This window comes from Peromyscus californicus, unplaced genomic scaffold, assembly GCF_007827085.1.
Source record: "Peromyscus californicus insignis strain IS unplaced genomic scaffold, ASM782708v3 Scaffold_4__1_contigs__length_199733344, whole genome shotgun sequence".
NCBI lineage: Eukaryota > Metazoa > Chordata > Mammalia > Rodentia > Cricetidae > Peromyscus > Peromyscus californicus.
The window spans coordinates 52,377,499-52,618,838 of NW_026294562.1; the positions used below are offsets into that span (position 1 = coordinate 52,377,499).

The 241,340-nt window shown below is 47.7% G+C and overlaps 15 protein-coding genes, 2 long non-coding RNA genes and 1 other non-coding gene across 24 annotated transcripts; 6 read left to right on the plus strand and 12 right to left on the minus strand.

The window, feature by feature from the left end:
- Nucleotides 1–37,364: 37,364 nt before the first annotated feature.
- On the minus strand, nucleotides 37,365–66,432 carry Ahnak (AHNAK nucleoprotein). Its single transcript, XM_052761087.1, is given in 6 exon segments — nucleotides 37,365–51,283; nucleotides 51,285–54,698; nucleotides 55,579–55,766; nucleotides 56,195–56,351; nucleotides 56,700–56,807; nucleotides 66,414–66,432. Coding segments are annotated over 4 exon segments (16,836 nt in total). The 5' UTR covers nucleotides 56,700–56,807; nucleotides 66,414–66,432; the 3' UTR covers nucleotides 37,365–38,206.
- Nucleotides 66,433–78,705: 12,273 nt separating this feature from the next.
- On the minus strand, nucleotides 78,706–91,096 carry Eef1g (eukaryotic translation elongation factor 1 gamma). The gene is made up of 10 exons (XM_052713707.1): nucleotides 90,985–91,096; nucleotides 89,813–89,971; nucleotides 88,910–88,973; nucleotides 88,616–88,758; nucleotides 88,141–88,284; nucleotides 85,493–85,622; nucleotides 85,002–85,209; nucleotides 79,377–79,549; nucleotides 79,163–79,287; nucleotides 78,706–78,943 (listed from the first exon to the last, which is right to left on the minus strand). The coding sequence occupies exons 1-10, from the start codon at nucleotides 90,994–90,996 to the stop codon at nucleotides 78,785–78,787; spliced, it is 1,317 nt and encodes a 438-aa protein (XP_052569667.1). The 5' UTR covers nucleotides 90,997–91,096; the 3' UTR covers nucleotides 78,706–78,784.
- An 830-nt stretch (nucleotides 91,097–91,926) lies between these two features.
- Nucleotides 91,927–105,006, minus strand: Tut1 (terminal uridylyl transferase 1, U6 snRNA-specific). 2 transcript variants are annotated; one of them, XM_052713704.1, is made up of 9 exons: nucleotides 104,831–105,006; nucleotides 103,557–103,747; nucleotides 100,098–100,413; nucleotides 99,628–99,728; nucleotides 95,530–96,005; nucleotides 93,930–94,039; nucleotides 93,682–93,792; nucleotides 93,426–93,518; nucleotides 91,927–93,095 (listed from the first exon to the last, which is right to left on the minus strand). In XM_052713704.1, exons 1-9 carry the CDS (start codon nucleotides 104,910–104,912, stop codon nucleotides 91,975–91,977), a joined length of 2,601 nt encoding a protein of 866 aa, XP_052569664.1. In that variant the 5' UTR covers nucleotides 104,913–105,006; the 3' UTR covers nucleotides 91,927–91,974. The 2 variants fall into 2 exon arrangements, with proteins under 2 accessions (XP_052569664.1, XP_052569666.1); XM_052713706.1 differs by lacking the exons at nucleotides 103,557–103,747; nucleotides 104,831–105,006 and adding an exon at nucleotides 101,332–102,281.
- A 121-nt stretch (nucleotides 105,007–105,127) lies between these two features.
- LOC128095049 (uncharacterized) lies at nucleotides 105,128–106,559 on the plus strand. The gene is made up of 2 exons (XR_008213138.1): nucleotides 105,128–105,565; nucleotides 106,469–106,559. It is a non-coding gene; the product is annotated as an uncharacterized LOC128095049 (long non-coding RNA).
- Nucleotides 106,560–106,710: 151 nt separating this feature from the next.
- Mta2 (metastasis associated 1 family member 2) lies at nucleotides 106,711–116,171 on the minus strand. The gene is made up of 18 exons (XM_052713710.1): nucleotides 115,521–116,171; nucleotides 114,496–114,563; nucleotides 113,944–114,037; nucleotides 112,371–112,488; nucleotides 112,177–112,240; nucleotides 111,895–112,012; nucleotides 111,402–111,504; nucleotides 111,126–111,225; nucleotides 110,819–111,007; nucleotides 110,651–110,725; nucleotides 110,474–110,532; nucleotides 110,120–110,217; nucleotides 109,858–109,997; nucleotides 109,245–109,473; nucleotides 108,517–108,606; nucleotides 107,918–108,036; nucleotides 107,673–107,821; nucleotides 106,711–107,500 (listed from the first exon to the last, which is right to left on the minus strand). The coding sequence occupies exons 1-18, from the start codon at nucleotides 115,546–115,548 to the stop codon at nucleotides 107,335–107,337; spliced, it is 2,007 nt and encodes a 668-aa protein (XP_052569670.1). The 5' UTR covers nucleotides 115,549–116,171; the 3' UTR covers nucleotides 106,711–107,334.
- A 128-nt stretch (nucleotides 116,172–116,299) lies between these two features.
- Eml3 (EMAP like 3) lies at nucleotides 116,300–128,055 on the minus strand. Of its 2 annotated transcripts, none has more exons than XM_052713708.1 (22): nucleotides 127,780–128,055; nucleotides 126,784–126,955; nucleotides 126,450–126,707; nucleotides 126,242–126,355; nucleotides 124,981–125,051; nucleotides 124,715–124,838; nucleotides 124,316–124,486; nucleotides 124,081–124,150; nucleotides 123,886–123,996; nucleotides 123,406–123,501; nucleotides 122,202–122,357; nucleotides 121,920–122,061; nucleotides 121,407–121,558; nucleotides 121,200–121,325; nucleotides 120,987–121,118; nucleotides 119,931–119,998; nucleotides 119,337–119,425; nucleotides 119,156–119,253; nucleotides 118,939–119,026; nucleotides 117,259–117,357; nucleotides 116,870–117,000; nucleotides 116,300–116,785 (listed from the first exon to the last, which is right to left on the minus strand). In XM_052713708.1, exons 1-22 carry the CDS (start codon nucleotides 127,799–127,801, stop codon nucleotides 116,582–116,584), a joined length of 2,694 nt encoding a protein of 897 aa, XP_052569668.1. In that variant the 5' UTR covers nucleotides 127,802–128,055; the 3' UTR covers nucleotides 116,300–116,581. The 2 variants fall into 2 exon arrangements, with proteins under 2 accessions (XP_052569668.1, XP_052569669.1); XM_052713709.1 differs by having other exon boundaries at nucleotides 124,981–125,048; nucleotides 127,780–128,054.
- Nucleotides 128,056–128,190: 135 nt separating this feature from the next.
- On the plus strand, nucleotides 128,191–130,367 carry Rom1 (retinal outer segment membrane protein 1). The gene is made up of 3 exons (XM_052713711.1): nucleotides 128,191–129,161; nucleotides 129,548–129,794; nucleotides 129,885–130,367. The coding sequence occupies exons 1-3, from the start codon at nucleotides 128,572–128,574 to the stop codon at nucleotides 130,101–130,103; spliced, it is 1,056 nt and encodes a 351-aa protein (XP_052569671.1). The 5' UTR covers nucleotides 128,191–128,571; the 3' UTR covers nucleotides 130,104–130,367.
- A 147-nt stretch (nucleotides 130,368–130,514) lies between these two features.
- B3gat3 (beta-1,3-glucuronyltransferase 3) lies at nucleotides 130,515–137,271 on the minus strand. Its single transcript, XM_052713712.1, has 5 exons — nucleotides 137,091–137,271; nucleotides 135,471–135,645; nucleotides 131,831–132,191; nucleotides 131,359–131,649; nucleotides 130,515–131,014 (listed from the first exon to the last, which is right to left on the minus strand). The coding sequence occupies exons 1-5, from the start codon at nucleotides 137,170–137,172 to the stop codon at nucleotides 130,916–130,918; spliced, it is 1,008 nt and encodes a 335-aa protein (XP_052569672.1). The 5' UTR covers nucleotides 137,173–137,271; the 3' UTR covers nucleotides 130,515–130,915.
- Nucleotides 137,272–140,654: 3,383 nt separating this feature from the next.
- Nucleotides 140,655–161,871, minus strand: Ganab (glucosidase II alpha subunit). Of its 2 annotated transcripts, XM_052761733.1 has the most exons (25): nucleotides 161,744–161,871; nucleotides 157,231–157,335; nucleotides 156,973–157,081; nucleotides 154,691–154,818; nucleotides 150,552–150,731; nucleotides 150,005–150,070; nucleotides 149,000–149,069; nucleotides 148,722–148,809; nucleotides 148,538–148,634; nucleotides 148,112–148,292; nucleotides 147,465–147,618; nucleotides 146,640–146,875; nucleotides 146,423–146,549; nucleotides 146,223–146,302; nucleotides 145,854–145,997; nucleotides 145,625–145,721; nucleotides 145,026–145,127; nucleotides 144,642–144,885; nucleotides 143,157–143,221; nucleotides 142,714–142,790; nucleotides 142,555–142,629; nucleotides 142,309–142,422; nucleotides 142,080–142,192; nucleotides 141,845–141,945; nucleotides 140,655–141,723 (listed from the first exon to the last, which is right to left on the minus strand). In XM_052761733.1, the coding sequence occupies exons 1-25, from the start codon at nucleotides 161,779–161,781 to the stop codon at nucleotides 141,614–141,616; spliced, it is 2,901 nt and encodes a 966-aa protein (XP_052617693.1). In that variant the 5' UTR covers nucleotides 161,782–161,871; the 3' UTR covers nucleotides 140,655–141,613. The 2 variants fall into 2 exon arrangements, with proteins under 2 accessions (XP_052617693.1, XP_052617694.1); XM_052761734.1 differs by lacking the exon at nucleotides 150,005–150,070.
- A 140-nt stretch (nucleotides 161,872–162,011) lies between these two features.
- Ints5 (integrator complex subunit 5) lies at nucleotides 162,012–166,945 on the minus strand. The gene is made up of 2 exons (XM_052761732.1): nucleotides 166,795–166,945; nucleotides 162,012–165,153 (listed from the first exon to the last, which is right to left on the minus strand). The coding sequence occupies exons 1-2, from the start codon at nucleotides 166,872–166,874 to the stop codon at nucleotides 162,174–162,176; spliced, it is 3,060 nt and encodes a 1,019-aa protein (XP_052617692.1). The 5' UTR covers nucleotides 166,875–166,945; the 3' UTR covers nucleotides 162,012–162,173.
- A 3,892-nt stretch (nucleotides 166,946–170,837) lies between these two features.
- Nucleotides 170,838–173,792, plus strand: LOC128124920 (uncharacterized). Its single transcript, XR_008223052.1, has 2 exons — nucleotides 170,838–170,943; nucleotides 173,301–173,792. It is a non-coding gene; the product is annotated as an uncharacterized LOC128124920 (long non-coding RNA).
- On the minus strand, nucleotides 171,800–179,023 carry Lbhd1 (LBH domain containing 1). 2 transcript variants are annotated; one of them, XM_052761736.1, is made up of 6 exons: nucleotides 178,385–179,023; nucleotides 178,152–178,314; nucleotides 174,887–175,108; nucleotides 172,925–173,058; nucleotides 172,223–172,320; nucleotides 171,800–172,133 (listed from the first exon to the last, which is right to left on the minus strand). In XM_052761736.1, exons 1-6 carry the CDS (start codon nucleotides 178,532–178,534, stop codon nucleotides 172,100–172,102), a joined length of 801 nt encoding a protein of 266 aa, XP_052617696.1. In that variant the 5' UTR covers nucleotides 178,535–179,023; the 3' UTR covers nucleotides 171,800–172,099. The 2 variants fall into 2 exon arrangements, with proteins under 2 accessions (XP_052617696.1, XP_052617697.1); XM_052761737.1 differs by having other exon boundaries at nucleotides 172,934–173,058; nucleotides 178,385–178,867.
- On the plus strand, nucleotides 173,487–173,635 carry LOC128095827 (small nucleolar RNA SNORA57). The gene has a single exon (XR_008213426.1). It is a non-coding gene; the product is annotated as a small nucleolar RNA SNORA57 (small nucleolar RNA).
- A 1,616-nt stretch (nucleotides 179,024–180,639) lies between the features above and the next one.
- Nucleotides 180,640–181,275, plus strand: LOC128125389 (ubiquinol-cytochrome-c reductase complex assembly factor 3). Its single transcript, XM_052762768.1, has 2 exons — nucleotides 180,640–180,846; nucleotides 180,936–181,275. Exons 1-2 carry the CDS (start codon nucleotides 180,727–180,729, stop codon nucleotides 181,083–181,085), a joined length of 270 nt encoding a protein of 89 aa, XP_052618728.1. The 5' UTR covers nucleotides 180,640–180,726; the 3' UTR covers nucleotides 181,086–181,275.
- A 3,708-nt stretch (nucleotides 181,276–184,983) lies between these two features.
- Ubxn1 (UBX domain protein 1) lies at nucleotides 184,984–188,707 on the minus strand. The gene is made up of 10 exons (XM_052762765.1): nucleotides 188,667–188,707; nucleotides 188,493–188,581; nucleotides 188,338–188,391; nucleotides 188,143–188,249; nucleotides 187,971–188,040; nucleotides 187,012–187,203; nucleotides 186,866–186,917; nucleotides 186,419–186,535; nucleotides 185,265–185,457; nucleotides 184,984–185,126 (listed from the first exon to the last, which is right to left on the minus strand). Exons 2-10 carry the CDS (start codon nucleotides 188,549–188,551, stop codon nucleotides 185,077–185,079), a joined length of 894 nt encoding a protein of 297 aa, XP_052618725.1. The 5' UTR covers nucleotides 188,552–188,581; nucleotides 188,667–188,707; the 3' UTR covers nucleotides 184,984–185,076.
- A 25,156-nt stretch (nucleotides 188,708–213,863) lies between these two features.
- Nucleotides 213,864–222,142, minus strand: Lrrn4cl (LRRN4 C-terminal like). The gene is made up of 2 exons (XM_052762766.1): nucleotides 220,414–222,142; nucleotides 213,864–219,765 (listed from the first exon to the last, which is right to left on the minus strand). Exons 1-2 carry the CDS (start codon nucleotides 220,454–220,456, stop codon nucleotides 219,047–219,049), a joined length of 762 nt encoding a protein of 253 aa, XP_052618726.1. The 5' UTR covers nucleotides 220,457–222,142; the 3' UTR covers nucleotides 213,864–219,046.
- Nucleotides 222,143–223,177: 1,035 nt separating this feature from the next.
- Nucleotides 223,178–235,854, minus strand: Bscl2 (BSCL2 lipid droplet biogenesis associated, seipin). 3 transcript variants are annotated; one of them, XM_052762762.1, is made up of 12 exons: nucleotides 235,039–235,854; nucleotides 233,097–233,315; nucleotides 231,390–231,706; nucleotides 229,888–229,969; nucleotides 226,599–226,742; nucleotides 225,755–225,889; nucleotides 225,480–225,577; nucleotides 224,150–224,291; nucleotides 223,952–224,018; nucleotides 223,693–223,764; nucleotides 223,512–223,592; nucleotides 223,178–223,410 (listed from the first exon to the last, which is right to left on the minus strand). In XM_052762762.1, exons 2-12 carry the CDS (start codon nucleotides 233,172–233,174, stop codon nucleotides 223,262–223,264), a joined length of 1,365 nt encoding a protein of 454 aa, XP_052618722.1. In that variant the 5' UTR covers nucleotides 233,175–233,315; nucleotides 235,039–235,854; the 3' UTR covers nucleotides 223,178–223,261. The 3 variants fall into 3 exon arrangements, with proteins under 3 accessions (XP_052618722.1, XP_052618721.1, XP_052618724.1); XM_052762761.1 differs by lacking the exon at nucleotides 235,039–235,854 and having other exon boundaries at nucleotides 233,097–233,538; XM_052762764.1 differs by lacking the exons at nucleotides 233,097–233,315; nucleotides 235,039–235,854 and adding an exon at nucleotides 232,224–232,330.
- Nucleotides 233,604–235,093, plus strand: Gng3 (G protein subunit gamma 3). Its single transcript, XM_052762769.1, has 3 exons — nucleotides 233,604–233,908; nucleotides 234,260–234,359; nucleotides 234,627–235,093. The coding sequence occupies exons 2-3, from the start codon at nucleotides 234,261–234,263 to the stop codon at nucleotides 234,753–234,755; spliced, it is 228 nt and encodes a 75-aa protein (XP_052618729.1). The 5' UTR covers nucleotides 233,604–233,908; nucleotide 234,260; the 3' UTR covers nucleotides 234,756–235,093.
- Nucleotides 235,855–241,340: the final 5,486 nt, after the last annotated feature.

A 241,340-nucleotide genomic window follows, 5' to 3' on the forward strand; every position in this document is an offset into this window, starting at 1 on the left:
ACAATAACCCAGAGCTTACCAGCTAGTAAACTTCAAGGGAATAAATAGGTAGTACAGATACGGGGCCTGTCGGAGTTCCTCCCAACACAACCCTGCTTACAGGACAACCCAAGTACTTTCACCACAGTGGCCAACCCTGCAAATTGAAAGAATGTCAGAGAGGGATCTGGAGAGGGAGGGACTTGTGAAAGGAAAGCCTCAGCTTCCTTAGCTGTAGGGATGCAAACCCAGTGAGGGCACCTGGCACCATGGGAGACTGGCAGTGCTTAGGGGAGTCAGTCAGTCCTTCCAGCTGAAAACAAAATTCACACAACCCTAAACCCAAGTATCCCCCAAGTATCTCGGCAGCGAGAAAGAGAGAGAGAGAGAGAGAAACAGAAACAGAGAGACAGACAGTTCACATGTGGGAGTTGGTCCTCTCTTTCAACCATGTGAGTCCCAGGCGTTAAACTCTGATCATCAGACTTAGCAGCAAGCACCTTTCTCCACTGAGCCGTGTCACCAGCTCAAGCAACAGCAGTTCTGTTGTAGAAGGGACGATTCTTTCCTGTGTCTTGCAGGAATCTGCTTTGCGTTGTAGGCTAGTCAGCAGCAATCCTGCCACCACATACTAGATGGCAGTAAAGGTCCCCTAGTTGTGACAAGTGTATCCAGACATTTCCAGGACAGCGCCGCTGGCTAAGAACCACTGCCCAGAAAAGAAAGCAAAGACAGTTGGGAAGAGGAAGCCCTAGTGTGAATTGCATGTTGGGGAGTGCAGAGGCAGGACACAGTGGAGACAAGGGACAAGACATCATGTCTGGAGTAACAGAGGAATCTGGAAAGCCCTATGATAGTCCCATCCAGTGCTCCTCCAGGCCTCCCCTTGGGGGAAGGGGAGACATTAGCCAAACTGAGATCTCTCCACACCCACAAGACCTCACAGAGTTAAGGAAGCATCTTCCATCTAACTACTTCTTTTTGTTTTGTTTTGTTTTTTGTTTTTTTTTTGAGACAGGGTTTCTCTGTGTAGCCTTGGTTGTCCTGGAACTCATTCTGTAGACTAGGCTAGCCTCAAACTCACAGAGATCAGCCTGCCGCTGCCTCCCGAGTCCTGGGATTAAAGGCATGTGCCACCACCGCCCAGCTCCCATCTAACTTCTTAACCAAGAGAAAATCACCATTTTTCACCAACAGAGGCAATACCATTTTTACTAATAAGTGTGTAACTTATATTTACCCAGACCACTCTAGTCTGAGACTGAGCCTGAGGCCATTTTGACGGTAACTTGGATGTTGCTGGCTCTGACAGCTGCAGTAGGATCCTAGCCTCCTGCAGCCCCCTCTCATATGCACATGTACGTGGATGTGAGTTCACATACGTGCATATGCAAGCAAACATGCATTTCTAAACCTATGTGTACGTGAATGTTTTGTATGTGTGTAGTATACACATGCATATGTGTATGCCTATATAAACACAGGTGCATGTGTGCATATATGCATATATACTGCTACATGCACACAGACATGCATCCACACATACACCCATAATTCCTATTCAGGGGGTTGAGGTACAAGGATCACATATTTGAGAAAAAGCTGGGCTTACACACTGGGACCTTGTCTCAAAAAAAATAATAAAATAAAGATAAAAAACAAGAGCTAAGAGCTGACTGACCCACTGAACCATCTCCACATTTTTTGTTTTTATTTTTTTGAAACAAGGTCTCATGTAGACTGGGCTAGCCTGCAGCTCACTATGTACCCAAGGATGACTTCAATTCTTGATTCTCCTGCCTCCAACCCCCAAATTCTGGGATTACAGGTATGTGCCTCAGTGCCTGGACTGTCTGTCTGTCTGTCTGTTCGTCCGTCTGTCCATCCATCCATCTGTCTATGTATTTATGTGTCTGTCTATCTATCTATCTATCTATCTATCTATCTATCTATCTATCTATCTATCAATTGATTAATCTGAGTCTTATCCTATAGCCCTTGGCTGGCCTGGATCTCATGCTAGCCCCATTTCAACCTCTCAAATGCTGGAAGTGCAGACATGCGCCCACACTAGCTGCTTGTGGATGCAACATGACCAGCTGCCTCAGTTTCCTGCTGCCATGACTTCTCCATCATTGTACCCTAGAACTATGAGCCAAAAACCCCTTCTTTCCTCCTGAGCCTTGTCAGGAATTTTGCCACAGCAGTGAGGAGAGTAAGGAGTACAGCCCCCTGTCAAATACTTCTCCCATAGACTTTCCCCGCACATCCTGACCCCATTCGCCTGGGCCAGTACCCACAGTGTCACCTGATTGCCCCCTAGGCCCAGAGTGGAACCAGCCCCACTTCTCTGGGCTCCTACACTTCCAAGTGGCTCTCACCTGCTGCCCTCCCTGGGTACCACAAACCCCATTTCACCTGTAGATTCTCCATCACCCATCTTGTGAGCCACTACTCATGATCTCTCTCCACCTGGAATTCTTAGGCCTCTGTCAACCCCACCAGCACTAAGTAGTAACTACCAGAAACCAGCCACCTCCCCTCTCCCACCCAGCCCAGGGCCTCTCTGCGGCTGTTGGCCTTCCTCCTGCCCGCTCTGACTCACACCAGCCCTCACCAACCACATGAATTCAGCCCTCCCTTGATGCTTATGCCAAGATCATACTTCCCCTCCCTCTCTTTCCACCAGCTACCATAATTTCTCCAAGAATGATCCAGACCCTGGCATGAGGATGGCCAGAAGCCCTTGTTTAAAACACTCTGACCGGGAAATAAACCAGACCCAAAGACGAACTGTGAGTGCACCTTCTGAGGTTACTCAGAGAGTAGGCTGTGTAGGGATGGAATGGTGGCTGCAGGGGCTCAGGCAGGGGGACTGGGAAGGTGGCATTGGAGAGGAATGCTCCATGGGGACCAAGTTTTAGCTGGAGAAGGGAAAAGGTTGTAGAGACGGATGGTGAGGACAACAAATGAAGCATATTTGAACCAGAGCATGTACACTCAGTGGTTAAAACAGGGGTGTGTGGCTCAGTCGGTAGAGTTCCTGCTTAGCATGCATGAGGCCCCTGGCTTTGATCCCCAGTGCCAAACAGGCATGATGGCACACACTTCCAAACCCAGCACTCAGTAGGAGGTGGAACCGGAGATTCTGAAGTTCAATGTCATCCTTGCTACACAGCAACCTGGAGACCAGCCGGGGCTGTATGAGACCATGTCTCATCTAAAAAAAAAAAAAAAAAAGCACTAGAAGCCGAGCTGTAGAGGGTCTGGCAGTGAGGAGAACTTTCACAGGCCTCAAAGAAGAGAATGTCAAGATGCAGCAGTCATTTACAAGCTAAGTAGCAGCAGCACGTCCAGCCCAACCAGCCAGACTCTCTGCAAGAAGCCCAGATAATTCAGGCCAAGAAAAGAAAAACAGCATAGGATGTCAAAAAAAAAAAAAAAAGAAATCACCAAGAACCATCAGTATGAGATTAGGAATTGTTGGCCACCTGTACTGTCTGGAGGAATCAGTCCTTGCATTATCATTGAAACAAGTGACTTCTCTAGATTTACAAATCACAGATTTAAAAAAAAATCTTTTTATTAATCCTTCACCCCAGGCTTTAAGCTGGGGATGTTCACAGGAGGTTTGGCTAAACATGCTACAAGAGGAGAGCAGCTATGCACATGACAAACATTTTGAAATTCTTCATTCTGACCTGGAACCACAGATGAGGCCAATACTTTTAGACTGGCTATTAGACGGCCTTCATCCAGTAACTGATGGAAGCAGATGCAGAGATCCACAACCAAGCACCAGGCCGAGCTCCGGGAGTCCAATCGAAGAGAGAGAAGAGGGATTCTATGAGCAAGGGGGGGTCAAGATCATGATGGGGAAATCTACAGAGACAACTGAACCAATCTCAAAGGAACTCACGAACTTTAGATCAACAGCTGTGGAACCTGCATGGGACCGGACTAGACCCTCTGCATATGGAGGACAGTTGTGTAGCTTGGTCTGTTTGAGGGACCCCTAGCAGTGTGACCAGGATCTATCCCTGGTACATGAGCTGGCTTTCTGGAGCCCATTACCTGTAGTCGGGCGGGCGGGCGCTTTGCTCACCCTTGATGCAGCCGGGAGGGGCTTGGTCCTGCCTCAGCTGAATGCACCAGGCTTTGCTGCCCCATGGGAGGCCTTACCCTTTTGGAGGAGGGGATGGGGAATGGGGAGGGGAGGAGGCTGGGGGAAAGTGGGAGGAGGGATGAGAGGGGGATCTGTGGTTGGTATGTAAAATATAAAAATATCATAAATAAAAAGGCACTAAAACTGACAAATTTTGTTGTGTGCATTCTATCTCAACTCTTTAAAAGAATGGGAAAATCAGAACCTTGGGAGTGGGCCCCAGCCCCACATTTTTCACAGGTCCCCTGGTGGTCCACAGAACCACTTATTGCTTGTGTCACTTTCTGAGCATGGTGGCCTGTGACTCCAGCACTTGTGGCCATCCTCAGCCACAGAGTGAGTTCCAGCACAGCCTGGAATACATGAGACCCTGTTTAAAAAAATAAATGAACAATAACTTCAACCAGTTACCAAACCCACAAGGCCTCACTTTCCTTTTCTGTAAAATGGACACAGCACCTTCTTCTTGGGGATCTTCTGAGGGTTGCATGAGATATAGAATATGACAACTAGGTTCCTCAAAAAAGAGTGAGTTTGAAAGCCAGGTGTGGAGGAAGCTGCTTTTGATCCCAGCACTCAGGAGGCAGAGTCAGGCAGATCTCGATGAGTCTGAGGCCAGCCTGGTCTATACAGAGAGTTACTAAATAAGTAAGTAAATAAACAAACAAACAAACAAGTGAGCTTGAGGGACTGAAATGGCTCAGCAAATAAAAAGTGCTGATGAGTTTAATTTCCAGAACCCCAGGTGGAAGGAATTGACTCCTACAAAGTGTCCTTTGACTCTAGAGGCATGCTGTGGCACACAAGGACCCTTAGTCACACATTCTTTACACACACACACACACACACACACACACACACACACACACACACACACACCAGTAATAATAATGAATAAATAATTTTTTTTAAAGGATGCCTCTTTTAAAGATAAGGTGAGTTTGTCATCCAGTCAGCCCACGAACACCTACTGAACACTTGCCAGGGTCCTGGGGATTGAAGTCAGAGCAGAGAGGAACTGTCCTGATATCCCAGGTGCTGGCGGACAGCAGGGGTGTCCTTTCTCCTGTTCTCAAGCCTCTGAAAAGCTACCTGCCAGAGAAACACCTGGTCACAGGTAAGCAGAGTCCTGATCTTAGAGGCTGGGGTTAGAGTCTGACAAAGTGGGGTGCGAGGGGACACTGTCAAACATGACACAGAAGAGATACATGGGCCTGGTGACGGGGCTCGCTGAGAACTTAAAACTGGGGAGACCCTGATCAAAGCCGGAGTTTGGATATCTGAGCTGGCATGGCTGTTCTGGGACCTGAGGCTTTCCCAGCCAAAGATTAACTCGAGAGAGGGCCCAGAGACCTTGATGCATTTGAGGAAGAAAAACGGCTAAGGTTGGTGTGTGATGGGATGCTCACCGGGAAACTTGTCCTTTTACTGGGTGTTAGGGTGGGAGAGTGCTCTGAACACAGGAGGCCTCCAGACATCAACAGCCCATGCAGGAGGCCCCTTCTCCCAGGAATTCCTCTCCAGAGACATTCTTATCTTGAGAGAGGGAATGTGGTCTCCTTATCTCTCCACCCATCCTCCTCTCCCCATGGATTTTGGAGGCGGCGGCTTCCAGCACTCCCTTCTTGTCAGCCAAGCCTGAGGCTTGCAAGGGTGAGCTGAGCCCCTGAGCTCTGCCCACAGTAAGACCAGACCCTTCTTCCCCTGCTAGCTACACATGCTCACCCCAGCCGCACCCCCAACAAGATCCAGGAACCGAGCTAATCACTTCTCTCTCACTCACACACATACTTCGGGGAACATGGTTGAAAACAACATCCTGGGCTACCGTAGAACCTTAGGGGAAGAGTGCCTGCCTAGTACATGCCTGGCCTTTAAATTCTACCTCTACCACAGAGACGAGGGGGGGGCAGACGGGGGACGGGAGATGGGAGACGGGGAGGGAGGGAGAGAGGGAAAGTAAAACAAGAAAAAGAGATAAGAGAAAGAAAATAGCTTTTTATTTAATATTTATGTGTTTGTTTGTCTGTCCATGTGTATGAATGGTTTGTCTGCATGTTTGAATGTATGTGTGTGCCATAGGCTTGAAGTGCCTGTGGAGGCCAGAAGAGGGTACTGTATCTCTGGAACTAGAGATGCAAACCATTGTTAGGAGCCATGTGGGTGCTGAGAACCAAACCCCAGTGCTCTGTAAGAACAGTGCTCATAGCCACTGGGCTATCTCTGTAGCCCCCAAACTGAGTCATATCAATTAATTTTTGTACTTTTTTTTTGGAAGCACTGGGGATTGATCTCAGGGCTTCATGCATATTAGACATGAATACCGCCCCCAGGTCTTCCCCACTTTTTAATTTAATTTTATTTTATTTTATTGAGACAGAGTCACACTATGTAGCCCTGGCTGGCCTGGAACTCCCTATGGAGACCAGGCTAGCCAGAGCTCTCAAAGATTCACCTGCCTCCATCTCCTGAATGCTAGGATTAAAGGTGTACAGCATGCCCAATTTAGAAAATGGCTTTTGCTGGGTCTGAATAGTAGAGTGCTTGTCTAACATGCATAAAACCATCATTTACACACCAGTACAAAAAGATGAGGGGGTTTGGGATGAGGCTAGAGAAACAGCTCAATTGGTAAAGTGCTTGTTGGGTGTGGTGGTTTGAACAAGAATGGCCCCCCTAGGCCCATATATTTGAATGCTTAGTCATCAGGGAATGGCATTACTTGAGAAGGATTAGGAGGTGTGGCCTTGCTGGGGTAGGTGTGGCCTTATTTGAAGAAGTGTGTCAGAGGAGGTGGGCTTTGAGGTTTCAAAAACCCAAGCCAGGCCCAGTGTCTCTCTCTTCCTGCTACCTGCAGATCTGGATATAGAACTCTCAGCTCCTTCTCCAGCACAATATCTGCCTGGGTATTGCCATGCTCCCCACCATGGTAATAATGGACTAAACCTCTGAAACTGTATTTGAGCTCCATTTAAATGCTTTCCTTTATAAAAGTGACCTTGGTCATGGTGTCTCTTCACAGCAATACAGTGACCAAGACACTGAGCAAGCATGAGGACCTCAGTTTGTGATGGTCTGCCTTCATAATCCCAGAGCTGAGGAGGCAGAGACAGCTGAATCACAAGCTCCAGGCCAATTAGAGACTGTCTCTCAAAACAACCAAGTGGATGGCCCCTAAGGAACAACACCCAGGGTTGACTGCAGCCTCATGCATGTGCACATGTACACACAAAAAAGTAAATAATTTTAGTGTCCCAAACATAAAACGAATCTTTTCAGCTGTTTTTCTCCTTTCAGTTTTCCCAAATTGACCTCTGCAGTGGGCAGTGCTGAGAAAAGGGGCACATATTGCTACAAAAATCATGGTAAGGCTGGGCTTCCGGGCTCATGCTGTAATCCTAGCACTCAGGAGACTGATGCAGGAGGATCTGGAGTTCAAGGACAGCCTAGATTATGTAATGCAACTTTGTCACACAAAATAATAAAACAAAAAGAAAGAAAAAAATCACATTAAAATGATCCCCTCTGGGACTTTGGCCCACAAATATTTCTCTCACGTTGACACAGTTGGAGATCAGAGTGCCTACTTCAGCACTCACTGGAATAAGGTCATTGCACAATTTTTTTTTTTAATTTATTTTAATTTATTTTGCAATACAATTCAGTTCTACATATCGGTCACGGATTCCCTTGTTCTCCCCCCTCCCGTCCCCCTCACCTTCCCCCCAACGCCCCCCCCCCCCCCCCCCCCCCCCCCCCCGTTCCCATCTCCTCCAGGGCAAAGCCTTCCCCACAGACTGAGGTCAACCTGGTAGACTCAGTCCAGGTAGGTCTAGTCCCCTCCTCCCAGGCCAAGCCAAACAATCCTGCATAGGCCCCAGGTTTCAAACAGCCAACTCATGCAATGAGCACAAGATCTGGTCCCACTGCCTGGATGCCTCCCAAACAGATCAAGCTAATCAACTGTCTCACCCATTCGGAGGGCCTGATCCAGTGTGGACCCCTTGCCGGCTGTGGTGGCGCACGCCGGTAGGACATGCTGAAGAGGCAGAGACAGGTGGATCTGAGTTCGAGGCCAGCTTGGGCTACATTGCACAATTTTTTAAGGACTTTTATTTTTTTTTTCTCAAGAGTTCCACAACTTGTATAGTTGGGGGTCTACAAGTGTGAGTGTGCTGGGAGATTACCTAAATATTTCTGTCAGGCCAACACTTTTGTCTCTAGTACAAGGAACGTTGGAAGGTTGCCAAGCTGCTCAGAACTCTTTTATTAAGATGTTTCTCTAAGAGCCTGTCACCATACACAGGGGAACTGCCTGGACAAGGAGCAGGCCTCCACTCGAAGGCCTAGTGCCTTCCACTCCCTTCTTGCACTGTGTGTGAGCCAGGTAAGGCATGAAATCAAAACCGTCTTCCCAGAACCGCCTGGGAAACGGGGTGATGGAGTTTGGGTGCCATCCTGCCCCTTTGCCTACTACGTTGTGAAGCTGTTTTCAGAAGCAATCCAAAACGGCTTTGGGGAATACGGGTATCTCGCCTCCTTTGGGCTTCAGTGAAAAGCTTGGCTGGTTCCAAGGAGCTGGAATGCAGGAGAGAGATGTATAAAGTGCCAGGTGCTCCTTCTGGTTGATTCTGCCAGGTTGTAGGAGGGCATTCCCTCTCCCAGCCTCCCACCATCACTAATTCCTAGCGGGAGAGCAGCAGTCAAGGCTCAGAAGCTTCACCCAGACCTTGCTCCCTGCCAAGGAGGTCAGTCCTCTGAACCCCGCAGGGCTGGGGAAAGCAGGCTAGGCCCAGTGCCAGAAGTCCTGGGCCGTGAGAATAATCTGTCAACCTTACCTCTCCTCCTGTCAAAGCCCCTCTGTGGTTGATAGTTTCAAGGTGGGAGAAAGCAGAGCTTGGGGATTAGATTAAATCACTGGTCATGACCAGAGTGCATTCCACATACATCAACTCTGAGGCTTGTCAGGCAAGCTTGGGATTAGCACAGAAGGGCCTGGCCCTTTCCAAATGGGCCCTGAACTCTGAAGCCCTGGCCTTTGTCCTCAAATCGGGCCTTGTTTCCTGCGCTCCCTGCTATGCAAGGAATTCTGTTGCAATGTAAAAAACAAAACTCTCCCTGGATCTGCTGCTTTCTGATCTGACCAAGTCAGAACACACACGTGGAGGGAGGCTCCTTGCCTCAGCCAGCACACTGGGCCACTGAACCCCAAAGACCGAAGTCCTCCACCTTCCCCCAAAGCCCCGGGGGTGCCTTGATGCTTAAGGAGATGTGATCCACACAGGAAACAGCTGGGTCAGCCGGCAGCTGGGATAGCCGCCAGGCTGACCTTCCACCAGGAGCTAGGTTGAATGGGAAGAAAGGTGACGTTCCTTCTGCATCATCCTATAATAAACCCCCAGTGCCGCCTTCCTACCCCCACATTTCCAACCCTCTGACCTACATTGCATCCCCAAACTTTCAGGGATTCACTTTCAAGACCCTTCAAAGATTGTGTCCTTACTCATCAGATCAAACCCTCTGCCTATGTGTTAAAGCTTTTTCTTTTTCTCTACTTTTTTTTAATTTAATGAGAGTGTGTGTGTGTGTGTGTGTGTGTGTGTGTGTGTGTGTATGTTATGGTTGTGTGAGTGTGTGTGAGTATGTGTGTGTATGTGTATGTTATGGGTGTGTGAGTGTGTGTGTATGTGTATGTTATGGGTGTGTGAGTATGTGTGAGTGTGTGTGTGTATGTGTATGTTATGGGTGTGTGAGTGTGTGTGTGTATGCTATGGGTGTGTGAGTGTGTGTGTATGTTATGGGTGTGTGAGTGTGTGTGTATGTTATGGGTGTGTGAGTGTGTGTGTGTATGTTATGGGTGTGTGAGTGTGTGTGTATGTTATGGGTGTGTGAGTGTGTGTGTATGTTATGGGTGTGTGAGAGTGTGTGTGTGTGTGTGTGTATGTTATGGGTGTGTGTGTGTATGTTATGGGTGTGTGAGTGTGTGTGTGTGTGTGTGTGTGTTACGGGTGTGTGTGTATGTTATGGGTGTGTGTGTATGTTATGGGTGTGTGTGTATGTTATGGGTGTGTGTGTATGTTATGGGGTGTGTGTGTGTGTGTGTGTGTGTGTGTGTGTGTGTGTGTGTGTGTGTTACGGGTGTGTGAGTGTGCCACCACTCGTGTGGAGGCTAGATGACAGCTTTGTGGAGTTGGTTTCCTCCTTCCCTTTACACGTGTTCGGGGCTCCAACTCAGGTCGCCAGGCCTATGTGGCAAGCGCTTTCACTACAGAGCCATCTTGCTAATCCTCGTTTGGTTTTTCTTTGTGAGACAGGACTTCACAGTATAGTCCAGCATGGCCTGGCACTCACTGCATACCTGTGACAGCTACGTTTATGTCAACTTGACACAAGCTAACATCATCAGTGGGGAGGGAGCTTCAGGTGAGAAATGCCTCCACGAGGTTGGGTTATAGGCAAGACTGTAAAGCGTTTTCTTAATTAGTGATCAGTGGGGGAGGGTCCAGCCCATTGTGGGTAGTGCCATCCCTGGGCTGGTGGTCCTGGGGTCTATAAAGCAGGCTGAGCAAGCCATGGGGAGCAGGCCAGTAAGCGGCACTCCTCCATGCCTCTGCATCAGCCCCAGCCTCCAGGTTCCTGCCCTGTCAGTTCCTGTCCTGACTTCCTTCAGTGATGAACAGTGATGTGGAAGTGTAAGCCAAATAAACCCTTTCCTCCCTGATTGTTTTTGGTCATAGTGTTTTATCACAGCAATAGAAACCCCAAGACAAAATAGCCCAAACTAACCTCAAACTTATAGCAATCCTCCTGCCTCAGCCCTTCAATTGCTGGGATTACAGATGTGAGTTACCACACTGGGTAAGATTTTTTTTTTCTGAGACAAGGACTCTCTATATAGCCCTGGCTGTCCTGGAACTCACTATGTGGACCAGGCTAGGCTTGAACCCACAGCAATCCTCCTGCTTCAGCCTTTCAAGCACTGGGAGTACAGAAGTGCTTCATCATGCCTAGTAGACAAGAACTTTCATGATCTGTCTGGATTCAAATCCTGGCTCCCAGTGATTTTGGGGAAACATTTAAGTTTTTGAGACAATACTTTTTTAAGCCATAGCTTCTTCATGAACAGAAAATATTCCTCTGAACAGGTAGAGTATGCAGAATGCATCTGCTCTTTCCTGTTTGCATTTAACACCTAAGAGACTTAAGAAAAGGCAGACAAACTATCCAGAACATGAAGACATACTATGTCCTAAGACTCATCCTCCTGTGCAGTTGAACGCCTCAAAGACGTTTGGAAATGCCATAATTTTTACACCAAGAAACACTGCCTGGAGAGTAGCCCCAACCAGAGCTGGAGACCTCAGCTAGCACCTGCCCCTCCTAAAAGTGATCTGCACCCAAATCACAGAAGACCCTCAAATCCCAGAGTCATGGGATCACTAGTTGACAAGAGCAACCATTCAGATTGCTCTTGAAGGGGCCGTCAGAACTTCTGCTTTGCCAAAAGAACGCTGTAGGCTCATGACTCAGTCCACTCACAGCTCAGCACCACCCAGGAGTCAGGAGGGGCTCTGCCTCATCAAGCCTTTGTTACTGCAGCTTTAAATCAAGAGGGACTGGTAACCAAAAGATAGCTAAGGGATCAGCCAGCTCTGAAATTCTGCCCTCTGTCAAAGGGATCTTCATGGTATGTTCTCTACAGCATCAGGTCAAGGAAACAGCTCAGAAACATGGAATTTAAAAACAGCTGCCAGGGTTCACAACCTTCTGTAACTCCGGTCTCAGGGGGATCCAACTCCCTCTTCAGATCTCTACAGGGTACTAGGCACTCACGTGGTTGCACAGACTTGCATACAGGCAAAACACTCATACATACAAAAATTTTAAAATAAATGAACCAGGAAATAAATAAATAAAAGCAGTTGTTGGTGAGGTACATTAAGTGTTTCTTCCCTAGCTTGTGTGAAGCCCTGGGCTCCACCCTCAGCACCAAAAGATGGGGGGGGGGGAGCTGCAATTAGCTATCTATAGCATGATAAGTTCATTACTAGACCACATCTGGCTGATAGATGACAAAGCCAAGGATGAATCGAGTGAGGTTCTCAAGTCATCTGTGTCCAGGTCCCAACTCTGACACTTAAGGGCAAGTTGCACAAGTGTGTGAGGCCTTGGCTTGTTCAGCCGTTACCTAAGGCTGATAATACCTCCTGCATTCATTTTTGATGGAAGCGTTTTCCATAGCACCTGAAGCACTCAGATCATTTCTCCACCCTGTGAGTGTTGACTGGATACCCACTAAATGACAGGTACTGTTCTCAGAGGCCTGGAGCACAGTTTTTAACAACAAACAAACTCTATGGAGTTTACTCTCAAAGGAGACATGGGGAAAAGTATGATCAAAATGAGATAAAAGCCACATTTCTTCAAATACATTAAAAGAAAAATGTGAAAGGGAAAATAATCAAGCATATAAATGGGATTTGAAGCATGATTTGATGTTGCCTCATTAGAAAAGGCCACTGAAGGAGATCCTGGGGTAAAATTATAAGGATTTGCAGAATGTGGTCATTCCTAATACTCAAAGGCAGTGCTCTGGGCTTGGCAGTTACAAAATACTCTCTCAGTGTTCAAATAGGCTTTTTTTTTTTTAAGATTTTTTTATTTTTAGTTGTGTGTGTGTGTGTGTGTGTGTGTGTGTGTGTGTGTGTGTGTGTGTGTGTAGTTTCCATAGAAGTTAGAACAGTGTGTTAGACTCTCTGGAGCTGGAGTTATAGACAGTTGTGATCTGCCTGATATGGATATGCGGGTGCTGGGAACTGAACCCAGGTCCTCTGGAAGAGCAGCCAGTGCTCATAACCACTGAGCCATCGCTCCAGACTCTCAAATAGGCTTTTAAAGATGTTATGACATTTATTTATTTGTGTAGGGGAATGGTACAGAGGTGTCACAGCATGTAGGTAGAGGTCAGAGGACAATTGACAGGAGTCCATCTTCTCTTTCCACCACAGAGGTCCTGGGGAATCGAACTCAGGTCATCACACTTGGCAACAAGCACCTTTACCCACTGATCCATCTCACCAGCCACCTCCACCCCTTTTTTGAGGCAAGATCTCACTTGTAGTCCTGGCTGCCCTGAAACTCAATATTTAAACCAGACTGGCCTCTTACTCCAGAGATCCACCTGCCTCTGCCTCCTGAGTACTAGAATTAAAGGTATGCTCCACCACTCGGGGCTGACATTCCCCACTTTTAGACAGTGTCTCACACTGTAGTTTAGGCTGGTCTAGAATTCACTATGCAGCCTCCATGGGCCTCAAACTTGCAAAGAACCACCTGCTTCAGCATCCATGGGCATTTATATCCAATATAGCTCACCAAAGGGAATAACAGAGAAAAAATCTCCATCTTGTTATTTATAGATTAAGAAAGGAGATCAAGAAAGCTACAACAGAAAATTAAAAAATAAAAACATCATAGGGTTACATCCTAGTGAAGGGGAAGGAAGTTACAAATTTAGGTATTAATGTGTGTCAGAGAATACTGAGTAAATGAGATTTGAAGCAGTTAGAATGCTGGCGGCCATTGTGGGGACTCATGCCTGTATTCCCAGCACTCAGGAGGCTGAGGCAGGAGGACTGAAGTGAGTTCAAGGCCAGGTTGGGCTACATAGTGAGATGTATAGGAAGGGAGGGAGGGAGAGAGGGAGGGAGAGAGGATGAATATGTTATACCTGAAGACAGAGAAGGGAGAGCTTGTTAGGCTGCGTAAGGTATGTTAGAGGTCTCTCTAATGAAGTGATGTTTACCAAGAGAAGAATTTCTCAAACCGAAGGACATTCCAGGCATGGTTCATAGCAAGGAGTCTGATTGCCAGATCAAAGAACTGCAAACGATCACAGGATAGAAGTAGGAGGCAGATGCTATGCAGCCTTACGTCATGGCTAGTCCTTGAGCTATGTATGCATGCTTCACAGTAAGATGGGGAGCTACAGAAAACTGTAAGTGGTCAATGACATGGTGTTTCTTAGATGTGTAGCCTAGGCTGGCCTGATTTGACTGATGATTTGAAAGAATCAATCTTGTTGCTGTGATATAAAAAGACCAGAGGGTCTTAGGCACAGAAGGGGAGGAGATCAGTTAGGAAACAGACATCATCATGCAGGGGAGATCTGTGGCTCAAATCAGGGACGTTGTGGTAGTCACAGAAAAGCGACTGCATGATAGATGTGGAAGATGGGATGGTGGGAATTGCTAATGGCATATCAAATGCAAAGATGGGCTCAGGACCTCTTTGTCTGAACAAGCTGATGTTTCTGGAGGTAAAGTCTGTGAGCCACAGCAGTAGACACAGTGGGGAGGTAAAAAGAACTTTCCCAGCAAGTGTTCAAACATCTCCTGATTTATAAAGTCATTTATGAAGTACAAGCTAGGAGCCACATCCATAAGTTCCATCACAGCTGTATACCCAAGAAGTGGAAGCAGGGCCAACAAGATAGCTTAGACAGTCAAAGGAGATTGCTGCTGAGCCTGGCTACCCAAATTCAGTCCTCCAGACCCACATGGTGGAAGGTGAAAGCCAACTCCCAAAAGTTGTCCTCCCATCTCCACTGACACATTTCCACACAGTTGAAAAAATTATTTTGAGACAGGGCACTATGTAGCCTGGAACTTGCTATGTAGACCAGGCTGGCCTCTTACTCACAAAGATCCACCTGCCTCTGTCTTCTGAGTACTGGGATTAGAGGTGTGCATCATCATACCCAGTAGAAACTGTAATTTTTGACTGGAAGAGATACTTGTTCATCAGTGTTCATAGCAGAACTATTCACAAAGGTAAAAAGCATCCCAAATGTCCATCAACAGATAAAGAGATAAACACATGGGGCATATACATGAAATAAACTACTATTAATATTGAACAGTGATTACTTTCTGACACATGCTGTACACTGAGGACGTTACTGTAAGTGACCAGGTCAGATCCCAAAGAACAGATGCTTTAGAGTCCTCCCTTTTTTTTTAGGTACTTGGAGTCATAGGATTCACAGAGCCACACCAAGGAAGGTGGTTTCCAGGAGCTGAGTAAAGGGGATGGCGGAGTTGGTGACTATGGAGTTTGAACTGTGGGAGAGGAGAAGAGTTCTGGAGGTAGTGTCTGGTGAGGATCACACAAGCACAGGAAGGCACTTAATGTCACTGAAGTGACCATCACAAAAATCATAAAACCAGGGGCTGAGAGATGGCTCAGAGGTTAACAGCACTGACTGCTCTTCCAGAGGTCCTGAGTTCAATTCCCAGTACCCACAAGGCAGCTCACAACTGTCTGTAACTCTTCTAGCCTCCAAGGGCACCAGGCACGTAGATAGTACACATAGAAGCAGGCATATGTGGAATCTCTCTCTCTCTCTCTCTCTCTCTCTCTCTCTCTCTCTCTCTCTCTCTCTCTCTCTCTAATAAATAAATTTTTTAAAAAAGAGAGAAAAGCAGAAGAAATGGCTAAACCAGACCTAGTGCCACAGGCCTCCAATCCCAGCTACTTGGGAAACTAAGACAGAAGGATTCATAGTCTGTCAGGGCTACAAAGTGAGTTCAAATTAGTGGAACCCTGTCTCAAAATAAAAAGTTAAAGACAGGGCTTGAGAGTTGGGGTATAGCTTGACTGGTAAAGTGTTTGCCTAGCATGCACAAAGTCTTGGATTCAATGACCACCAATGAATAAACCAGACATGATGGTTCATGCTATAAGCCCAGCATTCAGAAGGTGGAGGCAAGAGGATCAGGAGTTCAAGGCCATCTTTGCTAATATAGCAAACTTGAGGCCAGCCTCAGGTCATTATCAGCTACAAATTGAGATCAAGGCCAGCCTGAATTCCAAAAGACTTTTTCAAAGAGGAGAAGAAGAAGAAGAAGAAGAAGAAGAAGAAGAAGAAGAAGAAGAAGAAGAAGAAGAAGAAGAAGAAGAAGAAGAAGAGGGAGAAAAGGAAGGCAGGTAAGGTATGTAGCTCAAGGGTAGAGTGCTTGCCTAGCAACTGCAAGGCCGTGGGTTCAATCACTCATAGTGAAAACAATTAGGTTAAAATGATTTTGTTGTTTTAAAACTTTTACCAAGGTCACAGTGTGAGTACGACTCAGGAACTTAAATATAAAATGAACTGGGTGTGGTAGCACATGCCAATCTGTAATCCTAGTACTCAGGAGGTAGGTAGGAGGGGCTGGAGGATCACAAGTTCCAAGCCAACCTGAGCTACTCAGGAAGACCTCCGCCCCTGTTTAAAAATAAATAAACAGAAAGAAAAAGCAAACAGACTACAGCGTGCCCAGGGTTACATCGACTGAAACCGGACTAGAGCCCAGGCAGCTTCAGGGCTGCCCCCCCCCCCCCATTTGCACTTGAATCACAACAGTCAGGTCTGCAGCAGCACGGCTGTGTGGGCTGCATTTGGAGCTGCCACACTCCAGCATCTCACCCTTAAAATGTCCATTAGCCTTGAAGCCGCAGACTGACCAGAGGATTGCAAGGCTCTCAAGGTCTGGAAGTGGCTCTATGGACTGACTTGCTACTCTTTTACCAAAATGACTGGCCACAGCTGACCAACAGCAAGCTCTGTTGTATGCAAACTGGTTTTTAGATCTCAGAGAAATGCCCAAATCCCCTTGTAATCTGGAGGCTAATGGCAGGGCAGGTAAGGTTGATGTCTGGAATCCAAAGGAAGTCGTTTTTACACAGATATCCAGCTTCCAAGTCCAAGAGAAAGGAGACACATAAGTTATTTTCTTCCTTTGTTTGAGGGCCTGAGTGTGTGTGTGTGTGTGTGTGTGTGTGTGTGTGTGTGTGTGTGTGTGTGAGACAGTCCTGGTATGTATATACCCAAGGCTAGCATTTGAACTTGTCTTGTAACACAGACTGGCCTTGAACTCATGGACAATCCTTTTGCCTAATGGACATCACCAATCCCAACTCCTGGAAGCTACTTTCCTTATTTGGTTGTTGTTTGTTTAAGTTTTGTTTCTGAGATAGGCCCAGGCTGGCACATAGGTAATTGCTATATGAACCAGGATAACCTCAAACCTGCAGCAATCCTCCTGCCTCTGCCTTCCCAGTCCTGGGATTCTAATGATAAACCATCATGCCTAGCACAAGTTAGTTTCTAAGGAAGCATCTGTGATTAAGAGAGAGAGAGACATCCGGTGAAGGTAAGTGCAGCCCTCTTCCTGTAATTTAAATCAAGGCACATGGGACTGGTCAGATAGACCGGAGAGTAAAGGCAATATCCTCCGACTTGACTTCGGACCTGACTTTGATCCCTGAATCTCACGTGGTGGGAAGAGAGAGCTGACTCATACTTGTCCAGTATTCGGGTGCTTTGAGGAAAGGGATCCAATCCTAATCCCCTTTAAATTCCAAGACACTTCATCAACGACGAAATAAATTGAAGAAGAAACAAGCAGCTTGTTAGGAAGGCAAATACCACAAGAAGCCAAACTTGCTCCCGAGAGCAATTGAGGACTATCGACCGACCTCGAGAGCCACAACGCCAGCCAGCAGCCCTCGCCCTCTTTAGCCCATTTTGTTTACCACGCATTCTTTGCTGACCCTCCCCCCACCATGTAGTCTACTAGAAGCTCAGCAGTGTGGGAGCTGGTGCAAGTTTGCTCAGGAACCCTGGGAAACACAGAGCCTTGGAGACTCCGGTGGGCCAGGATTGGGGGAGGGGTCATCAAAAACTCAGTCAGAGCATAGGTTGATGGGAAAGCATGAATTCCTAACTACTAGGGAGGCTGAGGCAGGAGGATTAAAAGTTCCAGACCAACCAGCACAACTTATTGAGATCCTGTCTCAAAAGAAAAAATAGAAAGAGGGCTGGAGATTGTGGATCAGCAGCAGGGGGCTTATCTCATGCGCATGAGACCCTACATTCAGTCCCCAGTACCGATAAAAATAAAAAACAAACCAACTAACAATAAGGCAAGGAATCGAAAGGATGTCATGAAGACCAGATGTGTGGCCCAGCCTCATAGCTTGGGGACCTGTAAGCACTCCAGCATGACTGGAATGAAGGATGTCCTGAGGGAATAAAGGGCACTGAGACAGAGACCGGATCACAAGCCATCTTGAGTGCTAAGGACATGAACTTTACCCTGAAAGTCATGAGGAGCCACTGGAGAACATCAAGAAAGAACAACATGGTCTGATTGTGTATGTGTGTGTTTGAGATGGACACTCTTTGAGCTCACTCTGGCATGGAAGAAAAATATCTAAGACAGGAAGACAGGAGGTGACTGCAGCCGGCAGTGGAAACCTCAGCCACCAGAGATGTCAAGGATGTGGGCAACCTGTGTGGTGACCAGAAGTTAGCACAGAAATCAGGAGGGTGGGGGTGAGAGCAGGAAGAGATGGAGTCCAGTGATGGGCACCCCAGAGGTGCAAGCTTGGAGCTTAGAAGAGTAGGCTGGTTAGGCCGGGCGGTGTTGGCACACGCCTTTAATCCCAGCACTTGGGAGGCAGAGCCAGGTGGATCTCTGTGAGTTCGAGGCCAGCCTGGTCTACAGAGTGAGTTCCAGGACAGGCTCCAAAACTACACAGAGAAACCGTGTCTCGAAAAACCAAAAAAGAAGAAGAAGAAGAAGACGAAGAAGAAGAAGAAGAAGAAGAAGAAGAAGAAGAAGAAGAAGAAGAAGAAGAAGAAGAAGAAGAAGAAGCAGCAGCAGCTTGGGATTCAGTGGGGCCCCTCTAATGTTATCCAGAGAGTCTAGAGTGAGGGGGAGGGTACAGGAACCTCAAGATAAATCCACAAATCCATGGGGGAATTCTACCATTTGTGAGCTTATAGGAAAAGAGGGGCTATAGTGGAACCTGTCCTCTGTACATGATATGGCCATTTTGGTTGGGTTTTTTTGGTGGTGGTGGGTTTTGTTTTTTTTGTTTTGTTTTGTTTTTTGAGACAGTGTCTCTCTATTTAGCCCTGGCTGGCCCAGCATTTCATATGTAGACCAGGCTGGCCTGGAGCTCACAGAGATCTACCTGCCTCTCTCTCTCTGCCTCTGCCTCTGCCTCTGCCTCTGCCTCTGCCTCTGCCTCTGCCTCTGCCTCTGCCTCTGCCTCTGCCTCTGCCTCTGCCTCTGCCTCTGCCTCTGCCTCTGCCTCTGCCTCTGCCTCTGCGTGCTAGGATTAAAGGTGTGTGCCACCTTACTTGGGCCCCACTGTGGTCTTGAAAAGAAAGCAGCTGTAATTATTCCCAGGAGAGCCTCACGAAAGAGGGCCTGTCAGCAGCGTTCCCTTGAAGCAAGAGCAGCCGAGAACTACTCTCCCGCATGAGCCTCAACCCCAGCTGCACGTGGTCTTGAGAGGTGCTAGAATATGTAAGAGGTGGAAGGGTGACTGAAATAATCCAGGTAATCCAAGTTGGGCATAGTGATCCATGCCTGTAGACCCAGCACTTGGGAAGATGAGGCAGAAGAATCTCAAGTTTGAGACCAGCCTGAGTTACATTAAGAGTTTGAGGACAGTTTGGAGTACAGAGTAAGACCTTGTATCAAAAATAACAAAAACATGGGGGCTGGAGAGATAGCTCAGTTGAAAGAACTTGCTGCTCTTGCTGAGTTCAGTTCCCAGCACCCATGGTGGGCCACTTACAACTATCTACAACTCCAGCTCCAGGGGATCCAATGTCTCTGTCCACCAGCACCTGTACTCAAACACACACACACACACACACACACACACACACACACACACACACACACACACACACAAAACATAACTAAAAACAATAAAACTATTTTAAAGGAGGAAGGAGAGAAGGTTTTGAATCTCTAGGCCCTGGAATGCCTGGAGAGGGACTGGACTTTGGTATCCTGAGCCAGCTCCTTCCAGGCTGGACATCCACAGCCCCGGAAGTCAGTGCGTCTGCTAGTGCTTTCCCAAGCCATATCGCTGCAGACACTGCATCACTTCTGTAATGGAGGATGTCATTCCTTCACATCCCACCACTTCTCTCACCTGCGTCTGGGGTGGAGACCGAAGCTGCCCCAGCTTTGGTGATGGCTTCCTTGGGTTTAGTCTGGTCATTGCAGTCCAGGGCTGAAGACTGTGCTGTGCTCTAACGACAAGGATAAAGATGATTACAGAGTCACTCAACAACCATGCCAGGGATTAACAGTTCTCAAATATATACTGTAAGTATGTACAAAACATTAGAGAAGCCACCTTTCCCAAACTGCTCCCAACACCCCCCAGGCCCACCATACCCTTGCCTGGAAGCTCTGGCTACGGAGAAGACAGCAGAGGACCCTGAGGTCAGAGTCATCCTTTTGTGAAAGCCACATAAATTTCATACAAAGGGGACATTGTCTCTGGCTCATCAATCACCACATCTAGTCCCTGTCCTCAAGGGCTTCGCAGGGGCAGAAAGAGAAACAAGACACAGTTCAACAAACACTGTGAACCATGTGTGAGGAAGAAGGAGGTTTTGTTGGCCCAGCAATCTGGTCAGCTACTGTCCATGGAACCTTTTCTCTCTGTCCAGCACTAAGCTAGATGTCATGGGACAGGACATACACCCGGTAGGCTATACTCCACAAGGAGTTCCTGACGACTTATGAGGTAGATCTCCAATGCAGGGGTCATCTCCGTCCTGGACAGAGGCATCCCATCACAAAGGAGAGCCCACACTGCCTTGGGATTTCCTGGCCACCGCCAGAGTCCATCTGACGGCACCATGGAAACCATCAATTCACGGAGAGCTTAGCTGCCAGCAGGAGCTTCAACAGGCTACTCTTTCCTTGTCATTCTAGAAAATTATTTTAGAGACTCACTTATTTATTTGTGTCTGGTCTATGTAAGTCTATGCACACAGGTAGGGATGCAAGCCCGGGCTCACTCGGGAAGGCCTGGAGGGGTGTTGGGCGTCCTTTTCTAGCACCCCCTGCCTTCTGCTTTTGAGGCAGGATCTCTTCCTGAACCTGGACGGTTCATTTTCTCAGCTGTGCTGGAAGCCGCATGAAGTGTGGTTTGGGTTTCTCTGTTGCCCTTCAGTTGTTTTTGTTTTTACTAATTAGAAAAAACAAACAAACAAACACATCTGTGCTGGGGTTACAGGAGTTTGCAGGGACACCTGGCTTCTTACTTAAGTGCTGAGATTAGAACTCTGGTCCTAGAGATTGGAGAGCAAGTCATCTTAGCCCCCGAGGCATCTCCCCAGTCCTTCCTCTGACGAAATTTCTCTTGCCGGGCATACACACCAGTCATTCAGCACACAGGAGGTAGAGGCAGGAAGATCCGGAAGTCAAGACCATCTTTGGCTACAAATCCAGTTTGAGGCAGCCTGGGCTATATAAAACCATGTCTCTTAACTGCTAAGCCATCTCTCCAGCCCTTAAAACCAAGTCTCAAAAACAAAAAAAAAAAAATTGGGGTTGGAGACCGCTCAGTGGTTAAAACACTTGCTTTTTTCTGAGGCTCTGGGTTCTGTTCACAGCACTGACGTAGCACTTCGCAACATCTGTAATTTCAGTTCCAGAGGTCCAGCCCCTCTTCTGGCTTCCTTAGGCACCAGTCATGCATATAGTACACATACATATATACTCAGGCAAAACACTTGAACACATAAAATTAAATAAATAAATCTTAAAATTTTTAAAACACAAAACTTTAAAAAAAAAAAAAGAAGAAGCCGGGCGGTGGTGGCGCACGCCTTTAATCCCAGCACTCGGGAGGCAGAGCCAGGCGGATCTCTGTGAGTTCGAGGCCAGCCTGGGCTACCAAGTGAGTTCCAGGAAAGGCGCAAAGCTACACAGAGAAACCCTGTCTCGAAAAACCAAAAAAAAAAAAAAAAAAAAAAAAAAAGCAAAAAGAAAAAAGAAATTACTCTCCCTCAAAAGGAAACCAACTTAGAGGTTGGTGGATGGAATGAGTTGAGATCCTGCAATTTCAAATGTGTGGATTATCTGACTTCTGGTTCCTCCTTCCAGACGGACTTTCTTCCCTGCCCCTGTCGGTGAGGCTGCTTCACCTTCTCCTAAACGTAAGCAATGAGCAAATCCTTCACCACACTTCCCTATGGCCTAGAACAACAGGCTGCTTGTCTCTACATCCCAGAGCCTAACTCGGGGTCCTAGGCACTGTGGAAATATTTGTGACTTGGATGAATAACAAATGAATGAGTGGATGAGTGAATGAATTATTAAAATGTTCTTCCCACTAAATGTTTCCATCTCTCTTTGACAACTTTCGGCATGGGCGCTGGAGAGATGGCTTAATGGGCTGGAGACGGTTAGGAGAACTTGTCGCTCCTGCAGAGGACCAGAGCTGGTCCCTAGCACCCACATCTGGCAGCTCATAACCATTTGTATCTCCAGTTCTGGGTATCTAACACCCTCTTCTGGGCTCCATGGGCACTGCATTCATTCACATGGCGCACATGCATACATGTGGGCACTTATATGCACACACAGAAAATAAAAATAAGTAAATCTTGCTTTGAAGTGGCTCTTTAAAACTGCACATAGGTTAGTCCCATCACACTGATTCTTCTTTAGCACACATTTCCAAAACTCCTGGTAGATTAATCAGATATGAAATATTTTCCAAAAAACAATCATGGCTTTCCCAGAAAGAGTTTGGTCGAATAAGTGATAACTGCTTCTTTTCTTTCAGTCTGTCCAGTTTTCAGTTATAAAATGCATCTCAGAAGAAGTCCAAATAACCACAGAAGAAAGGAATGCCTTTTTCCTTTCAGCAACAACAATGAAATAATAAGGGCAGACACATGAGCGCTGACCATGTGCCGGACAAGGCCAAATAGTTCTCACTCCCACGTTAACTCCTCACAGCCCTGGACGGCAATGCAATCATGAGGCAGCTCACACTCATCTGAAACTCCAGGCCAAGGGTCCAACAGCCTCTCCTGACCCCCCCCCCCCCACACCTCCTGCCCTGGCTCTCGCATGCATAGGTGCTCAGACACACACTCGGGCACATACACACACATAAAATAAACCATGTTTTTTGGTTTTTTTTTTTTTGGTTTTTTTTTTTTTTGTTTTTTTTTTTTTTTTTTTTTTTTTTTGGTTTTTCGAGACAGGGTTTCTCTGTGTAGCTTTGCGCCTTTCCTGGAACTCGCTTTGGAGACCAGGCTGGCCTCGAACTCACAGAGATCCACCTGGCTCTGCCTCCCGAGTGCTGGGATTAAAGGCGTGCGCCACCACCGCCCGGCTTTTTTTTTTTTTTTTTTTTAATAAACCATGTTTTAAATGTGTGAAAGGGTAGAGAGATGGCTCAGTGGTCAAAACTCTTGTGTGCAAGAGTGAGGACCTGAGTTTGGATCCCTAGAAACCCACGTAAGTGCCGGATAGGCATGACAGCCTGTCTGTGATTCCAGTCTCAGAAGGCAGTGAGAGGGAAACTCTGAATAAGCAGCCTAACAAGATTAACCACGATCATCAAGCTTGGGACTTACTAGAGAAACCCTGACTTAATAAGGTTGAAGAACAGTCAAAAACAATATCAAGGCCTACACACACCACACATATGCATGCATACCCATATTCATGTGTTCCCACATATACAAAAACATGCATTCATGCACATCACACACACACATACACACACATACACACACACACACATACACACACACACACACACACACACACACACACACACACACACACACACGGAAAAAGGAAAAAAAACTGCATGGAGTTTCCAGCCAGCCAGGGGCATGGTAGCACATGCTTGTAATCTCAGCACTCAGGAGGTGGGGGCAAGAAGATCAGGCGTTTAAAACAAACTTCAGCTACCTAAGATCTTGTCTCAGAAAGAAAAATAATGTGGAGTTTACGGTGTCACAACCTTGGGGTAGGGGAGATGTCTAGAAGAGCTACCTGGGGAGAGAAAGCATGCCTGAAGGCCAGATAATGCAAAAGTAGGCTCTGACCATCCCTTGGTGGCCGCAGAGAGGAAGAGACTGGAGGGATTTCAGGCTTTAGTGCAGATGTGCAGCGTCTGGCTGGCCTCTCATTAAACGGCCTCCAGGTCTGCTCCAGCCAGTTGTACAAGCTAAGGAGTCTTCATTCCCACTACCCTCCTGCCACTCCCCAGCCTTCAGGAGGAACTGAGGATGGGGTGGCCAAGCTCTGGTCTGGTTTAGGAACATCTCATGAGAATGCCCTGCCTGCATGAGACCACCTAGAATGAGGATGGCCAAGGGAAGAGAGGACAGTGTAGATGTGAGAGCAAAGTGGCTGGAACAAGTTACAAACAGAGAGAAGAGAAGCAGTCCGTGCAGCGCCAACTGCTCCTCTTTGGCCGAGCACCTCCCTTCATAAGCCATCCCCCCAGACCAAAGCCCACCCAGTCCTCACAGTGCTGAGAATCCATGTGGCAACGCCTGCTGGTCCCCAGGCCCTTGCTTCCGGCCGTTCTGTCCCCCACCAGGCCATCTAGCTTCAAACTTTCCTTCCTCTCTAAACAAACAGAACAGGAACTGGGGTCGGCAAAGTGGACTGACTGCACAGGGGCCTGATAGGAAGAGGTGGAACTGAGTTTGTGGCTTGCCCGAAAGATTACACATGATCTAGTTGAACCCATATTATTTAAAGGGAGAAGATTAAGGGAATCGTGTGTCCCAGACCAACTGCCCTCAGAGAGGGAGGGCCAAGAGAGGGCCGTGGAAACAAAAGATAGATGACTCCAAGATGCTGAAACTGCGGACATCCTTGACAAGCCGGTAGAGGAGACATTTCTGGCTAGGGCAGCCTGTCCCGAGGCTCTCAAATCACACACTTCACAGGACTTGATTGCCCCACCTAAGCCTGGCCTAGCCAGCTTCCTTGAATGTGGGTTCACACGGGTACTACAAGGCTGGCATAATCTGATTGGCCTGGAGATCCACGGTTGCTATGGAAGACAGTTTCATTAATGTCCTAAATCAGGTTTGAACCTGTTCCTCTCATTCCTACGTGCAGGTCCTTGGATAGCCCTGGGGTGAGACACAGAGTCCGATCAGCCAGTCTGATTGCTGCAATGATTTGCAAAATCCAGGTGGGTTTTAAATTGCTAAACATTGCTGACCATACTGGATATCAAATTAAAAAATTACCTTAAAGTCATTTTGTTTCCCCCTTTGAGTTTTATGTCTTTTATGAATCAATGGTGAGATTCCTGACTTCCCATTGCCCTAGTGAATAATCTTTTTATGTCAGGTTAGCCAGCAGAAGTTTGATCTCTGTGGAAGAGGAACCCACAGGAGAAATCTGATGAGGCTGAAGGAGCTGGCCAGAAACTAGGAATGCTAGCCTGGCACAAACCCATGAACCAGTCATTTCTTAAAGACGAGGTTTCTTGTATCACAGGTTGGTGTTGGACCCTCGGTGCAGCTGAGGATAACGTGAGTTGCTGAGCCTCCTGCCTCTACCTCTCAAGTACTAAGATTACATGCATGCATGTGCCACCATGCCTGATTTATATAGTACCTTGCTAGGAATCGAACTCAGTGTATCGTGCATGGAAAGTAGTCACTCTACCAATGGAGCTACATGCCCAGCCCTCAAAACTGCTTTTAGAAGGACTTTGTCCCAACCTGAGAAACATAAACCTATGTTCGGGAAATCACAAATATTTTTCTGCACTCACATGCCAGTATGTCATAGCCAAATGCCTCCTAGCAAAAGGCTTTGTCTCATTCTGCAGTGGTCTGCACTGGCAACCTGGCCACTGTCCTGTGTCTGGCAGGCTCAAAGAGAACTAGAGGGCAGGCAAGGGGTGGGGACAATCAGCTGTAATAAAGACAAGGCCAGCCATCTCTTCCTCAGAGGAAAACATTAGTCTCCACATTCTGACTGGGTTCTTGGGAGTCAAAAAACTCAGGAGGAAGGGAGAGAGAGTGGGAAGGAGGAAGGAAGAGAGGGAGGGAGGGAGGGAGGGAGGGAGGGAGGGAGGGAGGGAGGGAGAACAAATAAAGGTGTTCTATTTTATTGTCTTAATAAAACCAGTCCTGAGGCTGGGGCGATGACTCAGTGGGCAACAGCTCCTGCTGTGAATGCATGAGGAGCTGCAACACTTGTGTGAAAATCTGGGTGTCAGCACTCACCTGTACCCCAGCACAGTCAGGAGCAGAGACAGGGTTGCTGGGGCTTTACTGGCTGCCAGGCCAGCTCCAGGTTCAGTGAGAGACCCTGTCTCGAGGGCATACAGCAGAGAGTGATAGAACAGGTCACTGGATGTCCTCTTCTGGCCTCCACATATGCCATACCTCACCAATATATGTGGCATACATGACACACTCACATACTACACACACCCACACATACATGCGTACATGCATACACACAGACACGCAGTGAGAAAAAATAAAATAGAAAATATATACATTTGGAGTACCACTCAGAATTTCAACTTACTGAAAGATGCTTGTGCTGCTGGGCGGGTGGTGGCGCATGCCTTTGATCTCAGCACTTGGGAGGCAGAGGCAGGTAGATATCTCTGAGTCTGAGGCCAGCCTGGTCTACAAAGTGAGTTCCAGGACAGGCACCAAAACTACACAGAGAAACCCTGTCTCGAAAAAGAAAATGAAAAAAGAAAAAAAGAAAGATGCCTGTGAGAAGAAAGGAATATAGAGCAATGATTTCCTAAATACAGAATCTCTGTTTTGTGTGATGGAAAAGCCCCACAAATGGACAGTAGTATCAGGACATATATCATGAACGTAATAAATCAATACAATTAATGTAATTAATGAATATCATAAATATAATTATTGAATAAATACTGCCAATGAAATCAATGAATACCACAAATGTAATTAGTATTATGAGTGTAATTAATGAATATCATGAGTATAATTAAAATAATTAATTAATTAATTAAAAAAGGAAGATGCCTGTGTATGTGTGTGTGTATTTGTATGTTGAAACTAAGTCTTGCTATGTAGAACAGAATGGCCTTGAATTCATGATCCTCCTATCTCAATCTCCCAAGAAGGGGATTTATAAGCCTTTGTCACCATATCCAGCTATTATTTATTTAGGGGGTGAGAGATAGCTCAGTGGTTAGGAAACACTTGCTGCCCTTTTACAGAAGCTGAATTTGGTTTCTAGCACCCACATCAGGCAGCTCACAACTACCTGTAGTTCCTGCTCCAGGAAATCCAATACCTCTTCTGGCCTCACAGGCATTCCAGTGCAAGTGAGCATGCACACACACACACATACACACACAGACACACACACACACAGACACACACACACACACACACACACACACACACACTTTAATTATTTTTGGAGGGATTCTTTTGTTTTAAATATTTATTTATTTTCATGTATATGGATATTCACCTGCATGTATGTCTGCACACCACGTGCATACCTGGTGCCTTCAGAGGCCAAAGGAGGGCATCAGATTCCCTGGCATTACAGGTGGCTATGAGCCATGATGTGGGTTCTGGGAACTGAACCTGGGTCCTCTCCATCTCTCCAGCCTCTATTGTATTTGGAGACAGGGTCTTGCTTTGTTGCTCAAGCTGGGCTCAAGTAACCCTGCCTCAACCTTCCAAGTAGCTGGAGCAACAGCTGCATAACATCATTATAGCTCGGTTTTTTTTTTTTGGGGGGGTGGCATTGAGTCAGGATCTCACTACGTAGCTCTAGTTGTCCTGGAACTTTTGATGTATACAAGGCTGACCTCAAACTCACAACAGTGCTAGGATTAAAGGCGTGTGCCACCATTCCTGACTCTATTTTTTTTTTTTTGATAATTGTTAAAAACGAAAACAACTCAAGGGAAACAGAGAAATCCAAACCACACTTCACTGGCTGAAGCCACAAGCACCATGTCCGATGCCTGCCTGTAATTTGGGACCCAACTGTTAACTTTCTTTCACCCACCTTTCTCCCATGGCAGCTACCACCAGCCCACCATTCTCAAGCCTTAGGTCCTCACTTTCTGTGTCTCCCAGCTTCCACCTGACCTCCTCTGTACCCATACACCATCCTGGACACTAGAGCAATGCAGATCTGAGGAGCGACACCAAACAGATCGCAGACCTTGCATTCCTGACCACAGCTGAATTCACACTCTAACAGCTCAAGGAAAGCAGCTGGCCTGCAAAAACCTCGACAATAACTCGGAGAAGACTAGAAAAACAGTCCTGGTGTTTGTTTTCCAGCTTCTGTTTATTTGTGTTTGTTCTCGTCCTGAACCCAGGAAAAGGCCTCCAGAGTACACCGCACCGGACAGAAGGGAAGCAGGTGTCCACACTGCCGAAGGGAAGTGTCTGCCGTGGTAAGATACTGACTGGTGGCTTTCAGCGCTTCTGCCATGTGCTGGGTGCCACAAGCCATGTGCCTGGCACTATGCCAGAGATAAAATAACAAACAGGAACTCGACATCAACCGGGTGGTGGTGGTGCTGCATACCTTTAATCACAGCACTCTGGAGGCAGAGGCAGGTGGTCTCTGAACTTGAAGCCAGTTTGGTCTACAAGTTTCAGGACAGCCAGGGCTCCACAGAGAAACCCTGTCTCAAAAAACCAAAGGAGGAGGAGGAGGAGGAGGAGGAGGAGGAGGAGGAGGAGGAGGAGGGAGGAGGAGGAAGGGAGGAGGAGGAGGAAGGAAGGAAGGAGGAGAAGGAGGAGGACAAGAAGGAGGAGAAGGAGGAGGGAGGGAGGAGGAGGAAGGAAGGAAGGAGGAGGAGGGGGAGGAGGAGGAGGAGGAGGAGGAAGAAGAAGAAGAAGAAGAAGGACACAGCTCCCCCTCCCCGCCCCCCCGCCTCCTCACAAAGCTAACAATCTGATGGGGGAGGCAGACTGACAAGCTTTCGGTCACTGATAACTGAATATAAGTAGCCCTGAGCAGGAAACCAGAATAACAAGAGCACACAGAATAGTTGGGGACGATAGAGGAGTCGGGGCAGGCTTCCGGGGGCGGGGGGAATGCCCCTTACGCTGAAACCCAAAGGGTGAGAGAAGAGAGGCCTGCATCCAAGCCAGGGGGCTGGCGAGTGCAGACCGAGATGCTGGAACCAACTGAGAGTGGCTGGCAAGGCCCGTCTGGAGGTTGCAGAAACTGACAGCCATCGCAGTAAAAAGTAGAGGGGACCCGGGGGGTCAAGGGTTCCTTGGGTCTTGGTTAGGTATGGACAAGCTGAGACACCTCTGCAACACTTGCTTCTCTGTGTAAGTCAAGCTGCCCCACTGCAGCATTCTCATCCAACTCTTTTGTATTTGTTTCCTGAGACAGGGTCTCACTATGTAGCCCTGGCTATCCTGGAACTTGCTGTGTAGATCAGGCTGGCCTCAAACTCTCAGAGCTCCACCCCCCTCTGCCTCCAGAGTACTGGGATTAAAAGTGTGTGCCGCCACACCCCACCAAGTTTTTTTTTAATTGGTATGTATGTATCTGTGTGAGTATATGCCACATGAGTTCAGGTAGTCAAGGAGGCCAGAAGAGAGGGTCAAGACCCCCTGGATCTGGAGTTGCAGATGGATGTTAGCCACTGAATGTTGGTGCTGGGAATCGAACTTTGGTCCTCTGGAAGAGCAAGGGTCACTCTTAAACACCGAGCCATCTCTCCAGCCACTCCAGCCCCATCCAACTTTTAAATTTTCCTAGTGAGTATTAAGCAAATGCTAGAAAACACACCCCAGCCTACACGTTCGACCCACTGTCAGGGCACAGTGAACAGGAGACAAGCCACAACTCCCATGTTTTTTCCTGTACTCACTCCTGTGGCCAACAAAGCCTATCAGAGGTTCTCCACGGTTATATAACAAGAACATGGCAAGTGTCACACAGGATCCAACCATTTCCCCTCTGGAAACAAGGACAGGGAGTGTTTGCAGAACATGCAGTACGGCCTTTGTACCTGGGCAATTGGCAAGGTCTGGAATGGCCATCCAGGGGCAAGAGTCTGGCTAATCCAAAGCACTTATTTCCTTCTGATAATCAGTAATCTGTAATTTCCCACTTTTAGGGGTAGTAATTACTCCAAACAAAGAGCAGTAACCAAAAACAGTACTTAAAAGGAGTGGGGTTTTTTTTTTCCTCCAGAAGAGATCTGCAGCTTAGCGGTTTTTTTTAATAGATAAATAAATAAAGACCTTAGTTCAAAGCTTTCATTTGTCTATTAGATATGATTCAATAGGCAAAATAATTTGAGAGGAAACATGGTATGCAAACAGATAAAAAGTAAAAGCCTCCCCACTGCCGGGCCCCCGCCGCCGCCTGCAGCACATTTGCCTGAAGCTTATCTATTCTATCTGAGCTGCCCTCCTCCCACAGCTGAAATCCCTAGAATTTATTTTCTAGGAATTTGGACAATTCCAATCGGCCGCCTCTGCGCTCTCACCTGACTCCCCTATCGGCCTGAAGGGCCCGCTTGAAATTCAAGTGGTGAGCCAAACTCGCAGGCTTACAAACAGAAAGTGTCCTGCCACTCTTCTCCCTGGCCTTTTCACATTCCAGCCCTCCCCATCGCCTGGCTGCCTGAGCTAGGGCACAGAGTACCAGCTGCCTGGCAGCTGTGTACCCTGGAAGAGACCACACACCCAGGAACAACATACAGAACAGGCCACACTGCACTGGCTGAGAAGCTCACCACTTCCCGTCCTGGGTGGACAGGAGTAGCCACCCCAAGCTAAGGTCTTTCCTGGGAAGGGGACCCAGTGCCCAGACTGCAATCCAGTGTGACTACAGCCCGGTCGTGAGGGCTGCCAGACTCCCAGAGACGAGTCTTAAATAGTCACCAAGGGTGACCCACCCCTTCTGTGGAGCCCAGGCTGACCTGGAACAAAGCTATCCATGGGAGGATGGCCTTGAATTTCAGACTCTCCTGCCTCCGTTTCCTGAGTGCTGGGATTTCAGATGTGAACGCCACACCAGGCTTACGATATGGTAAGCCCAGGACTCCATGCATGCTACATCCGTGGCCCACACAGAAGTCCTATGTTTATTATCATTTGTCTGTACTTGTATGTGTGTGCATATTTATTCACGTGTACATGTGCTTGTGAGGGCAGAGGTCAAAGTCATGGATCTTTGTCTAACCATCTCCACCTTGTCTCTTACTTGACCCTGCTCACCAACTGGCCACTGTCAGGCCAGAGAGCTCTGGGGAGTCCTCTGTCTCCACCCCCACCCTCACTTCCAGGGTTACCGACTGGAAGACCATGCCCACCTTTTACCCGGATTCTGAACATCAGAATTCAATGCCTGAGCAGCAGGCACTTAGGTACTGAGCCATCTCTCCAGCCCCACAAGCCCTCTTTTTAAATACCAGCATTCAAAAGTGTAAGCCTAATACAAAGTCGTCGTTTGGGCAAAGTCTAGATTAAGGAAAAAGTTTGGGTTGATGCCCTATCTTAGCGTTTAAGATCCCACCAGGTAAGGGGTGAGTCCCAGAGGCAACGCATGAAGTGTAAACCACATATACCAGCTTCGACTGGATTGGTCTCGGCTAGTCTTTTTCTGTGATTGCCCAGTGCCCTATGCCCTCAGCCTGGCCTGTTGCTTCACTGTGACTGGGTTTAAACAGATTTAAAAAAAAAAAGAAAGAAAAAAAAAAGTTCGCCTAAGAACGGTGACTGGGGGAAAGTGGCTGAAGTTACTCCCAGAGCCTGGACTCCCTTATTCCCTCGACGCTGACAGCGGGATTGCAGAACTGGGGTGGGGGTGAGGGTGTCTGATCATGTAGTTTGGGGTTGGAGCCAAAAACTTGCCTTGATGTCGCAAGTGCTCAGATTTACTTACAGTACATTTATTTGGGGTGCCGGGAAAGGCGGGGCTCAAATCCTCTGAAGCCACCCCTTGGGGCTGTCCCCTTGGTAAGGAATAAACCGACGTTTTGCTCGTTCTAGATCTGAGTCACAGCCCCAGCCTTCTTCTTCCTTTTTCTTGTCTTCCTTCTCCACACCCTTTACACTTCTCAGCTCCATCCCAATCCTCCTGGCTCTGACCAATCCATTCTTGTCCTGGCTTCCCCTTAGACTTGGACTTGTTTCCTTCTAGGCTATAATCTCGGGAATGAAGAGCTTTTAGGTTTCCTGAGTTCGTACCCTTGGGCGTGGAACCCATAGTGGGTGGAACGGCCCCATCCCGCTCCGGAAGCACGGAAACCCTGCTCATACTGCAGTCTGTTGGCTGAGTCTCAAACTGGAGTCGGGCGGGCATGGCAGGCACAGAGATACGAGGGGAAACACCACGCTTGGGGGCAACTCTCCTACTCCCGATCCCTGTGTGGAAGCCCCTCACATTCCCAGGCTTTCCCCCAGACCCAGGGCTCAGCCTTCCAGGGCTCCAGGTCCGCCAGAGCCGTGCACGACGGCGGTAGACCTGTCCACGCTCAAGGGCAGGTGCAGGAGTCCCAGGACCAGAGGGCAGGGCTAACTAATACATTCACTTCCCTTGTAGTCGCTCTCTTATTTATTAGTATCATGGATGAGTGAAGACTGGACAGAGCCAAAGACTCAGAATAGCACTGGGTAGGAGGCCTAAGGAAGAGGCTGACAGCTGCCCAGGAGGTCAAGCCTGGGCCAAGGCCTCACTGCTCTTGAGCTCCTCGCCTCAGTCTTTGCCTTCCAGAGCTGATCCTGAACCCCGCGTGCTGCTGGGGCCTCAGGTTTCTTGAGTTTCCACGCTCCTAGCCCCACCCTGCTGAGCATCCCTCCTACACTTCACGCCTACACTTCAGGCTTTCACTGCTGCTGCCTCCCTGCTTGGAAAACTTCCCCCAGCTCCAGTCCGAGCCTTGAAGCACGGTTTACTAACCCAGCCCGCCTGGTAGTAGAAGGAACAAAATGCTAATAAAAGCATGAGGCTTCTCAGAATTCTCACATTCTCCAGTGAGAGTGTTGTCTCTGCACACACACAGTGCTTGCCCTGGCTGAACTTGTCTATGAAACGAAAAATTAGTGCCCACCTCGTGAAGTTGTGTGGAACATACAGAATGCTCAACCCAGAGTTAGCAAGCAGTTCATAGGACTAGCTTATGCAATATTTACTATACACTGAGCACTCTGTATGTTAACTTTTCATGAAACAGAAGTTGGAGTTTTAGGAAGAAAATTTGTATGTTAATTTACATCATTCTCACAATGCTGTAGGAGAAATACCACACCATTCCCTTCTTTTCAACTTATAGATAAGGAAACTGAGACACAACCATCTCCATATAATATATGTATGTATACCACATGTGTGTCCAGTGCCCTAAGAGGCCAGAAAGCATTTCAGATCCTCTGGAACTAGAGTTTTAGATCCTTGTGAGCTGACTTGTGGGTGCTGGGAATTGAATCCAGACCCTCCAGAGGGGTAGCAAAGGCCCTTAACCACTGAGCCATCTCTCTAGCCCCAGGATTTAGCTTTGTGATTTATGTGTATGGGTGTGAACTTCCATGAGTGTATGTGTATCATGTGCATACATGAGCCCCCGGAAGTCTGAAAGGTGTCAGATCCCCAGGAACTAGAATTACAGGTGGTTGCAGATGGCCATCTGGATGCTGGAACTGAATCCGGGTCCTCTGCAAGAGCAGTAAGTGCTCTTAACCACTGAACCATCTTTCCAGCCCCAGTGATTAGGTTTTCTGTTATGTATGTATGTATGTATGTATGTATTTATTTATTTATTCATTTCTTTTGAGACAAGTTCTCGCCATGTAGCCTTGGCTTGCCTGGAGCTCACCATGTAGACCAGGCTGGCCTTGAACTCACAGGGATCAACCTGTTTCTGCCTCCCCGGTGCTGGGACTAAAGGCCTATGCCACAATAATTGGTTCTAGTTTTTATTATTATCTCCTTAGTACTTTCAGAGATGAGAAAACGTCTAAGATCCCACAGATTTCAAGAGACATTTCCTGTTTCTTCATGACCCCCTCCCCAAAAATAAATTCCCCCTTCCTTTAGGGAACTATCACAGGAAAGAAAAACAATTTTGCTTCTAAAATCTAAAAGCTTTGATTTCCCTAAGCAGGATCACCCCTTCCAGGCTCTGAGTTGAGACCACTCTGCTGCGTTACATCTGAAAGCCTCACCCCTCTGGACTGTGAGATGGAGTGGGTAGTGCGTGCTTTCCTGGGTGGAGCTGAGAACACAGGGTGAGATGTCCTGAGATAAAGCACATTGTGCACTAGAAGGACCTGTCTGTCGAAAGAGAAAAAAGAAGGGCTTTTCATCTGTAACCCTTCCAATCCCAGCCATCCTAATGGAAAGTCTTTCCGTGCCTACCAGACCTCAAGCTTGTTGTGGAAAAAAACAGAGGCATTTATGGGGAAATGAAACCACCCTCCTCAGCAGAATGGTCCCCCACACATTTGCTGTGGTACAAGGGCTGCTACTCTGCAGGGAGCATTCAGCCTCAGGAGGCTCTTGAAGCTGCCTGCCGCCACAGGGCGATTCAGAGGCTGGTAAACAGCACATGGTATTCCAGTTCTGTGGTAAGCATTCATGCGCAGAATTCTTTGTCCTCATGAGGAAAGACAGAAAGCTGCTGTGTGCTGCAAAGCCCTAGGCCAGAGCCCCATTTTCAAAATCCCCAACCAGAGACCATGCCAAGGCCAAGCATGCCACCAGCCTTTAAAGCACACTTGTGAAATAAGCTTGCCCAAACTTGGACTTCTGGCTTGAAAACTTAGATTGACTTGTTAATTCTGAAGGGGAAACATGGCAAGATGACAAGGAAGAGGCCTGGCAGGCTCCTACTTAACTGGAGCTAGCACACTTCTTCCGAAGGATGAGCTAAAATGCACCCAACATTACTCCTGGGAGTGTCCTCCCCGAAAATGCATCACCTGATGTGATCATGAGGACATCATCAGACACACCAGACCAAGGGACATTGCTACAGAACAACTGGCCCCATTCCCTTCAAAAATATCAATGCCGGGGCCAGCAAGAGGGCAGCAGGTAAAAAAGCCTGAGGACCTGAGTTTGATGCCTAAAAACACGTGGCCCCCTTGTCCCAAGGCGTGTCCTCTGACTTCCACACTCCAGCCATGGCGCACCTGAACTATAAAGGGACTTTCCAGGCCAACCTGAGTTACATAGTGAGACCTAGGTTGGAGCAATAGTAGCTCACAACTGTAATCCCAGAATCTGAGAGGCTGAGGCAGGAGGATTAGCATTAGTGTGAGGTCAAGCATACATAGGGAGTTTCAGGGCAGCCTAAGCAACAAGTGTAAGACTCTGTGTCAGACAGCATTAGAAATAAAACAAAGTAGTAGACTGAAGTAATAGAGAAGACAACTAAATTCCAAGGAGGAGTCAGAGATGGCTGAAGCCTAGCTGGGAGAAAAGGTCAGCTCTGTTAAGGAAACTAGAGGGGTAATCAAGAAACTTACGAATGGATGATAAATTGTGTGGTAGGTCAATGTGAGACTCACTGAATTATTATGTCAGGGTTGCAGAAGAAGATGTCCACACATACTGAAGGGGTTAAAGTGCTACGACATGCAGTCAGCGCTTAAACAGTCCAGCAAAAAATAATGATCATTATAATATCTATATGGAGAGATATTAAAGTAAATGAGGAAGTCATTTAAGAATTGGAGACTATGTGCGATGGCACATGCCTTTAATCCCAGCATTCAGGATGCAGAGGCAGGCAGATCTCTGAGTTTGAGGCCAGCCTGATCTACATAATGAGTTCCAGGCTAGTCAGGGCTACATAGTGAGACCCTGGGGGCGGGGGGGGGGGGGGGGGGGGGGTGATGAAAGGAAGGAAGGATGGAGGAGGAACCAGCATCCTCAGTTGCATGCTTAGCTGAGTCTCCTGGGTTGCATTTCCTAACTTCATAGTTCAGATGGCACTCTGAAATGAGATGTGTGCATTAGCCTCGTGCAAGCCCTGGTAGGGGCTGCCCATTTTGGTCAGGAGGCTGGAGACTTAGCTATACTTCAACACTGACACTCCTGCTCAAAACATTTCCGACAATTCCCTGCCACACAGGAAAATAATTACTCAGTATTACCTTGCTTCTCACCCAAACCGACCCATCCACCTAACTCTCCAGCCTGCTTCCAAAGAGATCATGGATGGTGGGAAGCGGCGAGAACCTAGAGACTTATCCACATTAACAGGGAGAAAAGAGAGGCTCACAATGGACCCTAATGGACCCAACACGAGAGATTAATCCCAGTGACTCCCAGGCCAGTACTCTTTTGAGGATCCTGGGAACTGTGCAATATCTTCCAGTCCCTGTGGCTCTTTGCAAAAATGACAAAATTTTATGTTTCCCCAAGGAAATTATCTTTGTTTTTCCTTTTTTAAAACTTAACTCCCCTTCTCACATTTTGTGTGTGTGTGTGCGCGCGCGCGCGTGTGTGCATGCACACCTGAAAGTCAAAGAACAATCTGTAGGAATCAGTTCTCTCCTTCTACCTGTGGGTCCCAGGGATCAAACTCAGGTCGTCAGCCTTCACAGCAATCACCCACTGAGCCAGCTCACTCGTCCAAATTATCCTTGTTTTAATGTATAGTTAACTCTGAATGCAATTACAACAGAGAAAGAACAAATGAATTGATGTACAATTGGACAACTTGGGTAGCTCTACCCAGGGAATCTTTCCCACATCCCAGTGGTTATCTTCCAACAGTGTGCATGGGGAGACCCCATCTCTGGATGTGATGGTTCACACTTGTAAGCCCAACACTCAAGCTGCTGAAACAGGAAGATTGTCTCAAATTCAAGGTCACCTCATACTATATAGTGAGTTCCAGGACAGCCTCAGATACTTGGCTACAGTGTATCTCGAAATACAAAATTTCTATCTCAAAAAAAAAAAAATATATATATATATATATATAAATCCTTCTGCCTCCACCTCCATGTGCTGGGATTGCAGTTGAGAACCACCACACTGGGTCTTATGAGTTTCTGAGGACTTAACCCAGGCTCTCATGCACACCAGCCACGCACGCACTCTGTGAACTGAATTACATCCTCAGCCTCATCCCCAACCCCCTTTTAAGGCCTTGCTCATGCTAAGGTAAGTATTCTCTAGTGAGTTATAGCCATTCTTGATTGCTCAGCAGTGAGGCAGCCAATCTCCCATGAGCATCAAGAAGCAAGGACTTCCTTCTGGTACCTGTGCAGAGATCATGCCTTAAAGCCACCAGCAAAACTAGCAATGCCACTGGGTGGATCATGTCTGACTAGTGAGGGCTATGTGTACAGCCTCCCTTAGCTTCAGCCCCCCACCCCAACACAGAATGCAAAAGCAGGATACCATCAGGGTTAATAAATGGCTTTATTTGCCTTGTACAGCATCAACTTTCTTACATTCTCAATTAGTTTGCCATTAAAGTGCCAGACATTTCCTTTATCATGATGACATTTGTTAAAAGAAATCAGAGTTTTTCCCAGAACATGGCAGTCATGAATGAACACTTTCCTTACCAAGCCCTTCACATTGACCTGGTGGGTTGGACAGTTTGCAAACAGATTCAAACCCCCCTCTCACCTTGAGCACCAAACTAGGCTGGGACTAACACACCTGGGGACTAAAAGTCATGCTACAGATATTTGAGAACCACCACCCAGTGGCTACCACCTCCTCTGAGCCATGTCAGTGTGCTGCTGCTGTTTGTACACATCCAACCTTCAGAGCAATGAAGACCTGCAACCTTTTATCTCACCCTCCCTTACTCACAGAAGCCCCCAAAGTCATTACAATGAAAAAAAAATGGGTTTCCATTACCCAGGTACTAACAATGTTCAGTAAAAATAAGGATGATAAACACAGAAGCTTGCTTAGTAAACATGAGCTCTCAGCGTTCAATGCAAAAAAAGAAAGAAAGAAAAGAAAAGATAAGAAACAAAAACCTGAAATCTTAAGGCAAATACTGTTGACTTTGCACATGGGCCGGATGAATTTAGAGCTCCTTACCTAGCTGCAGAGTCCCAGGGGCCTAGGGGCCCTTGGTTTGTCAGCCCTTGCCACTGATAGAGGCAAGATCTTTGCATTATTGCTGAGGCTGCTGGGGTGTTTCTCTTTGGAGTTTATATACAAACACACCCAACGCTGATGCAGTCTTATATATATATATATATGTACACACAAACAAGGCCCACTACTCTTTCTTTGTGGAAATTGATAGTTCTACCTCAGGAAGCTGGATGCCAACCTTAGTCCCACTGTCGTTACTAGAGGAGGAAGACAGCCGGGACTTCTTTGAGGCCAAGGACACTCCACTCCCCTGTAACTTGACTGCCTCATCATCACTCCCAGTCACCTCATAATGACCTTTGCTCTTTGACCCCAACCCACCAAAGGTACCAAATTTCAGCTTCCCGTGTTTGCCTTTAGCTTCTCCACCTGCAAACTCCAAAGTCCCGGGTGGGGTGGAAGGCGCCGAGAACTCCCTCTCATCACTGAAGGAGTTGGAGCGGTGTCTTGGCTTCTTACTTTTAAAGAGGGAGAATTTGCCTTTTGGTGAAGATGCTTCAGCGTCTGCTTCTCCTTCCAGAGAGCCCAAGCTGGCCTTTGAGCTCTTCAGGTCCCCTTTGGACCCAGAAATGGATGCTTCTGGTGAGCCAGTAACACTGCCTTTCCCTTTAGGTTTGGAAAAATTAAACTTGGGCATTTTGATTTTGGATTTTTTAAGTTTTACTTCAGACTCTTCCCACTCGCCTTCTCCTGCACCAGCCTGCACATTGGCCTCTACTTTAGGGAAATTAACATCCACCCCTACTTCTCTGCCAATGAGCTCACGGCCAGAGAAGGTAAATTTGGGGATCTTCATCTTGGGGAATGTTACTTTTCCAGATCCACTTTCCAAGTGACCTTGAGGCCCAGACACACTCAGCCCAGGACCTTGGAGTCCAATCTGGCCTCCTTTCACACCTTCTTCTATCTTTGGTCCTGAGAAATGAAGGTTCCCAGCAAGTTTAGATGTATCCAAGTTTAGAGAGGAGGAGACTTGGGGTCCCTTCCACTCAGCCCCAGAGCCTTTGACACTCATATGCCCTTCACCCAGGTTGATATCTGGGACACTGACACCCCCTGAAACATCTATACCTCCTTTGACTTTGGGGCCCTTCAAGCTGACACCAAAATCTGACTCAGGAGATGCTGTGTTAAAGGAAGGCCCCTTGACACTGATATCAGGGACAGCCCCATGGAGACCTATTCCTGAACCTTTCAGATCTCCTTTAATTTCAGGACCAGAAACCTGCCCCGTTGGGAGTTTCACATCACACCCAGAAGCCTTAATTCCAGGCATTTGGAGATTTCCTTCTAGGCCTTGAACACTGACACCCGGAAGGTTTCCCCCAACGGTTGGGCCTTTTAATTCACCAGCGGCCCCGAAGCCCCCCTTCACTTTTGGTCCTTCCATGTTGAAGTCCACGCTTGGAGCTGAGATCTGGGGCCCCTTCAGGTTCACATCCATCCCTGGCCCCCTTAGTTCTCCACAAACTTGTGGCCCCTTGATGTTAATGTCCAAGTCGGACCCCGGAGTGGAGATGCCGAACTGAGGCAGCCTCATGTGGGGAAGTTTGACACCACCTTCTGAGGCCTCCAAGCTGAGATCAGGAGCACCCACAGATATTTTAGGGCACTTGATGTCCCCAGACATAGCCAGATCTCCCTGTAGGCCTGGTCCCTTCAGTGTCACATCTGGTGCCCCCACATTGAGTGCTGTGGTGGCATCAACCCCTGACACTTTCACACCATCTCCTCCGATCTGTACTTTTCCACCAATACCTTTGAGGTCAAAACCTGGGGCATGCAGCTTCATGCTGGGACTGGATGCATCCAGATCTCCCTTCAAACTTGGTCCTTTCAAGTTCAGGTCAAGATCAGGCCCAGAAACTTTTGGCATAGAGAGGTCCACCGAAGGCAAGTCCACTCCTGGGCCTTTCAGAGACATATCAGGCCCTTCAAACTTCAAGCCTCCTTCAAGAGAGGGCATCTGGGCACAGATCTCAGTGCCTCCACCTTCCATTTTCACACCAGGGGCACTGATCTTGGGCAGTGAAAACTTAGGGAACTTGATTTTTCCTTCTGGACCTTGAAAATCTACGTCAGGTCCTTCCAGTCCCACACTGGGAGCATCACCCTTTATCTTTGGTCCTTTCAACTTAACATTCACATCAGGTATGGAGACTTGAGGAGCAGAAACACTGAACGAGGGTGCTTTGATTTTGGCGTCAGAGCCTTCAATATTGATGTCAGGTGTGTCCAAGTTTGCCTGAACCTTAGGACCTTTCAAGTTGCCCTCTATCTTTGGCCCTGAGACATCCACACCTGGCACCTTGAACTTGGGAGCCTTCACATGGATATCGGGAGCTTCCACATTAATCCCTGGTGAAGAAATATCCAGATCAGGTACCTTGATTTCACCCTCAAGCTTGGGGCTAGGTAGGGAAGCCTCTGCTTTAAATTTAGGTGACTTAATGTCAAATTCTACATCTGGGAAGTACATTTTCCCAAACATGGTTTTTTTGACTTTGGGAGACTTTACATCAACTTTGAGTGCAGCATCAGGCCCGGTAACACCGACATCCACATCTGGAGTCTTGAGACTGGCGTCAATCTCGCCTCCAGGAACGTTCAAATCAAATCCCTGCTTTTTGGCTTTAACTTTAGGACCACTCATGTGAATTTTAGGCATTTTAAACTTGCTTTTCTTGCCTTTTCCACCAATGCTTACTTCAGGAGTCTCAACACTCAGCTCTGCTTCAGGGACAGTCACATCAACTGATGGTGTCTTGATGTCAGCTTTAGGGCTTTTGGCACCAAATCCAAACTTGGGTTTCTTAAACTTTGGAATTTTAACATCTGGCCCCTCGATATTAATATCTGGGCTCTCCATGTGGACATCTAGGCTTGGAGTTTCTAAATCAACTTTGGGCCCCTTGAGGTCCACTTCACCACCTCCTAACTTAGGCCCAGAAACTCCAATTTTTGGTGTCTTCAGGTGCAAATTAACATCAGGTCCAGTTACTTTAGGAGCAGATACATCCAATGATGGCATCTTCAAGGTAGGGCCACTAAGTTTAGCATCAGGGCCTTCAAAATCTAGACCTGGACCTTTCAGGTCTACTTCAGGACCTTTGAGACTACCTTCAATCTTAGGAATGGACACGTCAAAGTCTCCTTTTACTTTGGGTCCTTTTAACTCCAGATCTACATCAGGCATAGAGATCTTTGGAGCCTTGATGTTAATCTCAGGCATCTTGAACTTGGGGCCCTTCAGTTTTGCATCTGGACCTTCAATATTCACATCTGGAACATCAATGTCCACCTTGGGTCCTGAGACATCAATGTCAGCCTTCGGCAGGCTCACATCCACTTCAGGGCCCTCTCCTTTGAAGCCAGGCATGCTGAACTTGGGCATTTTCACCTTGGGCATCTTCAGGTGCCAGTCTGGACCATGAACATCCACATCTGGAACATCAATGTCCACTTTGGGGCCTCTGATGTCAACTTCAGGAACTTTAATCTCACCTTCCACTTTGGGCAGAGACACATCCATGTCACCCTTCACTTTGGGACCTTTCAGGTTGAGATCAATGTCTGGCATGGAGATCTTGGGGGCCTTAATGTTCATCTCAGGCATCTTGAACTTAGGACCTTTCAACTTTCCTTCTGGTCCTTCAATGTTTACATCAGGGCCTTCAATGTCCACCTTGGGTCCTGAGACATCAATGTCAGCCTTGGGCAGGCTCACATCCACTTCTGGGCCCTCTCCTTTGAAGCCAGGCATGCTGAACTTGGGCATTTTCACCTTGGGCATCTTCAGGTGCCAGTCTGGACCATGAACATCCACATCTGGAACATCAATGTTCACTTTGGGGCCTTTGATGTCAACTTCAGGACCTTTGAGGTCTCCTTCCACTTTGGGCAGAGACACATCCACATCACCCTTCACCTTTGGCCCTTTCAGGTTCAGGTCAACTTCTGGCATTGAGATCTTGGGTGCCTTGAGGTGAAGATCAGGCATTTTAAACTTGGGGCCCTTCAGTTTCCCTTCTGGGCCATGAATGTCAATGTCAGGAGTGTCAATGTCCAGTTGAGGGCCTTTGACATCCACTTTGGGACCTTTCAAATCCCCTTCTGGTTTAGGAACTGAAATGTCCAAATCTCCCTTTATCTTAGGTCCTTTCATGTTCAAATCAATGTCACTCATTGAAATTTGTGGGGTTTTGAAATGGACATCTGGCATTTTAAATTTGGGGCCTTTGAGTTTTCCTTCAGGACCCTCAATGTCTATCTCTGGCCCTTTGAGATCACCTTCCAACTTAGGCAATGCAAGGTCCACATCTCCTTTTCCCTTGGGTCCTTTAAGGTTTAAGTCAAAGTCAGGCATGGAAATCTTGGGAGCTTTAATATGCATGTCTGGCATTTTAAATTTGGGTCCCTTTAATTTTCCTTCTGGACCTTCAATATTGACATCAGGAGTGTCAATATCCACACTGGGGCCCTTGATATCAATTCCAGGGCCCTTTAGTTCACCTTCCATTTTAGGCAAGGACACATCCACATCTCCCTTCACTTTGGGACCTTTCAGATGCAAATCAAAGTCAGGCATGGAGATCTTGGGGGCTTTGATGTTCATCTCAGGCATCTTGAACTTGGGGCCCTTCAGTTTTGCATCTGGACCTTCAATATTCACATCTGGAACATCAATATCCACCTTGGGTCCTGAGACATCAATGTCAGCCTTCGGCAGGCTCACATCCACTTCAGGGCCCTCTCCTTTGAAGCCAGGCATGCTGAACTTGGGCATTTTCACCTTGGGCATCTTCAGGTGCCAGTCTGGACCATGAACATCCACATCTGGAGCATTAATGTCCACTTTGGGGCCTTTGATGTCAACTTCAGGAACTTTAATCTCACCTTCCACTTTGGGCAGAGACACGTCCACATCACCCTTCACTTTGGGACCTTTCAGGTTTAAGTCAATATCAGGCATGGAGATCTTGGGTGCCTTGAGGTGAAGATCAGGCATTTTAAACTTGGGGCCCTTCAGTTTCCCTTCTGGGCCATGAATGTCAATGTCAGGAGTGTCAATGTCCACCTTGGGTCCTGAGACATCAATGTCAGCCTTGGGCAGGTTCACATCCACTTCTGGGCCCTCTCCTTTGAAGCCAGGCATGCTGAACTTGGGCATTTTCACCTTGGGCATCTTCAGGTGCCAGTCTGGACCATGAACATCCACATCTGGAACATCAATGTCCACTTTGGGGCCTTTAATGTCAACCTCTGGACCCTGGAGGTCACCTTCCACTTTGGGCAAGGACACATCCACATCTCCCTTTAGTTTGGGACCCTTAAGGTGCAAATCAGGCATGGAAATCTTGGGGGCTTTGATGTTCATTTCGGGCATCTTGAATTTAGGACCCTTCAGTTTTGCATCTGGACCTTCAATATTCACATCTGGAACATCAATGTCCACCTTAGGTCCTGAGACATCAATGTCAGCCTTCGGCAGGCTCACATCCACTTCAGGGCCCTCTCCTTTGAAGCCAGGCATGCTGAACTTGGGCATTTTCACCTTGGGCATCTTCAGGTGCCAGTCTGGACCATGAACATCCACATCTGGAACATCAATGTCCACTTTGGGGCCTTTGATGTCAACTTCAGGAACTTTAATCTCACCTTCCACTTTAGGCAGAGACACATCCATGTCACCCTTCACTTTGGGACCTTTCAGATTGAGATCAATATCAGGCATGGAGATCTTGGGGGCTTTGATGTTCATCTCAGGCATCTTGAACTTAGGACCTTTCAACTTTCCTTCTGGTCCTTCAATGTTTACATCAGGGCCTTCAATGTCCACCTTGGGTCCTGAGACATCAATGTCAGCCTTGGGCAGGCTCACATCCACTTCTGGGCCCTCTCCTTTGAAGCCAGGCATGCTGAACTTGGGCATTTTCATCTTGGGCATTTTCAGATGCCAGTCTGGGCCCTGAACATCCACATCTGGAGCACTAATGTCCACTTTGGGGCCTTTGATGTCAACCTCTGGGCCCTTGAGGTCACCTTCCACTTTGGGCAAGGACACATCCACATCTCCCTTTAGTTTGGGACCCTTAAGATGCAAATCAGGCATGGAGATCTTGGGGGCTTTGATGTTCATTTCAGGCATCTTGAACTTGGGGCCCTTCAGTTTTGCATCTGGACCTTCAATATTCACATCTGGAACATCAATGTCCACCTTGGGTCCTGAGACATCAATGTCAGCCTTTGCCAGGTTCACATCCACTTCTGGGCCCTCTCCTTTGAAGCCAGGCATGCTGAACTTGGGCATTTTTATTTTGGGCATCTTCAGGTGCCAGTCTGGACCATGAACATCCACATCTGGAACATCAATGTCCACTTTGGGGCCTTTGATGTCAACTTCAGGAACTTTAATCTCACCTTCCACTTTGGGCAGAGACACGTCCACATCACCCTTCACTTTGGGACCTTTCAGGTTGAGATCAATGTCTGGCATGGAGATCTTGGGGGCTTTGATGTTCATCTCGGGCATCTTAAACTTGGGACCCTTCAGTTTGCCCTCTGGACCTTCAATGCTAACATCAGGAATGTCAATGTCCACTTTAGGGCCTGTAATATCCACCTCTGGTGCCTTGAGGTCACCTTCCACTTTGGGCAAGGACACATCCACATCTCCCTTCAGTTTAGGACCTTTCAGATTCAGATCAAAGTCAGGCATGGAGATCTTGGGGGCTTTGATGTTCATCTCAGGCATCTTGAACTTGGGGCCCTTCAGTTTTGCATCTGGACCTTCAATATTCACATCTGGAACATCAATGTCCACCTTGGGTCCTGAGACATCAATGTCAGCCTTAGGCAGGCTCACATCCACTTCAGGGCCCTCTCCTTTGAAGCCAGGCATGCTGAACTTGGGCATTTTCACCTTGGGCATCTTCAAGTGCCAGTCTGGACCCTGAACATCCACATCTGGAGCATTAATGTCCACTTTGGGGCCTTTGATGTCAACCTTTGGCCCTTTAAGATCCCCTTCAAGTTTGGGAAGAGAAACATCCACATCTCCCTTTACTTTGGGACCTTTCAGGTTTAAGTCAATGTCAGGCATGGAAATCTTGGGGGTTTTGATGTTCATTTCAGGCATCTTAAATTTGGGGCCTTTTAAGCTTCCCTCTGGACATTCCACATTGAGTTCTGGGCCCTCAATATTCACACTTGGACCTTCTATATTGATGTCTCCTTTTGGTAAATCCATAGCCACATCAGGCCCTTCTGCTTTGGAACCAGACACACTGAATTTGGGCATTTTCATCTTGGGCATCTTCAGATTCCATTCTGGACCATGAACATCCACATCAGGTGCATTAAGATGAACTTCTGGTGCTTTAATATCCACGTTGGGACTCTTAAAGTCTCCTTCTAAATTTGGGCCTGCTACATCTAAGTCTCCTTTAACTTTAGGACCTTTCAAATTTAGCTCCACATCAGGCATAGAAACTTTGGGAGATGAAATACTCAGGAAAGGCATTTTAAACTTGGATCCTTTCACTTTGCCTTGGACTTCAACTTCTGGAGCATTAATATCAACTTTTGGAGCTGTTACATCAACATCTGGCTTTTTAACTTTGACATCCATGTCAGGTGTCTGAACTTTGGACCCAGAAAAATTAAATTTAGGAAGCTTAAAACGAGATTTCTTTGATTTTCCTTCAATATTAACCTTGGGAGCGGAAATGTCCACTTCTGGGCCCTTCACATCCAACTTGGGAGTTTTAATGTCACCCTCCAGTTTGGGTCCAGAGATATCAACATCTCCCTTAAGCTTTGAGCCCTTTAAATTCAAGTCAATTTCAGGCATGGAGATCTTGGGCATGTTTACATGCATGTCAGGCATTTTCAGTTTGTGACCTTTTAATTTGCCCTCAGGACCATGAATGTCCATATCTGGAGCATTTACATTTAATTTTGGACCCTTTATGTCAAGAGAAGGCCCTTTCAAATCACCCTCTACATTTGGAAGTGAAACATCCACATCTCCTTTCACTTTGGGGCCTTTAAGATTAAGGTCCAAATCAGGCATTGAGATCTTAGGAGCCTTGATGTTCATCTCCGGCATCTTGAATTTAGGACCCTTCAGTTTTGCATCTGGACCTTCAATATTCACATCTGGAACATCAATATCCACCTTGGGTCCTGAGACATCAATGTCAGCCTTCGGCAGGCTCACATCCACTTCAGGGCCCTCTCCTTTGAAGCCAGGCATGCTGAACTTGGGCATTTTCACCTTGGGCATCTTCAGGTGCCAGTCTGGACCATGAACATCCACATCTGGAGCATTAATGTCCACTTTGGGGCCTTTGATGTCAACTTCAGGAACTTTAATCTCACCTTCCACTTTAGGCAGAGACACATCCATGTCACCCTTCACTTTGGGACCTTTCAGATTGAGATCAATATCAGGCATGGAGATCTTGGGGGCTTTGATGTTCATCTCAGGCATCTTGAACTTAGGACCTTTCAACTTTCCTTCTGGTCCTTCAATGTTTACATCAGGGCCTTCAATGTCCACCTTGGGTCCTGAGACATCAATGTCAGCCTTGGGCAGGCTCACATCCACTTCTGGGCCCTCTCCTTTGAAGCCAGGCATGCTGAACTTGGGCATTTTCATCTTGGGCATTTTCAGATGCCAGTCTGGGCCCTGAACATCCACATCTGGAGCACTAATGTCCACTTTGGGGCCTTTGATGTCAACCTCTGGGCCCTGGAGGTCACCTTCCACTTTGGGCAAGGACACATCCACATCTCCCTTTAGTTTGGGACCCTTAAGATGCAAATCAGGCATGGAGATCTTGGGGGCTTTGATGTTCATTTCAGGCATCTTGAACTTGGGGCCCTTCAGTTTTGCATCTGGACCTTCAATATTCACATCTGGAACATCAATGTCCACCTTAGGTCCTGAGACATCAATGTCAGCCTTTGCCAGGTTCACATCCACTTCTGGGCCCTCTCCTTTGAAGCCAGGCATGCTGAACTTGGGCATTTTTATTTTGGGCATCTTCAGGTGCCAGTCTGGACCATGAACATCCACATCTGGAACATCAATGTCCACTTTGGGGCCTTTGATGTCAACTTCAGGAACTTTAATCTCACCTTCCACTTTGGGCAGAGACACGTCCAGGTCACCCTTCACTTTGGGACCTTTCAGATTGAGATCAATATCAGGCATGGAGATCTTGGGGGCTTTGATGTTCATCTCAGGCATCTTGAACTTAGGACCTTTCAACTTTCCTTCTGGTCCTTCAATGTTTACATCAGGGCCTTCAATGTCCACCTTGGGTCCTGAGACATCAATGTCAGCCTTGGGCAGGTTCACATCCACTTCTGGGCCCTCTCCTTTGAAGCCAGGCATGCTGAACTTGGGCATTTTCATCTTGGGCATTTTCAGATGCCAGTCTGGCCCCTGAACATCCACATCTGGAGCACTAATGTCCACTTTGGGGCCTTTGATGTCAACCTCTGGGCCCTTGAGGTCACCTTCCACTTTGGGCAAGGACACATCCACATCTCCCTTTAGTTTGGGACCCTTAAGATGCAAATCAGGCATGGAGATCTTGGGGGCTTTGATGTTCATTTCAGGCATCTTGAACTTAGGACCTTTCAATTTTCCTTCTGGTCCTTCAATCTCAATGTCTGGCCCACTCAGGTCCACATTTGGCCCTTTGAGATCTCCTTCCAATTTGGGAACATCTACATCAACTTCTCCCTTTATCTTTGGACTCTTTAAGTGTAGGTCAATGTCTGGCATGGAGATTTTGGGAGTTTTAAAGTGCATGTCTGGCATCTTGAATTTAGGACTTTTCCATTTACCTTCTGGGCCTTCCACAGCTACTTCTGGCATGTCAGCATCCAATTTGGGGCCCTTGACATCCAGTTCTGGACCCTGTAGTTCTCCCTCAATCTTTGGGACTGAAACATCAATATCTCCTTTGATTTTAGGACCCCTTAAGTTGAAATCAACATCAGGCATGGAGATCTTAGGGGCCTTGAAATGCATGTCAGGCATCTTAAACTTGGGACCCTTCAACTTCCCTTCTGGTCCTTCAATGCTCACATCAGGGACATCAACATCCACTTTGGGTCCTGAGACATCAATGTCAGCCTTCGGCAGGTTCACATCCACTTCTGGGCCTTCTCCTTTGAAGCCAGGCATGCTGAACTTGGGCATTTTCATCTTGGGCATCTTCAGATGCCAGTCTGGCCCATGAACATCCACATCTGGGGCATTAATGTCCACATTAGGCCCTTTGATGTCCACATCTGGCACTTTCATTTCACCTTCTAACTTGGGCACTGTCACATCCATATCCCCCTTGACTTTGGGGCCTTTCAAATGTAAGTCCACATCAGGCATGGAAATCTTTGGGGCCTTGAAGTGCATGTCAGGCATCTTAAACTTGGGGCCTTTCAACTTTGCATCAGGACATTCCAGGTCAACATCAGGCATTTCCACATCCACACTGGGGCCTTTTAATTCTCCCTCTAGCTTGGGCACTGTCACATCCATATCCCCCTTAACTTTGGGGCCTTTCAAGTGTAAGTCCACATCAGGCATGGAAATCTTTGGGGCCTTGAAGTGCATGTCAGGCATCTTAAACTTGGGACCTTTCAACTTTGCATCAGGACATTCCAGGTCAACATCAGGCATTTCCACATCCACACTGGGGCCTTTTAATTCTCCCTCTAGCTTGGGCATTGTCACATCCATATCCCCCTTGACTTTAGGGCCTTTCAAGTGTAAGTCCACATCAGGCATGGAGATCTTAGGAGCCTTGAAATGCATGTCAGGCATCTTAAACTTGGGACCCTTCAGCTTCCCTTCTGGCCCCTCAATGCTCACATCTGGGGCTTCAATGTCAACTTTTGGTCCTGAGACATCAATGTCAGCCTTGGGCAGGCTCACATCCACTTCAGGGCCCTCTGCTTTGAACCCGGGCATGCTGAACTTGGGCATTTTCATCTTGGGCATCTTCAGATGCCAGTCTGGCCCATGAACATCCACATCTGGGGCATTAATGTCCACATTAGGCCCTTTGATGTCCACATCTGGCACTTTCATTTCACCTTCTAACTTGGGCACTGTCACATCCATATCCCCCTTGACTTTGGGGCCTTTCAAATGTAAGTCCACATCAGGCATGGAAATCTTTGGGGCCTTGAAGTGCATGTCAGGCATCTTAAACTTGGGGCCTTTCAACTTTGCATCAGGACATTCCAGGTCAACATCAGGCATTTCCACATCCACACTGGGGCCTTTTAATTCTCCCTCTAGCTTGGGCACTGTCACATCCATATCCCCCTTGACTTTGGGGCCTTTCAAATGTAAGTCCACATCAGGCATGGAAATCTTTGGGGCCTTGAAGTGCATGTCAGGCATCTTAAACTTGGGACCTTTCAACTTTGCATCAGGACATTCCAGGTCAACATCAGGCACTTTCACATCCATACTAGGGCCTTTGACATCAATTTGAGGACCTCTGAGATCAGCTCCCATTTCTGGCACAGAAGCATCTATCTCTCCTTTCAGTTTGGGCCCCTTCAAATTCAAGTCCACATCTGGCATGGAGATCTTGGGAGTCTTGATATTCAACTTGGGCATCTTAAATTTGGAGCCTTTCAGTTTTCCTTCTGGTCCTTCAATATCTAAGTCAGGAGTATCAATGTCCACCTTAGGCCCTGAGACATCAATGTCAGCCTTTGGTAGATTCACGTCTACATCTGGACCCTCTCCTTTGAAGCCAGGCATGTTGAACTTGGGCATTTTCACCTTGGGCATCTTCAGGTGCCAGTCTGGCCCATGAACATCCACATCTGGGGCATTAATGTCCACTTTGGGGCCCTTGATATCCACATCTGGAACTTTCATTTCACCTTCTACCTTAGGTACAGTCACATCCATATCCCCCTTGACTTTGGGGCCTTTCAAGTGTAAGTCCACATCAGGCATGGAGATCTTAGGGGCCTTGAAGTGCATGTCAGGCATCTTAAACTTGGGGCCCTTCAGCTTCCCTTCTGGACATTCAATATCAATATCACCAACATCCACATCCATCTTAGGGACTTTAACATCAACTTCAGGACCTTTCAAATCTCCTTCTACTTTCGGAAGAGAAACATCTACATCACTTTTCAGTTTAGGTCCTTTCAGATTAAGCCCAACATCAGGCATAGAGATTTTGTGTGTCTGTATATTCATGCTCGGCATCTTGAACTTGGGACCCTTCAGTTTCCCTTCTGGAGCTTCAATATTCACATCTGGAACATCAATGTCCACTTTGGGTCCTGAGACATCAATGTTGGCCTTCTGAAGATTCACATCTACTTCAGGGCCCTCTCCTTTGAAGCCAGGCATGCTGAACTTGGGCATTTTCACCTTGGGCATCTTCAGGTGCCAGTCTGGACCATGAACTTCCACATCCGGTGCATCTACTTTGGGGCCTTTGACGTCAACAGCAGGAGCTTTTATTTCTCCTCCCACGTTTGGAACTGAGACATCATAGTCTCCTTTCACTTTAGGGCCTTTCAAATTCAAGCTAACATCTGGCATGGATATCTTCTGAGGCTTTATATTCATTTCTGGCATCTTAAATTTTGGTCCTTTCAGTTTTGCATCTGGGCCTTCAATATTTACATCTGGAACATCAATGTCTACCTTGGGTCCTGAAACATCAATGTTGGCCTTAGGGATGTCCACCTCTGGGCCTTCTCCTTTGAAGCCAGGCATACTGAACTTGGGCATTTTCATTTTAGGCATCTTAAGGTGCCAGTCTGGGCCATGAACTTCAACATCTGGAGCATCAATGCCAACTTTGGGCCCTTTAATGTCCACATCTGGCACTTTTATTTCACCCTCTACCTCAGGCAATGATACATCCATATCTGCTTTTCCTTTGGGCCCCTTAATATTCAAGTCCACATCAGGCATGGAGATCTTAGGAGCCTTGAAATGCATGTCAGGCATCTTAAACTTGGGACCCTTCAGCTTCCCTTCTGGCCCCTCAATGCTCACATCTGGGGCATCAATGTCAACTTTCGGTCCTGAGACATCAATGTCAGCCTTGGGCAGGCTCACATCCACTTCAGGGCCCTCTGCTTTGAACCCGGGCATGCTGAACTTGGGCATTTTCATCTTGGGCATCTTCAGGTGCCAGGTCTGGCCCATGAACATCCACATCTGGGGCACTAATGTCCACGTTAGGCCCTTTGATGTCCACATCTGGCACTTTCATTTCACCTTCTAATTTGGGCACTGTCACATCCATATCCCCCTTGACTTTGGGGCCTTTCAAGTTTAAGTCCACCTCAGGCATGGAAATCTTTGGGGCCTTGAAGTGCATGTCAGGCATCTTAAACTTGGGGCCCTTTAGCTTTCCTTCTGGTCCCTCAAGGCTCACATCTGGGGTTTCAATGTCAACTTTAGGTCCTGAGACATCAATGTTAGCCTTAGGCAGGTTCACATCCACATCTGGACCCTCACCTTTGAGAGTAGGCATACTGAACTTGGGCATTTTCATCTTTGGCATTTTCAGGCTCCAGTCTGGGCCTTGACCTTCCACATCTGGTGCTTTAATATCTACCTTCGGACCTTTGATGTCCACATCTGGAACTTTCATCTCTCCCTCTATTTTTGGTGCAGACATGTCTAGATTTCCTTTCATTTTGGGTCCTTTGAGATCCAGGTCCACATCTGGTAGAGACATCTTTGGAGCCTTGAAATGCATCTCAGGCATCTTAAACTTAGGGCCTTTCAACTTCCCTTCTGGTCCCTCAAGGTTCAAATCTGGAGCACTAATATCTAGCTTTGGTACAGAAATGTCCATATCAGCCTTGGGTATGTTCACATCCAACTCTGGGCCTTCTCCTTTGAGACTAGGCATGCTGAATTTGGGCATTTTAATCTTTGGCATTTTCAAGTTCCAATCAGGACCATGAATGTCAACATCTGGAGCAGTGACATCTACTTTTGGGCCTTTCAAGTCTCCTTCAACCTTTGGCATTGTGACATCAAACTCTCCTTTGACTTTGGGACCTTTCATATGCAAATCCACATCAGGCATGGAGATCTTTGGGGCCTTGATATCCATCTCAGGCATCTTCAGCTTAGGACCCTTCAGCTTTCCTTCAGGACCTTCAATGTTCACATCTGGAGCTTTAACATCTACCTTGGGTCCTGAGACATCAATGTTGGCCTTAGGGAGATTCACCTCCACTTCTGGACTCTCTGCCTTGAAGCCTGGCATGCCAAACTTGGGCATTTTTATCTTGGGCATCTTCATGTGCCATTCAGGACCTTGAACATCCACATTTGGGACATCAATGTCCACTTTGGCACTTTTAAGTTCAACATCAGGAACTTTAATCTCACCTTCAGCCCTTGGTACTGTGACATCATATTCTCCCTTTACGCTGGGGCCTTTTAAGTGTAAGTCCACATCTGGCATGGAGATCTTTGGAGCTCTGATGTTCATTTCAGGCATTTTAAACTTAGGTCCTTTCAGTTTCCCTTCCGGTCCTTCGATGCTCACATCTGGAGCACTGACCTCCACCTTAGGCCCAGAAATATCCATATCTGCCTTGGGCAGGTTCACGTCCACTTCTGGGCCCTCTGCTTTGAATCCTGGTACACTGAATTTGGGCATTTTCATCTTTGGCATCTTCAGGTCTGGGCCATGAACATTCACTTCTGGGGCATCAGTATTCACTTTGAGGCCTTTCAGTTCCCCCTCAAGCCTTGGTGTTGTTACATCATACTCTCCCTTCACCTTTGGGCCCTTGACGTGTAGATCTACATCAGGCATGGAAATCTTTGGAGTCTTGACACTCACTTCAGGCAGATTAATATCAGGGCCTGTAAGTTTGCCCCCCAGACTCTCCATGTTGGCACTTGGGGTTTCTATGTTGACCTTGGGCCCTGAAATACTGATGTCTCCTTTGGGTAGAGTCACATCTACATCTGGGCCTTCTCCTTTGACTCCTGGGACACTGAACTTGGGCATCTTCATCTTGGGCATTTTCAAGTTCCATTCTGGGCCATGAACTTCCACATCTGGAGCACTGATATCCATTTTGGGGCCTTGGACATCAAGTTCAGGGCCTTTGATTTTCCCTTCTACTCTGGGTAGTGTGACATCTACACCCCCTTTCCCTTTAGGCGCAGCTACATTTAAGTCTACATCTGCCATGGAGATCTTACAGGTCCCTATTTTTCCAGAAGGGCTGCTGAGCTTGGGGCCTGTCAAGGTCCCCTCTAAGTTTGGTGTCTCTATACCCACTTTGGAGCCTTTAACTGCCACCTGAGGGCCTTTAACATCACCTTTCACCTCAGGAGCAGACACCTTCATATCTCCTTTCAGTTTACAGGACCCAAGGCTCAGGTCCACATCCTGCATGGAGATTTTAGGTTTCTGGACAATCATTTCAGGAGTCTTGACTTTAGCACCCTTCAGCTTCCCTTCTAACCCACCAATAGCAATCTCAGGCTGACTGACATCCCCCGAGACTCCAGGGGGGGTCACTTCGCCTGTGGGCAGTGTCACCTCAATGCCAGCTCCCTCTCCCTTTGAACCTGATGCAGAGAATTTAGGGACTTTCATCTTGGGCATATTCAGTTTGGCCCCTAGCCCATGAACATCAACATCAGGGCTTCCAACTTCCACACTGGGACCAGAGATGCTGCCCTCAATTTTGGAAGCACAGGCATCCATTCCTATGTTCCCCTGCAACTTGGTCCCTTTCAGACCCAAGTCACTCTCAAGTGATGGCCCAGTGATTTGGGGACCCTTCAGCTTCCCCCCAAGCCCCTCAGTGTTGACAGAGGAGGAACTGACTTCCAGACTAGGAGCCTGGATGTTACCACCGATGGTCAAACCTGGCTTATCACCCTTATGCCCCACAGAGAATTCAGGTGCAGAAACACTCAGCCCTGCCTCTGGAATCTGGCCCTCTGTGCCTGCTGAGACACCAAATTTTGGCATCTTCATGGTAGGAATTTTAATTTTCCCAGCATCACCACTCTGGAGGGATGGGCCCTGTACCTCTACTGAGCCAGTCCCAAGAGAAGACGAAATGTCCACTCCTGGAACATGGATCCCTCCTTTTCCACCCGAGTCCAAGCCTTTCACACTGACATTGACGCCGGGGCTTCCCACCTTTATCCCAGGCACAGTGACCTGGAATTGTGATTGGCCAGCACCCTCGAGCTCTGGTCCTGAAGCAGAAATGGCACCTGCCCGGATATCCACGGCAGAGCCTGTAGTTGGAGAAGCTGCCCCCGATCCCGAGGGCAGTCTGATCACCGTCTTCCCAGACTGGATTTCCACATCTGTGTTGGAGATTTCAGTCACTTCATGCCTTGGTATCTTGATCATGAACTCAGGGCTGCTGATGTCAATGTCCTTCACTCCTTCCCGACCGGTCACATCCACAGTGTAGGCTGTGACCCTTCTGGTCACTGTGATGGTACGGCTCTGGGTCTCCCCAAGGTCTCCTTCTACTCCATCCTCTGACCTCAGGCGTGGCTTGATCTTTGTGGTGTAGATGCGCTGGTAGTCCTCATCACCCCCGCTCTGCAGAAAGACATGCCCGGCAGAGGTTGCAGCAAAGCCTGCCTGAGTTGGCAGATGCCTGGCCACAGCCTAGCCAACAGCAAGGTTGCCTTGGTATCATATGGGGACATAACAGAGGTCCCGAGAGCCTCCTGGGCATAACACAGGGGACTGAAGAAAGGGGCTGACAGTCACATCACAAGAGGAAAATAGAAACTATTTGGAAGAAAATTCTGGTAAGCAAAGGTTATGGCAGGGTTAGGAAATATGTAGATTCCTGAACTGTGCTGCCCAGGAAGAGACTCTACCACCCAGTGATACTTCAAATCAACCTGTCCCAGGGACCCATTCCAACCAGGCCCTTCATTCTTCAGCTTTCAACTCACTAGCTTGCTTGTTTAAGGTCTCCCAGGAGCCTTTGCACACGGGAAAGCGTTTGTGAAGCCTGATGGCCTGGCTGTGTTTGGGTATGCTTTCGCTTTGAGGATACATGGTTTATTCAATAAGCAAGCCATGAGAAGTAAAGAAGCATTTCCCACAAGCACTGTGCTGCTCATCCTCTCGGGGATGTAGAGAGGCAGGTTGGACACCAGTGAAATCATTTCAAAGGCTCTAGTAAAGCAGCCGACCTTCCTCTCGGCGCCCAAGCCCCCATTGCTTGGGTGGGTTCCCAGCCATGGCACAGAGACTGAAGGAACACGACACTTGTAAGAACAGAATCGGCCACACGCACAACATAATCAGGAAGAAAGCAACCGAGAGCTGTCGTAAGAGAAAGCAGAGAGATAAACAGGAAGGAACGAGCAGAGGTCCAGGAGAAACAGAAGGCTCAGGAAGGGAAGCCAGGAGGCCACCAGGCTCATGGGGAGCTCAGAGCAAAGGTGGGTCACCAGGAACTCACCAGAACCACCTCGGAGCTACGGGAGCTGAAGACTTCATGGGTCCAGGTCTGTCCAGGCTCAGGGGAACGGTCCCCCTTACGGTGCAACTTCAAGCCGACAGTGTGATGCCCCATGGTGTTCAGCAGCTGGGTCACCTCACCAGACTGCAGGTTGTCAAAATAGATGGTGGCACCCACAATCTGGTCCCCTAAATAAGGAGGTGCAACAATCAGAAGACTGGCAGGTCTCAAGAAAGCACCACCTAGCAGACACTAAAACTGACTTTCCTTTGGAATATCACGCAGGTCCAGTATTGCCCATTCACTGTACAGATGAGGAAACGGTAGCTTAAAAGGCCAGCTATTTTACACAAAGCTGCAGAGTTGCTGAGGGGAGCAGAACCAGATCTGAAGACAAAGTCTCCAGGACTCCACATAACTGCCTCCCCTCAGATTCACAAGCAAGACATAGAGTAGGCAAAGAAGAACAGGACTTGGGTACCGACCATGCTTAGGCTGTTGGACCCAGGCCTTCCACAGCCATTTGACTGTTTCTGCCTGCCCTCCTGCCTCCCGTCCTTCCCTTTAGTAACCTCTCTCACCCCCAGTGCCCAGTCACTATCTTGGGGAGACTCACCCTCTTTGACCACCCCAGTGCGGGCCGCAGGGGAGTTCTGCATCACTTCCTGTACAAAGACTCCATCGTCCCTCTGGGCAATGGTCAGCCCGTGGGAGCCACTGCCCTGCCAGTTAGGCAGCAGCAGCTCCCGGGTTGTCTCCTCTTCCTTCTCCATCTGGGATGAGGTGAAGAAACAAGAACTCTGGTCATGGGGGACACGGAGGGCAGAAGAGCATGAGAAAGCCAGAAACCTTCGGTGCTATGCACACCCAGGGAATGGAACCCAAGCGCCATGCCCCTGCTCCCTCAGCCCTGGCTCACCTGCCAAGTGAGGGGCTCCTCGGGGAGAAGGGTGATCTGTATCATGTTTTTCCACTGTGGAAGTTCTCCCAGTGCACAACAGAGAATATAGAAAGGGGATAACCAGCCCTTTGACCCGCCCAGGGCCAGTTCCAAATGCTACATCAAGTCCCCAGCATCCCCCATGCTGACCTCCACCCCTCTACACCATCCACCTACTAACCTTTGCAGGACTCTGTTCAGGAGCGAAGGCCTTGCCAGGAGCCCGCCCCTCCTCCTTCTTCTCTTCTTCTGTCAGTCTCTGTCTTTTTGGGAATCTCGGTCACACAACCTAGGGAAAATTCCATCATGATGCTCACATTTGGCTTTTCAAATGATGATGAAATTTGAAATGAGCTGCCACCCAAATGATAGAGAGATGCTTTTCCCCAGGCCAGGCCAAAATGACAGGCAGGCCCCCACTACAGTCAGCAACTCCATGACTCTGAGTCCTGTTGCCACAGAAAACGAGGTGAAAGGAAAGTAGACCAGGTCTCCACCGCTGGCTGCATCCGCCTAGGTATGGGACTCTTGCCAAGGACACTTGACCTTCTGAACCTATGTTTCCTTGACTGTGAACATGGAAACGGTTAAGAGTTCCATACAGATTGAAAGAAGACAGCAGCTGGTCCACGGAGGTCCCATGACACACCCACATTCATCGTTCTCTTTAATAGCTGGAACCACTTTGTAAGCAGAGAGACTGAGACTCTGAAAGGCCAGCTTGCCTGGAGTGCACACAAAGAGAGTGATGATGCTGACATCAGGCTCCAGCCCGGTTCTGTGGGTCTTTCCCTATGCCTCATTGAGTCTCCCTTTCTCACTAATGCAACTGTTCTCCAAGCACACCTGGTGCCCCCCCCCCAACCCCACTGACAGCGGCTCAGCTTACCTTCTCTAGCCTGGCCCTCAGGACCAAAGGGAACCCTTTCTAGTAGGAAGCTCCAGAAGCCGTGCTCCTGGTAGTGGCCTAAACAAAGACAATCCCAACCTACCAGGCTCCCAAACCCAAAAGACTGAAGTCAAGCTGAGCCCAGCTCAGGCCCGTGATGAGTCAAGGCCCATGTGGTGTCCCACACTGGGCCCTGAGCCAGACCCCATAGGAAAAGGCATTCCTCCTTGTCATCGGATGAGTTATCAGCTGCAGAGGTACCCTGGGAAGGCACCCGGAAAGATGGTAGATATAGGGATGAACTATAGCCACCCACACAAAATGGCACTGCCAGCCATCTAAAGCATACCTGTGAAATTGTATGAGGGACTCTATAAATTGTGGTGAGCCTCACCCAAAGCCCCACCCTGAAACTGTTTACATCCAGAAATTAGTCAACCAATCAATAAATACATGCATACTGTTCACCTCCTGTATGTCCAAGTCTGTACCAGATACTGTAAAGGATACCAGGCAGGGGCAAACCCAGCCCAGCCCAGCACTTAATTGTACACTGCATTCGATTGTGACCGCCTATCACTCATGCATCCTCTAGACATTTACTGAATGCGCTCCCTGTGCCAGATACGGAAATTTAAAAGACTTAGAGGCCTGTCCTCGTACAAATGATAAGCAAGGACTTTGGGTGTGACCAGCTGGGCTCCACGATGTTCCAGAAGTCTTAAGAGGCTTCTCAGGGCAATGAAATATAAATGGGGCATCCAGGGTGCTAGAACTGGCCTCTGTGAAGGGACTGTGGCTCTTAGAAATCCATGGCACTTAGCAGGTCCAGTTTCAGGCAGATACCAACATGGACAAAATATAAACACAAAGCTAAACCCCAGATCCCCACACCTGTTTTCAAACTCGACAAACTCATAAATGCAGTATTTATCATGAGCCTGCTTGACAACACAGGTGCTGGCTAGAGTGTGAGCACAGGCAGGAGAGAGGCCTGCCGGCACAGGTTTGAGCTAGGGAGACACCCCCTCCCTTCCCAGCAGGCAGAAGAAGGCATGTTAAGAGGAAAGTCATATTGACTCTTCCCAACTTGAAACTGGTACCTTCTGCCCCTGCCCCGGACCAACAGTGAGAAGCCAGTCTGGCGGTCAGAAGCCAGGCAGAAGCTGGGGAGGTAAAAGTCTCTAGCTTGGACCTCTAAGAACTGAAGCTGCCCCTTCAGGTTTCCCCAGTACCCCTGTCTTCCTCCTTGTGCAGGGCCCCTTGCTCAGCCAAACACCCTGGTGCTGAGCCAGCAGAGGAGAAAGAGCCAGCTCACTCACCCACACAGCGGCCCCACCCTCCCCTCTTCCACGGTGAGTCACTGCAGTCTGTAGCAACAGCTCCAGACATGCACAGGGTCACGCCTAAAACCTCGTCAACTCAATGGCTCCTAGGCCAGGCTCCCAAGTACCAGAGGGGCGAGGGCTTCCCACAGTGCCTCTTCTCTAGATTGAGCCCTAGGACAAGGGTCTTTAGATGCAAAAGTACTGAGGACCAACAGGGACTTGGTATAGGCTACTGAGAGGAAGAGCAGTTCTGAAAAGTTCTCAACCACTGAGAACGGGAACCATTGGATTCATGCTATAAATGTTGGCCCTGCTCAGCTCTGTTATCCTGACGCAGGCAGGAAGGGTTCCCTTCTTATCAAATCTAGGCCTGAAAGGCATGGGATGCATATGAGAGGTGTGAGGTCATGGTGGGAATGGCCTTGTTTTCAGCTTCTGGGCCCCAGCTCTTGGTCAGTCCTCCACCAAAGGAGCCCGTAGCAAGCCCAGATGTGCCTCCCTCTCCTCCCACATGGTTCGGTTAAGTCAGGCCTCCAGGGAAATACAAAAAAAGGTCTTTGGGGGTTGGGGGAATTCTTCACAATGCACTCATCACAAGCCTTTGGGGCTTGAAGAGAGTCAAATATGTGCTACTAACATGGTAGCCACATACGGCTATTTAAATTGAAACGGATTAGTCTGGCATAGGGATACACGCCTATAATCCCAGCACTCAAGAGGGCAAGCAGGAAGGTCTAGAGTTTAAGGGTGGCCTGAACTACAAGAGAACCTGTCTCCAAAAGCCAAAAATAAAATAATTTTAGGCAGATAGTTAAATTATTGTGTATTTTCCCCCTAGGTAAAAAAGATGAGCGATGACTCAGGGTGAGTTCAGAACTCTTGCTGCTCTTCCAAAGAACCTGAGTTCAGTTCCCAGCAGCCATGTCAGGGGCTCACTACCACCCAGAACTCCAGCTCCAGGGATCCTATGCTCTCTAGTCTCCAGGTACGCTTCCACATGTGTGGCATACACAGGCCCATAGGTGTACACATAAATAATTAAATGTCTTTTTGCTGTTGTTGATGTTGTTGTTGCTTTTGAGACAAGGTTTCTCTGTGTAGCGGCCTGGTTGCCAGGCCGGCCTCGAACTCAAGAGATCCCCCAGCCTCTGCTGGGATTAAAGACGTGTGCCACCACCACCTGGCTTAAAGTCATCAGTCCTTTTTTCTTTTTTTGAGACAAGGTGCCACTATGCAGCTCTGGATGTCCCAGAACTCACTTTGTAGACCAAGCTGTCCCCAAACTCACGGAGATCTGCCTGCCTTTGCCTCCCAATTGCTGAGGTTAAAGGTCTGCACCACTATGCCAGGCTGCTCCCAGTTTTAAATTATTTTATAAGTGTTTGTGTTCACATGGATGTGCACGTGTGTATGTGACTGCAGTGCTCATGAGGCCAGAGGTGTCAAACCCCGCTGGAACTGGAATCACAGGTGGTTGTGAGTGGCTCACCATGGGTGCCGGGTGCCCGAACTTGGGTCCTCTCAAACAGTACTCACTCCAACCACCAAGCCATCTCTCCAGCCCTGTAGGGTCTTTTTTCCCCCTTTTGTTTTTTAGTTTTTTGAGATCGGGTCTCATCTCGTCCAAGCTGACCTCACACTTGCTGTGTAGCTAAGAATGACCTCAAACTTCTTGATCCTCCTGCCTCCACCTTCGGAGTTCTGAGATTACAGAGGTGTAGTGCCACACCCATCTTGAAGTTAAAAATGTAGTTCCACTAGCCACATTACAGGTGCCTGGCAGCCACGTGTGGCTACCACTGCCATATTTAGACAACAAGGATATGCAAAATTTCCCCTGCAGTGGCATTCTAAAGGACAGCACTGGCTGCCACTCACATATGGGGAAAGGAAGGTACACAGAGGCTAGACTAGGGAAGTGTTAAAGCCCCAGAGCTCAGATCTGCTAGCTCCATTCCTGTGGCCCAGTAGATGAGCTTGGTAGCCTTTGTGATAAGAAGAAGCAGGCTAGAGTGGAGAACCCCTAAGGCTGCTTGGAGGACAGAAAAAGAGTGAGGCAATGAGGGTGCTCTAGGTAAAAAACAGAAAGGACTCAGGGATAGAGAACAGCTCAGGCCAAATGCCATGACAGAATGCCCCATCCTGCAACTCAGAACCACAAAAATCCACGCAGCAGCAAGGCTCTGCATGTGCCCGCCCGCTCCCAGAGGGCCCATACTGAGCAGATCCACAAGATGTCCAAAAGCAGAGTTCCTGGCAAGGGTGACTCCGAGAGAAGAGCATTCTCTCCCCTCTGTCACCAGGGGACTGGGCCTTTTCTTTCCTCTCCACAGATGAGAGCTCAGGGCAATGGCTGCTGCAGCGACAGATAGCCACTGTCTTTGTCAAGGTGACAGGAACTGACACACACAATGAGTCACAAGCCCTAGGGCCTCAGTAACTGAATGGGCCACATCTGAAGACAAGGTCTCCACTAGAAGGGCACATGGCAGCGGGCCTGCCCAGCACAATCTGCACACAGAACGGGATACTCATGGGAGAAAGAACTCCCCCTGCATCAGGGAGGCCCTCAGTGGCCAAACCCTCCAGCGCTGCAGCACCCACATGCCCTAACTAACCTGCTATACACACAAGGCCAGGGACAAGCAGTTTCCATCCCAAGGACATAATGACTCAAGGCTAGGATTAGAGACCTCGGCCAAAGGGAAAGCCCTGACACTCAAAACCAAGCAAAGGGTTGGAGAGTCATAGAAGGGAGACACACCCAGAAGACTGTCATAAACACTCCCCAAAGAGGAAGAGAAAGCTGCACGATGAAGGAAACCCCGCCATCACTAGTTAAGAGAAAGAATTCTGCTGAGCTGTACGGTGCTGCTGACATCTCATGCTTAGGGTCCCATCTCACGTACAAACAATCCTGGAGGGAAAAAATTAACAACCTTATTTTAGAGATATGGAGACAGGCCCCGATCCAACAGTCGTGACCCAAGCAGAGAGACCAAGACACAAATACACATATGGGATGAGACACAGAAACCACTGAGAAAGAACCAGAAGGGAAATACGCAGAAGCAAGCCCTGTGCTGGAGCAGGTGAGAGTGGGAGCCAGAGGGAAGCACCCACCAGATAATGGAAAGAAGCCTCCCCGATTGTGCCTCACCAGCCTCATGGGAGCCCCACCTGGGCAGAGTTGCAGTCACCCCGGACCCAGCATTGAAGAGACCTTTCTGGGTCTCTTTGAGGCTGTGTCCCCAGAGGTCAGGAATCCCAAGCTTCCCAGAACTTAGTTCTGGATTTCTCTTGGACTAATATGTGAAAACAAGGGGAGATTTTCTTTCTAGCACTCAACGTGAGCTTGATCAACAAAACCCGCATAGTAGAAGAGAACTGATTCCTGCAAGTTGTCCTCAAACATCTACACATGTGCCACAGCATGAGGACGCACACACAAGTACATAAAAACATACTTATATCGAAAAAAACATACTAATAACAAAACAAGAGAAACAAATGTTTAGCAGAGACAGGCATAACGGCATACATTTGTAATCTCAGCACTTAAGAAGCTGAGCCAGGAGGATCACTCACTGCAAGTTCCAACCCATCCTGGGCTACATAGTGAGTTCAAGGATAGCCTTGCCTACATAACGAGATCCTATCAAAACAAACAAACACAAAAAAACTTTACAGGGATGGACCTTGTGTCTCATGCCTCCTATAATCCTCAGGAGGCTAAGACAGGAATATCTCAAGTTTAGGCTACTTAGGTAGACATGAAGAGGGCACCTTCAACTTTCAGGAGAGAACAATCGAAGAGAATTAGACCAACAAGACCCAGATGGCCTGGATATTGGAGGGATGTTCAGAGAAACACCTAAGGGGAGACACACATACACAGAGGCACACGGAGACCCCTGTTGGCCTTATCACCCACCCTTCCCGGCTCAGTCCTCGGGGGTGAGCTTTATTGGCTCTCAGCAGATACCTGTCACCTGTTCTCCTGGTCCCTGGGTCCCTGGGTGTGGACCTTCCTTTCTGTGTGTGCACCTGCCGGGGTTAGGCCATGCTACCTGCCACAGAAGGAAGAAGGTGGTGCTGACCCAGCCCATGGCTTCTACTGGGAGGAAGTTTTACTAGCCTCCGCCTCCCCATCATGTTGGGGTCTTTTGTTCACTGACCTCCAAAGCAGCCACCTGCCGATCTCTGCTGGGATTAAAGGCAGGTGTGCACCACCACGCCCTGAGCCCCATGACTGCTTCTTGATCTCCACCTCCACTTCTCTCTACTCTGGTCACATACATCCCCCCCCCCCACCACCACCACCAACTCTTAGAACAAGCCACAGGGCCTGAAGCTCTAAATTCTCACTTCCAGCAGGGAGAGTCCCTCTCCTTCCCCTGTCCAGGAGACCAGGAGGGACTCTCCACCTCTCCTAGTGACAGAGACTGAGGACAGCATTATATTATCCAGTGGGAAGTTCCTTATCTGGCCACAACGTCAAGGAAGATTTGGCCTTAGACAAGACGGCTGGGATGAAGACACCAACTCTGAGGGCAGTGTCCTATGGTTGGGGAGCCAAGGGGAGAAGCATCTTGAGTTGCCTGGGGGGTAGATTACAATTTAGAATATACCCTGGGCCCCACCCAACTCCCTGGTAGGTGCTGCATGTTCGCCCCCCAGTGGTCAGGCCATGTAGCGAAGACTCAGGGCCAGGTCTTCAAAAGGCAGTAGCTACACGCTCGCATGCTCGCACACACACACATACACACACACATGCACACATACATACACACACGCACACACACATACACACACATACACACCACACACACGCACACGCACACGCGCACACACACACACACACACACACACACGCACACGCACACGCACAGCCTAGCCAGGACACGTAGCCAGGATCAGCTCCAGGCACTTCCCCTTCCCCCAGAACCTCCGCTCCAGCCCCCAGGGACCAGGCAGGATGCCGCTCCCCGACAGGCTCTGCAATGCTTTGCTGCTCAGCTGTGGGGACTCTACTCCCAAGGCTGCCCTATCCTTCTTAAAGGCCTCCGGACACAAACTTCAAGGCCTGGACCCGTACAGGGCAAAGGAGCTTACTTACTTCATTCCTTAGCCGCAGTCTCTGTACACTGACGGCCATTGCCTCTGCCCTCCAAGTCTCAGGAGGCCAACAGAGGTGACACATCTAGGCCTCGCACAGTCTGAGTGCCCCATGAACAGCCAACAGGACATCCTGTCACAGGCAGTAACACAAACTTCACTCAAAGACGTAGAGGCTCAAGACCACAGCGGAACAATGACCCCTGCTGCAATGCAGCGACAGACCCAAGACAAATCATTTGAGCCTTAGCCCCAGTGGGAACTGGGGCTCAGAGAGAGAAAGGGAGCTTCGTCAAAGCACACCCAGACATTCCTGCAGAAACGGTCTGTGGAACTACCACCCCCCAGGCCAACACTTCCTGGGCAAACTCAGGTATGGATGACGCTATCTTCAGGAAGGCTTCCGAAGGCAGCCAGTGGTCAAATCCAGGGAATTGCCAGCCCCTGAGAGCCTGGCTGACACCTGAAGCGGGTAAAGAGGGCAGAAAGCCCTAGACACTCACCACTGCTGCGGCCCAAGTGTAGCGCATACACTAAATTGACAGCCGCCTCCCTTCCTCCAACCTACATGAATACAAGCACGTGGTCAGCCCATCCCCGAGGAGAGAAACTTGGGGGCATCCAGGCAAAGATCCCTTCAGAAGTCAGACTAGCTCTCCCAGTCTGCCTCTCTTGTCTGTCTCCAGGCAGTTCCCAAGTTCTGAAAAAGGTAGTGACCACACCCCAGTGCCCCACACACACTCCTCCACTCCCACAGCTTTACCCCAACTCCTCAAACCAGCTCCTCAGGCTCAGAGTGGTGTGCTCTGCCAGAACCCAGCAGGCAGTTCCAAGTGGAGCAGAAGAGTCAGGCGTGGTGGTGCTCTGAACCCCTAGGCAGAGCCTCCGTGGATCTGAAGTGACCCGGGGGCCCCAAAGCTCATCCCGGCCTTGACTAACACTACTCTTCCTCCACAGAGCTTCTTAGTTCACTCTCTCTCTCTCCTGTCCTTTCCTGGACCTGGAGCCCCACCCTTGAACCTCGTCTGGCTAGTCCTCAGCTCTTTGGGGTGCTAGGCCAAGACCCTTTGCGTTGCTGCTGACCTCCATATTATCAGCACTAAGCCTTGAATGACTCACATGTCTCCCTGAATGTCCTGGTTCTCTTAACAAGGTCCCTTTGCATAACCTCTTAGGGACGGGAGATCTAGAAAGGAGTTCAGACACCTTCCAGACGTCATCCCTATCAGCACCCAGGGCCCCGAGTCCTTTTCTAGCTCAGCCTCCATGCTCCCAGGGCCTTTCCCACACTCCCTTGCCCCGTGTCTCAGCTCAGAGCAAGGAAGTGCCCTTAAATGAGGGGTTCCCTTCTCCCTCACAGTCTACACACTCTACATCCCAGATGCAGCCTAGCCCTGTAGGTTCTCAAGGTGAGAGAAGGAAGCTAATGGTTCCTTCAGCTTGGGAAAGTGAAAAGAGACCCACCCTACCCCAGGGACTTCCCTCACCGGGCACAACCAAAGCCGTCTGTTCACCTAGACTACTCTCAGTACGGGTAGAGACCCTGCAACACTTCCCATGGCATCTTCCTGTCTGCCCTACACACACACACACACACACACACACACACACACACACACACACACACACCTATGAGGACGGTACCCAGCTGAATCACTGGATCCTGTGAACTCAGCCCAACACCATAGGTTAGGCTGCTGTTAGAAAAGGGGTGCCGTGGAGATGGTCCCTTTCATTGAGGTTAAATTTTAATGGGAGACTGTTTCAAAACTATTTATTGGGAGTCCAGCAGTGTTCTGGGGACAGAAGTAGACCTCTGGGTCCTTTTTCTCCTGGGAATTCCAGGTCACTCTCCAAGGACCCCGACTACCTCAGGAAGCTTTTCTACAGCTGCCCTCCCCAGAACAGGAACACTGAGAATACAAGCACCCCGGGAGCACCTCGTGGCCTCGAAGACAGCTCAGGGCCACACCCTGCCAAACCAGGGCGCCAGCGCAGGCCCTGTTCCTGCAATCTTCTGTGCTCAGACTGTGCAGAAGTGACAGAGGGCGACGGCAAGCACGCACGCACGCACACAACACACACAACACACACACACACACACACACAACACACACCCCAATAACAAGTGGAAGAACTTGGTGTAGGACATCCCCAGGTCCCCTCTAAGAGTCTTCCAATGCTCACCGCCAAGTACAGCTAGCCCTGCTGCCAACCCAGCACCACCAAGGTTCTGTGTTCCCCCCAAACCCGCTCCTGGCCAAAGGAGGCCCAGGCCGTTGCACACTGCACATCCCCTCCCTGCATGGGAAAGCCTTACATAACACAGCTCTCTGCACACACCCTAAGCATGCTGCCTTTCCAACCCCACAGCAGGATCTCGCCCCCCGCCCCCGCCCTCTCCGCTGGCTCACACAGCCAAAGTGGAGGGTTCCAGAGAGCGCAGTGAAGTCCTTCACCAACGCCCAGCGCTCTGGCCCCCACCGCCTACTCACTGCCCCTTTCCCCCTCCCTTTTGCCCCTCACCACTCCCCCCCGAATTCTGGTTTGAATTAGTCACCGGCTCCAACCACTACATTCCTCAGGCTGCTGGCGTCTAGCCAGGCGCTGGGGCGGGGGCCATCCCGCCCGGACGAGTTTGGGAGTGGGGTGGGGTGGGGAGAAAGCACCGCCTCTAGAAGGAGCAAGGGAGGTTCTGGGGACTGAGTCGCTTGCACAGCCCTCCTCCCCGCCCACTCCAGCGCAGGAATCTCCCTAATTATGTCCCCCACCCCCACTCCCACCCATCCCGCAGGGAGGCGCGCTGCAAACTTCCAGGCTCCGACGCCCTGGAGGAAGAAGGGAGTCTTCTGGATCTGGGAACACGGAGGGGCAAGACTAGGGCGGGGCAGCTGAAGGGGAGCTGCTGAAGGCGCCCCTAGGAGCCAGAAAGGGAGAGGCTGGTGGTACAGAGCAGGGTGGGGCTGAGGGGACTCGGGACGCGGAGTTCGGGGCGGAGGTGTGGAGAGCCGCGAAGGACAGCAGAGGGGGTACGCGGTGGAGGGGCGCCGGAGGGGCGGGAGCACCGCGACGGGGATCTCGGAAAACTTTTCCAGTAAACATGGAATAGGAACCCAGCAGCGCTCCGAGCCACCGCCCCAAAGTGAAGGGGTGGGACAGGGGCCACCAGGCCAGGAACGCTGCGCCCTGCAGAGCAGTTGGGACGACAGTCCGCCCACAGGAAAAACATAAAGCGCATCAAAGCACAGATCCAAGCGATTTTCTAACTTAGCCCGACTTGTGCCCCAACTCGGGAGGAGAGAGCTCCACTCCCGAAGCGCGACGCGTCTCCTGCCCTGGCAGCCACAGGCGGCCGGGTCTGCTCTGAACTGTTGGAGCCCTCGCAGTGACACTACTGCAAACGCACGTCGCCCGAGTCCCTCCCTCCCCTAGCTCCAGACCCGTGCCCTAGCTCCAGACCGCACCACCCTGCGCTTCGCTTCCCTACCTGCGGGCTCAGTCCCAGGACGCAGCCATAGCCGGCGTAGGGCCCGAGGTCGCAGTGCTGTGACTGCTGGCGACGGCGAGCCCCAGTCGGGGCGGGTCTGGCAGGGCGGACAGTGCAGTCCCCGCGGCAGAGCTGCTCCAAGTGGCCGGGCCCCCGCGCGCGGAGGCGGCTCTTGTAACTCGGGCGGGTCTGCCCCGAGCTGTGGGGAGAGGGCGGGGCCGGGCGGGGCCCGAGCAGGGCTGGGACCCGAGAGCGAGACCAACGCTGAAGCCACCCGGGAGTGGGCTGGTGAGGGGAGACTGGCGAGGGGGCTCAAGGACGAGGAGGCGTCGCCTATTCCCTTCCCCTATCCCATCTACTGCTCCTGTCCCGGGTCTGGATCTTCCCACCCCAGTTTGAGCAGTGTGTGCTTCCACCGGCAAGAAATTCCTGGAAGCACGCAAGTGCAGGGGCTCACCCTCACAGTTGGAATTCAGCGTCAACCCATTCTGCAGGAAGAGCCAAGAAGCTCAGATGATTCAGCCTCGACCTCCAGCCTCAACACAGACCTTTGAGCTTTCTCTCAAGCTGAGACACTTCAGTCCCAGGCCCTAGCCTCCTGTCTTGGTTCCCAAGCTTCTGCAGCCGCACCCATTTCTCACCTTCAGACTCTCTCGAGGCCCTCTCATCTCCTTCTACAAAACATGCTGACTCTAAGGCTCAGACCCCAACCCCTAGAAATGGGATCACCTATGCACCATATCACGGTGCTGTTCAGCAACTGTCGCGACACCAGAGTCAGGCCTGCAGCCCCTGGACGAGTCACAGGCTGCTCACACTCTTCTGCAGACACTGTCCCCATGCTGTTTGGGATTTTTCTTGTTTTGTTTGGAGGGCAGCAGTCTATGTAGCCCTGGCGGTCCTGGAACTGGCTAGACCCAGGTAGCCTCACAGCTTCGCCTGCCTCTGCCTCCCGGGATTAAAGGTGTGAGCCACCTTGCCTCACTAACCTTAAGGAACCCAAGATCCAGCTTTTTCTCTGCCTCCTCAGTCTTTCTCCTGCCCCTCGGCCCCTTCCCCCATATTCCCATTTGCAAGTTGTTCAGCTCCCCAATTTACAGCCATTTCCCACAGCCACTTCTAACTAGATGTGGATTTTATTAAATGCTTAATGATGGGGTTGCAGGGGCCTTCTGGCTACATCCCCCCCACACACCTCCCTTTTTCTTCTTCCCCAAGAGTTCTACCCTCCCTGGCAAGTGGCGAACCAACTGCCCACTCCAGTTTCCCTTCCTTTCCAAATGCCCCAAGAGACCTCAGGCTGGAGAACTGAGACCTTGGCCTGAGGTAGGAGCTCCTTCGCTCCAAGATCATGAGTGGGCTGGTGCTGAGACCAGCCCTGCCCTGTCCTCTGAAATGGCAAACATGTTTACAGGCTAAAAATATCAGGCAAGTCTCCTGCCAGCCCTGGGGGCTGTGTCCAGGTCCAGTTACCACACAGGGTACAGGCGGTGGGGGGAGGGAGGCAACAGCAGGAGTGACAGACAACAGACACAGATAATGGACACGCCAAGGTGGAGAAACGAGGTAGAAATTCAGACAGGCATGGACATGTAAAGACAGGCAAAGCAGAGAATTGGCCACTAACATGCTTCTCCTCTCTCTCTCTCTCTCTCTCTCTCTCTCTCTCTCTCTCTCTCTCTCTCTCTCTCTCTCTCATCTAGTGACTCAACCCTACCAGACATCATCACAAGCACACTGTCTGTCATAGGCTCAACCTTTCAAAAAAAAAAAAAAATCCACACCTTTCCCAGCACTCACTAGGGGCTACACAGTAGTGAGTTCCAGGCCACCAGAGATAACACAGTAAGGATCAGGTCAAAACATAACCAAAAAAAAAAAAAAAAACTCAAGAGCCAGTCATTCTTGAATTTATTTATTTAGTATTCACGCACATGTGGAGGTCAGAGGACAACTTGGAGCTGGTTCTCTCCGTCCACCACGTGGGTACTGGGACCAAACAGGTCAGCAGCCTTGGTGACAAGTGACTTAACAGGCTGAGTCATCTCCTAGGCTAGCCCTCAATCAATTGTGATTTACTCAAACGGGGTTCTACAATGTAGCCCAGGCTGGCCTGGAATTCACAATATAGGTTTGGTTGTCCTCATGTGTACAGCAACTCCACCTTAGCCTCTCAAATGTTCACCACATCAAGACATTTGATTTCACTCACTTTAAATTCATATGCATACATTTATTGAACCAGGTATGATGGTGCATACCTCTAATCCCAGCACTCAAGAGGTAATGACTGGCAACTTCTGTGAGTTTGAGGCCAACCTGGGCTACATAGTGAGACCCTATCTACATATAAATAGCATTTATTTCTTAAACATAGACCAAGAATAAGATAAAGTACTCTGCAATCCTAAACCAGGTAATCCTTGTTGACATTAAAAAAAAAAAAATCAATGCCTCCATAGTGATGAGGGGTATTTGTTAGGTCTTTGTTGTGTGTGTGTGTGTGTGTGTGTGTGTGTGTGTGTGTGTGTGTGTGTGCTAGGAATCAAACCCAAGGCCTCTTACATGATAAAATGAACACTATACAACTGAGCTGCATCCCAATCCTTGAAATTTAAGCAATACAGAGAAGTAGAACAATAAAAAGTAAACTTCTGCCTAGTTTGGTGGTACACTCTGAGACTGTCTGGCCCCAACCCCTAGGAGTCAGGGTCATCTGTGACCTTGGCTACATAAAGGGTCCAAAGTCAGCCTGGGCTACATAATACCTTGTCTCAAAAAAACAAAAAGTAAATTTCTCCCTTTTTATCTACTCAGACACTCTCCCCAAAAGTCACCAGTTAATCATTTACCAACAGATTTCTCACTTTGAAATGAATCTTCATTTGATTCCTTGGAAGAACAAGTTTCCTGATGTTCAAAAGGAAACTGATTCATTTATCCCAGGGCTTTTAGGAAGGTGGCTATGATGTGACATAAGCCCAGAGACACTGGGTATCTGCAAGGAGCACTCCAGGTGGGGTGGAGTGGGGAGGGGGAAGGAGGTTGGCACAGGAGAGAAAGAAGGAAGGGATGTGAGCATCAGTCACCTCAACTGTGTCCGTCCTCAGTCCATCCTCTCAGGAGAGCGAGCTTCCTGGGCTCTGAGCCAATGGTACTGCCCCACTGTTTGTTCTGGCCACCCTCTCGGTCAACAGGGAAGAAGGCAGGAGGGCAAGGCTGGCTTTTGGAGCAGTTAGCAGAGCAGGGATCACTGTCCAGACACTTCACTCAGGGTTAAACATGCCAAGGTTACCTGGTCAGGGCCGAGTCCTGGGAACTGGCTCCTGTCCCATTGCAGGCCAAGAGAACAGAGAAGGGATAACCTCGACCCAGCTCCTTAAAGATCATGATAGTTCGATTAGAACCAGACCTGGGATTTCCTAACTAGCCCGGAGGAAGGGGTTGTTTTCAAGTTTTCAGACTGGTGTGATGACAGTTCCATGACTGTAATCTGAACGCTCAGTGAGGTGAGGCAGGAGGATCACTGAGCTCCAGGCCAGTTTGGACTATATAGTTCCAAGCCAGCCTGGGTTACAGAGTGAGACCTTGTCTCAAAAAAGCACACACACAAAAGTTTTCCGTGGAAATCCCACCCTAACAGCCATTGTATGTGACTCTTTTTTAAAAACAAACATTTAATTGGTTTTTTTTTTAGATTTATTTATTATGTATACAGTGTTCTACCTACATGTGTCCTTGCAGGCCAGAAGACAGCACCAGATTTCATTATGGGTGGTTGTGAGCCACCATGTGGTTGCTGGGAATTGAACTCAGGACCTCTGGAAGAGCAGTCAGTGCTCTTAGCCACTAAGCCATCTCTCTAGCCCGTATGTGACTCTTTTCACCTATCAGCTCACTGAGTCCTCACATACCCTGAGAGAGGGGTACTTGATGAGGAAATGGTCTCAGAGGGGTTACTGAAATACCTACAGTCACAGAGCTGGCAAAGGAAAAATTAAAGTTCCCACTCACATTTACATTCCCAAAAGACAAGGGACATTCCTCCTCGTGTGCTGTGTGTGTGGGGAGTGGGGGGACGGACTGGCAGACATCACTCAGAAACAAGTCATTTACTGTGATGCTAGTGATCAAAGCCAGCTAGTGATCAATACTAGGCAAACACTCCACCACTAAGGTATATCCTCAGCCTTCAGTGACATGTTCTTGAGTGCTCTCCGGATAACTGGCTCCAAAACCCTTATTCTTTGTACCAGTGTCTTGCCTCTCTATCACATCTTTTCCAGACTGTCAGCCCCCCAGGGAACAATTCCCCTACTTGCAGATCTTTGCTGCAGCTGCACAAACATTATTGTCCATCCAACACTGGGCCAAGGACTTGTGTCAGTGAAGTAGACCACAGGGAACTCAGCAGGATGGAATCCCTGCCCTACAGCCACAGTCCAGAAGGAATGTCTCACAAGCCCTTACCTTGTCTGCAGTTCCTTGTCAGTTCTGTTTTCCACCCTTTTATTCCGCTGTCCCACACCCAATATCAGATGCATAAGTGTTCTCTCTCTCTCTCTCTCTCTCTCTCTCTCTCTTACACACACACACCACGCTCACTTTAAGAGTCTCCTCTGTTCTAACACTGAAAAGGAAACCCGTGTTTTCATCAAGCTTTCAGACTCCTGTCAACAGCAGCCCGGGTTCAGGTCAGCTGGAAGGTTGGCACTGTATCAGAGGTACCCACACCTCAGTCCTCCAGACTCACAGGCAAAGCTACATGAGCTCTTGGACTCATCACTGGGATAACCCAGCTTCCAGAAATGACGCTCCTACCCTGGGGGGGTTCCCTGAAATGAAGGAGTTATGAGTATGTGTGTGTGACAAACCTGTAGCTCCTAGGTTGCTAAGCAACATGCCTATGTTTTGTTCCTATTATGCCTGTTTCCATAGTAACCACAAAGGGGAGCTCTGTGGATGGGCCCTCTGCCAGGGGATTCCCCTTCCCCTCCCTTCTTGCCACAGTCCCTTCTTCTGAAATCAGTACATTAAAGAAAAAAAAGCCAACAGCTTTTCAAGTGTGGTCCCAGAAAGGAAGCAAAAGTATGCTGTTTGCAGTCTCTTTAGAAACATACCACACACCCACACCCACACACTCACACACACACTGAAGGTCCTTTTGGATGGCACACTTAGAAACAGAAAAATGAATGCCAACTCTTCTGAGGGCCATGGGGTTCTCCCAGAGCCTACCTCCACCCACCAGGCCCCAGGACTAGTGGACCCTGTCAAACAGGCCCTTCTCCATTCACTCTGAGCTCTTCCTAATCTATTGTCTTTTCCAGCCAACCAATTGGGTAGTTCTGGAAACTAAACATTTCCTAAGCAATTCTCAAACTCTGAACTCTTCCCTCTTAACCAAATTAAGATCGCTCTTCCCCCGTTCAGTGCAAATCTCAGCCTGTAACTAACCTCAAACTTCAAATAAGGACTTCCTGAATTGCTCAAATATAGGGAAACCTTCCATGGACTGGGTCCTAATGAAATCTTTAGGCCCAAGTGGAGTCCAAGTTAAAGTTGGTTAAGAATGATGGGGCTGACTCAGAGACAGAAGCCTGGAAGGAAGGGTTAGAAAGACTATCCCAGAGAAAGGAAAGTAGCTGAACAGAGAGAAGGGTGAACACCCACACCAGCAACAGACAAACTTCAGGCCTAGGGATGCTGTGGGAGATTAGGGAAAAGAAAATCAAGGCAAATGATTGCTTAAGAGGGAGGGAAGACAGGAGACAGAATGGGCAGGCAGGGCTGCAAACAGGAGCAGAGGGAGGGAGCTGGAATGAACACAACAGTCCCAGCCTGCTCCCCCTCCCCAAAGGGACAGAGAGATTGGGGAACACCAGCCTTGACTCTTCCACGGAACTCAGCTTTCCAACTTCCTCTGCCTTCCCGGGGAAAGGAATGCCAGCCTGGGTTTCCTCCCTCTTCTGTTCACACTTCCCCAAGCCCAGCTTAAGGAGATCAGGCTGAGAAGAGAAGGAAGGGCCTAGGCTGCCCAGGGCCTGAGTCACCGCATAGTTGAGGTTCCTGTCACTCAGTCTTGCCTCTGCTACACCCTTACCCTCTGCCCACTCCAGACTTATTGCTATAGCTGACCCTGCCCTGGGACTTGCTTCCCTTCTAGGCTTCTTAGCACAGAGCATCGAGCTGCTGGAACCTTTGGAAGTCACCTCCTCTCTATCCTCCAAAAGTTACATTCTGTGTCCACTGTAATTACCATCAGCTTCAGTGAAGTGTTCTCCTACTTAGGAGTAAAGGTGACTCAGATTCAGCTCTAAGAACTGAGACTGGGAAGTATGTGTGATAAGTCACTTCCCCTCTCTGGGCTCCAGTTCATTCACATGTGAAATAAAGGATGACTTGGGATGGTTTTTCTGACAGTCCCTGAGTGAGGTACATTCTGTAAGGCTGAGTCAAAGAAATGGATAGTTACTATTTGAAGAGAGTGGAATAAAAGGGGTGTGTTTACTAACCCCTGTCCTAACAGCAGAAATGAATGGGAATGGGTGGGACAGGGCGGGGCCAGGCAGAGGCACTGCCACCATAAGGCAGCCAACACCCTAGGCAACTGGGTGACTCAAGCACCACATGGTAAAGGACTACAGCTCTGCAGTGAGTCAGGGGAAATGAGGAGCTCCCTGGACTGGCTAGGGTCCCGCTAGAACACCCTCCCTTGCATCTACCAAGTTGTCCTCCCATCTCAATGCCCCACTTCCTATGAGGGAAGCCTTTCTGTCTCCCTTTCCTGTTCAGCTGCTCTCTGCTCCTCCCACTTGACCTAGACAACCCTTCCTCAGCCCTCAAAGCCAGTTCTCCTTAGCTCCACCAGCTCCCTCATGCCCTGCCATGCTCCCAACTACCATTAGCTCTGCCCATCTTCACTGTCCACCCCCAGTCCTGGCAGAACCAGCCAGATAATTGCAAAAGGGCTGAGCCAGCTCCACGCTTTCACATGACAGCTGCTGCTGCTGCAAGGGGATGGGACAGCTGGAAATAGAGGCACATTCCATGGGAGATCCTATCAGAAAATAGTGCCACAGTCTGGCCACCCAGCTCCTGATCTGTACACTCAGGGATGGGGATGTAGCTCAATTGGTAGAGAACTTTCTGAACATGCACAAAGCCATGGGTTCCCCAGCATTATATAATACAGTCACAGTATCACACACCTGTGATCTAGCACTAAGGTGAAGGGAGAATAGAACAAGGTCATTCCCTGCTGTATGAGTTCAAGGCTAGCCCAAGTTACCTAAGACCCTCTTTCAAAAAAAAAAAAAAAACCCTACAGGCTTCCTGTGGAAATCAGGGAAATAAAAGGGGGATTTGGAAGAGGGGGACCCAGAAACAGATATCCAAATGAACCACTACTACATACCCAAGGTATTCTTCCTCTTATGATTAAAGTGAATAGTAATACTCTGCAGCCATCCCCTGGAGAAGGGTCTCTACCCAAGCCCTAGGCACTGGAGCACAGGACATCCCAGAACCTCACTGGAGTAAGAAACAGTCTACTCTGGGAGCCATGCCAGCCTGAGTAGAGCACACAGACAGGAGCAGGTGGCAGCATCTCTAACTTTCAGGGGCATCAATATTTCAGCTGCACAGCATTAGGGAAGCAAGCAGGGTGGGTACCCTTAATTATATTTAAACACAGAGGACCAGAACAAATGACGATGTTACAGTATACTGTTGGCCTCCCACTGCAAGAGTCCGGGCAAGCTATAGCCACCTACCACAATGCATCTGATATGTATGGAGGGACATTCTGAGTTCTGAGAACTGCCGGTTGCCACGGAAACTTAATTTCAGAAATGCCTGGGTGGGGCACTCAAGGCACTTCATTCCTCTTCAACACTAGAGTGTGCACCCCCCTCATCTTTCAAAGGGGGAAGTGGCACATTTGGGGCATGTGGGCAGCTGGTGGGATGGGTCCAACCCAGTGAGAAGCAGCTGTCCAGATCTGGCTCAGGGCAAGATATGAATTTAAAAAAAAAAAAAAAAAAAAAAAAAAAGACAATCTAGGTCCATGTTGGAAGAACTTTAAGGAATTTTAATTGTAATAAGTGACTTATGCAGAATTGCCAACAAAGCTAAAATAGCGGCTTATGACCAGTATCTACCGGCTTATCTACAAACTAAGTAAGCCAAGGCTCTGCCTTCCCATTCACACTCCAGGCTCTGTAACGATTATATCTGAGTCAACTGCAACTTTAGGCCTTGACCCCTCTTTTTTCAACCTCCCTCTGAGCTCTGAGTCTGCCCATTAAGTGGGGATACAATGGCCTCCTTCTCTCATTCCACTAGTTTTCCAAGATCCTGTTGTGTTCTCAGGTGACCCATTCCCAACACCCCGTCCCCTTCTGCCCTTGACCCCCAACTCTGCCAGCTTGTGTGCACAGTGCTGCCAACTCTAGACAGTGGCTGGTGGCATAGGGCCCCTGGCACACAGGGAAAACTACCTAGCACCCAGAAACATTCACAGGCTCACGCTTGTATTGGTGGCTGATGGCAGAGGCAGGCTAGGCTCTAACAAGATACCTCCAGCCCAAGCTGAGATGGGGGAAGGCCAGGCTGGCAGTGTGGTGACTCAGGCCTCCCCAGGGCAGGGCGGGACAGAACTAACCCCAGATGTGCTCCCCCACTACACCCCCCCACACTAGAAACTCCTGTTAACCCTTCCCAGGGGCCCATCCCAGCAGCCTTCCATACCCTCTCCTCAGCTCTCTGTGTGTACTGGTCCCCAGGTACAGGTTCTACCTAACAACCTGGCCACCCTGCACCCTGCACCAAACCACCAGTGTTAGAAGCATGAAGCAGGACATGCAGATGAGTCACCCTTCCTGCAGAGAGGGAGGCTCAGAGAGGGAGGATGAAGGTGAGGGTCCCTGCACACCTCTGGTCCAGACCAAGATGGCTGCCAGGCAGCCTGCTGCCCATACTCTGGCCCACCCCAAGGAAGCCTACCCTTCTCCACAGCCAGGCCTTCCTCCTAGGAAAAGGCCTGCTCTCAAGAGGCACACAAGGTGGCCTTCGTGCCTCAGCTGTTGGGAAGATGAAGCGGACACAGGAAGAGTAAAGGCTGCACAAGCAGAGGGGTGGGGTGGGAAATGGAATTTAGGAGTCTGACAGGTTCAGTGAGGCCCCAGCAACAAAGATACCGACACACCCCACACCAGCATCTAGTACTGTGAGAATATCCAGGAGGCCAAACTGCACAGGAGACAAGTTTGGATCCAACTCAAGATGAGCTACCTGGGAGCAGCGTTGGAGCAAGAACCAACCCATCCTCAGCCATGTAGATTCCAAACTAGAGTTCTCACTAGCCACCCACTCTTTTACAAAACCCCAGCTGCAGGCCCAAACACCCAGATCCAAAACAGTCCTGTCCCTAGTAAGGTTATCCTCATCCCTCCAAGATCCTTCTCCTATGCCTGGACTAAGTATGGGATAAGAAAACCCAAACACAAAATCCTGTACCAGATGATCGAAGGCAACTTTCTGCACCTACTAGTCTCTGATCCCTTTGCTTTTTGACATAGGTTCTCAGGTAGTCCAGGCTGGCCTCTACTTCCAGAAGGGTGGGTGACACCAAACCTGTCCTTCTGCCCTCTAATTAGAAACAGTTTCACTATGTAGCACTGAGTGATCTGGCAATACTTAAGATGGCCTCAAACTTGCAACAGTTTTGCCTCTGCCTTCTGGATGCTGAGATTACAGGCATAGGCCACCACATCCAATTTATGCAGTACAGGATTGACCACAGGGCATCATAGATACTAGGCGAGCACTCTCTAACTTTTTTTTTTTTTAATTTTTCAAGACAGGGTTTCTCTGTGTAGCTTTGTGCCTTTCCTGGAACTCACTCTGTAGCCCAGGCGGGCCTCGAACTCACAGAGATCCATCTGCCTCTGCCTCACAAGTGCTGGGATTAAAGGCATGTGCCACCACTGCCCAGCTGTTTCTAATTTCTAATGTGAGCTATTAAAACTTAAGGAAACATCTGGATACGGTAGCTCATTCCTGTAACTCCAGCACTTGGAAAGCCAAAAGGATCACTGCTAGCCGAGGCTACAGTGAGACCGTCTTAAAAAAAAAAAAACACCAAAATTCTGAAAATGTATTAAAATCAAGTTCAAAGTGGGGGGTTAATAGTAACTGTTGGCCTCAGTAGAATATTAGGTTAAAAATCAGAATGATTTGGTATTCTAGGCTTCAGAGTGACACCTACTGGATGTGACACCTCAAGATGTGTTTATCTGGAGTTACTGTGAACCACCCCTGAACTTCCCTTATTAGAAAGCAGAGACACCAATCCCTGGGTGGTAGCAGCCACCGACACCTTTAATCCTAAACTTGGGAGGCTGAGGCAGGGTCTTAAGTTTGCAGCCAGCCTGGACTACATAGCAAGAACTGTTTCAGAGACAAACTGGAACCTAAAAGATGGCTCAGCAGTTACTCTTCAGCGCTTACTCTTCCAGATGACCTGAACCTACATTAGTTCCCAGAACCTACATTGGGCAACTCACAATTGCCTATAACTCCAGCTCTGGGGGCTCAAACGCCCTCTTCTGGCCTCCTGGGGTACCTTCATATTCTTGCAGTGTGTACACACACACACCTTTAAAACAAAGGATATGACCAGAGCTGATCCATAGCCAAGAAACAAGTGTCTATCCCAAACAGCTGGTCTTCTAGCATATCTGTAGCACTTAAACAGCAGGCCTGGAGAGTGCCACCCACCCACTCAGCCCACCCCATGAGGAAATAAGCCTTTCCAACACTTGGGAACTGGGTAGCTAGTATGCTTAAGGCCCTGGGTTTGACCACAGTGCATGTGCACACCCACATCCAACAAAACTACCTACACACTGAGCAGGTATTTTCTCACCATTATTTTCTGTAGAGCACTTAACTGCACTGGATATATGTAGGTCCTATGAAAACATCTGCACCATTTACAGAAAGTATCTGAGCATGAGGACTCAAGGACATGAGGTGACTCCAGGAACCCAATCCCTACAGATATAGAAGACAACAGCTATGACAAAAAAACTCCATGGCTCAGCGTTATCAGCAGACACTCTCTCCAATACAATTCCTAAGAATCTGGTAGTAACTGAGCCCCATGTCACCACCCAGTCTGTACCCCATCTTCCCAGCTAGAAGAGCATCAGTGTTGGGAAGCAGGGCAGGAAAGGCAAAACCGAGGCCAGGCCTCTACTCCTGCTCTTCTGAAAACTTCTGACTGCCACAGTGATGCCTCAGGCACAGGCAACAACTTTGAAGAAGCCACCACTCACAAAGGAGGCAGGACAGGAAAGGGTTCAATGTTCAGTTTCCTTTAATGACCCCCATCTCCCTTGAAGGGTAGGTGCAGGCAGCTAGGTGACGGCAAGACATGTTCACTTGAAGATCTTGCCTTGATTGACGGCTTTGCCCACATGCTGGAAGGCCCCCTCCCAGGCAAAGTACTCTCGAACCAGGGTCTTGGTCTCCTCACTACCAGGATCCAGTTTCCGCCATGTATAGGACTCGTAGTCCACCTGCCAATCTGGACTCAGCTGGAGATAAAAAAAAAAGTACAAAGGCATGTGGTTAGACACTGGACATGGCTCCACATCCCTGCAATTTCCAGCTCAAACATCAGATTCACACGGATGTGAACACACTTCCTATGTACAATCTAGAACATTTCCCCATACCCACTGGCCCAGGCCCAAGACCCCCAGTTTCCTATACTCTTGCTCATTTGAAGAGACTACCCCCAGGACCTTCCTCACCGGAAAAGCAAGCTCTTGGCCTCGGAAGACCCAAACGCCAGAAATGGAGCTGCTGTTGTTGGTTCCAAAGAGGATGACACTAGCAAAGGCATTCTTCCTCAGTTTGTCCAATCGCTGGAACATTCCTGGAGGGAAAAAGGGAGACTATTCAGCCTCTGGAATCATGTCCCCACTACCTTGATCTCCCTGCTCCCAAACCCACTCCTCTTCTCACCAGTGATGAGGTTGCAACTCATAAAGGTCTGGGTGAGCTCTTCAGGGAAGCGGTACTCGGCATACCAGAGGGACCAGCCATCCTTATCAAAGTGCTCCCAAAAATATGGCAGCGCCACAGAGAGGGTGTCCTCATTGGAGTACTTACGCTTAAACTCATCCAACACAAAGGTACTAGAGAGAAGAGAAAACACAAGGAGGCCAATAAGGAGAAAGTCCTGCTGCAACTACAAAGTATCTCTGGGCCACTGGCGTTTTTACTTGGCATTTACTGCTTTGAAGGAAGTGGTCCCTGTAATGTAGTGAAAGACACTAATAGCATTATAAGCGAAGAAAGCTAGAGGGGCATGAACAAGAGCTAAGACATTTCTGGACCTGAGAGTGCTAGACATGCATGAGGAAGCCAGAACCCAGAGCATCCGCTAAGTCCAGCAAGGATGACACAGCTGGCTGCTGCCCCCAGGTGGTGACTAAAAGCAAGGTAGTATGTGTTTCCCTCTCTAGCCCCTCCTGGACATTCCCAGGAACCACAAGTCAGTGCTCAAGTCAAACTCACCTAAGTCTCCCTCCCTACCACAGACCTTCTCAGGTCACAGGCTGGAACCAGAATACAAGCAGAGGATAGCTACCTCAATCTTTATGCCCATTCCTCTAGTCCCTGGTGGCGCACAGCTTTAATCCCAGCACTTGAGAGGAAGAGGCAGCAGATCTCTGTGAGTTCAAGGCCAGCCTGGTCTACAGAGTGAGTTCCAGGACAGGCTCCAAAACTACAGAGAAACCCTGTCTCAAAAAAAAAAAAAACCAGCCGGGCGGTGGTGGCGCACGCCTTTAATCCCAGCACTCGGGAGGCAGAGCCAGGCGGATCTCTGTGAGTTCGAGGCCAGCCTGGTCTACAAAGCGAGTTCCAGGAAAGGCGCAAAGCTACACAGAGAAACCCTGTCTCAAAAAAAACAAAAAAACAAAAACAAAAACAAAAACAAAAAAAAAAACAAAAGAAAAAGTTACCAAAGTAACCTGATACTCAAGAGTCAGATATCCAGATGCCAAGAAAGCTAGCACAGGCACAGGAGGTATTATTTCCCCCACGGCTCAGGTTCCTTTTTTTCCTTTCCAATTATAAATGTTCCGCAACCATCTTTAACTCCAGTTCCAGGGGATCTGATACCCTCTTCTGGCCGCCTCAGGCCTTAGGCGAGCACATGGTGCACAGACAAACGTGCAGGCAAACACTCCTACACATAAAATAACTTCTACAGAAACTTTAAAAAAAATAATAAATGAGCCGGGCGGTGGTGGCGCACGCCAGTAATCCCAGCACTCGGGAGGCAGAGCCAGGAGGATCTCTGAGTTCAAGGCCAGCCTGGTCTCAGAATAAATTCCAGGACTGCCAGGGCTACAAAGAGAAACCCTGTCTCAAACACACACATGCTGTGGGATGGTCTGTATGTCAAATGTGTTGCTGATTGGTCAATGAATAAATCACTGATTGGTCAGTGGCCAGGCAGGAAGTATAGGCGGGACTAACAGAGAAGAGAATTGAGAGAACAAAAAACTGGGTGAGAGAGACACTGCCAGTCGCCATCAGGACAAAAAAGATGTAAAGTACCGGTAAGCCACAAGCCACGTGGCAAGGTATAGATTAATAAAAATAGATTAATTTAAGCTGTAAGAACAGTTAACAAAAAGCCTGCCACGGCCATACAGTTTAAAACCAATATAAGTCTCTATGTTTACTTGGTCGGGTCTGAGAGACTGTGGGACTGACAGGTAAGAGAGATTTGTCCTGACTGTGGGCCAGGCAGGAAAACTCTAACTACACACACACACACACACACACACACACCAGCAAGGCATAAATATTACTTCAAGTTAGGAATGACAGTATGCACCACACTTTCAGTGCTTGAGAGGTAGAGGCAGGAGGATTCATCAGACATAACAAGCTCCAAGGCCAGCCTGAGCTACACAAGACCCTGTCAAAAGCTACAGTCTAAGTATCACATTACTTCCGCTCAATCCTTACAACGCCTAAATTATACTGCTACCTTTCTTTCATTTTACAGATGAGGATAAATGATGAGTCTGGTCCAAGGTTATACTGTAGCAAAGCCAGAAATCTGCCCTTTAACCACAGGTCCAGATTGGTCTCCAAATGTCCACCAGACAACCCTTATGAGGGGCCTGAAAACCTCAAAACTTCCCCTTCCAGCCAAAAGGTAGGACTGAAGACTTTTTCACATTCCATCTGTTTTTTCCCCAAATAATAAAAATCAGGTATGGTCTGCATCTGTAATCTCAGCATAGGAATATAACAAGATCCTGCCTCAAAAAGCTAGGACTGGTGGTTCAGCTGGCTGGCACAGCAAATGCCTAAGCATGGGTGAAGCCCCAACTTCAAGACCCAGTACCCTAAAATGTATGTGTGTGTATATGTATATACAAAACAATAAACAGAAGCTCCTGAAACTCATCTAGCTGGAGATCTTAAAGGGACCAGAATGAAACCTTGAAAAAATGAAAGTTAAGCCACTGACTTCAATTTTATGACATCAAAAAGCCTAAGGGGCCTTAATCCCAGCATTTAGTAGGAGTCAGAGGCAGGCAGATCTGAGTTTGAGCCCAGTCTGGTCGACAGAGTCAAGGCTACAAAGAAACCATTCTCAAAAAACCAAAAAAGCCTGAGGGATATGGGACATGGTGACACACTCCTTTAATCCCAGCACTCAGGAGGCAGAAAGCAAGTAGATCTCTCTGTGAGTTCCAGGACAGCCAGAGCTGCCCTAAGAGAAGTGAGGTGTGGTAGCTCACGTCAGCAATCCAGCATTTGGGACTGAGACAAGGGAGGACAAGGAGTAGTTAAGGTCACTCTTAGCTACACAGTCTGAGAATCTGTCTAAAAAACAGAAAGGTACATAAGGGCCAGCAGGAAGGCTCAGCAGGGAAGGCTCAGCGGGTAAAGGTGCTTGATTCCCAAGACCCACAGAGTAGAAAAAGAACTGACTCTATCCACATCAGTGCACTCTCTATGGCTGGCAAGAGCAGGCCCACACTCACACAAAATAAATTAATTTTAAAAATACTTTTAAAGAGAAAAGGCAGAAGGAGCAGAGCTTTTCAAGTATTTTGTTTGTTACTTGATTTATTTTCTGTCCATAATACAGACCTACCACATTTAAGTGTCTATAGTACAACAGAATACATAATAGGTTTTTAATACAAAATCTTGCTCGTTAGACCTATACTAGTGCAAGGCTGGAGTCAATCACTTGGTTCACACTTGATGCGTTCTGTGAGCAGGGTTGCAGATGTACTCACTCACAGGCAGAGCAGTTGTCTTAAACAAACCTAATCCAGCCCCAGCACCTTCCAATCCTCGACAGACACACACAACTTAAGAAGCAGCTAGAGCTGAAGCTTTCTTGGTCTCATACAAAAACAAAAACAAACCTAGAATTTAAGGCTCTTAGTTAGAAATCCCTGCCCTTTAGTGTCCATGCCTGCCATTTACAACTCTCCAGCCACCACCCACAGCCATCACCAGAGTGCTTGCTTCCACATGCTGGTTCACAGGGTAATCACGTTAAAACATCACAAAATGCGGGTAGGTCAAAACTGAACCTGGATGGCTCTTCTCAGTAACTTCACTAGGTTTATCACCTGGGAGACCACTTCTGGACATGCCTAGGGATGTTTCCAAGGAAATCTAACAGACTGGATGCACAGTCTCACTATCCTAGGGACTGGGGTCACAGGCTGAATAAAAAGGGACAGTGAGTCACAACGTTCATCTGTCTCTGCTCCCTAACTACCAATAAAATAGCATTCCTGGTTGCCATCAAATCACGAAACAAAGTAATTCTTCCTCCCTTTAATTGCTTTTCCCCAGTGGTCCCAGGAAGGAGAAAACTAGTATGAAGCCTCAGCAGACCAGCATAGTGCAAAGAAGATGGTTTGGGGAGGGCAGAGAACGTGGTGAGAAAAGTAAAGATGCCACACTCTGGGGACACTCCCATAATGCTAGTACTTGGGGCACACGGGGAGGAGGTCCTGTAACTTCAAGGCAGCTTTGTCTGCACAGAATGGCCCTGCTTCAAAACAATACAAACTCAAAGAAGACAGGCATGGTGGCATACACCACACTTGGGAGGCACAGGCAAGCCCATCAGACTGCCTTTGAGACACAGTGAGACCCTATCTCAAAAAAAAAAAAGAAAAAAAAAGGCCGGGCGGTGGTGGTGCACGCCTTTAATCCCAGTATTTGGGAGGCAGAGCCAGGCGGATCTCTGTGAGTTCAAGGCCAGCCTGGGCTACCGAGTGAGTTCCAGGAAAGGTGCAAAGCTACACAGAGAAACCCTGTCTCGAAAAACCAAAAAAAAAAGAAGGCAAACCCCTGCCTTTGCCCATCCATTAGAGAATTCTAACAGACTGCGGACATGCTCAGTAGGGAAACTGCTTGCTATGCAAGCATGAGGAACTTAATTCAGATCCCTAGCACTTGCACAAAAGCTGAACATGGTGGCTAGCATTTGTAATCCCCAGGGCGAAGGTACAGGGCTAGAGATAAGTACATCTTCAGGGTTAGAAGCCAGTCTAGCAAAAATGTCAAGCTCCAGGTTTGGTGGGAGATTTCAAAAGGAAAAAAAAAAGGTGGGGAGCCAAATAGGAAGACATCTGTTGACCTCTAGCCTTTACACATGCACACCCAGGGGCACAAAGTCATACATCACAAATAAAAGGGATTTCAGGCATGGTAGTGCACCCCAGAATTCAGGAGGCAGAGGCAGGTGACCTCCGTGATTTTGAGACCAGTTTGGTCTATGCAAAGAGTTCCAGGTCAACCAGGGCTACATATCGATACTCTGTCTTAAAAAAAGAAAAGAAAAGCAGCCGGGCGGTGGTGGCGCACGCCTTTAATCCCAGCACTCGGGAGGCAGAGCCAGGCGGATCTCTGTGAGTTCGAGGCCAGCCTGGGCTACCAAGTGAGTTCCAGGAGAGGCACAAAGCTACACAGAGAAACCCTGTCTCGAAAAACCAAAAAAAAAAAAAAAAAAAAAAGAAAAGCAGAAGGGAGCCAGGCAGTGGTGGTGTACACCATTAATCCCAGCACTGGGGAGGCAGAGGCAGGCAGATTCTCTGTGTTCAAGACCAGCCTGGTCTACAGAGTGAGTTCCAGGACAGTCAGAGCTGCAGAGAAATCCTGTCTCAAAAAACCAAAAACAGGCCGGGCGGTGGTGGCGCACGCCTTTAATCCCAGCACTCGGGAGGCAGAGCCAGGCGGATCTCTGTGAGTTCGAGGCCAGCCTGGGCTACCAAGTGAGTCCCAGGAAAGGCGCAAAGCTACACAGAGAAACCCTGTCTCGAAAAACCAAAAAAAAAAAAAAAAAAAAAAAAAACCAAAAACAACAAAAACAAACAAAACACAGGACTTCCATATTGGTGACATTCCAGGTGGAGGCAGGAAGATCGGTCAGAAATTCAAGGGCATCCTCTGCCACACAGCCTCATAAGCCAACCTGAACTACAATGAGACCTGGACTACACTTACATCCATCAGTATTTACACAAACAACCTAAAATTGCAGATGTCAGAGGAACAAAGGTTAAGAACGCCTTCCAACATGCTTACCTCTTGGGCAGATGAGCGAAGGGGTCCTTGGCCTTGGGCTCAGCAGCCAGTGCCTGCTCACACTCATCCATCTCCTCCTCAGGAGCTGGGGCAGCAGCCTTTTTTTCCTCTTTCCGCTCAGCCTGGGGGGGCTTCTGTTTCTCTTCTCGTGAGCCCTTTTCTTTCCTTGGAGTATCTTTTTTAGGCTGGCTCTCTGCAAACTTCTTAGCTGGTAAAGGAAAGAAGAAAGTAAATATTCTGCCTTTCCATTTTCCTCCAAACCAGGCAGCAAGCAGGGAAAAATAATCCTGGTGAGGAACAACCATTTGGTTGTCCAAACAAGCCTCAAGGAACAAGCACACATTATCACACACACTGCATTCCATTATGTCAGTTACTATTTGATACCCCATGTTCTGTGGGTCACCAAAGTCAAAGGCTATACAAATCAAGGGCTTGACAGGAACAAACTGGACCCTGACCCTGATCACATGCTGTCTCTTCAGACTTACCATCAAACTGGGCCATCTTCTCACACAGCTTCACTTCCCCCAAGACTGCCCTGAACTGGGGCTGGTTAATGCAGGTGAGGAACCACCGGTTGGTATTGGGGAAGGCCTGGCGAAAAGGCGGCTCTAAGACCTGCCAGGGTGAGAGGACAGAAACAGTCAACACTGGAAAGGCTGTGAACAGATCTCAGACCAGAACATAAGCCCCTTTCCTCTGGCTCCACTTTCCTCCCCATCCCTACACAGCACAACCTTGAATTACGACATCTCCTCAAGGACTTCTTTTTTAAAGGGTGCATTTTTTTAAATGTATATGGATATTTTGCCTACATGTATCTGTGCACCATATATGTGCAGTGTTCCTTGAGGCCAGAAAACAGCATCAGACTCCCTGGAACTGGAGTTACAGTTGATTGTGAGCTGGGAACTGAACCCCAGTCCTCTAGCAGAGTAGCCAGTGCCCTTAACCATTGAGCTATCTCTCCAGTCTCCTTTTTTTTTTTCAGTCAGTTTTATTGCATAACCCCAGTGGGCTTCCACAACATGATCCTCCTGCCTCAGTGCTGGAGTGCTGGGATTATAAGTGCTTCTTTCTCTTCTGCCTTTACAGTTCAATCTAAAATGATGATTGTTGCTATTCCTTCACATACTATTATTCTATATAATATTGATTGTTTTGCTCTTTTACAAACATTTCTTATCTATTGTTGTTAATCTTTTAAATTTCATGTCAATGAAATTTTCTTAGGTTAGATTCAACAAAAGTCTGTAACAGAGCCTATGGAAGAGTACAAGGGCTAGTGACGTAACTCAGTGGTACAATGGAACCCAGTATGCACAAGGTACTGAGTTCCAACCTAGCATCCAAACGGGGTGGAACGGGGTGGTTACTAGACTTACTTTGCTAAATAAGCTAACCCCAAAATCAAGACACTTTATGTGTGAAGCTGGGAACGGGACCTAGAGCATTCCAGGTACACTATTATGTCACTGGGCCCCACTCTAGCTCCACACTACAACTACAACCTACACTGATGATACAACCAAACCCAAGAGACTAGAGTGTAGCTCAGCAACACAGCCTAACCCCAGCACGGAACAGACAGTCCTAACTCCTTCAGAGAAAAATCCACTATCCTCTTTGAAAAGTCTTAAGATTGATTTCATTTCTATGTGTATGAGTGTTTTCCTTCCGTCTATATCTGTGCACCATGTGCATGCCTGATGCCCACTGAAACCAGAAGGTATTGGATTCTTCTTAAGCTGGAGTCAGTTATAAGCTGCTATGTGTGGACTGGGAATTGAACCTGAATCCTTCACTTCTGAGCCATCTCTTCAGCCCTTCGGGTTACTGGTTTTATTTTTAAACATGTTGTACTGATTTTCAAGCAGCAGCTCTAGACCCATTCTGGTCCAGAACTGCAGCACAGTGGGAACCAAAAGCTCCTACTGTGCACCAGACCATCTGCCTCACAGGGCTCGTTGTAATGCTTCCAAGCCCACAGCACACAGCTAGTAAGTGCTCAAGTATTACTTGAACCCAAGTACTTGAGAACTGGCAGTTCTTGACTTCTGTGATCTGGCTCCATGACAAGATTCAGCTCTCACCCCCTTCTATTTTGGCAAACTTGAAAATGGCATGGGCTGGAGAGGGGTCAACAGTTAAGAAGACTTGCTCCAGAGGACTCCCAGCACCAACATGGTGCCTTACATCTGTAACTCCAACTTCTAGGAGATGTGATCCCTCTTCTGGCTTCTGTGAGCACTAGGAATGCATGTGGTGCACAGATATACTTGCAGGCACCCATAGACATAAAAATAAAAAATAAAACTTAAGAATTTCTTAAGATAGTAGTATGGGGCTGCTCTTCCAGGGGACCCAGGTTCGATTGCCAGCACCCACATGGCGTCTCACAACTGTAACTCCAGTTCCAGAGGATCTGGCACCCTCACAGACATACATGCAGATAAAGCACCAATGCACATAAATAATAAATCAAAGTAAATAAATTAATTAAATTAAAAAATGGTGGTTGTTCTAGATTACCCTGGTTTGATTCCCAGCACCCACATGGTAGCTCACAACTCCTTGGGATCTGCACAAATACATACATACATACATGCAAATACACAAATGAAAAAAATTTCCTAAATGTTTTAAGAAACATAGCAACCCAAATAGTGATTACTATCACCTTGAATTTATCACAGATAAAGTAAAATAAAATAAAGAACCGTGAGAATTCTTACACCCCTCTATCTGTACCAGTAAATAATGAAGCCAAGACAGGGACTTGGATCCACCTCCAAAAGTCCTTGATGCTGCAGTAACCATCCTTGCCTCTTAGTCATCTTTAATTTTTGCTGTTTATTTTTGATGTCACTATATAGCCCAGGTTGGCCTCATACCAGAGTGATCTTGCTGCCTCAGTACCTCAAGCAGTGAGATTACAAGTGTTAAGTCACCACACGCAGACTTACCCATCTTTAAATTAAACCCAGATTCCCAAGAAACTAAGCAACATCACCTAGAATGAAACAGCCATAGTACTCAATCCTGGGATTCCTACAGCCATTAATACTGGCCTGAGTCCTAAGCAGAACCCAGGGTACCCCAGCACCTGTCACATGGCTTCTCTTATAAACCTTACCTGTTTGTAGAGCCACAGAAGGGTGCAGACAACTGTGATATCAGCCAGTGTCACTCGCTCACCCACCAAAAAAGTCCTTGTCTTCAAGTGAGTGTCCAGCAGCCCCAGGATACGCCTCACCTCCTCTTTTGCATTTTCAGTGGCCTGTTGTTTTGAATACTCAAGTTTAATGGGTACCAAGTCCCTTTCCTTGTGGCCCCACCACCAACTAACAGAACGAAAGAGCCATTTAATCAGCACTGGCTCAACTCCCACTCTCTATCATTAGCATCTAGGGCCACTTAAAATGTATTAGAAGCAAAGCACTCATGTTAAATTTCTTCATGCTCAACATGACTTTATTTCCCACTGTACTGATGGTAGTCACTACTTTGCACTGCCACACATCCCTGGCATCTTTTCCCCCATCTATTTATTTCCTATTCCCAAGATGCAGGAGCCGACCCTATCTCTGTCCCCAAGTTCCAAAGCACACCTGTTTGTTGTGGTGCATGATGCCCAAGGTGGGGAACACCCAGGTACTGGCTGGAGGAACAATGTCACTGTCAGCAAAGCTCACCCACTGCACCACCTGAGCTGCTGCCTCTGGAGTACTTCCCCGCAGGTCCTCGTTGCTTACTGCAAAAGCAGAACATAAAGCTGAGAACTTACAGATCATGCCAAAACCAACCTAGGTCTCTATGATTCCACCTTGTCCACAGCAATCACTCCCAGCCACCTCTACAGCCTCATCCCCAGAACCTCTCGATCCTGTATCCCCACAAATTACCGTAATAGGCGATGGCATTGCTCTCAAACACACAGAATCCGTCATCACCCTCAAATGCTGGAACCTGGGACAAAGCAATGAAAAGACATACGTAAAATACATGAGGATTTCTCACTAGCCAATTCTCAGGGTTGAACTGTTCCAAACAAGAATGTTAAGACAACCCTTGCTATGCAAACTCTTGACATGATCTGAAACTCAGAAATGAAAAATATTCAGTAACCCTTATAATCTGCATTCAGTATCTGGACTAAGAATTCAAACATGGCTAAAATGTGAAATTAAGGCCCCATGCCCTTAATCCCAGCATTCTCTGAGTCTGAAACCAGGCAGGCTTAGTGAGACCCTATCTCAAAATAAATAATATATTCAGGTATGAATGTCATCAGACAGTCTACATCTACAACTCCACTAGCCAAAGCATTAATTAGGTACAACCCACATTCAGCATTTGCCCCCTTCCATACTCAGCTTGATATTTAGCTCTACTCAAGCCCTTTGGGATAAGTATCCAACTCACAAGAAACTTAATATATGTGTACAGATAACACTTTGCCAAAATACATTTCATCCCACAAATAAAGCAGGTCTGTAACTGACAGTCACTGAACAGAACTATACATACCTCCAACTGTTTTCCTTTATAGACAGGATCTTACTAGAGTATATAAGCTGACCTCAACACAATCCTCCTGCCTCATCTCCAGAATGCTGGGATTACCAGAAACCTTCAAAATGATTTTTTTCCTTTTAGGTGCCTGGACAGTCAAACTTGGGGCCTTTCATCCCTGGCCCCAAGAATTTTTTTTAAATGTCACTTCAATGTTAAAGAACATAGCATGGAGGCCATCTCCAGAATAACAGGATTCTAGGGCTCCTTGGGGTCTCTGCTTCCCTACTCACCTTGCCAGCTGGGAATTTTCTGAGAAATTCAGGGGTGCGGTTGGTTTGGCCAAAGTGGAAGTGGGGTGGTGCGGAGAGCACGCGGACCTGAGCCCCACTGTACTGAGCAGCAATGAGAGCCTTGAAGGCTCTCCAGTTTTCAGGATATGTGTACAGGGTCTATGAGAAGAAGGGCGGAGAATGGACATGAGTAAAAGACTCCTAAAGACACTCCCCACACTTCCACACAAGTCCAATGTGTTCGACTCATTTTTACTCCTTCTGGTGAACCAAATTAACTGAGTATGCCCTATGTAATCGGAGTCCTCTGAAATACCAAGAACAGAACTACATACCAGCTGCTAAATAAAGCTTGCCGACAGATGTGACCTCCCTTAAGGACATCTCTAGCAGCATTCTTCCCTTCCAAACTTCCCGGGCCCCCAGACTCCCATCTGCCCATATACACACACACCCATGCCTCCCAGAGTCCTTATTTCATTCATTCGTGGTGACCCAGTGTATGACTACAGCCATGCTGGTAACGCTTCAAAAGTACACACACGTCCACCAATAGATTTCAAAGTTCCCCTAGAAGAGCCACGTTGATTTCTAATGGCATGCTCTGCTGCTCATCAACTCCTCTTCCTAAAAGCGACGACTCTAACATCTCTCTGGTCCCGTCCTGCAGTGTCTGTTTCCCAGATGTCTCCCTACTACAACCTGACCAGAGAGGTACAAACGGTCTGACCTCACTGTTCCTTGATTCCTCTGGCTCCCAAACCTCCCCGAAAGACAACTCTAACTGTGCCAGTCGCCTCTGCCCACAAAGACCCTCTCCGTTTTCACTGTCCCCGTTGCTGACCCACAAAACGGTCGCAAAAGTTCCACCAACCTGCCCAGGCGCCACACCTTACAATGGCAGTGCAGCCGAACCACTTTTTAAAGACCTAGACAGTGGAGACCCATCATCTGTTTCCTCCTCAACCCCAGAACATTCCACCTCTGGCCTCCGAGCCCCAGCCTCAGTTCCCCTCCAGGCCCTAGGGACCCTGCTCTCCGGCGGCACGGCCTGTGAACCCCAGATCGGCTCTCCGTTTGGGTCTGGAACTCTCCCGGCGCCGACTGACCCGATTCAGTTAAAGGATGGCGGTGGATGGGGTGACCTGGATCACCGGAGCCGGCAAACTTACCCCAGCCGCCATGGTGATTCCGCAGAGAAAGGGGGTGGGGCTGTCGGTGCTGCCGCAAAGTAAGCCGCCAGGGAGACAAGGGAGGGAGTAAGGGGACAGCGTGCGGAAACAGCGGCCGGAAAGCGAGGACGGCATAAAAGGCATACGCACGACAGTTCCGTCTCCAGCCGCGCTGAGTTGGAAAAAGGGGTGGGGCCCACGGCCCGGAGCGCAAAGAGCTGGCGCCTGCGTAGTATGGCTCTGGGCAGGCCCGCCCCGGCCGTGTGGCCGACCAATCGGAAGCCTAATAGGAGACAGAGCTCACCGAGGGCGGGAAGAGTGTGAGAACCCGGCGGAAGCACCGCCCCTCGACCGCTCGTAGCTGTATCCTATTACGAACTACAACGGCAAGAAAGGGGTGGCAGTTTACGAAATTCCTTTTGTTCCTTTTCGGGTTTTTCTATTAAGGGATATGTCTGTCCAGCCGGAGCCCATGGCCGAAAACATCTGAAAGTAGGTCTGCTCTGATTAAACGATCTTCCTGTTAACTTCTACAACAAAGGGGACCGGACCAATTTGCCATGTCAGCTGCACCTCTCAGGCCGGGCTGCGCCTCAGAGGATCGGGTAAGGCAGGCCAGATCAGATACAATAGTTTACACATATCCAAGTTTGAAAATCTCGTATCCAACTTAAGGGCAATTTGAACCCACTCTAATGTTTAGGGATAGAAGAGACAAACCCTAAACCCAGATTTGTGGTGGTTCCCATGAACTGCGGCAGCAGAAGAAATCAGTGTCTGCCTTGTGGTGGTGACACTCTCTATGAATGTGGTATAAGGTGGGAAGGAGACCGCTGAAGTGGACATAACAACCTTTTTAGGGTAGTCAGGCCAAGCAGGGCAGAGGCTACATTAAGGCAGAGAGAAAAGGTGTCACCAGGTAGAAATCAAAGTTGTCCAGTGTCTGTATTAAATAAACTAGCAGCTTTATTGTCTTTGAGGCCTGGCTCATCACTTAAGGAGATTTTTAAGTGCTTGAGGGAGAAACACCTGTAGAAAATGATGAAGACCAGGGAATAGGCCTTGGGAATCTTGAACTGGCACCACAGTGAGTGTCTGGTCAGCTTGGGAGACAGATGTCATGAAAGTGAGGAGAGGCTCCCCCTGTGGCCTCTGTTGCTCACTGTTCAGTCCTTTCAGCTCCTGGGTTACACGGGCCTCCATTGCCAGCCACTCTGCTCCAGGGGCGGGACCTCCTCTGCCTTCTTCTTTGGTTTGTTGCTGTAATCGTCTCCGGGCACGCCGCCTCCCCTGCCACACTTGGTGCCACAAGGCACAGCGCCAGCTCACTGACGACAGGTGTAATGTCTCCTTCCCTGTCTCACCCTGAGACCCTTCTCCAGCCACTTCAGGTTCCGTGGGCTTCTGCTCAGCCAGCTTATCTAGACACTTGGCAGTCATCAGGGGCAGCTCCCCTGGTGGTCCAGAGCTCAAGGCCCTGTCCTGAGGTGTCTCCCGAAGCTCTATTACCATTTCTTCCACCCCATTTTCACTATGGTCCCCTGCACATCCCTGTGGCTCCTCTTTCCCCTCCTCACAGCTCTCTTCTTGCCCATCTAGTCTCTGTCTTTTGTTTGTCCCTCCCTGGGGAGAGTCTTTGGTTCTGGCACTTTCTGACCGTGGTCTCTTGGTTCCCTGTTCTATATGGCATCCAAGTGCTTCCTTTAACACACGCACCAGAGCCATAATGATCTGAGGAAAGGGGGCAGGGGGCAAGGGGATGAGCTTGGCAGACAGCAGGGAGCTAGGGGAGCTGGGCTGCAAAAGTGGGAGCAGTCCCCAGTCCCGGCCCCGGGAGGAACGCTGCTGGTACTGGAGACTCCGGCAGTAACTGGCTGCTGCTCCACAACAGTTCTGCAGCCGTCTAGCCACCCGACTGGTTACATTAGCTGCAACATTGTGACTCAGGTCAAAGGGGTCCTGGAGATTCATGGGGCCAAGGCGCAGCCCCTCCCAAAGTTCAGAAGGCAGGCCCCCTGCCACCAGCAATGCCTGACCTTCCCGCAGGGACAGCAGGGAACCAGAAAGATCCCAGCCAGAAACACAGGAGAAGAACTGGGCCAGCAGGGAACCTGGAGGAGGCAGATTAGGAAAAGGGGGTCACTTAGAAGCCATAACTGGGAGCAGCTACTTCAGTAGGACTTTCTTCCCTTCTTAGGGCTTCAGAAGTGTCCTGAGAAACCCAGCTCCTTAGCCACGTCCTGCCCAGATGCTGCTGCTTACCCTGGAGCGCAGTGTAACTAGGGAATAACCTCTTACTTGCCCAAGATATGGTTTTTTCATCCTTAAAACAGCAGCCATGGGCTACTGTGAAGACCGTGCCTTGCACTTGAGTATGATAAATATTTCCTACTCTAGAGCTTAGTATCACTATCAGTTCTCTCTAGATACCCCAGACTCACTGAGAGGCTCTGCGTTGGTACTGGGCTCCAGTCGTGAGGCATCCTTTGGAAAACTACAGTCCCAGCCATCAACTTCTACCTGCTCCCCTTCACCTGTGACAGGAAGAAGACAGGGTCAGGCAGGAAGGAGGAAGACTGGGGAGGAACGGGTGGAAAATGGGGTGATAGATGAAATCTCATTCCAGGGGTTCCGAAGTGTGAAGGGGTGAGAAGAAGCTGAGGTAGTAGCGTGACAGTAGAGGTGGTTCTGCAGTACCTGATTTCTGGGTGAGCTGGGCCACAGTAGGAAGCACTGGAGGGTCTCTGGTCTGAAGGAAGTAGATCACTAGCAACGTTAAGGCGTAGTTATTGAGAAGGGGGCCACCCCCTGGATAAAAACCAATAATTCCAATTAGGAAGAAGTATGTATAAGCCCTGGTTCCTGTGCCCACTTCTTTTTTTTACTTTTCTAAATCCCTGTCTTTGCCTGACACCAACTCGGGCCAAGTCTGTCCTCATCCTCACCTGACAGTCCATTATGCTGAGCCCAGCAGCGTACAGTATACACAAGGGGCCGGACTCGACCATCCATCTCAGAGCAGAGATTCAGGAAACGGGAGTTATAAAGGGCCAGCCTGGGACAATGGAGAAACAAAGTTGTTATGGTGTAGGAACTCTTGAAACCTAATATCCCACCATCTTTCATTACGGACTTAAGACCAGCTAAAATAAGATCGAAAGAGTTTTTCCCAAAGTTTTGCCAAAACACTGGTCTAACGAAGGGATATACAAAAGAACATTAAACAGATCTAGGGATGTGGCTAAATGGTGGGACATTTGCCCAGCACTGGTGAAGCCTTGTGCTGGACCCTGGGGGGGGGGGGGGGGGGAGCAGCAGGCGGAGTATGTATCAACAGAACCTTAGGCAACACGACATTCCATATGTTCATTCTATACAGTCACCATTCATAAAACATGCTGTTTATATCAGACTGCTCAACAGCTAGGTGTGGTAAGCACTTCCTGTAATCCCAGCACTCAAGAGGTTAAATAGGGAATATGGAGAGCCTGTCTCAAAAGATACAAGACCAGTGAGATGGTTCAAGGAGGTAGGAGTCTGCCACCAAGACTGACACCCTCGCCAGGCAGCAGTGACACACACCTTTAATCCCAGCACTCGGGAGGCAGAGCCAGGCGGATCTCTGTGAGTTCAAGGCCAGCCTGGTCTACAGAGTGAGATCCAGGACAGGCACCAAAACTACACAAAGAAACCCTGTCTCAGAGGGAAAAAAAAAAAAAAAAAAAAGACTGACTTGTCAGTCCCTAGCACTCATGTGTTACAAGGAGAGAATGGACTCCCACAAGTTGTTATCTGACTACAGAGATGAGATATGCACAAACACATAATTTAAAAAATTTTTGAAACAAAAAATACTGTTCAGAGCCTTTTGGGGGAGAAGCAAAGTAGCAAGAAAACTTTACTCACTGCAAAGTGACAGTACAGATCAAAAAGAAATATGCAGGCCACATGAGTGAGAGTACTCAGGGGCCCCATTATTGTTTTGGGGCTTCCTTTTATGGGGTTCAAGAGAAGGCATCTGGTTATGTAGAGCTTAATATACAAAGAAACAAAGCATGGACTAGGAGAGAAAGAGGGGGAGAAACCTGTTTACTTTTAACCTAACAGTTCCCAAATGTTTGTAGCTACAGAACTCTTTCCTATGCCTTTAACCCCAACAGAGGAGGCAAAGGCAGGTGGGCCTCTGAGCTCAAGGTCAGCCTTGTCTACATAGTAAGACTATCTTAAAAAACAAAACCAACAACAAAAAAGCAGTACTGCATGCAGAATCAGGCAAAGTAGCACATGCCTATAATCCCAGGAGTCAGGAGGCTAAGGCAGGAGAATTGAGGGCTGGAGACCAGTATGGATAATAGGGCAAGACCCTGAGACACACAAAGTATTCCAAAGAAAACAAACATTGAAATGGAAGCTCGATAGGAGGTGACATAATTGGAAGAAAGGAGGACTAAACCAAGGAAGAAAAAACTCAACTCCAGTCAGGATTCCCTCCTCACACATCCCAGAACTAAGAGGCAGCCTTCCTCAACCCCACCAAGAAAGTACCGGTTACTGAGGGAGATGTCTCCATGCAGACCTGAAGGCCGATGACAGAACTTGACCACAGGGCGCCGGGCAGAGGGCACAGTTTGGACTCTGTAAACTCCAGGGACACAGCCCCGGAGGATAGAGCCCACCAGCTCTAACACTGCCGCTGCCTCCTCCTTCTCGTCCTGTGAAGTCTCTGCTAATTCTAGGGCCTTCCCTGGTCTCTCCTCTCCCCTGTCGTCCTGCAGTGGTGAAACTGGAGGCAGTGACTGGGGAGAGGTGACGGGGTCAGAGCCCAAAGCAGAATCTGGTGTCTGGGGTGCCAGAGAAGATGTGGTTTCCAAGTCCAGGACCTCAGAATCTTGGGGAGAAGTTGGAGACGGTGAGTCCAGAGGAGAAGCTGGGGTACAGGGCAGCGCTTGAGGATCCAGGGAAAAAGTAAGTGCTGAGTCCACGGATGGAGGTGATGGAGCCTTGAGGGTCTGTGGGGCTGGCTGTAGACGGAGAGGAAAAGGAGTGAATACCCTTCCTCCTCCACTGTCCTCTATGTACAGGCTTTACTCTGCAGCTTTACATAACTCATTCTCAACAGAAGCCAGGCAATGGTAGTGCATGCCTTTGATCGCAGCACTCAGGAGGCAGAGGCAGTGGATCTCTGTGAGTTCAAGGCCAGCCTGGTCTATACAGTGAGTTCCAGGACAGCCAGGGTTGTTATACAGAGAAATCTGTCTCAAACAAATAAAAAAAAGACAAGGTATCTTACTGTATAGCTCAGGCTGACCTTAAACTTTCTTCTTTTTATTTTGTTTTATGTGTTGGGTGGTTTACCTGAATGTATGTCTGCACCACATGGATGCAATGCCTGGAACTGGAGTTACAAACAGTATGAGCTACCATGTTTGTGCTGGAACTCCAATCCTGGTCCTCTGGAAGAGCAGCCGGTACTCTTAACCATTGAGGCTTCTTTCCAGCCCCATGGCCTTTAACTTTTCACAACCCTCCTGTCTCAACCTCCCAAGTGCTGGGATTTAGAGTCATACTTTAAATTAGCCTGACAACCAGAGCTGTCCAAAAGAATCCCAAAACATTATAGCCTATTGCTGTTGCCCTTGGTTGCCCTCCACCCCCAAAAGCAGAAGGTAAGTGCCTACTGCAGAAGACACCAGGCACTTAAGAAACAAGGTCCGGGGCTGGAGAGATGGCTCAGAGGTTAAGAGCACTGGCTGCTCTTCCAAAGGTTCTGAGTTCAATTCCCAGCAACCACATGGTGGCTCACTACCATCTCTAGTGAAATCTGGTGCCCTCTTCTGGCCTTCAGGGATGCGTGCAGGCAGAACACTGGATACATAATAAATAAATAAATCTTTAAAGAAAAAGAAAGAAAGAAACAAGGCCCAGAGACCCCTGAGCTGGAACTGACTTGAATGTCCCCTCCCTGAAGACTAGCTTTCATGGCACCAGAAGGCACCATGCAAGCTTCCAAAGGAGGGAGGAACCAACAGCCCTACCCAGCTATGACACCTCTGAACCATAACAGCACAATAACCCTAAGGGTGCTGTAGTGGCACACATCCCTTGGCGGTAACCAGCAGCTTTCGAATTGGACGTAAGACCTGCTCGCCAAGAGGGTGACTATGGCTGGGAATGGAAACCTATGAACTACTTGGTGCTGGTGAAGTCATGGATATTGGAGGAGAGTCTACAATCATACAGTCCCAACAATAATCTAAACATCTGTCCTTACACCCACAGATAAGTGTAGTCTTCACCCTTCATCAGAGAAACTTCTCTCTGCAGTAGACACTATTTACAGAAACCACAGCTAATCAAAATGCATAGTTGTGGAGCCCAGTCCCAGTGGATACATCTACAAAACACTCGTGCATCTAAGGCCCGGGGAACATTGTGAACGAAGGAATGGAAGATTAAGAGCCAGAAGAACAGGGAGTTTGCATTAGAAGCCACACCTCTAAGTCTCACCAACATGACTGCCCAAATGTGAGCTAAACAAAGACACTAATGAACACGCCAAAGTGGACAGGAAAAAGCCCACGGCCAGAGTTGTTCTCTGACTTCCACATGCCACCCCACCCCAAACACACAAAATAAACTGTGTGTGTGTGTGTGTGTGTGTGTGTGTGTGTCATTTTTTGAGACAGGGTTTCTCTATGTAGTCCTGGCTGTTCCAGAACTCATTCTGTAGACCGGGCTGGCCTCGAACTCAGTGATCTGCCTCCCAAGTGCTGGGATTAAAGGCGTGTACCACCACAATCAGCTATAGACTTTTTAAAAAAGAGTATGAGGCCATATCCAATGCAGGTCCCACCCGGGCCACACAGCCTTTGCTCCAATCCAGGCCTGGTAGGTGCAGCTCTCACCCTCAACAGAGAAGCTGCTTCTTGCAGCAGACAGAGACCATTACAGAAAGCCACAACTCGTCAAAATGCAGAGGACAACTGACCAAGGGGTGCCTAGCCCAGATAAACATATAACACAACTTCTACACCTAAGGCTCAGGGAACATTGAAAAAGAAAGGGAAGAAAGACTGCAAAAGCCATAAGACCAGGACAATTGTGTCTTCCATATATGACAGAGAACTATACCCATGAAATGTCAACAATGTGGCTGCACAAATGAATTCAGCAGGTTGTATTTATATAATTATCCATTTACACATATGTAACAATAATTAAAAAGAGGCTATGAATTTGAGGGGAAAATAGGAACAGTGGGAGGAGGAGGAAACTGTAAATACAGTACACATCCATGAAATTTTTAAAAATTAATTTTACAGCCGGGCAGTTGGTGGTGCATGCCTTGACCTACCAGGTAGGAGGCAGAGGCAGGCAGAACTCTGTGAGTTCGAGGCCAGCCTGGTCTACAAAGCAAGTTCCAGGACAGTTTGGACTGTTACACAGAGAAACACTATCTCAAAAAACAAAACAAAAATAGTAACAATTTTATTAAAAAGTGTGGAACTATAGGCCAATGTGGTAGAACACGTTTCTAACCACCAATCCTAACTAGAAGTGGTGCCACACGCCTATAATCCTAGCACTTGGTAGGGTAAGGCAGAAAGATCTACAGTTGAGGCCAACCTGAGCTACATGGTAAGTACCAGGACAATCAGGACTACATCATTAAAACCCTGTCTCAAAAATAAGACAGCTCAGCAGTAACAGTGCTGTTCTTGCAGAGGAACCAGCTTCAGTCCCTAGCACCCAGATGGTGGCTAATATCCCCCTGTAACTCAAGGGGGATCTGTTGCCCTCTTGTGACTTCAGAAGTATCAAGCATACATGTGGCACACAAACATGTAGACAAAATACTCATAATGTGCGTGTGCAAAGGCCCTGGGTTCAACCCCAACACAACAAAGAACACACCCTCTCTAGAGGAAGGTCTATAGGAATTCTATTTCTACACAACTTTTCTAAGAACCTAGAACTGCTCTAAAAAAGAACTGTGCATAAGAAAAAAGAAGAAAACAACAAAAGAGCAACTTTCCTATTGCAGAAACAATCTAAGTCACGGATTACGAAACACAAGGGCTGGCATAGTGGCGCACACCTGCAACCCCAGCATGTCTGCAGAGGCAGAAGGACAGTACGGTCTACACAGCACGTTCCAGGCCAGTAAGGGATACACAGTCTCAACTACCCCTCTATACAGATAAGCAAAAAGATAATCCCCAAATTACCTTACTGTGTATCTTTTTATATATTTTCTCCAAGTAAGATCACATACAAGGGTGAGCACGGTGTTGAATGACTTTAATCCTAGCACTTGGAAGGCAGAGGAAGGCAGATCTCTGTGAGTTCCAGGCCAGCCAGGGCTACATAGTAAGACCTTGTCTCAAAAAACCACAATAAACAAAATCCAGTAACACAGAATTTTGAAATGTTTTATCTTCCTGTCACAACTGTTATCTATCCCATGCCAACTCACTTTCATTCCATCTAATGCACATCCATATCCACATTTCCACAATTATAGTAAGATTCTGGATTAGTACTATTATGAATGTTTTATAATCGTGAAACTAAAAAACATGCAAGTTTGGGTAAAGCATTTGCCCAAAGTCACCATGACTGCATGCTCTCCTGCTCACTCACCTGTGTCTCTTCCATATCACCCAGATCCAAGAAGAGGTCCAGATCACAGCCATGAACATCAAAGCTGTTTACAGAAGAGCCAAAAGGATGGACCACACAGCCTAGGTACCAAAGAATAAAGATCAAAAGACAGTAGAGGGCCAGCAAGATGGCGCAGAAAGTAAAGGCACTTGCCACCAGGTCTGATAACCTGAGTTCAATCCCCAGGACCCATGGGGTGGAAGAAGGAAACCAACTCCTGAAAGTTACCCTGTGACCTCTATAAGCATGTGTGTCTCTTGTGCACACACATAAAGAGGGGTAAAAAAGGTGGGGAGGTGCAGAGGTTCAAGAACAAACATACTGGGGGGCAAAGATGGAAGAGGCAGCAAATGGAACACCTACAGCTGCGGGGGGCTAAGGGTTCAAACAGGGGCAGGTGGACCAACAGAGGCGTCAGAGAGAGCTCAGACTTAGAGCAGGGGACTCACCAGGGAAGAACTCTGTGAAGACCTCCTGCATCAGCGCCACAACAAGATTCCGAAGCTGCCGCTCAGCCTCAGACAACTCCCTCAGTTCCACAAGCTTTACCATCTGCGCCTCCACATCTGGGGCCTCGGCCAGTGCTTGGGCCAGCTGTCGACTATTTGAGTCCACTCCTTTGGGAGACTTGGAGGCTGGGCTCTGGAACTCCTTCTGCTCCCTCGGCCGAACACGCAGTCCATGTTCCCCCAGCCTGTGCTTGGGCTGTGATAAGACAGCCTCCCGAGCACTTACATCACCCATCTCCACGATGGCAAACACCCCCTGGCAAACCACACAAGAGCAAGGATCATGGTTTGGCAATCAAGAATTCAAGCATGTTTTAACAGTAGAGGAGAATCTTTGAAATGGGAACCAACCCATATACTGGGAATATTTACTTGCTGTTTTTGTAAAAGGGAACATATTTAGTTAGATGAGTAATCGTCACTCTTATCCCATACATTTTCATTCCTGGTTGTCAATGAAAACCTCATCTATTGTCTTCTATATTTCACAATGACTTGATTTCAGAGGTTAAAATAAGACCCACCTAGCCATGCTTGGTGGTACATGCCTATAATCCCAGACTCAGAAGGTAGAGGTAAGGCCTGGGGAGATGGCTCAGGCAATAAAGGCACTTGCCACCTAATCTAATGATGTGAATTTGAGCCCCCTGGCTCCCACAGGGCAGAAGAAGAAACGACTACTGAAAGTTGTTCTCTGACTTATGCATCTGTTCCACACATGTTCCCCACTCCCTACCACACAGACACACTAAATACATAAAATGTAGTTAAGGGGTTGGAGTGATAGCTCAGAAGTTAAGAGCACGTAATGCTTTTTCAAAGGACCTGACTTTGGCTCCCAGCACCTCCACAGCAGGTCACAACTATCAGTTACTCCAGTTCTAGGGAATACATTGCCTTCTGACCTCCAAGGGCACCAGGCACAAACATGCAGGCAAAATTCATACACATAATAAGTCTTTTAAAAAATTAAAATGCAATAAAAAAAATTTAAAGGGGTTAGAAAGATGGCTCAGTAGTTAGGAGTTGGGTTCACAGTTGCCTGTGACTCCAGCTCCAGGGGATCAGATGCCTTCCTAGAGTCAAAGGCACTCGTGCACAAATCCACACACAGATAAACATATACATACATTAACTTAAAACAAAAAAATCTTAGCCAGGCAGTGGCACACACCTTTAATCCCAGCACTTGAGAGGCTAGAGTAGGCAGATTTCTGTGAGTTTGAGGCCAGGCTGGTCTACCTATCAAGTTCCAGGACAGACAGCCAGGGCTATCGAGAGAGACCCTGCCTCTAAAAAATAAAAAAATAAAATCTTTTTAACAGGGGAGGAGTAGGCAGGAAGATCAGGAGTTCAAGCTCAGCTACATAGTATGTTTGAGGTCAGCCTGCATGATGTGAGATTCAGTCTCAAAAACCCAAAAACCAAGGCAGGCAGTGGTGGCCCACGCCTTTAATCCCAGCACTCAGGAGGTAGAGGCAGGTGGATCTCTGTGAGTTCAAGGCCAGCCTGGTCTACAAATTGAGTTCCAAGACAGCCAGGACTGTTACATAGAGAGACTCGGTCTCAAAAAACCACACACAAAAAAGTCTTTTTCCTAGTTAAGTCTTTTAACAATAAGAATCCATGGCAGGGGGTCTGTAGGGGGAGTTCTGGAGAAACGGCTCAGTAGTTAAGAGCACTTGCTGCTCTTGCACATAACTACATAGATACCCATTTATAAACCTTAAAAAAGAGAATCCATGTTGGGGTAAAGTGCTTGCCACCAAACCTGACCTTCTGAGTTCAATCCCCTGAATACATAGTAGGACAAACCCCTAAAAGTTGTCCTCTGACCCCACATTTGCACCATGGACCATGCATGTGCACACATAATAAAATTTTTAAAAGAACCCATGTTGGGTTCAGAATGCAGCTCATTGGTAGAGAAGTTGTCTAGTGTGCATGAAGTCTTGGATTCAAGTCTCAGCACCAAACTATAACAAATGTTTTAAAAACTCTGCTACTGCTAATATAAATACATAAACTCTAAAAAATCCTGTCTTCAAGGAACTTACCAACTAGGATTAGCAATAATATGGCAGCTAGGCTGCTATGATTTGGGTGAGCTGAACAGAGCTGAATATTAATGACTGAGATTTTTTTTTTTTTTTTTTTTTTTTTTTGGTTTTTCGAGACAGGGTTTCTCTGTGTAGCTTTGCGCCTTTCCTGGAACTCGCTTTTGGAGACCAGGCTGGCCTCGAACTCACAGAGATCCGCCTGGCTCTGCCTCCCGAGTGCTGGGATTAAAGGCGTGCGCCACCACCGCCCGGCCGAGATTTTTTTTTAAGGTAAAACATTTGCAAAAGCAAGGCAAACATGACTGCTTGTGGGTAAAAGTGCATGTTCTTTTACGTCATCTGTTCCTATAAAAAGGCACTCTGTATAGTAATAAAGACTGCAGTGCCAGCATAAAGATATATTTAGATGATGCCGGGCGGTGGTGGCGCACGCCTTTAATCCCAGCACTCGGGAGGCAGAGCCAGGCGGATCTCTGTGAGTTCGAGGCCAGCCTGGGCTACCAAGTGAGTTCCAGGACAGGCGCAAAGCTGCACAGAGAAATTCGTCTTGAAAAACAAAAAAAACAACAAAAAAAAAGATATATTTAGATGAAGAGAAAAGAACTGATACCAACAAATAAACCACTACATCTAGTCAACTAGTTTTCAACAGGATAATAAGATCAGTGGGGAAAGAATGGGCTTATAGAGAAATGCTGCTGGGGCAACTGGAGAGTCAGAAGCAAAAGAATGCTGGACCCTTACTTCGTATCATATATAAACAATTACAGATGTCTCACCAGGACAAGGCATGAATCACAGATAGGAGGTGATTGATAAAGGATATGGGGATGGTTTGGAGATAGACAGAGGCCACTTTCCTAATATTCAGAAACCCCCATGTTCAATCCCTACAACTGGAAGAAAAACCAAAACGGAGGGGGTGGTAGGTAAGAGGGAATAGGGCAAGAGGCTTGGCCATGCCTTTAATTCCAGCACTAGGTAGGCAGAGGCAGGTGGATCTCTGTGAGTTCAAGGCCAGCCTGGTCTACATAACAAGCTCTCAGCCAGTCAGAGTTACATGGTAAAACCTAGGATTACATGATGAGATCCTGTCTCAAAACAAACAAAACGATGCAATGTTTGATAAGCAAGTCCCCCATAGTTAACTCTGGTGAATGGATTAAATCCAGGGAGTGTAGGAGGTGGCAGCAGCTCCCAAAACTAAGCTATTCTGAGTTCTAAAATGTCTACCAAGGACAGGCCACATTAGGAGGCTGTGAAAACAGGCTGCTGGTTTCTCTCTTTTCATATGAGGCACACCCATCTGATCCATTAATCCCAAAGACACTCACTCTACCTTGTCCTTGTCCATGACAATATTGGCCACAGGGCCAAATGTCTGGAAATACTCAGAAAGCTGAGCAGAACCCACATCCCTGGGAAAGCCACTGACAAACACACTGCGAAGTCCCTGGGCCTTTCTGGTGGCTCGTAGTTGTACAAGATCCCGGTGCTTCCGGCCTTTCAAGTGGGCATCGAGGCTGGGTCCTGCAGAGGCAAGTGTGAGACATAAGCATATAAAGGAGGCCTATTCCCTTGTTCTGCTCTCTACACATGGAAATCCTGCTCCTTTAGAGACAGACAAAGGGTGACATTTGGACGGAGTTGTAGCTCCTTCCACATTTGATATCCTTTGATTTTTTTTTCTACACAGTGCATTCTCTAAGTGACTTCCACGAGAAAGGGCTACAGTGCAGGCAGTGCTTGAGCCAATGATATGCGTTAAGCAGAGCAAAAACTCCACACCGTAGAGGAATTAATAAGTAGTCGTCCAAGGCCATATGCAGAACTAAATAAATTAGGTTCCTGACTAATTCTCAAGAGATAAATAGTAGGCATTCCAAATGTATCAGTTTCTCATATATGATGGAAATGATAGTGCCTACCACATAGGCATCATTCACATACAGCTCTGGCCATCTGGTATGTGGTAAGTGTGGGAAATTAGCTATTATTATTATCATAAGTCAGCTGCTTGATGCCATTGGAAGCCAAGGGTCTTCTGGTGGACAAGGCAAGACCACCAGAAGACCCTGTTTAGGGGAAATCACATTTCAGATATCAAAAGTAGGATCTGACCCCTTTCGGTGTCACAGAATAACTCAGTCCACCTTTCCAAACCCTGTTCCTCACTGGCACCTTCTGCACGCACTCAGGCCATGCTCTTTCACTCATCCTCCACTGGGGAGTCTCCAATTGAATTACTGCCTTCTCTGTGATGCCTCAGCTCTGTAAACATATCCATGGCGGACTGAAACTGTCTCAGTCCAGGCTATGAGTTCCTGAATCCCTTTCCCGACTCCAGAGACCATCAAAGTACCAGGCACAAAGCAGAGATGTCCAGTAAACGTTTGAAAAGGAATAATGAACCTTTCACTATGGATACTTTGCATAGTAGGAAGACCGGGTGAGACTTTCCCCACTCTTCAATGCCCTGGGACGTACTGAGTGAAAATAGAGGTGGATGACCCTAGCGCCAGCAAACACTATAACCTAGATAACCCTAACTTTCACTAACACCTAAAAAGGAAAGCCTGCAACCTCCCCCTTCCCTCACTAGCCACCGCTTACGGTTGGCTGTAGTAATGTCGCAAAGGCAGCAGCGAAAGCGGCCACGAGGCAGCGATAGGACATCCGAATCCACCGCCGCCATAGCGACTCTCCGGGACGGACCGCCTACAACCTCTTCCGCCACCAGCCACCACCAGAATTCACAGCTAAAAATCACAATGTGCGGGGAAGTCACTTCCGCCAGGGGTGGAGGAAGTGACGTTTGCGCCCGGCGCCAGCGTATTCCTCCAGAAAACTTGTCCCTAGGTTGAGGGTTCCTGTTTTAAGTCAGTTTTAGGGAAAGCCGCCTACCGACAACGCTTATTGGCCCGAAGAATCGTGAATATTCATTAAGCAGCCACAAAGGCAGGCTTGTTTCTTGACAGCACAGCCCCTTCTTTGCCAAGCGGTGGCAGGTGACCTGTGCCTTCACTTCACCATACAACTGCACCCTCAATCTTTTATTTCACCATGAGAATAGCAGAGGGTGGGTGTTTCCAATCCTTTGCCTTATGGAGCTCAGGGACTCCCACATCCTCAGGTCAGTTCCTTTCTCTACAGCCGGATCCTTCTGCAGAACAAGTGTTTTCAGCGCTCTTGGTCCCCGTCCCCTCTACTCCCTTTCACCTGGACTCAATGAGGCAACGGCAGATGGCTACTATCCCAAGTCCAAGTTTCTTCCGCAGTTGTAGCCTGAATGAAGTATATTCACGAGGCCCACTTCAAGGTAGTACAACGAAGAAAAGACTACCAGTGGTAAGAGATAAACTCATTTATTCAAGGTAGTGGGATGGGAAGTGCTGCAGATCCCCAGTCAGGCACAGGAATCAGTCTTGTAGGTTCAGGAAACAGGAAAGAATATGTGAGCTGAGCACAAGGACCGCAATGAAATGGAAAGGCTATCAGGTGGACTCGGCAGCTTGTCCTGTGATTATCAGAGCAGTAGACCTTAGGCAGAAAACCAGTCTGTGGCCTTGACTGAGTCATGGGGCCCTTCTGTCACTAAAGTGTTTAAGAATTGGTTGAACTTACCAGCTGTCCCCCTATTGGACCCTGCTCAGGTATCTGATCCTTAATGCCAAACCAAAAAAGCAGACCAAACAAACAACAGTATACTGCACACTCAACAGTGGAGGCAGGTGCTAACACTGGGTGTACAAATCCTGAGGCAGCAGTCTGTATATATACACCACTGAACCTGAACTGTAAAGTCCTGCAGTACCACACCCATAACCACTACAGTAGAATGCATCTTTTTGTTTTCAAGACAGGGCTTCTCTGTGTAGCTCTAGCTATCCTGGAAGTTCCTCTGTAGACCAGATTGGCCTTGAACTTAAAGAGATCTGCCTGCCTCTGCCTCCCAAATGCTGGAATTAAAGGCATGTGTTAACACCACCCAGCTAGTGAGATGCATCTGACCCTGGCTGCTAGTGTTCCTTAGAATGCCTAGAATGAAAGTGAAGGAAGGGCTGAGGATAGGTGTAGCTCAATAGTAGAGCCCTTGAGTAGCATGCACCAGGCCCTGGGATCAATTCCTCAGCACCAAAAGGGAGGGGGAGTAAAAGTGGTAACAGGAAAACATTCTCAGTCTTCTGTGGAGACTCAGAGCCATTACAGAACTCTGAATGAATCTACACCAAGATGCTGCTTATACTCCAGCCCCAACAGAAGCTCGAGTCCCACAAGGAGAGCTGGCACAGACCTCCTCACAGTCCGGCTGCATGTCTCATAAAGCTGTTCCTAGAACAAGTGCCATCTGTATCCTTCTTTGTCCTTTGTCCTCTATTTTCCCTCTCAAAGACACCCCAACACACACACACACACACACACACACACACACACACACACACACACACACACACACACACACCAGTGGCAGAGAACAGCTGAGCCTGAGGAGCTGAAGAAAACAGCTTTTTATTCATCACTATAAGAACCAATTACAGAATCCGAGGTTAAAAAAACAGACAAAAGATCTTTATTTCTGAGAATTGGCATATAAAAGGCAGAGGGGGAAAGGGAGGGAAGAAAGAGTGAGCATGGGCTGGGGTTGATGCCAGCTTAGGGCCCTCAAACTCTAATTAGGAAAGTCCGGACACCGGACAGTAAGAGAAACCCCCAATTAGAAAATAAAGACAAAAAGACAGACGTGGCAGTGTACTCCCCCTCCCCCTGCCAGGTACCACCACCTGATAGTTGTTTACTCCCCCCTCCTCCACCCCTTTTACAAAGGGAGGTAAAATTTTTAAAAAATTAAAAAACCCTCCTCCCCCCCAGCTGTCCAAACCAAGTGTGGGTCCCAGCCCCCAAATAGGGTAGGTACCCACATAGGCAAGTTCCTGTAGGCTGTCCTCCACCACAGGCATGGAGAAGCCCAAAGAAGGGGTTAGTGGCAGTCACACGGAGGGTGTCCAACCCCTCCGAGGACACACACACCAGCTTTAACCCTCCCTCACTCCTTGAGGTTTGCATGCCCTGAGCACCCACCCCTCTGCCTCTCATCCCACCTCCCTCCCCTAAGATGCTCAATCCTCCAGAACAATGGGCTCATTGGTGCTGGCAGGATGTGCGGGTGCTGGCAGAGGGACGGGGGGCCGAACGCCCAGCAGTGTCGGCTTCACCTTCAAGGGCAGGTTGGGCCTTCGGGCAGCTCGGCGCATTTCCAGGTGAGTTAGAGCCTTCCTTAAAGCCCTGGTCAAAAAGAGCAAGACAGAGACAGGGAGGTAAGACTCCACAATGAACTCTACAGTTCTGGCACCCACAATCTTTTCTGCTCCTATCTTTCTCAGATATACCCCTACTTCCAATGCCCCCCACCTGGACTGTCAGTCTCAGTCCCGCCCATGGTGGACCCCCTCCCTACCTGGTATCTTTTGTGGCCACAAACACCACCGGATTGGGAGCATCAGCGGGGTTCAGTTTCTGACGCTTAGCTGCTGGCTGTGAGCCTGAGCGAATCCCTGAGGCCAGAGGCCTTCCATTGGCAGAGAAGGGGACCCCTGCCCCTGCCATCTGGAAAAGGACAGACAGGGCAACATAATGAAAGCGCTGCCTCCCTCAGAAACAAAAGCCCACCCATTCAGCTTTTCCAACCCATTGTCAACTCACAGTCTCATAGGAACGTTTCACCATAATGCCCCCCAGGCCTCGGTTCTGTGTCAGCTGGTTTCTGTTGATTGGTGTCTTGGTGCCCCGAGGTGTTTTTGGTTTCAGAGGTGCCTGGGCCACTACCAGTGGGGGCAGGGGAGATGAAACAGAAAACATTCATACCTTCTCTTGCCTATGTAGCTTCCTTACCATTCTTTCTTCCCTCTCTACCCTGGCCCAGCAGTTTACCTTGGTCACCTGAAGAGTAGTAATGGAGGAGAAGGCCTATCAAGCTACCTACCCATATTTCAAAAATGACACTGAGTATGTTTTTAGATCACAAAATACTTATGAAAAGGCATTACTGTGCCAGAAATGGAGCTCAATGGTAAGCCACTTGCCCAGAATACATGAGGTTCTGGGTTTTGATCTAGCACCACCAAGACCAAAAAAAAAAAAAAAAAATACACACACGTACTCATGGTTTGTTCTCAGTGGGAAGGAAAACTCAGGGGAAGAAAAGGCTGCTCTTGGATAGTCCAACGGCTGGCAGCCTGACAGCACCCCTACTGCTTCTCCACCTTCTACCCACCCTGAATCGAGTGGTTCCCATTCCATACCCAGATCTTTGACGATAGTTGCCAAGGGCAGCCGCACCAGAGGGTGAATTTTCAGTGGCGTCTTGGCAGCCTTAGGAAGTCGAATAGAACCTGGAGAAAGAAGAAAGCTTCTGGGCATTCTGCAGTTTTGTTCTTGCTTTTTGAAATGGTCTTGCTATGTAGCCCTGACTGGCCTAGAACTTGCCATCATCCTCTTAACTCTGCCTCCCCAGTGCTTGGGTTACAGGCATGCATCACAATACCTAGCCTACTTGAAACAGAGACCTACTATGTAATCCAGGCTGGAGCTCATTACATAGACCAGTCTGATAGGAACTAGGTAGTTCTATCCTGTCTCAGTCTCCCAGTCTTATAGTCTAGGCATGCACTAGCAGACATAGCAGATCAAAATTTCTAAGGCACTTTTCACTATTCTAGGGTCAAGAGTTAAATCTTTTTTTTTTTTTTGGTTTTTTTTTCGAGACAGGGTTTCTCTGTGTAGCTTTGCGCCTTTCCTGGTACTCGCTTTGGAGACCAGGCTGGCCTCGAACTCACAGAAATCCGCCTGCCTCTGCCTCCCGAGTGCTGGGATTAAAGGCGTGCGCCACCACCGCCCGGCCAAGAGTTAAATCTTATCTACCAAACACCCTCTGTGGCCTACTATCCCTACGTCATTAAACAACAGAATCTGACCAGAGCAACTCTGAACTCATTAGCCATGTGGTTAGTACTACCACTCCAGTCCGTACACTCAGCCTTGATGGCATTGGCATTGATAGGTGCATAGGGTCTTCGGGCAGCCCTCCTTGGCTGTAACAGGTCTCTGCACATCCGTCTGGCAAGACGAGTCAGCTTTGTGGTCTGGAGCAAGAAAGTTTGCCTGTTCTTAGCCAGCAACTTGGCCCGGTTAGCGCTGGTTGTATAGGGGGAGAGACTCTGGGCTTCGGGTCTGGATAAATGACCTCTTGAGTGTGGCTCCTGGAGGGACAACATAGGACAAAGAGAAATGGCAAGTCAACACTGCAGTTCTTGCCTCCATTTCCCGCAGAGAGCAAACTGTTTCTGCCTGATCTCTTTACTGACACTCCACCCAACCTTCCTGGCTTCCCAACCCTTAGCAAGTGCCCTGTCCATTTGCCTGTCTCCATGTAAGGAGTCAGGTTTTCTGACCTTTGCCTAACTAAAGCTCACATCTGCATGCCCACCACTCTCTCTGTCCCCTACCTGTACTTGCAGTGGTTCTTTTCTATTTGTTTGTTGAGACAGCTCACCTGGAGCTTACTATACATACTAGGCTGGCCTCAAACTCAGAGACCCACCTGCCTCAGCCACCACACCCAGCTCCCATCCAGTGAGTCTTACTGTGGTGCCCCGAGCAGCCCCTTCAAGCTGGGTTGGGGTCTTCAGTCCCCCATACTTCTTCCAGTAAATCCAGCAGGAAGCACAAAGGCGGCACTGCATGTTAGGTGGGCCCCAGGCATACCACTGGGCAGACTGTGTGGCTAGAGGAACACAGAGGGAGGGTCAATGTGTGGGCAGGAAACATGCGCCTGAGCCCCTCAAATCCCTAGGCCAGGGAAACAGGCCACCCAAACCCAGCATCCCTGCCCTCCTTGAAACTCACTGTGGCAGCTCTCACAAGTCAGGCCTTTCTGGAATCCGGCCCCATTCATGCCAGGTTTTGAACCCACGGAAATGATCTGGTTAGGGTTTGGCTTAGTACTAACGAAGGAAACAAGAGGACACAGAAGCTAGTCAAGGAAATAACTCACTTCTATCGGTCTCTCTTCTCTCTTTCTACTCCCCCCCCTCACTCTCTCTGGAATGCTGGGGATTGAACCTTGTGCATACTAAGCCCATGCTTATCACTGAGCTACAGCTTCTACAATTTGCTTCGGCCTTCTGCTCACCCCAATCACTAAGGAAGACATAAACTGGGAGAGGAAGGTACACACCCTCCCCTCCCTGGCACACTTACTAGGTGGGGATGTAGACCTGTTTCAGTTTGCTGTCTGCTTCAGCAGCTTTCAATCTTTTCTGTTAAAAGGAAAAAACAGAAATTCAGACCATCTCAGTACAGATGAAATCAAACAAACCAAAAGGCAGAGAGGTAAGCAGGTGGCCTCTGGTCCAGTCTCCCAGCCCTAATCCATACCTGCTGAATATACCGATCTGTGGTTTTCCACATGTAATAAAACTGGACTATGCTTGCAAGTGATTTCCAGGGTAGCTAAGAAGAACCACAAACAAAGGATGAGATGGCACCTGGCCCTAGGTCCCGACTCCCTCTTCTCACTCTCTTTTTCTAGTTCTATTCACTTACAAAGTCCTGGCGGATATCATTGAAATCTTTCCCGTACTTCTCTAGAGCCTCTTCAAATAGCATGGCTTCAGAAGCAGACCACTCCTCCATCTCATCTCGACAGAGCACTGGGCCCCCCTGTGGCACCAGGGTTGACATGGCCTTGGCCAAGTCATAGCCATTCCTTTGTAATGTGTCCATGGCATGGAACTACCAAAAACAAGAGAACGAAGCTGATGACTTGCTGATCTTTAAGTACCCCTACTCTCTCCATGACTCCCTCCTCTCCTGCCCCGATGCGCCCAACTACCCAGCAACTTGTGCTTACCAGGGTTATATCTCGGGACGCAGCAGCTGCACTCATGTGCAAGCTCGGCTGCCGAATGGAGCTGCTGCAGTCTAGGGCTCTTGCAAAGGTTCCCACAGCTCTGCGGAGAGATTGAGAAGTCAAGAAGGGAAGTAAAAAGTTCAAACAGGCTCAGGAACTAAGGAGAAAAAAGAAAAAGCACCCAGGCCTAAAACAAAGCCCACATTTGAAAATGGATGGGACGCAGAACTGGGTTCATTCCTCCCCAGCCCATCTTCCTGACCCACCCACCCTCACCGGGCCACCACGAGAAACTGATCAATCTGCCGGTCTGTGAGAGGGTTGTCTGGGTCCCAGACTTTCATCTCCATCTTCTGTTGGTTTCGATTATCCGATTCACCTGAGGAACCAAGCAATAGCGTCACAGGGAGGGAGAGGGAGGGAAACAACTTAGTCACTCACAATAACTCTTCCTCTTCTTCTCCGCTTGGGTTCCTTTTTCTTTTTGGTTGTTGTTTTCCCAAGAAAGGGTTTCTCTGTGTAGCCTTAGCTGTCCTGGAACTCGTTTTGTGGACCAGGCTGGCCTCAGACTCACGGAGCTCCATCAGCTTCTATCAGCCACATCAGGCCTCAGAATTCCCCTCCCAGCTGTGCCCACTTGTCTCTTTCCGGTTCCTAAGTCCCATTCTGTCGGGGTCACAGCAGAAAACCTAGCAGATTTTGCAGATCCCCCAGGTCATGCAAAGATTCACAGGAAGTTATGTTCAAGCACTTCCATTCTGTGGCTTACCCTCTGCCAAGCGATCTGGAATCTCAGCTTGGAATTTGCAACCAACTCTGATCTCCCCTTGATCGGCTAGAAGTGTCTTCTGCACAGGATCAAACACCAGTGAGTAAAAAAAGCAGTCCTAAAAATGAGGAGAGAGAAAGTTAGTGGGCAGAATCCACATGGGCAGTGAGATACATCCAGACTCCCCAGCTGGGAGGTCTATCAACCCTTTACCTCTTTGCTTGTCCTAAGTTTAGGGGGCAACATCCCCTCCCCGTCCCTCTTCTCACAATACCTCCTTACCTCTTTTTCCAGGTACTGGTTCAAGATATCTGTCTCATTCAACAGAGTTACACTGCACTTCCCCCTAAGACAGGCCAGAAAGTACTGAATGAGCAACACATACCCTCTTATCTACCACCTCTAATACACCACCCCCTTCTCTCCATCTTCTAAATAAGGGCACAGAGGCCACAGGGACCCTGATCCTCCTATACCTTATGTGGGTGGCTGGTAACGATTCAAACTGCCGAGAAAGAAAAAGCTCTCGGTGCTTCAACTGATGTCTCTGCTGCTCCGAGACCCCTGGTTGCTTTGATTCTTCCTCAAATTCCCCTAGAATATTAAGGAGGAAGAAATAAACTCAGGAGCTCATTTGGAAAGGGTACTTTGGGATGGCTGAAGTCCAGGTAAAGGACATCCTCCTACCTCAGCTATTATATCTCACCTTCCTCGGGCATCTCACCCTTACCTACCAGCTTTCCCTTTTGGCCTTATGCCTGGTGTGGATGCTCATTCCTCTCTTTAATTCCATCAAGGGGAGAACTGTATAAGGATGCCACAGAAATGCACCCCAAATCTAGCTGCCAATACTGACACTACTCATAAAGTACAAATATAGTCATAATACAGTATGTCACATTCTTGTTCAACCAGCCTGAGGTCCTAGAATCCAGTTAAGATGTAAGAACAGCACCCAGGGTTTATTTACCAGCTCTTCGTATTCTAGGACTCTTTGCTGTGTCTGAAACATTACATGCAACCTAACTCTCCTTCTCTTTCCACTTGGTTAATAATAGTTTGTGGGGCTTTCAAGAAAAGTACCTTGCAAACCAGTGCCAAGACCTTCCTCCTCAAGAGGCAGCGGCTTGCACTGAAAACTTGGTGGACACAGTTAAGCCTGGCTAAATGCCAAACAAAGTGGGAGGGGATAGAAAACTTCAGCACTTGTTCATTGGTGCATTGTTCCCCTGAAGAACTGGGTGTAAGATAGCAAGTGGGGGGGGGTCTCTATCTAGTGGGCTCCACCTCTCCTTAGTGTGCTCTAGGAAACCCAGGGCTAGGGCAAGGAGGACCACACTCCCCACCCCTTTTGATTGGACAAAGCCAAGGTCAGCCCCTGCCAGATGGAACTGGAAACCCTAAAGGGCCAGGAAACTTGGTAGGCCCAGCTCATTAACCCTTTCATGACTGTGGCCTGAAAAAATAAATTTAGGGAAAAAGGGAAAAGTAGTTAAATCTAAATGAAAAGAAAATCAGAAAATGAAAAGCATAAAGAGAACGCAGACAGAGCAAAAGTACGGCAGATGCTAAATGGAACAGAGAGGGAAACAGAAAAGTTCAAGAGAACGTTCCTGCCTTCTAGCTTCCTATCGTCTCCATCAATGTTCTGGCGTCACCTCTAGACTACAACATAAGCCTCTCCCACTATTATGCAGGCATCTCAAAACATTATCTTCCTCTTCACCTTGACCATCATTCACTAACCACTATCCCAAAGTACCCAAAATGTCCCCATGTGCCTCAATTCGCTAAAGCTCTTTTCATTCCCTATCTAAATATCTCTCCTCTAACACACATAAGCCACATTCTGGCTTTCCTTATCATGGTCTCCCCACCCTGCTTCCAGCCCCAACTTGTAACAACAGGCCTCCCTCTGCAGACCAGGCACTTCCCACCCCCAAACTCACGCCCTGCCTTGGGCATGTTACCAGGGGAAACACCTGCAGGAACATGTCTAGTCCTCAGATCCCGGGGAGGGGGAGAGGGGTAAGAAATGAAGACACTCACTAGCATTACTGTCAGCCAGGCTGTTGAGGCTACTAGAAATATCCCTTCGCCGGAAAAGACAGACAACCTTTGCTTCCACATTTCCATTTGCAGTCTAAAGGAGAAAGAAAAAGGGCAATGAAAAATGGCCATTTGAAAGTGGAAGTGCACTAACAACAGGCACTATCTCTGTAAGGACCTAAGTCGAAGAGACCAAAAACTTAGCAATGAAGATTTATATTCAAAGATAATTCCAGGACCAATGAGAAAAACGGTCTCCACGAGTTTAAGGTCAGCCTGGTCTTCATAGCAAGTTCCAGGCAGCCAAGGCTACATAATAGAGAGATTCTGTATATTTAAAAGAAAAAAATTACAAAGAGACAGAATTCCTTTGACCCCAAATGTGAAAATAATATAAAGCCACTAAGCTCTCAGCACCCTTCCTCCATACATCCAATGAATGAATATTCACCTGGATAGGCTCTAAACCTAGGTAAGATTCTCCCTGCCACTTGTTAAAAGACTCCAAACTCAAGAGACCGCCTTAGTGGGAGGAGCTTCTGCTCCACTCACCTTGTTTAGCTCCTCAATCCGTCTAACCAGGTAAGGATTGCTGGAGGAGTTCTCAAAATAGACGTAATCTGTAGAAGGGGGTGGGGAAGAAACGCGATCAGAGAAGAAAACCAGAGCACCCGGAAGAGAAAGTAGATCTGTGTGGGCCAAAAACAAACAAAATGCTAGGTAGAGATAACGTGGAGATGTGGAAAAGGAAAGACTTAAGAAAATAAGTATTATGCCGGGCGGTGGCGCACGCCTTTAATCCCAGCACTCGGGAGGCAGAGCCAGGAGAATCTGCGAGTTCAAGGACAACCTGGTCTACAGAGCGAGATCCAGGGCAGGCACCAAAACTACACAGAGAAACCCTATCTCCAGAAAAAAAAAAAGATTAGCTGGGCAGTGGTGGTCAACAGCACTCAGGAGGCAGAGGCAGGCGGATCTCTTCGAGTTCGAGGACAGCCTGATCTACAGAGTGAATTCCAGGACAGCCAGGCTAGACAGAGAAACCCTCTCTCAGGGGAAAAAAAGGAAAATAACTATCAACCGTCCCAAAAATCCAAGAGAGAGAGAGAGAGAGAGAGAGAGAGAGAGAGAGAGAGAGAGAGAGAGATGAGAACAGGATTTCCCTGGAGTCCATCCACACAGCTCTGCACTGGAGTTGCACCCCTGTGTCAGAGAATTGAGTAAATTGTTCACTCCACTTCAGGTCCCACCTTCGTGAACGCACAAGCCGCCAAAGAAAAGAAAACCCCTGCGCGACGGCTCCCCAGCAGCTGGTCCCGCCGACACTCGGGCCCCTTCCAAGCCAAGCCCACTTCCCGCCCGGGGATCCAGTCGCAGGTCTCAGCACTGTTCCGGCTGTAAGCAAGCTTCTGTGGGAGACTCGACTCCCGGTAGCGTCGCCGCCGCGGAACCATAGGTCTCGGTTCCGGTTCCGGTCGGCGCTGCGGCCCGTACGACCCCAGATGTGGCTCCCCCGCGCCTGCGGACACCGAGTCTCCCTGATCCCGGCCCCAACTTCTTCCGCCCGGAGTACTCACCTCCCACCCGGTACATGTTAGCCGCCATGGCCGTTCCCGCCGCCGCCTCCGGCCGCACAAAGAGGTCCGGGAGGCTCGCGGGGGCAAAGCTTGGCTCCAGACGATGCCCCCAGCGCGGAGCTGACGCTTCGCGGAAGTGTCGATGGGGCCCGCGCAGCCGGCACCTCTGCTCGCTCAGCCGTCGCGGTTCATCACTGTTCGCACGACGACGACTCTGCTATAGCCTCACGCCCGGGACACCCAGGCCGGCGCCGGTCTGCTCGACTTCTTCCGGAACGAGCTCGGTTCCTTCCTGACCTTAGTCAGATTCCGGCTCCTAGCGTGCTCACCGAGTCCCAGCAGACGTCGTGTGGTGCCAGCCGCTGGGAAGGTTTGCCCTGCCCGCGTCCGGGTTCGCCTCCTTCCGGAACACCTTCGGCCGATACGGAGAACAAGGCCCAGCGCTCGGCTCAGGTCGGAGAGCAAGACCCCGCAGATCGGCCACTTCCGGAAGGAACTCGGCTCCTTTCGCTCAGCCGCGGCCCCGCGCTCGGTTATTTCCGTTGCAGCTCGACCCCGCCCCCGAGGGCGGTAGGGAGCCGGATTTAACTCTTTGCACTATGGGCCCCTGCAGCTCCGACAGTGGCCTTGAAAGGCGCGCGCGCGCTCTCGCGCTTCTTGGGGTTATTTGCAAGCCGTTTTGCCTATTATTTGCATATTTGGTCCGAGCTCCCTTTTTTCCCTTCCCGCCCTGCACTTTTTTCTTTCATCTCAATCCCACTGGGCCCCTGAGGCACCCGCCGCACTCCACAAAAGCATCAGGCATTGACTTTTTTTTTTTCCATTTTATTGCCCCTCACCAGGCAAAGAGTCAGAGCTGGGGTTGCCCGGCTCAGCCAGCGAGTCGTTATCGCGTGTGCAATGGGGCGCTTCGCCCCTACGGGAAAATGCGCAATTGTGAATGTACTGAAGTCAAAAAAAGAAAAAGCCAACCCAGAAAAAGGGCTGCCCTTGGTCCTAGGGGTTTTGGCCAGGGCGGGGCAAGGCCACAGTTCCAGAGAGACAAGACCATCCAGCATTGATCACACGTCCAGGGAGGAGGCTGGGGACAGAGAGGGAGTTCTGGAAGGCGTGGCAGGAGCGGGCCCAGAGCCCCCAGCGCCCAACACGCGCCACTGAAAGATGCTGGCATCCTTGCCACCTAAGGAGACGAGGTATGAGTCGTCGTGCGTGAACCGGACGCTAGTCACATGGCTGCCATGGCCTGAATACATACGACTTGGCGCCTGAATCAGAAAAAAAGTACAGTTGCAGCAGTGGCAGGGTCCCATGCCTACCCACCTGGACCCAATGGTTCCCTAAGGCCTCACCTTGGCTCGAGCGCACGGATACTGAAAAAGGTGTACTTTGCAGAAGTCGTCCGCCACAGCCACCACACGTTCATTGTGGGAGCGGCAAAGGGAGTTGATGTCTGTCCCGTCAGAGCCATCAGGCCACACACCTAACAAAACAGGTAGCCTCAGCCAAGCCTCTTCCCCACAACCTAGAGCTGCAGTGTTCAGTGTTTCCAGGCTGCCACTGAACTCCAGACAACCCTTCCCAGTCCCGAGGTCCAAAGGGATCTCTTGGCCTGGATTTGCCGCTCTGATGCCCACCCTGCCACACAGGACACACACCCAGCATTCTGATCCCAGAACTGGTTCCACCTTGTTTTCCCCAGCCCTCCTAAAGGGTTCTGCATGCTGGCTTCACTGCTCACCATAGACGTGGAAGCCAAGCACACAGGTGTAGGTAGCCCACTCCCGGTCTCTGCTCTCATAGCGATTCCTTAGTAGTTTGCAGCCTCCAGCCACGTCCCCTAGGTAGAAATTGCCCCAACCAGCTCAGTTGGGAACGTGACCTGATCACAGGTGTGGCCAACCATCCATTATGAACCTCACTATGTGCTTCCTGAGTTCTCACTGAAGTTGTTTGATTTGGTTTGGCTTTAAGACAGTCTAAGCCCAGCCGTTTGGTGGTGGTATACACCTTTAATTCCAGCACTCAGGAGCAGAGGCAGTGGATCTCTGTGAGTTCGAGCCTGGTTTACAGAGCTAGTTCTAGGATAGCGAAGCGCCAAGGCTATACATACATACACACACACACACACACACCTGTCTCAAAAGAAAAGAAATCTCTTTGAGTTCGAGGCCAGGACAGGCTCCAAAGCTACACGGAAACCCTGTCTCAAAAACAAGAAAGAAAAAAAGAAAAGAAAAAGAAGATTGTCTAAGTCTGGCATGGTAGCACATGCCTTTAATCCCAGCACTCGAGAGGCAGACAGATCTCTGAGTTCCAGACCACCCTGGTCTACAAAGCAAGTTCCAGGACAGCCAGGAAAATATAGAGGAAACCTTGTCTTGAAAAGAGAGAGAGTCTAGCCTAGACAAACCTGGAACTCCCAACCTCCTGCCTCATCCTCTGGATAAAGTTCTAACAGTTTCCCATCAGTTTTCCTTCCTAAATAAGTGAGCCCCGCCACACTTGCCCTGGGAAACTGTACTAAGACAACCTTTTCTTACTGCATCGTTCCTTTCCCTTTGTTTTGGGGGGTTATTTTGGGGGGGGTTGTTTTGTTTTTTGGTTTTTTGAGTCAGGGTTTCTTTTTGTAGCCTTGGCTGTCCTGGAACTCACACTGTAGACCAGGCTGGCCTCAAACTCAGAGATCTGACTGCTGAGTGCTGGGATTAAAGGTGTGTGCCCCCATAGCCAGGGCTTTTTGCTTTGGTTTGGGGTTTTTTTGGGTTATTCGAGACAGGGTTTCTCTGCATAGCTTTGGTGCCTGTCTGGATCTTGCTCTGTAGACCAGGCTGGCCTCAAACTCACAGAGATCCACCTGGCTCTGCCTCCTGAGTTAAAGGCGTGCCCCATCACCGCCTGGCTTGTTTTTTTTGTTGTTGTTGTTGTTGTTTTTGTTTTTTTGGGACGGTCTTGCTAAGTCGCCTTAGCTAGCCTGGAACTCACTATGTAGATCAGGCTAGCCTTGAACTCATAGAGATCCATCTGCCTGCCTCTGCCTCCTAAGTTCAGGGATTAAAGGAATGTACCACCAAACCTGGCCCATTTTTTTTTTCAACTCCCTCAAGTTCTTGTGGAAAGAAGACATTGTGTGAAACTGTACTTTACCTAGTCACAGGATCTCTCCTATGTGTATAATTCCAACTCCATCGCACCTTCATATCAGCCCCTCTGCTTGATGCTCCTCTAATACCATCATCCCTCCTGACTAGAAGCCTCCTATCAGCACCCACATCTGTAATTACTTAGAAGACATAACTAGGAGGGTGACAAAGGCAGCATGGGCCACATAGAGAATTCCAGGCCAGCCTGATACAAAACAAAAAGAAACCAAACAAAAACAAAAACACATTTCAATTATCCCCATCACCCCGCCACTCACAGTAAAGAATCTCATAGTCCCCAGAATTGGACATGATGAAATTCCCATCCTTGGACCAGTCAAGGTGAGTGATAAAACTGGAGTGCCCCTGGGGAACAAGAGTCAAGAATTTGACAAGACAGCTACCATTTCCCATCCCCAGACTAGCCCTTAATGCACCAGACCCCTGTCTCTGTGCACAATTAACACATCCCACCTTCTACCCTAGCATCCTTACCATACATCTGCCAAAGCGGCTGGACTTAGTACCACAACTGGAAACGCTATAGATGTAGATCATGTTGTCATGGGAACCAATAGCCAGGTACAACCCATCTACAAAGAGAGTTATTCAGACACAGAAGAGCCAGGGCAGGCGCCGAGTGCAGGGTGGGGGTCAGGGTGGGGGCGGCTCCCACCTGGGCTGTACCGGACGACTGAGAGTTGTTCATTGCCGTCAGTGACGTCAGACACAAGCTCTCTGGTCTCTGTGTCCAGAACCAACCACCTGAAAGGGGAGAAAGGAGGGAAGTGAGAGGGCAGGACGGGGGCCACCCCCAGGCAGACCCTGAGCAGGGAGTTAGGGTGCTCCGTGAGACAGAGAGCCTCAGAAAGGCTGTGATGTCTGGAGAGAGGCCACCACTGCACTCTTAAGCTGGAGGATGGGAAGAGGCTAAGGGCAGATAGAAGCTGAGGGAGGGTTTCTGATGCCTCCTGGAAAAGAAGTCAGAAACTACCGGCCAGGCCTACCACAAAATCTCTGTGGAGTCGGTGAGCCTGTCACTTCCCTGTTTGTCACCCACACCCACTCCTCCCAGCCCCACTGCTTCCCCATCCTGGATGACAGATTCAAGAATCTAGCTGAGGAAGGCCTGGACTACAGAGAAACCCAAATACGAAAGGTGGGGTTCAACACTTAAGTGAGCCTTGGTCACCTCTTGTTCCTCCCCTGTTACCAAGAGCCCTTCCCAGGCCCCCTGCCTTTCTTCCTAGGAGATCTGGTGTTTTCTCACCTCCCCGTGTTCAGTCCTACAACCACAACTGCCCCACTTGGGTGGAAGTCAGCACACAGACCTGTCTCCTGAGAAAAGAGAAGGTAAATTCAGGAAAATGCCTTTTGAAGGGGCCCATGAGACAGGGGAGGGGCTTCAAGGGACAGGGATGGGAGGACAGCAGAACACACATGATGGAAGTGCCAGGGAAAATACAGAGACGTGAGCATGCAGAGGACAGGGGCCCGGGAGTGGGGGAGGAAAAGGCCTGGATCACACCCAAAACATGTATACAAACACTAATTAAAAATAAAATTTAGACCAGGTGGTGGTGGCGCACGCCTTTAATCCCAGCACTCGGGAGGCAGAGCCAGGCGGATCTCTGTGAGTTCGAGGCCAGCCTGGTCTACAGAGTGAGATCCAGGACAGGCTCTAAAGCTATACAGAGAAACACTGTTTCAAAAGAGAAAAAAAATTAAATAAATAAAAAATAAAATGTAAGGGGGCTGGAGAGATGGTTCAAAGGTTAGGAGCACTGGCTGCTCTTCCAGAGGTCCTGAGTTCAATTCCCAGCAACCACATGGAGGCTCACAACCATCTATAATGAGATTTGGTGCCCTCTCCTGGCATTCGGCATATATGCAGGCAGAACACTATATACATAATAAGTAAATAAATCTTTTAAAAAATTAAGTTTAATAAAAAAAAGATGGCTTTCTAGTAAGGGAAGTTGGATGGACACCTTGTCATCTTAGTAACTTCAAAGGATCCTTCCAAGGCAACCAGAGAAGATGGGGTATGGAAGATCTGGGCTAGACAGGTCTCTTGGACCCCAGTAAGGGAAGACACTCAAACCACTTAGCCGTGCTACAGATGAACTATTTAGCTGCTGAACCAAGTTGAGGCCTGAGGCAGCAGCAGTGCCCAGGTAGCATAACATCACTTTCCCCAGTCTGTACAGAATTTATATTTGAATAGCCTATAACCGTAACAACTGGTTGTCCAGATGTAAAAGGAAAGGCAATGTTAGGAATAAGAACAGGCGTAGCAGGGTGGACCGAGGGCAGCTGACTCTACCTTTAAGTCCATGCTCCAGGCCAGTGCATGGCCTTCCCCATCCCACAGGCAGAGCTGCCGGTCATGGCCACAGGTGAGGAAGCGGTTCTGGGAGGGATGTGTACACAGTCCCCACAGCTCATCAGTGTGGCCCTGCAGCAGAACATAGCTTGTCACCACTGCTCTGCCCCAGCCCCCTTCCCTACTTCTTCCCCTGGCTTTTGGTTCCCCAACCTGAATAACAGGGGAGAAGCCCTGAGCCAGATCTCCCCTCAGTAATGCGTTCTTCGTGGTTCCCACCAGCAGCTCAGAGCCAGGTCCTTCTGCAATGGCCCTCACAGCTCCGAAGTGTTCTGGAATCTACAGAGTAACAGCAGAATGTCAGAAGCCCACTGACCATTCTTCTCCCCGCCCACTTCCTTGCCCCAGCCCATCTCTCACCTCAGCCTCCTGGAGGGCCACCAGCCCAGGCCCCCACTGTACCAGCCGTCGGTCCCGCCCACCGCCACTAAGCACTGTCCCATCCCGTCGGAGACACAGGGCAAAGATGGACCCTTCATGGGCGTGGGCCTGGGCCACAATTGTGTAGGTCTCTGTTGGTAAAGCCTTAGGTAAGTCATGCTCTTAAGAGTTTGGAGAAGCAGGGAGGGGGCAGCTTAGACCATCCCAACCCAGGATAACTCCCAGTTACTGAGCACCTGCAGAAGACTCTAAGCTTAGTGACTGCCAATTCAGCTCACGGTAATATCGGCAAAACGGAACTTGGCACCTGAGAGCTGACAAGCCCAAATCCCCAGCCTTTTCTCCTTTACCATACGGCTCCCCACCCTTCTAGACTAGCCCCTGCCAAGAGGGTTCATCAGTTTGCAAAGTAAAAATAGGGGAAACTTTCTGCTCTGTTCCCACAGAATTTCTGAGATACAAACATCCCAGAAGCTATCCCCAGCCACATACCTTTGGCCCCGCCCCTGCCTGGGGTCTTGGAATCAGAGACACTTCGCCCCCAAGTGAGAATGTTCCCCTCGGAGTCTCCAGTGAGAATGTTCCCATCAGGGAGGAACACAAAGCAAGGGATAAACTTGGGTTTCTTGTATTTCTAGAGTGGGCAGAGGTCAGAGGTCAAAGTGAAAGGCAAAGACCAGATGTCACAGGACAGTTGGGGGTGCTGGGGCACATTAGAGTCTACAGTACTCAGTCCCACCCCCCTCCCCACCACCTCACCCATCCACACCTCACCCCAAAAACACCCTGTTTCCGGGCGAGGGTCCCATTCCCAGGAACCCCTGCTCCTCCACTCCAGTTCCAAAAGTGAACATGAGATTTTCCACTGGTAACAATACAGCTGCTGTCACGAGGGCTGAAGCCAACAGCCAGGACTGAGTCATTTGTACTCTGAAGAAAGGAAGACACTTGGTTCAGCCACCCTAAGCCCCCAGCTCCTTCACTGTCTTTGATGCTTCAATTTTTTTTTTTTTTTTTTTTTTTTTTTGGTGATGGTTGTTGCTGCTTTGTTCTTAAGAGACAGGGTTTGTCCTGGAACTCACTTTGTAGACCAGGCTGACCTCAGATTCATAGATCTTCCTGCCTCTGCCTCCCAAGTACTGGGATTAATTGTGTGTGCCACCACGGCTGCCCAGCATTTTGTTTTGTTTTGTTTCTTGTGACAGTCTCATGTATCTCTGGCAGTTCTGGAACTGCCAATGTAGACAGTTGAGGATAAACCCTAAACTCCTGATCCTCCTGTCTCCAAGTGCTAGGTTTACAGGTATGTACCACAAGTGGCTTTTTTTTTTTTTTAATTTGCCTTTGTTTGTTGAGACAACTTCTTACTCTACAGACCAGCCTGGCCTAGAACTCTCAGTGAACCTACTTCAGCTTTTCAAGTGCTGGAATTACAGGCATGAACCACTACACCCAGCTCTTGACTCTTTAATTTATTTGAGATGGATTGAACTTAGGGCCTTGTGTGTGCTAGGTAAACACTCTACTACTGAGCTATATCCCCAGCCTGCTTTCCTCATGCTGTCTTCAGAGTAACTGATATTACAGGCTTGTGCCACCAAAGTCTACTCTTTAACTCCATCTGCATCCTGACGGCTGGTCTACAATAGCCCAGAGGCCCCAGGATAATTCTTCCTTCAAGACTCTGGTAGAAGGCTGGAGGTGTAGGGCAGTGGTAGAATGCTTGCCTGGAGTACTCAAGGCCCTGGTTTGACCCTCAACATTGCAAAAAAAAAACCTGACCCCCTAAAAACTATATCCCCTGTTAGAACTTCTGTAGTTCCCAGTTCACAGATTAAGAAACAAAATCTGAGAGAACTGAGAGCTTTGCCCTAGTCAAAAATGAAGTGTATGTATAAGTAAGTCTGGAACTGTCTGCATTCCACCATTCCTACCCTACCCAAGATTCAGAAACCATTAAGCCATCTAGGCTCCTCACCTTGATCTCAGCCAGCTTCACTCCCCGGCTGCAATCCCACACTGACAGCATGTGCTCATTGGAATCATCCACCACACAAAGAAAAGCGCCCTGATCCTGAGGATGGGGACACAACACTATGAGCTCTGGAGGTCTGGACATTCCTAACATTAGACAGAGGTTCTACCACAGCTGGGAAAGCAAAAGAAGTTGACAGGTATCTCTCTCTCAGGAGAACTAGCTGGATGATCCCAGGACACCAGAACTTCCCCCAGGCTTCCTGGCAAAATGAAAGAATGGTATCATAAGCAAGAAGAAGGATCTAGCCAGACACGGTGGCATATGCCTATAACAGTTGGTGGGTAGAGGCTAGAGCCAGAAGGATCGAGAGTTCAAAGACACCCTCACCTATACATTGAGTTAGAGGCCAGCCTAAGGTACATGAGACCCTGCCTCAAAAAACCAACCAACAAGAGTCTAGAAGCTTTGTGCCCAGCTCACCACTGCTGAAAAGGCCAAGGCCCCCACACCACGTTCAAAGGCACCCAGTCCAATTTCCTGCAGCTTTAGAAGCGTCTCTGAGTCCCAGATGTGAACCACAGGCTGCAAGGGCTATTGGAAGAGAAGGGGTCAGAACTGTGAAGAAAACTGGTTTGTAAGGTCATCCTGGCTGCTGATATTCTGACTTGACCTTACCTTCCCATCCTTGTCTACTCCAGCTGTCTGTCCTGAGGCTACACGAACACCATCAGGGTGAACAGCAAGGCTGAGTGGAGGGAGGAGAACTCTAGGAAAGGGGGTCTCTCAAGACCACCTAAGACACCTTCACCTTGCTTAAGAAGCAGCAAGGCCATTGTCTTTTCTGCCCTTCCACCCCCAGCTAGACCCTCTTCCTGTCAAGCCCACCAGCCCCAAACCCCAAGGCCCTCACCATCGAACGCAGTCTGTATGACCCCGGTAATGTCTCTGGCCGCCACCTCCAGGGCCCCCTGGGCCTCCCCCAGGCCGGTACAGCACCACTACACAGGCAATAAAGTAGACCACCTCCCCAGAGCGCAGCACAAACAGATTAGAGCGAGAGTCACGGCCCCTGTACCCATAACTGTGTTGAGGACCACGGTCAAGGAAAGGGCCAGACCAAAGACAGGAGGAGAAAGAGTGAAGCATGAAAATGGCAAAGTTCTGCTCGGTATTACCATCCACAGCAGGGTGGTATGGAATGACTCAGAGGACTCCTTGACCCCACGGACACAGCAAGAAACTGTAAAGAAGGAAGGGGGACCCATAGTGGGAAGGGGTGGTTCCCATGGAACTGGAGGGGATAGGATACACCCAGTCAAGGCTGAGGGTCTCCAGGGGTGGGCCACTGGGCAGCTCCTCAAGACTTCGGATGCCAGATGGAATGTACATGGTGATGGGGCGGCCACGAAGGAACATCTTCACTGAAATGCCTTCTACAGAGACAAGCAGAGAAGTAAGCCTCCCTTCCAGAAGGCCATAGCAACATACCCACCATACCTGGCAGATCCCCCAAAGTAGCTCCTAGGGCTATAGCCCAAACCCTAATTCCATCATCTAAGTTCCTCCTGTACATACCCAAATTATAATTGCTCCTCCGAGATCCAGGACCCCCAGGGCTGGAGAGGGGGTCTTTGCTCCCACGGCTACTGGGAAGAGGTAAAAGCGTAAAGACTAGGATCAAGTCCCAACACCTGAGATGGGAGGGGCAAGATACTGACAGGAGGTTCGTCCCAGTCAGCCTGCTGGTGTGGGGTCGCTGTCAGAGCAACAGCGCACCAGAGAGATGGGGGCTTTTAGTTCCAAAGAAAGAAAGAGAAGAAGGAAAGGAAGAAGTGAGAGAAGGAGAGAAAAAAGAAGGAAAGAGATGGGGGAGGAAAGGGGAGAAGAAAGAGAAGGCAGTGTAAAGATGAGAGAACAGGACTATGAAGCATAGAGCCTGTGCCCTTTCTTCTAGGCCTCTCTCTACCAACCTTTTTATTCCCGTATTTGTAAAATGGGGCCAAAGGGAAACCAGAGTGTACACCAGCCCTGCCTTTCAGGAATCTGGGAGGTAGGCAAAATCTCCCAAAAGGAAAATGACGAGTCGATTCCAGAGGTCACTGTCTCTGGATGATAAGCTGACAATAGCTCTTCAGAGAATAAAGTAGAAGCCGAGAAAGGTCAAGGCTAGAGTGGACCTTCAGGTCCACTAAGACAACACTTCCTGGCTCTGGGATATTCCCTTGTGGCCCAGGAGTGGCGCAGGAGTGGCAGGACTTTGTAGGGAGAGGGGGATCGGCTGACACTCTGCGAACAGCCATCTGTGAAAAATCACCAGAGCTGCCAGGTCTCTTCCCAGTACTCCAGAGGCCGAGAAAGGAGGACTACCATGCCTTTTAGGCCAACCTGGGCAACAAAGTGAATTCTAGGCCAACCTAGGCTACAGTGTGAGAACCTGTCTCAACTAAGTAAATAAAACGTCATGGGAGCTTTGAGCTCTCAGAATTTTGAAAGGTATGTTGTGATATGAAAAGGTTAGCAGAACTAGAATCAGGAGAAATTGGGTTCCGAGCTTGACTGTGTGACCTCAGGCAATTGATTGCCCTCTCTGAGCCTGCTTCACCTGGTCAATGGAGAGCACAAGGGACCACCTACTCAGCAAATTTGTTACAGGGCCTAAATGACATGGAGGAGAGTTTTAGTGCAGTGCCCAGAACACTGCAGGAGTACCAAGGAATGCTTTGTTTCTTTCTTCCTGTTGGGTAATGAGGTCACCCACCCCACCCAGGAATGGAGAAAGTCAAGAAACTGAGCCTGGGGTACAGCAAGCTAAAGGGAGAAGGGAAGGCTTACCCACCTCTCTGTGCTCCCTGACCGCAATAGCAGGTTGGCCGAGGAAGCTGCCTTCCTAGAGAGTTTCTGCCTGGGCCGTTCTGAGGGGGAGGAGGAGGAGGAGGAATTTCTTCGTGGCCTGGTGGGGCAGAATGAAAAAGTGAAAAGTCAAGCCCTATAGTCCTGCTTCCCAGACTTCCCACCCCTCTCAGCTTCCACCAGAGGACACCTACGTGTCAGACCGCTGAAGGGGCTGCACAGGCCTAAGGACCCCTGGGGGGCCAGGAGAGCCTGCCCCGCTGCTGCTGCTGCATCCTCCTTCAGACTGGGTCCCACTAGGCTCTTCACTGGCCCCCTGAAGAGCTGGAGGCCCATTGCTCAGGCCAGGTGGTTCAGAGGATGGCTCCATCTCCAACTTTCCCTCTGTCTGGGTGCCTCGGCTCACCAAGGAAGGGCTGCATGTAGGTGGCAGTCCTGGGGGAGCTGGAGTGCTGCAGGGCAGACAGCAGATCAAGGTGATGCCCCCAAGTTCCCAGGAAGGAAGAACGAGCATGCTGACATGCATACCTGTCCCTTGTTGGAGCTGGTGTGCCAGAGCCCTGCAGGGAGGTGGAGGAGCCATGCAGCCGCAGCAGACGAAGGGCTTCTGCCAGGGCTGCCTTTACCAGTTCCATCTCTTCTTCCTGCACCCGAAGCCTCTGGCTCAAGGTCTGCAGGGTCTCATGAGCAGGGCCCTCACCTGGAGAATGGGCAACAAACACTCAGAAAAGTGCCACTACCTGGAAGATTAAGGGAGTTCTGTCCTCCTGCCCAACTTTACAATCCAATAGGACTACCCCTTTCAAGCAGTCCAAAGATTGGAGGCTTATCCAGAGGGGAAAAGACGGATGGTAGAGGATCAAGGGCTTCCTCCTAGCAGGGCATGTAGTGAGCCTGGCAAAGCTGCCTTCCTGCTGCTACCCCAGCCTCCGGAAAGACAGGGAGTACCATGGAGTACCGGGGCGGAGTGGGGGGGGTGGGGCGGTATGGAATACTGCCGAGGTACGTGGGAGCCAGAGAGAGATGGCAAGCGCAAAACTGGTGAGGAACTACAGCCCTCTCATCCCACCAGCAAATGCAAGTCTCTACCAAATGCAAGCGCAGTCAACAAGCTAGAAAGTGAACAGGCCAGTAAAGTCAGACTGAGGGGCCAGGGTGTAAGAAACGAGATCTGGTGACGATACAGAGTATCAGCGGAGAACAGTTACAGTGTACATCCCAATGTAACTGTGGCAGTCAGAAATAAAAAGAGCCGGAATTCCCGGGGAAGAGGCCCAGAGTGACACAGTGGTCAGGGAAACTTAAGAGAACCAAGGAGTAAAATGACATTAAGGAAGTCCGAAGTGACAGTAGGAGGTTCTTAGGAACTAGAGTGGGACAACCTGAAGAACTGAGGATGCTCAGAGCCCCTGGGGTGTCAGAGCACGCGAGCACGCCACTAGACAGCCGTCCAGCACTGGCAGCGCCCGTCGGGCTGGCGCTCCCGGAATCCGGGCCATGCCGCCCGCCCCGCCCCATACTCACCGGGCCCCGCAGCCCCGTCCATCCGGCCCCCGCGTTACTCCGAGCGGCGGCGGCGGCGGCGGCGGCCGATGCGTCTAAGCCGCGGGGGCCATGGCTGGGAGAGGGGAAGGAAGCACCCGGGGCGCGCGCGCGGAGGGATGCCGTGCCACCCCCGGGGGGCGCTGTTGGGCGCGGGGACAAGGCTTGGAGGGGGCGCTGTGGAACTGGGGCCTGCTACTCTCCTGGGGTGGGCTCCCCGGGGTGCAGTGACAGGGCCGACCCGAGCCCCAGCGCCGCAGCACAAACAGGCTCGGGACCCGGAGTCGCCAGCAAGCGCGGGAGGGGGGCGGGCCGGAGGGGGGGCGGGCCGCCAGGTAACCCTTCCCTGTCCGGGCCCCCCGAGGGTCTGGCCGGGGGCGGGGACACCCGGCTGACCTCTCACCCAGCTAGGCTCTAGCCGGGCTTCCGGGCCCCAGGCTCCCAGAGGACTTGGGAGGGGACCCAGGGCCTGAGGTCTGGGTCTCTACACCCGGAGCCGGGCGTACCAAACTCTCACTTCCGCGAAAGGCCAGGGCGGGGTCACGAAATGGGCCTTCTGCCTGGGGGCGGGGCCTTTCCTAAAGGGCACGACTAAGGCATCCTGAATTGGGGCTAGCAGAGGGTTATTAAGGCTGAAGTGGGAGGATGCCCAGGGTATTGGGGTCAGGATGGCATTAGCCCTGCTGAAGCCAGGCTGGGCTGACTCAGCATCCTGCCTGCCCCAGCCAACCCCCAGCCCCGACGGCTCCTCACTCCCTTGGGCAGAGATGGGAGATGGCGCCGGTGCTGCCCGTGGTGCTGCCCCTCCAACCCCGTATCCGTCTGGCGCAGGGGCTCTGGCTCCTCTCCTGGCTGCTGGCACTGGCCGGTGGCCTCACCCTCCTCTGTAGTGGGCACCTCCTGGTACAGCTGTGGCACCTTGGCACCTTTCTGGCTCCCTCTTGTTCATTCCCTGCCCTGCCCCAGACTGCCCTGGCAGCAGGAGCAGTGGCTCTAGGCACAGGACTAGGGGGCGCAGGAGCCAGCCGAGCGAGTCTGGATGCAGCTCGATACCCTCCGTGGCGAGGGGTCCTGAGTCCACTGCTGGCGGCTGGCACTGCGGCAGGCGGGGGATTGCTGGCCCTTGCCTTGGGGCTAACTCTGGTTTTGCCTGTAAGTCTGCACCAGGGATTGGAGGAGGGCCTGGAGGCTGCCTTGGTTCACTACAAGGACACAGAGGTGCCTGGACATTGTCAGGCCAAACGACTGATGGATGAATTGCAGTTGAGGTACCACTGCTGCGGACGCCATGGCTACAAGGATTGGTTTGGTGTCCAATGGGTCAGCAACCGTTACCTGGACCCCAGCGACCAAGATGTGGTTGAGTGAGTGATTGATTTGCTTTTCTTTTCCTTCTCCCTAGACTCCCTCCTTTGTCTTGAAATTCTCACTCAGACATGCAATAAATAGAGCAGAGTGGCTGAGAGAATGGATTACAACTCTTCTATTTATCAGCTGTGCTGTCCAGGGCATGTTGCCAAACCACTCTGGACCCATTCCTCATCTGTAAAATGGAGATAACTATACCTGTCTTTATCTTCCAGATAAGCTCCTATCTTATACAGAGTTGTGGAGATAAATTAAGCATGCTTGGATAGTAAAGCACTCAGTAGATGTTTTACAGTAATTTTTTTTCAACTGCCTCTGCCCTCAGCTGCTCCTCTAGGCCTCTGTCTGCAGCCATGTAACTATATTGCCTATGCCCTTACAGCCGGATTCAGAGCAATGTGGAAGGTTTATACCTGATTGATGGAGTCCCCTTCTCCTGTTGCAACCCCCACTCACCCAGGCCTTGCCTGCAAAGCCAGCTCTCGGACCCCTATGCCCACCCACTCTTCGATCCTCGGCAGCCCAACCTAAACCTCTGGGCCCAAGGGTGCCATGAGGTGCTGCTGGGGCATCTGCAGGGTTTGTCGGGCACACTGGGAAGCATGCTGGCTGTCACCTTCTTGCTGCAGGTCAGTCAGCCAAGGGCCCCGCCTCCTTCCACTTTCAGCCCTGTGGTCCCAAGTCCACTGACCATCATCTTTCCACTTGCTTCCCCACAGACTCTAGTGCTCCTTGGCTTGCGGTATTTGCAGACAGCGCTGGAGGGGCTTGGAGGAGTCATTGACGGGGAAGGAGAGACCCAGGGCTATCTTTTTCCTGGTGGGCTGAGAGACATACTGAAAACCGCATGGCTACAGGGAGGAATCGCCCACAAGCCAGCACCTGAGGAAGCCCCACCAGAAGAGGAACCTCCCAAGGAGGTTCTACCTGAGGCCTAGTAACCTGAAGTGGGGGGTGGGGGTGGACAAATATGGAAAATTTACCATTCTTTACTCAGGCTGGGGAAGGCGAGGTCCTGGGATTACAGGAGCTAGAGCAGTCAGAGGCAGACCGGAATGAGGAGGAGTCCAGGTGTCCTGGAGCCCAGCCTTTGCAGCCAAAACCATCAAGATTGAGAATAGATCAGAGTGACAGGAAAGAGACCCAAAGGACTGGAGACTGTTTCTAGTGTACAGATTCGACAATAAAGTTTTTGGATGGAAGCCTCTGCTCTTTCTCTTGTCTAGGGGATGGGGCCTGAAGGACTATGTCTGTGCAGAGGAGGAGCCAGCCTGTGTAGGAACAGGCTGCCTGTGTAGGGATTAGAGCGCAGCAAGGAGGTTTGCCAAGTGAGGGGAAACACGAAGCCCTCCAGGTTGAGATTCTTTATTCGAGAGGTAGGAAGGGGATCGGCATGCTCAGGTGGGGAGGGTCCAGCCCAGCTCCTCTAGCCCCCCAGTGCATGCTTGTCCCCAATAAGTTACCCAGTTCCCTCAGCCACCCTCCCTCCTGAGTCCATCTGTCCTGCTCTACCCCAGATGGGGCTAACCTGGCTCCATACAACAGCTGCTTGTCCCCAGCTTGTGGGCAGTGCCACAGGGCAGGCTGGGGGAGGAGAGGGAAGCAGATGGGCCACACCCTGTGGTTGGAGGGGCTGCCTCTGGTTCTGAGGGGTCAGGTCTTTTTAAAAAACCACATCCTGGGCTGGCCTGGAGCCCAGTCCCACAAGGTATGTGCCTAAAATAAGGTAGAAGTCAGGGTGAGGCTGCCATCACACCTCAATGGCTGGGTTTGAGCCCTGGCCCTGCCGCTGCAGCTGCTCCTCCTGCTTCATCTTAGGTTTCTCTGTCCGTGTGTGCCATACTAGTACCTGTGAAGGAAGGTTTAGGGTCAGGACCAGCCATGCCCAGGGCCCTGGAGTATGTGATCTAGAATGGATTCCACCAGCTCCCCCTTCTACATTCAGAGTTGGTATATAATGTATGAAGTATGGGGGTGGGGGAATTTCACTGCCTCTAAAATGGGGCTTTGTTCCTTGACCTTCTGATATACACACGAGTTCAGAGAAGTTTGTAGGATAAAGTGGCAGGAGCCCTGCCTTGACTCTCAGTAGTCTTCTCAACAGAGATCTGGAGGCTTTCTCCTGGTTCAAACACCCATTCCCACTTCTCCCATTAGCCGCTCACTCCAGAGCCAGTCTCTCCATCCTCTTACCTGAGTACAGTTGGCAGCCCGTGGCTCCAGGTCCTTGGGTTCCACAAGATGGCTCAGGAGACTACTCTCCAGGTGGCCCCGGGGTGCAGTAGCATCAAACTGGGCATTGGGCTTAGCCAACAGCAAGGGCAGGGCAACAGCAAATCCCGCCATATCCAGGGGAAAGGGCCTGTTGGGTTCCCATGCTGTGTGGAAACCCACAACCCGGCCATCCTGTACCTGAGGCCCCTCAAATCGCAGGCCGCCCACCAGCCCCACAGGCCACACTGAGACACCACGAGTCCAACGCATCTAATGGAGACGAGAGAAGAAACAGAGTGGTGGCCCAGGGGAAAGAAGCACTTGGTTCCTTGACACCTCTCCCATACTGTTCCCCATCTTCACCCAGCAGCCTACATCAACACTGGTAAGCAAGATAAAGAAGGGAGCTGGTGTTCTCGGCCTCGTTCCCTATCTTTATCCCAGGGCTCACCTCCTTAAAGAGCTCCCGGCTGTAGGTGTTGTCATCATCAGCAAAATACACGACTCCCTGGGTCCCTGGTGGTGGTGGGTCTTTCTCCCCCCCAACAGCACCCCCTCTGCCTCGGAGCCAGTCCAGGGCCTTGTTGCGCTGTTCTACTCCTCGGGGTCGAACCCATCCTGGCTCGCCTTCCCTAAGCCGCTGAGCCTTGGGGGTTAGGACAGCTAGGTGTGTGAAGAGAAGACCAGAGGCAGCCAGCAGCCCCGAGACCAGCGGGGTAGGGCTCTCAGCATCCTCCACCAGCAACCAGTGTAGACGGGGCACCAGGCTCAGGGTCTGGGACAGCCGAACCAGCTCTGCCTTCTGTACCAGCCTGCAGGGGGAGAGATGCAGGAAGGAAGGGGCCAGGCAACCTTGGTCCACAGCACTAGGATGACAGCTGCTCCTGGCCACTGTTAGTATCTCCCCTGGCTTTTCCTCCACCAGTGCCCAAGCTCTGCATGTGTTATTTAGGACGGACCAGGGCTTCAGTTATTCAAACAAGTATCAAGAGACTACCAAGTTGCCTCCCTCTTCCTTGAGTGTCAATTTCATGCAGATGTTCACCTGCCCTGCCTTTCCAGACCAGGTCAGCACCCACTTCAACCTCAGGACTCAGGCTGGGGCTAGACTATAGGCACATGATTTGGAATCAAATGGATCTGGGTTTGAATAATGTTGTACTTTGTTCTGGTTTTTGATACAGGGTCTTATGTTGTTAGGCTAGCCTCAAACTCCACATGCTGGTGAGGACAATCTTGAATTCCTGCTCCTCCTATCTCTGCCTCCCAGTACTGGGATGCCATACCCTGCATGTTCAGTTTTATCAAGTGAAATACTTTGGGAAATGGCTTAATCTAAGCATTAAGTTTACTCAGGAATAAAACTGGATTAAGAAGATGGGCATAAGCTGGGCAGTGGTGGCACACACTTTTAATCACAGCACTTGGGAGGCAGAGGCAGGCAGATCTCTATGTAGCCAAGGCTACACAGAGAAACCTTGTCTTGAAAAACCAAAATTAAAAAATAAAATAAAATAAAAAGATAAGCATAGTGATGCATACCTTTAATCCCAGCACTTGGGAGGTAGAGGCAAGCAGATCTCTTTGGAGTCTAAGGGTAGCCTAGTCTACATATCAAGTTCCAGGACAGCTAGAACTACATAGAGAGACCTTGTCTCAAAAAATAATAAATAAATAACATGGATAAGGGCTGAAAATGTAGTTCAGTGGTAACATATTTGCCTAGCCATTATGGAGTTCAATTACCAGTAACAAACTAGTAAAAATAAAATTAGATGAATACTTTATGTTTTTTGTTTGTTTGTTTGTTTTGTTTTTCGAGACATGGTTTCTCTGTGTAGTTTTGCACCTTTCCTGGAACTCACTCTGTAGCCCAGGCTGGCCTCGAACTCACAGAAATCCACCTGCCTCTGCCTCCCAAGTGCTAGGATTAAAGGTATGTGCCACCACCACCTGGCCAACTTTATATATATATTTTTTTTATTTTGTTTTTTTTTTTTAATTTTTTTAAAAGTCTTATAAATATTTTGGCTTTTAGACAGAGTCTCACACTGAAGCCCAGGTTAGCCTCAAACTCAACAATTTTCCTGGCTCCATTTGAATTCTGAGATTACAAGTATGTCGTCATCCCTAGCAACAATATTATTTATTTATTTCAGGGTTAGGGATTGAACCCAAGGCCTTGCACATGCTAAGCAAGCACTCAGCCATCAATTTATACATCCCAGACAAAGATATATTTTAGAAAAACAAGATAGGCTGGCTGTGGTGGCACACACTTTTAGTCCTAGCATTCAGGAGGCAGAAGCAGGCAGATCTCTGTGAGTGCAGACAGGGTGGTCTACATAGTAAGCAGGCCAGCCAGTGTGAGACCCTATCTCAAAATTAAAAAAGAGAAAGAAAAAAAAGAGAGCTGGAGAAACAGTTAAGAGAACTTGATGGTCTTACAGAGGACCATTCCCAGCACCCACATCATCTCACAACTACCAGTAACTCCAGTTCCAGGGGACCTGCCGCCCTCTTCTGGCCTTTGTGGTACCTGCACACTCTCAGTGAACATATATATACTCAGGCAGGAACATATACACATAAATAAAAAGTGAATAAGTAAACAAGGTAACAAATCCTAATTTATTTTAACCAATTGGATCGTGGAAGGCAAAGACATAGATGTTCAAGAACCAGCCAGGTCTACATAGCAAGTTCCAGGCCAGCCATGGCTACATAGTGAGACATTGTTTCAAAAAATAAAAATAAGGGCTGGGCAGTGGTGCAGTGGTGCAGACCTTTAATCCCAGAACTTGGAAGGCAGAGGCAGATAGATCTCTGAGTTTGAGGCCAGCCTGGTCTACAAAGCAAGTTCCAGAACAGCCACCACAGCAACACAAGGAAACCCTGTCTCAAAAAAAAAAAGGAAATCCTGGTCATTTTCCTCCAGATAAGAAAATAATTTGTTTTTTTATTTTGAGACAGGATGTGGAGCCCTGGCTGACCTGGAAGTATCATAGATCCTCCAACCTCTGCCTTCCAAGTACTAGGATTAAAGATGCTGACCACCCCTGCCCAGCTATTTGGTTAATTTTGAAATGCCCAACAACCTGAAATTATTTTAAAGAAAGCACTAGGAATATGTGGTGTGGTTTGCCTCTTCTGGGTTTCCTTATTACTGGTTCAATGCTCAGGGAGTTGGTGGAATGTGTAAGTGTATGTGAAGGTGTCCACAGTTGTCTCATTAGGCGGGTCAGTGAGCTGAGTCCAGGAAAGCATGATAACAGGATTTTTTGGCTGCAGATCCCAAACTATACTCTTAAATTGGTTTTCTCAATACTAAAACAAGATTTTGACTTTAAAAAAAAAGGCACAGTTTCTACACCCTGCTGCTGGGGGTCACTGTCAGGGCCTAGTGAATGCTAAGCCAGTATTGTCCCCTGGACCTGCTCAGCCCGGCTTTTTAATCTACTCAGGAGTTTTGTTTGTTTTTGTTGTTGGGTGTTTTCTGTTTGTGGGCTTGTTTGTTCTGAGACAGAATCTTACTCTGTAGTTCAGGATGGGTGCAAACCAGTAGTCATCAGTCTGCCAAGTGCTAGGATTACAGATGTCAGCTATCACACCTGGATCTAATCAAAATGTCAGCACTTTCTAACCAAGAAATTCCTAAGAGGAGTTAATTCATTGTCAAGCTCAAATATTCTTCCAAACTTTATTGTCCTATCTTAAAGTTTAGCAGTAACCCAGGGCTAGTGGTGGTGGAGGCTGCTCACGCCTTTAATCCCAGCACTCTGGGAGGCAGACACAGTCAGATCTCTATGAGTACGAGGCCAGCCTGGTCTACAGAGCTAGTTCCAGGACAGCCAGGGCTACACCGAGAAACCCTGACTGACCTGGGGAGGGGGGTACCAGTAAGGTAATCTACTTCCTATTTTTTTGTAGAAAAAGAATTTTCCCAAAAATCTGAATAAAGCTAAATCATTTATCATAACATTTTGCAAACTCTAGTTTAAGGATCACACCCTAGTTCAATGCCTCCCCAAATTCATCATTAACCCGTCTTCTTGGTAAATGCAGACCTCTTGGGTATAGCAGAGCCATACCTGGCATAGGTTGGGGTAATGACATAGATTGTAGGCAGAGCCTCAGGTTCAGGGGGCTGGGCTGGGACAGGGGGTGGGCGACGGAGATCAGCTTGCAACTGGGAAATCCTCAGGTCCTTCTGTCGAAGCTGCTCAGCTGCCGCTCTCAGTGGAGGGAGGCAGTCACATGGCTGTCCTGGTCCCAGAAAGCACCAACAGGGAATGGGAATTGGGGCAGAGAACCACAAGATAGTAAGTAGTTCAGCAACCCAGAGCCAAAATCTTTTTAACTCTTAGCCAATACAGGACTTCCCTTTGAACTTTTTTTTTTTTTTTTTTTTTAGCATGGCACTCTTTTTTTTTACTGCTGTTGTTTGAAGACAGGGTCTTGCTATATGGCCCCAAGTTGGCCTCAGATCCTTAACCCATTGGCCTGTTTTCCAAATAGTGGGCCACTATATTCAACTCTTTTGTTGTTGTTTGAGACAAGTTTCTCTGTGTAGCCTTGGCTGTCCTGGAATTAGCTCTGTAGACCAGGTTGGCCTCGAACTCATGGCATGCGCCACTACCACCTGGTTCAACTCTTCCTTGTTAATCAAGTCCATCTGTCACTTTTTTTTTTTTTTCTTTTCTGAGGCTCCAACCCAGGGCCTCAAACTTGCTGGTGCTCTATTACTGCACTACACCTTCAGACCTGCTACTATTTTAACTCAGACACTGGGCTAATTATCTGCCAGTCTTTCTACCTATGATACTAATTTTACCTTCTAGACCAATAGGAATAGAGAAGTCTGAACCGCTCGAGGCTCATGTAATAGCACTACCTGAAAAGCATTTACCAAGTTCCTGAATAAAACGCTGGATTCAAACTGCTCTATGATCGTGTGACCACTGACTTGTCAGTAAATTCACTGATTCCACCACTGGATAAACATTTATTGAATACTCCTGGGAAACCCTGCTTTAAGATAAATCAAAGGACTGGGAGCGGGGGAAGGGCGCCAGCGCACACACGCCTTTAATCCCAGCACTCAGCACTCGGGAGGCAGAGGCAAGCAGATCTCTATAAGTTCGAGGCCAGCGTGGTCCACAAAGCGAGATCCAGGACAGCCAGTGCTGTTACACAGAGAAACCCTATCTCGATTAAAAAAAAAAAAAAAAGATAAAGCAGAGACTAATAAAGTCATTACAAATTGCGATAATGAGCCACTTAGGAAATAAATTAAAAAGGAATTGGGACTAATAAGGGTTACTTGAGCTAAAGTGGTCAGAGAAGTCCTGTCTGCGGTGACATCTGGCCTAAAGCCTGAAGGATGAGAAATAGATGGTCTTGGGGAAAAAAGCACCGGAGGTCAAGAGCTTGAGGGAGAACGAACATAGGATTCTCAAAAACCTGTCAGCAAGCGAGTCTGAGAGGCAGAGGGAGGGAGGGGTGAGGGACGGGTTGCGCGGCGGCAGCGGCGGCGGCGGCGGCGGGGTGATTCGCGGCCTGACTGGCACCCGTGGGGCTGCAGGCCACGGAGAGGTCCGGACCTGGGACCACCGAGAGCTGTCCCGAGGGCCGCGCGGGAAGCAGCCGTCTGCTGGGCTCATCCCCTGCGTCTAGGGCCGGCCCTCCGCACCCCGCCCCGCCCCGCTCACCGAGCTGCACCAGCGCGTAGAGGAGGCCAGCGATCGACACCAGGAAGTAGGCAAGAAACACGTTCTTCAGCTTCAGCTTCATGGCCGCGCCGCCGGGGCAGGCGGGGTCCGCCGGGGCGGCAGGGACAGGTCCGCCCGCCCCTCGGCCCTCCCGCGGGCCCCGCCCCGCCCCGCCTTCCCCGCCCTCCCCTTGTAGTTTTTCGAGAACCTGGGTCTCTGAGCGCCACCCGGGACCACTTCCGGCCAGTGGCGCCCCTCCCCAAGGTGACTTCCGGTCCCCCTCCTGGTTGGCCGACCAGGGCGATGACGCCACGTCCGCTGCGTCTGGCGTTCATCGCCGGCTGTCAGAACCTTGATGGGAGCACGTGGGACCTAGCTCGAAATTGAGAACAAGTCCCGCCCCTTCCCTTGGGTTTTCTAGACACCCATTCATCCTTCAGCCTCCGCACCCAGCGCTGGATGTTCAAAGAAACAGCCGTTCAATACTTGTTCAACCAGTGAATGAAATGTATGGCCTGCCGTGCCAGTCCAGTTCAGCTGGGTCTGTTCCAGTGGTTCTCAGTCTTCCTAATGCTGCGACCCTTTAATACAGCTCATGTTATGGTGACTCCCCAACCATAAAATTATCTTCCTTGGGCTGGGCGTTGTGGCACACGCCTTTGCCTTTTTTGTTTTGTTTTTCGAGACAGTTTTCTTTGTATAGCTTTGGAGCCTTTCCTAGAACTCACTCTGTAGCCCAGGTTGGCCTCGAACTCAGAGATCCGCCTGCCTTTGCCTCCCGAGGGCTGGGATTAAGGCCTGCGCCACCACCGCCCGGCTAAGGCTGAGTTTTTATAATTAGTAAGTCTCCATGTCGTTTTTTGTGAACTGGCAGCCCAAAGAAAAAGCCACCTACAGAGTTTTGAGACATGTAGCCCAGACTAGCCTACAACATGCATAGTAGTCTTAGGACTTGAACTGCTACCTGCCTGCAAAGTCGTCATCCTTCCGTCTCCCCCCCATATCTGAAAGGGTCTGTTGTCTAGGATGGCCTTGAACTTCTGACTCAGGTAATCTTTCTACCTGTCTCCAGAACAGATGAGTAGAAGCTCCTTCCTAGCAAGTTGAACTAACAACAGGAGGATATTTTAAATGCTGGTAGAGCATTTTCCGTAGGTCAGATCCCCAGCAACGAAAACCAGTTTTTAAAAGCTGAGTGTAGTGATGCATATCTGTAATCCCAGCACTTGGGAGGCTATGGGATAAAGGACCAGGTGCTCAAAGCCAGTGGGGTACATATCAAAATCCTGTCTTGGGTGGCACACATCTTTAATTCCAGCACTTGGACGAGGCAGGAGGATCTCTTGAGTTCCACACCAGGCTACTCTAGAAAGTGAGTTTCAGGACAGCCAGAAATATTATCCAGAGAAACTGTCTGGAAACGCCCCCCCCCCAAAAAAAAAGGTGTTGTATATTGGGTGTGTGTTCATTCGGGTCTGTGGAAAGAAGGCACAGAGCCTTTTCCAGCTGCAGAAGATCCGTCTCTCTGGACTGAACCACTGACGTTTAGCAGAGCCATTTTATTGTTTAGCAAGTCAATTCCATATACCAAAACCTCTTACCTAAGCCCTCCAAAAGGCTAATGCCAAATGCAAATTCTCAGGGAAGGAATACCACAGTTTTCTGGGTTGTCCCTAAACCAAGTCTGCACAGGCTTTGAAACTCAGGTAAGACTTCAAACAGGTCCCGGAGACAGGAGGTAGCAATCACAAAAAGGCAGATGCTAATACTAGGTGTATTATAATACTCTGGAATCAAACCAGCTGCAGTTCTGTAGGAATTCTCCCAACCAAAAAAGTAAGTTTAAAAGTGCTATTAGCTAAAAATAGTCTTTTGATGCGAACATCTGACCTTGTATTTTGGTTTCCATCCAAAGGGACACCATTAGCTCTGATCACCACTTATTAACCCACTTTAAAACATGACAACTGAGGCCAGATGGTGGTGGTGCACACCTCTGATCCCAGTACTCGGGAGGCAGAAGCAGGCAAATCTCTGTGAGTTTAAGGCCAGTCTGGTCTACAGAGCTGGTTCCAGGACAGCCAAGGCTACACAGAGAAACCATATGGGGGGTGGGAGACATGACACAAAAATGTGGGAGAATTCCCACAGAGCTACAGCTGGTTTGACTCCAGAGTGTTAGCCTTTTCTGATTGCTACCTTTTGTCTCTAGGTACCTTCTATGTGAATCTTGTCTGAGAGTTTCCAAAGGTGCAAAGCCTATGCCAATTTGATTGAGGAACAATCTGGAAAACTGTGGTATTCCTTAACTGAGGATTTGCGTTTGGCATTGTCCCTTTGGGGAGCTCAGATGAGAGGTGTTGGGGTACAAATATTAACTTGCTAAAAGTGTAAATTGGAGAACAATAAAAGGGCTCTTTGTTAAGCTACAGTGGACCAGTCTGTAGAGATGGATCCCCCCTGCAGCTGGGAAAGGCTAGAATCATCTGAGGTGCCTCTGTGTCTTGATTCCGTGGACACGAGTGAACCTGAACCCACAACCAATATACAACAAACAACAACAAACAAAAAATGACAACTGCTATGTGTGATATGTGTAGGCCAGAGGTTAACTAATGTTACATGTTCTTTGGGAACCATCCTTTCACTTACTCATTCATTTACGTATTTGCATGTTTGTTTATTTATTTATTTGGTTGGTTGGTTGGTTTTTCGAGACAGGGTTTCTCTGTTTAGTTTTGGCGCCTGTCCTGGATCTCACTCTGTAGACTCAGGCTGGCCTCAAACTCAGAGATCCGCCTGCCTCTGCCTCCTGAGTGCTGGGATTAAAGGTGTGCGCCACCACCGCCCGGCCATCCTTTTTTTTTTTAAACTGGATTGGGCTAGAACTTAGCAAGTAGGCTTGGCAAGCTGGCCAGAGCCTTGACGGTCTCCACCTCCCCAGCACTGGGTTACAAATGCCTGCCTGCTATGCCACCACTCAGCTGTTTTCACAGTGGGTCTGTGGATCAAACTCAGGTCCTTATACTTAGCGAGGCGGAGCGATTTTCTGACTGCTCTACCCCGAAGACCGACCCCTTGGTGGGTGTTCTATAAAGTCCTGGCATCTACCCCGAAGACCGACCCCTTGGTGGGGGTTCGATAAAGTCCTGGCATCTACCCCGAAGACCCCTTGGTGGGTGTTCTATAAAGTCCTGGCATCTGAGCCGGGCGGTGGTGGCGCACGCCTTTAATCCCAGCACTCGGGAGGCAGAGCCAGGCGGATCTCTGTGAGTTCGAGGCCAGCCTGGGCTACCAAGTGAGTCCCAGGAAAGGCGCAAAGCTACACAGAGAAACCCTGTCTCGAAAAACCAAAAAAAAAAAAAAAAAAAAAAAAAAAAAAAAGTCCTGGCATCTACCCCGAAGACCCCTTGGTGGGGTGTTCTATAAAGTCCTGGCATCTACCAAGCTAAAGAAGCTTCATGCTTGCTTGGTTTGGTAGAATTAAGCAGCTTACTCAGATTAAAATGGAAGGCCACTATCTTCTGGAGTATTTCAGTTTACAACTATAATTCAGACACCTAATTGTTATCTATGGTTTATCTTTTTATTGTTTCTCCTTTTATCAAAACCTGTCACAGTTGGGAACCCAGAGGAAGTAAAAAAAAAATTCCCACAAATATTTCTCCTGGTTCCTGAGTCCTCCCTCAACCCCCTTCCCAGGGCTTGAAGCCGTCCCTGGATACACATGATCATCTGCTCCCACCCTCAGCCTTCTTCCCAGCAATAAATACAGGTGACCGTGATTCAGTGAAACCACAACTCATTTCTCTGTCTTGAGTGTTGTCCCAAGGGGACCAGAGGGGGCAAAAGAAGTTTAATGACCATCCCCTCTTAACTGTATGGAAGCTTCTCCCTCAAGGGATGGGAGAAATGCAGCAGCTCTGGAAAGAAACAGGGAAGAAAAGATTGAGATGAGAAGGAAGAGAATATTCTCCAGCAACCTGAATCTTGATCCATTCGTCCCTCACCAGGTAAGGGATGGTCCCAGTGTATCAGTGGAACTGAGAAAGGTGAGGGCTAGGAGGGCAGATCCAGGGAGGGAGGAATGAAAAGGGTGGGCAGTTGGGAAAGAAGAGAACAAGGAAGAAAAAAAGGAACCCTAGAGTTCACTGTCCTCATCTTCTTCCAAGGCATCAACAGAAGAGGCATGAATAGATAGGGTCTGAGGAAAAGTCAGGGACCCTACGGAAGGTGAAGAGAAAGACAAGGCCCCTCGAGTCTTCACAAATGAGTGTGCTCCAGTTATAGCAACAGGATACTGGGAATGAGGGGAGGGGCTTGGAAACATACAGAAGGAAAGACTAGTTCACATGTGGAATTCAGAGCCCTAGGACAGCCCTGTCACCCTGCCCAGATGTTGGCAGAATCTGAGTCTTGGGATTAGAAAGGTGAACTCTAAGTAGGGTCAAACTCCAAAGCAAAAGAAAAGGTAACTCAATACCACCACACCCCTCCTCCCAACTCAGAACAAGATCCTTGGGTTATCGAAGATGAATACTCCAGTCAGATGCCACGTTGATGCCAGGTTTGCGCAGTATCAACACAGAGGTCTCAGGGTCATGTTGGAAGGACAGGCGACTTTCAGGGGATCCTGTGGAAGGAAGTCAAGCACCACAGTCAGCAATAGGCTACTTCCCCATAGCAAGGTTCCAACCCGGTCAACCCTGTTTCTGCTGCCCTCTCCCCATCCCAAGGCCAGACCTATCACTAACCTTTGGTCTGGAGCACCACAGCTGCTGGTTTTCCAGCCCCCATTATGACCACTCGCTCAATCCAGACGGGTGTCTCAAGGTGGCCTTTGGGGTCTGCTGAACTGGAGGTGATAAAAGCAATGCCAATCGGAGAAGTCGTCATGAAGATTGTTCAAAGCAAAGTCAAAACATGAGAAAAGCAGAGTGAACCTGAGGACCCCTGAAGCCCAGGCCCATGGGAAGGGTACTCCATTACCTAGAGACAAGTGTGCTGCCAGAGAATGAGAATCGACGAAACAAGAACTCATGGCCAGTATGATAGTTAAATGTGTGTCCATCATCTAGGAAGAGCTCTCCTTGGGCTGTACTCTGAGCAAAAAGAGAGATGAGAAATTAAGCCAAGAGGGAGTAAAGGACACCTGCCAGGGGACTGAGTTCTAGAACACAGGCAGACAGTTGAAGTAGCTCACCCACTGGAGACTCACCTGGGGACTGAGAGCAACAAAGAGAGTGATAGGATCATCTTTCATACAGTCTGAAGATCGCCGTATGCGCATCCATCGAGGCACTATTGTCCCACCACGTTGGAACACAGGGATCTAAGGCAAAAGCACTACAGTGAGGCCCTACTTTAGGCCTTTCAGCATCTTTTGTTCTTACTCTTTTGGGCACCCAAGGTTACTTGGACTTCAAATCACACACAGGGATAGCAGCTAGACAGGAATACTCACACTGCTCAAAGTTACCGGGAGGTACAGGGTCTGGGGACCATGATACTTCTGATAGCTTTGAATGTCATACCACACCTGTGGATGATAAGATATTGGATCACTTAATGCACAAGGGTTCCATCCTGTTTGCTTCTTTGCCTACAGCATTCTGTAACTTACCTCTCCTTGGCCAGGCAGATAGACTTGCACACCGTGGGCCCCAGCATCTGATACAGGGTGAACCAGCAGTGCATCCCCTAAAACATATAGGAATTAACATGGAACTGAGGGCATGAGCTGCCAGTCTAGAGAGCATTAAAGCATCTTTCTCTTACAAGTCCAGCCACAGTTCCTCCAATCTTCTTAGACCTTCACACATACATATCACACAAGTTCTTCTTTTTATGGGGAGGGATTCAAGATAGGGTTTCTCTGTGTAGCCTTGGCTTGGCTGTCATAGAACTCACTCTGTAGACCAGGCTGGCCTTGAACTCAGAAATCCACCTACCTCTGTCTCTGGAATGCTGGAATTAAACATGCACCACTACCACCACCACCACCCAGTCACAAATTCTTCTTAAGCCTAAACCCAACCCACTATCAACTGTCTTCCCATTTCTTACCAAGCAGGAACTGATCCTCTATACTGAAAGTAGTCACATCCTGAGGATACTGTACCCAGAGGGGCCTAGGAAGGAAGCAAGACAGGAAAGGAAGACATTATCTCCTCAGACAGCGGTCAAAGACAATCCTCCAAGAACTAGCAATAAGAACCACACTGGGAGGCTGGGCAGTGGTGGCAGCACTCAGGAGGGAAAAGCAGGCAGATCTCTGAGTTCATGGCTAGCCTGGTCTACAGAGCAAGTTCTGGGACAGCCAAGACTACACAGGGAAAATCGGTCTTTAAAAAAAAAACAAAAAACCACAAAACAACAAAGAATCAAACTCGGGAGAAATCCAGGAGCTTTCAGCCAGCTGACGGCTGCAGCTACACAACTCCACCTTGTCTGGTCATTCTACTTCCTGTCTCACTTCCCTAACTCCACTCTTCTCCAATTGTTCTCTACCTTTTAGTGGTCTCCTCAAACACTTCAGTGACACCAAGCTGGCAAGGCCCTCTAGGATCAGAGAAGTGTCTTCTCCATTCACAATGCCAATCTCTCCTGCCAGTTTCTTCCCAAGGCCCACTGAATTTTTTTATTTCTGGTTTGTTTTACTTCAGAATTTTGGCACCTGCAGTGTCCTTTCCATGGAATGTTCTTCCTTGGGATGACAAACATCTGTCTCACTCATTGTACAAGCTCATCTTAACATGGCCATTTTCTCAAGAAGGCCCTTTATGGCCACCTAATCCTATTACCCCATTTTACTTACTTTTGTAACTGCTAGCAGTTTTCTTCAGATGTTCACTTCCACCATTCTCTTATTCCCATTAGTCTCCCCTGACTCTTTTTGAGACAGGGTCTTGCTATGCAGCACAAGCTGGTGTTAGACTCTCCTTCTTCCTACCATAGCTTCCTAGACCACAAGACCAGGCTTTGCTTTGCTTTTTTTTCTCTGTGTAGTTTTGGTGCCTGTCCTGGAACTCACTCTGTAGACCAGGCTGGCCTCGAACTCACAGAGATCCACCTGCCTCTGCCTCTGCCTCCCGAGTCACCACCGCCCCCCCCCCCTTTTTCCAATTACAACTTTTGATGGGATGGAGGGTCACATGCCATGCATGTGGTGATCAGAGAACAACCTGCAACATGTAGCAGTCAGTTTTCTCCTTCTATCATATTCTGGCGACTGAATTCGGTTCCCTATATTTGATGGCAGTGCTTTCACCCACTGTGCCATTTCATTAGCCTATTAGCCTGTTTCTTTTCTTTTCTTTTCTCGTTTTGGTGGTACTGGGGACTGACTGAAAGCATGGCCTTGTGCATACCAGGCAAGTACTCTACCACGAAATTACATCCTCAAACCTCCCTTCCACATTTCATATTCAAATCAGATCTTAGAAACAAGGCCCTGGAAAGGGAAAGAAAGAGGCGCAGACACAAAAACCAGGCTTCATTAGCTCACAGCCACTTTAACTGACTCTACACAGACCCCATTGACTAATTTACCTCATGACAGGAAGCCCTTCTTGGTGAGCTTGATAGAAGAGGGTATACCAGAAGGGGAGCAAAGAGTATCGCTGGAACAAGGCATCTCGGATGGCATCTTGGTATTGAGTCGTTAATAGCCATGGCTCTCGCCGCCCAGTGTCCAAGTGGGCATGAGCCCGAAAGAATGGCTGGTAGGCACCCATTTGGTACCAGCGTACAAGCAGCTCTGGTTCTGGGTTCTTGAAGAAGCCACCCACATCCGCTGGGAGAGGAGAAGGAGCAGGTTGCAAAAGGGCAAAGAAGCGGTACTGGCAGCCATCCATATAAATATTCTGTTCTTTGCTCATTCCCAAGTCCTGTGACTTTATCCCAATCAAACCCCCAAATTTCTCCTCCTCTTACCACCACAGAAGGAAAGTCCCACCAGTGCCAGGCTGAGACACATAGGGATAGAAATCTTCAAATGATCCCATTCTGCAGTGTTATCCCCTGTCCAAACAGCTCCTGGGGAAAAAAGTGAGGAGGGAAGGAGCTTGACAAAGAGAAAGGGACTCAGTCCTTAGACAGGTGTCCTCGGACAGCAGCCAGGATGCTCTGAAGATATTAAACACTACTCCTTTTTTTGGTTCTAGGAATTGAGCAAAGGCCTTGCATAAGCTAGGCAGGTACTCTCCCTCCAGCCCTATCAGAACTCTTAAATGGGGATTAGACATCCCATTCACTCTCTGGTTCCCCTCAAAGTACACAGCTAGAGGATGTAATACACAGCTTTCCAGAGATACCATGGCTCCTCTGATCTGGCCTTTGTATTTTTTGTGTTACAGCTCTATTTTTTGCTTATTGTTTCCTTGAAACAGAGTCATACTAAGTAGCTCCAAGGGGCCTAGACTATCTAGGTAGCCCTACAACTAAAGCACTCCTGAGTCAACATTCTTAAGTGCTGGGGTTACAAGCCTTCACTTTCATGCACAGCTGCCACAACTCTATTCTCCAAGTCTTACCAAAGCGCTGGGAACCTGCGAAGAAAGCCCTACTCAGGACAAAGGGACGTTCTATGCCACCAGAGCGCTGTATTAGCCCGTCAGCAGTCGCCATGTGCTGGGTAGAAAGGAGAGAGAGAGAGAGAGAGAGGTGAACAACGGCCACCTGTCATCTGGTGAAAACTACAAAGTCCTCATGCTTAAGCGCTTTCTCCCTTTGTCTCCCAACTTTCCTCTCTCAGTCCCTTACCACATATAAGCCATAGATGTTATGGATGTCCCGGTGCTCCCAGCCACCATAATGCACGGCATCCTTCAGCATGGTGACCTCAGGACCATTGAACACAGATGGTTCATTCATGTCATTCCACACGAAAAGGTTAGGAGCTGAACCCTGAGAACACAGGCACCAAGTAAAGGAAAGGAGAGGAAAAGGACGAACACTGTTAGACAGAAAGCTTCCAGAAATCTAGAACCATGCATTTTTCAGAATCCTCCAAGATCTTCAAGTCCCCACGAAATGTATAGGCCCAACAAAAGCAATGGTATCGAGCACAAAGGCTCAGTCATGAAGAAAAGGTAGAAAAGACGGAAGGCACAGGGACAGTGTCTTTCCTACCTCATAACTGTCAAAGCTGAACATGTTAGCCCACCAGGCCCTCATCCTTGGATTAGTGAAGTCAGGATAACTAGCTGAGCCTGAAAGAAGAAACAGCAGCTGTCAATCCCCAAAGAGGCAAAAACAAAACAAAACAAAATGAAAGAATTCTACCTCCTTGGCCTCCCAACAGTCTCCTCTTCAATTCTTGGCCTGCTTACCTGGCCAGCACCAGCCCTCATAATCAGAGCCATCTCGGGTCTTAACATACAGATCATGATTTCGAATTTCTTCGTGAACTCGGTAGCCAGAATCTACCTTGATGTGGGGGTCCACAATGGCCACCAGCTAGGGGCAAAGAATAAAAGGAGAAATGGTTGGGACTCTCATGTTTCAGTTTTACTGTGAGAAGACCAAACAGCTGCAGGTCACCCTTACCTTCCTTCTCTTGGAAGCCAAGTGCTCAAGCATATTGAGGGGCTGAGGAAATCGGGTAGGGTCCCAAGTGAAGTATCGCTTGCCATCAGCATGTTCAATGTCCAACCATATGACATCACAGGGCATGTTGTGATCATCAAAACCCTGATCCACTTCTAAAACATCAGCCTCATCCCGGTAGTTCCAGCGGCTCTGGTGGTAGCCGAGGGAGAAGAGAGGGGGGAATGCCTGGGTCCCTGCAGGTTCATCAAAGGATGGTTGGTTTGTTTGTTTGTTTGTTTGTTTTTTAGTTTTTCGAGACAGAGTTTCTCTGTATAACAGAGTCCTGGCTGTCCTGGAACTTGCTTTGTAGGCCAGGCTGGCCTCAAACTCACAGAGATCCTCCTGCCTCTGCCTCCTGAATTCTGGAATTAAAGGCATGTGCCACCATGCCTGGTTCTTCAAAGGATGGTTACGGGGGCTAAAGAAGTGGCTTGAGGATTAAGAGCACTTGCAGCTCTTCCAAAAGACCCAAGTTTAGGCTCAGAGCACCAACATCAAGCAGCTCACAATCACCTGTAACTTCAGCTCCAGGTGCCCTCTTCTGGCCTCTGAGGGTGCTCACAAACACACATGGCATGCATGCATACACATACACAAACAAAGGAGGAAGAAAAGGACAGAGTCACAAAGGGGATATCAAACCTGATTATAAAGTAGAGGGAGACTAAAAGGAAGGTAGGGTAGGAAAACAGGCTGAGAGAGAATTTCTAAAAATGCACAAACCTAACTTCTCAAAAACAGAAAAATGAGGCTATTGGCTGGCAGAGTGGAAGCATCACCTACCTGTGAGACTAGCATACTGCCGGAAGACATCAAAAACTGAAGGCCCAAGCATCAGGAAAACATCAATAATGCCACTCTCTGACATCCAACGAATGTCTGTCTGTGGAGTCTCCCCAGATCCCTGTAGGTAATCCAGCATCTTCCCAAACAGCGTCTATGGAGGAGACAAATCAAAGTCAACCTTTGATTGCCAACTTGAGACAAAAGCAGCTATTTCCTCTTGAGCGCGCATACAGCTGGCTCCTAACCCTTTCTGTGTGGTCAGAGTAAATGATCACCTCCTCTAGGAGGGTTTCATGGACCACTCTCTGAAGCAGCACCACCCTCCCACCAGACTGCCTTGCTGTTACCATTTACCACTCCTGAAGTCCTTGCCTTGTAACCCACTGATACCTGAGATTAGGAACCTTTTCAATCTCAGTGAGCAACGTAACCCCTACACCCAGAGTGTCCCTGCAGAATGGACAGTGAATCTTCTCAGGCTGAGAGGGCAATGACTTCACTCACCACTGAGTACTATCTGGCAATGACTAAGGACCACCTCCCAAATAAGCTGTGCCACTAGCATTTTCACACTCACATTCCAGCATCCCTGTCTTAAGACCTGGCAGACTTTTACCCTATCTCTGCCCATACTATGCTCTTACCTTCCCAGCAGTGTTGGAGGATATATCAACCCATGTCTCAGCAGCATTAAGCCAGAAGATGCCCAAGTCTCGATGAGGGTTGTGTGCCAGGAGCACGGGCACAGACCCATAGAGAGCCATAGGGTTGTTTAGCTCATACTGGAACACATCCAAGTTGTACAGGCGGTATGGTTCACCACCCCTGGTGGTAGACAGACAGACTTAGACTAATGACTGGCCAGGCTGTGACATACGCAAATGCCACCCCACAGACATAGTTGAAAGAAGAACAGACTTGTTCCTTAAAAGAACTTTATAATCCAGAAAGGTAACCCAGATACAGGAAGGGAGTAATGCTTGTCTAGAATATGCAACTGAATGAATGAGCAAATTCCCAAGCCCTGGCTGCCTCCTTTTCAACCATCCCAGTGTGAATACTGGACTCACTCAGTGACCTTCAGTCTCAGGCTGTCTGCATGCTCGGGGATCCCGTACACATGTTCCATTCCTGGCAGAGAGAAGTCCAAACCTACAGACGTAGGTCCTGAAAGAAAAGCAAAGGTTGATTTACAGAGCTTCTGCTTGGCAAGATGTCCCCGAGCCCTTACCCAGGGCTTTCCTGGCCCCTCACCATAAGGCTTGCTGTCAGTATGAGTTTTGAATGTCTCCTCCCAGGCTCCTGGCTCATCTTTCTCAGCCTTCTCCTGGGTCTCCTCTGGCTGTTTAAAAAAAAAAAAAAAAAAAAAAGTGGACTGATAGCCAACCATGCACCAGTAGTCTTTTCCCACTCTCATGTTCTAAATCTCATCCTTCAGGACAAGACTAGGCTCAATGTTCTTGTGGGCCTTTACTCAGCAGCCTTCCGGTCAACCCCCCACTCCACTCCAACCACCCACCACTTCAACTTGCCTTGTCACCATCCCCAGGTGTTGCCTCAGGCTGGGCTCCATTGCCTTCAGCTGGGTCTTTTGATTCTTGCCTGGAAGGTAGGAGAGCTGTCTGCTCCAATCCAGAGCGGGCAGGGATGAGGGGCTAATGGAAGGAGGGGTGAGGGAATAGAGAGCCAAGGGTCCAAAGGATGAAAGCACTGGAGGAAGGGACTGAATGTTAAAGCTTGGGAAGGGACCCCAATGAGCAGAATGGGGAAAGAACTGGCAGGAAAACGTAGAGTAGATGCCAGCAGGAGTAGATGCCAGCAGGAAGTGCCTCCTATACACAGGCCCACATCAGCAGCCTCTGCTGGTGTCTACAAGAGACGGGCAGGGTAGTTCAGTAGCCTAGGTTCTAAATGCCAGTCCTGGTTCTGCTGCCATCACAGAAAAAAATCTGACCTTTCCTCATCAGGCTTTACACAAAGGCAAGTTGGTCAAACCATAAAAAGCCTCTCCAGATACACTCTGGGACTCCAAAAGGTTTTTGCCAAAGAGAGCTTTTCTAGGTGGCACACGCCTTTAATCCCAGAACTCAGGAGGTACAGCAAGTGGATCTGGGAGTTCAAGGCCAGCCTGATCTAAAGTGAGTCCCAGGACAGCCAGGGCTACACAGAGAAACCCTGTCTCAAAACAAACAAAAAAATGAACAACAACAAAAGAATGCTTTTCAAGGGCAGCTGGCAAACAGTTCTCTCCAGGATCTCAAATGTATTCCAAGTTAGAACCCGGAACCCCAGCAAAACAGAAAACCCCTCCAGCCCTGGCCAAGCAATAAGCTTCCTACATTCCTTAGGGACTTCCAGCACTCATCTTCCCCCCAGCCAGGGGAAAGAGCAAACAAGAGCCCAAATACCAAGAGTGGGGAAAGAGCAGATGGTGAAGGGAAGGGGATGGAAAGGTCTGGGACAGCTTCCCCAGAGGGCCAGAGTGAGGGGTGGGTAAGGAAGAGGAACAGATACAGTACCAGTGGCCGTGGATTTACCTAGAGAAAAGGTTCTTGATCTTATCCCACATGCTACCGAGCGTGAGACTAACTTTATCCGAGAAACTGGGGCAGGAGGAGATGAGTAGGGAAGGGGGAAGGAGGCACAAAACCAACACAAAAACAGAAACATAAAAGTGAGTTTCAGTAGACAAACTTCTGGAGATGGGGGGAAAACGAAACCAAATATAAATAAATAAATGAATAAATAAATAAATAAGCAAGCAAATAAATAAATAGGAAGAAAATAAACTAGGGGAATGTGATGGTGTGAGAAGGGAAAGAAAGAGCAGATCCAGGCAGACCTCCCAGAGGAGGTGCCCAATGTACAGCTCAGGGACAAAAATAACTGCCTCCTGATATGTACAGGGAAGAGAAAATTGCAACCCAGGTCTGGTTTTTACCCTCTCTGATAAGATGGTGTCTCCCACCCTCTTGTCCCTATCTGGCTGTCCTGCACCCAATCTCTTCCCAAGAATACAAAACCAGACCCTGTAATATTTCAAGGCACTACCACAAGTTCCCTGAGTCCCCACCCTGTACTCACGGGACCCTGGGGGCCCTCTGGTGCTCAAAAGCCATAAGTCCTCGGGCATTGACACTGAGCAGAAGGCTGCGATCCTCTAGCAGGTCAAGACGGAATGGCCGTGCTGTCAAAATGATTTTGTAGGGTCCCTCAGCCACTGTTAGCTCTACACTGTTGTCATCATGGCCAGAAACTGAAAGCCTGGAAAAGAGATCAAAGGGAATATATGACTAGGCAAAAGGCCAAGAGGCTTGCTACAGGCATCAAGTTCAGGGAGAGACAAACTCATTAGAGCCTTTTTCTCTTTGAACATTTTTGGGGATTGGCAAGATGAGCCAGCAGGCGAAGATGCACGCTACCAAGCCTGATGCCCTGAGATCAGGTTCCAAAGACCTACACTGTAGAAAGAGAGAACCAATCTCCCAGCTTGTCCTCTGACCATTACACACATGCTACAGTGCATACCCATCCATACACATGCAGATATACATAAAACAATAATAACATTTCATTTTTTTTTTGGTATGTTCCCATTTATACTGTGGGGACAGGTTAGCATGCACCACTGTGAGCATGTAGAGACCAAAGTAAGACATTCTGGAGTCTGTTCTCTACTTCTTTCATGTTGAGTCCAGAAGATTCAGCTTAGGTCCTTAGGCTGGGCCACGAGTGTCTTTACCTACTGAGCCATCCCACTGGCCCCAAAATAAGTAAACCTTAAGACTAAGTATGGTGGCACATATCTGTAACCCAGCACTTGGAAGGTAGAGACAAGACTGCCTCAAGTCTAAAGCCATCTTGGTCTAAAGCATGTTCCATGCCAGCCAGAGCATAGTAAGATCCTCTCAAAGAAAATTTAAAGTAAAGACTAAAGAGACAGGCTAAGTACAATGCTTGCAAAAAAACAAAAAAAAAAAAAACCAAAAACAAACCTAACTTCAATCCTCAGAACCTAAGCTGGACATGGTAGGGCATGCTTGTAATCTCACTGTTAAAAGAGACAGGTGATCCTATAGGTTAGCTAGCCAGCCTAAGCTACTAGTTAAATTCCAAGCCGATGTGAAACTTTATCCTAAAAACAATTTAAAAGGGGAAAAAATTAAAAAAGGGGACATCTGGTCGGTGGTGGCGCACACCTTTAATCCCAGTGCTCGGAAGGCAGAGGCAGGTGGCTGAGTTCTAGGCCAGCCTGGTCTACAGAGCAAGTTCCAGGATATCCAGGGCTACACAAAGAGACCCTATCTCCAAAAATAAAGAAGGAACACTATCCGAGGAACAACACCAGAGTTTGTCCTCTCACCATTGCATGCATGCTACATGTGCATATACACACACAAACTGGAGCTAGAATGGCTCATCAATTAGTGCATACTGACTGCTTTGCAAAGGACTCATATTGACTGTTCAATTCCCAGCACCCATGTCAGACAGCTCACAAGCTCATCTAACTCCAGCTCCAGGAACCCTCCTGCCTGCAAGGGCACGTACACTTACATGCACATACCCATACACAGACATATATAATAAATATATAAATAGCACTCAGGAGGCAGAGCCAGGCGGATCTCTGTGAGTTCGAGGCCAGTCTGGGCTACCAAGTGAGTTCCAGGAGAGGCGCAAAGCTACACAGAGAAACCCTGTCTCGAAAAACAAAAACAAAAAATATATATATAAATAAATAAATATTTAGGGAACTATTAGAAGAGGCACACACATCTGCTCAGTAGGCCATGGGGACATTGGGGTCAGGGAAGAGGGTTTAAAATAAAAAATATATTAGTATACATTAAGTGTAGAAAGGGGCTCCATTATGACATTTCCATATAGACATATGCATTCTTTGTCAGTAGTAGTGGTGCACTCTTTTAATTCCAGTAGAATCATTTTAATTAAAAGTTAATTAATTAATTAAGGGGGCAGGGTCAGACAGAGCTCTGAGTTTGAAGCCAGCCTGGTTTATGTAGTGGGTTCCAGGACAGCCAGAGCTACATAGTGAGACCTTGCCTCAAAACAAACAAACAAAAAATAAAACCTTAGAAGAAAACGTAAAAAAATATTTATCTCCAAGAGGTAAACAAAACTTTTTTTTCTTTTCCTTCTTGGTTCATGTTTATGTCTTTGTCTGTTTAGTTTATAAGAAAGGGTTTCACTTTATAGCCTAGGCTGGCCTCTAATATTTATGTTAAAGAGATTCTCCTGCCTCAGTCTCTCAAGTAGTCAGGATTATAGATGCTAACCACCAGGCCTGGATGAAACAGTTGTTGTTTTGTAATGCTAGGGATTGAACCAGGGCCTCGTGCATACTCCACAAGTGCTCTCCCACGGAGCCACATCCACAGCCCAAGAGAGATTATTTAAACAAAGCAGTATGTGCTAACACCACAAGGTACAACACTGACTGACACAGTAACCTGAACACTAACACTAAAAATTTGTATTTCTCAAAAGATACCTTCAGGGTCATCAAGAACATTCAAAATCTGAAAAACTGTCTCAGTCCAGAGGAATCTATAGAGGTATGACAACTGAATGCTGTATGGTATCTTGGCTTCAGAGCAGAAAAAGCATACTAGGTAAAACCTAAGGAAATCTAAATAAACATAAACTGGGGTTAATAGTACAGTGCTAACAATTCAGTCAGGAAGACAAATTATAGTAATGTTAGCAAGCACGTAAACTGTGTGTAGGGTACAAAGGAAATCATTCCTTCAACTTTCCTATAAATCTAAAATCACTCCAAATTACAAAGTGTGTGTACATGTGTTGTAATGGATATTGAAATACTGATACTCAGCCTAGCACATGTTAAGCAAGTGTCCTACCACAGAGCTAAAAGCTCCCCAGCCCAAGTATTTTGATTTGCTTTTCTGGAATAACTTAAGCACAGGGCCTAGCAAAGTACTCTATAATTGAGTCACATCCTTAATCTCAAGCTGTTTTCTTTTAGTAAATTAAAAGGTTACAACCTGGGAAAAGGTACTCACAAGATATAAATGGTAAAGACTCAAGATTAACAAATTCTCTAAGCCAGTAAGGACAAACCACAAAAGAGATGAATGGGTATAGCTATCAGCTATTATCTCACAGAATAGTAAACCCAAAGGCAACATATAAATAGGGCCTGAGGAAAGAGCTCAGTTGGCAAAGTGCTTGTCTCACAACCATGAAGAAGAGAGTCTAATCCCCAGAATCCACATATAAAAGCAGTGTGGTGGCTTCAGATTATAATCCCAATTCTAGAGAAGCAGAGACAAGCAGATGCCTGGTAATCGCTGGCCAGTCAGCCTAACCTAATCAATGAGTTCCAGGCCAATGAGAGATAAATACTGTTCCAGGGGTTGTTCTCTGGACAAACATCCACTTGTACACACACTCACATAAAAGAAAACCAAACATACAAAGATGTTCTGTCTCATTAATTAATTGGGAAAGAGCAAGGTATTGTGTGGTAGGTAGCTCATGCCTTACAATACCAGTCCTCGAGAGACTGACGCCACTAGCAGGATTAAGTGAGTCCAAAGCTAAGTGTGATCTATAAACTGCATTCCAGGCAAACCTGAGTTACAGAATGAGATCCTGTCTCAATTAAAAGGGGGAGAGAGAGAGAGAGAGAGAAACAGATGCAGCAGAGACCCGTAATTTAAACATATGAATAAGCCGGGCGGTGGTGGCGCACGCCTTTAATCCCAGCACTCGGGAGGCAGAGGCAGGCAGATCTTTGTGAGTTCTGAGCCTGGTCTCCAAAGCGAGTTCCAGGAACGGCGCAAAGCTACACAGAGAAACCCTGTCTCAAAAAACAAAAAATAAATAAATAAATAAACATATGAATAAATACAAAGCAAATATTTGAGCAATCCTATTCTAAACAACTGGGAAAAAAGAGGGGAGGGGAGAGCCTGGTAAACAAGCAAGGTGTGATCTGTGGCTTGCTTACTTCCTTTTCACACCAGGACTTAGCCTAGGTCTGAGAGGAAGACAAAACACCTCCTGTTTGCTGAGTGAGCAGACGAGTGGAAGAAGTGAAACAAAAGGGAAAGAGTGTGGACAGACCAGAGGAGGGGGTGCTAGCCAACTATTTCTCTGATGCAACCAAGTTACCAAAGGCTCTTCAGGAAGGACAAAGGGTACTCAGACAGACACCCTTCTTAGGAAAAATTTACCGAGATGTGGGAGGATCAGCCACCAAAACATCTTGCACTCGGTATCGGGGCCGCCGAGGCTCTAGCTCATCAATCCTGATCCGAGTCATGTTCTTCTGAAGGCCCTGGAGCTCCAGCACAAGCAACACCTGCACAAACAGAAAATCTGAATTTGGAGAAACAAAACAGACCACGCCATGCAAACCCTCTGAACACTTTCTCTCTGAGATGTCTCTTCTCATCCTTTTGCCTACCACTCTGATTTAAAACTGAAATATATTTAGATTTATTTATTTTTATATGTATGAATGGTTTGCCTGAGTGTATATGCACCATGTGCGTGCCTGGTGCCCACAGAGGTCAAAAGAAGGCAATGGTCCCTGGAACCGGAGCTGTAGATATTTTGTAAGCAACCATGTAGGTGCTGGAATTCAAATCTGGGTCCTTCTTAAGAAGAACAGGTGAAAGTCAGGACTAGTGGCACACACTTTTAATCCCAGAACTCGGGAGGCAGAGGCAGGTGGATCTCTGAGTTCAAGGCCAGATTAGTCTACAGAGTGAGTTCCAGGATAGCCAGGATTGTTACACAGAGAAACTCAGTCTCAAAAAACTAAGATAGATAGATAAATAAATAATTAACAAAACCCAAAAAATCTAGCTGTGGTCACCCATATTTCACCACCCAACTTCACTGAAGTCTTAGTTCTCAACACACAACATGTATGTTGTCCTTTTCATGCCATCGTGGCACACCATGCCAATGAACACTGCCTAAAACACTTTGGCTCACATTGAGACTACTGTGTGTTATCAATTGTGGTATTTTTACTATACATACAAAGTTTTCTGCTCTTACAAAAATATGACAGCTTACATTTTAAAAGTTATCAGGTATGGTGGCACAGTCCTTAACACTTAGGAGGTAGAAGCAGGAAGATTCGCTGTGAGTTCAAGGTCAGTTAGGGATATATAATGAGACCCTGTCCCAGAATAAATAAATAAATGATTACTATATGGATTGCTGGCTTAAGTTTTGAGCTTCATTTAAAAAAAAAAAAATGTAATGTCCAGGGCTGGAGAGATAGCTCAGTGGTTAAAAGCACTGGCTGCTCTTCCAAAGGTCTTGAGTTCAATTCCCAGCAATCACATAGTGGTTCACAACCATCAATAGTGGGATTTGATGCTCTCTTCTGGCATAAAGTCGACAGAGCACTCATATACATAAAATAAATAAATAAATCTTTGAAAAAAAAAAAAAAAGTAATGTCCAGGACAGCCAGGGCTGCATAATGAAACCCTGTCTCGAAAAACCAAAAACAAACAAACAAACAAACAAAGGAATGAATTGTGGCTTGGGATTAGGACAATTTCCAACAATTTCTGAAGTATGGCTCTAGCCATACATCTGCCATTTTATACTAGGTAGTATTTATATGCAATGGAATTCTCAACTCTGAAAAGCCCTGAAGTTGCTCTGAATACCTCAGGACCATGTATTTTGGACATGACTAAGTCTTCATATAAAGACAAACAAGCACATCATCTCATTAGAATATAACTTTGCTTTCATCTTTAAGAAACTGTAAAATTGGCCAGGCGATGGTAGGACATACCTTTAATCCCAGCACTCCAGAGGCGGAGACAGGCCAATCTCTCTAAGTCAGAGGCCAGCCTGATCTACACAGTGAGTTCGAGGTCAGTCAGGGCTACAAAGAGAAACCCTGAAACCCTGTCTGGAAACATCCACACACATTGAAAAAAACAAAACAAAACAAACAAACAAAAAAATGTGTGTGCCAAATAACTGTTGTAAAATAAATTTATGGCTTATTTAAATGTTTGACTTGCATACACACACCACTCATACACAACACTCTCTCTCTCTCCCTTTCTCTCTCTCTACTATAAAAATTTCTTGCAAATGTAAAAAGTTTATGAAGCTTTGGCCTAAGGAACCTGAAATCAGATTTTTTCAAAATCAAAAGTCTCAGGGCCAGAGAGATGGCTCAGCTGTTAAGAGAGCTAGCTGCTCTTCCAAAGGACTTGGGTTTGATCCCAGTGCCCACATGCTGGCTCACAATGATCAATTCTCCAGTCCCAGTAGATCTAACACACTCTTCTGGCCTCCATGGGACCTACAGACACATTGTACACAGACATGAAGGCAAAACACTAATACACAGAAAAGAATAAAAAGTAAAATTCACAACATCAGCCTAACATAAAACATTGGTTACAAGTTTCAATTTCCCAAGTTACCACCCATTTTCCCATCCCTACTACCTTATTTTGTCTTGCCTGACCTTGGTGACTTCATGGATCAGATGGACTGTGAGAGCATCAGGACCAAGCTGAAGTGTGTCCAGCAAGGCACGGTAAGGAGAAAGGCCTGGCCGAATGCTTCGCTGCCGTCTGCCAAGTGCAACAGTTGGGAAGTAAGGTTAGAGGGCATCTCAATATCCTTAGGTGCCTCTACTTATCATCTCCTTTCTTACACTACCCACCTGCCACACATACTTCCCCACATACCCACTTTTCATTCACCTCTTCCAGAAACATACTTGCAAAAGGAACTTTCATCACAGGTCTTAAAGTTGCTTCTATCCACAGCAAGGGTAATCCCCAGACAGACCCCTAAACATGTCAGTACCAAACTTAACCAAGACCTACGGGAAAAAAAGACAAGGAGAGAACAGTTAACACCTCAGGAAGGGCCTCACCTTTTTGCCATAACCCTAAAAGACAGCTCATGAAAGGCAACCACACTAAATGGGGACGAAGAGCAGAGAGACGAAGGAGGAAGTCAGTCTTGAGTCTGGCACGGTGGCACATGTCTTTAATACTAGTGCTCAGAAGGCAAAGCGTAGATCTCTGTGAGTTCGAGGTCCGCGTGGTCTACATAGCAAATCCCGGCCAGCCAAGACTATGTACTAAGAGCCTGTCTCAAAAGAATTTTTTTTTTTTTAAAGAAGAAAAGTTGCTGGGCAGTGGTGGCCCATGCCTTTAATCCCAGGATTCTGGAGGCAGAAGCAAAGGAATCTCTAAGTTCGAGGCCAGCCTAGTCCACCGACCTAGTCCCTGGACAGCCAGGGATACACAGAGAAACCTTGTCTCGGAATTAGAGAGACAGAGACAGAATCAGACAGACAGAGAGCGTGCAAGTCCTGAAGGGATGGCTCATTTACACCATCCCTTCAAAGGGCAGAGTAGACAAAGCACCTCTGGACTTCAAAGGCCCGAGTACTGACTGTAGTTACATCAGCCTCTCCGAGGGAAGAAGCAGTAACAGTCAATCCCAGAGGAAATGGTCATACCATGTGTGTACATCAGAGCAACAAAGCAAATTATACCTTTCGGGGTAAGGCATCAGATGGAACTAGAGCTAGAACATCAAAAGCTATGCCCTCAGTTAGTCTGCTGGTCACGATGCCTAAGGTCCTAGCTTCCCTGGAACACTAGGCATCCACCTCCTTTGATGTTCAGTTCTGCATCTTCAAAACAGATAGTCATCACTATTTAAGACTAAAAGGAGTAACAACTAAAAAACATACTGAGCCCTAATGAACCCAAAGGGCCTAGCTAACTGATCTATTCCTAGCTTTCAAATGACTGAAATTTTTAAAGAACCAATACCCTAGTATCACCTTCAAACACTGATTTAATTGGCCTAAAAGAGGGTCTGTTTAAGCTCTCTATGGCATGATATATGCTTGTAGCCCACAGCTCCATGGGAGGCCAGGGCAGGGTTAGGAATTTTTTTTTGCATAGGAGACTAATCTGAGCAACAGAGTGAGAATTTATCTCAAAAATTATAATTCAGGCCGGGCGGTGGTGGCGCACGCCTTTAATCCCAGCACTCGGGAGGCAGAGGCAGGCGGATCTCTGTGAGTTCGAGGCCAGCCTGGTCTCCAAAGCGAGTACCAGGAAAGGCGCAAAGCTACACAGAGAAACCCTGTCTCGAAAAACCAAAAAAAAAAAAAAAATTATAATTCAATGGACAGTGGTGGCGCACAACTTTAATCCCAGCACTCAGGAGGCACAGGCAAGGCCAGCCTGGTCTACAAAGCAAGTTCCAAAGACAGTCAGGGCTGTTACACAGAGAAAACCCTGTCTTGAAAAGAAACAAACAAACAAAACATAACTCATAAATAAATATCCTCTAACTCTAATGAGTAACCAGGGCTCAAAACTACTTCTTTATGCCAGGCGGTGGTGGTGGTGGCACACCCTTTTAATCCCAGCACTTGGGAGGCAGAGCCAGGTGGATCTCTGTGAGTTCAAGACCAGCCTGGTCTACAGAGTTAGATCCAGGACAGGCACCAAAACTACAGAGAAACCCTGTCTCAAAAAACCAAAAAAAAAAAAAAAAAAAAAAAAAAAAATTAGTTTGGGGCTAGAGAGACAGCTCAGTGGCTGCTCTTCTAGAGGACCTGAGTTTGATTCCCAGCACCTACATGCCAGTTCACAACCTTCAGAGATTTATTTTGGGAGATCCCCAACACCCTCTTCTGGCATCAAGCACACACATGGGGCACAGACATGCAGGCATGCAAAAACCCATACATAAAAAATGACAATAAAATTTAAGTTAGTTTGAAGAATATATTCACCAACTAAATGGAATCCTATATAGGGACTCTCATATTTTAGTGTCCATTTATATGTAAGCCAGGCAGTGGTGGCGTACACCATTAATCCCAGCATAGGCAGGTTGATCTCTGAGTTCAAGGCCAGCCTGGTCTACAGAGCAAGTTCCAGGATTGCCAGGGCTACACAGAGAAACCCTTTCCCTGAAAAAAGAAAAAAACAAAAAAACAAAAAAAAAAACAAAACAAAAAAAAAACAAGAAATAACTAGCCAAGTATGGTGGTATAGACCTATAATCCCAATATTTGGGAAGTAGAAGCAGGAAGACTAAAGTCTGAGCTATGTAAAACCCTGTCTTGAAAATAAGACAAGAAACATTTGCTATGTTTATTAAACAAACACTACCAAACCTTGGACCAAGATTTATTTTCTTTACTCTTTTTTAAGTATTGAAGATTGAACCCAGGGTCTCACTCATGCCAGGCAAACATTGAGGTATATCCCAACCGCTAACATCAGCCTTTTAAACAAGTTCTTTCAGTGACTATGATGTAAGCAATACAGGAACATACTTAGAAGTGTCCCATGGAGATGGCAGAGGGGACTCACAAGATGGCTTGGCGGGTAAGGCACTTGCTGCCAAGTGTAATGACCTAAGTTTGATTATCCAAGACCCACATGGTGGGAGGAGAGAACCAACTCATTACATACATGTGCATAGCCACACACACAGGCAAAATAAATGTAAAAAAAATAACAATCTTATTTAAAAAGGGGGGAAGCCAAGCATAGTGGTGCACCTCTTTTTTTAATAATACATTTTATTTTTACTTTTTTGCCTGCCTGTATGTCTGTATGCAGTAATCAGATCCCCTGGAACAGGACTTACAGACAGCTGTGAGCTGTCATGTGGGTGCTGGGCACTGAACCCAGGTCCTCTGGAGGAGCAGCCGGTGCTCTTAACCACTGAGCTATCCCTCCAGCCCCCAGTGATGCACACCTTTAATCCCAGCACTTGGGAGGCAGAGGGAGGCAAATCTTTCTGAGTTCAAGGCCAGCCTGGTCTACATAGTGAGTTCCAGGCCAGCCAACGGTAGATTGGCAATACAGAAGACATGGTTCCTCTAAGCCATGAAACCAACACAGGGCCTATCATACTCAGTTATCCGGCTTCCATACCTACTTGGAAGAAAATTACCACAAAGCAAGGTGAATGCTTTGCATTCATCAAGCCCTGTTTGATCCCCAGAACCACCAAAAGAAAATTTTGAAAAGGATCAGTTAACCAAGGAAGCCCTCCAGAAGCTGAAAATTTTGGAAGGCTGTCTGGGAGCCACCAGTAGTGAAAAAAGCCCGCTAGAAAAGTGAGGGAACACCAGGCATTGGTACACGAGGCTGAGCAGGAGTAAGTAACAGTAAAACAAGTAGAAGAAATGCTACTAGAAAAACCTAAGCACAAGGCATATATACAGCCCTGGTCCTGAGGAGTGGCTGCTACAGGAAACTGGGCGACTGTCCCTGTGCCCACCTGCCCCAAATAGCAGCAGTGAGCAGTTCAGCAGTTAAATACTCCCTGGAGCCCTATCTTCAGGTCTATAAAATAAGTTTGGGGAGATGTCCATAAGGATATGATTTCTAAAGGATATTTCCAGCTCTGACTTGTTGGCTCTAGGAATTCAGGGATGCCTTAAGCGCCCCAAACAAGGTGTTCACAAGCTAAAAGTCAGGAATGAGCTTTAAAGTAAGTCCACTTGTTTATTGGAGAGCAAAGTTTATGATTCACCCTTTTTACACTGCTGCTGACAGTACACGCCTCTTCCCAACCCATTACGTCCGTTAGGTGTACGGCGCTTTGCGGTGCTGATGTGTTCCTAAGCTTTTCTCGGTTCTAGAAAAACTCTAGAGCGCAGACCAAACCATTCGATTACATGTTGTGTTTGAGCAACATTATCCATGCAGACTGTGAACTTACTCCCTGCCCCAGCCGTGCCCACCAAACGAGCATTAACGAAACTGGTCAGGGCTGGTGAGGAGAGCAAGAAAGTAATACAGGACGACCTGGCCACCGCAGTGCTTCCAGCCTGAAAGAGGAGCAGTGTGGCAACAGGCTGCTTCATCACAGGCTGGGATGCATTTCGTCCCTCTACCTGCCTCGACGGCCCTGAGCACTGCAGGAAGGCGGCGGAAGCATTGACCACCGCGAGCCGCCAAGGGAGAGGGGGCGGCTGGGAGCGGCCAAGGCGGAAAAGAGCACCCAGCTTCAGCCTTTCTAAGTCACCCGGCGAGATCCAGGAGCCCCACAGGCAAGGGCCGCAGCGACTCGCGAATCTGCCGCTGGAGGATGAAGCCTGAGGCCACCACCACGGGGACAAAGAGCCCTGCGAGGCCAGGAGTAGCAGGGTGACGGGAAGGCATAGAGAAAGGAGCAAATGGGGCTCGGGGGATCTAAGGGCGTCCGGGCGCGCCCCCGGGTTCCGGGCTCCTCACCGCCTCCTACGCGCCGCCACTGCCGCTACCGCCGCCATCTTGTACCGGGTTTGCTCCTTGACCCGAACCTACCCGCCCCTGCGCACGTTGAGCCACGTATCCTAATCCCCGCCCCTTCCGGCCTCTCGATTGGCCCGGCCAGAGCGCGGCCGGACGTCTATGCCATTGGCCGAGCGCGTTCTAAATTATGGATGGGGCGTGGCTTGACGTCCCGGCCTCTGCATTCTCGGGCTTTGGCAGCTTTCTGAGTCAGATAGAAACACTGGACTGTTTGTCTCAACTCCGCAAATTTTATTTAGAAAAAATGATGGGGTTTGAAAAAAGTGACACCGCTCATTACGTACGGACTTAGACGCCTCCACCCTTCTGTAGCTCCTTAGTCTCTTCTTTCACTGTTCAACCTCCCTCGATTTCTGGAGCAGAGAAAAGGTCAAGTGCCTTGACGAAGCAGAGTGGACGGTGAAGGTGCCTGAAAACGGCCAGAGAAGAGCCCCAGGCGATCGATGTTGCGGTGGAGAACACTGTGCAGCACAGCCAAATGGGGTCCTCCTTCACCTCCACCCTCCCTGGAAAAGTCCCGGATGAAGCGGCCCCGCTCAGACTGGAAGATGAACTTCTGGGGCAAGGGCCCATGCTCCCGGAGAAAACCCCAGACACTAAGCAGCAACAGACGCACTTCAAAAGGTGCCAGTTGGCTAAATACCTCGTGCATATTACCCAGGGCTGGTGGCAAGAGGCTTCCCTCAGCCATGACAGCCACCAGGGTGCAGGATGCCTCCAGGTGCCAGGGCGAGTGGGCTGTATCAGGGTGTCGAGAGGCTTCCCAATGGCTCAAGAGGGCAGCCAGCAGCCCCCGCAGCAGCACGGAGCAGTAGCACAGGGCTGGGGGAGCAGCTGCTACCAGCTTCAAAAGCTCAAACAAAAGGGGTTGTTCCCGGAAGCGCCGACCAATGCGGAGATCCCGCTCCACAGTGGCCCGTGCATGATCCTCTGGGGGCCAGGCCAGTTCAGCACCAGCTGCATCAGGACACACGCTCTCCACTAAGGTCACTGCAACTGCTTTGGCTGCCTCTGGGCTCAGGGTGGGAGCCCCCCAGCAACCCTCACACTCACTGCCCCCAGGGGCACTGCAGCAGTGCACTAGAAGGCTTAGGAGGCTCTGGGTGTTATAGATAACTTCCTGATGGTTTCGAGACTGAACAAGTTTAGGTGGCTTTAAGCCACGGCCGATGACTCCAGCGTGGAAAACTGACCAGATCCCTCCAGGACCTGGCACAGCTGCAGTATGCCTCCGGTTAATGTCCAACAAAGAGGCAGAAGCCAAAGGGGTTGAGACAGCTGAGAGAATCTCATTGTCCCCATCCATTTCCCCTCCAAACAGTTCTGTGTTGCCCCGATGTAAGGCTCCCTCAACTAGCAGCTGCAGGACAGCCTTGAGCCCGGCTGGGGAAGTCTGAGAAAGGCGAGTAAGAAGCTGGGAGGCTGAGGCCACGCCAGGAGGGCCATGCAGCCTTAGAGAAGCAAAGAAGCGATGTACCCCAGCTCTCACTAATCCCAAAAGTTGGGAAGGGGACAGGGATTCTGAAGGAAAGGGACATATTGCCAGGAGGGAGGCAGCAGCTTCAGCTACTTCCTCCTCTGGATGTAGCAGAAGAGGAGCCAGATCAGACAGGTGGGCTGAGGCTGACTCCCCAAACCGGGCCCCTAAAGCTGAAGGGCCCTCACCACCCTGCTGTTCCCAGCCCACTAACAAGGCCAAATTGCGCAGAAACCGGGCTGTGAAGGGAGGCTGTAAAGTTCCTGCATGCACTCTAGCCAGGCAGCTTCGGAAGGCCAGGGGAAGAAGGCCAGAGAGACTAACCACTAGCCCTGCGTATAGCTGTGTTGCCAAACTCAACTCTTCAGGGCTTCGGGCTCTGCTCAGTAAATGGCCCAACGCCTCAGGTCCACAGCTAGGTCGAGTATAGACAGATAGCAGGCCCAGGAGCTGGTGCTGCCAGAGGAAGCGCTTCCGTTCCAGCCGTAATGTCTCTCCACACAGCTCTCCAACATGGTTTCTTAATGCATCAAGAAAGGGCACTGGACGAGGAGGTGGGGGCGGGCCCAGCACCCCTTCTCCAGGAGACCCTCCCCGATGATGAACCAGTTTTTGTAGATGAAGCAGTAACAGCTGGATTAGCCGGTCACAGGCCTCTCTCACAGGGTCTGGCACAGCCAGGCCCTGGGTAGTAATGACTGAAGCAGGCATAGCTGTATCCACTAAGAACTGCAGCAAGCGGTAGGCACCAGCCCCAGAGGCCTGGCTTACCAGATGCACAGCCAGGTTTAGCATGTTGTCCAGCTCCTCTCTGGGGAACCCCTGTAGGTGTTGCTGCAGCTGGCTTAGCACTGCGGGGGGCTTGAGGCAGTCTACAAGTTCTCCAGAGACTGTGCCTAGCAAAGCTGGTGACATGACTGCCAGCTGCAGGAGGAAAGGGACTGTGGCCTGAAGGGAGGGGTCCCCATTGCGGCTCCCAGTACCTCCTGCCAAGCTATCATGAAACATGCGCAGTAGTTCCCGTCGGATGCTGTCTCCGTGGCGAGAGGCCAGATGCCCTAGGATGCCTACAACTGAGGCAATCTTGGGCACCCGTTTTTCCCCAGGGATGACAGGAGATCCAGGGAAGGGGTCTGTAGATGGGGTTTGAGAAGAGCTTCCACCACAAACACCAGCCCCTCCTCCAGCCCCACTATGGACACAGAAATCCTTAAGGCCACAGGAGAGAACTCGGGAGATGATGGTGCCAGGAAAAGAAGAGCCAATATGGGCCACAACCCAGTCAAAGTGTGGAGAATGCTGGACAGAAGTGTCCAGCAAGGCATCCACACATGCATCTGGGCAGCTACCAATGAGAGCTGAGAGGCACTGCACATAGATGTCCATTAATGTGCGGGTGGCCCTACAGCCCATCCACAGCTGCAGCAGTTCATTGAGAGAGCCAGTGGCATGGGGAACACGCTGATGCTGACCCGAGTACGTACTGCTCAGTTGTCCCATAAGGTCAATGGACCATGCACTGATCACAGGTGCCCAGGCCTTTGGGTTGGCCCGGATAAACTCACATAGCACCTGCTGTACTTCATGCACCACATCCTCTAAGCCAGGTCCACCAGCAGGGACATGGGAGGGTGGAGGTGGACGGAGGTGAGGTGGACCAGCCACAGGACTTTCCTCTAGGGCAGCTAGGTGTGCCCGGACACTCTCATCAAAAACACCTCTCAAGTGGTCCAGTACAGCAGCCCGAGCAGGTGGCAGAGAACGGAGCAGGAGAAGACCACATCGAGCATGTTCACGAGCTGAGAGCTGGTGGCCCAGAATGGGGTCTACACCCGTCAGAAAAGCCTTGATTTCTTGGGACAGCTCCTGGGCACTATAAGGAAGCAAAAGAATCGACTCAGAACATTGGGAGATGTTAGGAGAGTCACATTCCTTCCAAGAGCTTTGGTTTGTTTTATGTATAATAGGATAAAACATCCCTCATAAGCATTTATAAAGGTTCAGAAGCATACCCACTCCTGGTTCACCTTAGTCATTCCGTAAATGCTGTTCTTCTTGCAACAACAACAAGCATAGCATATTATTACCTTTCAAATATCCAGGTATCTTTTTTTCTTTTTCAGTGCTAGGTATCAAACCCAGGGCTTTAGGCATTCTAGGCTAGAGCTCTCACTGAGCTACATCCCCAGCCCCACTTTTAAGTACTTTACCAGTATTTTTTCAGTCCTGACAACAATATGGTTAGACTATTATGATCCCACTTTACAGATAAAGAAATGAAAGAAATCAGGTTGAATGCTCCAAAAGGGTAGGAATTACTTCTGTGCTCTTAAAATACAAGAATTTCTGGGATGGAGTAGTGGCCAATGCCTTTAATCCTAGCACTTGAGAGGCAGAGGCAGGTGGATCCAAGTGAGTTTGAGGCCAGCCTGGTCTACATAGTAACTTACAGGACAGCCAGAGCTACAAAGTGAGACCCTGTCTTGAAAATACATAAACTCACAGAATTCTATTTTATCGAGGTGCTGGTATATGGAAAATACTCAATGAAGATTTGATGAATTAAGTAAATATATTCTGGAGTTCTATACCTCCTTTAACATCTTCCAGCCCCCTCTACAGCACAAGCACCCTGAAATCTCTTAATGGCCAGAAAATTGTAAACCCTTTTCTAAAGCTCTCCCTCCCAAATGAGTGCCTTCTCATATTATATAAGAATTCTGCCACACTTGGTGGTACAGGCCTTTAATTCCAACACAGATCTCTGTAAGTTCAAGGCCAACCTAGTCTACATAATGAGTTCCAGGACAACTAGATCTCTCCATAGAGAGACCCTGTCTCAAAAAATGAGAGTCCTAAGCGCAGACTAACAACCACCTTCAATGTGCTGAGAATCGTGAGGGGGGGTGTCACAGGGCACAGATGAGCAAGCCTTTCAATCCTTCCCCTCCCCACACACATAAGCTCTGTCTTAGAGGTTCAGAAAGCTATGTTGAAAGAGGAAGTAAAACCCCTTGCCTCTTACTGTCTTTTCTGTCAAAGACAACAGCATTCTGTGGGCTAATAGGGTTCTGTGCCATCCCTCTGGTTCAAAAACAAAAAGGCACCTCAAAAATGAGGGAAGTGTGCAAAGGAAAGGCTAGCACAAATATTGAGGCTCCGAGCCTTGGTTCCCAAGACACACTCCATGTAGTCGGAGCCTCTTCGAAGCAAAAGGGGCAGGGAGGCTAGGTTCTCAAGAGTCCTGATGTCCCGAGGTGCTGGCAGAGCAAGGCCGGCATAAGAAGCCATTGAGGTCTAGGGAGAGGCAGAACCAAGGGCAGGGCAAGGCAGGGCAGGCACTGCAGCCTAGAGTTTTTAGTGAGGCGGTCCCTGAGTTCCGGGAGGACGCGACCAGAATCTCTGAGAACCCTGACGCGAGTTCTCAAGGTAGGATCCGGCTTTCTGTAGAGAAGGCTGGGCATCGGCGCGGGGTCGCGCGATGAGGGGGTGGGGTACCAGGGGCTCTGACTACCTGAGAGGCGCGGGACCGTGGGTGGCGGGGGCAGGCCCGGGTGGCCCTGGGGCCCCGGGAGGGTCGCACAACGCGGACATCCCGGAGCCCTACCCGGAGCCTGAGGCGGGAGCGGCGAAGCACAGGCGACGCATGCGCGCTGACTGGAAACGCGACAGAAACCAGCGACCCCGCCTCTCAGGAAAATCAGTCCGGCCAAGTCCGAAGCCCTAGTACTTTGGTTCCGTGTCGCATCGGTCACAGCAGGTAACAGGCTTGCCCTCCTCGCAACCTTCTTCCCCACCCCCACGCCCCGAATGGCCTCATCGACACATGAAAGCTACCGGGGACCTTTCATTCACAGTGCGACCTAATTATTTTTCCTAACAGCAATAGTATTAACGTGCAACTCATGAGCTTTTAAAAACGGAAGCACGGATCCGGCCGTTCCAACTCAACGTCTGTGATCCCAGCACTGGAGGTCAACCTGGTCTACAAACTAAGACCTGGGCAAGCCAGGGCTACATGATGAGACACTGTCTCTCAGATTTTTTTTTCTTTCTTTCTTTCTTTCTTTCTTTCTTTCTTTCTTTCTTTCTTTCTTTCTTTCTTTCTTTCTTTCTTTCTTTCTTCTTTCTCTCTCTCTCTCTCTCTCTCTCTCTCTCTCTCTCTCTCTCTCTCTCTCTTTCTTTCTTTCTTTCTTTTTTTTTTTTTTTTTCGAGACAGGGTTTTGAGACAGTTTTGGTGCCTGTTCTGGAGCTCGCTCTGTAGACCAGGGAGATCACAGAAATCCTCCTGGCTCTGTCTCCCGAGTGCTGGGATTGAAGGCGTACGCCACCACCACCCGGCTCAGATTTCAAAACAAAACAAAATTTAATAGTATAGAGTGTTTCTCTTTTGTCAGCCTGCTTGTTATTTGCTTGTAGAGATGGGGTCTCATGAATTTAAACTCCTGATCCTCATGCCTCTCTCCCAGGATTTCAGGCATACTACCATAACTAGCTTTTGCTTTTGTTTTAGAATAAAACTGCTCAGGCTGTTCTGTAATTCTTTGCTCTAGTGCTCTTCCTCCCTGAGCCTTCAGAGTAGCTGAGACTAGACGCTTACCACTACCCCGGCTTACTATGGAGCTTCTCGTCCTTAAAGAGTTTACGATCTAAGGGAGCCAGTTTGGGTTTGGATTTATGTGCCGTTGTTGGCAATATAACCCTGAACAAGTGGCCTAGCTACCTGGAACCTATTTCCTCATCTGTAAGATGAACATGACTTCTCTGCCTCACATAGTATGTAATAAGTCACTTGAAATAACTTATGCAAAATTCTTGTTTGGTATTTTGTTTTTCGAGACAGGGTTTCTCTGTGTGATCCTGGCTGTCCTGGAACTCACTCTAGACCAGTCTGGCCTCAAATTCAGATCCACCTGCCTTTGCCTCCTGAGTGCTGGGACTAAGCGTGGGTGCCACCACACCCAGGCTAAAGTTCTTGATATAATGCTGTACAGAAACCCCTCTGAATAACAAGAGTCAGTTTGAAAGGACTAGAGAGATGGCTCAGTGACTGATCTTCCAAAGGACCCAGGTTCAATAACCACACCCACATGGTGGCTCACAACCAAGTCTTAGGCTCCAGGGATTAGATTATATTCCTAAAGATAGCCCCCAAGGTCCATTCCCTTATTTGGCCTCTGACTCATTCCTGAAACAAAACACCAAGGTTCAACAATCAAAATTCATTATTTGGCTAACATGTCCAATCAGAAGTTACCAACTCACCCTAGCCCAGATGCCCCCATTTTCTCCTTAAAATCCACCCCAGCAAAAAAAAAAACACCTGCTGTTACTGCTGCTTGCTTTCTGCCTTTGCCCAATCCAGAGGCAGCTTCCCCTACTGATTGCCCCTCTGGGGTACTAGATCTCCTTTTTGCTGAGAATTTGGTGTCTGGGTGTGTCCTATACAAGGCTGCCCTCCTTTACGGGCTACCCTCTTCTGGCCTCCAAAGCATTAGGCACAAAAGTAGTGCACATATATACATGCAGTCAAAACACCTGAACATACAAAAAAAAATTTTTTTAAATTTTTCTAGATCTTGAATCCTCACCTGTCAAATAGGTATACTGTAGTGGAACTGATACGATCATGAATCAGAACAGCTACCTACATGAGACCCTATCCATATTTCCTTATAGGAGGTGTGTGCTGGTCATCGGCCCCTCAAATGAGTCTAGCCACCATTCCCACTACCACCCCCAACCACAGCCGTTTGTAATCTTGTCCCAGCTCCATGTAGTCTTGGGCACTGCTAGAATGTACAGGTGAAAAGCTGACTGGAGTTAACTGGAAAGATGCAGCTTTCTCCAGCTGCCACTTGAGCCAGGGTGCAGCTTTGTGGTGATGCAACTGCCCAAGAGTCACTCACACCCCTGTTACAGAGACAAATAAAAACAATAAATACAGCCTGGTAGTGGGGGTGCACACCTTTAATCCCAACACTCAGGATGCAGAGGCAGGAGGATCTCTGTGACTTCAAGGCAGGACAACCAGAGCTTCACAGAAACCCTGTCTTGGGGGTTGGGGGGAGGTCAGAACAAAAAACAAATTCTTGATTCACCAAGCTGGATTTTGGACTTAGATAGAATCATTTTGATTTGTCAGTCCGGGCATTTCTGTGTCTCTCCTGGATATATTTATATTTTAAGGATATTGTTGTATGGTTAATGAACTAAAAATGTAAGAAACATCTGGTAACTATTAAACAATTTTTAAAGATTTTTTTTTTTAATTTTTTAGGTTTTTTGAGACAGGGTTTCCTGGTATAGCCCTGGCTGTCCTGGAACTCACCCTGGCTGTCCTGGAACTCACTCTGTAGACCAGGCTGGCCTGAAACTCAGAGATCTGCCTGTGTCTGCCTCCCGAGTGCTGGGATTAAGGGCATGCACCATCGCTGACCATCTTGTTTTTATTATTTTCAAATTATATGTATATGAACATGCCTGTGTGTATATATATATGTGTGTGTATATATATATGTGTGTGTATATATATATGTGTGTGTGTATATATATACACACAAATGCAGGTGTCCTCAGAGTCTAGAAGAGAACCTCAGATACCCTGAAGTTGGAATTACAGGTGGTTGTGAGACACATGACATTTGGGCTGGGGAGATGACTCGGCGGTTAAGAGCTCTTGCCACTCTTCCAGAGGACCCGGGTTCAATTCCCAGCACCCACATGGCAGTTCACAAATGTCTGTTACTCCAGTTCCAGGGAATGTGACATCCTCACACAGACATATATATAGGCAAAAAACTCCAATGTCAGCCCGGCAGATGACTGTGCACACCTTTAATCCCAGCACTTGGGAGGCAGAGGCAGGAGAATCTCTGTGAGTTCAAGGACAGCCTGGTCTACATAGAGTTTCATGATAGGCTCCAAAAGGAGAAACCCTGTCTCAAAAAAAAAGAAAGAAAGCCAATGTACATTTAAAGAGAGAGAGGTGCATGACATTTATATACAAGTTCTTTGGGGGTAGAGTGGCTCAGTGGTTAAAAGCACTCACTGCTCTTGGAGAGGACTAGGGTTCAATTCCCAGCATCCACACATGGCAGCTCCCAATTTAATTCCAGTTCCAGGGGACCTTATACCCACTTCAGGCCTCCTTGGGGCAGAAAACAAAACAACAAAATGTTGTCTGGAGTGATGATTCACTGATTAAGAACACTTGGTGCTCTTTCAGAAACCCAGGTTCAGTTCCTAGCACCTACATGGCAACTCACAATGTCTAACTCCAGTTCCAGGCTCTTCTGGTCTCTGCAGACACCAGGCATGCACAGTGCACATGGTGTACAAACATTCATGCAAGCAAAAGACTCAAACACATAAAATAGACTCTGTTATTGGTATTTAGTCGAGAAGGAATGGAAAATTCAGAGGAATGCTGCAAGCCCATGTCTAATTTTTTGAAACCGTTTTGCTTTGTTGTTACAGTTACTATGTGAATGGGGGAACATGCTTGACACAATGCAAGCGTGGAGGCCAGAGGACAACTTCGGAGAGCAGGCGCTCCTTCCATCCCCGAGACTGAGACCCTAACAGGGATGGAACTCAGGTTGTTGATGTCAAGCACTATTATCATCAGCCTCCATCTTTTTAGATGTTTGCAGCGGTAAAAGTAAGTCCGGGAAAGGGGCTGGGCATGTCTCATCCCATAATCCCAGCACTGTGGAAGCAGAAGGATCACATTTCAAAACAATCCTGGGGGGGCTGGAGAGATGGCTCAGAGGTTAAGAACACTGGCTGCTCTTCCAGAGGTCCTGAGTTCAATTCCCAGCAACCACATGGTGGCTCACAACCATCTGTAATGAGATCTGGTGCCCTCTTCTGGCCTGCAGACATACATGCAGGCAGAACACTGCATACCTAATAAATAAATAAATCTTTAAAAAAAAAAAAAAAAAAAAAAAAAAAAAAAAACAATCCTGGGACACTTAAAGCTTCAAAAACAAATAAAGTCCTCAGAACGGGCTTCCTACAGCATAAGTGCTGACAGAAATACAGATGGCACAATGGTTGCCTAGAATGAATGAGGCCCAGGGTTTGACTCCTAGAACCACCACCATCACCAGCAAAAAAAAGAAACAACTGTTTGTTACTATAATCCCAGGTCACATAGGCGTAGTGTCAGAACTACTCTCAGGATCATTACCTCCCCACCTACCATCCTGTATTTTTCAGAAATGGAAAGATGGGGACCACTGAAGAAGCTACCTAGTTTCTTTTATAGGTTGGGTTTTACTATGCAGCCCTGGCTGACCCGGAACTCATATGTAGACCAAGCTGGCCTAGAACAGAGATCCGCGTGCCTCTGCCTCCAAAGTGCTGGGATTAAAGGCGTGCGCCACCATGCCCTGCACCATCTAGTTTCTTAATGCATTGCTCAAGCACACTGTGCGCCCTGCTTCTGAAATAGCACTCAAAGACCTTTCATATGGCCCATTTCCATTCTTGCACTTATTCACACATGGTAGTTAAAGCTCCAGGGCTTTATTACAAAAGAAGCTGACTGCTAGAGACGGCCCTCTCCAGTCTTTGCCTGTGTCCTCTTCCCTCCCAATATATAGCTCCAGGGGAGGTCAGTGGGTCATGAAGGAAGGAGTGTCTGAAAGAGTGAAATATGGTAGTTATGTTCTCCAAAGTCCTCCAAATTCTTCTGGCTGCTGTTGAGACTCTTCTAATAAAAGAAGTAGAGACTTTAGCTCTCATCTCCAAGATCCTCCATGTCTACATCCTGAGGAGCTTTTATCTTCTTTCGTCGTTTGGGCTGTGGCTCACTCGTCCTGGTTGACTTGGAAGGGGCTTCCACTGAACAAAGGGAAAGAAAAGAGGCAGCGTTATAAGAACCCAGGTAAAATCCAGACTCCCTTCATGGGACCTTTGTGCCCTAGACATACCTTCCATGGCTGCTTTTTCTTTTTGGGCAAGGCGAATTTGCTGCAGGAGTTTCCTGCGCTTCTTCCCAGATAGCGTGATGTTGGCACGTGCACTGGACCTGAAGGACGGATAGGAACAAAGATACCCAGGTTAATCTGAACAAACCTAAGCCACAAAAGTGATCCTATAGGCCGGGCGGTGGTGGCACACGCCTTTAATCCCAGCACTCGGGAGGCAGAGCCAGGCGGATCTCTATGAGTTCGAGGCCAGCCTGGGCTACAGAGTGAGTTCCAGGACAGGCACAAAGCTACACAGAGAAACCCTGTCTCGAAAAACGAGAGAAAAAAAAAAAAGTGATCCTACCTACAAAAAAGATATGTCTCATAGAACTTGAATTTGTATCCAAAATTCTTTGTGTACCTTTGAGAAAATTATACTAATTGTTTGCACTTATGTGTGCACTTTTATTTCAAAAATCTAAGTTCATGTAGCTAACCATTGGAAGGGTGGAAGAGTCGACAATCTTCCTTAGTAGAATTGAACCCAAAAAACCCTGTGAGCAACAGTATTGTGAGAGGCTGGTGGTGTGGGAACTACCATAACAGTCAACTAGTTCCTGCTTAAACGTGAGAGAAAAGAGAGCAAAAAAATCGGAAAAGTCTGAGCTGCTCTGAAGCTTGGTAGGAAGGAAGTAGGAACGACCACTCGGAGGGGGCTAGTACCGTACTCACGCCCGCTTCTTGAGATGGTGCCTCGTAGTCAGCCCTTCGTCTATAACGGCCCCGACCACCTGGCGCTTCCGTCGCCGATCCCTGCTCAGCACCCTCCGGCGCTTGAACAACTTCTTCTTCAGCTCCTGAAGGAGAAAAAGACACGCATCAGAGTAAGGTTATACACGCCCACTCGGGATCCCCGCACCCGGCTACCCCAGACACCACTGATCCTGTCCCGGGAGAGGAAAACGCTCCGGGCAGCCTGGGGAAGCAAAAGCGCAGCTCCCAGAGTCACCGTCCGTGGACGATTGATCTTTCCTCCCGGAGGTCCCATAGCTGAACTCGGAGATTCACACGTGGGACCGCACTTCCGTTCCGATCGCAGGTTTGGCCAAGAGCAAAAGGCTCCGCCCCCGGCACCCGAGGACCAATCGCTGCTCGGGGGGAGGCTCCAGGCCTATATAAACGAGTTACGCGCACGTACGTGTCTTTCGAAGGATCGTATTCGCGTGAGTCTCTTTAAATTGTGGGTATTTGGGTGCTGCTGGGGTCTAGGCCTGACCTTGTAGACCCTCCTTTTCTTGGCGGGGATCGGGCGTACCATCCTGCTCCCCGTTATGTACGGAGGCAGAAGGAAAGGGCTCCGGCCCTCTCGGCGTTATGTCTTCGGTGCCTGCGGCCTCCCGTTCGCCGGTTCTATCCTCAGACGCCGGGACACCACTCCCTACGCAGAAATGTAGCCAGACCCGGCAGTCCCCTCTATGCGATAGTCACGCTCTTTTATTTTGATTTCAGGTCGTGGATGACGCCCCGGGAGTGATAGTTAATGTTTTCCTTCGCGGTTTATTGTTGAACCAATAAAGTCAGTGAACGCTAAAAGCCCCGTGTGCGCTTCCTTTTTTTCCCCGAGACTCGGAACTTGTTTATGTTGGGAGTGCGCGTGACAGTTAACTGAAGATTCTCTGGTCGATCTTGTGGGGACCTCGGATGGGAGTCTTTCGGGGTTGGGGGGAATCTTAAACCAGTAGTTCATCCTATGGTAAAAGGCCCATCGTAATCATAGAACCGACCTGGGGTAACACGTTCTTCCTCCCCTGGCCAGTAGTCTGGCCGACTGAAGGTTCTGAGATTGACTTCACTCACAGCAATGCTTAGGCAGGGACACTTTTTAAACTGCTGTAGGAGGCAGACTGTCCACTGTGGGTATTGGATGTGAGCTATGAGGTCTCAAGCCTGCACAGGCCTCCTATTAACCCTGCGGATGTCCTAGAGCTGGACTTGGTTCCTGTGGCGGAGCCCATATGAATAGCTTTATGCAAGGAGGCCATGGCCAAACATACTGCCTCCTGCCTTCACTTTTTTTTTTTTTTTGGTGGGGTGGGGAGTCGGTGAGACAAAGGTTTCTCTGAAATCCAGGCTGGCCTCCAACTCAGAGATCTGCCTGCCCCTCCAAGTGCTAGGATTAAAGACATCCACCGCCACCACCTGGCCTGTCTTCATTTTTTAAAGACATACCCAGAATCTGGGAGCCCTAGCATCCTCGGGTTTCCCAGGTGTTCGGGAATACTGTTGTCAAGGTTTGTTTGCCTGAGGATCCTAGGACACTAGGTTACCCTGATGTTGAACTCATCTGCTTGGAGTAAAAATTCAATGGCTGGACTGAGTGTAGGAGTTAGGCCTTTTAAGGGCATTATCTACTGTGCTTATTAAATTTTCTCAAAGACATTTTCTTAACCCTACCATTTTCTGTTGGGCAAGGAGAGTTTTGCAATATGAATAGCTGGAAGTTGAGAAGGAATAACAGGGTTACGCAATTTGTGCCCTAGTTAAAAATCTGGAGCGTGAGGGTGATACTGGTTTGTACATGTATTGGGGCAGATACATTATCCAACTGCTGCACTAAATTGTCCTGTGGCAAAACGGCTTTGAAAACAGTAACAAATGAAATGGGGGAGAAAGAACAATACTCACCCTCAAAGGTACTGGGAGGTGGGAAATGGGAAAATTCCACAAATCTGGTTCTGTAGATGCAGGACCCTGTTGGGTCCCAAAGAGGACAGGGGTTGGGAGTTTCTTGACCCTCTGTATCCTCAGGAATCCAGGAGTCATCCTCTTCTTGTTCGTGCCCCCAGCCAAGTCCAGGGTTAAATGTTCTTAAAGGAGATGTGGGGTCCTGTGGTATCCAAGCCCAACCTGGGAAAAGAGTTAGCTTATGACATCTTGATATGTTAAAGATTTAGCATGTGCATGAGGTCAGAAGAGGAATTTTCAAGCCTTAGAACTAGAGTTACATATGGTTGTGAACTACCACATGAGTTCTGGGAACCAAACCTAGGTCATCCGCAAAAGTAGAACTACTGAGCCAAGTCTCCAGCCTCATTATTTTTCTGTGTATGAGACAGAGTTTTTCTCTACCTTTAACCCTAGTACTGAGGTGGTGGAAGTAGTCAGATATCTATGAGATCCAGGCCCAGCTTGCTTGTGAGGACAGGGGTCAGGGTGGTAATTTGTGTGTCCGTATTTGTATTCAATTGTTGAGTACAGGTGTGGAGGCCAGAGATCAATATCAGGCATCTATCTTCAGTGGCTTTTCACTTTATAGTCAGGGTGTCTCTGAACCGAGAGCTTTGCAGCTAGTCTAGCTAGGTAGCTTGCTCCAGGGTTCTCAGCCTCTAGAGTGCGCTGTGACTGCAGGTGGGCTACTGTGCCCAGCTGGTATTTATATGGATATTGGGGATCTGAACTCAAGTCCTCATGCAGAGCAAGTGCTACCCACGGAGTCACTCTCCAGCACAGTTAACTCATTTATAGAGGGAAATTATCTCCCTATTGAGTTCTGAAAAATCATAAGGTAAAAATATTTAGCACAGTGATTTGTGCACAATGCTCAAAAGAAAGCAACCCCAAAATCTTATAACAACATATAGCCATCCATCTAAAATTACCTCTAGATAGTTAGACATGGGTAATATTATCATCTACCCTCCCCAGTAATGAACCATGTATTTTAAAATATTAAAAGTCCAGATTACCACTAGACAATTAAGCAAGGCCCAGGCCAAACAAGATAAATAATGACTCCTGTAGTCAGAAAGCAAAAGAACAAAACAAAAAATGCAGATTAAAGCGTGGGTGCAGCTCAGTGACAGATCAACTGCCTAACATGCAAAAGGCCTTGGTTTTGGGAGCTGGTGAGATAGCTTAGCCAGCAAAAGACCAACCAGGGCAAGTCTGACAGTGTTTAATCGCTAAGACCCACATAGTTGTCTTCTGTCCTCCACAGGTATGCAGGGGACACGTGCATACACTACCCCTGAAATACACCTTCACACACACTTTTTTTTTTGGATTTTTGAGACTGTTTCTCTGTGTAAACTTGGCTGTCCTGAAACTGTCTCTGTAGACTTTTTTTTTATTTTGTTTTGGATTTTTGAGACAGTTTCTCTGTGTAGCCCTGGCTGTCCTGGAACTGTCTCTGTAGACCAGGCTGGTCTCTAAATCACAGAGATCCTTCTGCCTCCTGAGTGCTGGGATTAAAGGTGTGCACAGGGTCTCAATGTGTTGTTCTGGCTGTTCTGGAACTCTGTGTGGTTGGGGCTGGCCTCACAGAGATCTGCCTGCCCCTGCCTCTTCAATGCTAGAATTAAAGATGTATGCCACCACTGCCCAGCAATACACACACATTTAAAAAAAAAAAAAAAATGGGCCTGGAGAGATGGCTCAGAGGTTAAGAGCATTGGCTGCTCTTCCAGAGGTCCTGAGTTCAATTCCCAGCAACCACATGGTGGCTCACAACCATCTATAATGAGATCTGGTGCCTAAAATAAAAAAAAAAAAAAAAAAAAAAAATGCCCTGGGTTCTATCCCAACAGTACAAACAAAGGAAATCAAAATCAAGCAAACAAACAGTAGAAAGAGTGATGCTCTGCCTGTAAGAAAACTGGCTGTTGGCCGGGCGGTGGTGGTGCTCTCGCCTTTAACCCCAGCCCTCGGGAGGCAGAGCCAGGCGGATCTCTGTGAGTTTGAGGCCAGCCAGGTCTACAGAGCCAGATCCAGGACAGGCTCCAAAACTACACAGAGAAACCCTGTCTCAACCAGAAAAAGAGAACACTGGCCCCTTGAGTTTAGTCTCTAGAACCCACAAGGTGAAATGAGAGAACTGGCGCCCATCGGTTGTCCTCTGACCTACATCCACACTACAGTGCAGGTGCACCACACTCACAAATACAAGTAAATAAATGCTGCTGGTGGTGGTGGGTCTGTTATTATTTTGGAGATCCATTCTCATTATGTAGACCTGGCTAGCCTGTAACTCACAGAAATCTGACTGCCTCCGCCTCTGCCTCCAAGTGCCTGAATTAAAGGCAGGAGCCACCACACCTAGCTATGCCTAAATTTGTTTGTTTTTTGTTTTTCGAGACAGGGTTTCTCTGTGTAGCCCTGGCTGTCTTGGATCTGGCTCTGTAGACCAGGCTGTCCTTGAACTCACAGAGATCCTCCTGGCTCTGCCTCCCGAGTGCTGGGATTAAAGGCGGGCGCCACCACCGCCCGGCTGCCTAAATTTTATTAAGGACATCACTCATTACAAGATCAGAACAGCCCTCTAAACCAGGCAGGGTATAAAGCCTGGGGCTCAGGCTTTTAATAATCTCAGGTACTCAGAGGCTGAAGCAAAAGGATTACCATGTGTTCAAGGCCAGCCTGGGTTACACAGTGAACTCCAGGTCAGTCTGAGTTGCAAAGTGAGACTGTCTCAAATTAATTAATTAAAAATAAAAAGGACTGGTGATACAACTCAGCAGCAAAGTACCTCTCTAGGTTCATTCTTCAGTGTCTAAATAAAGGAACGAGCAAACAAGCCAGGCATGGTGCTACAGGCTTGTAATCCCCCAATTTGGGAGGCTGGAGCCGGGAGACCTTCAGTTGGAGGCCAGTTTGAACTATAGAGTGAGACTTCTTTGAAAAACAGAAACACAAAACACCAAAGCTGTCCTCTAATGTCCATCAATGGTATCAACTGTCTAGACTCTCACCTACTTACCATGTGTGTGTGTGTGTGTGTGTGTGTGTGTGTGTGTTACTGGGGATGAAACCCAGGGTCCTGTGCATGCTAGTATACATTTTAGCCCTAAGCTGCACCACACCACGCTTCCTATTTCTAACGTTCCTGGACACCTACTGTGGGTCTAGAATGTCTAGTTGACAATGACCTGAATGAATAAGCCACCACCCTCACCTGGCTCTTCACTTTGGTCATGGAAGAAAGCTTCTGCTTCCTCTTCTTCACCATCAGTGAGCAGCAGCAACTCCTCATGTGGCCACTGGTTGTCCTCCTGGTCTTCCTCATTCCCCTCTGAGGCCTCTACCACAATAGAGGGCAGGCGGGACTTCTGAGACACCTGCATAAGTACAGCAGGGGTGTTGGGCCCAATTCGAGGATGAGCCAGTCCCAGGACCAGTAGTACTCACCTGAGCATCCTGGTGACCTTCACATCTGCCAATCTCTTCTCTGTTCTTTGAGAGAGGATTCATCAACCGGGGACTTTCTGGATGCCATGAAGAGTCTTGGCTATCTCCAGACCGAGGTCCATCCGTGCTACTCCCTGGCACAAGGGCCATGATAGTGACTCTAAGAGTGCAGAGTGGTTGGATTCCAGGTCAAGCACCCCTGCGCAGTGCCCCACACAGACTATGCTTTAATCTTCTTTGGAGAGGGCTCCTTAATCACTGCTGAGGAAAGAACGCTGACATGCTGGGAGATTATGGGCCTTCCAAGGGAGGGGAGAAGCCAAAGAGGAGAGGCAGGAGCTTTATTCTGTTTACTCCCTGAGACACTAGGGATAGCAGTCAAGGTAGGAAACAAGGGCATCTGGATTAAAGCCCTATAAATAAAGAGCTGTGATGGTAGATTTCCTAACTCCTTGTTTACTGGTTTTCTCAAGTGGGCTTATTTATTTGTATGTTATTTAATGAATGTTTATGGGGCTTTTGCTATTTGACAGGAACCCTTTTTATTTATTTACCTTAAATGTATTTATTTTATAGGTATGGGTGTTTTGCCTGCAGGTATGTCTACTGCCAGAAGAGGGCATTGGATCTCTTAGGACAGGAGTTCCAGGACATGCTCCCACAGAGAAACCCTGTCTCTGAGAAACAACAAAAAAAAAAAAAGCACAGGCAGGCAAAACTCTGGGACCTCAAGGCTAGCCTGGTCTACCCAGCAAGTTCCAGGTCAATCAGGACTACAAAGTGAAATCCTAGAAGTCCTTTCTTTTTTTCTTAAATTTTATATGCATTGGTATTTTGTCCACATTCAGGTCCACGTGAGGGTGTTGGATCCCCAGGAACTGTAATTAGACAGTTGTGAGCTGCCATATGGGTGCTAGGAATTAAATCTGAGTCCTCTGGAAGAGCAGCCAGTGTTCTTAACCACTGAGTCATCTCTCTAGTCCTAGAAGTCTTTTCTTAAAAAAAAAAAAAAAAAAAAAAAAAAGGAAGGAAGGAAGGAATGAACTAAGTAAGCACATACATATACTTAGCTTTTCTGACACTCTCGTTTCAATCCTCAAAACCTGAGAGGGAAAAAAATCTATTTCCTATTCTGTCCACTTGGCTTTGAATTTCTGTTTGTGCTATCCTCTATCTGCTTTATTTGTTTGTTTTGAAACAAGGTCTACCAACAAAGCCTTGACTGGCCCCAACTCAGACTCTCCCAGATTCACCTTCCTTAAGTTCTGAGATTTCAGGTGTTAGCCATTACATTGTGTACTTAAAATACTGAGAACAGCCCTGTATGGATCTGAGACTTGCAGGGGTTGAAAACTGGCAGTGGTTTTTGTTTTTAATTAAAATTTTTATTTTAATTAATTAATTAGTTTATTTATTTCGGTTTTTGGAGACAGGGTTTCTTTGTGTAGCCCTGGCTGTCCTGGACCTCACTCTGTAGAACAGGCTGGCTTTGAACTCAGAGGGCCATCTTGGTATTAAAGGCATGCGCTACCACCACCCAGCGAAAACTGGCAATTGAAAAATCTACAGCAATCATGCACTCTTTGATGGCAATGGACCTTGGATCTAACTTTATTTTTTCATTATTTTATGTGTATGAATGTTTTGCTTGCATGTGTCTGTGCACCACAGTGCGTGTCTGGTGCTCATGTAGGCCAGTAGAGGGTGTCAATATCCCGTGGAACTGGTGTTGTGAGCCGCTATGAGAGTGCTGGGTATTGAAGCCAGGTCGACTGAGCCATCTCTCCAGCCGGCTCCAGCATTTAACATGCTCAATGTCCTTTGCTCAGTTACTAAGCCTCATGTTGGGTGAGGTGGTAGCGGCAGGCGGCTTCCTTGTGAGTTCGAAGCCAGCGGTGTACATAACGAGTTCCAAGTCGGCTAGTGGTGCATAGTGAGACCCGTTTTTTGCTTTTGTTTTGTTTTTCGGGACAAGGTTTCTCTGTGTAGCCCTGGCTGTCCTGGAACTCGCTCTGTAGACCAGTCTGGTCTCAAACTCAAAGATACGAATGTCTCTGCCTCCGGAGTGCTGGCATTATAAGCCTGCGCCACCACTGCCCGGCTTTCGTTGTTTTTTAAAATCTATGCTTTTCAAGAGTCAAGAGTCTAAACGTTTCTAGGGACCAGCCCCTCTCTAGCCCAGCAGTTGCTCTATGGTTTTCAGTTCCGCCCCGCCCCGCCCCGCCCCCCCCCCCCCCCCCCCCCCGGTCGCTCTAGCCCGCACAAGGAGCGGTGAGACGTCCTGGCTCCGTTCTAGGCTGCGGGAGGATGCGGAGGGCGCCTCGTTGGTAATATGGTGGGCCATGGATAAGGTTCGTAAAACACTGGTGGCGGTTGCCGTGCTAGGCACGGGTGCTGGCGTGGGCTCTACTCTGTTTGCTCTTGTGGTCCCAGGAGAACTACAGAAGCAGGCAATGCTGCAGGTAGAAACACCCGGGCTCCCCGAGGTGGGTGTGCGTGGGGAGAGGTCCTGTCTTCGGGCCTGGGCTGCAAACATCCTTCTTGCCCATAGGAGATGCCGGAACGGGACCCGCAGCGCAGGAACGAAGCTCTCAGGACCAAGGAACTAGTGATGGCTACCCTGAAGAAAGCGGCGGCCACGGAGGAGAACGTGGCCTGGAGGAAGAACTGGACAGTTAGCGGAGACAGCAGGTCAGCGTGACACAAGAGCTTGCCTGTGGGCGCCGGGACCTTGGAGACGTGGAGGCACGATTCAGGATCACACACTCTACCAGGCACAGGGAGCTGCAGTCCGTGAGCGCGTTAACGTGCACATCACGTGACAGGGCCGAGACCGGGGTCGGATTGTAGAACCAGAGGATCTAAATAAATAATCCAGTTCATCCGTTAAATTGACTTCGCAGCGGGATATCTAATACCTAGAGAGCTGTGAGGGTCCGCACCGTGGGCACGGAAGACCAGGGTAGCTGATTGCCACTTCTCCTGGAGAGTTCTATAGGTTTTCTGACTATTCAAAACAGGTCACATGATCAAAGTTTGTTTCTGCAACTGGCGGTAAGACTTTTCTAAAGTCTGTTTTTGTGTGTCTGTATTGTGTGAATGAAAAGTGAAAGTTTGGGCGCGCCGTGTATATGGAAGTCACAGAACAGCCTTCGGAAAACCAGTTCTGTACTTCCACACTGTCCGGCTTGTTGGCCAAATGCTTTCACCACCGAGCCATCTTACATACCCTAACTTTTTTTGAGACAAGGTCTCATATATCCCAGGCTAGTCTGAAATCCGATATGTATTCTACTCTCAATTGCTGTTGTTACAGTAGTGAGACCCCATGCCCAGCTTCAAGCCATATTCTTCAAATCAGAGCAGTCCTGTGCCTCCTCAGTGCTTGGATTAAAGGTATGTGCCAGCACCGCCAGGCCTGGTTAAAGTCTGTTTAAGAGAAGCTGACTTGGTGCTAGAACAGCTGTGTCATCCAGATTACTCTCAAGCGTAGCATGGTGACATACACCTATGATACCAGCACCCACGAGAGTAAGAAGATAGCAATTTCAAGACAAGCCTGGGCTAATACACAGTGAGACCACCTCAAAAGAAGAAGAAATTTGATCTAACAACTACATGACATTTAAAACCTCTCTGAGCTGAGTGTGTCTTTGTAGCCCAGGCTGGCTTTAAACTTCAGGCAGTCATCCCATCTCAGCTTCTCAAACACTAGGATTATAGGCTTGTGCCACTACTCCTAGCCTCAGTTGTTCTATAACTTGTAATTTTCAGACAGTTGCAACTGAAAAAATGTTAGGGGGCTGGAGATAGAACTCACTTGATTGAACGTTCAGCTAACATACAGAAAACTGCAGGTCTGATGCCCCAGAACATACAAATGGTGTACTGGTAATGCCAGCACTGGGGAAGTATAGCAGACGACCACAGCATGGTGGCATACACATTTAATCCTAGAACTTGGGAGGCAGAGGCTTGGTCTACATAGCGAGTTCCAGCACAAACAGGGCTGAGGGCTGAGACCCTGTCTTGAAAAACCAGTAAGAAAGAGAGAGAGAGAGAGAGAGAGAGAGAAGTTCAAGGTAGTATTTCACTGCATAGCAGGTCCAAAGTCAGTTTGGGATACATGAGTTTGTCTCAAAAAACTTTATATTAGTTATTATTAGTTCATGTGGTAGAAACCCAGAGGTGAGTACTGGTGTTTGTTCTAGCTGCTGAATATGGTCAGCTCATACTTAACTCTGTATGTGTTTAAGGCATGGTCTCTAACTTTGGCTGGCCTGGAACGCAGAGATCTGCCTGCCTCTGCTTCCTGTGTGCTAGGATTACTAAGGTTGTGCACCAGCACACCACATGGTGGGTGTTCTGATGGCTGAGAATTGTGGCTTCTTCTCTGCACCCAGGAACAAGAGGAAATCAGGGATTTGACAAGACACTAGGGCAAAGAGTTAAGAAGCTCCGGAACTCTTGAGCCAAGCAGAGCATGGAGACATACACATTTAGTCCCAGCTCTCTAGAGGAGGAGGTAGGTAGATCTCTTGAGTTCTAGGACAGCTAGGGCTAGAAGAGAGAGGCCCTTTCTCAACAAAACAAAACTACCTTGATCTAGGCTTCCCGAATGGGTGTACAAGTTCTTTTATATTTGCTACCAATATCAGTTTGGACAATGGTCTTGCAATTTGCTGGCTTGATCTAAATGCTTTCCCAGCATGCATAAATCCCTGGGTTCAATCCCCGATACTATGGAAAAAAACATTGTATATGGTGCTCAAAACACTTCGAGACAGGGTTTCTCTATGTAGCTCTGGCCGTCCTGGAACTCACTCTGTAGATCAGGCTGGCCTTAACTCAGAGATCCACCTGAATCTGCCTCTGCCTCCAGAGTGCTGGGATTAAAGGTGTGCACCATCACTACCCAGCTTCTAATACAGCCTTTTAAAAAAAAAGAATACATTTTGCCTGCATGAATGTATGTGTATCATGTGCCCATGGAAGTCCCCTGAAACTGGAGTTACAGATGGTTATGAGGTATCATGTGGGTAGAGGGAATTGAATTCAGGTCCTCTGAATCTATCTTTTTAGCCCTTCAAAACACTTTTTAAGATTTATTTTTATGTGTATGTGTGAGTGCTTGTATATATGTGCAGCATGTGCATACCTGGTACTCAGAGGCCAGAAGAGGGTATCAGATGCCCTGGAACTGTGAGCTGCCTGATGTGAGCACTGGGAACCAAACTCTGGTCCTCTGTAAGAGGAGCCAATGTTCTTAATCATTCGGCCATCTATCTAACCCCATGTATTCAACACACTTTACAGGAAAGCACCATGGCAGGATTATCACTTACTCTTTATTTTTTTCAAGGCAGGGTCTTGCTGTGTTATCCCAGGCTTGCTTGAACTCACCTCAGTCCTCCTGTTCCCTAAGTGTTGGGATTACCACACCCAGTGATGTTTTTTTAAATTTTTATGCTTATTGGTGTTTTGCCTACATATATATGTCTGTGTGAGGATGTCAGAAGCCCTAGAACAGGAGTTGTAGACAGGTGTGAGCTGCCATGTGGCTCTTGAAGGTCCTCTCAAAGAGAGGCTAGTGCTCTTAACCACCAAGCCATCTCTCCAGCCCATGATTTGATCTTAAGAGCAGAACACATACCATTCCATTTTCTGTGAAGGTCAATTCCTTTTGATGTCTGTGGACACGGTTTAAAAAAAAAAAAGTAGCCGGGCGGTGGTGGCGCATGCCTTTAATCCCAGCACTCGGGAGGCAGAGGCAGGCGGATCTCTGTGAGTTCGAGGCTAGCCTGGTCTGCAGAGAAAGATCCAGGAAAGGCGCAAAGCTACACAGAGAAACCCTGTCTCGAAAAATTAAAAAAAAAAAAAAAAAAATTACCGTACATTGGAGATGTCCTCTCTGGTGGAGTGTGAGGTCATTCGACAGCACCCCCAAAAACCCACTGCACTTTACAGCCAGTGCTTACAGGCCATATATTACGTCAGGCACTGTGCTGAAGCACGTAGGTGTCACATAATACAGGAGATAGGTATTATTAGCCTGTCATACGAACAGAATGGCTTCAAGAAGTCAAGGCACATACCCACCTAACAGTGAGGACCTCCCCCCCCACTCCCCCAATAGGGTTTCTCTGTGTAGCCTTGGCTATCCTGGAACTTGCTTTGTAGACCACAATGACCTTGAACTCACAAAGATCCACCTGCCTCTGCTTCCCAGGTGCTGGGACTAAAGGCGTGTACCACCACTGCCTGGCTCAGTAAGGATTTTAAACTTAAGTCTAGCATGGTGGCACACACATTTAATCCCAGCACTTGGAAAAAAACAGAGGCAAGACATCTCTGAGTTTGAAGCCAGCCTGGTCTATATAGTTCCAGGATAGCCAGGGCTACATAGTCTCTGTCTCAAAACAAACAAAAAATCCTCATATACCACTTTATGCTTATGAGCAAAAGGTGCCAAGCAGCTAATCAGTCCTAGAAAAATCTACTGCAAACTGAACACGAGAAAGAGGTCCTACTTCAAATGCCTCCCCTTTATCTTCTTGTATTGCCCTTTCAGTCACTGAAGAAGGAGCCAGGCATATATATACAGAACTCGAAGGGTCTATTTATTAGGAAGGAAATGTCAGTGCTTTATCAAAGATGAAGAGGTCAGAGAGGGATGGTGGGATGGAGGACCCTCAACTGGGACACTTCTTGGCCACAATGAGGACAGCAGAAGGCACGAGTCCTAAAGATGAAAAGAAAGAGTTCGAATTACAAGGATACTCAGATTTAGGCCTTCAAATTCCGGACACCTAACCATGTCTACCTATGCCTACTGCCCCTCATTCCTTTAATTCCCGACTCCTGGTCTCACATAACATACCCAGTTCCTGCAGAGGCCGCTCCATGTCAGCCTCGGAGAAAGCCCTTCTGGGGAAGCCACTGAGTAACTGCACAGGGTCCTGGTCCTGTCCAGGTTCCTCCCCACGGTGAAGCTCCACATAGAGCCTCACAGCTGCCAGCTGTTCCCGGGCCCGGAACGTTTGGGTCAGGGAAGTCCCATCAGGCAGCCTAACCTAGAAGGCAAAAAGTACTATGAGCACTGAAACTGAGTGAGGACTAGGTATGGGGTGGCTCATGTCTATCCCCAGCACTCAGGGGCAGACAGATCTCTGAAACTTCAAGACCAGCCTGGTTTACATAAAGTTCCAGGGCTGGAAGCAGGAAGAATAAGTTCAAGGACGGCATCAGGTACATGAGACACTGTCTCAAAAAACAAAACAATGAATAAATGAATAGGGTGAGGCCAGGCAATGGTAATACCTATAACACAGTACACAGAAGACATAGGAAGGAGGGCCACCAGAAGTGTGAGGTCATCCTGATCTTCACAGTGAACTCCAGGTTAGTACGGCTGTACAGCAAGACCCAGTCCCCAAAATAAAACCAAGTGCAGAATGGTGGCACATGCCTGTAATCCCAGCACCCAGGCAGAGGCAGGGCCATCTCAAAGTTCAAGACCAGCCTAGTCTACATATCAAGGAGCCTGTCTCAAAACAAACAAAAGAAACTGAAGTAACCCAGAAAGGAAAGAAAGGACTAAAGCCGGCCCTGCTTTCCTTGGAGAGTCTGAACCAGTACAAATACGATTTAAATGATCTGAGGAACAACCACTTCTGCTCTGCTTCAAGAGGTGATGAAAAAAGACTCCCAGCTACCTCACAATCACGAGAAAACAAAGTGGAATTATTTTTAAAAATCAGGGTAAGTGCTATATTATGAAAACAGCTGTATAATGAATCTAATGAAAACATTATGAATAAATTAAACTGCTGAGTAAGAATGAAGTATGGATTTAAATAAGATGGGAAAGTGAAATTCGATCTCTCCTAAGAGTAGAGGAGGTAGGATTTCAAAAGTCATGTACAAAGAAGGGAGCGATTTGGCAAATGGGACTTGAGAGCAAATAGCTCTGGGCCGGACACTTTATAGGCTAACACCGGGTTCCAGGAGCAAGACAGCCACCAGAAAACATACCTGTATGCGACACTGGTCATACTCCCGCTTAGTAGGGGGCTCCTGGCTGGGAGAAGAAGGAACAGGACCTGGATCCGTTGCTGGTGGGGATGACCGAGAACCCACACTACTACCATACTGGAAGACAAAATAAAACACTAGCTCAGTGGTAGCACACTAGTCTAGCATGTATAAAGATGCAACCTTCAAACTCCCTGTATGACTACAGATTACCTTTAAATCAAAAACAACAAAAAATCCAACCCAGGATTGGTGACTCACAACTTTTAGTTCTAGCACTTGGAAGGCTGAGGCAGGAGAACAACCAGAAGTCTGAGACCGGTCTGGGCTACAGAGTAAACTATGTCTCAAACAAACAAGTCATATAAGCACATGCTTTCTCTTGAGAATGAAAACGGGAATTAACCCACCTACTCCATTATACCCACAGACTTTCTAATCACCCACCTTCTTGGCTCTCTCTGCTTTGTCCCTTTCAATTTTTTCTCGGACCCTTTGTCTGGAATGCAGACAGGAAGAAAATAGGTCAGACACGGACAAGGGAAATCTTGATTTCCTTCTCAGCTACCAACCCACATGATCAGCATGCAGACCTGGCAGCTAGCTCTTCAGCCTTTTCCCTCCTGCGTTCCTCAGCGGCCCGGCGCATCTCATCCTCCTGAAGTTTCTGTCGTGCAGCTGACAGCTCCTGCCCTTGTCTCCTCCGCTGTTTTTCTCGTTCCAAAGCTTCTCGCTCCTCCCTTTCTTCACGTTCCCGTTGCTTCTGGGCCACAAGCTCCAACATTCTGTTTTGCAGAGAAGAAAGAGCTAAGTTGGACATGGAGTGGGAAGTTGAGTTTAAACAGAGGAATCTGATCAAAATAAGGGAACAGGTGTTCCAAGGCAGATGAAAGAAAACCAAACCAAAACAGTAATAAAGAGGGGGCCTAGGAGCGTGGCTCAATGGTAGAGCACGTACTTAGCATGCACAGGGCCTTGCAGTTAGAAAAAAGGGCAAATGAGAGCTAATTATAGTGGTGTGTACAACTATAATCTCAGCACTTGCAAGGTAGAGGCAAGAGAATCAGGATTTCAAGGTAATCTGTAGTCACAGAGGGAGTTTGAGACCAGCCTGAGCTACGTGAGACTGTTTCCTGGTGGTTGGTTTTTTTCATATGCTTGTTTTTTGTTTTTTATTTTGTTTTGTTTTCCAGAAACTGGAAAAGTCAGGTTCTGTGATCAGATTTGTGTTTGCATTGAGAGGAAGGAAGATGGCCCCATGACGCTTTGGAAAGTGAGTCTATGGGCTAGATATGGTGGTCCATGCCTGTAACCCCAACACTCAGAAGCATGTGGCTTTGAACTTAGCCTGGGATATGTACTGGGTTCCAGGCCAGCCTGAGGTAAACAGCTAGACCCTGTCTTAAAAAACAATGCAGGGCATAGTATAGTGGTGAAGGCCTTTAATCCCAGCACTGTGGAGGCAGAGGCAGGAGGAATAAACAGTTCTGCCTGGGCAAGAGAGAGGCTGACCCCAAACAAAACATACACACAAAGTGAAATTGCCAGTTACCTCTTAGTCTGTTCTTGTCTTTCCTCTTCAGTCAAAATGGGTTTGCTTTCTCCAGCAGCAGACCCAGATCCTACAAACAAGCAACCAGTATTATTATTTATAATAAAATCATTCTGGTTTTCTCAGGCCCTCACAAGACATCCAGAATCACAAGATGTCTCCCAGTCAGGACCTTCAGGGCCAGCTTGCTCTGAGGACGTGGGTTCCCGTCCCAGGATATGGCCGAGGGGAGTCTCTAGAGGCTCGTCCACATCGGGGTCGTCTTCGTGCTCCATAAGCCTGGGAAGGGGAAGGAGGCAGGGGGTTAGCCTTGAGGCCGCCCTTCCCAGCGGCCCCCAAACCTCCGCCTCCCCGGCCGGTCGCTCACCAGTCCATCGCAGCCTCGATGCCCTGGTTCCCTGTGAGGGCCAGAGCCTTCTCCCTGGGGGCAGAAACACGGAGAGTAGCGCCCACCAGCCATGGTGACAGTCAGGCCGGGCCAGGCCCGCGGCCCCTACCACGGGCTGGGGGAGGCTCCCTTACGCGCGTCCCCTGGGAAAGCCCATCTCGATGAGGCTCTCCAGAGCCGTCAGCTCCGCCATGGCGCCCGCCGCCGCCGCCTCCGCGGGGACCTGCGGGGACCAGAAGGAAGGCGGCAAGGGTCAAGCCGGGGCGACTCCGCCCGCGACGCCGCCCTCCGGGCGCTCGCTAACTCACCGGGTTGGGGACCCGGGGGCGGGGGTGGGGGACACTGACGGAGGAGAGCGGAGGGGAAGCGGAAGTGCCCTGTCTGTTTGGGTCACGTGGGGTGGGGTGGACGGGTGCCGGGAGAGTCAGACAAGCCTGGTGGGCGGGGGCATCTGCCAACGGAAGCTGACTCCGAGACCCACCCACGGTGGAGCGCTAGAGCTGTCGAGCCCGCATGCAAAGTTTAGAAACTAAAAGGAGGCTCAGAGATGGCTCAGCGGGTGAAAGCATCTGCCGCCAAGCTTGACTGTATTAGTTTGACTTCCAGGCCCCACGCGGTGGAGGAAGGAGGACTTCTGTTAGTTGTCCTCTGACCTAGACTCGCAAGTTGTGGCATTCATGATAAATAATAAATAAGTCAATGTATGTAATGAAATTTTTACTTTCTTTTCTTTTTGTTTTGTTGTTTGGCTTTGTTTTTGCTTTTCGAGACAGGGTTTCTCTGCATAGCCCTGGCTACCCCTGAACTGGCCTGAAACTCACAGAGATCCACCTGCCTCTGCTTCCCAGGTGCTGGGATTAAAGGTGTGCCACCACTGCCCGGCTCTGGGTTTTTATTATTAAGATCAATTAGTATTCGTGCTATGAGCCGGGGGGGTGGGGGGGTGGGGAGGGGAGGCTTTTGATTGCTGGACTTTGATAGCTAGACATTGGGAGTCAGCCTTAAGAGGAGGAAGTAGCCTAATAAAGGAATAGACCTTGGTGGCTAGCTTTAGGAATGTAATCTAACGGATTTAGCAAGGGAGAGACACAGGGAGAGAAGGGAAAGGCCAGTCAGAGCCGTGTTTGCCATGCTTGGACTGGCTAGAGTCCCTTCAGTCTACAGAGCGAGATCCAGGACAGGCACCAAAGCTACAGAGAAACCCTGTCTCAAAGAACCAAAATAAATAAAATAATAATAAAAACCCGGAAGCCAGGCGGTGGTGGTGCTGGCCTTTAATCCCAGCACTCGGGAGGCAGAGGCGGGCGGATCTCTGTGGGTTAGAGGCCAGCCTGGTCTACAGAGTTCCAGGATAGGCTCCAAAGCTAAGCAGAGAAACCCTGTCTCGAAAAACAACAACAAACATAATAAATAAAAAAAAATAAAAACCCAGAGCCAGATATAGGGGTAAATGCTGAAAGATCATAGAAGCAGAGCAGCCAGCCACTAGAAAGACTTCTTACCTCTAGGAATCCTCAGCCTGAAAGGGCTTGAGCTCCTGTCTCCTCCCGCCTTATATTCCTCTCTCCACCCAGCCATATCACTTCCTTTTAGACTGGATCAATCTTGTGTAGCCCAAAGTGGCCTTGAACTCTCAGAGATCTGTCTGCTTCTGCCTTCCAGTGCTGGGATTAAAGGCGTGCGCCACTGCCTGGCCTCTATGGCCAACTACTGAAGTCTGCATTCTTTTTTTTTTGTTGTAAAAGGTCTATCAAAAAGATTTATTTGCTTTAAAATGCATTCATTTCCAGAATCATTGTTAATAAAACATTAAGTCTGCATTCTGATCTTCAGGCAAGCTTTATTTGTTAGATGACAAAATATCACCACATCACCTAATTAACATACCCAATTAAAATTAGCACCTCCTAATACAGGGTTTCCCATTTTACCTTTATAAACCACCTTTTTCCTATTGTGACGTCTCCTTTCTATCCAGAGGCAGTCCTTTGTCCTCCCCTCTGGGGACAAATACCTCTATCCCCTTTCCCTTGTTCTCTTCCCCTTCTCCCTCATCCTCTATCTCCAGTGTTTGTCCCTTATCCCTCCCTACCCCTGTCTCTCTGGGGTAAATAAATCTCCTTTGTGCTGAGATGAAGCTGGCCTTGAACTCAGAGGTCTGCCTGCTTCTGCCTCCCAAGTACTGGGACTAAAAGAATGTGCCAATATTTTGTACAACATTGGAAATGATACACAAGCAATTTCATCAATCTATAGTTTACCATTATATGGATGACACTTTACTAGCTGATTCAAATGTAGATACTTTAGAGAGAATGTTTGAAGAAGTAAAGAAAATTTTGCCTTGTGGAGGATTACAAATTGCTCCTGAAAAAAATACAAAGAGATTTTATTAATTACTTAGGATATAAAATAGGTCTACAAAAAATTCGACCCCAAAAGATGCAAATTAGGAGAGATGAATTGCAGACTCTTAATGACTTTCAAAGATTGCTGGGAGACATTGCCCATCTATGGCCCACTATTGTAGTAAAAAACACAGAACTGATTAATTTGTTTCAAACCTTAAGAGGTGACAAGGATTTAAATAGTCCAAGAGAATTATCACCTGAATAATAATCAGGTGAGAGAGAATTGGCTTTGGTGGAAAAGAAATTACAGGATGCACATGTGGATCATTTGGGTCCCGAGCTTGATTGCATTACTGATTATTTTACCCTCTACACATTCTCCTACAGGAATTTTTTTTTTTTTTTTTGGTTTTTCGAGACAGGGTTTCTCTGTGTAGCTTTGTGCCTTTTCCTGGAACTCACTTGGTAGCCCAGGCTGGCCTCGAACTCACAGAGATCCGCCTGACTCTGCCTCCCGAGTGCTGGGATTAAAGGCGTGCGCCGCCACCACCTCCCGACCTCCTACAGGAATATTAATACAGGGGAAGATATTATCTTAGAATGGATTTTTTTTACCACCTAAACAGAATAAAAAATTAAACATTTATGTAGAAAAGATTTCTGAGTTGATTCTAAAAGGAAAATTGAGATTTCATCAATTAGCAAGAATAGACCCAGCAGAAATTGTGGTACCCTTTACTAATGCTGAAATTGACACATTATTGGCACAAAATGAATAATGGCAAAGAGCTTGCAGTAATTTTTTGGGAGAGATAAACAACAAATATCCCAAAAGCAAGAGAATTCAATTTATAAAGAGAACTAACTGGATCCTTCCTCACATTGTATGGGGAACAACAATTTCTGGAGCCCCTACATTTTAAACTGGTGCAAATAAATCAAGAAAGGCAGGTTATAAATAAAAAAATTTAAGTAAAGTGGCTCAAAGCCCTTATGATTCTGTCCAAAAGTCAGAATTATATGCTATTCTGATGGTGTTAATGGATTTTACAGAACTTCTTAACACAGTTACTGACTCTCAGTATGCAGAAAGACTTGTTTTACACATTGAAACTGCTGAATTTATTCCTGATGAGTAAGAATTAACTTTGTTATTTATTCAGTTACAAGAAATAATCAGGACTAGGAATCATCCCTTATATATAACACACACCAATCCCATATGGGTCTGCCAGGCTCTCTAGCACACGGTAATGATGAAATTGATCAGCTATTTATAGGAAATGTGCTGGAGGCCTCAGAATTTCATAAAAAATACCATGTCAATAGCAAAGGTCTGAAAAAATATTTTTCCATCACTTGGCAACAAACCAAGGAAATTATAAGGAAATGTCCTACTTGTTCTTTATACAATCAAATGCCACTACTTGCAGGAAGAAACCCAAAAGAGTAATCAAAGAAATGATATCTGGCAGACAGATGTGTTTCATTTTGTAGAATTTGGAAAATTGAAATATGTACACCACACCATTGATACTTATTCAGGATTTCAGTGGACAACTGCTTTTAGTTCTGAAAAGGCTGATTCTGTAATCACATATTTGTTAGAAGTTATGACCATTATGGGAGTACCTGTACAAATTAAGACTGACAATGCTCCAGCATATCTCTAGGAAAATGAAACAGTTTTTTGCTTATTGTAATATAAAGCATATTACAGGTATACCACAAATCCTACAGGGCAAGCAGTTATAGAAAGATCAAATTGAACTCTGAAGGATATGCTAAATAAACAGAAAGGGGTATATAGACCCCCAGAAATAGATTGTATAATGCTTTATTAACTTTGAATTTTCTAAATGCTAATGAGAAAGCAACAGCAGCTGTAGAGAGACATTGGATAATAGAAAAGACTACAGAATTAAATCAGCCTGTATACTTTAAAGATGTTCTGACCTCAGAATGGAAACCAGGATATGTATTACATTGGGGATGAGGTTTTGCTTTTGTTTCCTCAGAAGAAGAAAAGCTATGTAATACCATCAAAATTGATAAAGGTTCGATTTGAACAAGAGAGACTCTTAATTAGAAGAGGTAATAATTCATCAATCAGCATGATCATTCAATTTAAACTAACTTATATGACTAACAAATGGTTTTCATTTGATCAGATATAACTTGCCAGAACAGTTAGCAAGAAGCCTGCCACGGCCATATAGTTTGTAACCAATATAAGTCTCTGTGTTTACTTGGTCGGGTCTGAGCGGTTGTGGGACTGGTGGGTGACAGAGATTTGTCCTGACTGTGGGCCAGGCAGGAAAACTCTAGCTACAAATGGTGTCCAACGTGGTGACAAGAGTTTCAACCTAAAAACTGAGAAAAAAGATTCTAAAACGGAGCTAAAAACAGCTTCCTAATTGTCTCTCTCAAATGAGCGGCAGCTGCCGGTTTGAGCCACTGGTGGGTTCCTGGCGTGCGTGCTCGATCTGCAGTATGGTGGGAATGAGGCCTCTGCAAGTGGCACATTAAGCTGCACGGTGGATTTAGACTTTGCTAGTACAAAACAAAAAGAGGTTTCTGGGCTACACGCTGCTGGGGGGGAAGGGGAGGGCGGCGGGAGGGGGGAGAACAAGGGAATCCGTGGCTGATATGTAGAACTGAATTATATTGTAAAATAAAATAAAATTAAATTTAAAAAATTAAAATTAAAATTAAAAAAAGAATGTAGGTTATTGAATCTACTATTTTTATTTTATTTTTTATTTATTTATTTTTATTTTATTTTTTTTAGCGTTCACTGACTTTATTGGTTCAACAATAAACCTCGAAGGAAAACATTAGCTATCACTCCCGGGGTGTCATCCACAGACACGAAAACGATCCTTCGAAAGCTGAATCTACTTTTAAAAAGCAACTACCAGTTGTAAATATTTTACATTGATATGGATCTTTGTATATTGATACAAATTTGAGGTTATTTTCATTAGAACATACTGCACATACATTTCTATTCTTGTTCAAGGTATTGTACCGATACACCTCATTTAACAATGTAATACAAATTTATAGTCCTTGAAAGTTATTATTACCAGCAAATGGTGGTGACATATGCCTTTAATCCCAGTGCTCAGAAGGCAGAGGCAGGAGGATCTCTGTGAGTTAGAGGCCAGCCTGATCTATAGAGCAAATTACAGGATGGCCAAGGCTACACATAGAAATCCTATCTCCAAAAGCCAAAAAAAAAAAAAAAAAAAAAAAGTTTTTATTACCAACTATTTAGGATAATAAGGAAATGCAGGTTAAAAATTAGTCACCTAGTACAATCAAACTTGTAGTCATATTCGGTATCTTTTCAAGGTCAAACAGATATATTTTAGATGGACAGGTGGTCTTCAAACACTTCAGAGATCTACAGAGTATGGCACTTAAGATATTTTTTGTTTTGTTGTTGTTTTGGGGGTTTTTTTGGGGGGCGTGTTGAGACAGGGTTTCTCTGTGTAGTTTGGTGCTTGTTCTGGATCTTGCTCTGTAGACCAGGCTGGCCTCGAACAGAGATCTGCCTGGCTCTGCCTCCCGAGTGCTGGGATTAAAGGCTTGTGCCATCACCGCCTGGCTATAAGATGTTTTCTTACTCAGGTAATATTATTTCCTTCTCAAGTCTCTGATGGAGTTGAAGACTTTATAGTTATAGTTTTCCTTGTTACCAGATTCAGAAAAGAACTTCACTAAAGATGTGTAAAGTGTATAATGTTGAGAGACATAAAAAGATAATTTTGGAAATGCAATTTAGAATAGAAAGTGAATTAGGTACAACTTTTTGGACTCACCAAAATAGGATAGATAATGCAGTATTTTCTCTGAATTTGTCAAATGTTTGTGAACTAAACATTGTTGATGTATTTATTGCTGTATATATTGTATATAGTTATTTTACTTATTGTATATAGTTTTTCTTATATTAGTTATAACCTTTTTTATTTTAGACAAAAAGGGGGAAATGTGGTGATATTTTGTTTGTGTTCTGACAAATAAAGCTTTCCTGGCAATCAGAGGTGGAACTGGCCTCTAGTTAACCATAGAGGCCAGGCAGTGGTGGCACACACCTTCGATGCCCACACTTGACCCAGCACTAGAGAGGTGGAGACAGGACCTCAGCCCCTTTCGTTCTGAGGATCCAGTCGAGGTGAGAAGTCTCTCTAGTGGCTGCTCCCTTTACTTCTCTGATCTCTCAACATTTACCCCAATATCTGATTCCAGGTTTTTATTATTAAAACCAATTAGAATTCATGCTACACCACCGGGCTATGTGTTGTTGTTGTTGTTATGTTATTCCCTTTTTTCTTTTGTTTTCTTTTCTTTTTTGGGGGGAGGAGGGGGTTTGAGACAGGGTTTCTCTGTGTAGCTTTGTGCCTTTCCTGGATCGCGCGCTGTAGACCAGGCTGGCCTTGAACTCAGAGATCCGCCTGCCTCTGCCTCCCGAGTGCTGGGATTAAAGGCGTGTGCCACCACCGCCGCCAACGCCGCCGCCACTCGACTGTTCCCTTTTTTCTTTCCCTTTCTTTCTTTCACCGTGTCCCTCTGGCTATCCTGGAACTCAGAGAGACCAGGCAGTCCTCAGACTCACAGACCTGAGCCTGCCTCTGCTCGCTAAGTGTGCTGGGATTAACGGAGTGTGATTTCAAAAGAAAACATTGGGAGGAGTATGACCCTACCCTTGTTGTTAGAAAGTTATTTATCTGGGGCTGGAGAGAACACTGGCTGTTCTTCCAGAGGTCCTGAGTTCAATTCCCAGCACCCACATGGTGGCTCACAACCATCTGTAATGAGATCTGGCTCCCTCTTCTGGCCTGCATGTGTCCCTGCAGGCAGAACACTGTATACATAATAAATAAATAAATAAATCTTTAAAAAAAAAAAGTTATTTATCTGGGGCTAGGGATGTAGGTCAGTGGTGTTCTGGCCTAGCATGCTTGAGGCAATGTTTATTATTATCATTATCTTTATTTTTTGAGACAGGATCTCACTATGTAGCATTGGCTGTCCTGGAACTTGCTAGGTAGACTAGGCTTTGAGACTGATACTGAACTGAGACATCATTCTGCCTCTACCTCTGCATCCGAGTGTTGAGATTAAAGGTCTGTCCTGGATCTCACTCTGTAGACCAGGTTGGCCTCGAACTCACAGAGATCTACCTGGAGCTGCCTCTTGAGTGCTGGGGTTAAAGGTGTGCACCACCACCGCCTGGCTTGGAGTTTTTATTTTTTAAATAATTTATTTTTATGTGCATTGGTGTTTTGCCTGCATGTATTTCTGTGTGAAGGTGTCAGATCTTGGAGTTACAGACAGCTGTGAGTGGCCATGTGGGTGCTGAGAATTGAACTCAGGACCTCTGGAAGAGCAGCCATTGCACTCAACCTCTGAGCCATCTCTCCAGCCCCAAACTGGAGTTTTTGATGGTTGTGAACTGAACTAGGGTCCTCTGCACTGCTAAGCCCTCTCTCCAGCCCCTACAGGCAGATCTTTGCTTTGTATCCCAGACAATAAAGTTCATCTATTCTGTTGTTGCGCCATTCCTCCACTGATAATCGTACCAACTGCTGGGCATGCCAGTGTAGACTGAAGCCCAGCTCTCCAGGAATCCTCTAGCTCCTCCCAATTGCCAGATTGGTATTGTCATGACATTAGCTTCGTGGGCTGAGCAACTACTGATTCCCATTGCTGGATTACCTGACTGCCTCCAGTAAGCCAATCTAACAACTACCCCAACTTAGAATATATATATATATATATATATATATATATATATATATATATATATATATATATATATATATATTCATTCCAGTTCCTCTAGAGAACCTTGTCTAGCACAGGCTCTAATCTGTCCATTTTTTTAAAAATATAATGTGTCTTTATCTTAATTAGATGTACACATTTTATTTTGTGTGTTTTGCCTGCATGTTCTTATGTGCAGTATGTGTGTGCTTGGTGCCTTCAGCAATCAGAAGAGGGCATCAGATCCCATGGAACTAGAGTTTCAGGTGGTTGTGAACCCCCACGTGGGTGCTTGGAATTGAACCCAGGTCCTCTGGAAGAGCCACATGTGCTCTTATCCACTGAGTCATCTCTTCAGGCCTTACTCTACTCATCTTTAAAGCCGATGGTCTTCACTCTACCAGAAGAAAGGCCACATAACAGGTGCCATAGTGAACACACATGCCCTAATTCTGCTCCTTCCTACCTTCGTGACCTTCCATAAGTTGTCCCTCTGCCTCTGTTTCCGATGACTAACAATAACTGTATCACAGAGATTCTGATGCATAAGTATGAATTAATATTATGAAAATCTCTAGTGCATATGTTATCAGTATCAACAATAACTTATCATTATACTTCCGCCTAATAATCACTTGTGTCTAGGGCTATAACTGAGCCAAGCAGATGTCCAAGAGTTGGAGGCCAACTTGGTCTGCCTAACAAGTTCCAGGCCAGTTAGGGCTACACAGTGAGAAGGAAGGAAGGAACTTACTCATGACAAAAGAAAGAAATTGCTATTGGCCAGGCATGGTGGCCAACACCCATAATCCCAGCACTTTGGGAGTGGACACAGGCAGGAATATATCAGAGTGCTGTGATTAAAGGCCTGCATCACCGTATCATGCTGAGTTCCTTAAAGCTATTGTCCCCACTACTAGGGCTGAAGTTCCAGCTGCAGTGGAGTCCATGATACCTACCCCTACCAACAGAGGGCGTGGAATAGGGATGACTGGCCACTCGCCAGGGAAGCCCAGAATCTAGATTTAAATAGGTTCTGTCCTGTCTCCATTTCAGACAAACCCCTGGGGTATGACAAACATGAGGATGTGAAAAAGTGTGGACTCCTTCAGTGCAAACAGTTCAGAAGAAGGAAGCCAGCCAGGTAGCATCAGGGGCCTGGAAATGCATTTGGTCACCATTTCTGGGGTTAATCTGCTGTGTGTCGCTACAGAAATCTGCACAGGGGGAACTGTCTTGGGGACATTAAGCAAGCACCCTTTCCTTGTAGGTCTCTTGGAGGGTGAGGTTAGGTTGGTCCCACTTACATCTGTTAATGTTGGAAGTGGGACCTGTTTGTTTAGTTCCAATCCCAACATAATTTGGGGTCTTGGGAACTAGGCACAGCCAGCAGTCCTGACTTATGTCCAGTTTAGAATTGTTAAGGAATCGATTCATTCTTTCTAGCATCCCGAATGAACACTGAGGGGCTGGCTTCCACTGCCTCCAGGGACCTTTATCGTTGAGGTTACCAAAGGAAATCCTGGTGAAATTGGAGTTTGGGGGACTTGACACTCTAGGGGGCTTGCATTCCAGGGGTAACAAGATGGGTTGGTTTGGGCCAATGGGCCAGATGACTCCTGGCACAGGTTTCTTTTGGATAGTAAATTTGCTGCCTGGGTCTGGACCATTCAGATATATATAACCTGACTTCCAAGGTCCAAGGTTCTACAAATATCTGTGGAATATTTGTACACTGTATGAAGATGTATTGTTGTGATTGGTGTAATAAAGAGTTCAATGGCCAATAGCTAGGCAGTGAGGATAGGCAGGATTTTCTGGGGAGGGAGGGAGGGAGGGAGGGAGGGAGGGAGGGAGGGAGGGGAGAGAGAGAGAGAGAGAGAGAGAGAGAGAGAGAGAGAGAGAGAGAGGAGGGATACAGGCACATAGGATTATACCATTGGATTTCACCAGAGTTTCTGAAGAAGTTGGATATACAGTACAGAACAGAGGTGACTAAGCCATGTGGCAGAATGAAGATAAAAAGAGATAGGTTAGCCGGGCGGTGGTGGCGCACGCCTTTAATCCCAGCACTTGGGAGGCAGAGCCAGGCGGATCTCTGTGAGATCGAGGCCAGCCTGGGCTACCAAGTGAGTTCCAGGAAAGGAGCAAAGCTACACAGAGAAACCCTGTCTCGAAAAACCAAAAAAAAAAAAAAAAAAAAAAAAAAAAAAAAAAAAAAAAAAAGAGATAGGTTAACTGAAGTTGTAAGAGCTAGTGGGGAAAAGGCTAAGCTAAGGCCAAGCTTTTGTAATTAATAGTTAGTCTCCAGGTCATTACTGGGGAGCTGGAGGTCCCATGAAACATAGTCCAACAAGAAAGTTTGATATATTAGGCTCTAATTTTTATGGGACTATGAAGGGATCAGTGTGTCCCCAGGAAAACATGCTTTCACAACCTTTCAAGCACAGCAAATGCTATTTGCCTGGCTTCTGGAAGCTCAGGAGGCCATCAGCCAAACAGGCATAATACTGGATAGATCAGAGCCCCTTCTCTTCAATATTGGACCCACAGCCCCAGAGTCATGCTCCTCCCCAGGAGCAAGTGAACCATCCCCCAGTAGCCTCTGGATGCAATATTTTACAGAAATCTACCTGGAAGGTGGGTTAGATGTCATTGAATAGATTGCCTGTGAGCTCCTCAGTTCTGGTCTTTCTTTATACACAAAGTTGTTGTGGAGTAATCTTTTTGTACACTCTGAAGATGTGTCACTCAGATTGGTTAATAAAAAGCTGAATGTCCAATAATAAGGCACGATCTTCAGGGCAGAGAAGACGCTGGGAAGAAGAAAGGGAGATACCAGAAGACGCAGAGCAAGCAGGATGGGCAATGCAGAGATGAGGTAATAAAGCCACGAGGCAGAAAGTAAATTAATAAAAATGGGTTAAGTTATAAGAGCTAGTTGGAAACAAGTCTAAGATCTCAGCCAAACTTTCATAGTTAATAATAAGTCTCTGTGTTGTGATTTATGAGCTGGCTGATTTTGAGAGTGGTTACACAAGGTCCTGGCTTATAAGGGTTTTGAACCTTTCCCTCGGTGAGACAAAATAGGGCAAGCATAATTATAGGGCTTGTGTCAGAGGACCTGGTGGTAACCTAATATGGGACAGAAGAAAAACAAAAATAAAGGGATTATTTTATTGTTATTAATTTCATAATCATTTGGTTTTATTTTAACTCTTTAGAGCTTTTATTAAAGTATAAATATTATCCCAAAACTTATCAGATTAATATATATACATATATTTTAAACTTTTTGTCATGATATTAGATTACTAACTAATATCAGATTACTAACTAATTCTAGAAAAAGACTTCATCTACCTTCCTATACATGATTTCAGGTTTGAGTCTCTATCAGGTAACTAGGAATTAAGTTTTTGTACTCTGGATGTACATAACAAATATCAATCCTTCAACATCTTTGAGATCATCTGCTGAATATGACATTTAAAATGTTTAAGTTTTCGGCAGTGAACCATGACCATGCCTAACAGCAATCTCTGAAGTCTCCAAAAGGATGATGGAGCTCCATAAGGACAATTCCACATAGACTATGATAACACCACTAAGTTGACAACCACCACCTAAAGATCGGCTTTGGACTACAAACTGCTCAGGACAATCTTGAGGTGGCTAGCTGAGGTGATCCAGTTTCACAGAGGACTTGAGACAAGCCCTGCACTTTCCCATTACACAGAGACTGGACAACAAATGATACAGCTACCTCTCCCAGGACTTGAAAATTAACCCAAAATTTTCTTTTCAAGATCCCCTAAAGATGCCAATGCTCCCAGACAGCAGGAAGTAAACTTAAGAACAGACGCCCACATTCCCAAGAGGTGGGGTGGGTGGTTTTCAACCTTTCAGTGGGTTATGGATATTTGTCATCATTGAGGGTGGTTGATTACAAGTTGTTATTGGTAATAGTCAGGAAAAAAGATGAACAAAGGAGATTAGATTCAGGGTTCTTTTTTGAAAAGAAAAAAAACGGATATAAATATGATAGGATGTAAGTGTAGATTATTGAATCTACTCTGAAAAGAAGTGGGGGGATATAGAAATAGGATACAAAGATAGATTGTTGAATCTACTTTTAAACCAAAAAAAGCAACTACTAGTTTAAATATTTTACACTGATGTGGATCTTTGTATATTGATACAAAGTTGAGATTTTTTTTTCAAGACAGGGTTTTTTGTAGTTTTGTAGTTCTGTGTAGTTTTGGTGCCTGTCCTGGATCTCACTCTATAGATCCACCTGGCTCTGCCTCCCGAGTGCTGGGATTAAAGGTGTGAATCACCTTTGCACGGCTGAGATTATTTTTTAGAACATACTGTACGTACATTACTAATCTTGTTCAAGGTATTGTACCTATACAACTCATTTAACAATATAATGCAAATTTCTATTCCTTGAAAGTTACTATTTACCAACTAATTAGGATATAAAGAAATGCAAGTTAGTAGTTAATCATTACAATCAAACTTGTAGTTATATTAGGTATGTTTTCAAGGTCAAACAGAGATATATTTTAGATAGGTCTTTTTCAAACACTTCAGAGATCTACAGGATATGGCATTTAAGATGTTTTAATTACATAGGGTCTTTTTTTTTTTTTATGACAATGAGACATGCTTGCTCCTGGCAGCACCAATCTACTTCAGAGATGATGATGGGCACTGAAGAAAATTCATACCGAGTTTACTTTCTTTATGGCAAAAGTTAACCACTGGACAAGAAAATGCCCTTATCTCGACTGCTGAAAATATACTGTCCAAATGGACAAGCAGGACATAAAAGAAAGGACTGCCGAACCTTGCCAAGACAAGACAGTCCTTCAGAAAACCCTGCTTCACAGAGAAGTCTGTCAGATATGCTAAGCCTGTTGGCTGAAGATGGATGCCCCAGTGTTACAGAGGAACTTGTGTGACTGTCCAGGCAACCAGATGTTTGTGTCACTTCTCACATTTTTTTGAAGTCGCTTGCTTGCAATTTCTACTTACTCAAGTTAATACTGTTTTCTTCTTGGGTCTCTGAGGGAGTTGAAGACTAGACAGTTACATAGTTGTAGTTTTCCTTGTTTACCAGACTCAGAAAACAAACTCACTAAAGAGGTGTAAAATGTATAAGGTTGAGAGACATCAAAAGATAGTTTTAGTTGGTAATGCAAGTTAGGATAGAAAGTAAATTATGTACAAGATTTTGGACTCACCAAGATAGGATAAATAATACTTTCTCTAAATTTAATGTTAGTGGTCTAGACATTTGATTTATTGCCTGTATATATCATTTATAGCTATTGTACTTATTGTATATGCTTTTTCTTATATTAGTTGTAACTTTTTTTATTATAGACAGAAAGGGGAAATGTGATATTTTGTTTGTGATCTAACTTATAAAGCTTGCCTGAAGATCAGAGTGTGGAGCTAAGCCACTAGTTAACCATAGAGTCCAGGCAGTGGTGGCATACACCTTTAACCTGAGCACTGGATCTCTGTGAGTTCAAGGCCACACTGGGCTACACAAAACTGATCCAGTCTAAGAGAGAAACAGAGCTAGGCAGTGGTGGCCCACATCTTTGATCCCAGCACTTGGGATCTCAAGCCTTAATCCCAGAATTAGGGAGGTGGAGACAAGAAGTGATGTGGCTGGGTGCAGAGAGGAATATAAGGCGGAGGAGACAGGAGCTCAAGCCCTTTCAGGCTGAGGATTCCTAGAGGTAAGAAGTCTTTCCATGGGCTGGAGGGATGGCTCAGAGATTAGGAGCACTGACTGCTCTTCCAGAGGTCCTGAGTTCAATTCCCAGCAACCACATGATGGCTCACAACCATCTGTAATGAGATCTGGTGCCCTCTTCTGGCTTGCAGGCATACACGCAGGCAGAACATTGTATAAATAAAAAATAAAAATCTTAAAAAAAAAAAAGTCTTTCTAGTGGCTGGCTGCTCTGCTTCTATGATCTGTCAGCATTTACCCCAATATCTGGATATGGGTTTTTATTATTAAGACCAATTTAGGATCCATGCAATAGTAACTCATCTATCTTCTTCATCTCCCTCCTCCTCCTCTTCCTCTGTCTCCTCCTCCATCATCATCATCTTCTTCCAAGACAGGGTTTCTCTGTATAGCCCTGGCCGTCTGGAACTCACTCTGTAGACTAGCCGGCCTTGAACTCAGAGGTCTGCCTGCCTCTGCCTCCCCAGTGCTGAGATTAAAGGGATGTGCCACCACTGTCAGGCTAATTCTTTCCAATCTTTTTTTTTTCTTTCTCTTTCTGTCTTTCACTGTGTACCTCTGGCTGTCCTGCAACTCAAAAGGAAGACCAGAATGGCCTCAAACTCACAGAGATCTGCCTGCCTCTGCTTCCTGAGTGTGCTGGGATTAAAGGTGTGCGCCACTAATGCTGGGCTAGTGTTATCTTCTGTAGCCTCCTTTATCTGGGTGTGGTGGGTCCTTGGGCTGGCACCAGTGAGCTTCACTCTGTAGGGGTGTTAAGGACCACAGGGTAGTGGTTTTTACAACTTGGATCCAGGGTCTGAGTCAGGATCCTTTTTACCCATACAAGGTTATGAGGTTGGAACTTGTGATCGGGCTCAGATATGGGTTTGGCCACAGCCTCTCAATCACCTGATGAATAGTCCTCTGGGCTTGCTGCAGGATGTGTAAGGACTTGAGGAGGGAATAGTTAGCAATTTGTGTCATGAACTTCTCAAAATTGGGTGCACCTGATGACCCTTAGAAGAGCAAAAGGTAGGAGGTTGGCCCAATTTTCACCAGTTTCAAGGACATTTTAATAGGTTTTCATGCCCTCCCACCCTGCATAATAATTTTTCACTGACACAGTAATCCAAATCAAGCTGAATTGAAAATGTATAACACCAGGTTTATTGGGAGCAACTCCCAGGCAGGTTCTCTAGTCCCTGAGGATTAAGGCCAGAGAAGTCACAAGCCTGAACTCAAGCAGGGATATTTTATAGGTTGTAGACGAGGGGTGATGACGTGTCCACCACAAGCTGGGTTTGTGCCCAAGTGTGGTTAAAAGCTGAGAGCTTAGGTGAGGACTTGGGCAGCTGGCATCTCAAGGGGAGGAACCTGTAGTCTCGAAGAAGGCAGAACTAGGCTTTTTGGTGCCTTTCCTTTGTTTCGAGACTGTCTAAGAAAGTGGGCTCTGGAGAGAGAGGGGGGGGGCGGGAATAGGGCTTTCTGGACCATGCAGGGGTGAGCTGGAGGCTCCAACTAAACAATATTTCAAGTTTCCTTCCTAGTCGTCCTTCCTATCTGCCCTGAGCTTTGTGGCCTATAGGCACAATGTAGTTTCCAATCAACATTTAGAAACATTGCCAAAACTTAGGGAAACCTTGGCTGTGAAGATCAGGTCATTGCTGTACACCAGGGACAGTGGCAACCCAAATCTAGGAATTAACCTATTTTTGTTTGGGTTTTGAGACAGGGTTTCTCTGTGTAGCACTTGCTGACCTAGAACTTGCTCTGTAGACCAGGCTAGGCTTGAACTCAGAGATCTGCCCAACACTACCTCCTCAGTGCTGGGATTAAAGGTGTGAGCCACCACTGCCCAGCTAAGAATGAACTCTTGGAGGAGTTTCTTGGTGACTGCTGAGACTTTCTCCTGTCAGGCAGGATAGGCTTCCTTCCAGGGACCATATCTGTGAAAACTATCAAATGCTTATACACAAAAATCATGGGTTTGATCTCTGTAAGTTCACTTTCCAGTGTTCTCTGGGGGTGCTTCCTAGGTATGAAATCCTTCTGGGGCTTTTCTTCCTCCTTTGGGGTTCACTTGCACATTAGTGGTATATCTGACCATAATGTCCTTGACAAGATTGTATAATTGAAGGATATAACATCTGGGCTCGACTAATGCACCAGTTTCAGTTGCCCCCAGATGGGTGTCCTGATGGAGTTTGGTGGCCATCTGTCCTCTGGAAGCAGCAGGGAGTATGGGCCTCCCATGCAGCATGAACCATCACTCATTTGTCTCCTGTTTGGAGTCTTCCCTTTTTTTTGTCCACTTGGTTTCTTCCTATGTGTAGGTTACACTAGCATGATGGCACATGTTGAGAGGCTGAGGCAGGAAGATATCTGTGAATTTGAAGCCATTCTGGTTTACATAGTGAGTTCCAGGCCAATCAGGATTACATAGTGAGACCTGTTGTGGGATGTGTGTGTGTGTGTGTGTGTGTGTGTGTGTGTGTGTGTGTGTGTGTGTGTTTGTGTTTGAGACAGGGTTTCTTTGTGTAGCTTTGGAGCCTGTCCTGGAACTCACTTTATAGCCCAGGCTGGCCTCGAACTCACAGAGATCCACCTGTCTCTGCCTCCCAAGTGCTGGGATTAAAGGCGTGCGCCACCACTGCCCAGCGGGATACTTTTTTTGTACATTGTAAAGATGTGTCTCTGCCTAAAGCATCTTCTGATTGGTTTAATAAAGGGCTGAATGGCCAATAGCTAGGCAGGAGAGAATAAGTGGTACTTGTGGGCACAGAGGAACCCAGGATGAATGTAGGCGCTCGAGAGAGACTCCAGCAAGACATGAACCAAGTTGGACATACAGAAACGAGGAGAGGTAAAAAAGCCATGTGGTAGAACATAGATTAATAGAAGCAGGTCAATTTAAGTGACAAAAGCTAGTTGGGAACAAGCCTAAACTAAGACCAAGCTTTCATAATTAATAATAAGTCTCCATGTCATTATCTGCGGGCTGGTGGTTGCCACCAGAAAGCTTACTACAGAGATCCTGTCTCAAAAACAAACAGTAGCAAACAATAAAAGGGAACAGATGAAAGAAAAAAAAGTAAGGAGTAGTTTAGTGTGGTGGTTCTCACACCGGAACTCTCAGCTCGGAGGACATAGAAGCAGGAGGACCGAAAGTTCAAGGTCGTTCTTAGCTACACAGAAAGTTCAAAGCCAGTCTGGGCTGGAGACCCAGTCTCCAAAAAACAGAAGAAGGGGCTGACAAGATGGCTTAGAAGGTAAAGGCACTTGCTGCCAAGGCTGAAGACCGGAGTTCAATGCCTGGCACCCACATGGTAGGAGAGAACGAAGTCTCTCATCCCTCAATTTGTCCCCTGACTTCCACTCTCACATGCACACACACATGCACACACACACACACACACACACACACACACACACACGCGCACACACACACGCACACACACACACATGCACACACACACACACACGCACACACACACACACATGCACACACACACACACACACACACACAGAAATAAAATTGTTTTTCTTTTCTTTTCTTTTTCTTTTTCTGTTTTTGAGATAGGGTCTCTCTTGGCTGTGCTGGAACTCGCTCTGTAGACCAGTGTAGACCAGGCTGGACTCGAACTCACAGAGATCTACCTGCCTCTGCCTTCTGAGTACTGGGATTAAAGGCATGTGCCACCACTACCTGGCTACAAATAATTTATTTAACTTGATAAAAATGGGGTTGGAGGGCTGGAGAGATGGCTCAGAGATTAAGAGCACTGGCTGCTCTTCCAGAGGTCCTGAGTTCAATGCCCAGCAACCACATAGTGGCTCACAACCATCTGTAATGCAATTTGGTGCCCTCTTCTGGCCTGCAGGGACACATGACAGAACACTGTATACATAACAGGGGCGGGAGAGATGTTCTGCAGTTTAGAATGCTTTCATAGAGGACCTGAGTTTGGTTCCAAGCACCTGTGTGGCATCTACCCATCAAAACTGTGACTGCTCTCACAGGGGATCAGATGCCCTATTCTGGCTCCCATGATTCCTGTGCACACACGGTACACATGAAACTCACACAAATACACACTAGAAACACATGAAAATAAAATAAATACATTTTTAAAATAATAAAAAATTAAATGTTTTGAAAAACCCAAAAGTGAAGAGTGTTGAATGTCTGGGAATGAGTTGAGTGAAGCTTGAAAACACACCGTATTGACTATTCTGTCACAGCCCACAGCAGCACTGTGAGTGACCTAAGTTAGCACTGCTTTGGTCGAACACAGCATCAGCCATCTTGGAAAAGCTGACTCTCCCCAGGGAGGTAGCACTGGCTTTCCTGTCTTGCTGCTGCCTAATGGGATGGCTGGTTTGAGAGAGCAGGACCTGTATTCAGCTGGGGGGCTGCGCTGTGAAAGGCAGCCTGGCCCCAGCTACTGAGGAGAAAGATGGAGTCTAGGTCTTGAGTCCACCTTCACTGTACTGTGTACTGCAGAGGGGGTTTCCCAGTCTGAGAATGAGTGTGTGTGAGTGGGATGGTACCCACATTCTCCACTTCAAGTCATTGCAGTTTCTTTTTTCCAAAAATCGGAAGGGTTTGATGTTGCCTCCCCCTCCTGTTTCCTTTGAAGACTGAGTTTCTCTGTGTAACAGCCCTGGCTGTCCTAGAACTCACTTTGTAGACCAGGCTGGCCTCAAACTCAGAGAGATCTGCTTGCTTCTGCCTACCAAATGCTGGGATTAAAGGCATGTGCCACCACCACCCAGCAATAATGTTGCATTTCTTAAACCAACTGAAGTTCTGGATACTGATGCAGCACAAGAGACATGTCTTAAAAAAGAAAGAAAGAGCCGGGCGGTGGTGGCGCACGCCTTTAATCCCAGCACTCGGGAGGCAGAGCCAGGCGGATCTCTGTGAGTTCGAGGCCAGCCTGGGCTACCAAGTGAGTTCCAGGAAAGGCACAAAGCTACACAGAGAAACCCTGTCTCGAAAAACCAAAAAAAAAAAAAAAAAAAAAAAAAAAAAGAAAAACAAAGATGCTTTTTAGGTTTGGTCAGTTTCATTTTTACTTATTCTAGGGAAAACACTGACTGAAAACTGACAGGAGCTGGTCAGAGCTCCAATCCTGATCTTTTCATCAAGGCACCTTTCCTGATAATAAGGTTCAGCTATGAGTGTAGCTGTGGGGGGGGGAAGGGGGAGAAGAAAACTCCAGAGTTAGAGGATACAGAAAAATAACGTCACAAGTGTTACAAATGAAAAATGAAGACTTCTAAGACAGAAAAAAAATCACAATCTAAATGAAAATGCTTGAAAATTGGCATCTCAAATGAAAGCTCTCTCCTGACTTGCATAGTAGCAGTCTGGATGCCCCAAGAAGATTGAGCCAAATAATTTAGAAAACAAATGTGAAATAGAAATTTCTGGCTGTGGTGGCACACACCTTTTCTTTTCTTTCTTTTTTTTTTTTTTTTTTTTTTGGTTTTTCGAGACAGGCCTTCTCTGTGTAGTTTTGCACCTTTCCTGGAACTCACTTGGTAGCCCAGGCTGGCCTCGAACTCACAGAGATCCGCCTGGCTCTGCCTCCCGAGTGCTGGGATTAAAGGCGTGCGCCACCACCGCCCGGCCGGCCGGCACACACCTTTAATCCCAGCACTTAGGGGGAAGAGGCAGAGAATCTCTGTGAGTTCGAGGCCAGCCTGGTCTGAAAAGAGAGTTCCTGTTGCATTTATCTAATTATTCTTTATCGGTAAAAAATCGGGAGTCAGATACTGGGGTAAGAACCTGAATGATCAGAGAATTGGCGGAGAAACAACCAGTGACCTCCTATCTCTTCGGTTCCTCCATCTAAAAGGACCAGGATCCTCTATAAGCTAAGCCTCACCCTGCTACTTCCTGTCTATCTGTCCTCAGTCCTCCAAAACCTCTGTGATCAATTTTGGTCAGCTAGTAGCTAGCTCCACCCTCTGATTTAAAGCAAACTTTATTGTCAAAATGAGATTGATCAAAATATCACACAACATTTCCTCCTTTTTCTCTAAATAAAAAGGGGAGATTTTAACTCTAACATAGTAAAACTATATACAATAAGAACAATTATTAGGTAAAAATTACATTCACAATGTCCAGTCCATTTGCATTTGGTAAATTCAGAGAAAATACTCCATTAACTATCCTACCTTGGTGAGTTCAAAGTGTTGTAACTAATTCACTTTCTATCCTAACTTGCATTACCAACCCCAAACTATTTTTCATGCCTCTCAACCTTATACACTTTACACCTCTTTTGTGAGTTTCTTTTCTGAATTTGGTAACAAGGAAAACTATAATTATCTAGTCTTCAACTTGATCAGAGACCTGCAAAGGATATAATATTACCTGAGTAGCCAGGTGGTGGTGATGCACACCTTTAATCCCAGCACTCGTGAGGCAGAGGCAAGTGGATCTCTGTGAGTTCAAGGCCAGCCTGGACTACAGAGTGAGATCCAGGAAAGGCGCAAAGCTACACAGAGAAACCCTGTCTTGAAAAAAACAAAAAACAAAAAAAATATTACCTGAGTAAACAGGAAGTGTAGCACATACAATTTCCAAAACTAAGAAATGACAGAAACAGCTGGCTGCCTGGACAGTCACCCAAGGGTCTTCTATAACATTGGGGCATCCATCTTTGGACTGTAGGCCTAGAATATCTGACAGACATTTATTTCTATGAAGCAGGAATTTTGAAGGACTGTACTACCTTGTCTTGGCAAAGTACAGAGGTTGCTTTCTTTTGTGTCCTGCTTGTCCAGTTTGGACAGCATAACTGTCAGCAGTTGAGGCAAGGGAATTTTCTTGCCTAGTAGCTAACTATGCCACAATAAAAGCAAGCTCCATATTAAGGTTCTTCAATGCCCATCATCTCATCTGTAGTAGATTGGTTGGCCAGGAACAGATGTGTCTCATCATCATAAAAAGCCTTATGTTATTAAAACATCTTAAATGCCATATTCTGTAGATCTCTAAAGTGTTTGAAGACTACCTGTCCATCTAAAATATATCTCTGACCTTGAAAAAATACCTAACATGACTACAAGTTTGATTGTAATAGGTGACTAACTACTAACCTGCATTTCTTTATTAGCCTACATAGTTTGAAATAATAACTTTCAAGTCCTAGAAATTTATATTACATTGTTAAATGAGTTGCATAGGTACAATACCTTAAACAAGAGTAGAAATGTATGTAGAGTATGTTCTAACAAAAAATAACCTTAAATTTGTATCAATATACAAAAATCCATGCCAGTGTAAAATATTTAAGACTAGTAGTTGCTTTTTTAGTATAAAAGTAGATTCAGTAATCTACCCTTTTACCCTATATTTATATATCCCCCCTTTTTCTTTTCAGAATGAGATCTCTGAATCTAATCTCCTTTGTTCAGATTTTTTTTCCTGATCATTACCAATAACAACTTGCAAACAACCCCCTTAATGACAGATATCTATAACCCACTGAATGACCAAAAACCACCCACCCCACCTCTTGGGAATGTGTGCGCTGTGTTCTCTAGATTGCTTTCTGACAATGACATCTCTAGGGGACCCTGAGAAAATTGAAATAGTGGTCAAGTCCTGGGAGATGTGTGATGGAGTAATGCATGAGGCTGGACCATCTCAGCGAGTTACTTTGAAATTGTTCTGAGCAGTTTGCAGTCCAAAGCTGATCTTGGGGTGGTGTTTGTCAGCTTTAGTGGCATTGCCACAATCCAGGTGGAATCATTGTTTTAGAGCCCCATTATCCTTTTGGAGACTTCTAAGGTTGATGTTGGTGTAAGCCCCTCAAGCCACACAAGTGGCCAGGCCCCTCCCTCCAGGATCTCTAACTGCCAGGTTCCACTCAAAGAGTACTCTAACTGCCCTAACTGCTGGACCCTGCCCCAACCCTACAAAGCAAAAAGCCCAGTCTCTGGACATGAAATCCTACCAATCTCCACCTTGGAAAACTCCAACCTGAAAAGTCCCACCCCCTTCCCGAGAAGCTCTGTATAAGCCCTGTATCCTGTTCAGTTTGCTGCTGTTTCTCGATAGAGCAGAAGCAGCCATCCTCCTGGTTTTTTTCCTCCCAATAAATTTCTTGTGTGAAGTTTGTTGTGTGGTATGACTTTGTGGTATTCCTTGGCTTCCGGCTGCCAGGATACCTTTCCATCTGAGCTATAATGCTTACAGCGTTCATAGACATGGCTGCTATCTCAAGATACTATCATCTGGGGCTCAGTGGCGAATAATCTGGTCTTGCTGAAAGACAAGATTGAAATCTCCAAACAGCACAGTAATTAGCTGCCGAAGTTTATAGGGTGTGTTTTGGAATATTCCTTTACACTGTGTGAAACTGTGATTGGCTTAATAAAGGGCTGAATGACCATTAGCTAGGCAGGAAGAGGTTAGGTGGGACTTTTTTTTTGTTTGTTTGCTTTTTGTTTTTCCGAGACAGGATTTCTCTGTGTAGTTTTGGTGCCTGTCCCGGAACTCGCTCTGTAGACCAGGCTGGCCTCGAACTCACAGAGATCCACCTGCCTCTGCCTCTCTAGTGCTGGGATTAAAGGTGTGCGCCACCACCGCCCGACTAGGCGGACATCTGGGCACAGAAGGATCTGAGAAGAAGAGAGAGTACCCAGCCAGATGCTGAGGAAGCAGGATGGGCAGTACAGAGTAAAGGTAACCGAGTCATGTAAAAGAACATAGATGAAAACATATGGGTTAATTTAAGTTATAAGAGCTAATGGGACAAGCCTAAGCTAAGGCCAAGCTTTCGTAATTAATAATAAGTCTCTGTCGTCATTTTGTGTGTGTGTGTGTGTGTGTGTGTGTGTGTGTGTGTGTGTGTGTGTGTGTGTGTGAGCTGGCGGCCCAAAGAAAAATCCATCTACAAAGGTAGAACAATATTAACTCTGGACAGGTGACACCATGCTGACATGCCAGTGTGCAGCCTATTTTGTGTAGCAAGTTTTTCTCTGTACCACCAGTTCCCAAATAATGTCATGGAGACGTCTTACTAATTACAAAAGCTCAGCCTTAGCTTAGGCTTGTCCCATTAGTTCTTATAACTTATACTAACCTATTTCTATTAATCTATGTTTTGCCTCATGGCTTTTTAACCTTTCTTTTATCTTGCACCTCTTATTTCCTCTCTGTCTGGTTGTCGATTCTGTTTTTCTTCCTCCCCAAGACCTCTCTGTCCCCAGAAGTCCCGCCTACCCTCTTCCTGGTTAGTTATGGCCATTCAGCTCTTTATTAAACCAATCACAGTGACACATCTTCACACAGTGTAAAGAAATATTCCGTAACAATTTTTTGTGTGTGTTGTGGGGAGCACTTGTTTTGTTTTTATTTGTGTTTTGAGACAGGGCCTCTCTATGTAGCCCTGGCTGTCCTAGAATTTTCTATATAGATCAGGCTGGCCTTGAACTCACAGAGATCTGCTTTTCTCTGCCTTCTGAGTGCTCAGATTAAAGGTGTGCACCACCACGCCTGGCTCTTTGGGAGAGTTTTAAGACAGAACCAAACCCTTCTTGTTAATGGGAGACGGTGATTCTGAAAAGGCACAGTCAGGTTTAAGGCTGTGTTTTCTTGGCACTCCGTGATGGACTTGATGTAGTCTGTCACAGTGACAGGTGAATCTGGCTCTAACTGCAGAGAAAGCTAGTGTAAAAGTCTTTAAAAGGCCTGAGGTGGAGGTTTGTAGCCCAAGGACTCTATTTGGTGTTTTAAATGTGAAACTGGAAGCCTGGTGGTGGCTCACATCTTTAATCCCAGCACTCGGGAGCCAGAGCCAGGTGGATCTCTGAGTTCGAGGCCAGCCTGGTCTACAAAGTGAGATCCAGGACTGGCAGGACTGTTACACAGAGAAACCCTTTCTTGAAAAACAAAAAGTGAAATTAGGGGTGGGCAATGCTGTTGAGTCTTAAGAGGAGTTTTAAGGGAGATTTTTTTTTTTTTTTTTTTTTTTTTTTTTTTTTTGTTTTTCGAGACAGGGTTTCTCTGTGTAGCTTTGCGCCTCTCCTGGAACTCACTTGGTAGCCCAGACTGGCCTCGAACTCACAGAGATCCACCTGGCTCTGCCTCCCGAGTGCTGGGATTAAAGGCGTGCGCCACCACCGCCCGGCGAGATTTTTTTTTTAATGCTTGTGTGTACATCCACATGGATGTATGTGTTCATATTTGTGTGGATGTGTGAGGGGTACATATAAAAAGCCTTAGGTGTTATCTCAGGAAACAGGGTATTTTATTGGCCTGGACCCTATTAATGAGGCCTGTCTTGTCTTTGAGCTCCAGGGATCCACCTGTGTCTGCCACTTCAGTGCTGAAATTATAAACATGCTCAGCATTGTATTATGTCTTTTTTTCAAGACAGGCTGTCTCTATGTAACAGTCCTGGCTGTCCTGGAACTAGCTCTGTAGATCAAGCTGAACCCAAACTCAGAGATCCACCTGCCTCTACCTCCTGAGTGCTGAGATTAAGGGCGTGCACCAACACTTCCTGACTTAATTTTTTTTCTTTCTTTCCTGTGGGAGGCCAGCTTCCACCTTTCCAAGGGTTCTTATAAGGAGGAGAGATGGAAAGAATATATTAGAAAGATAACAAAGAGGAGAAAGACAGAAACACAGAATAGCTTCTGGAGAACCTGGGTCAATACTCAATGGCCTTTTCTTTTTATAACAATGTCAAAGCAAAAGACCTCCCCCTTGCTAGATCAAAGCACACTGTACAGCCAAGTGTAGACCCTTCCAAACACCTGGTAACCACGCCCGTGGTCAAATCATCCCCTTATGCAGCCCTGCTGGGTAAAGTAAGCTCAGGCTCTCGACCCTTAGTAAGTTCTCATTAGGAAACCTCTGTGGGTCTCTACACTTTTTTTTCAGGGGGGTGGGGGAGGGTTCAGCATTGTAGTTTCTAATTTTTTTAAGACGTATTTGTTTTATTATTTACCTTAATGTTTAGACTTATTTGTTTTGATTTTATGTATCTGGGTGTTTTGCCTGCATGTCCATCTGTGTACCACTTTGTGCCTGGTTCCCTTGGGGGCAAGAGGAGGGCCTCCTATCCCTAGAACTGGAGTTACAGATGGCTGTGAGTGAACATGTAGTTGTTAGGAATCTAACCCATGCTCTTGACTATGGAGCCATTGCTCCAGCCCCTATTTTTATTTTTCAAGGTAGCTGGAGAGATAGCTGTGGGGACTTGGGAACCAGACTCTGGTCTTTTTGGTGTGAGCCTAGCCTTTAGCTGAAGATGGACTTTCCTTTGGGCCTCCAGCTCACAAAAAAAGACAACAGATACTTATTATTAATCATGAAAGCTCAGCCTTAGCTTGGGCTTGTTTCTAACTAGCTCTTATAACTTAAATGAACCCATTTCTATTAATTTATGTGTTGCTACCTCTCCTCCTACATTTCTGTTCCCTCTATGTCCACTGGCAATTCTGCCTTTCTTCTTCCGAAAGCTCTCTCTGTACAGAAGTTCCTGCTATACCTCCTGCCTAGCTATTGGCCATTTAGCTTTTTATTAAACCAATCATTGATACATCTTCACACATTGTAAAGGAATAATCTACAACATTTAGCAAGTGAGCCATCTCTGCAGACTTTATTCATTTATTTTTACAGCAGGTGGGAGGGGGTTCTAGAAAGTTTCTTTGTGTAGCCTTGCCTGTCCTGGAATTCACTATGTAGACCAGGCTGGTCTCAGACTCACAGAGATCTGCCTGCCTCTGGCTCCCAAGTGCTGGGATTAAAGGCATGGGCCACTACTGCCTGGCCTGATTTATTTTTATATTTTATGTTTATGGGTGGTTTTGTTGTTGTTGTTTGTTTTGAGACAGGGTTTCTTTACACAGCCCTAGCTGTCCTGGATCTCATTATGTTGATCAGACTTGAACTCATGAACTCACAGAAATCTCCCCACCTCTGCCCCCTGGGTGCTGAGATTGAAGGCGTATACCACCACACCCAGCTTAGATTTCTGTTTATTTTACTGGCGTGGGTGTTGTGCTTGACTGTGTGTCTGTTCACCATGTGTGCATCGCCAGGAAGGCCTGAAGAGGGTGATGGAGCCCCTGGAACTGGAGTTACAGAAGGCGCTTGACTGCCCTGTTAGTGCTGAGACTTGAACTCTTGTCCTCCACAAGAACAAGATCTCTAGGCTGCTGAGCCATTTCTCCAGCCCCATTTTATTTTATTTATTTATTTTCAGAATTTGCTGAAACCTTTATTACATTTACTGAGAATATCACAAAGTAACTCTCCAAATTACAAAACATTGTTCATTAAAAGGGTTTTGGTCATCTATATATTAAACTTCACATTATTTAAAAATCACTTACATTGGGCCAGGCATGGTGGCACAGGACTTTAATCTCAGCATTTCAGAGGCAGAGGCAGGCAGATCTCTGAGTTTGAGGCCAGCCTCATGTTCCAGGACAGACAGGGCTATGTAGAGAGAACCTATCTCAAATAACCAAAAATAAAATAAAGTAAACTAATAATAATACAAATCAATTATAAATTATGCTCTTTTAAGCACTGGCTGCTCTTCCAGAGGTCCTGAGTTCAATTCCCAGCAACCACTTGGTGGCTCACAGCCATCTGTAATGAGATCTGGTGCCCTCTTCTGGCATGCAGTCATACATGCTGTATACATAATAAATACATCTTAAAAAAATAAATAAATTATGCTCTTTTAAAAGAAACAGATTTTCTCAAAACTAGGAAAATACCATATGCTGGTCAAATCCAGCGTGAGCCTTATACGACCACGTATAGTTGTACAACTATGGAGTAAGCTGGCACTGCTTTATTTTAAAAACAGTGGGAGGAAGGAATCACACCATACTACAGGGCTCACATGGGAGGTTTATTGAGGGGAGGGGAGAGAAGGGGAGCAGAGCTCGGTCCCTCGGACAAAGAGATGGGAGGTGGGCAAGGCCCGCCTTTTATAAGAAAACCTAGCAAAGGCACACAGGGGGTGCTCTTAGTGGCTGCAGCTGAGGTATATCCTGTCAGGACCCAAAGGGCAGGCCAGTACAGATGCCTGAATGTTAACAGCCACCCTCTAAGAGAGAGCATGAGCTCATGTGGAACATAGTACACTTGCTGACTAAGAGAATTTGAAGTTTCAAAATACATAAAATAATTGTTTTCACCCAGATAAGCATTAAGATAAGATGGGCTGGAGAAGCTGGGTGGTGGTGGCACACAACTTTAATCCCAGCACTTGGGAGGCAGAGGCAGGAGGATCTCTGTGAGTTCAAGGCCAGCCTGGGCTACCGAACAAGTTCCAGGACAGTCAGGGCTACACAGAGAAACTCTGGAAAAAAACAAAACAGAAAAGAAGGGTTGGAAAAATGGCTCAGTAGTTAGGGACACTGGCTGCTGTTCCAGAGGACCAGGGTTCAATTCCCAGCACCCCCACGGCAGCTCCTGACTACCTGTAACTGTAGTCCTAGGGTATCCAATGTCGTCTTCTGGCCTCCTCTGGATCTAAGAACCCACATGACTCACAGACATACATGCAGGCAAAATATCCATTCATATTAAATGAACAAATAATTTAAAAAGCAAAAACGATTTGATTGCCATATTTAAGCACTAACCAGAAGCTGTTGTTGAAGGATTTTGTAATTTAATCAATTAGCCCCCAGCCTTCCTTCCATATATAACTCATAACAGTGAAAGTTTTTCTTAATTAACTGTGAATCCAGCATACTCAGCTGGGAATGCATACTCTTTCTAATTAAAGATGATAGAGTTATTTTCTCTTTCTCCTTGGGTTTTTTTTTCCTTTGAGACAGGGTTTCTTTGTGTAGCTCTGGCTGTCCTGGAACTCACTCTGCAGATGAGGCTGGTCTCGAACTCACAGAGATCCGCCTGCCTCTGCCTCCCGATCTGATCTGGGATTAAAGGTGTGAGCCACCACCGCCCAGCTTGAACAATGATAGTTTTAATGAGAATTACTTAAAAAAAAGTAATAACCCAAAAAACCGAGCAAGAATAAGTAACGCATTCTTGTGACAGAGCCTCACTGTGCCCCCGTGCCTGGCCTGGAACTCCTTGTGCAGCCCCAATCGGTCTGGAACTCACAGAGATCCTATTGCCTCTGCCTGTAGAGTGCTGAGATTAAAAATTCATACCACCACATCTGGTTTGGGTGGGGCTTTTAATTTTTTCTTAGGTTCCCAAATCAATTTTGAGACCTTGGGTAATAACAACTTTGTTCTGAGGCTAGAATAATTCAGTTCAGCATAGCTACTGTCCTGGAACAGTGTACACATGGACACTAATTCCATGACCTTGCTGGGAATATAGCTAGATAGCTCAGGTGTAGAATGCATGCCTACCATTTCCAGGGCTCTCGATGCAATTCCAGCACCTCCAAAAGTTATCATACTAGTAAAAATGAGGTTTATGCTGTGTAGCAATTTGGTTTTTTTTTTTTTTTTTTTTTTTTTTTTTAGGTTTTTCGAGACAGGGTTTCTCTGTGTAGCTTTGCGCCTTTCCTGGAACTCACTCTGTAGCCCAGGCTGGCCTCGAACTCGCAGAGATCCGCCTGCCTCTGCCTCCCGAGTGCTGGGATTAAAGGCGTGAGCCACCACCGCCCGGCTGGTTTTTTTTTTTTTTTAAGATGTATTTATTTATTTATTTTGTGTAGAGTACTCTGTCTGCATGTATACCTGCAGGCCAGAAGAGGGCACCAGAAGGTTGTGAGCTACCACGTGGGTGCATGTAGGTGCTGGGAATTGAACTCAGGACCTCTGGAAGAACAGCCAAAGCTCTTAATCGCCGAGCCATCTCTCCAGCTCACTTTGTAACAAACTTTTCTACATCTATATAATTTCAAAGATAAATGGGGTGGGGGGGGACAAAAAATAAATTCAGGGACTGGCGAGATGGTTCATCAGGGAAAGGAGCTTGCCGCCAAGCTTCACAACCTGCGCTTGAGCCCTGGAACCCACATTCCAGGGAGGAATGGGACAGTACAGAGACAACCCCTGAAAGTTGTCCTCCGACCTCCACATGGATGCCATGGCATGCAAACATGCATACAAAAAAATTTAAAAGCTTAGAAAATTGGAAATAGTAAATACGTTTTGAAGCTGGCTATGCATGCGTCCTCAGAAGGTTGAAGGAGGAGGATTACCACAATTCAAAGCCACGGTGGACTGTGTGGAAAGTAGCAGACTGGTCAAGGTCTGATCAAACATCCAAACAGCCCGTATAGTGGTGCCTCCACTCAGGAGGCAGAGGCAGGAAGATCTCTGTGAGTTTCAAGCCCACTGGGTCTATATAGGGAGTTCTAGGCCAGCAAGAGCTACACAGTGAGACCTTGTCTCAAACAAACACAAACTGAAAGTATACATATTACTTTGAGAAATAGTCATACACTTGATCTTAGTCAAAAGGCTAAGAAGTGATGAAAATAGGCATATATATATATATATATATACATACATATATATACATATATATATGGAATTAAAGAGGATCATGAAAACAAAATACAATGTTTTTAATTTGCCTTTAATGTTATTACAGTGGATAAACAATTACACAAACCTGGGGGGAGTCATTGGTATAAACTGCTAATAACTAACAAAAACACTAACTTGAAGTCGGGCAGTGGTGGCGCACACCTTTAATCCCAGCGCATGGGAGGCAGAGCCAGGTGGATCTCTGTGAGTTTGAGGCCAGCCTGGGCTACAGATCGAGATCCAGGACAGGCACCAAAACTACACAGAGAAACCCTGTCTCAAAGGAAAAAACAAAAAACAAACAAACAAAAAAAAACCCCCACTAACTTGTGTAGACTGCAGCTTGGGCCCTCTGTCTCCTCCAGTTCATGGTGATCCTTAATCCTCAGTTTCCCCAGACACAGTTGGACTCTGAGCAGGCTCATCCTTAGTAACAAAAGAAAGGTAGGGAGGAGAAGGGCATAGCTCCAACTTCAACTCCTGCCCCCCAGAAGCTTATTCTCAGAATCTATGTGGAAGCCACACACCGCTGCAGAGGACTTGTGAGAATGTATAGCTTGTGTTGGCACACCCCACCCAATAGGCTGAACCTGGCCTGCCCCTTGCCATTGAAGACCTATGAGCTATGGACAGTTTACATTATTAAATTTATTTTTATTTTATGTGTATGAGTGTTTTGCCTGCATGTATATATATGCATGTGTGTGAGTGCCTACTGCTGGCAGAGGTCAGGAGGAGACATTGGATCCCGTGGAAACGGAGTTATAGATCGTTGTGAGCTGCCATGTGAATGCTGGGAATAAAACTCTGGTCCTCTGGAAAAGTAGCCAGTGCTCTTAACTACTGAACCATCTTTCTCCCTCACCGCCCCCATACTTTTGTTAGTTTTTGCTTTTGTTTTATTTTATTTTAGAGACAGGGTCAGTGCTGCAGATTAGAATTGTAGACCACCATGCAGGGCCTTAAACAGCTCGATTTTAACTGGCTATATATAAGTACCTATGTAATGTCTGCAATTTTACCCCCTCCAGCCCATAAAGCTTAAATCATTTACATCTGACCCCCAAGGAATAATTGCTACTACTCCTAGAGCCCAGAGAACATAGTGACCGGTTATTTTGGGACTAAACAAGCTCTCAGTCCGAGGCCAATGGCCTGGGCTTCTGCTCTGACTTGGCCGTGCAGCTGGTGCCAGGTGGCAGCAGGCCCCACACTCCTGGGAGTGGGTTGGGCTCTCCAGATGTGGCTGGAATGCACCAGACTTGTTTCCAGTCGGTAGGACTCCTATCAGAGAGCTTCTGAAGCTTGGGCGGTACCTTGCCGCGGGGGGCAACCCCACTGCTCACGAAGGCAGAAATGCCAAACCAGGGCGGCACAGCTCAGCAGAGCCAAAGCCGTGCCCACTCCCATAGCTGCATGGACCAGGATGACAGGTCTAGGCGGCATGATAAGCTTTCGACAAGGCCCAAAGGAAGAGCCAGCCCAGTTCTCAGGACCCTCAACATCTGCTTCAGGAACATGGCTCTCACCAGCGTCATTAGCAGCCACCACACAAAGGATGTAAATACCCCCAGACTTCAGTCCCTTCAGCTCTGCTCTTCGAACTGTTGCATTGAAGGGGCCACTCCTTTGTGGAGCCCCGTTGCTTTCCCAAAACAGAAGCCAGTAGTGATTGACCGGAGAGAAGGGAGCACACCAGTGGACAACCGCACAGCCTTCCTCAGCGACAATTTGCACTTCTCCCAGCCGCGGAGGGTCTGGCTGCTGATCTTCCCTGGAGAGCCCTGGGCACATGCAGGCTACTGGCCCAACCTTCTGCAGCTCCTTGCAGGACACCTGCAGGTGGCGGCAACGGTCATAGTCGCAAGGGACAGCCAGAGAAGGTATGGTCACCGCCTCATCGTCCTCTTCCTCATAGTCTTGGGGGGTCAAGATCTGAGCTTTAGAAACCAAGGAGGTGGTCATGGCCACAAGCCACAGAAGGGAAAGAGAGCCCAGCATGGAGTCTGGAAGGGAAGGAGTGATTGGGTAAATGCTGTCAGCTGTGCCTTCCAGGACAAGACCTTTAGGAAAAGCATGAAAAGCACAACATAGGCCCAAGATGGGCAAAGGAAAGAGGTGGGACCAAGACACTCAGTTATTTGTCAACCGGCTTCTGAACACAGTTTTTTTTTGTTGTTGTTTTGTTTTGTTTTGTTTTGTTTTGGAGGCAGCTCCTGGTCCTCCTGTCTACACCTCCAAATCACTAGAATCAATAGTGTGTGTCACTAGGCCTGATTGTGCTTGGTTTGGGATAAAAATAATGAAATACAGTCCCACACATGAGAGACAGATGTTTGGACAGCACCATGCAATGCGCTAGAAGCAAGCAGCTAATGGATAACAAAGTGCTGGGGAAAGAGGAGGAGGAACCGGATTTCTTCAGCTCAGGGAAGAAAGGTGGAATGAATTGGCTGCCACCCAGAAAACTGACCTATGTAAAACAACGCTTAGTACGATGCACAAAAATCCAGAAGACAGGAGAGGGGAGAAAGAAAAGGAGTGGGGACAGCTTGGGAGTCCTCACTCCTCACCTGCGTTTGTGCAAATGCTGCCCAAGCAATCCAGGCTCCTCCCCCCTGTCCACCCTCTTCCCAGCCACAGCAGCCTCTCACCAGTGGGTAGGCCTTGACACGGTGAGAATCTGCCTCCAGACATCCGTGGGTATCAGGCGGAGAGGTCCCTGTCACAGGCCACTCTCAGGTTGTGTCTTCAATTCTATTTTGGCTGAGGACTTTTATACCCCTCAACTCTGATGTCACCACCTAGCCCCCGAGTGCCAAGAAGAGGGCTGGTTCCCTCAGAGGGACTGAGTCACGGGGCCAGGGATAGGGGAAGCCACACGCAGCGCTTTCAGCTGAAGGCCAGGATGCCTGGGTTCTGACAGGAATGAATTGTGGAAAGCAGCCAGGAACGGAGAATCCACAGGCTGCAGTCATGTGAAGGGATGGGAAGAGAATTATCAGAGGGAGGAGGGAGGGCACCTGGCTGGTATCAGACAGGAAAACATCTGTGGATGGTATGGGGCCTGAATTAGAAAATCCTGTTTTAGTGAAAATCCTACCACATTCATGGCAGTCATTTCCTGTCTTCTGCCTCCCAATAGACAGAGAAGGGAGGGGTGTAAAGGCCAGAATGATGTATCCTAGCTCTCCAGACCCGCCCTACCCTATCCCCCTCCCCTCAGGGAGATGAGAATCACATGGCTAGAGCAGGAAGCCTACATCTGGCCAGGATAGGGTTTCTTCCCTAGATTATGGGATGGAAACAGCTGCATTGAGTGTGGTGGTGCATGCCTGAATTCCTCAGCCTAGGGATGCTGAGGCAGAATCATTAGAAAACAGCCTGTGCTACATAGTGAGACCTTCTCTCAGAAAACAAACCAAAGTCATAAAACATCTGGATAGGTGGTACAAGCGTGTAATTCAGTGCTTTGGGATGATGCAGCAGGAGAGTTGCTAAAAGTTTGAGGCCAGTCTCGAAGAATCTGTTTATAAATATATAAAAGAAATATATAAAAAGGAAAGAAAAAAGGCTAGGTGGTGGTGGCAGTGGTGCACGCCTTTAATCCCAGCACTTGAGAGGCAGAGACAGACAGACTATGTGAGTTACAGGCCAGCCTGGTCTTCAGAGCTAGGCCCAGGACAGCCAAGGTTACACAGAGAAACCCTGTTTCAAAAAACAAAATAAAACAAAAATAAGCAAAGAGAGAGAGAGAGTAATTGTCTAGGTCGACCTTGAACCTCTGGGCTCAAACATTTCTGTCTCAGTTAAGTAACTGGAATATAGGTGTTCATCAATTCCTGACTTAGTACTTTGAGTATAATTGGGGACATTAGATCATAGACTAAATAAATCTCCTTGGAGTGTGTAATGCTCTTAGACTATCCTTTTAAAGAATAGCAATACAGAAGCTAGAGAGACGGCCCAGTGGTTAAGAGTACTGGCTGCTCTTCCCGAAAGACCTAGGTTCAGTTCCTAGCACTTACGTGGTGGCTGTGCTGGCTGGTCTTATGGAAACTGGACACACAAGCTGGAGTTATCTGAAAGGAGGGAGCCTCAACTGAGAAAATGTCCCATAAGGTCTAGCTGTAAGGCATTTCCTTCATTAGTGATTGATGGGGGAGGGCCCAGTCTGTTGTGAGGAGGCTCATTACCAGGCTAGTGGTCCTGGATTCTATAAGAAATCAGGCTGAACATGCTATGTGGAGCAGGCCAGTAAACAGCTCCCCTCCATGGCCTCTGCATCAGCTCCTGCCCTGACTTTCTTTGATAAATAGCAATATTGAAGTGTAAGCTAAATAAATCTTTTCCTCCCCAACTTGCTTTTTTTTTTTTTTTTTTTTTTTTGGTTTTTCGAGACAGGGTTTCTCTGTGTAGCTTTGCGCCTTTCCTGGGACTCACTTGGTAGCCCAGGCTGGCCTTGAACTCACAGAGATCCGCCTGCCTCTGCCTCCCGAGTGCTGGGATTAAAGGCGTGCGCCACCACCGCCCGGCCTCCAACTTGCTTTTTGGTCACGGTGTTTCATCACAGCAATAGAAACTCTAGGTAGTGGCTCACAGCCATGAAACTCCAGCCCCTGGGGGATTCAGTGTCCTCCTCTGGCCTCCAAGGGTATCTGAACTCACATGCACATATTCATGCAGATAATTAAAAATAAAATATGTAAAAAGGGAACAAACTGAGGGCTGAAGAGATGTCTTAGCAGTTAAGAGTGCTTGCTGCTCTTGCACAGACTGAAGTTCAGTTCCCAGCATTCATGGGAGGCTCACAGCTACCTGTAACTCCAGTGCTAGGGGATCTTACACCCTTTTCTGTCTCTGAGAGAATTAGCAACATACATGTCCATACACATAGAGAAGCACACATATACACATGTAAACAAATAATAAGGCTGGACAGTGGTGGCATATGTCCTTAATCCCAGCACTCAGGAGGCAGAGGCAGGTGAATCTCTGTGAGTTTGAGGGCAACCTGGTCTACAGAGTAAATTCTAGAACAGCTAGGGCTACACAGAGAGACCCTGCTTTGAAAAACCAAAAACAAATAAAAAATGGATGCCCAGGTCTGGAAAGATGGCTCAGTGGTTAAGAGAGCATCCTGCTCTTGCAGAAGACCTGGGTTTGGTTCCCAGTATGAACATAGTAGCTCACAACTGTCTGTATCTCCAGTAACTCCAGTTACAGGGAATCCGACATCCTCTCTGACCTCATGGGCCCTGCGCACATGTGGTGCACATATAGTTATGTAGGTTCATTTACATACATACACACCAATGAAACAAAATCTTCCATGACCCAAATTTGATTCCCCAGAACCCTTACGGTGGAAGGAGAGAAGTGACCCCTGGAATTTGTCCTCCGACCTTCACACAAGCGCCTGGCACAAAATAGTTTATTAAGGGAACAGCAAGGGGAGAAGGATCAGACGGGAAAGTGCTGGAATGTGAAGAATCTTTTTGTTCAGGAACTGGAGCATGTTGGACGCTGCCTGATGGTGCCCGCTGAAGGCTCACGGCTACCCAGAGTCTCAGGGGCAAGGGCAGAGGTAGAGGCGGAAGTAGGCAGGTTGGCCTCCGTCAGCAAAGCTGCATCTTCCCAGGAGCCTGAACCTGAGCCAGGAAGGGGCCAAACAAAACTGCAGATGAGACAGGCTACCAGGGATGGAGTAGCATCCCCACCACACTTCACTCCATTATACAGTGCCCCTCACCATCACTAGCCTCCGGCTCTTGCTCCTCCTCTCCATTCCGGGGCTGCTTCTGTGGTTTCTCTTCCTCAGACAGCTGGCCCTCTTCAGTCAAAAAGGGAACAGGGGTGTGACAGAGGTGAGACCCAGGCACTGAAGGGGAGTGCTTAGGAGGAGCCAGGAAGAGGAACTGACCGCATCATACCTGTTCCTGAGGGGTCTTCAGGGCTTTCACCTTCTTCTGTCATGTCTGACTGCAGGGTAGACTCCTCCTGGCCTTCAGGTCCGGCAAAGAGAGGACAGCTAGGCTCCGTGGACAGCTTGGCTTGCAGTGCCAACTGCACCTCCTTCAGCCTTTCCTCACACCCTCAGTTTCAGAGTAGGTATGCTCTCTACTAGAGGCAGGCAATCCCTCTAACCCAACTAATCTACCTCTCAATGATACTGTCAACCAACCCCTTTACCTGGCTGATGGCGAGAGATCCGACGCTGGGCACCCTGTCGTGAGCTATCCCTTTGTCGGATATTAACCTGTGGAGGAGTAACCACTGAGCAGGGGAGCCTGACTTCCCTCTGCAGTACTCATGCCCTATCGCCAACCCGACCCTGATCGCCAACACGGGTCACCAAGGAAGAAAAACAGGGTCTCGGCCCCTTGAGACCTGCAAGGAGAAGCGGTGCTGGGGCCAGATGCCCCCCCACGCCCACTGCATGTAGCTGAAGAGCACGATGACGCTGAGGAATGTGAAGTTGCTGGCGACCCCCACGAAGGCGCAGGTCATAGGGAAGTTGTACAGCAGGTACCTGAGGGAGGAAACAGGAACAAGGAAGGGGGCAGCAGTTACCAGACAGCACTAGCCTCTATCACTCCAGAAATAGTTGTGGGACAACTTGAGCGTGGCTTGAGTTGCCCTCTGCCACTATGGCACCCACTTCCTCAGCCCAATTACCAGACCACGCCACACCAGGTTCTAACAAAGGCCAAGGACTTCAGGCAGCCGCAGTATCACAGGGCCACAGCATTATGCTGGTTTCAACTGTGACCTCTTGTCACTCCAACTCTTGCTGAGCCAATGGAACAAGGCAGTGGGATTACACGGGGATTTTATCAGGGTGGGTGGATGGCGATGTATGTGGATCTCACTATGTTGCCCGAGTAGCAGGGACTAGACAGAGCACTGCACCAGCTCACGTGCTCCCTTTCTTGTCTTTTCATATTTATGTTGATAGTCTTGCTTTGTAGCTCAAGATTTCTTGCCTTAGGCCCCCCAGTGCTGTAATGATCGGGTGTGTCATCTCGTATGAGATTTTAAAAAAATGGGGCTGGAGAGTTGGCTCAGTGGTGAAGAGGACTTGTTGTTCTTGGAAAGGATTCAGGTTCAATTCCTAGCACCCACATGGAGGCTCCCACCTCCTTAGGCACAAGGCATGCATGTGGTACACATGCAGGCAAAACATTCATACACACAACATAATAAATTTAAAAAAAATTTTTTTTTTTCGAGACAGGGTTTCTCTGTGTAGCCTTGGCTGTCCCAACTCACTTTGTAGACCAGGCTGGCCTTGAACTCACAGAGATACACCTGCCTCTGCCTCCTGAGTGCTAGGATTAATGTATATGAGTGTTTGCCTGAATATATGTACATGCACCACATGGATGCCTGGTCTCCCTAGAGACCAGAAGAATACATCAGATCCCCTGGAATTGGAGTTACAGACAGTTGTGAGCTGCCATGTGGGTGCTGGTAATTGAACCGAGGCCCTCTGGAAGAGCAGTCAGTGCTCTTAATTGCTGAGCCATCTCTCCAACCCCTCACATGGGATTCTTAAGAAGCTCTTTTGAAATCCAATACACATAGTGAAACTAGGGAAGAGAGCCTCTGGCCTTTGTAAACTATGATGTGATGTTACTAGTCACTTCTGCCTGGAACTCTCCTCATTTTGGGGCAGGCCATAAGAAAGCTGCCAGGGTTTTCTTCTGTGGCTTCTTACCGGAGCCCAGTGAAGTGGGCGTGGATTCGGAGGTAAGCTCCATACATCTGGATGCGCTTGCTGTGGATCTCAATAATGGCTCCAGTTGTTGGCACATACTGCAAGGGAGGGGTGAGAGCAGAGTCGGGCTGGGCTCCTGCTGCTCTCACTCCTAGTAGCCCAGTCTGAGGTCCACTTCCAGCCTTTGTGGCTACTGTAGTTGCCTACCCATGGGCTCCTCAGGTGCAGTCTTGGGCTAACTGGAGGGGTGTCTCCTATTCCATCACCCCACTTACCGAATTCTCCCTGTAGTCCGAGTAGAGTTCTACCTCCAGGAGCTGCTTCTGTTCAGCAAAGCCAAACAGCAGGAGGCTGGAGAACACTAGCGTGTCAAGCATCTGGAGCAGGTGGGAGCGGTAATGCAGCATCACCTGACAGGGCCATAAGGGAAGGTTGGGGACAGGTGTTCTTTCCAGTCTGCCCCATGCTTGAGCAGTCCATGTATGCTGCTCATTCCAAGCCCCCTGTTCCTTCTTCTTCCCCTCCTGACTTTCAGTCCCCACCCAACCGCTCCATCTGTTTCAGAAACGTCTCCCTGCTACCCGACTTCACTTCTCCATTCTAATACGGCAGAGTGCCCGTCTCTAAAACCCCAGTCTCAGGTAAGCGGTCTGTTCTCATGGACCTTCCCCTGTAGTCTGTTTTCGGGCTTGGGACCCTGTCCCAGTGCACCTCCTGAAGCTTCCCTTGAACACAGATATTCATAATGTGGTTTTAAATGGGGTCCAGTGCTGAACATGTGTCCGACACGTGCTAATAAGAACCCTGCGTTTCTCCCTGGTGTGGTTAGGAGGAAACTACTATAAAACTCTAGCAATTAAGCCACTTGTTTCAAAGCTGGTATGTTTCTGGTGTCTGCTTATTCTGAGAGCAGTTGTACTCTTTAGACTACTCCAAAGATGGGCATGCCGATCAGATAGTAGGTGTTTGGCAAATGTTTGGCTTGTTAATCAGATTCTTCACTTATCCTGGTTTGGGCCTGATCCCAGAGTCAAGGAGGTCTTCTCTTGAAGTACTAGCCATATATACTGATTCTCCCATCATTGTCCACAACTTCCTAGGTTGTCCTTAAACACTTACTGAGCGTGAAGAAGTGGAGATGATTCGGCCACCTCTTGTATAGCATGAAACAGTGACTAAGAACATGCCCAAGTCTTGATTCACGGGGGATTCTGGCAGTTCAAGCTCTAAGGTGACTCGATATGGCTGTCCATACATCAGCACCTGCCCAATGTAACAACATACATCTTGTTTTAAAAAAATGTTGTGGTGTTTTGAGACAAGGTCTCACTATATAGCTCTGACTGGCCTGGAACTCACTCTGTAGCCCAGGCTGGCCTCCAATTCAGAGATTCACCTGCCTCTGCCTCACCAGTGGTGGGATTAAAGGTGTGCGCCACCATGCCTGCCTTGTTTTAATCATTCAAAAAAAAAAGTACATCCTGATTCAATGCTGCCCCTCCTGGTCACTGGGCAACCTGGCTTTCCAGAATTCTATCTTGTTTACTGGTTTCTTTTTATTGGGGGTGGGGGTTGTCAGGTAGGGAACCCTGTGTTTTAAGACAGTCATGTTCCGGGCAGTGGTGGCACACACCTTTAATCCCAGCACTTGGGAGGCAGAGGCAGGTGGATCTCTGTGAGTTTGAGGCTAGCCTGATCTATACAAACTGAGTTCCAGGACAGCCAAAACTGTTATACAGGGAAACCCTGTCTGGGGATGGCGGGGGAGGGGGGGAGGAGGGGTGACACAACATGACAAGGTTCTGCTATGTATCTCTGGCTGGCCTAGCACTCACTATATAGCCTCAAATTCATAGAACTTCTGCCTCAGCCTCTGGTGCTGAAATTTTGGGCACTCACCACACTCACTCAGTCAGTCAGCTCTTAGGTCTGAGTTCTGAAAGGGCCCTGTTGCATTTCTTCTCTAAAAGTGAACAGTCACATTGCCAACTGGGCCATCTGTGATTCAGCCTGTGCGCTGCTGGAGCTGTCCCCCTGGGCCCAGCCTCTGTCACTTACTAATTAAGCAAGCGCTGCTCTACCTCCCAAGCCAGCTCTTGCACAATCACTGTAGTGGAGATCATCTTGTTATCCAGTGTAATTTCTTTCTTTCTTTTTTTTAAAAATAACTTAATTTTACTTTATGGACATTAGTGTGAGGGTGTCAAATCCCCTGGAACTGGAGTTACAGACAAGTGTGAGCTGCCATGTAGGTGCTGGGAATTGAACTCAGGTCCTCTGGAAGAGCAACCCGTGCTCTTAACTGCTGAGCCAACTCTCCAGCCCCCAGCGTAATTTCTTAATTTAAGAAAAATTCAATTTATCTATTTGTGCCTGTGTGCAACACTGAATTTACTAAAAATGATACAACTGCCGGCACAGCAGTGCAGGTTTTTAATCCCAGAACTCAGGAGGCCAGAGACAGGTGAATCTTTATGAATTCAAAGCCAGCCTGATCTACATAGCAAGTTCTAGGCCAGCCAAGGCTACCCCATGAAACTCGATAGCAAATAAAAAAACTCAAAGCAAATAAATAAACAAATAAGAGTGATAGAACTATATACCTTAAGAGGTAAACTATATTATATAAATTTTATCTCAATAAACCTATTAAGAAAAAAAAACTAGAAAAGGGATGGTTGAAAAATATACCCATGTCTGGCATCACTTATAATCCCAGCACACAGGAGCCTGAGGCAACTTTGAGGTCGCCTACTTCCAGACTGGATTGGTACTGTAGGCCTTTAATTCCAGGACATAGGAGGCTGAGACAGGGTGATCAGAACTTCAAGGCTAACCATTTTTTGTTTGTTTTTCATGTAGTCCAGGCTACCTTCTTGCCTCTGCCTCTCAAGTATGGGCTCCTTTCTTTCTTTTCTTTCTTTTTTTGTTTTTGTTTTTGTTTTTGTGACAGGCTATCAATATGGGCTGGCCTGGAACTAACTTGGCCAGGATGCTTTTAAACTCCTAAATTCAAGACATCCTCCATAGGCAGAGGTGGTGCACGCCTTTAATCCTAGCACTCTGAAGGCAGAGGCAGGTGGATCTCTGAGTTCGAGGCCAGCCTGGTCTACAGGATGAGTTCCAGGACAGCCAGGGCTACATGTAGAAACCCTGTCTGGAAAAACAAACAAACAAACACACAAATAAACAAAAAAAAACACTGTGCAAGAGCTGGCACACTATCATAAAGTAAGTTTCTTCTTAAATGTTATTTCTAAAAAGTAACTTTCAAGTTATGATTGATAACTAAAATAATTCCTGTAATAAAAACTGACACTGATCCTCAAGGTCCTTTTAAAGTTTGGAATCCTATCCTTTATCAGAACATTCACAGCCTGCCAAGTAGAGAAGGCTGTCTCCATGTACACTTGTCATGCTCCCAGGTTTCTTTTAGGCACATTGGCATCTGGCCAGTCCTCTGGCATGGTACCCTTTGTGATAATAGGTAACACATACTTGTTAATCATTTCATAATTTTATATACCAGCTTTTTGTCTGTTTATTTTTGTTTTCTGAGACTGGGTTTCTCTGTATAGCCCTGCCTGTCCTGGAACTCACTATGTAGACCAGGCTGGCCTCAAATTCAGAGATCTGCCTGCCTCTGCCTCCCTAGTGCTGGGATTAAAGGTGCAAGCCACCACTGCCTGGCTCAGCTTTTTTTTTTTTTTTGGTTTTTTGAGACACAGATTCTCTGTATAACCTTGCAGCTTTTCTTTTCTTTCTTTCTTTCTTTTAAAAGACAAAAACAAAAACAGGGTCTCACTATTATGTAGCACTGACTAGGATGGAACTCACAGTGTATATCAGGCTGGCCTCTGCTTCAGAAGTGCCAGAATTAAAGCCATGGACCACCACACTTGGCCTTACATACTAGCTTCTAATACCTGAGTGGATGCCATGCTGTTCCAACTAGCTGATTTGTTCAACTGGACCTAAAACACAAACTTTAACAAGGAGCTATGACTCAAGTGACCAGTGCAAGATGGGGTCATTCCTAACGCTTGCTGCATACATGTCATTTGGATTTTAACTTGACACTGGAGATTGAATCCAGGGCCTCACACATATGAGGCAAGTACTCTACCGACTGGGACTTAGCCCTGACCCTCCTTTTTCTCTTCTGGGAGGATATAGGGTCTGGCTCTGCAGCTGGCCTCAAGCTTGGACTTAATCTCCCTGCCTTTTCCTCCTGGTGCTGGGATTACAGGTACATGCCACAGTGACGGGACCAACAGTCAGACTCTCTTTTCAACTCCGTTTGCTTCAGAGCCTTTCTCCTAAATCTCTGTTGCTCAATCCCTGCTCTCCACATCTTTCTCAAGCCATCAAAGATTTCCTGGTTCTTCTCTCTGGCTCTCATACTTACCCGATCACGTCCACTCTTAGCCAGCGAGACATTGGCAACAGGAAAGGAGCAGAGTGAGGTGGTGGAGGAGTCACAGTCTGTCCTAAGTGGGAAGGGAATGATACTTTGTGAAGTGACAGAACCTCCTCTGCCTGCCTGCCCACACACCTGGTCTCTCGGCTCCCTCCTGTCATCCATCCCTTTTCTCCATTAGGGAAACCCAGAACAAATGTGGCCAAGAGAGTCAAGATTTCAAAACAAGGCTTTCATTCTCCTCCCACTATTTCAGTTTATTTCCTTATTAGAACAGAACCTAAAGGCAGGAACCAAAGCACACTCAGGTGTTTCTAAGGCTCCCTTAAAGAGCTCAGGGCATGCAGATTTCAGGGTCCAACCCCTAGAGATTCCCATTCAGTTCTGGTCTCGGGCCTAGTTTGAAAAAAGAAAACATTCCTCCAAAAGGGTCTATGGATACATCTTTTAAGATAAATTATAGGCAAAATTACACATGACAAATAGATACACAGCTCATGCCTGACATCTCTCCTATATGAATAAGATTCATGTTCCCTAAATGTTTAAGATCTACTTTGAAAAGGACAGCACATGGCTAGGGATTAGGGACAGGAAAAAAAAAGATTTAAAATTGATAATAATAAAACTGTTTTCTGGCTGGGCGTTGGTGGCACATGCCTTTAATCTCTGCACTTGGGAGGCAGAGGCAGGCAGATCTCTGTGAGTTTGAGGCCAGCCTGGTCTACAGACTGAGTTCCAGGACAGTCAGGACTGATTCACAGAGAAACCCTGTCTCGAAAAACCAGAAATCAAACCAAACCAAGACTGTTTTCTGTACTTGTTGATTGACTAGTCCGACAGCCACTGCTGGGGCAGACAGAGAGTTTGGCAGCATGAGTAAAACGGGAATGAACTAGAAGGTAGTTATCTGGTGTTACTGTGCAGATTAACTGGGGGGTAAGTGGCAGTAAACTAAAAGGCAAAGGACGCATTTCCTAATACCTCCTGTGCTAAAAGCCAGGCTAATTCTTAGATGCCCAAGGGGTTAAATTGGCTCAAAATTCTACAGTGGCTTAAAAGGTTTTATGCAACCTATACAGAGCAGACTTTAATTATTTGAGTCTAAAAGTAAATTTTCTCTTTCTAGTCAAAAAAAAAAAAAAAAAAAAAAACTCCTTTGAGACGAGGTCTCAATCTGTAGCTGAGGCTGGCCTGAACTCAAGATAATCCTTCCAATTCAGCCTCCCAAGTGCTGGAACTACAGATGTGACCAGGCTCTTCTTCAGGTTTTTAATCAGAATTCAGCAGCACAGGTGGATCTAGAATCCTAGAGCCCTACCAGCCCAGACCTGCTCCAGCCTTGGCTTATGAGGTGAAAAGTCCTGTTAGCACACTGGGCTAACATTTCATCCTCTGTCAACAATGGGATTTGACAGAGGATGACCCAGGAGTCCTTGGAGCAATTTTCAATGTAAGATTCTTCTACTTTAAGGGAGCCGTCTCCTCACCTGTAGTAGAAATGCACAGGGCTGAGGTGGCTGACAGTCGGCATGTAGGAGTAGTAGAAAGAGCCGTAGAGGAACACAGACACCCAGAGCAAGAGAAGGATGGTGCAGAAGAGCACCCCAAACTGCAGCAACAGCCTGCGGGCACGGCCTGCCAAGACATGGCCTACTTCCTGGGCCCACAGTAAGGCAGGTACTGGTGGGTCATTGACCATGATGGGGACAGCAGAGGATCTGGCCCCAGCTTCAGGCTTTGAGTTCCTGGCTGGCCTTCCACAGGGACGATACCCTTGGCCATGGGATAGGGCAGCTGGAGGTTCCTGGAGAAAGAGGAGGGCAAAAATGGTTTTTTCCCCAGGGAGCTGGGGACAAAGAAGACAAGTTTATTCAACTGGCTTTGAGGAACTAGAGATAGCAGGACAAAGCAAAGCCATTGTTCCACATGCGTTTCTCTTCCAATTACTCCTTCACCTTCCTCCACTGGGTTTCCTTCCAGCCCCTGCCAGTGGATCCCTTCCTTCAGTCACCGGAGCCCGGGAAAAACCTCCTTGACACATTCACAGCATTATTCCATACACAGAACGAGGACCTTAAAACTCTCTCAAAGCACAGATGACATGGATACACAACGCCAGGGGTTGCAAGGCGAAGATGAGTGACTTGCCTATGGTCGCACAGCCTCCCGAGGATCTCCCCTCCGCCTGGACCTCGCTGACCGAGGGGGCGATCCCTACCCCGCACAGCGCCCCGCGGCCCACCCGCGGAGCGACGCTGAAGCGCCCACCCCTGAGGTAACGCGGTGGACTCCAGCCCGCCACCGCACTGAGGCCGACTCACCAGCCTCGGGCTGCCCAAGCAACCTAGGGAAGCGTGTTCCGGCTGCCGGGGAAGCCCCGCCCCCTTCTGTCAGACGCCAGTTAAGCGCAGGGGAAGGGCTCGCGCAGGGGCGGGGCCCCAGCGCAGGGGGCGGGGCCTGTGAGATGCCCTGCTCCTATTTTGTGCTCCCCCACTGTCCCTGCCAGAAGGGCATTCCACTCCACTTCGGCGACTGGCGACCCAAGGGGCAATGCACTCCCCATCCAGACCCCACTATAATCCTGGAGGCAGGCTGAGACTCAACAGTGTCCCTTTGGTCAGCCTTTCAAAGCCGCAATCACGGCCCTCCGCTGAAACCTTCACCACCGGCCTTTTCACCCAAGAAGACAGAATGCGGGTGCAGGCGGGGTGGGTGGAGTGGAGGTGGTGACATGGGTGCTGGTTTTATTCAGTAGAAGTCCTTGGGCCTGTAGGCGTCCAAGGGGAGTTGGGGGGGGGGGGGAGGGACTCATTCGCCCTGAAAACCTTGCACACAGCTAGAACCCAAATCGTGTGTTTTTGCGCAGATGGCTTGCTGTCTGCTAGTCAAGCGTAGCAGCATTTCAGCCCCTTTCAGTCTCCAGTTTTCACTGCATGATCGACCTGTGACCCACTTGCTGCAGTCAACCTCAGCATCCCTACAAAACACCAGACTAGGTCTTTGAAGGTGGCATCTTCTAGACAATGTCCTCCAGGAGGCACATCTTTTTGAATAGTAGCAATCTACTCCGATTACATGAAAAATTTCAAATCAATTCCCTATCTCCCCAATTCCACCGCTTGCCACCCTACTCCCCACTCCAAGAAACCCACCTGTGTTCATAATATTCACACTAGCTCCCGTACCTCCCTTACCTCCTCTTTATCTGATCCTTTTTTGATCTGGTCTCTGCATGTCTCTTTTCCCCCAGCTTCTCTTCTTTGCTGTATCATTTCTTTAGATATCTTCCTGATGGTTACCTCTGCTGCCCCTGGATATCCCCACACAAGTCACTTGTGGCTAGAAAATGATGATCTAGAAGCTGATCACCTGTAGAACGTCACATTTTCCTGGATATGCAGAATGGAGGGTCACTGTGAAAGAAAGGAAGATTCAGGTGCTGAGTGCTGTGTCAGGGTTCGGGGGGAGGGGCAGGAGCCCAGCTGATGTCAGATTTTCAAATGAGCAGGGTCTCCCGCAACGGATACAGACTCTACTGCAGGGGCTGTCATAGGCCCAGACCACCCCACTTAAGAGGGGAGCCTGCTTCCACCTCAGGTCCTTTGGAGAGGGCTCTAGTTCAGACTAAGGACTTCTACAATGGATAGGGGCAGGTAATGAGATAGTAACAGTGGGGGTGTGCACAGGGGATACAAATAGCAGCCAGACCCCCCCCCCACTGGCCAGGCAGTTGGTATGCGCCAGAATCTGAGCAGCTCCTTCCAGCATCCTTCATCCTTCAGGTACCAGGCATCTGGAGAGTGCTTGAGCTGCAGAAACTGAGACCACCCCTCCAAGGACCTCCAGTCTGAGCATCTCTAGTGACCTTCTCTGCATTAGCTGTCATTGCTACAGATATTTTTAGCTGCAAGTCCCTGCAGGGTGGGGCACCTCTCTGAGGCAGGGTTTGGTGCCCCCTCCCCACTGACCCTACATCCCAGGCTGTTGCCGCCGCCTGTCATTTCAGGTGAGTAGAGAACAGCCTGTTCCTCTCTCATTAGGGTTTAAGGGGGCAGGTGGCTGATGTGATTTCATCAGGGTGGGGCTCATTCTGACTGAGGCTTTCATTGCTGGTAACATACTTGGCTCAAAGACTGGAAATCCTTAAATCATTTGTATAGTTTGGTGACCAGGCTCCAGCCAGGGATTTGGAGAGCATTTCTCTCTTCTCCATTCTCCCCACTGAGAAAAAGAGAAAGAATGGCCACTGCAGAGTGGAGATAACATGGGGGCAAAATATTGGGCACAATCCCAGGCGTGTGGTTGTTGAAGAGCTGAGTGCTTCAGCCGAGAGTACTGGGCCGTGTCTTTCCTCCAGGATGAAAGGAGAGACCCCTGTGAACAGCACCATGAGTATCGGCCAAGCACGCAAGATGGTGGAGCAGCTTAAGATTGAGGCCAGCCTGTGCCGGATAAAGGTGGGTGCGACCCTGGCTCCCACTAGTTCTCCAAGCCTCAGCTGTAGGTTTTCAAACCCCGGGGAAAAGATGCTTCTTTTCTTGACACCCTGAGGTCAGAGGCAGAAATTGGGCATTGTCAGCAAAGCTGTTCCCAAGGACTGTGGGGATGAGGGGATGGACTGTCTCAAAGGGCACTAGAAACTAAAAGATAGCCTGTTTGGCGAAGGGAGCTGCAGTCCCTTTCAGATATTCTGGCTAACGTTTCCCCTCCTGGCTGTGCCCCAGGTGTCCAAAGCAGCAGCAGACCTGATGACTTACTGTGATGCCCACGCTTGTGAGGATCCCCTCATCACTCCTGTGCCCACTTCGGAAAACCCCTTCCGGGAGAAGAAGTTCTTCTGTGCCCTCCTCTGAAGAGTTCTGTCCCTCCTCTGAACTCATCTCCCCCTCCGAGACCCGCCCTTAGGTCGTAAATTGTAGCAGCCCCTTTCTACCCATATCTATCATGAGATTAGCTGAAGCACAAGCCCTCCTTACCCATGTCTACCCCATCTCCTCACCCTTTGAGGCCAACTGCAAGCATCTTTTACTCCATCCAGAGGGACCCCGCTAAACTGCCAGAATCCTGCCTGATTCCCTCTGTGATCCGTTCAGGCAATGGAGAGGGGGATGCCCGGGTGCTTGTTCTCAGTCTCACCTGGAGCTATTGGAAAGGTAAAGGCATTTGAAGAATAAAGTCATCCAGAGCCTCAGAGGACAGCGCCTGTGTTAGCGTTCTTGGGAAAGAGGATCCTTAGCCGATACACTTGCCATATCCAGGGAACAGGGCCAGTCGAGCCTGTTAGACATTGTAAGGGCTGGAGGTCTCAGGGTATGAGGCGCGCGAGCGCCCCCAGTCGGGGGTTGCTAAAACGAGCGTTCAGAAGTTGCGGACCATTTACACAGGCACGCAACGAAAGCAGAGAGAACTACGCAGACCGAGTAGCGTGGGTTTCCGCGGGCACAGAGACAGCAGCCCCAGGTGGAGGTGCGCTGAGGAGCGGAGGGGCGACACAGGCCGACTCAGCGCCCGGGACGGCAGTGCCCACCGCCGCTGTCCAAGATGGCGGCTGCCTGTGCGTACAGGCACGGCGGGGCGCGTCAAGGTGCCGTACAGCACTGCTCTTAAAATGGCGGCCCCCAGCGTTCCCAATATGGAACGATCCCTTACGTGATCCTCTGGTCTTAAAATGGCTGCCCCTGTCCTCTCGAAGTCAGAGTCGGGCTCGGTGTTCCATAGAATCTGGAACTCGACATTCTTCGGAGAGCCCAAGCATAGGGGGGCCTAAAGAATAAGTCATGGGTACCCTAGTTCACTAGAATTTGAGCCCAAAAGCACACTTGCAAAAAAGTGGATTTTGCAAGAGAATCTCATGTAGAGAGGTTCCCTTTGAGGGATTATTTGTAATAATACAAATGTAGTAATACAGCTCATCTTGGAGCGCGGTCCCTCGGCCTCTCTGGAGCTAAATAAACAATAAATTTCAGTTTGTGGGTTTTTTGTTTTTGTTTTGTTTTTTCAAGACAGGGTTTCTCTGTGTAGCCCTGGCTTTCCCGGGACTTGCTCTGTAGACCAGGCTGGCTTCGAACTCAGAAATCCGCCTACCTCTCCCTCCCAAGTGCTGGGATTAAACCCGGCCCAGTTTGTGTTTTCTTGTCGAATTGGGGCTTTTTATTTTCTCCTCAAAATGACTAAATATCTATTAAGAAAGTGTACAAACCAGGTGGTGGTGGTGCACACCTTCAATCCCAGCACTTGGGGGGGCAGAGGCAGGTGAATTTCTGTGAGTTCTAGGCCAAGCCTGGACTATAAAGTGAGTTCCAGGACAGCCAGAGCTGTTATACAGAGAAATCCTGCCTCGAAGAACCAAAGAAGTCCAAAATAACAAAACCAACAACAAAAAGAGTACAGCCTAGCCTGGTGGTGCACGCCTTTATCCAGGCTAGAGATCACACATATCTCATGAGTGCCCAAGCAGGTTTAGGAGACCCAGAATACCTTCCAGAAGCTTTCTTGAAGGGTGAACATAGATGATATTGGATCCTGGACTACCAATAACAGTCCCGGTTGTTTTTATTCACGGATCAAGATCTAACTTGAGGGACATATCTTTAAGGGTAGGAAGGTCTAATTAGGCCTGTTAAATTTTGTTCATGTATATAACTGGGCTGCCCAGGATGACCTGTATGTTCTCAGGATAACCCATCACTCCCAAATCTTGTCCTTTCTTAAGATGACAGGGGAGAGGAATAATGAACCCAAAGTGGGGTGGGGGTAATGGCAGGCAGATTCCCTAGTGTCATGACCAAAGGGCTGAATAGAGGTGACTGACTGCAGGCCTGATGACCTGAGTTCCATCCCTGGATCCAACAAGGTGGTGAGAACTCAAGAGTTGTCCTCTGACCTCCACAGAGTATGCCTGTACATGTACATCCACCACCCCCACCACCCCTTCAATGCTGAAGTTTGATTTCAGTTATTTCAGAATCTTATTTCTTGTTACTTGTGGTAATTTAGGAAGGATCCTTGTTATAATCCCTGCTTGCTCACAATGCCTAGAAGAGCAGAGACTAAAAACGCTTTTCCTACTGTATCAGTGTTGGGCAAATACCAGGATAGCAAGAAAATCTTATCAGCTCAGATGTGGTAAAAAGCCAAAAGTAGTCAAGATGTTAATACTGATATGAGGATAACAGTCATCTCACTTTACCCCTAAAAAACCCAGCTTACTTTCCTCAATTTGATACCTGTTCAAATTACGGGCGAATATCTGGTTGAGTAGAAAACAGGGCTACCGGCCCTACAGACAAGGTGTGAGCTATATCCATTAAAAATAATTGGGGGTGGGGCTAGAAGAGATGGTTCAGTGGTTATGAGCAGCTGTTGTTCTTGGAGAGAACCTAGGTTCAGTTCTTAGCACCTACATGGTGGCTTAGAACTGACCTTAATTCCAGTTTAAGAGGATCCAACACTGTCTTCTTGCTCTGCATGCACCAGGCACACACACAGTACATACACATATGTACAGGCAAAACATGCATAAACATAAATCTTTTTTTTTTTTTAAGTAGGCTGAGAGGTGGACCATTAGTGATTTTTTGAGACAAGATCTTTACTGTGACCCTCCTGCCTCCAACTCCCAAGTGCCAGGATTATACACATATACCACTATACTCAGCTGTTCTTATTTGTTTTTTGAAACAGAGTATCGATGTGTAGCCCAGGCTAATCTGGTATATACTGGCTTTGAATTCATAACAATCCTCCTGCCTTAGCCTATCTAGTGTTAGAACAAAAGGCAAGTGCTATCATGCCCAGCTGTGCACTAATTATCATTAGCTCTAACACTAAGTTTACAATGCCCCAATAATGAGTGCCAGGAAGATGATTCAGTGGGTAGAAGTGCCTGCCACTAAGCTTGATGACCTGAGTTCAATCCTTGGGACATACATGGTGGAATAGAGAACTCCTCAAAAGCACCCTGATCTTCACAGGTGTACTACGACACATGTGGGCCCCCCCCAAAAAAAATTAACAAGTAAAAACACAAAAATCCTAGTGAGCTGGGTGTGGTAGCAGCCTAGGCTACAATAGGCAATACTCTGTTTAAAAAGACGGAAACGAAGTGAAGTTCCAGTGACACACGTGAGGCGATGAGTTTGACTGCTGCCAGCAGCAGCACATCTGTTCAGCACTAACACTGTAATGTCTTTGTAACTTTCATTCTTCCAATTCATTAGGAAAATGAAGATTTTCTGCTTAGGTAATAATTATTTGTGCATAAACTTAATGGCTTTCATAAATAGAACCTCTCATTTAACCTCAAACAGCCAACTGATCTTAGCAGAGCCCAAGAGTTAAATTCTCCACTCTAATGGCTCCAGATCTTAGTATGAGGAGGGATAGAGATGGCTCAGTGGTTAGGAGTACTTGCTCACTTGCTGCTCTTGCAGAGGACGACTAGGATTCAGTTCCTAGCACCCCCATAGCAGCTCAGAACCATGGGTCACTCCAGTTCTAGAGGCTCCAATGCCCTCTAATAGCCTCCAAAGGCACTGCACATATGGAGTGGGTGGACTTAGATGCAGGCAAAACACTCATAAAATGAAATTTAAAATATTAAAAAAAAAAGACGTTTCTCTTAGCACACACTAGGTAGACAGACCCCTGCATAGATGGTTCCCAAGGGAAGGAATTACAGAAAAGGGCACAGCAGTCATACAACACAGAAACTATCCTTGGGTGCACCTAGTACATCTTGATAACTAAGCATTAAACAATAGATGAAGGGGCTGCTGAGACAGCTCGGCACTTCACGTAAGTTTGGCAATCTGCGTTTGCTCCTTGGAACCTGCATAAAGGTAGGATAAAGACTTCACAAAGTTGTCCTCTGACCTTCATGCTTGACACCTGCCCCCATCATCTACATGTACACTTGACTCCCTGTGCACTATTGTGCACACACCAAAATTTAAAATAGGTGAATAAGCTGGGTGTGGTGATGAACATGTACAAATGAAGAATTTTGGGGTTTAAGGCAGGATGATTAAGAGTTACAGTCCAGGGCTGGAGAGATGGCTCAGTGGTTAAGAACATCTGGCTGCTCTTCCAGAGGTCCTGAGTTCAATTCCCAGCAACCACATGGTGGCTCACAACCTTCTGTAATGGGATCTGGCACCCTCTTCTGGTCTTCAGGCATACATGCAGACAGAACACTGTATACATAATAAAATTAAATCTTTAAAAAAAAAAAAAAAAGAGTTCCAGTCCAGTCTGGGCTAAAATGAGATTCTGTCTCAAAATAAACATTAAAGAGAAATACATTATTAAACCCCCATGATCACTCCAGTCAGTGCAGCCACAGGAGATAGGAAAATTCAATCCAAATGGTTATTTATTCTAAAACTGGAACTACTGTGCCTACATTTGTTGCCAGAATGGTGTAATGAAAACAGGGTAAGTTACAGATGTAAACAATGACACAGTTACATTTTTTTTTAAATGGTAAAACCCTTTTTTTCTTTTTTTACTGGCCACTTCCAAGAATGCTTTACAGGTTGTGCAAAAACATTTACAGGCTCCGTGTGCTGTTTGTTTTTCTCACAAGCTTTTCCATCTACAACTACAACAGAGGTCCGAAAAAATACTAAACAAGTCTTTTAAGAAAAACAAAGCCGAGGATCCCTCCTGTTACCACAATCCACCCCCCACCCACTATAACATTTCTTTTCATAATAAAAACACAAGACAGAAACAAAATGCAGACATTCACTTTGATGCAAGAGACCTCCTGGACAGACCCAACAAGGATGTGGCAGTTTTATTCGCCATTCAACTAGAAAAACAGCTTAAAAAAAAAAAAGACTTTCTATTGTCAAATCAATAGCAAGTATACTCTCTAACCCATTGCCCCAAACTTCAGTGTTAAGTTTATATCCCTGTCTGTGGGCCCTACTGTCCATAATCCATGTCACATACTACTATAAAAGTGTTATTTGGCCGGGCGGTGGTGGCGCACGCCTTTAATCCCAGCACTCGGGAGGCAGAGCCAGGCGGATCTCTGTGAGTTCGAGGCCAGCCTGGGCTACCAAGTGAGTTCCAGGAAAGGCGCAAAGCTACACAGAGAAACCCTGTCTCGAAAAACCAAAAAAAAAAAAAAAAAAAAAAAAAAAAAGTGTTATTTGTTGGAGGACTGAACATCTGAAGGGGCAGCTTCTGCCTCTGGAAATTAAGTTTTCTATTATAACATAATCTTGTCCTAATGGGATTTCTTTGGGCTCCAGTTTTTACCTTTTTGTCCTGACATTATAAACAAAGCTTTCTCAATTTCCCTTAATAATGCCAGTGAGTTACAAAAGATACATGCAATCATTCCACCCACTGCCACACACAGATCCATTTGTGGCACCATAAGGGACAGGTGCAATAGAAAAGACACAATATGAGCAAGCTATCTCCTTCCAGGCCCTGCTATAGCCTTTAAAGAGGTCCTTGAACAGAAGGGTGAATCCTAACAGACCAGAAAGTCAGAATGAGGGTCTGAACACCCAGAGAAGCACTGCCCAGCAAGGACATCAGGACAGGGAAGATCCAAATCTCAGCACAAGATTAAACAAGAGAACTAACTGCTCAGGTGAGGAAGTGGAAGTGAAATGTGTTCTAGTAGCACAGCCCAGATGTTTTCTCACCAGGAAGTGCTGTAGGATGCTGTTGCTAAGTAAGCTTTTAGCTAAGCAAGATGATGATTTAAACTGAAGCTCAATATTGAAAGAGCATTGCCAATCCTGCCCACATTCTTGAACCCAGCAACCTGTAGCTGTTCTGTCAAGAACGGGGAGGGTGTTGGTAGGTAAAGTTACAAACTAAATGATCCCAAATGAAGTCTCTTGATGAGAGGCCTCTCCGGGGCTCACAAGGAAGCACCCCAGAAGGAATCCTGTTTCAACAAAGTTGGGAACAGGTGCTCCCCCTGCATGCACCCACACACATTCACACAGTCTTCCCAAGTTTCTGCAGCCCCAATGAGCTGCCCCCCCACCCCCTTCTGCTCACTTTCTACCTGTGTATCAAAACAAAAACAAAAACAAAAACAGCAGCAGGGCAGAGTCCCCACACTGTAGAAAATAGTTGCTATTCTCAGCACCTGGGCCTGACAGCCCACACCACAGGATTTACCTATATACATATCCTGACGCAGTGAACATCGTCTTGCTGCGTTTCTGTGAGCTGAAACCCTGAGAATCATTCCTTCCCTCACACTGTAAGAGGCAGGCAATCTTAGCAAATGATTCTAGAGATCTCTTGCCTCTATCAACTCAGAAGACAGAGACAAGGGCCTGGCAAATCACCATCTTCAGACTGAGGGCTGTGTTCCTACTCTCCTCCAGATTTTATGGGAATTCATTGAGTATAACATGGATGGGGACAAACTATTCTGATCTGCAGTCCCCAATCCCATG

Coding starts and splice junctions, on each gene's coding strand:
- Mta2 (XM_052713710.1), bottom strand. CDS start 115,548: ATGGCGGCTAACATGTACCGGGTGGGAG. Junction 112,241..112,370: donor TTACCAGCCACCCACATAAG/GTATAGGAGGAT, acceptor GGCCTGTCTTAG/GGGGAAGTGCAGTGTAACTC. Junction 109,998..110,119: donor GACTTGTGAGAGCTGCCACA/GTGAGTTTCAAG, acceptor GTGTTCCTCTAG/CCACACAGTCTGCCCAGTGG.
- Bscl2 (XM_052762762.1), bottom strand. CDS start 233,174: ATGATACAGCAAAGAAGAGAAGCTGGGGGAAAAGAGACATGCAGAGAC. Junction 231,707..233,096: donor AAGGATCAGATAAAGAGGAG/GTAAGGGAGGTA, acceptor CTCTTTCTCCAG/GAACCTCCAGCTGCCCTATC. Junction 223,593..223,692: donor TGAAGACCCCTCAGGAACAG/GTATGATGCGGT, acceptor TTTTGACTGAAG/AGGGCCAGCTGTCTGAGGAA.
- B3gat3 (XM_052713712.1), bottom strand. CDS start 137,172: ATGAAGCTGAAGCTGAAGAACGTGTTTCTTGCCTACTTCCTGGTGTCG. Junction 135,646..137,090: donor CTACGCGCTGGTGCAGCTCG/GTGAGCGGGGCG, acceptor TTCTGGGACCAG/GACAGCCATGTGACTGCCTC. Junction 131,650..131,830: donor GCCGGGAGCTCTTTAAGGAG/GTGAGCCCTGGG, acceptor CGTCTCCATTAG/ATGCGTTGGACTCGTGGTGT.
- Eef1g (XM_052713707.1), bottom strand. Junction 88,285..88,615: donor TCATGCACCACAACAAACAG/GTGTGCTTTGGA, acceptor TCAAAACAACAG/GCCACTGAAAATGCAAAAGA. Junction 79,288..79,376: donor GAGTTGCAACCTCATCACTG/GTGAGAAGAGGA, acceptor TTTTCCCTCCAG/GAATGTTCCAGCGATTGGAC.
- Eml3 (XM_052713708.1), bottom strand. CDS start 127,801: ATGGACGGGGCTGCGGGGCCCG. Junction 126,956..127,779: donor GGACGGGGCTGCGGGGCCCG/GTGAGTATGGGG, acceptor CCCATTCTCCAG/GTGAGGGCCCTGCTCATGAG. Junction 123,997..124,080: donor GAGTAGACAAGGATGGGAAG/GTAAGGTCAAGT, acceptor CTCTTCCAATAG/CCCTTGCAGCCTGTGGTTCA.
- Lbhd1 (XM_052761736.1), bottom strand. CDS start 178,534: ATGGCCCTTGTGCCAGGGAGTAGCACGGATGGACCTCGGTCTGGAGAT. Junction 173,059..174,886: donor ACCTCCCAGTACCTTTGAGG/GTGAGTATTGTT, acceptor TTTCTCCTTCAG/GAGCTGAAGAAGAAGTTGTT. Junction 172,134..172,222: donor AGAAAAAGCAGCCATGGAAG/GTATGTCTAGGG, acceptor CCCTTTGTTCAG/TGGAAGCCCCTTCCAAGTCA.
- Ganab (XM_052761733.1), bottom strand. CDS start 161,781: ATGGCGGCGGTAGCGGCAGTGGCGGCGCGTAGGAGGCG. Junction 145,722..145,853: donor ACATCTATGGCTTATATGTG/GTAAGGGACTGA, acceptor CTTTCTACCCAG/CACATGGCGACTGCTGACGG. Junction 141,946..142,079: donor GGCAGCACACTTGTCTCTAG/GTAATGGAGTAC, acceptor TATCACCTCCAG/TTCAGCAGACCCCAAAGGCC.
- Ints5 (XM_052761732.1), bottom strand. CDS start 166,874: ATGTCCGCGTTGTGCGACCCTCCCGGGGCCCCAGGGCCACCCGGGCCT. Junction 165,154..166,794: donor CACGGTCCCGCGCCTCTCAG/GTAGTCAGAGCC, acceptor GCTTCCTTATAG/TGCCCAGGAGCTGTCCCAAG.
- Gng3 (XM_052762769.1), top strand. CDS start 234,261: ATGAAAGGAGAGACCCCTGTGAACAGCACCATGAGTATCGGCCAAGCA. Junction 234,360..234,626: donor CCAGCCTGTGCCGGATAAAG/GTGGGTGCGACC, acceptor GCTGTGCCCCAG/GTGTCCAAAGCAGCAGCAGA.
- Rom1 (XM_052713711.1), top strand. CDS start 128,572: ATGGCGCCGGTGCTGCCCGTGGTGCTGCCCCTCCAACCCCGTATCCGT. Junction 129,162..129,547: donor AGCGACCAAGATGTGGTTGA/GTGAGTGATTGA, acceptor ATGCCCTTACAG/CCGGATTCAGAGCAATGTGG. Junction 129,795..129,884: donor CTGTCACCTTCTTGCTGCAG/GTCAGTCAGCCA, acceptor GCTTCCCCACAG/ACTCTAGTGCTCCTTGGCTT.
- Tut1 (XM_052713704.1), bottom strand. CDS start 104,912: ATGGCGGCGGTGGATTCGGATGTCCTATCGCTGCCTCGTGGCCGCTTT. Junction 100,414..103,556: donor TTGTCATGGACAAGGACAAG/GTAGAGTGAGTG, acceptor GTGGTTTGCCAG/GGGGTGTTTGCCATCGTGGA. Junction 93,519..93,681: donor CCAGCTCACCCAGAAATCAG/GTACTGCAGAAC, acceptor TTCCTGTCACAG/GTGAAGGGGAGCAGGTAGAA.
- Ubxn1 (XM_052762765.1), bottom strand. CDS start 188,551: ATGGCGGAGCTGACGGCTCTGGAGAGCCTCATCGAGATGGGCTTTCCC. Junction 188,392..188,492: donor GGCTTTCCCAGGGGACGCGC/GTAAGGGAGCCT, acceptor TTCTGCCCCCAG/GGAGAAGGCTCTGGCCCTCA. Junction 185,458..186,418: donor ATGACCAGTGTCGCATACAG/GTATGTTTTCTG, acceptor TTTGCCTTCTAG/GTTAGGCTGCCTGATGGGAC.
- Lrrn4cl (XM_052762766.1), bottom strand. CDS start 220,456: ATGTCTGGAGGCAGATTCTCACCGTGTCAAGGCCTACCCACTG. Junction 219,766..220,413: donor GTGTCAAGGCCTACCCACTG/GTGAGAGGCTGC, acceptor CTTCCCTTCCAG/ACTCCATGCTGGGCTCTCTT.
- LOC128125389 (XM_052762768.1), top strand. CDS start 180,727: ATGGATAAGGTTCGTAAAACACTGGTGGCGGTTGCCGTGCTAGGCACG. Junction 180,847..180,935: donor AGAAGCAGGCAATGCTGCAG/GTAGAAACACCC, acceptor TCTTGCCCATAG/GAGATGCCGGAACGGGACCC.